Source organism: Bos javanicus, chromosome 2, assembly GCF_032452875.1.
Source record: "Bos javanicus breed banteng chromosome 2, ARS-OSU_banteng_1.0, whole genome shotgun sequence".
Lineage (NCBI taxonomy): Eukaryota > Metazoa > Chordata > Mammalia > Artiodactyla > Bovidae > Bos > Bos javanicus.
Genome location: NC_083869.1, coordinates 31,725,187 through 32,013,544, shown reverse-complemented (window position 1 = coordinate 32,013,544; position 288,358 = coordinate 31,725,187). Strand labels below are relative to the sequence as shown.

The 288,358-nt window shown below is 38.1% G+C and overlaps 1 protein-coding gene and 1 long non-coding RNA gene across 6 annotated transcripts; one reads left to right on the top strand and one right to left on the bottom strand.

Moving 5' to 3' along the window:
• Positions 1-122,864: 122,864 nt before the first annotated feature.
• GRB14 (growth factor receptor bound protein 14) lies at positions 122,865-251,249 on the bottom strand. Of its 5 annotated transcripts, XM_061436550.1 has the most exons (14): positions 250,895-251,249; positions 249,508-249,640; positions 171,372-171,528; positions 151,698-151,819; positions 149,680-149,754; positions 145,827-145,964; positions 140,589-140,699; positions 140,302-140,397; positions 134,013-134,093; positions 127,218-127,334; positions 127,054-127,126; positions 126,822-126,909; positions 124,520-124,613; positions 122,865-123,225 (listed from the first exon to the last, which is right to left on the bottom strand). In XM_061436550.1, exons 1-14 carry the CDS (start codon positions 251,083-251,085, stop codon positions 123,079-123,081), a joined length of 1,623 nt encoding a protein of 540 aa, XP_061292534.1. In that variant the 5' UTR covers positions 251,086-251,249; the 3' UTR covers positions 122,865-123,078. The 5 variants fall into 5 exon arrangements, with proteins under 5 accessions (XP_061292534.1, XP_061292542.1, XP_061292553.1 ...); XM_061436558.1 differs by lacking the exon at positions 149,680-149,754 and having other exon boundaries at positions 250,895-251,188; XM_061436569.1 differs by lacking the exon at positions 140,302-140,397 and having other exon boundaries at positions 250,895-251,186.
• An 11,972-nt stretch (positions 251,250-263,221) lies between these two features.
• LOC133259297 (uncharacterized) lies at positions 263,222-285,109 on the top strand. The gene is made up of 3 exons (XR_009740356.1): positions 263,222-265,103; positions 266,075-266,160; positions 281,089-285,109. It is a non-coding gene; the product is annotated as an uncharacterized LOC133259297 (long non-coding RNA).
• Positions 285,110-288,358: the final 3,249 nt, after the last annotated feature.

The window sequence follows — 288,358 nt, the reverse complement described above, 5'->3', positions numbered from 1 at the left end:
TAGGTAGTGTGAGTCCCTTATAATACCAAAATAACCCAAATCTCTTCCTCTTGTATCATTGCTGTCCTTCATTTCATTTTACACAAGCATACATAAGCACATATTAAGAATAAGACAAACAAAAGTTTGTATTATACCTTCACTTTTTCCTTCTTCATGCACTTCCTTACTTTACATAGATCCGTTTCTGATCTATGTTATTTTCCTTCTTTCTAAATTAGTTCTTTTTTTTTAATTTTATTTATTTATTTTTTAAATTTTATTTTATTTTTTAAATTTACAATATTGTATTGGTTTTGCCATATATCAACATGAATCTGCCACAGGTATACACGTGTTCCCCATCTTGAAGCCTCCTCCCTCCTCCCTCCCCATACCATCCCTCTGGGTCATCCCAGTGCACCAGCCCCATGCATCCAGTATCGTGCATCGAACCTGGATTGGCAACTCGTTTCATATATGATATTATACATGTTTCAATGCCATTCTCCCAAATAATCCCACCCTCTCCCACAGAGTCCGTAAGACTGTTCTATACATCAGTGTCTCTTTTGCTGTCTCATACACAGGGTTATTGTTACCATCTTTCTAAATTCCGTATATATGCATTAGTATACTGTATTGGTGTTTTTCTTTCTGGCTTACTTCACTCTGTACAATAGGCTCCAGTTTCATCCACCTCATTAGAACTGATTCAAATGTATTCTTTTTAATGGCTGAGTAATACTCCATTGTGTATATGTACCACAGCTTTCTTATCCATTCGTCTGCTGATGGACAACTAGGTTGCCTCCATGTCCTGGCTATTATAAACAGTGCTGCGATGAACATTGGGGTACACGTGTCTCTTTTCCTTCTGGTTTCCTCAGTGTGTATGCCCAGCAGTGGGATTGCTGGATCATAAGGCAGTTCTATTTCCAGTTTTTTTAAGGAATCTCCACGCTGTTCTCCATAGTGGCTGTACTAGTTTGCATTCCCACCAACAGTGTAAGAGGGCTCCCTTTTCTCCACACCCTCTCCAGCATTTATTGCTTGTAGACTTTTGGATCGCAGCCATTCTGACTGGCGTGAAATGGTACCTCATAGTGGTTTTGATTTGCATTTCTCTGATAATGAGTGATGTTGAGCATCTTTTCATGTGTTTGTTAGCCATCTGTATGTCTTTTAATGTTTTTTGCAAGGCAGATCTACTAGCAACAGATTCTCTTAACTTCGTTTGTCTGTGAAAGTTTTTACTTCATCTTCAGTTTTGAAGGATAATTTTGCAAGTACAGAATTCTAGGTTAGTAGGGCATTTTCTCTCAACACTCTTAAATATTTCACTGCACTTTTCTTACTCGTATGGTTTCTGAGAAGAAAGAAGTTGTAATTCTTATCTTTGTTCTTACATAGTTAAGGTATTCTTTTCCTCTGGAGTTTTCCTTTGATTTTTCTGTAGTCAAAAATAATACGATTAGGTTTGGTTTGATTTTTTGTTTGTTTTTGTTTTGACACTTATCCTGCTTGGAGCTCTCTGAGCTTCCTGGACCTGAGGTCTGGTGTCAGATATTAATTTGGGGGAAAGTCTCAGTACTTATTGTCAAATATTTCATCTGTTCCTTTCACTCTTTCTTCTCCTTCTAATATTCCCACTATATGTATGTTATATAACTTTTGCAGAACTTAAACATTCTTTTTTTCAGCCGTTGTTCTTTCTTTTTGGTTTTTGAGGATTCTTTTGATATACTCTCTAGCTCAAAAATTCTTTCCTCAGCCATTTTCAATCTACTAATAAGCCCATCAAAGGCACTTTTCATTTTTGTTAGTGTTTTTTTTTTTTTTATCTCTAACGTTTCTTTTTGGTGCTTACATGCTATCTACTTTATCCATTAGAGTCCTAAGCACATTAATCATTGTTTTGTTCAGTCGCTAACTGGTGTCCAATTCTTTGTGACCCCGTGGACTACAGCACACCGGGCTTCCCTGTCCTTCACTATCTACCAGAGTTTTGTCAAACTCACGTCCATTGAGCTGGTGATGCTATCCAACCATTCATCCTCTGTTGCCTGCTTCTCCTCCTGCCCTTAATCTTTTAAATTCCAGGTAGGAAAATTCCAGCATACCTGCCATGTCTGGTTCTAACTAGTTCTGATGCTTGCTGTGTCTCTTTAAACTGAGGTTTGTAATTTTTTTTCTTCATAGCCAGATATGATTGATAAAAGGAAGTGGTATAAACAGACCTTTAGTGATGTAGTACTCAGTTATGGGAGGAGAACAATTCTCCAGTCCTAAGATTTGGTCTCAGTCTTTTAGTGAGCCTATGCCTCTGGATAGTGAACTTAAGTGTTGCTCAGTTTCTCTTCCCTCCCTGACTTTAGATGGTACAGGATGGCTAGAGGAGACTAGAGTTGGTTATTTCCCTTCTTCCAGGTCAGTAATGCTCTGCTAACACCCTCAGAGTTTAAACTCTGGTTCACTAGTTCCCCCAGAGGGCAGGTGTTGTTGAGAAGAGAGCACTCTGGTGTATTTTAAAATGGTTTCTTTTTCCTCCCCTTGCCTGAAGCCTAAGGGGTTTTCCTCTGATACTTAGTGTAGGAACTTAGTCTAATGGAGGTAAATTTCAGTATAATGCCTTCCTCCACTGCTCTTCCAATGACTGGATCCTCCTGGAGTTTTTACATCTCAGAGTTCTCCACACTGACCCTCCATCAGTTTAACAAGTATAGTTCAAGTTTTCCTATCCCAGCCCTGGTTTCTGTGGAAATTTTCACTCGAGAGTCTCTATTGTGATAATCCATGACTCCCTGTTTTCACCTGTCTGTCTCTTCAATCTTGAGGACAGCAGTTATTCCCGTATCCTTCCCTTCTCTTACAGATCTGAAGAGTTATTGATATTTCAGTCTATTTGGTTTTTTATTTGTTGTGAGGACAGAGAGGCCATTTTCAAGCTTCTTATTGGCAAATAGGAAACCAGAACTCCTTTATTTTCATTTTTATTGGCCTAATTACTGGATTTCTCTAATCATTGTTTTGATGATTCCCAGAGAAACTGTTGTATACTGTTTCTATTACCATCATTTTTGGATGTTTGTGTTTCCCCTTTGACCAAGTATTATTTAACAATGAGCTTTGTAGACTTCTAAAACTTTCATCATTAAATGCCTATGACCATAGGCATTTGACCATAGAATGCTGCTCATATTGTCTTTCTTTCATTCAACCCAAATAGTTGTTGTTTAACTATTGGTGTACAGTTAGACTTAGGATACAATCATGATTATTGTGCACTTGGAAAATGGTGTTTTCTCAACTTTCAGGTCTTCAACTTTAACATTTATTCATAAAATTGAAGATATTAATTTTGTATTTCAAGTCTTCTGTAGGCCTATATATTTTTTACACTTAAACGGACTGTGAATGCAGTATATAAAAGCTGATGTTGTTACAGAGTCTCTCTTTGCATGTTCTGCAGGGGCTGTGCTACTTGGCATATATATATTCGTTATGCTTATATAACATTGTGAATTGTAGTTTTTAGTTCTATCAAAGTCCTTTCATGCATTGTTTAATACTTTGTTTTGAGCTCAAGCTTATCAAATACAAAGGATGTGATCCCTGTTTTGTTTTGGTTTCAATCTGCCTGGTGGTTCAGGCCAAAACATAGCCTTGGGCAAACACTCCCAAAGAGCTAAAAGAAAGGATGTTGTTGTTTAGTCACTAAGTCAACTCTTTTGAGACCCCATGGACGCAAAACCAGGGTCCTCTGTCCATGGAATTTCCCAGGCAAGAATACTGGAGTGGGTATTTCCTTCTCCAGGGGATATTCCCAACCCAGGGATGGAACCCCCATCTCCTGTGTTTCCTGTATTGGCAGGGAGATTCTTTACTACTGAGCTATCTGGGAAGCCCAGAAAGCAAGGGATGGAGCAGGTGAAATAAGGAAGGAAATAAAACAAACACAATCAAATTATATTGGCTTATCAAATTGGCTATAGTTACAGATAACCTGGTTCTCATAACCATTCATGTGGGGGATATAAGGGAGAAACCTGTCTATACTTGCCCACTCTCTCCTTTTCAAGGGTGATTTCACAAGTGTTAATTCCTCTACACTTCTGAGTAGTTCATGATTGCTGAGCAGGCTGTCTTAGATGTTTCTCGCCATGACATAATAGAATTCCTTGTGCCTGAAGTGAAGTAGATGGCATATGTTCAGAGTGAGGCATTATCAAGTTTACACAGATGCAAAGCTTATTTGAAACCAATAGCCCCATCTGCTTCTCGAGTTAGAAGAGGACCTAAAAGGATTATAAATGGTGCACAGAAGTGCCCAATACACAAGGTAAAGCTTTACTAATATTATTTATTTTTAGTCTTTATGGGTCACTTTGTTTCAGGTATGTAACTTGCACATAACAGAGTTGGGTTTTGCTTTGCAAGCCAATCAGAAAAATGTTTTTAATAAGTGACTAATCCCACTTAAATGCATTAATATAGTGGATACATTTAGTCTCAGCTCAATCAGTTAAACAGGAAAGTAGACTTATACAGGTACAATTAACTGCATTATGATATGTTCATTTTGGTTTTCATTGTGCTTTCCATTTTTCTTGCTTATTTTTGCATTGTTCGAAAAAGAAGATTTGCATTTTTTCTAGTGGTTACTTTTATACTAATACTTCTGTATAGTCATCTTAGTCTTCCTTCTCCTTACATAAACTTCTCTTTTTCAGTTTCTTAACTTGAAATTAAAATTTTGGACCCCAAAATGATAATTACATGACATTTCATGGATTTTTCCTATTTGAGACTTTCTCCCTTTTCCTCTCATTTGCTTTTTATTTGCATTATTTCTACTTTGTCAGCACATATGAAAGTTACATACTATCTTTCATACATATACCTACCTAAATATTTTCAATCCTCATTATCCGTCTATTTGGCAAAAAGTCCCTGGCATTTGAAAACTGGATAAAATTTGGTCCATATTAGATTCCTTGAGACAAGCTTGAGGGTATAATATTCCTTGCATTTTTACAGTGTTAAGCTGCTTTGTTTTAACCAAATTCTTAGAAGATATCTTGAATGGATGTAAAATCCTTGTCATTTTATCTTTGAATTTTTTGAAAACACTATCCCACTGTTGTCTTCATTTATATGTTGCCATTGAGAATTCTGATGCCAAGTTATTTTTCTTTCTTTTGTAAATGACTTGCTTTTTTGTTTTTTTTTTCAATCTGAAAGCCTGAAAGAAATTTTTTTATCTTTAAAGTCCAGCATTTTTACTAGAATATATTTCAAAGTAAATTTTTGCCAGCACATGGAAGGCTTTTTCAATATATATAAAACCAAGCCTTTATTTATATCAGGGATGCTTTCTTAGATTGTCATTTTAAATATTAGTCCTGTTTCATTGTTTTGTTTTTGTTCTTCTTGGGCTCCAGTCATATCAACTTATTCTCTTTGATCTTTCTTCATCCTTGTTATTTTTATTCTCTTGGCTTTGTTCATTCTTATTGTCTGTATCTTTTACTATTATTGAACACATCTACTTTACCTTCTGATTAATTTTTATTACTAATATGACTTTGTCTTTTTCTTCAACCAATTCTTTAGTTCAGTCACCTCTTATATTGCATCATTTTGATATATATCCATTTTGAATTGCATAGTTTTCTTTTATATTTGCAATTAGTCTAATTCATATTAAAGTCATTCCTTGTTTTCATTAGCTCTTTATCTTCAAATGTTTTTTGTTCTTTCATAACCAAGCTTCTAATTGATACATCCCTCTTCTACATGGCTGCCCTACGTCTTAAATGTAGTATATTCCCATGATTGTAACCTCCTCTGGTCTCATATGCTTTCCAAGTCCCTTGTTTTAATCTAGTCCACCACTTAAGAGAATTCTTCACAGTATTTCTCCACTGGGAGTAGGACACTCTTCTACCAAAGTTAAACTGTACCAGGGTTGATGTGATCTGAATTTTTTCCCCAGTAGGATTCCTCCCCACTCTTTCCTCTTTTCTATCTTTGTTGATTTTTTATTTCTTTAAAACTTTCAGAACTTACTTTTGTTTATTGTGAATGTCACTCAGTCTGTGTGAATTGTAGTTTGAAGTCATCTCTGTCTCCTAGTTATACTACCCATAAGTTATAGGCAATGTTATTTATTCTCTTATTTATCTGAATGGATTTGGAGGCTTTATGGAAAGATATGATTTCAAGATGCAACCATTAAATTATAAGAATTATGACATACGAGGTAATATAATATAAATATTGAACAAGATTATGTTAATAAAATCCTTTATTGGGAAAAGAAATATTTGACAATTAATTAATCTATATTCAGACTATAAGAGGGGGTGAAAGATTTAATATTTGAGGGCATGAACCTAGAGCCTGAGCAATGTGGGCAGGGAGGCTACATGCGCTGTGAGCAGGGGCAGGCCCAATGTGGCTGAGGCACTGCGAACACACGCCAGTGTTATTTGTTTGCAGTGACCCTCCCTCCCCACAGCGTGACTGAACAAGTGAGCCTAAAAAAAAAAAAGTGTCCACCACCGCCCCCTTTGTTTCAGGGCGGAAACCAGACACTGAAGAGACCAGCAAACAGAAGAAGCTATAACAGAGGGAACCGCCTTGGAAGAGACAAGCAATAGATTAAAACCCTGTCGTTAGTACTGACTACATAGGAAGGAGCCTATAGATCTTGAGAAATATAAGCTGGACCAAGGAACTAGCCAAAAATGAACTGACCCCACAATACCCACAACAACACCAGAGAAAGTCCTAGATATATTTTTACTATTTTTACGATCATTCTCTCTTTTTTTTTATTTTTTTAAAAATTTTAAGTCCTCTATTACTCCTTAATTTTCACTTTTATAACCTACTATTACTTTGCAAAAAAAAAAAAAAAAAGACCCTATTTTTTTTAAAAGCAAACTTCATATATATATATTTTATAATTTTTGTGACCTTGTTTTTTCTTTCTCTTTTTCTCTTTCCTTTTTTTTCTTCTTCTTTTCTTTAACATTGTATTTTTGAAATTCCAAACTCTACTCTAGATTTTTAATTTTAGCTTTTTGGTATTTGTTATACATTTTGTACCTATATATTTTTTTTATAATTTTTGGACTTTTTTTTCTTTCTTTCTTTCTTTCTCTTCTTTTCTTTAACATTGTATTTCTGAAATTCCAAACTCTAGATTTTTAACTTTTGCTTTTTGGTGTTTGTTATCAATTTTGTACCTATATTTTCTTTATCATTTTTGTGACTTTGTTTTTTTCTCTCTCTCTCTCTCTTTTCCTTCTTCTTTTCTTTAACATTGTATTTTTGAAATTCAAAACTCTACTCTAGATTTTTAATTTTTTCTTTTAGGTATTTGTTACCAATTTTGTACCTTTAAGAACCCAATCTTCAGTACCCATTTTTTTACTTGGGAGCGAGATTACTGGCTTAACTGCTCTCTCCCCCTTTGGATTCCTTTTTCTCCACCAGGTCACTTGTGTCTCCTCCCTAACCCTTCTCCACTCTACTCAACTCTGTGAATTTCTGTGTGTTCCAGACAGTGGAGAACACCTAGGGAACTGATTACTGGCTGGATCTGTCTCCCTCCTTTTCATTCCCCCTTTTATCCTCCTGGCCACCTCTGTCTCCTTCCTCCATCTTCTCTTCTCTGTATAACTCTGTGAACATCTCTGAGTGGTCCAGTTGTGGAGTGCACATAAGGAAGTGATTACTGGCTAGCCCGCTCTCTCCTCTATTGATTCTACCTCATCTCATTAGGGTCACCTCTAACTCCCTCCTCCCTCTTCTCTTCATGTAACACTGAACCTCTCTGGGTGACCCTCACGGTGGAGAAACTTTTCATCTTTAACCTAGATGTTTTATCAATGGTGCTGTATAGAAGGAGAAGTTTTGAGACTACAGTAAAAATAAGACCGATAACTGGAAGCAGGAGGCTTAAGTCCAAACCCTGACTCCAGGGAACTCCTGACTCCAGGGAACATTAACTGACAGGAGCTCATCAAATGCCTCCATACCTACACTGAAACCAAGCACCACACAAGGGCCAACAAGTTCCAGGGCAAGACATACCAAGCAAATTCTCCAGCAATACAGGAACACAGCCCTGAGCTCCAATAAACAGGCTGCCCAAAGTTACTATAAAACCATAGACATCTCATAGCTCATTACTGGACACTCCACTGCACTCCAGAGAGAAGAAATCCAGCCCCACCAACCAGAACACCGACACAAGCTTCCCTAACCAAGAAACTTTGACAAGCCACCTGTACAAACCCACACACAGCGAGGAAATGCCACAATAAAGAGAAGTCCACAAACTGCCAGAATATAGAAAGGACACCCCAAAATCAGCAATTTAAACAAGATGAAGAGACAGAGGAATACCCAGCAGATAAAGGAACAGGAGAGATAGGGAATCTACCTGATAAAGAATTCCGAATAATGATAGTGAAATTGATCCAAAATCTTGAAATCAAAATGGAATCACAGATAAATAGCCTGGAGACAAGGATTGAGAAGATGCAAGAAAGGTTTAACAAGGACCTAGAAGAAATAAAAAAGTCAATATACAATGAATAATGTAATAAATGAGATCAAAAACACTCTGGAGGCAACAAGTAGTAGAATAGCAGAGGCAGAAGATAGGATTAATGAATTAGAAGATAGAATGATAGAAATAAATGAATCACAGAGGAAAAAAGAAAAACAAATTAAAAGAAATGAGGACAATCTCAGAGACCTCCAGGACAATATTAAACGCTACAACATTCGAATCATAGGAGTCCCAGAAGAAGAATACAAAAAGAAAGACCATGAGAAAATACTTAAGGAGATAATAGTTGAAAATGTCCCTAAAATGGGGAAGGAAATAATCACTCAAGTCCAAGAAACCCAGAGAGTCCCAAACAGGATAAACCCAAGGCGAAACACCCCAAGACACATATTAATCAAATTAACAAAGATCAAACACAAAGAACAGATATTAAAAGCAGCAAGGGAAACACAACAAATAACACACAAGGGAATTCCCATAAGGATAACAGCTGATCTTTCAATAGAAACTCTTCAAGCCAGGAGGGAATGGCAAGACATACTTAAAGTGATGAGAGAAAATAACCTACAGCCCAGATTATTGTACCCAGCAAGGATCTCATTCAAATATGAAGGAGAAATCAAAAGCTTCAGAGACAAGCAAAAGCTGAGAGAATTCAGCACCACCAAACCAGCTCTCCAACAAATGCTAAAGGATCTTCTCTAGACAGAAAACACAAAAAGGGTGTATAAATTCGAACCCAAAACAATAAAGTAAATGTCAATGGGATCATACTTATCAATAATTACCTTAAATGTAAATGGGTTGAATGCCCCAACCAAAAGACAAAGACTGGCTGAATGGATACAAAAACAAGACCCCTACATATGTTGTCTGTGAGAGACCCACCTCAAAACAGGGGACACATACAGACTGAAAGTGAAGGGCTGGAAAAAGATTTTCCATGCAAATAGAGACCAAAAGAAAGCAGGAGTAGCAATAGTCATATCAGATAAAATAGACTTTAAAACAAAGGCTGTGAAAAGAGACAAAGACAGTCACTACATAATGATCAAAGGATCAATCCAAGAAGAAGATATAACAATTATAAATATATATGCACCCAACATAGGAGCATCACAATATGTAAGACAAATGCTGACAAGTATGAAAAGAGAAATTAACAATAACACAATAATAGTGGGAGACTTTAATACCCCACTCACACCTATGGATAGACCAACTAAACAGAAAATTAACAAGGAAACACAAACTTTAAACAATATAATAGACCAGTTAGACTTAATTGATATCTATAGGACATTTCATCCCAAAACAATGAATTTCACCTTTTTCTCAAGTGCACACGGAACCTTCTCCAGGATAGATCACATCCTGGGCCATAAATCTAGCCTTGGTAAATTCATAAAAATTGAACTCATTCCAAGCATCTTTTCTGACCACAATGCAGTAAGATTAGATCTCAATTACAGGAGAAAAAGGATTAAAAATTCCAACATATGGAGGTTGAACAACACGCTGCTGAATAACCAACAAATCACAGAAGAAATCAAAAAAGAAATCAAAATTTGCATAGAAATGAATGAAAATGAAAACACAACAACCCAAAACCTGTGGGACACTGTAAAAGCAGTCCTAAGGGGAAAGTTCATAGCAATACAGGCATACCTCAAGAAACAAGAAAAAAGTCAAATAAATAACCTAACTCTACACCTAAAGCAACTAGAAAAGGAAGAAATGAAGAACCCCAGGGTTAGTAGAAGGAAAGAAATCTTAAAAATTAGGGCAGAAATAAATGCAAAAGAAACAAAGGAGACCATAGCAAAAATCAACAAAGCCAAAAGCTGGTTCTTTGAAAGGATAAATAAAATTGACAAACCATTAGCCAGACTCATCAAGAAACAAAGGGAGAAAAATCAAATCAATAAAATTAGAAATGAAAATGGAGAGATCACAACAGACAACACAGAAATACAAAGGATCATAAAAGACTACTATCAACAATTATATGCCAATAAAATGGACAACATGGAAGAAATGGACAAATTCTTAGAAAAGTACAACTTTCCAAAACTGAACTAGGAAGAAATAGAAAATCTTAACAGACTCATCACAAGCACAGAAATTGAAACTGTAATCAAAAATCTTCCAGCAAACAAAAGCCCAGGTCCAGACGGCCTCACAGCTGAATTCTACCAAAAATTTAGAGAAGAGCTAACACCTATCCTACTCAAACTCTTCCAGAAAATTGCAGAGGAAGGTGAACTTCCAAACTCATTCTATGAGGCCACCATCACCCTAATACTAAAACCTGACAAAGATGCCACAAAAAAAGAAAACTACAGGCCAATATCACTGATGAACATAGATGCAAAAATCCTTAACAAAATTCTAGCAATCAGAATCCAACAACACATTAAAAAGATCATACACCATGACCAAGTGGGCTTTATCCCAGGGATGCAAGGATTCTTCAATATCCGCAAATCAATCAATGTAATACACCACATTAACAAATTGAAAAATAAAAACCATATGATAATCTCAATAGATGCAGTAAAAGACTTTGACAAAATTCAACATCCATTTATGATAAAAACTCTCCAGAAAGCAGGAATAGAAGGATTGTACCTCAACATAATAAAAGCTATATATGACAAACCCACATCAAACATTATCCTCAGTGGTGAAAAATTGAAAGCATTCCCTCTAAAGTCAGGAACAAGACAAGGGTGCCCACTTTCACCACTACTATTCAACATAGTTTTGGAAGTTTTGGCCACAGCAATCAGAGCGGAAAAAGAAATAAAAGGAATCCAAATTGGAAAAGAAGAAGTAAAACTCTCACTGTTTGCAGATGACATGATCCTCTACATAGAAAACCCTAAAGACTCCACCAGAAAATTACTAGAGCTAATCAATGAATATAGTAAAGTTGCAAGATATAAAATCAACATACAGAAATCCCTTGCATTCCTATACACTAATAATGAGAAAATAGAAAGAGAAATTAAGGAAACAATTCCATTCACCATTGCAATGAAAAGAATAAAATACTTAGGAATATATCTACCTAAAGAAACTAAAGACCTATATATAGAAAACTATAAAACACTGGTGAAAGAAATCAAAGAGGACACTAATAGATGGAGAAATATACCATGTTCATGGATCAGAAGAATCAATAGAGTGAAAATGAGTATACTACTCAAAGCAATTTATAGATTCAATGCAATCCCTATCAAGCTACCAATGGTATTCTTCACAGAGCTAGAACAAATAATTTCACAATTTTTATGGAAGTACAAAAAAACCTCAAACAGTCAAAGCAATCTTGAGAAAGAAGAATGGAACTGGAGGAATCAACCTGCCTGACTTCAGGCTCTACTACAAAGCCACAGTCATCAAGAGAGTATGGTACTGGCACAAAGACAGAAATATAGATCAATGGAACAAAAAAGAAAGCCCAGAGATAAATCCATGCACATATGGACACCTTATCTTTGACAAAAGAGGCAAGAATATACAATGGATTAAAGATAATCTCTTTAACAAGTGGTGCTGGGAAAACTGGTCAACCACTTGTAAAACAATGAAACTAGAACAGTTTCTAACACCTTACACAAAAATAAACTCAAAATGGATTAAAGATCTAAACGTAAGACCAGAAACTATAAAACTCCTAGAGGAAACATAGGCAAAACACTCTCCGACATACATCACAGCAGGATCCTCTATGACCCACCTCCATTGGAAATAAAAGCAAAAATAAACAAATGGGACCTAATTAAACTTAAAAGCTTTTGCACCACAAAGGAAACTATAAGCAAGGTGAAAAGACAATCTTCAGAATGGGAGAAAACAATAGCAAATGAAGCAACTGACAAACAACTAATCTCAAAAATATACAAGCAACTCCTACAGCTCAATTCCAGAAAAATAAATGACCCAATCAAAAAATGGGCCAAAGAACTAAATAGACATTTCTCCAAAGAAGACATACAGATGGCTAACAAACACATGAAAAGATGCTCAACATCATTCATTATCAGAGAAATGCAAATCAAAACCACAATGAGGTACCATTTCACACCAGTCAGAATGGCTGCGATCCAAAAATCTACAAGCAATAAATGCTGGAGAGGGTGTGGAGAAAAGGGAACCCTCTTACACTGTTGGTGGGCATGCAAACTAGTACAGCCACTATGGAGAACAGTGTGGAGATTCCTTAAAAAAACTGGAAATAGAACTGCCTTATGATCCAGCAATCCCACTGCTGGACATACACACTGAGGAAACCAGAAGGAAAAGAGACACGTGTACCCCAATGTTCATCGCAGCACTGTTTATGATAGCCAAGATATGGAAGCAACCTAGATGTCCATCAGCAGACGAATGGATAAGAAAGCTGTGGTACATATACACAATGGAGTATTACTCAGCCATTAAAAAGAATACATTTGAATCAGTTCTAATGAGGTGGATGAAACTGGAGCCTATTATACAGAGTGAAGTAAGCCAGAAAGAAAAACACCAATACAGTATACTAACACATATATATGGAATTTAGAAAGATGGTAACAATAACCCTGTATACGAGACAACAAAAGAGACACTGATATGACTCTGTGGGAGAGGGAGAGGGTGGGATGATTTGGGAGAATGGCATTGAAACATGTATAATATCATATAGAAACGAGTCGCCAGTCCAGGTTCGATGCACAATACTGAATGCTTGGGGCTGGTACACTGGGACGACCCAGAGGGATGGTATGGGGAGGGAGGAGGGAGGAGGGTTCAGGATGGGGAACACATGTATACCTGTGGCGGATTCATTTCGATATATGGCAAAACCAATACAATATTGTAAAGTTAAAAAATAAAATTAAATTAAATTAAAAAAAATAAAACAGTGCATTATGTTGCTATCATTTAATGGATTATGCAGTTTCTACTGATGGATTTGCACTGAGATATGGTATTAATTTCCCTGAATTCATATATTAAGAAAACAGTTTTCTTTGGCTCATATAAAGTAAACCACAAATTTATGGAAGCAATAGCTGCATAAACAGCAGATTCACCTATAAAAAATGTCTATGTACCACATAGAAAATTGATAATTAATAAATGTATTATCCATTTATTGACTATAAATTACATTTTAGATATCTAAATATAAAATACATAATGTCAAAATGTTATGTGTATATATATAATCTAAATATATAATAGCAATTTCAATGATAAGAAATCTAAATAAAGAATAAATCTAAGATTATATTGAACACAAGTAACACTTTTTTCTTTTCATTTTTTCTAAAATATTGACTAAACAGGACATAGTATTGACAGTTCTTAACGAGTGTCACTAATTTCTAGCCCGATGATTTGTCCCTGTTCCAGTCTCCAACTTTACAATACAATATACCTTAACTATACTCTGCTCTCTCATTTCCAAACCTTTGTACATGCTATTCCTCCTTCCTTAGAATGTAATTTCATTCTTATTTTCCTGATAAGCCTCATTCATTCACGTAATTTTTGTTTAAATTTTTTCTTATATGATGTATTCCATGTCTAATTTCCAAATTCCTAAGGTTTGTTTCCCTGAAATTTAACTGAAGTATTGTAAAATGTTATTGAATGTAATTGTCCACTCACAATATGTACCTTTCTGAGAATTGTTATTTATGCAAAATATTATATGTAAACATAATATATAAAGTACAGTTGATGTAGTTATGCAAAATATGACAATACCAGTACTAGAACCTGTTTAATAATACTCCATAATCTTTTTGTTACATCAAAAGGAAAAACAAAACTAATAGAGAAAAATTAATAATGATATGGTGTTCATGATACTGGGCTTCCCTGGGGCTCATATGGTAAAGCATATGCCACAGTGCAGGACACCCGGTTTCAATCCCTGGGTCGAGATGATCCCCTGGAGAAGGGAATAGCCATGAGACTCTTAAAATTTTCACAAGTCTAAGTACAGTTGGAGGGAAGTCAAGCAGATGCCATCAGTGATTAACTATGAACTTAAAGGGCACCATGTTCTATAGTAATCAGTACTAATCACTAATGTATCAACTACTTGAAAATATTATATGTACAGTGGAATAGAATATATTCTTCAGTGCTCTGGGAGAGAATTATATTTATTCTTTGAGCCAAGTGTTATTCCCTCCTGCACCTCTCTTTCATTTTCTACAAAAAGCTATAGGAAGCAGTGTAAAGGTTGAGAGGGTTGATCCCAACTTAAGATAATTCTTTTTATGACAGATCATAGAATTAGCATTCTTTCAAAACTCCTCATTCAATATGTGTCTCGTGGTTAGAGATGAAACTGAAAGTCCCTCAGTCATGGCTGACTCTTTGTGACCCCATGGACTATACAGTCCATGGAATTCTCTAGGCCAGAATACTGGAGTGGGTAGCCTTTCCCTTCTCCAGGGGATCTTTACAACCCAGGGATCAAACCCAGGCCTCCCACATTGCAGGCAGATTCTTTACTAGCTAAGCCACAAGGAAAGCCCAAGGATACTGGACTGGGTAGCCTATCCCTTCTCCAGCGGATCTTCCCGACCTAGGAATTGAACCAGGGTCTCCCGCATTGCGGTCAGATTCTTTACCAACTGAGCTATGAGGGAAGCCCTATGTGTCTCATAGCCTCTTCTTTTGTATGCTTTGATTATCATCTCACACTTGATTCCTTTAATGAAGTGGTTCTGACCACATCCCAACAATTTTACATTCAGTTCAGTTTAGTTCAGTCGCTCAGTCGTGTCTGACTCTTTGCGACCCCATGAATCCCAGCATGCCAGGCCTCCCTGTCCATCACCAACTCCCGGAGTTCACCCAAATTCACGTGCATCGAGTCGGTGATGCCATCCAGCCATCTCATCCTCTGTCGTCCCCTTCTCCTCATGCCCCCAAATCCCTCCCTGCATCAGGGTCTTTTCCAACGAGTCAACTCTTCCCATGAGGTGGCCAAAGTATTGGAGTTTCAGCCTCAGCATCAGCCCTTCCAATGAACACCCAGGACTGATCTCCTTTAGGATGGACTGGTTGGTACAGTAGATGTTATATAAACACACAGTAAAGTATGGTAGAAATCCATAGAGGATAATGGCCAAAGTTTACTAGAAATCATCTACCAAGAGATTCATAGGCATAATCCTGAGTCTATCTATTGATTTAAATTCCAAATGTTAAGTCACTTTAGTCATGTCCAACTCTTTATGACCCCAAGGACTCTAGTCTGCCAGACTCCTCTGTCCATAGAATTATCCAGGCAACAATACTGGAGTGGGTTGTCCTGTTCTCCTCCAGGGGATCTTCCTGACCCAGGAATCAAACCCTCTTCTCTTGTACCTCCTGCACTGGCAGCTGGGTTCTTTACCACTAGTGCCATTTGAGGAAGCTCCAGACCAAAAAGGAAATCAATGATCAGGGAATCTAAGATCTTAGGACAAGAATGTAGCTCAGGAAAGTTTTCTGCTTTCAAATAATTATTAGTTTTTCCCATCTTATAAATGTGTTCACTGAACTTCTGGCACAACAAATAAAATGCCACAAGTCCCAATTATTATCAGTAGTAAAGAAGAAAAATGGTCCTTTGTCTCCTATGTCCTTTTATGATACTGTGACCGCTCAATCCCAGTGGTCATCTTATTTTTAGAATTACTTTTGCACAAATAATCTTTTAAAAATTATGTAGAGTAGCATTACCTCTGTCTTGTGAGTGATATGAGCAAAATTAAGATTGAGCAAATAAACATCATTTTATCAAAACATACTAAAGATATATAGGGCATAATAATGAAAAATATTAGATAAGCACTGGTTAAATAAAAAGCAAAAATATTATGTAAAAATATGACTGTGACGCTTATCAAGGGAAACCTAAGAGTAGACAAAATTCAACAGTATAGGAAAAAAAAGCAAATATTTGATCTAAAATATTATTAAGGTATACGGTAACTAACATCTCTAAAGTTACTGTAACTGAGGACTCAGTATTTAAACTCTAAAGCATTTTCACCCATAGTATAAATACCTAAAATATCAGGTTAGGAATTTCTTATTTTGAGGAAGTTAAGAAAATCTTTGAGAAAAGATAGGAAACTAAGAAGGAAGGCTAAAAGGTCTAAAGACAGTTGGAAGACTAGTTGGTCAAGTTAAAACATGATGAGTATAAATGTAGTTAGAAAAGGATATTTTTACTTATAATGATTTAAAATTTGCAATAGGCAAAAGCCTTCTGTAATTAGCAATAATTCATCTATAAGTTCAATAAAGGAAGGATTGTTACTGCAATAACATTTGTTTTATTGTCTCAGGACTTAATGTTGAATGGCATTATGTTTAAAGAATAAAATATATTTAACTCACAGCTGAATTATACCAATAAATACTGTTGTTTTTGATTATGTTCTTAACATCAAAAACCATCAGCTAGAATTTTTAAGTATTATTTTTAAAAACTTTTGAAGACTTTGAAATTTTATTTTAGCATCTTTGAATAACATATAATAAAAACATAGTTATATACAATTATATTGCAAGCATAAAATAATCTAAAGACAAGGAAACTCAGAGAGATAAAAGTCTATTTCATCCCCCATAATGCAACTGCTGCAAAAATAAAAATAATGAATTCTGTCTTGTGACTATTATGCTGCTGCTGCTGCTGCTGCTAAGTTGCTTCAGTCGTGTCCGACTCTGTGCGACCCCTGAGACGGCAGCCCACCAGGCTCTCCCCCATCCCTGGGATTCTCCAGGCAAGAACACTGGAGTGGGTTGCCATTTCCTGTGACTATTATAATCACTTTCAAATAAGTGATTCTTGTAATCAGAATTATTGTTAAAGAATTTATCAAAACAAATGACTCTCTGCTGAATACAGCCATGAAACTATGCACTGTGAAGTGTTTCTTTAATTATTGTTTCTTTTGGGAATACTTAAAAAAGAGAAGAAAAGAGAGTGCTTATAATTTTCATTCTTAATACAATAGTGGAAGCTCAAAATTCAAAGCATAATTAAGTCTACTGTTGACACTATGTGCAATATTGGAATTTCTTCCATTCAGAATGATGTCACTTAGTCAAGCACTACTGATACTTTGTAATAATCTGCAAGAAAATATTCAAGATCTACAGTAATATAAAAGTCCACTATAGAAGTAGGAGAAATGTGTACCAAAATTATATTTCTAAACATAATCCAAAGGGTGTTCAACTATTATAACATTAAATTTAAAGTGATGAGTGCATAAAATCCTGAAAAGATAGTGGTTATGTCATGATTTTTAAATATTTTCTTGAAGCAGTTCAGTATCATAGATATGTATATTTTGTACTTGAGGATGATAGCATTTCCCAGGCTTTGATTGCTACTGCCTCAATGAGATTCCTCCACCCACGTATAAACATTAAACCCTCTGATAGACGTTCCCTGCTCTAGACTTGAATCTACGTCTTCTTGACCTGTTAACACATCCTTTCTTCTCAGTGTTCTTAATTTTATAAGTATTCATTTCTCTTTATAGCACATTTGGCAAATTTGACCATGCTTCTTATTATATTGTACAGTTTTTGAACACAGCGATTGCACTCCATTTTTCTTATGGTAAAGTTCTCAACAAATAAATCCAAACCAAGGTCTGATTTTAGACCTGTGACAGAAGAATATAAAAAGTTATGAATTAATCATTCACTACTTTCTTAATGACTGATTCAGTCAAAATTGTTGCTACAAAGGATTTGAACTTGTTCCTTAGTTCTCCCATAACTGAATTCTAGCCAATGACTGAGCTCTTATCTGATATTTCCAGTTCCCACAAGGAAGAAGTTTCCTGTCTTTGAAGACCAGTTTTATTCTGGAGAAAATCTTATTTCAGACTTTGTTCAGGACTCTTCTTCCAGGTTTCTATTACCTTAGAATTACCAAGGGTAGCAGAGAAGGCAATGGCACCCCACTCCAGTACTCTTGCCTGGAAAATCCCATGGACAGAGGAGCCTGGTAGGCTGCAGTCCATGGGGTCGTGAAGAGTTGGACACGACTGAGCGACTTCACTTTCACTTTCCACTTTCATGCATTGGAGAAGGAAATGGCAACCCACTCCAGTGTTCTTGCCTGGGGAATCCCAGGGATGGGGGAGCCTGTTGGGCTGCCATCTATGGGGTCGCACAGAGTCGGACAGGACTGAAGCGACTTAGCAGCAGCAGCAGCAGTGCTGCTTGGATACTGTTTCTTTTTTATCTGAACCAAAAAGTGATACCAGCAACATATAACTAGATCTAGAGTTAGGCAAGAATTCATGAGACATAATGCCAGAGAGTTGGATATAATATCCTGGGCCTGGAAAATCAGAGTGAATATTGATACTGTATAAATAAACCACTCTGAATTAGTGTGTTTTAGAGTGATTTTTATTTGTAAATGCTAAGCTAAAGATTTTCACTATATTCAAGTGAAAGGTTAACTTTATTTAATAGATAATCAGGTTTTTTGTTTGTTTGCTTGCCTGTTTGCTTTTTGGCCATTCTGTGAGGCATGTGGGATCTTAGTTCCCCGACCAGGGATCAAACCCACACCCCCTGAAGTGGAAGTGTGGAGTCTCAACCACTAGGCCAGCAAGGAAGTTCTGATAGGTGGTCTACCTACCTAAACTACCCTGAGATTTATGACTTAAAACTGTTGAGGAGTTACTATGATGAATATCAAACTGTATTAACAAGAGAAAACATGAGACATAAAGGACCTGATAATACTTAGTCTAAAAATGACCAACTAAAAAGACACAAGAATAGCTTTAATAGTGGGGAAGCATATTGTGCAAAGTAGGTAGTGATCAACTCTCTTCAGAATTCCCTGGGAACAGAGTAAGTAGAAATTGTCTTAAACTATATCATGCCAGTTCTACAATTAAGGAAAAGTAGCATATATTTGTATTATCCAATATCAAAGGCAGATCAAATAGAGTTAGAAACCATTTTAGAAGTGTCTAAATTAAGGACATAAATCATATTCCCCAAATATTTGAATACTTCTGAATATCTTGTCTCTGTTACACATTTTATAATTTTGAATGTCCACTGATACATATAGCCTTATTTGATCTTCATAAAAACCTTGAGAAATAGAAATGCGAATGGATCTTCACTTACCCAGCCTAGCCCCAGTTTTAGGTTTCTACCAAGAAGATACAGCCACTTCATTTTTAGTATTTCCCAAAGTGCTCCAGTTTAAACCAAATTAGATGCATACCATAGGTGTAACATTTCTTCCCTAATTTTATAATTGAGAAAACCAAGACGTTCTGCTGGAATTATGCAACTGATAAATGATAGGACTGATAATTAATGGGAAGCCTGTGATTCTTCAATATTAAAGGCATCTTCTTCCAAAGAACAGAACTAGGTCATTTTCAGGATATATTTTAATTCTTAATAAGAGGGGTTTTCCCTAATAAAATGTCTACTAATTAGCAACTAAGTTTCAATTTTTCCAAACATGTGCTACAAGAAAAATTTACCCAAACCTTGAGAATCACAGTTTATTATAGTTGAAAATATAAGATGTGGCAGATTAGGAATAACTAAAAATTCTTTGAAATTACTTCCAAGGAGAAGGGACTCTATGATCACTGACCTGGAATCTGAGTGAGGTCTGTGACATTTTTGACTAATAGAATATAGTTAATATAAACCCAAGTCAGTATTTCATCCAGAGCTTTAAGAGATTCCATCTTGAACTACTTGGTTCTTAGAACACCTTCTTTGTCTGTGAGCCTTGACTTGGTTTGCAAACCATCCACCTCTTGAAACTGCTATGCCAAAGAAACCAGATATAGATGCTGTTCTCAAAAATCTCAGATGAATTTAGTCATCTGGCCACCCTTGGTTAGTCAGGCACCAGAAATGTGTGTGAAGTCATCCTGACCCTCTAGACTATCCCATTGAGTGGCTGAATACTACCAAGTGGTATCATTGAATATTGTATAGAATAGTAATATGAGCCAGCTGAGCCCTGCCCAAATTATTAAGTCACATAATCATGAGATATAATAACTCATTTCCTGCTTTAAGCTTCCAAGTTTTGAGGTGATTCGTTATGTAGCAATAGATAACAGGGGCAGAATTAAGTAAGTAAGATGTTATGATAACAAAAAATCATAAAAAAAACGTAGTGTTGGCTGGGACAGGGTCATGGGCAGGAACTGGAAGGAACTATTGGTGAAACTTTAAATGGCCTTAGGAAGACTATTAGGGCTTCAAGGAAAAAGAGCAAAATGCTTTTGGAGGCCAGTGAAAAGGTCAGCTGTGTTATATACAGACAGAACACTTAGCAAAACTGTTGCCTGCAGCAATATGGAAAATAGAAAAGCAACCTAATGATCTCAGATATCTTGCTAAAGAGATTTGCTGGCAAAAGTTTTTCTAGCCATGCATAACAAAATGAAAGCTGAGGGAGACAAACTCAGAAAGAAATCTTTAAGCTTTCTAACACAGAGAACATACTAAAAGCTCAGGACAGTCTTTCCAAGCCAAAACCAACCAACAAACAAAAAATACCAAATCAAAAACTGCAAAAAGAAATCGCGTCAGAAAAAAGATTTAATTCAGTTCCCTGTTTAGTAAAGCATAGTCTAAGAGTAAAATTGAAGTCAAGGGTGAAAGTATAAAACTATTTTTAAGATCTCACAGAGACTTAAGATGGTGTTTTGTAGACCCTTTCAGCTAGAAAAAAAGGCCTTTTAAGGAGAAAAGTGTTCTTAGGAAACTCTTACAGACTACCTCTTTTAAAATTTTGGGCTTCTAGAATCTTCAGGGCATTGACTTAAGCAGAGTGTCCAATATACAGAACAGCTTATTTTGAAGATATTTATGGCTGTAGTGTTGTCTGTTGAAATGCATAGTAAATTGATACACATAAAGTCTACAGAATTTTTGAAAGAATTATACAACTTAAACTGGAAAAGAGATATTACAGAATTAAAAAGGCATTGAGGCTCCTAATTTCCAGCAGACAAAAAGATGGCTGAGAAAGCTACTCAGCTAGAAACATAGGTTATTTCATATAGGAAGGAAATGTGAATTTAATGTTGAAACCAACAGCTAAAAGGGAGAAGCCAATAGGCACAGAGAGTATTTCTATGGAGCAGTTTTATATATACATATTTTTTAATGACAACACAGGGCTGACTGAATTTCAGAATTGCTATGGACCAGAGATTGCCATATGCCTTCTGTCTGAAGGAGTGCCTTTTTGAAAGGAGTGCCTATTGCCAGTATCTTGTGTCTAACTCATCACTGTGTGTTGGTTATGGGAAATACATAACTCATATCTTATACAAAGGTTAAGATGAAGAGAAACCATGCCCAAAGAACTGCATGTACAAATGATTTTGCAACTGCGTGGACTTGATTTTGAGCATGAGGTCTTGGAATCTGAAATAATATGGCAATAGGACAAGAATTTGTGGGATTTTGAGAGAGTTTATTTTCACTTTTTTTATAAAAACAATGAGTTTATACTTAACATAAATATAAACAATTTGTGGTTCAGGGCAGACAATGGTGAATTTAAAATGACTGCATATTCTTTGAAATTCTTTTCATTAAGAGTTGGCCTATAACTTTTCTTTTCTAATTAAGTGACTTCTATTAGCACTTCAATTTATACAATTCAGCAGAAGTAACACTATCCCTACTTCAACTCAGTAAATGTCTTCAAATCAATAAAAAAAAAAAAAAAAAAATTTAAAACAGCCTACCGGCCTACAACTAGCATCCAACTTAATGGGAAATGACTAAACATTTTCTAAGATCGGGAACAAATTAACAATGTCTTAACACTTCTATTTAAAATTATATTGAAATTTTTAATTATTATATTAAGACAAGAAAAAAGAAACAAAAGGCATATACATTGAAAAGGAATTCAGAATAGTGATAGTGAAGATGATCAAAAACCTTGAAAATAGAATGGAGAAAGTGCAAGAATCAATTAACAAAGACCTAGAAGAATTCAAGAATAAACATACAGAGACAAACACAATTACTGAAATTAAAAATACTCTAAAAGGAGTCAATAGCATAATTATCTGAAGTAGAAGAATGGATCAGTGAGTTGGAAGATCAAATGATGGAAATAACTGCTCAAGAGTAGAACAAAGTAAAAGAATGAAAAGAATGATGATAGCCTCATAGACCTCTGGGACAATATTAAATGCACCAACATTCAAATTATAGCAGTCCCAGGAGAAGAAGAAAAAAAGAAAGAGCATGAGAAAAATTTGAAGAAATTATAGTTGAAAATCTCCCCAAAACGGAAAAGGAAATAGTTATTTAAGTCCAAGAGGCACAAAGAGTCCTACACAGGATAAACCCAAAGAGAAACACACCAAGACACATACTAATCAAACTAGCAAAGATTAAACACAAAGAAAGTATATTAAAAGCAGCAAGGGAAAAGCAACAAGTAACATACAAGGGAAACCCCATATGTTTAATAGCTGATCTTTTAGCAAAAATGCTTCAGGTAAGAAGGGAATGGCAGTATATATTAAAGTACTGAAAGGGAAAAATCTACAACCAAGATTACCCAGAAAGGACCTCATTCAAAACTGATGGAGAAATCAAAAGCTTTCAGTTCAGTTCAGTTCAGTCACTCAGTCGTGTCTGACTCTTTGCAACCCCATGGACTGTAGCACACCAGGCCTCCCTGTCCATCACCAACTCCTGGAGTCCATCCAAACCCATGTCCATTGAGTCGGTGATGCCATCCAGCCATCTCATCCTCTGTCGTCCCCTTCTCCTCCTGTCTTCAATCTTTCCCAGCATCAGGGTCTTTTCAAATGAGTCAGCTCTTCACATCAAGTGGCCAAAGTATTGGAGTTTCAGCTTCAACATCAGTCCTTCCAATGAACACCCAGGACTGATCTCCTTTATGGTTGATTGGTTGGATCTCCTTGCAGTCCAAGGGACTCTCAAGAGTCTTCTCCAACACCACAGTTCAAAAGCATCAATTCTTTGGCACTCAGCTTTGTTCACAGTCCAACTCTCACATCCATACATGACCACTGGAAAAACCATAGCCTTGACTAGACGGACCTTTGTTGGCAAAGTAATGTCTCTGCTTTTGAATATGCTGTCTAGATTGGTCATAACTTTCCTTCCAAGGAGTAAGCATCTTTTAATTTCATGGCTGCGATCACCATCTGCAGTGATTTTGGAGCCCAGACAAGCAAAAGTTGAGAGAATTCAGTACCACCAAACCAGCTTTACAACAAATGTTAAAGGGATTTATATAGTCAGGAAATACAAGAGAAGAAAAAGACCTTCAAAAACAAACCCCAAACAATTAAGAAAATGGCAATAGGAACATATATATCAATAATTACTTTAAATGTGAATGGATTAATTGTTCCAACCAAAAGACACAGACTGGCTTAATGGATACAAATCAAGACCCATATATATGCTGTCTACAAAAAACCCACTTCAGACCTAAAGACACATATAGAATGAAAGTGAGTGGATGGAAACATATATTCCACGCAAATGGAAAGCAGAAGAAAGCTGGAGTAGCAATCCTCATATCAGACAAAATAGACTTTAAAACAAAAAAATATTAAAAGAGATAAGGAAGAATACTACCTAATGACCGAGGGATCAATCCAAGAGGAAGACAACATAGCAATTGTAAATATCTATGCACCCAACATAGGAGCACGTCAATACATAAAACAAAAACTAACGGACATAAAAGGAGAAATTTACAGTAATGCAATAATAATAGAATACTAACACCCCACTTACATCAATGGACAGATCATCAAATGAAAATTAATAAGGAAACACAAGTCTTAAATGACACATTAGATGAGATGAATCTCATTGATATCTTCAGGACATTCCATCCAAACGCAGAAGAATATACCTTCTTCTCAAGTGCACATGGAATGTTCTCCAGAATAGACCACATCTTGCATCATAAATCAAACAAGTAAATTTAAGAAAATTGAAATCATTCCAAGCATCTTTTCTGACCACAGTGCTGTGAGACTAGATATCAATTACAAGAAAAAACTGTAAAAAACACAAACACATGGAGATTAAATAATATGTTTTGAAATAATTAACAGGTTACTAAAGAAATCAAAAGGGAAATCAAATAATTCCTAGAAACAAATGACAATGAAAATATGACAGCTCAAAATCTATGGGATGTAGCAAAAGCAGTTCTAAGAGGAAGTTCATAGCAATACAATCATACCTCAAGAAACAAGAAAAACATCAAATAGACAACCTAAAACACCTAAAACAACTGGAAAAAGAACAAAAACCCCTCAAAATTAGCAGAAGGAAAGAAATCATAAAGATCAGAGCAGAAATAAATGAAAAAGAAATGAAAGAAACAATAGTAAAGATTCAGTTCAGTTCAGTTCATTCAGTCGTGTCCTACTCCTTGCAACCCCATTGACTGCAGCACGTCAGATTTCCCTGTCCATCACCAACTCCCGCAGCCTACCCAAACTCATGTCCATTGCGTCAGTGATGCAAACCAACCATCTCATCCTCTGTTGTCCCCTTCTCCTCCCACCTTCAATCCTTCCCAGCATCAGGGTCTTTTCAAATGAGTCAATTCTTCACATCAGGTGGCAAAGTATTGGAGTCTCAGCTTCAACATTAGTCCTTCCAAGAACACCCAGCACCGATCTCCTTTAGGATGGACTGGTTGGATCTCCTTGCAGTCCAAAAGACTCTCAAGAGTCTTCTCCAACACCACAGTTCAAAAGCATCAGTTCTTTGGTGCTCAGCTTTCTTTATAGTCTGACTCTCACATCCATACATGACTGCTGGAAAAACCATAGCTTGGACTAGATGGACCTTTGTTGGTAAAGTAAGGTCTCTGCTTTTTAATATGCTGCCTATGTTGGTCATAGCTTTTCTTTCAAGTAGCAAGCATCTTTTAATTTTATGGCTGCAATCACCATCTGCAGTGATTTTGGAGCCCCCCAAAATAAAGTCTGTCACTGTTTCCATTGTTCCCCATCTATTTGCCATGAAGTGATGGCACTGGATGCCATGATCTTCTAGTCATGTAAATTGATACAGCCATTATAGAAGATGGTATGGAGATTTCTTTAAAAATTAGGCATAAAGCAACCATACGACCCAGCAATCCCACTCCCAGGTATATGCCCTGAGGAAACACAATTTTAAAAAGACCCATGTACCCCCAGTGTTCTTTGCAGCACTGTTTACAATAACTAGAACATGGAAGCAATCTAGATGTCCATTGACAGATGAATGAGTAAGTTGTGATACATATACACAATGGAATATTACTCAGCCATAAAAAGGAATGTGTTTGAGTCAGTTCTAATGAGGTGGATGAACCTAGAGCCTATTATACAGAGTGATGTTAAGTCAGAAAAAGAAAGACAAATATTGTATACTAAAGCATACATATGGAATCTGAAAAGATGGTACCAAAGAATTTATTTGCAGGGCAGCAATGGAGAAACAGACATAGAGAACAGACTCATGGACACAGGGAAAAGTGAGGGGAGGGTTACATGTATGAAAAGAGTAACATGGAAATTTACATTACCATATGTAAAATAGATATCCAATGGGAATTTGCTGTATATCTGAGGGAATTCAAACAGGGGCTCTGTATCAACCCAGAGGGGTAGATGGGGAGGAAGATGGGAGGGATGGTCAAGAGGGAGGGGACATATGTATACTTATAGCTGATTCTTGTTTAGGTTTGATACAAAACAACAAAATTATATAAAGCAATTATCCTTCAATTAAAAATTAATAGATTTTAAAAAAAGAATTAAATTGATAGCATGACTTATGTAGAAAACCAAAAAAAAAAAAAAAACCCTGAAAATAATGATTGCAAGTTCATAGAATATAAGGGCAACACACAGATCAATTATATTCATATATACCAACAAGGAACAAGTGGAATTTGAAGTTATAAAACAATACCATTTACAATAGCCTAAAATAATGCAATGCTGCTGCTGCTAAGTCGCTTCAGTCGTGTCCGACTCTATGCAACCCCATAGACGGCAGCCCACCAGGCGCCCCTGTCCCTGGGATTCTCCAGGCAAGAACACTGGAGTGGGTTGCCATTTCCTTCTCCAATGCATGAAAGTGAAAAGTGAAAGTAAAGTCGCTTAGTCGTGTCTGACTCTTAGCGACCCCATGGAGTGCAGCCCACCGGGCTCCTCCGTCCATGGGATTTTCTAGGCAAGAGTAGGGTGCCATTGCCTTCTCCGAAATAATGCAATACTTAGATATAAATCAAAACACTATGTATAGGGTTTGTATGTTGAAAACAAAAAACACTGATGGAAGAAATGAAAGTTTTTCTTTTTTTAATGGAATGGTGTCCCATGTTTATATATTAGAAGACTCAATATTGTTAAGATGTCAATTATCCCTAACTTGATTTATAAGTTCAGTGAAATCTCCATGTAAAGACCAGGAAGCTAAATTATTGATACCAAAGAACAGATTCTAAATTTGATATGGGAAGGCAAAAGACTTGGAATAGTCAATAAAATATTTCTTTAAAAAGCAATAACAGAAATTTATTTAAGGACATCATAAATATAAAGTAACTAATGCAGCATGGTATTGGCAAAAAATAGATATATAGAATAATATATCAGAATACAAGACCTAGAAATAGATCCTCACAAATATAGTTAATTCATTTTTCACAAAGTTTCAAAGGTAATTCAATGAAGAAATGATAGACTTTTTAACAAATAGTGCTGAATTAATTAGATATTTATATGAAAATAAAATAAAGATTATTTTATAAAAAATATATAATTATACCTTTTACTAAATTAATTTATAACAGACTATAAAGTTAAGTATAATATGAAAAACTAACAATGCAACAACAACAATAAACTACTTGAAGAAAGCATAGCAGAAAATCTATGTGGCCTTGGGTTTGGTGATGAGTTCTTAGATATGACATTATAATTATGATCCATAAAATTAAAAAATGATAAATTAGACATTAAAATTAAGACTTCTGCTCTGAGAAAGACAATGTAGCATACAAGTCACAGACTGGGAGAAAATATCTGCAAAACACATATCTATAAGGGAATTATATCAAATTATTCAAAGAGCTCATAAAATTCAACAATAAAAGAAAAAGCAATGCAATTTAAAAATTAACAAGAGATATTAACTGATACTACACCAAAGATATACAGATGTCAATAAGCATATGCAAAGATGCTCAACATGATTCATCCTTAGGAAAATACAAACACCACTACATGCCTAATAGAATGGATACCAACCGCTGGTTAGTATGCAGACCAATAAGGACACTTATGAATTGCTGATAGAAATATAAAATGGCATGGCCAGATAGGAAGAGTCTTAGTATACAGTCCTGCCAAGGTACTCATAAGAAGAAAACGCTGATAAACTGTCACAGCTAAGAAAAACCTAAGGATACATGATTACTAAATACAGTGTGGTAACCTGAGTGATATCCTATAGAAAGGACAGAAGAAAGACACTAACAAAACTTAGGAAATCTGAATAAAGCATAAACATTATGTTTCAACAGTATCACATGAATTGTGATAAAATTCTATATTAGTATCATATATTAACAATAGAAGAAACTGAGTGTGGAATATATAGGCACTCTATCTTTTCATAATTTGTATAAATTTAAAACTGCTTTAAAATGAAGTTCATCTCAGAAAAGAGCAAGTTTGGAAAACTTCTAATACTCAGATTACTTATAATACTCAGATAAATGTATATATTATTATATACTTTTATAATACTATCAGTTCAGTTCAGTTCAGTTCAGTCGCTCAGTCATGTCCGACTCTTTGTGACCCCATGAATCACAGCACGCCAGGCCTCCCTGTCTATCACCAACTCCTGGAGTTCACTCAGACTCACATCCATCGAGTCAGTGATGCCATCCAGCCATCTCATCCTCTGTCGTCCCCTTCTCCTCCTGCCCCCAATCCCTCCCAGCATCAGTCTTTTCCAATGAGTCAACTCTTCGCATGAGGTGGCCAAAGTACTGGAGTTTCAGCTTTAGCATCATTCCTTCCAAAGAAATCCCAGGGTTGATCTCCTTCAGAATGGACTGGTTGGATCTCCTTGCAGTCCAAGGGACTCTCAAGAGTCTTCCCCAACACCACAGTTTAAAGGTATCAATTCTTCGGCACTCAGCTTTCTTCACAGTCCAACTCTCACATCCATACTTGACCACAGGAAAAACCATAGCCTTGACTAGGCGGACCTTTGTTGGCAAAGTAATGTCTCTGCTTTTGAATATGCTATCTAGGTTGGTCATAACTTTTCTTCCAAGGAGTAAGCATCTTTTAATTTCATGGCTGCAGTCACTATCTGCAGTGATTTAAGGTATATTAATAAAGGCAGCATGGTATTAGCATTAAGACAAATAAACAAAACAATGAAACAAAAAAGAGAGTTCACAAATATATTCTCATTAATATGATCAACTGATTTTCAAGAATGATGATAAGGAAATTCAGTAAAAAAAAAAAATAGTCTTTCAATAAACAGTGAGAAAAAAAAAAAAAACAGTGAGGGAAAAATTGGATATTCATATGCACAAAAATGAACCTTGAACACATTAGTCAAAGAAGAAATCAGGAGAAATTTTAAAATATTTTTAGTTCAATGAAAATGAAAACACAGCTAATCAAAATTAGTGTGATACAATAAAAACAATGCTTAAAGGGAACTTATAGCAGTGAATGCTTTGATTAGAAAAGAAGAAAAACTAATAATCTAAGCTTCCGCTTGAAGAAACTAGAAAAAAGAACAAGAAAGTAAATCCAAAGTAAGCAAAAGAGAAGATATAATAAAAATTAGAGCGGAAATCAATAAAATTGAAAATAGGAAATCAATAGAGGAAACCAATGAAATGAAAAGCTGGTTCTTTGAAAAGGCTAATGAGCTCAATAAGCACCTACCTAAGCTAAGAAAGAAAAGAAGGACACAATTATTAACATCAAAAATGAAAGAGGGTACATCACTGCAGATCTTATAGACACTGAATGGAATACTATGAATATCTCATTGTCCACAAACTTGATAACCAAGATAAAGTGGACCAATTCTTTGAAAGACACACCCTCCAAAATTCACACAAGAAGAAAAACATAATATGAATAAGCCTATATATATAAAATACATTGAGTCAATAATTAAAAACTTTTAAAAGAGAAAGCATTGGACCCAGATGGGTTTACTGGTGAATTCTACAAACATTTAAGGAAAAAGTTACACCAAATCTGTACAGCTTCTTTCAGCAGGTAGACGCATAGGGACTACTTCATAACTACTTCTGTGAGGCCAGCATTACCCAGATACCTAAACTAGACAAAGACATTACAAGAAAATAAAACCATATCTCTAATGAGAATTGATGCAAAAAATCCTCAACAAGGTATTAGCAAAGTGAATCTAATAATGTACAAAAGATTACACTACAGCCAAGTGGGATTATTTTAGATATGCAAGACTGGTTCAACATTCAAAAATCAATTGGTATAATACATTACATTAATTAAGACTTCCCTCAAAGCTTAGTTGGTAAAGAATCTGCCTGTAATTCAGAAGATCCTGTTCAATTCCTGCATCAGGAAGATCCCCTGGAGAAGGGATAGGCTACCCACACCAGTGCTCCCGTGCTTGATCGTGTCCAGCTCTTTGCGACCCTATGGACTGTAGCCCGCCAGGCCTCTCTGTCCATGGATTTCCCAGGCAAGAATATTAGAATGGGTTACCATTTCCTCCTCCAGGAAATCTTCCCAATCCAGGGCTCAAACCCGCATCTCCTGCATCTCATGCATTGTAGGCAGGTTCCTTACTGCTGAGCCATGAGGGAAGCCCCTTATACATACATACATACATACATATATATATACATATACACACACATAAAATATATATCTAAATACAAACTTTACAACTTTCACAAAAATTATTCAGAAATGGATCATGGACCTAAATATGAAACATAAAATTATAAAACTCCTAGAAGAAAAGATATAGGGGAAAATCTAGATAACTTTTGGTTTAGGCATCATTTTTTTAGCCACCATACTTGTATATAAGGTCGTGGTGGGGGGAGCACTTCCCTAGTGGCTCAGTGGTGAAGACTCCATCTGTGATGCAGGAATCCCAGGGTCGATTCATGGAATTCTCTAGGCCAGAATACTGGAGAGGGTAGCCTTTAACTTCTCCAGGGGATCGAACCCAGGTCTCATGCATTGCAGGCAGATTCTTTACCAGCAGAGCCACAAGAGAAGCCCAAAACTACTGTAGTGAGTAGCCTATCCCTTTTCCAAGGGATCTTCCTGACCCAGGGATCTTCTATCTGGAGAAGAAAATGGCAGCCCACTCCAGTATTCTTGCCTGGAGAATCCCGTGGATGGAAGAGCCTGGCAGGCTACAGTCCAGGGGATCACAAAGACAAGTGAGTGACTTCACTTTCACTTTTCCCTTTTTGGATAGGACACCAAAGGCACAATCCATTAAAGAAGGACATGATAAGCTGGATTTCATTAAAATTTAAAATTTCTGCTGTGAAAAGGACAATGTCAAACGAGTGAAGATACAAACCACAGACTCAGAGAAAATATTTGCAGAAGACACAACTGATAAAAATATGTTATGCTAAATATACAAAGAACTTATAAAACTTAATGCTAAAAAACAAATAAACCCATTTGAAAATGGGCCAAAGACCTTAACAGATATTTCATCAAAGATATACAGATGGGAAGTAAGAATATGAAAATATGCTCCACATCGTATGTCTCAGGAAAATGCAAATTGAAACAACAATGAGATACCCTTACTCACATAGTAGAATGATTGAAACCCAGAACAATGACAACACCAAATGTTGGGAGGATGTAGAGCAACAGGAATTCTCATGCATTGCTAGCATGAATGCAAAATGATGCAGCCACTTTGGAAGATAATTTGGTAGCTTCTTACAAAACTGAACATATTCTCATCATATGATCCAGCAATCACATTTCTTAGTATTTACCCAAAGGAGTATAAATTTATGTTAACACAGAAACCTGTGCATAGATGTATTTGTTGTTGTTATTTAGTCACTAAGTCATGTCCAACTCTTTTGCCACCCCATGGACTATAATCTACCAGGCTTCTCTGTCCACCAGGATTTCCAAGGAAAAACTACTGGAGTGGGTTGCCTTGCCTTCCTCCAGGGGATCTTCCTGACCCAGGGATTAAACCCACGTCTCCTGCATTGGCAGGCAGATTCTTTACCACCAAGCCACCAGGGAAGCCCCCCACACAGTGATATATAGCAGCTTTATTCATAATTGCCAAAACTTGGAGGGAACCAAGGTATCCTTCAGTAGGAAAATGAATACATACTGGTACATCAGGAAAATGGAATTTTATTCAGCTCTAAAAAGAAATGAGCTATCAAGCCACCAAAAAAAAAAAAAGAGGAATCTTAAGTGCAAATTTCAAGGACAAAAGAGCCAATCTGAAATACTCAATGATTCTGACATTTTGGAAAAGGCAAAAGTATAGAGACAGTATAAAGATCAGCAGTTCCCAGTGTTTAGGGGGCAAGAATGGAAGAAAAGGCACAGGATTTTTAAGGTGAAAATACTCTGTATGATACTATAATGGTGGATACATGTCATTGTGTATTTTAAGGATTTGTCCAAAACCATAATATATACAACACCAAAAGTAAATCCCAATGTAAACTATAGTCTTTGGAATAATGATATAGCAATGTAGATTCTCAATTGTAACAAATGCATTACTCTGGTGAGGGATGTTGATAATATGGGAGGCTATGCATGCATGGGGACAAGGTATGTATGGGAAATCTCTGTACCTACTTCTCAATTTTGCTATCAACCTAAAATAGCTCTTAACAAGTAAAGTCTATTTCTTACAAAACCAAAAACTTAGGAAAAAAAAGAACCCCAACCCTTACTTTACACTTCACACAAGAATTAACTTGAAATCAATCATAGACCTAAATATACAAGATCAAATTATTTCAATTGTAAGATATAACACAGAAAAATGTTTTGCTTGGATGTATATTAAAATATAGATTGATATTGATCTCTCTTTGTAGAGAGAAACAGACTTAGAGAGACAGATCAAATTTGGCAAAATGTTAACAGTTGAAGAATCAAAGAGAAATATATGGATGTTCTTTTCACTTTTCCTAAAAGTTTTCTTTCAGTTTGGAAATTTTAAATTTAAGCTTGCAGGAGAACATAATAAAAGAGTCAAATTGAATCTGAAAAAGAAAAACACTGCATCATACTCTAGGACTGCTCCAAATGTCTCAAAATAATTAAATTTGACTCTATTAAGTATTTCAGCTTTAGAAACAAAAGGCTTTAAAATAGACGAAAGTAATAATCAATGACAAATACACAAGAGGTTAGAGACCAAGAACAAAAATTCATTGAATTTAGCAACATCAAGGACATGGGTGGTTTTGTTGAAAGTAGTTTCCATTGGGTATTGAGAGTGGAAACAAAATTTAAATAGAGAGGGTTGTAAATATGTATTAGAGAAATTAAAACAGCTTTGTAATAAACTGTTTTGTGAAGACAGTGGGAGTTTCTCCTTTTTTAATGAGGAGGAAATTGGCACAGAGGTAAAAAGGATTTTAGATTGTGGTGGGAAAATAATAGAATTTGCATATGTTAATTTCTACTGGGTTTGCCAAACAGTTCATTTGGGGTTTTCTGTAATATCTTATGAAAAACCCTAACGAACTTTTTGGCCAACCCAATACCTTTTAAAGTGAAGAAAGGACAAAGGTTTTAACCTGAAATTTAGTGTTGAGAAATGAGCTGGCTTAAAGAATTTGAAGGTTACTTTTACACATCATAATAGTGTTTCTGGGTTCTAGTGAAAGTCTGTTTAATAATATACTTATATTAATACAATATTCATACCCGTACATAAATTACTGCGCATTAAGTAGTAGCACTGTCTTCTCTGTATTTATCCAAGAGAAATGACATTCAGTTCAGTTCATTTCAGTCACTCAGTCATGTCCGACTCTGCGACCCCATGAATTGCAGCACGCCAGGCCTCCCTATCCACCACCAACTCCCAGAGTTTGCTCAAACTCATGTCCATTGAGTTGGTGATGCCATCCAGCCACCTCATCCTCTGTCGTCCCCTTCTCATCCTGCCCCCAATCCCTCCCAGCATCAAGGTCTTTTCCAATGAGTCAACTCTTCGCATGAGGTGGCCAAAGTACTGGAGTTTCAGCTTCAGCATCAGTCCTTCCAAAGAAATCCCAGGACTGATCTCCTTCAGGATGGACTGGTTGGATCTCCTTGCAGTCCAAGGGACTCCCAAGAGTCTTCTCCAACACCACAGTTCAAAAGCATCAATTCTTTGGCACTCAGCTTTCTTCACAGTCCAACTCTCACATCCATACATGACTACTGGAAAAACCATAGCCTTGACTAGACAGACTTTTGTTGGCAAAATAGTGTCTCTGCTTTTGAATATGCTATCTAGGTGGGTCATAAGTTTCCTTCCAAGGAGTAAGCATCTTTTAATTTCATGGCCTCAGTCACCATCTGCAGTGATCTTGGAACACAAAAAAATAAAGTCTGACACTGTTTCCCCATTTATTTCCCATGAAGTGATGGGACCAGATGCCATGATCTTTGTTTTCTGAAGTGAGCTTTAAGCCAACTTTTTCACTCTCCACTTTCACTTTCATCAAGAGGCTTTTGAGTTCCTTTTCACTTTCTGCCATAAGGGTGGTGTCATCTGCATATCTGAGGTTATCGATATTTCTCCTGGCAATCTTGATTCTAGCTTCTGCTTCATCCAGCCCAGCATTTCTCATGATATACTCTGCATATAAGTTAAATAAGCAAGGTGACAATATACAGCCTTGAAGTACTCCTTTCCCAATTTGGAACCAGTCTGTTGTTCCATGGCCTGTTCTAACTGTTGCTTCCTGACCTGCATACAAATTTCTCAAGAGGCAGGTCAGGTGGTCTGGTATTCCCATCTCTTTCAGAATTTTCCAGTTTATTGTGATCCACACAAAGTCTTTGCCATAGTCAATTAAGAGAAATAGATGTTTTTCTGGAACTCTCTTGCTTTTTCCATGATCCAACAGATGTTGGCAATTTGATCTCTGGTTCCTCTGCCTTTTCTTAAACCAGATTGAACATCTGGAAGTTCACGGTTCACGTATTGCTGAAGCCTGGCTTGGAGAATTTTAAGCATTACTTTACTACTAGCATGTGAGATGAGTGCAATTGTGTGGTAGTTTGAACATTCCTTGGCATTGCCTTTCTTTGGGATTGGAATGAAAACTGACCTTTTCCAGTCCTGTGGCCATTGCTGAGTTTTCCAAATTTGCTGGCATATTGAGTGCAGCACTTTCACAGCATCATCTTTCAGGATTTGAAATAGCTCAACTGGAATTCCATCACCTCCACTAGCTTTGTTAGTAGTGATGCTTTCTAAGGCCCACTTAACTTCACATTCCAGGATGTCTGGCTCTAGGTTAGTGATCACACCATCCTGATTATCTGGGTCATGAAGATCTTTTTTGTACAGTGCTTCTGTGTATTCTTGCCACCTCTTCTTAATATCTTCTGCTTCTGTTAGGTCCATACCATTTCTGTCCTTTATCGAGCCCATCTTTGCATGAAATGTTCCCTTGGTATCTCTAATTTTCTTGAAGAGATCTCTAGTCTTTCCCATTCAGTTGTTTTTCTCTATTTCTTTGCATTTATCACTGAGGAAGGCTTTCTTATCTCTTCTTGCTCTTCTTTGGAACTCTGCATTCAGGTGCTTATATCTTTCCTTTTCTCCTTTGCTTTTCATTTCTCTTCTTTTCACAGCTATATGTAAGGCCTCCCCAGACAGCCATTTTGCTTTTTTGCATTTCTTTTCCTGGGGAGTGTCTTGATCCCTGTCTCCTGTACAATGTCACGAACCTCATTCCATAGTTCATCGGGCACTCTATCAGATCTAGGCCTTTAAATCTATTTCTCACTTCCACTGTATAATCATAAGGGATTTGATTTAGGTCATACCTGAATGGTCTAGTGGTTTTCCCTACTTTCTTCAATTTAATTCTGAATTTGGCAATAAGGAGTTAATGGTCTGAGCCATAGTCAGCTCCTGGTCTTGTTTTTGCTGACAGTATAGAGCTTCTCCATCTTTGGCTGCAAAGAATATAATCAATCTGATTTCAGTGTTGACCATCTGGTGATGTCCGTGTAGAGTCTTCTCTTGTGTTGTTGGAAGAGGGTGTTTGCTATGACCAGTGCATTTTCTTGGCAAAACTCTATTAGCCTTTGCCCTGCTTCATTCCGTATTCCAAGGCCAAATTTGCCTGTTACTCCAGGTGTTTCTTGACTTTCTACTTTTGCATTCCAGTCCCCTATATAGAAAAGGACATCTTTTTTGGGTGTTAGTTCTAAAAGGTCTTGTAGGTCTTCAGGGAACCGTTCAACTTCAGCTTCTTCAGCATTACTGGTTGGGGCATAGACTTGGATTACTGTGATATTGAATGGTTTGCCTTGGAAATGAACAGAGATCATTCTGTCGTTTTTGAGATTGTATCCAAGTACCGCATTTTGAACTCTTTTGTTGACCATGATGGCTACTCCATTTCTTCTAAGGGATTCCTGCCCACAGTAATAGATATAATGGTCATCTGAGTTAAATTCACCCATTCCAGTCCATCTTAGTTCGCTGATTCCTAGAATGTCAATGTTCACTCTTGCCATTTCCTGTTTGACCACTTTCAATTTGCCTTGATTCATGGACCTGACATTCCAGGTTCCTATGCAATATTGCTCGTTACAGCATCAGACCTTGCTTATCACCAGTCACATCCACAACTGGATATTGTTTTGCTTTGGCTCCATCCCTTCATTCTTTCTGGAGGTATTTCTCCACTGATCTCCAGTAGCATATTGGGCACCTACTGACCTGGGGAGTTCCTCTTTCAGTATCCTATCATTTGCCTTTTCATACTGTTCATGGGGTTCTCATGGCAAGAATACTGGAGTGGTTTTCCATTCCCTTCTCCAGTGGGCCACATTCTGTCAGACCTCTCCACCTTGACCTGCCCATCTTGTGTGGCCCCACAGGGCATGGCTTAATTTCATTGAGTTAGACCAGGCTGTGGTATGTGTGATTAGACTGACTAGTTTTCTGTGATTATGGTTTCAGTTTGTTTGCCCTCTGATGCCCTTTCACAAAACTTACCATCTTACTCGGGTTTCTCTTACCTTTGACGACTGGTATCTCGTCACTGCCGCCCCTCCTGACCTTGTACGTGGAGTGACTCCTCTCAGCCCTCCTGCACTTGTTCAGCCACTGCTCCTTGGACATGGGGTTGTTCCTCATGTTCACTCAAAAAAACTATGTACTAATTATTATAGCAGCTTTATTTCTGATTATTAAAACTTGGGAAAAACTCAAATGTCCTTCAGCTAATCACTGAATGGGACATCCATACAATGGAATACTGCTGCTGCTGCTGCTGCCAAGTCACTTCAGTCGTGTCCAACTCTCTGCGACCCCGTAGCCGGCAGCCCACCAGGCTCCCCTGTCCCTGGGATTCTCCAGGCAAGAACACTGGAGTGTGTTGCCATTTCCTTCTCCAGTATAATGGAATATGAGTCAACTGAAAAAGGAAACAAACTACTGATACACATAGAAACATGGATGAACCTCAACTGCAATATGGTAAATGGAAAAAGGCAGATTCAAAAGAATGCGTACTATCTGATTCCAAGTATGTAATATTCTGGAAAGGCAAAACTATAAGGTATAAAACAGACAAGTTGTGGCTTAGGGTGGGGGTGAAGGAGGAACAGATGAAGTGGTGTTTAAGGGTAATTCTTGGAGTGATAGAATTGTTCTATTATTGATCATAGTGGTAGCTACAGGCTGCAGGTTTGTCAAATGTCATAAATCTGTACAAAAGGGAGAATTTTACATTGTGTGTGTGCATGCTCAGTCGGTCATGTCTGACTCTTCGTGACCCCATGGACCATAGCCCACCAGACTCCTCTGTCCATGGGATTCTCCAGGCAAGAATACTGGAGTGGGTTGCCATTTCCTTCTCCAGGGGATCTTCCCAGCTCTAGGATCCAACCCAAGTTTCCTGCATTAGCAGGCAGATTCTTCAACACTGAGCCACTAGGGAAGTCCCCTACAGAAGTAGAAATATGTTGTACACATAAATCTTATATACTGTTACAAAACCAATGTTACCTCAAAAAAATTTTTTTAAAGCACCCCAAAGATGTCTGTAGGTATCATAGGAGTGGAGGTAAAAACCACAGTGAAGCAAGTAAGGGAGTTATACCAAGAGATTCCTTACCTCTTTGGCAAAAATGAATGAAGTGATGGACACATGCTAAAGAGTGAAGTTTTAGAGGCATGAGGAATTTCAGCTTCCATGTACTTCACTAAATAAGTATTTACCGTATGTCCTTTTTGTTAATTTTTTTTCTGTGATGGAAAACTAGTGCCTACAAGAAGGATGTCAGGATATGGAGCTCTTCTAATATTTAAAATACAGATTGGCAAGACCATCCTCATTGAGCCCGAATATGAGACCATTATATGTGCTGTACTAGTTTATGGAAACATACTAATGGAACAGTAGGACGTCATTAAGACAGGAGACTTTGCTCATATTTAAACTTTTCCAATTTAAGTGTACCAGTTAAGCAGATTTACAGATTACATTGTCCAGTCTTAATGAAATTTGCCCTCACAAAATGAACAAGAAATTCAGAAAAGTCTCTTGCAAAGGAGTCATCAAAGGCAATTCTCTTATCACAGGTACAACTGAACAATTAGAAAATGGTAATGCTAAGATTCCTCTTCCCCTTTGGGCATATTTCCTATCAAACATTTATGAGTGAAAAGTCAATGACAATGATAAAATCATCAGCTCTAATACAACCATGTCACTATTACTAAAATATTGCTAGTAGTAATATTAACCATAATTACTTACGTGAGAAAAGTGTTTATCCTAAAAAAATAAAAATAAACAACATCGCATTCAACTTCATTCTGTTTCAGTTCCTATAACTAGCCAAGATTTATAATATATGTATCATATTTGTACTTGATTATATTTGAAGAACATAATTTATGCATAAACACATGTTGGGATACAAATCCATAGAAATATTTTACTGAAAGGTGCACACTATCAAAAGCATTTGAGGGTTTTCCTGGTGGCTCAGTTGTAAAGACAGAGAAGGCAATGGCAACCCTGGAAAATCCCATGGATGGAGGAGCCTCGTAGACTGCAGTCCATGGGGTCGCTAAGAGTCGAACATGACTGAGCGACTTTACTTTCACTTTTCACTTTCATGCATTGGAGAAGGAAATGGCAACCCACTCCAGTGTTCTTGCCTGGAGAATCCCAGGGACAGAGGAGCTTAGTGGGCTGCCATCTACGGGGTCACACAGAGTTGGACACGACTGAAGCGACTTAGCAGCAGCTGCAGTTGTAAAGAATCCACATGCCAATGCAGGAGACTTGCGTTCCATCCCTGGTCTGGAAAGATCCACATACTACAGGACAGCTAAGCCCGTGAGTCACAGCTACTAAACCATAACTCTAGAGCCTGAGAGCCACCACTACTGAGCCCACATGCTGCAACTGAAGCCCATATGCCTAGAACCTGTGCTCCACAACAAGAAAAATGAGAAGCACAGTGAGAAGCCTGCATACCACAACTAAAGAAAGCCTGCATGCAGCAAGGAAAACCCAGCATAGCCATAAACAAATAAATACATCTTTTTTTAAAAAAAGTTTCCAAACACTTAAAGAAAAATTTGAAAGAATTGATGGAGAGGATATAAATCCTACAAGTAGATCTATGAGGCTAATATCAATAAACAGGAACATTTTTTTTTAATTTAAAAATCAAATGACTTTTATTCTTTAAAATGAATGCATCAAAAATATAAAATAATTCTTCTTCTTTTCTAGATCTTAGAATCTCACAATAAAATATAGAGCTCTGTTCTTTAATATTTCCCTCATTATAGATACCAAGTTAAAGCAGAATTTCTAGAATCAATGTATTTTGTGAACATTTGAAAAGAAATGTTGATATAATGAAAAGCATATAGTGATCATTAGAAAGCAAGATGACTTTTGTAAAAATAACTTGCACAACTGACTTGATTTGTCTTTTTTAATAATGTCACACTGACATTAAGGGAATGGGGTAATACTACTATCTTAACAAAGCAGTTTAAAAAATCAAGATGTGATTAATAATTTAGTAGAATTTAGCTGACACATACTGTAATACATAACCAGAATAATCTTTCCAGTTCACTTCCGGGCAGTACCACAAGTCTGAAGTCTTTTGATATCCTCAGAATGAGATCTACAGTCATTATTCCCATCACCTTTCACTGACCTTCCACTCTCTGATGCCCTCACTACTCTCGTGTGTGTGTGTTGCTCACTTATGTCCAGCTATTTGCAATCCCATGGACTGTGGCTCACCAGGCTCCTCTGCCCATGGAATTCTCCAGGCAGGAATACTGGAGTGGGTGGCCTTTCCCTTCTCTAAGGTCTCTTCCCAACCCAGGGATCAAACCTGCATCTCCTGAATTGCAGGGAGATTCTTTACCAGCTGAGCCACCAGGGAAGCCCCACTACTCTCCTCAGCGAGTTTAAATTCCATGATTCAGTCACTGCAACCATTCTCTGTAAAGGCTCTTAGCTCTTGTCTCTCCCTGGCTTTCCTGGATGAACTTACACCTTCTACATTTAAACCGGCATATGAATGTAAATGACTACAACTAAACTATTCACAGCCATGTTATCTAGACTCACTTGCTCCTCTTCTCCATTTAGGTAAATTTCAACTCTGCTATTTCAGGTGAAAAGTATACAGTATTCCATGACTTTATATCATATTCTATATCCAATCCTTCAGTTAATCCTACCTTCAAAATTATCCAGAAGAGAATTGATTTTAACCACAGCCACTCCTACAATTATAATCCAAGCCACGAATACCTGCAATAGCAATCTTCCCTCCCTCAAAACACAACAAAACAAACTAAAACAAAACAAAACAAACAAACAAACAAAAAAAACACAAGCCTTTCTTTTCCCTTGGCCAGCTCTGGTCTATTTTCAATTCAGCAACCAAAATAAGCTATTATAATGTAAAAGTCTCTTGTGTCGTTCCTCCACTCAAAATTCAGGGACTTTCCAAACTAAAGCTCAAAATTCCTGCAGTGACTATATAAAGTCAATTTTTCTTTCTGAACTCATCCTAATCTCTTCTTTGCTAATTTCACTTCAGCCACTTGGAAGAAGTGGGAGAAGAAGCCATCCCCTTCTCCAGGAGATCTTCCCAACCCATTGCAGGCAGATTCTTTACCATCTGAACCACCTGAGAAGCCCTCATAGGTATATATATGTCCAAACACAACAAATTGCAAACACTAAATATGTATGATTTTTTATATATCAAATATACTTCAATAAAACTCTTAAGAAAGCCAATTATAGAAATAAAGGAGGGACCTAATTTGGGCTCTCTCTTGCAGTTTCCCACATGTACTATGTAATCTGGACCTCAGTGCCTTTGTATGTGCTTTTGGTTCTACCTTCCATTTCCATCTCTATCACCCATCTCAGTGGCTCAATGAAGACTCATTTGTTATGAGTCTTTAAATCTATTAAAACCTCTTCTATGCTATCTCTGTAGTATGTTCATACTTCTATCATTGCCCCTATTACACCAAGTTGCAATTATTTGTTTTGAGTCTTTCTCCTAAAAAGCTATGAGTTTCTGGATATTAAGATTCATGTCAACAATCTGCTGTATTTGACACCCCCATGTCTATGTTATACAACTGATTTTCAAATGTAATTGAATCTATATTTTTTAAAAAATCTAGAAGGATCTAATTTTCCAAAAGCTTCAGTGTGAGCTAAAATTGTCATTGATATTCGTTATCCAGCTTATGGAAAGTAGATCTCAAATATTGTGCCAAAATAGCCACAGGAGAGTACGAGCCTCCCATTACCGGGGGAATTTGGGCAGAGCCTGGATAATCAAAGCTCAGGGAATCTTAAAAGATCCTTGAACTACATGGGAAATTAGACTAGAAGAACCCTCAAGATCTGAAAAAAAAATGTATTCACTGATCAGAGAAAATCATTCTCTATTTTTTCTTTTCTTTTTTGCAATTTATGGCAGTTTTTGACTGTATTGTTCTATCTAATTTAGCACGATTTGAGTAAAATTTAAGGATTAAATGCAAAGTCAACTATAAATCTGTAGTGAACACATTTGTCTACATAATCTGAGTGACTTTATAGTCAAAATATATTTTTAATTTAAAGGTCTCAATCTATTTGTATACACTTTTTATATTAACAAGCTGAGCTTTGAAATAACAAAAACATTTAAATTCTAAACTGTTATTACTAGTGATATTTTTCCATTGGCTCTTAACCATTGTTTTATCTCCTCTCCTCCTCCTTTTATCAAATTTTAAATTAAATAATTGCTTTATTCGAATAGTTGTGTAATTTTTATTATTTTAAGATGTTTGGAATTTAGAAGCATATTTTAATACTGAATTTTATTTTTTATAAAATGTGTATTTATTATTATAGTGTTAATGTTTCAAGAGTAACAGCTTTATTTCAAAATACCTTAGTGATTATAAAAAATACAAAAATTTTGCTTCTACTGATACTGTTACTGTGTAACACATTTTACAAGTAATTACATTGTCTTATTTTATTGTAAAAAAACAATACCAAACCTAGAAAAAAAAAGAATTTTTTCATTCTATAACGAGTGTTCTAGTACAGAAGGTTTCAATGATTTGTAAAAGATTACATAGCAAGTTATGGCAAATTGAGAAGTAGAATTTTCTCCTGATTTTAGCCCAGAGTTCACTACATTTCAAACCTACATATCTAACTTCCAAGGTCTACTAATGGAGAGAAAATTTTTAAGAATTTCCTTTGACTTATTTAAGACATAAATTTGTTTTTGTTTTCCTAAACTAAGCAAAGAAAATATATTTAATATTTCTTGAAATTAAAAATTTTAATTTACTAGTTATCCCCAAAGCCAGAAGAAATCCTTAGGTAAATATAATATTTAGTATTTGAATTTCAGTAACCCACTAACATTTTTTTTCTTTCAAGTTTCTCTCACTTTGACCTTAATCTCTAGAATGCAGTCTTAACAGGTGAATTGCCATCTGGTAGGAGACCTTTTATGTTCTTGATTTTAAAGAAATTTAATATAACTTAAAATCATCCAAATTAAAAACCCACATAGAGTTTATTGGCTAAATTTTTTTCTGCTCTTTGTTATGCAAAAGTTTGCCTTATTTCAATATGAAATAAGCCCAGTTATTCTCTGTGTCAGTCACTATTAGCAAGAAATTAATAAAAATATGCATGACTATAAGTTAAGAGCACAAGTCTTTTCTGAGGCATCAATTTTGAAGTTCAGGAACCTGTAAAAACTAAGAGAATGTTCCTTCAAAGTATTCTTATTATTTCAAATTCCTTTTTCTATGCTTATGATAAATTGATATATTTTCCTACTAAAATATTTGCATGACACTAATCAATAAAAGGCAATGCCAAAGAATGCTCAAACTACTGCACAATTGCACTCATCTCACACGCTAGTAAAGTAAGGCTCAAAATTCTCCAAGCCAGGCTTCAGCAATATGTGAACCATGAACTTCCAGATGTTCTAGCTGGTTTTTGAAAAAGCAGAGGAACCAGAGATCAAATGCCAACATCCACTGGATCATGGAACATGAACTTCCAGATGTTCAAGCTGGTTTTTGAAAAAGCAGAGGAACCAGAGATCAAATGCCAACATCCACTGGATCATGGAAAAAGCGAGAGAGTTCCAGAAAAACATCTATTTCTGCTTTATTGACTATGCCAAAGCCTTTGACTGTGTGGATCACAATAAACTGTGGGAAATTCTTCAAGAGATGGGAATACCAGACCACCTGATCTGCCTCTTGAGAAATTTGTATGCAGGTCAGGAAGCAACTGTTAGAACTGGCCATGGAACAACAGACTGGTTCCAAATAGGAAAAGGAGTATATTTTTGACAATATATTGTCAAATTGCAATATTGTCAAATATATTGTCAAATATATTGTCACCCTTTTTGTTTAACATCTATGCAGAGTACATCATGAGAAACACTGGGCTGGATGAAGCCCAAGCTGGAATCAAGATTGCTGGGAGAAATATCAATAACCTCAGATATGCAGATGACACCAGCCTTACGGCAGAAAGTGAAGAGGAACTCAAAAGCCTCTTGAGGAAAGTGAAAATGTAGAGTGAAAAAGTTGGCTTAAAGCTCAAGATTCAGAAAACGAAGATCATGGCATCTGGTCTCATTACTTCATGGGAAATAGATGGGGAGAATGTGGAAACAGTGTCAGACTTTATTTTTCTGGGCTCCAAAATCACTGCAGATAGTGATTGCAGCCATGAAATTAAAAGACACTTACTCCTTGGAAGGAAAGTTATGACCAACCTACATAGCATATTCAAAAGCAGAGACATTACTTTCCCAACAAAGGTTCGTCTAGTCAAGGCTATGGTTTTTCCTGTGGTCAGGTATGGATGTGAGAGTTGGACCGTGAAGAAGGCTGAGCGCCGAAGAATTGATGCTTTTGAACTGTGGTGTTGGAGAAGACTCTTGAGAGTCCCTTGGACTGCAAGGAGATCCAACCAATCCATTCTGAAGGAGATCAGCCCTGGGATTTCTTTGGAAGGAATGATGCTAAAGCTGAAACTCCAGTACTTTGGCCACCTCATGCAAAGAGTTGACTCATTGGAAAAGACTCTGATGCTGGGAGGGATTGGGGGCAGGAGGAGAAGGGGACAACAGAGGATGAGGTGGCTGGATGGCATCACTGACTCGATGGACGTGAGTGTGAGTGAACTCCGGGAATTGGTGATGGACAGGGAGGCCTGGCGTGCTGTGATTCATGGGGTCACAAAGAGTCGGACACGACTGAGCATCTGATCTGATCTGAACAATAGATTTTTCATTAATTTCACAGTAGAAATAAAGTGAAAATGAGGATTTTGAAACTGAAGTCTGTATATATTTTAATTCAAGTAATCAAAATTTTCCAAGATATGCAAACAATTGAGGAAATTAATATAGGAAATTTGAAATAGCCTTAATGGTTTTGCAAGAATATTTAGAAGTGGACTAGAAAATTTATTCTGCTAGAATAGGTAGGTAAATAGACAGCTAGACACACAAACACACGTATATGTACACAATTCTCAACAGTAAAAACTGTGCACTGTTTAGAACATATACATGATTTCTCTGTTTTTCCTTTGTTTCAGTTCCATTTAATACCCCCCAAAAAGGAAAACTCTAAAGAAGGCATATCATAGTTTCTAAGAAAACAAAAATGATAGATGATAAGATACTTAACCAGTTGGTAGGCATCTTAGTACTTGCTATGTTAACCCTCAGCCTCTGAGAGATACAGAAATTCCATCAAAATGTGTGCTCACACTGGACAACTTTCCAATAAGAAATTCACCAGTTGCAGTCAGTGTCCAGCCAGCTTTTTAGGTGAATCAACCATCCATGGGACAAGTCAAGTTACTGCATATTACACAAATTGCCAGGACATTATCCCAACTGTTCAAAGGCTTCCTGACACTAAACCTGAAGCAGACATATCAAGAATAAATCTACCGCTAACCAGCATCTACATGGCTAGAACTGCTTTAGTGATACAAATTAATGAACATTCTATAGCACCTCCCAAAGATCATTTCAAGGAAATCTTGCCCTTATCCATTCATCCCATGAATGTACAAAAATATATTTGGAATAACATCCAATCTCTTCAGTGAGCAAGTCATGCAAACAAGCCCAGTGCATACAGAAATAAGGGAAAGAAGGTAGATAAAGAAGGAAGGAACAATGGAAGAAAGGAGGAAGGAAATGACTGACGACAATCTTTTCAGCTTCTGGGTGCCTGTCTAGAAAGATCATACAACTGATCAGGATCCGCTTTAGCATTCCTAAACTGAAATACAATTAACAACAAAACAGAAAGCATAATTATCTAAGTAAGGTCTTCATACGGAAAATGCAACTTAAGAAAATTTTCTTCCTATAAGTTTACATATATATAAATATATATTCATCAAAACATCAATCTTAGAAAAACTAAACAATTTTCTCAAAACCTTCTGGAAAATTCAACATGCTTCCATATTTTAAAAATGTAATTAAGAGTTCAAAAGTTTTGGAGCTTCAAAACTTTTTCAAAATTTTCACCGAGTACAGAATGTGGGTGAACCATGTACAAGACTGTCCCTGACTTGAGTTTGTTCAATTTATGATTTTTCAACTTTAGCCGTGGCGAGAAAGTGATACACATTCAGCAGAAACTGTAGTTCAGATTTTGAGTTGTGATCCTTTCCCGGGTTAGCCCTATGCGGTACAGTGCTTTCTTTTGATGCTGGGTGGGGTGGCGAGCAACAGCTCCCAGTCAGCAACTCCCACCATGAAGGTAAGCAACTGATACACTTACAAACATTCTGTACCCACACAGCATACAGTTTTTCACTTCCAGTATCACACTCAATAAATCACATGAGATTTTCAACACTATTATAAAATAGGCTTTGTGTTAGATGATATTTGCCAAACTGTAGACTAATGTTAGTGCTTTCAGTACATTTAAGGTAGGCCAGGCTAAGCAATGATGTTTGGTAGGTTAGGTGTATTAAATGCATTTTCAGCTTATTAATGGCAACCCACTCCAGTACTCTTGCCTGGAAAATCCCATGGATGGAGAAGCCTGGTAGGCTATTGTCCATAGGGTCACAAAGAGTCAGACATGACTGAGAGACTTCACTTTCACTTTTCAGCTTATTAATTTTTCAACTTATGATAGATTGATCATTTTAAGTCTAGGATGATATTAAGTCTAGGATGATGCATGTGCATGCAAGTCACTTCAGTCATGTCTGACTTGTGACCCTATGGACTGTAGCTCTCCAGACTTCTCTGTCCGTGGGATTCTCCAGGCAAGAATATTGGAGTGGGTTGCCATTGTCTTCTTCAGGGGATCTTCCTCACCCAGGGATCAAACCCCCATCTCTATGTCTCCTGCATTGCCAGGTGAGTTCTTACTGCTAGCGCCACCCTGGAAGTCCAGGATGATCTGTACTTAACACAAAGTATGCAGAAGTAAGTATACAGCACTTTCAAATAATTCATAAAACATAATATGTGGATATGTCATACCTTTCAATTTCTCACGTAGCTACAAAAAAGGAATCTGGATACTAAAGTGACACTTAACATGTTGTCTGTGTCTCAATAATGATGCTGGAAACTATGAAAGAAATGATGCATTCCTTGGATGTTTAAATCAACTGAAACAGTCTATTCTCATGATGCATTGTGGCGTGAGTGAGGATACATCCTCAAGCTCCACATACATTTTGCTAATTTCCCTAGGTTCATTACTTTCTGGGTTTTTCTGACACTTCTTTGCACTCTTGCTCCCTCTCCCTCTCCCCCTTTCCCTCTCTTCTAATTAGGCCACTTCTTTCTTCCTATCATTCTTGCTCTAAATATACTTGCTAAGTCTATCGCTGCTGTTGCCTCTTCTCCAAGTTATCTTTTTTTAGGCACAATGCCAGTGCCATTTTTCTTATGATTTGTAAAAAGTCTTTCTTTCCTCTGTCCCTGCCCAGGCCTCCTACCCCCTGCCTAAGCTTTTCCTTTTTCCTCTATTATCTACAATGCTCTCTGTTATATTTCTAGCCCTTAAAGTTCACAGGGCTCATGAGAAAAGAAAACTACAGCTGTGGTGAAACAACAGAGGTTTGTCCAAAAACTACCCTTGGTTATTTGAATCTAATTTACAGTGTTGCCTCCAAACAATAGCTTAATTGCAGGAATCTCAGAGGAAAAAAAAAAAAAAGCTGCAAAAATCAAGCAGAAGCCTTGGAAAAAGCATTTGTTATATGTCTATTCTCAAGACTCAGGCCCCTCCAATTTGCCTTATCCTTGCATCAATATGATAAAACAAAATCTATTTACATTTTTCTTTATTTACAGGAGAATTAAATCAAAAAAGCTTCAGTTCATCCAATTAATGAACTAAAGGTGCAATATTAATAAGATACAGAATACATGCCATGTTAATCTTTAAGAGATAAATATAAGATATATTTAATTTGAGTAGGATGTTTGCAGTCTTATTAAGAACACTGGGGAAGGCAATTGGGTAACTGATGTCTGAGTTCTTAGTGACATCCAGAGAATCTTATGGGCTAAAGGAATTCCCAGAGGAGAATTGTGTAATTTAACAGCCAGTTCAGGCTTCTATACTTGATTCACTTCTTTGCTTAGCTATGCAGCGAGTTTTAAAGCCTTTAATTTGACCAGTGTTGTTATGTATCTTGTTTTTCTATAGCATCCTGTTTTGTTTACTTTTATGGCTAGTTTGGTTGCCTAAAATTATTGCCCTTCCTCTGTAGGCTCAAAATGTTAGGTGAATTTGCCTCAATAGTGATCAGCATTTTTATTTTCATTTCACAAGCAAATACTTTTATACATGCTTTGAATAAAGAATATATTTTAGGTATTAATAAGGAAGTGAATCATTATAAACATAACTGGATCCCTTGCCTTTTTTTTCTTTACACTCCACATGTATCTTCAATAGGTTTACTGAGCTGCTGACCTAACAGAGAAAAAAATCTTTCTGATTATAACTGGGAATATTAAAACAATCCTATATTTGCAAAATCAAAATGACCCAAGATGATAGCACTACAAATACCAAGTTAAGTTCCCTGTAAGCTACCGTCAGAAGTTAATAGTCCAGAGGCAATTAATAAGGGAGTTTACTTTTAAAGAAAAATTCTCTCCCAAAATCACACCTGAGTTAGTCTTTAGGGGAAGATAGGGATTGAAAAATATATGGATTCTACATAAATCATTAGGATATTAAAGGTGAACAGAATAGACAAAAAAAAATAAAGAGAAGAAAAGCAAAAAAGTGAGAATGCTGTTTAATTAACACTGATATGTAGCCATGAATACCACATAGATAGAAACTTATACTCCAAGAATCTTTTAAAAAGAAATACTGCTGTGATAAGAGAAAACGAAGCATTAGCACTGACCAGCTTTTGAGCAGTGATATTTTGGCCTATGAAGTTCTGTGAAAATTGCACTGTACCAGTAATATTTAATTGTAGCATAAAAATTAAACACCATTTACTTGATATAAAATAGGGATAGTATGTAAATTAAGTAAGTTTCAATTCATGTCTTCTTACTCACATCTGTTGGCAGTTTAAATAGTTTTAGTGTCATTAATTGTTAGAAAAGTGCAAGATTTGCTGTATGCTTGCCACTTAGGACCAAAGGCACAAAAGTCTAATTGAACTAAGTAATTAGTAATTTGTCATTTCCTATTGTCAGCAATTACTTTCCATTAGAAATCCTCACTGAAAATTCTAATTTGAAGTGAGGTTTGCATTTTATTGCTGTCCATCCAAATTAGTTTAAAATTGACAGCTACATTTTCATTTAAAATTTTAAAGATATTAAATATGCTTGAGAAAACTGAAGCACACTCAGCTCCGCATAAGCCTCTCTGTGTGTGTGCATGCATATGCGGACACACACACTTAGAAGAAAAGACAGCCAACACCCAAGAAGGCGCTTTTTATTTTTCCGAAAGGGAGTTGTGCAAACATCACACCGTGGTTGCTTCTGTGAAATTTCAGGTTTCTGATTGTTACATTTACACACAGACCCCTGCAGTGATGCTCTCACCTGCACACAGATGGACAAGGAAACAACACACTATTAGACTGCTTTCTAGGGTTCCGAGCTCCCTCTGGGATACGGCTGTTGGATGGTTTTTCATTTGTTCTTTCTTCATGCTCCACTAGCCAATCAACTATTTCCCTTCCCTACGTTCTGAGCACTGTATAAAGCTAAAAGGGAATATAGCCTCAAAAATAATACTGAGGAGTTGACTCATAATTAGCATGGGTCCATTGATGTATTTTAACTAAGGGCAACTGATGAGTCAGGCTCATCCTCAAACTTTGTAAAAGTTTAAGCACCACATATTTCCCAACTGATGGTTTTCCTCTTTTAAAACTTAAGACTGTTTTCCTTGAAATACAGCTGGATATCTTTAACAATTAGACCAGGCTTCCAATTGCTAACTTTAAAGATATGGATGCAAAGGTCACATATTTTTCTCTCTACCCCATGATTAAAATTCTGAAACTGTAAAACAAATCTTTAAAAGACTTGAGATAATATACCTGTGCACAGAGACCCTGTGTCTTAGATGAAGCTAACAGAACTTGCTCTGGGAAAAGCATATCCACATAGTTATATCATGATAAAGAGGGTAATGTCCATAAAGAACATTTGATTTATTAACCTAGAGATAGAATTACATTAAAGGGAAAATGACAATGAAATTCCATAATTACATGTCTAATAATTCAGTAACTAATAAAGGTGGTGTTGAATGCATCTCTATATTAATTGAAGTGATATGGTTTACTAATTTTTCCTAAGTTATGCAAGTGCTAAAATTGACTTGTAACACTAGAAATTATAATGAATTTCTCTTATTTTTTAAAGTGACAATCTAATCATTATTCTAAACTCATATACTTTTATAGAACAAATTTTCTACTGTTACCCCTTTGGTAACTAACTAGATATATCACACATCTGTAACACTTAAGTGAACATTAATTAGTGCTAATTTACAATCAAATTCCAATGGAGAAGCAAATTATGCTTTCTTGAACATCAAAAGTCTTTATTATGACCATTATGATGAAGAATGCCAGAATATCTTAATTATTTCTGCTTATAAATAAAGTTTCCCACAAACCTTCAAAATGCGCAAGAATGCTCTGCTGCTGCTGCTAAGTCGCTTCAGTCGTGTCCGATTCTGTGAGACCCCAGAGATGGCAGCCCACCAGGCTCCCCTGTCCCTGGGATTCTCCAGGCAAGAACACTGAACTGGGTTGCCATTTCCTTCTCAAATGCATGAAAGTGAAAAGTGAAAGTGAAGTCTCTCAGTCGTGTCTGACTCCTAGCGACCCCATGGACTGCAGCCTACCAGGCTCCTCCGTCCATGGGATTTTCCAGGCAAGAGTACTGGAGTGGGCTGCCATTGCCTTCTCCAAATAATAATGCTAGTCTTACTATAATTTAGTTTTAACTTATTAATAGTGCAGTTCATTTCATTGAATATCTTGCTCTCTTTACTATTTTATAATAGAAAAGAGATTGCCTGAAAACTTAGGAGCAAAGTTTTCCATTGTGTATTGTTTAACAGCTATTGAAATAGATTTTAAAATTTTGACTATACTGCCACAGGATTTTGCTACATAAATCCAAGTTTGTCCATAATAAATTTATCAGTTTTAGATGAACCAAAAATCATTTAAACTGTAAAATATTTGCCTCCTTGTATGAATCACACAGTTCTAAAGCAAAATGCTTCCCAGAAGAAAAATAAGCAACAGATACCAACAAACTCCTATTCCACTCATTCTAAAATTGTGTATAACTGCCAATAAGGCATTGAAGAAAAGAGAGAAGTAAATTAAAAATTCAATAAACACTGGTCAATATGCTTGTAAATACCAAGTCTATAAAATGATCTTCTCTTTAAATGTATTTAAACCACAGGTATATGTTATATATTTTGGAATCCAGTTAAGTCTAGTTAAATTTGTTTTGAATGGAAATGTGCCAGAAATTTAAGACCACCAGAGAGGATAATAAAAAAGAAGGAAGGCAGGAAAGAATGAAGGAAAGAAAGAAATAGGGAGAGAGAGAGAAGGAAGGGATGGAGGGAGGGAGGAAAGAAAGGAGAAAATAGAGAAAAAAGGAAGAAAATAGCAGCTCAGACTGTCAAATTCTCACTGTCCCCTGGTTTAGCACCAGCTCACAATCAGTTGAATAAAGAAGTCATCTCTGTCTAAGATGTAAATAAATCACAAGCCTCAGTTACTTTACCACTAGCTGTTTGTCATTCAGGAAAATAATGGTTAATCAATGTCTAATCAATGAAGATGTGTAACATATTAGTTTGCAGTCCTTCATCATCCTATTTTCTTCAATTGCCTGGGGGTTTGTGTTTAGTACTTACAGAATCGATTACAATTGAGAGTGATCATTCAGCTCATGTTGAGAGCTGTCAGCTGTGCTTTCCACGAGGCAGCTCTACTCTTGTGTTTAATATGAGATGCTAATATTTAGCTGCATCTGACAAACTAGGTTCCACCGCGAAACGTTTTTGAGAAGCGCTTAAGTAACTAATTGTATCACTACATGTCACTTGATGAAACTAAACTTTTCCTGACTTCACAATAATCATAAGCATTACTGGTTTGCTGTGGAAAATTAAAGGGAAATAGCTGCCTGCTTGAGTCTGAGCATGCCTTCAGGGAAGGTCTAAGAAAGGCAACTACAGTAACGCCTTTATAAATAACTACCAGGGGGGTGGGGGCAGGGGGAGGAGATAATTCTTCCGTTTTCATATAAAACAACATTTTTGACATAAGATTTGTGTATTCTCTAGTGCCAGCCTCTTTTGAATGCCTGCGGTTTCTCACAAACACCAGGAGAAAAGTTAGACCGGCAGCCTCTTGACACATTTCTTTTAAGAAACAATCTTTGGTGGCTATGCATGTTTAAAGTCCAGAGAAAATGTTAATTGCCTGACAAGCCTATTTTTCTTGCCATTTATAAAAATGTATTACCAGCCAAAATACACATCCTGAAGAAAACCTGGAAGAGTATTATTAAAGGTGGGAGAGGATAATCCTGATTTCAACAACAATAAATAATTGCCAAGTTATAGACAGCTTTGCTTTCTTTACTGCCTTGTAACTTGTTTTGGAAGTTATGCTGATGACATTCACAGAACCCAATGTTAAAGACTAATAATAATATAGTATTTCATGAGAAACATTTTTGGATCTGGGTAGGACTGATTTTGAAAGCACAACTTCAGGTGTGTTAGGTTAGTATCAGCTCCAACAGCACCCTCTAGTGCCCACTGCCCTGAAACACCTCGTGGAAGGCGGAAAAGCCATTTGTATGCATGCAAGCTCATTGACACTTGCTTTATAAAAGTATAGTCATCATCACAAATGACCTAAATGTGCTCTTAAACTTAAAAATGTTTGAATATCATTCTGTGATCAAGCATACCCGAGAAATGTACAATGATCTAAGGTTTTTACAGGTAAAATAGTGCATTAATGTTATTAGACTGTTGCTTCAGTGATATGTTGTCCAATTTTATAGTATTTCAGGATATGTTTTAATAGTTTAAATTGCTGGGATAGTTGAGAAAAACTTAACTAATGACCACACCTTAAAAAGAAAGGTGGTTTATGCTCAATACCGTAATGTACAATGAAATATTGAACTTACGTTGTTCTCACTAACAGTGGGAATTTTGGTGAATCTGACTTGTCTGTAAAAACAACTAATTTTAAAGGTGAGCAATAAAGATCCAATCAAATGAGTAAGTAAGAATTTTTGTTTTCTCTTAGCTTCAACTCCCATTTCACCAATAAATCCCATTATAGTCATGAGTACTTTGGACCAGAATGGGCCTGGTGGAAAAATGAAAGAAATTCTGTAAAATACTGGTTTTACTTATTTTTTGAAATAGAATTTCATGGTCAGAAGGAATGCTACAGAGAAGACAAGTGTATTCAACTTTAGATAATGGATATATCTTTCTGGGTTGATGTGCGGAATGTGTAGCAGAGAAATCAGAAATCATGGATTTATTGTCATATGTTATGCTGGCATAAATTGTATCATATAAAGAAGTCACTTAGCTCACCTGACCTAAAAAACAAACACATGAATATCTCATCCTTTAAGTGAATCAAAACTGTGTATGTGAGTGCACACACGTGTGTGAGCGTGTGTGTGTGTGTGTCTTGGCAAGTCAGTGGTTAAGACTTCCCCTTCCAGTGCAGACGGTGGTCAGGGAGCTAAGATCCCACATGCCTCAGGTCCAACAAACTAAAATATAAAACAGAGGAATATTATAACAAATTCAATAAATACTTGTTTTAAAATGGTTTACTTCAAAAAAATATTAAAAAAAAAAGAAAACTCATACACCCTTAATGTGTGTGTGTGTGTGTGTGTGTGTGTGTGTGCTTGTAGATATGACAAAGAGAGACTAAGGACAAAATTACTAGAAGTATGCAATCCCAGAAAGAGTCCCCACCACAAAAATGCTGTTTTATCAAACACACATGATGGTGTTTTTCTCCTTTACATCAAATTTCTTATTGAGAAACTGTTCATATATTTACATCCTGAGATATCTCAGCAAGCTTTACAAGGTTGTTTCTTATATATGTTTTTGTGGCAACTGGAATATTCCAAAAGGAAAAAAACCTAACATTTCTGAAATGCCTAATATATATGTTAGTCTCCAGACTGGGCATAAACATATGTGTTATCCCACAGAGAATCACACCAAGCTCAGCAATAAACTTGGTCAACATTTTCTAGAAGTTATTCTTTTTCCTATCAGATGCATTACTTAAGGGCATGAGAAAACTTATTAGCTGGATGTCTTATAAGCTGGGCTCACATACCTGTGCAAATATTTGTAGTCTTCTTAAATTACATTTTGACCATCAGCAGTTCCTAAATCGACCACATACGCTTTAAAAGGCGAACCAACAAAGAAGTATGTAAAAGATCTTCATCTGGCTCTTTGCACAGCTACCAGGGGATGTGAGCTAGCCCCATGAATGTCTGCACTTTGATATAAGAGCTGTGATAATGATGAAAAGTTAATGGATTTTTATCTATATCAACCTGATGATCATAGACCTTGTTATTTTTATTATTTTTTAAGAAGGGGATTGGTGCTGCATGAATATGAAGGCATATATTCACAGCATTTCTTAGATTTATAGGTACCGGGGCTACAAAGCCTTCTTTCCTTTCTAGGTAGATAAATTGAGTTCCATGCAGTTTACTATGTAGGGGTCTTTCAAATGAGACCACAAAATCTTAAATCCTACTCCCCTGCGTGGACATTAAAGATCCCATAGCACTTTTCATAAGAGTAGGGGCTTGTCACCATGCCACTAGGCAAATTCCTGCAACTTACCTTAAAGTCCAACAGCCAGCTTCTCTCCACAGGATATTAGTGTATTAGGTACCTTGGAAAAGTTCAGTATATTTATTCAATGTATTAAAAATGTTAACCTAATGGTTCTGAAAATTCCTTTTTTAGTGAAAAGGAACCAAAGGTCTCCTTAGGCAGAGTTACTATAATGTTTGTTGCATGAAATCAAACTTCCTTCCAAAATATTTGATTAGTCTCTTTTGAACATAAATGCCTACAGTATTAATTTTATTTAAAAAACAAAAACAACCAATATATAATAAAAAAATCTTATAATCCATGATCCATGCTTTCTGATACAGGTAATATAAAACAAATGATATAATCTACAAAACCATGACAAATGAAAGACTTGGAAAAGGTTATGGTTTGACAAGGTAACATTTTTGAAATCTGGACACCAATCAAATTGATGTAAGTATTGGTGATGCAACACTCTTTGACACTAAAGTCTTTACCACTGTCTAAAACATAGAGAAGAGCCCATTGTGATTGCTTAATGTCAGCTTTTGTTCATAAGCTCCTTCATAAAACTGAAACGAGGAAAATGATTTAAAGCAGTTCAATTTGTCTATTTACCTTAATCTTTAACTATTCCCATATGTCTGGCTACATGATGTATGACTCTTTGTAAACCAATTTTTCAAAGATATACACGACAGAAAAAAGTCAGGCTCCTAACCTTTTATGCGTTGAACTTTTATAGAGCTCTAGAAAACAAAATGCTTTTAGGTTTCAGAAAAGGAAAATAAAGGGCAAAAGGTTATTTTCTTTCTCTCTCCTCTTAGTAAATATTTGCATCAGTGAAAGTAGAGCAGACACTAACTTCTAGGTACATGAAGAATCATTTGGAAGGTCCTATCTGCAAACATTGATGATAAGGTCTTTGTTTTAAAAAGAGCTATTTAAAAAATGATGATGCATAAATCAATATCATTAAGCTCTTACAAGTCCAGCAGTTGAGGTAGGAATATTGTGCTAGGTATAATACCATTCAGTGGGGTGAGCAGAAAATAAGAAATGCAGGTTAGAGATTCCTTAGAATAAAGAACCTGAATCATGACCGTAGAAGATTTAGTTTCACTCTTATGGAAAACAATAATTGGAGAAATTAGTCAGTGTTGAAATAGAATGTTTTAATTATTTTAAAAATATCACAAGATTAGTAAACCAATTTTAATTAATTTATATGACTTTATAAAGATGGAAAATAAAGAAAAATTACAGTGTTTTTGCTCATTCATATAATTGATATTTATTAAGTACCTACTGTATGCTTGGAACTGGATAAACAGTTGTGAACAGGACACATTCACATCCCTGCCCTCTTGGAACCTATCATTGTGTTTAGAACTAGAAAAAAACAGATTCAGGATCATTACTATCAAGTTATGCTTAGGAGTTAAGGTAAAAGTGAAGATTTTCTGGTACTTTAAGTTCTTAACCCTCCTGCAAATTTTGTACTATAGCCTGTGTAATTTTCAAGGGACATTATAATATCCCAGGTGATTTGTCCAAACTACAAAACCTAGTCTTTTCTCACAAAAAGGCACAAAACATTAGAATTCTTATGATAAATAGGGAAAGAGGGTTAGCATTTGTTACATGTCTAACTATGTGCCTAGCCCAATTCCAGGCACTTTGCATGTTTTTATCACATTCACATTTTTCAAAGGCAGATTAAGATCAACTACATCATTTTATAGACAAGAATAGCCTTTATCTTAAAAGTAGAAAAAAGTCAAATAGAAAAACCAATGAATCATTAAAATTAACTTATTTCAGTGTGTGGAATGATTAACTTTATAATACCACTGTTTCTCCATCAGTAATTGCATAAATAGTACCTTTCTTATGCAGATTTTGTACAGGGGTCTTAATGAACTATATCAATTGGTGAGCTATAAAATCTAATGCAAAAAGTAAATCTGGAAAAAATCAACCTTCAAATATGATAACCAAGCTTTGTTGAAATTTAATATATGAAATCTACATGACAAAAATCAGTATGCTGTCTAAAGTGTAATGAGGAATTTTATTTTCATCAACATCACAGGATGATTCTATGATTCATCTGTGCCATTTTGATGTGCCATTTGATCAAATAGCCATAAATGCAAAACTATGATTTTAGTACCAGCTTCCAAATTATATTGAATTTCCATCTCATGTACACAATTATTATCCTCCAGGTAAAATAATGAAGCATATGCTTATTAAACATATATGTATACACAGACACTGCCTTGTCGTGGCAAAGGGGCTTGTGCAACTCATTGAAGCTATGAGCAGGGCCATGAAAGATGGACAGGTCATAGTGGAGTGTTGAGCAAACGTGGCCCACTGCAGGAAGGAATGGCAAACCACTCCAATATTTTTGCTACAAGAACCCCATGAACAGTGTAAGAAGGCAAAAAGATATGACACTGAAAGATAAGACACGCCTCCCCCTCCCCCCCAGGTTGGAAGGTATCTAATATGCTACCGGGGAAGAGCAGAGGACAATTACTAAGAGCTCCAGAAAGAATGAAGAGGCTGGGCAAAGCCCAAACGACACCCAGTTGTGGATGTTTGGTGGGGAAAGTAAAGTCCAATGCTGTAAAGAACAATATTGCATAAGAACCTGGAATGTTAGGTGCATGAATCAAGGTAAATGGTCAAGCAGGAGCTGGCAAGAGAAAACATCAACATCTTATGAATCATTGAATTAAAATTGACGAGAATGGGTGAATTTAATTCAGATGACCATGACATTACATTACATTACTACTGTGGGCAAGAATCCCGAAGAAGAAATGGAGTAGCCCTCATAGTCAACAAAAGAGTCTGAAATGTAGTACTTCGGTGCAATCTCAGAAAGGACAGACATTATATAACTATCAATATCATGAGGTATATATTCATATATGGCTATTGTTTGATAATTAGGAGGCTTTATGAGGATGGAATAGATGAGCATTTAACTATACTCTCACAAATAGAAATATCAGTACATAACTTGAAAATTTTGTTATTTTTAAAACTTTATAATATTATATTATTTTCAAAGAAAATAAAATAATTTTAGAAGCATTTAACCTGAAATAAAAATGATTTTTCCGTTTAGCTCATTTGGACAAATACATTTCAAATCAACTATTCACAAAAACCAACTCATTTAAAATAGGTTTTTTGTTTTTTTTTAAGTTCCAGTTTTTTGGTTTTTTTTTCAATGGTTCTTTTTTAAAACTACAAGTATGCTTGAGAAACTGACTGTGGATCATGTATACAATGTAGGGTCAATGCTGTATTGAATTTCCAGACCATTTTCAGACTACCTTCTGGCAATGGAAGCATTTTGACCACTGACACTCCCTTTGGGTATATCTGACTATCCTGGTACAATGCACCATTCCCCATTATTGAATCTACAACAAACTGCTGTAGGTTATTCATTGATTGAGTGTTTAAGTATATTCTTTAGGAGCAAATAGAGAACTAATCCGTAAGCAATCACATAAAATAAAATTCAGCAGAATTCCTGCTTTAAAGATGCTTTGAGCTTAAGCACTTAATTATGTGCATTCTTTGATTATATTGTGTTACATTCAATAAAGATATATAGGAACTCTGTTTCTTTGTATCTCTGTAGATTCTTCTCAGCGCTTCATTGTACCACGCATAGAAATTACGAAAGCACCTTCCAAAGCAGTCATACCAAGTTGAAGCGTATCTGCTCCCTTTTTATACCAGTATTTTTTCCCCCTGGGTCAATCACATTATTCACCAGAATGTTTATTTAACCAACAAAGATGCAGCAGTGATTCTATAGTTTTCTAATATGCATCACCTATATATCAGGTAGACTGTTTTCAGACTCCAGATACACATTTGTCTAGGCATAGGCACCTACATTCATCTTGCTGCTACTGCTAAGACTGTATTTTAACAACAGGCTTGAGGACTCCTTGCTCAGTGTTCTTAAACAATTCAGAAGCTGAGAGCGTGTGCGGTGGCATGTGTGAGAGAGCAGACAGCTCTGTGTCCATTCTCACGGCCCCTCTGTCAGTGCGTATTTAGCACAGCTTTCTAACATGAAATCAGCTCAGCTGCAGAGTCGACTTCAGGGGCTTCTGAGAGAGCGAGAAAGAAAGAAAATACTTCAACTCCTTAAAATGTAGTTGCTGTTTCTGTTCCCTGAAACCCTGAATGTGTTTTCTCATTTCTCAGGGAAACGACTTTTGGAGGATATATCTAGTCATATCCAACTTATATTTCTTTTTGTTCAAATCAGCTTGGTAGCTGTTAATAATTTGACAAACATTTAGAAATGTTTAAAAATAGAGTAAGATATTCTAAGATATATATTTTCAGACAAAAACTTTATAGAAATGTGTACACTTTTTTAAAAAGTGGGTTTTAAAAAAGGTGGTGAGAAAATGAAGTGGAAATAATTTTTATAGCCATATAGATGCTAAGTCTTATTTTATTCTTTTGTAAAGTATCCTTCTGGTTTGTTAGGTTCTATGTGTCCTGTTCTGTCCTATAGCCAGCAAAGCTTTCATGGCAGCCACTATCTGCATAACAGAGGGAAGACATGTACCAAGTATTGATATCAGTAAATAAAAATAATCACAATTTCATCTAAATTCCTTTTCTAAAATGCAACAGCAGCACTGCTTTGATGCTGATGCTTTTATTTACTGAACTATATTTACTTAAACTCAGCAGAGAAGGCCTGTAGAAGAAATTATCACTTTGCTGCCTACCTAATATAAGAATTCAGTATAATCTCGAGTTTATTCCAGCTAATGCTGAATGTGAAACAGTTTATTTTAATAAAACATTTTAGTAACATATCTTTCAAGTGGGAAATGACTAGAGACTGTAAAACAATTTTAAAATACAAGCAAGCAAACAACAACAAAAAAAGAAAATGTCAGTCTCTGTGGCCAATGTCACATTACCAGTCACTTCTCTGTTCAAGTTTATAGAGTTCTTCAAGTGTAACAATTACTGATCCAGGTCAGTTAATCAACGTGATTATGCTGTGGGGACCTGTATGTGTGAGAAGAATGTGGCCCGTTCGCAAAGGACTTTGCACCGTGAGACAAGGGTATAGAAATGGAACTCAGCTGCTTATAAAATAGAGACAAAATGCTGACAACGTGAGAGATTTTAAAAGAGATTTCTCTTCTCCAGATGTATTTCCCCTAAGTTATGACCAATTTCAAAAAGCTTTTTCTTTAGATGGGGAGGAAATGCAGAGCAAATATTTTTTACCATCTTCTTACAATATCATGCAAAGTTTTATTTTACTTTTTGTAAATTATACTTTGGTGGGTTAGGTTTGGTAATGATAATACTTCCCAACATGAGGTCAAGCTATTACATACATAATACATACATATATATATATTATATATATATATGTACACACATATATATATACATATATATATAGGTATCTATATATATAATACTTTTACCATATAGAATTTGTCAGCTACATGTTTTACAATCTTGAAAACGCATATCTATTACCAAGATACACACTCAGAGGCATTTGGGGAACTTTTCCATAATTTTTAATATAATCATTTTGATCCTTCCAGGAAAATGTCTTTTTTCAATTTAAGGAAGACTCTGCTAAAAGTTGACCAATGTATAAAAGCCCATTTCAAACAAATAAAAAATACATTCAAGCCACCAATGAATCCCAGCTAACATCATCCTACTGATAATTAACTATACTTATACACTTATCATGAATTATTATCTTTTTCATATGGCTCAGAGGTTAAAGAGTTTGCCTCCAATGCGGGAGACCCGGATTCAATCCCTGGGTAGGGAAGATCCCCTGGAGAAGGAAATGGTAACCCACTCCAGTATTCTTGCCTGGAGAATCCCATGGACGGAGAAGCCTGGTAGGCTACAGTCCGTGGGGTCACAAAGAGTCAGACACGACTCAGCAACTTCACTTTCACTTTCATAGTTCTTATTAAACTATGAAGTATTTAAAGACTGAACCATATTTCATTCAGAGCCTAATTCATGTAGCAAATTTACAGTCAGTATTTGTGGAAGAAGAGAATGGAAAGAAAGAAAGAAAAGGAGAAAAGGAAAAATGGACAGGCTTGAACAAAAAAGCTAAATAAGACAACCCCAAAGAAAAGGAATGTATACAATATGTAACGATATTAAGTTTAGCAGCCTTTGCTATCAGACAAGGAAAAGCATTAATCTCTAAGTCATACAGATGTAAATATGGTTGCTGGACTTATTATTTATCTATGCTTGAGAACTTCAACATGTTTTTCTATTATGTAAGCTCACCTTACTTCATTATCATTCTTCAAGGACACATTTTGTGAAGATGAGTTTATGTTTTGTTTTGTTTTTTCAAATAAAGAGAACACATTCCATCCACCCACTGCTGTCTAGTTTCTGAACCACATTATCAAAACTAAGTTTCCTTCTGTGAAAGCCATACAAGAACACCCAAAGGTGTTCTTATGAACCACCAATAAACAATCCCCTTAGGAACCTCCAGACAACAGCAGCAGCCATACCTGCGTTCAGAGCCCTGCTACCTAGGAAGACTCCACCGGCAAGAGTCTTAGACTAATGTCCAGTTGGAGGGGAAGTTGCAAACATGGTCAGTTTCTGGAACAGAGGCTACAGTGCTCATCCCACGAACAATCTTCAAGGAAAGAATTACTCTTGGTTGCTTCAGTAAATGCAGTCTTTCTTGTGCATTCATTTTTGACCTACAAAGAATGTCAGGATCTCCCTAAAGTACTATTGAAATTTTTAAAGTCTTAAATTTCATTGTCAGAAACTGAAAGTCTATGTACTGCTCTTTTCTGGTAATAAGCAGTGCATTTCCTTCTCACAAATAATATGGATTTCAATTCTACCAGCCATAAGACAAGGTTATATTATAGTCTAAAGCAATCATCTTTCATCTGGTATAGGGTCTGAATACATCCCTAAAATTGCATGATGTATCTGTCCTGAGTTTTAAAAGCTAATAGAAATGAATTCCAGTGTCCTACTAATTAGGCAATCACTATTATAGTAAAAAAGGGATGATGCTATAAAAATAAAAATATGTTAAAGTTTGGAAAACAATTTTGGAATAATCTTACTAACCCAAGGAATGGGGGAAAAAGATACATAACATGCTTAATGCTATAAAAGAAGAGTGGACTGGAGTTTAACTGTATGTCCGAGACGAGAACAAGGAGCTATTTAATTTCTTTTCAGTTGCTTGGTTATAGTAATTTTTTGACAGATTGGATAATTTGCAAAATGAAATAATTTATTAAATTCTACTCTTGATGAAGGCCAATTATATATGACTTGAGAACTGAGTGTATCTTTCCTTTTTCAGTATCAGGGCCTAATGCTTTGTAGACACTGTATATCTTGTTGAATTTGTTGAGTTTATTTGAACCGAACGGGCCTTTGCATTGCTTTTACTTAGTTCACTGATGCTGATGATGCAAGCTAAAAATAGTGAACAATATTTTGAGAATTTGTTTGTGAAAAGAGAGAGAGAAAGTGAGAGGAAAAAATTAGCTGGATAAGCTTTAAGCTTAAGTGAGAGAACCTCACTAAAAGATTTCATAAAGGCTTATTCAGTATTGACATACACATGTAGTTCCCCTCTCAGCTGGAATGACTCCAAAAGGGCTGTCATGGTTGGTTGAGTAAATAATACATGCTTTAAAAACAATTATAAATCTGTATTCACCTGATGGACTTTGTATTAATTCCAGTCAATTGGGCATATAATACTCGTTTAAAAAATAAGTACATATAATGCATTAAAAACTGTTTAAACGCCCATTTAACCGGAGGGGCCAAAACAGCTCTAAAATGGAGCATGTGATTAACACTAATGGAAGTTATGCATATGTAATGCAAAGGCGGACCCCAAACCCTTTTTAAAAGGGCCTTGGCAGGAGAATGACAGTTGGGAAACAGTAAGATCTAGGCTTCTATTGCTTTTGAAAGCTGGCTCTGCCCACCAAGCAGCCAATAACTCCCAGGGTGGTGAATCTTGGGGTTCATTGCACTAATATTAAGGTAAAAGAATGCTAAAAGGAATGGTCGTAACAGCCTGAAAAGTAATGTATTACTGTTATTGGGTTGCAAGTCTACTTAAACATCTATTCACTGATGATGGCTTGTTCTAACTCACTTAAAGATCTTACCCAGGAAAAAAAAAAAAAGATCTTACCCAGGACTGCTTCTTTATAATGTCAAACACAAGAAATTTTGTCATGAATGAGCATAATGTGGGAACAATCTCACCATATTTTGACTCACACTGTTTTTTTATAAAAAGAGTGTAGGACATATGCAACAGTTGACAGAAAAACAGAAATGATTCTAGCTTATTTCTTATTTGATTGGGCTTTTAGAGAGTATTTACCAATTAGCCAGATAGATGCGGAGATTTGAGAAGCAATCAAAAGTTCCTCTGTTGTCTATTAGCCTTTTAAAAAAAAGTTCTAAAATTATCCACAAAGGTGCTTTGTAGTTGGTGAGTTAAGATGAGGGAAACGCCCTGCTGAAATACAAACAATACCCGGACATCATAAGCATTAATCCATGGGCACACCTCAGCCCGTAAATTAACTTCATAGATAAGTTACCCATTACCTACGGAAATAGAGTGGTTCTATAGGGTGGTAGGATACAGGAGGGAGAAGTGTGATGGGAGAAAATGTATAAGGTATCTTACATATGCTTACAAATGATCAATGAAAGCATGGAACTGTCTCAAAGAACCTTGGAAATGACACAATGTTCTCATCTGCTATTTTTCTGATCACTTTCAAAATGATATCATACTAGTAACTACTTTAATTCTACTCAAGTCTCAGCTTCTCTCCCACTTCGGATAGTTTGAATGTTGCTAGAATATGAGTATCTTGAACACAGGATTGTTTTTGTATATAAGATCTAGGTATACTAGATACTGGTTTTTGGCACACCAGTATCAAGAAGTGTGCCAAAAAAGAGGAGGACACTCAAGTGAATAGCTGTTGAATGAATGAATAAGTAAAAACAGTGATGCTTGCAGAGGCACAGAATCAGAAATTAAGTTCAAAGTCAAATGATGAGCTGACTTCCCATTTAGCCGTCTCTTTCAAGGTGTAATGAAGATAATTTCAGCTATTGAATAGATGTTTTGACTAGATTAACACTTTGATATAGATCAAAGGACATTCAGAGTAGAAGATGTATGAAAGAGCTAACAGGAAGAGGAAAAAGAAGCAGACAGACAAAACCAAAACAACCCTGGGGATGCTTCGAGGGTCATTAACAGGAGCACACAAAAATGAAAATACATAAAGTAAAAATCCCTCAGAGATTCTTGAATCTAGTTGCAGTCTCGGCAAAGGGTGGCACGCTATGTTTACTGATCTTTATTCCCATGAGATAAATGCTGCCTTCCTTACTGTCAGGTATAGTCTCACAATAAATCCCTATGACCTGAGCCTGGCAAACTTAAGGTCCCAATCCTCTGGGAGTCACAAAATACTGGGCTCTATGCAAGAGGGCATAAAGGTCTCCTTCCAAACTCTGTGCCCACTTTATCGCCTAAGTACAGTGCAGCCCTAAAGAATCTCTACACTGCTGCCTCTCTCAATAGTTGTAGAAATCCAGTTCCAGGGATGTGAGTTGCCAGCAGGAAGGAAAACTGACTCCATTTTGTTTCCCATCCTCTATCCTTCCTACATAATGCACCGAATCTCTCCTTCACCAGTGAGAAAATAAATCTCCCAAAGGAAAGGAAGCAAACAAACGAAAAATACTAAGGAAGTAAATGGGGATGGGAAGTACAAAGATCTAAAATAAGAATAAAGTGAGGTCACTCAGTAGCGTCTGACTCTTTGCGACCCTGTGGACTGTAGCCTACCAGGCTCCTCCATCCATAGGATTTTCCAGGCAAGAGTATTGGAGTGGGTTGCCATTTCCTTCTCCAGGGGATCTTCCCAACCCAGGAACTGAACCCAAGTCTCCCGCATTGCAGGCAGATGCTTTACCGTCTGAGCCCCTAGGGAAGTCCTATAATAAGAATAGCCTGCCAAAGAAGTCCTATTATTCAGTCTTCACCGTCTCCCAATGAAGTTATCCCACCTTTGATATGTGGAAACTGAGGCTAGCCTGAGAGAATAAATAATTTAACCAAGGATGTATTGGATACCTGTGATGCATTAGCACTAGAAGCCCAGGGCTCAACCAGAGGAAATGGCCCTTACCTCCATGGAACATACTTAGTAAAGGAGATAAAAAAGTAAATATGAAATAAAACACAGTGTGATGAGTGTTACAGTAACTAAGCACCTAAGACAGCTTCTAACACAGACCTGAGGAATTAAACACGGTGCTAGATACACTGAAATCTAAAAGATGAATTGGATTCAGCAAAGCAGAGGTAATGGAGACAGACAGTATAGAAAATACATTCAAAAGACCAGAGATAAGATGAACAAAATTGCAAAGGTGTAAAGTTTCAAAAAATGATGCTAAAGACATCAACAGAGACCAGCTCATGTAGGCCCTCGTAGGTCATAGAAAGGAATTCAGACATTATCGTAAGGACAATGGAGAACAGTTGAAGGGGGTTAACAAAGGTGAAATCTCATCAGATTTGTAGTTTTGAAATATTTCTCTTACTAATGTGAAACGTGGATTAGGGCAAAAAGAAAAGTATTTTGGTTGAATTGTGGATATATTAATATTTTTGGTCTAAAAAGGATTCCAATTTCATAGGGTTTGATCTACTGATTAGGCAGCTGCTGCCTGCACTAAAGCCATGATGGGAGAATGGAAATATATAGATGCTTTCTAAATCATCTGTAGCTATTTTTGATCAGGCATAGATTTGAAGATTGATTAGATATAGCAAAGAGAAAGAAAAGAAGGCACAGAGAGGGACCCTCCTCAAAGTTTCCAAAAATAGCATCTGGTAGATAGTGAGGGTACCCATCTAAACATGAAAACAAGTGAAAGAAAGAGAAAGAAAGAGACAGAAAGAGACAGAGAAATGGACTGATTGAAGGACTTTACATATTCCCAGAACTCCATATTCCAAGAGTACAGGAAATGGTTTAAATCAAAATAAAAAATGAGCTTAAAGAAAGGATGATATTATGAATAGATCTATCAATTTTCTATATTTTAAAAATAAAATCCTTAAGCTAAATTGTCTACCCTATCTTTCTGTAAAATAGATATTGCTCTTAACCCATTAAAAAAAATAGGCTCTTATTTTTGCATAGATTGATAATCTGACCTTCTCCAGGTTGCCAAAGCCTAAGAAATAGCTTCAAACTATAGATTAACCTTTATAGGGTGTACTTGACATGAATTTTTAAGAGATATAGTGTCTTCAAATAAATGATCCCAACACAAATTTAAGATTCAATCAGCATTAATGGTGGTATTAGAAATGATAACTTCAATTATAAGCATAATGCATTTTCCTTTGGGAAATTAATTTATGTAGAGTAGGTACTTGGAGTTTGCCCTGGTACAGCCATACTTCAAACCTACTTGTGACCAAGAAAAGGCATGTGTGCTAGTATGATCTTAGATAATAGCAAATAGCCAACGTTTTAAAACATTAATGTTATGTAACTCATTTTCCAAAAGTTCTTTTTTCATTCATCTAAGAAAAGAAGTGTGGGTTGAAATTACAACAAGGCAAGATATGAAATTAGTCAAGGAAATCTACAGTTTTGTCCTTGTATAAGTGTTCTTGCCTGGAGAATCCCAGGGACAGGGGAGCCTGGTGGGCTGCCGTCTATGGGGTCGCACAGAGTCGGACACGACTGAAGCGACTTAGCAGCAGCAGCAGCAGCACCAAATGTTATATTCAACCCATGATTTCAAAAGTATAATAGTAACTGTAAAGTATTGTGATGCATAAGAATAAAACAAGCAACTTAATCTCAGCATTTTTCTATCACTTCACTTTTTGACAGAAAAAGGTAGTTATTCAAGGAGATACATAACCTAAAACTATAAAGTAATTTCTAAAGATGTTGACAGCTACTTTTTAAAATGAGGATCAGGAGAGTTCTCTTGAAAATGAAAACAAAACTCTCTATAACACCAAAATTATCTAAATGAAACATTCAAAAGAAGAATTTTTTTCTCTAACTAATTTATTAAAAAAAAACTATTTCTAAAAAAAATTTTGCTGGGAACACTGACAGAGTATAAAGAAACACATTTCTTAAAGTATACTATAAAATATATGGATTAGAATCCATATTCACTATCTATAAACAACTGTATTAATAAAATTAAAAATTTTTGTCAAATGTAAAGCCTCAGAGTGTTAATAAGCATAGGTAACATTTACTAACAGCTTTTTAGATGCCACACAAAACATATCAGATGTTTTAGGTACTTTGAGGTAAACACAGTTATTAGTTTCAGTTTACTAATGAATAAACAAAGTGTGGAGCAGCTCATCTGAGTTCTCCAGGCTCAGGACTGGCAAAGCCAGACCTTTATCTCCAATCTGTGTGTCTTTTGAGCATGAGCTTGACCCCAGAATGCTCTATATATGGCCCCTTCAGCAAAGTAGAACGTGAGCTGATACATTTATATTTACTTTGGATCAGCGTGTCTTTTCATTGGCAATATTTAAATAATGAGAGAGGTGACACTAAGAGGTGAAAACTGGAGGCTTTGAGTGGGAGTATCCAGTTATCCTTCTGGGCCAGTCATTAAGTTTTTAACCAAGTGAGTCATTTATCTATGCAGTTTTTCCACCTGCAAAATGAGAATTAGATTAGATTGCCCTAGTATACCATTTTAAGTGGTATTTCTGATGTTGTAACTGGTTATTTTACAGATTCATCAGATAATTTTAAACATTTAAATAACAAGCCCTTCATAAAAACTCTCTTTAAGATAGTTCAATATAGCTTTCATTTATTCACACGACATATACATGTTATACATTGTAAAGAGCTTGGTGGGTACTTTGGAAAAAAAAAATGTCAAACACATTCTGTGCTTTCCATGTTATATCAATCTACTTGGAAAAATAAGAAATGCATGTAGCCAACACATAATTTCTAAGCAGTCAATGGAACCCCACTCCAGTACTCTTGCCTGGAAAATCCCATGGATGGAGGAGCCTGGAAGGCTGCAGTCCATGGGGTCACGAAGAGTTGGACACGACTGAGCGACTTCACTTTCACTTTTCACTTTTATGCATTGGAGAAGGAAATGGCAGCCCACTCCAGTGTTCTTGCCTGGAGAATCCCAGGGACGGGGGAGCCTAGTGGGCTGCCATCTATGGGGTTGCACAGAGTCGGACACGACTGAAGTGACTTAGCAGCAGCAGCAGCAGCAGCAGCATAGAGACCAGAGAAAATAATATAGTAAAAGCAATCACCTAAATAATGAAGAGTTATTGAATAAAAGCATAATCAATGCACATAGGTATAGTTAGAAAAGAGAGTTGAAAAGATGGGTTTTGACCCAGAACATCAAGGAAGTGTTGAAGACAGACATCCAAAGGGAAAAGGTAGGGAAGCATGAGAATGTATTGTATTGTGCTGTGTTAGTCGCTCAGTTGTGTCCGACTCTTAGTGACCCCATGGACTGTAGCCCACCAGGCTCCTTTGTCCATGAAATTCTCCAGGCAAGAACACTGGAGTGGATTGCCATGTCATTCTGCATGGGATCTTCCCAACCCAGGGATCAAACCTGGGTCTCCCAAATTGCAGGCAAATTCTTTACCACCTGAGCCACCAGGGGAGCCCAAAATGTATATTTGGGCTAATAAAGTTGTAGACGAAATAAGAGTTGGGAACTTGAGACAGGGCAATTGACAGATAACCTCAAAGAGCATACAACACAGATTATATGAATAAACAACTTTATTTTGATTTGCTTCTTCAAGTTGCTTTTGCAATTCAGAAGACAAAATTTCTAATTCTAATGTACTGTTGCCCCAAACTGTCTAAAGTATGTATCAAATCAGTGTTGTATAAGTTAGTCTATGCATTACAATATAAACAAATCAAATGAGAGAACCAAATCCAAATATTGCCAATGCAAGCTGAAAGGTGCATTTTTAGCCCAAAGTTTTCTTTTAGAAAAATACATACTTATATACTTTAGATTTTCTTCGACCCTGCTTTAATGTAGTCTTAATGACAATTGTATCTTTTGTTTTCATTTAATCTCATTTGTGTAACTTTGTAATGCTTTCTGCAAAATTCAGCAGTTCCAGCTTGAGCTAGAGAAAGAAAACCTTGATGACTCCTAAAGAGTTTAAGATTAATGCAGGAAGAAATTACTTTGGTTAGTCATGCCTGTTCCTATTAACAACTTGAAGTTTGCTTGTGCTGCAAAGAGGTAGGAGCTTGACGTGAGCCAAGACTCAGTGGATCATGTTGAATGGCTTGTTTGAAATCACTGAATTCAAGTGGAAGCTAGAATTGCATTTTGAATGATTATGTGATTGTACATGATATCAAATACTAACCAAATAAGATGGGACATTAATGTGCATGATCAACAGAAATAAGTATCTTCTTTCCTCTCTAGATTTTATCAACAGAGCAACTGAATATTCTATAGTTTGAAAGCAACATAAACACATTTTTAATGGAAGCCCACATATAACTATCATGAATATCTTTCTAAATAAGAATATTGAGGGCAGCTACTCAACTCAAGACATATATTACATTAGGAAATTTGTAATTGTTCTCCCAGAATATGTTATGACACTGCAGTTTTAATCAAATAATCATGCAGTTACTGTTCTGCAAACTGTAAGCTGTGAGTGTATCTGCATAGTGTACATGAACTAAGAATATGAACACAGAAAAAAATACCTGTTTTTAACCTGCTTTCCCTTGCTCAAAGTAAAAGACAACAGGGCAAGTTACAACTAAACTAAGTATTCACACATGGCCTGAGAGTGAATGCTTTCTCCTTATAACTAGTTTTATTTAATACTGATAAAAATATTGCTCACATTTTTATCAATGAATAAAAATATCTAATGGGATTTCCCCGTTGGCTCAGTGGTAAAGAATCCACCTGCCAATGCAGGAGACATGGGATCAATCCCTGGGTCAGGAAGATCTCTTGGAGAAGGAAATGGCAACCCACTCTAGTATGCTTGCCTGGGAAATCCCATGGACAGAGGAGCCTGGTGGCCTATAGTGGGGTCACAAAAGAGGCAGACACAACTTAGCAACTAAACAACAATAGCAAAAATATCTAGTATATTGAACAATAATTACATGTCAGATACTATACCAAGTGTTTTGCATGGAACCTCATTATTCTCACTAGTACACTATTGCAGTGTTCTCAGATGGGACCTTTGTGACCCTAATGGGACATTTTGCAATGTCTGGAATCATTTTTGGTTGTCAGAACATAGAACAGAGGGATTGTACCATTGGTGTATAAGGGATAGAGGCCAGGGATCCTGCTAAATATCCTTCAATAAATGGCAGCTTCTGCAACAAAAAATTATCCAGTCCAACATGGCAATCATGCAGAGGTTAAAAAGCCTTGCCCTACTTTTATCTTCACTTAACAGATTAGAAAAAAAAATAGGCTGAAAGAGATTAAATAAATACAAGGTATTTTAAATAAATACTAATTAAACAAATACTGTTCAAGGTAAGAGAGCTAATAAGTGGCTGAGGTAGACCTCAAACCCTGCATTTTGTGTGCTCCAGATCCCACAGTCTCTCTACCATGTCACATTCTTGCTGCACTGCACCTCGTTGGAAAATAATTTGTCTCCCTGAACATGATCTCATAATGCAGCAAACCTAGTGCTTTGAATCAGAGATCCTAGGATTTGGTATAAGTAGGGCCACTCTCTACCTGTTTGATCTTCAGGAGTCATCCAGTTAATATCAGTAATCTGGGGGCTTCCAGCTAGATCTTTCTTACATGTTTCCTCCAGCTGGCTATGACTCTAGCCCCGAGCTTTCTAGCAAGGTTACCTGATTGCCTCTGCATCCCTCCATGGGGTCTTAGAGTGGACCTCTCTTAGGCTTCAACCTTATTCTGTTCTCTGCTTTCCAGCCAGCATTGGAGGATTCCCTGGAGTTGCCCCCTGCTGACTCTGCCACTTTCTCTGTGGAATACAATTCTGCCTTCAGCAATGCTACAGATGACCTTTTTGACCTCTAATTCAGTTCAGTTCAGTTGCTCAGTCATATCTGACTCTTGGGGAACCCATGGACTGCTGGACACAAGGCCTCCCTTTCCATCACCAACACCTGGAGCTTGCCCAAACTCATGTCCATTTAATCAGTGATACCATCCAACCATCTCATCCTCTGTCATCCACTTCTCCTCCCACCTTCAATCTTTCCCAGCATCAGGGTCTTTTCAAATGAGTCAGCTCTTTGCATCAGGTGGCCCAAGTATTGGAGCTTCACCTTCAGCATTGGTGCTTCCAGTGGATATTCAGAACTGATTTCCTTTAGGATGGACTGGTTGGATCTCCTTGCAGTCCAAGAGACTCTCAAGAGTCTTCTCCAACACCACAGTTCAAAAGCATCAATTCTTTGGTGCTCAGCTTTCTTTATAGTCCAACTCTCACATCCATACCTGACTACTGACTAGATGGACCTTTGTTGACAAAGTAATGTCTCTGCTTTTTAATATGTTGTCTAGGTTGGTCATAACTTTTCTTCCAAGGAGCAAGCGTCTTTTAATTTCATAGCTACAGTCACCATCTGCAGTGATTTTGGAGCCCAAAAAAATAAATTCAGTCACTGTTTCCATTGTTTCCGCACCTATTTGCCATAAAGTGATGGGACCAGATGCCACGATCTTAAGTTATCGGAATGCTGAGGGTTAAGCCAACTTTTTCACTCTCTTCTTTCACTTTTACTATTTCTTCTTTGCTTTCTGCATAAGGGTGGTGTCATCTGTGTATCTGAGGTTATTATTATTTCTCCTGGCAATCTTGATTTCAGCTTGTGCTTCATCCAGCCCGGCATTTTGCATTATGTACTCTGCATATAAGTTAAATAAGCAGGGTGACAATATACAGCCTTGACACACTCCTTTCCTGATTTGGAACCAGTCTGTTGTTTCATGTCCAGTTCTACCTGTTGCTTCTTGACCTACATACAGTTTTCTCAGGAGGCAGGTGAGGTGGTCTGGTATCCCCATCTCTTTTAGAATTTTCCACAGTTTGTTGTGATCCACACAAAGGCTTTGGCATAGTCAATAAAGCAGAAGCAGATGTTTTTCTGGAACTCTCACGTTTTCAATGATCCACCTCTAGAGAACAATCCAAATACCACTGGGGAGGTAAGGAGGATTTGGCATTGCCCTTTCCCTCCAGCTGTCTATGGAGTATCACATATTCCTCAGGGAAACCACGAAGAGTTGATTCTCTTAAGCCAACTCTCTCACTCTCCTCTTTCACTTTCATCAAGAGGCTCTTTAGTTCTTCACTTTCTGCTATAAGGGTAATGTTATCTGCATATCTGAAGTTATTGATATTTCTCCCAGCAATCTTGATTCCAGCTTGTGCTTCATCCAGCCCAGCATTTCTCATGATATACTCTGATTATAAGTTAAATAAGCAGGGTGACAAGATACAGCCTTGATGTACTTCTTTCCCAATTTGGAACCAGTGTCTTGTTCCATGTCCAGGTCTAATTATTGCTTCTTGACTTGCATACAGATTTCTCAAGAGGCAGGTGAGGTGGCCTGGTGTTCCCATCTCTTTCAGAATTTTCCACAGTTTGTTGTGATCTGCACAGTCAAAGGCTTTGGCATAGTTCATTCATAATAATCCATGATTGGATAATAATCTGGGAAAGTAAATAAATGTTTGAAAGTTTAAAAAATATGCCATCCTCATATCCAGTTACACATAGTAATAGTAAACAGGTAGAACACAGAGTAGGCATCATAACTAGATATTGGAATTTACATGAGGACCCGAACTTCAACAAATAGTTTCTTCTTATCTTCCTAAGTCACCTCTTAGATGTGTTAACAAAGGCCAAAATTATCCAGTGTGGACTGTATTTCCTTGTTTGTGGAGGTCAACAAAGAGGACATGACCACAAGTTGATCCCAAAACTGGTCCCCAGCAATTGAAGCTCCTTACTCCCTGCCCACCATTCCTGTACTCAGAGCTACTCTGAGGAGGACACAGCTTTGGGAAACTAAGGTGTTTCTGAGACCACCTGGACCAAGGGAGAGACTGAAGCCCATACAGACCTCTCTATAAATTCCTAGGATTCCAGCAGGTGGATGCAGAGACTACTCATCTTGCAGTCACTCAAGACAAACCTCAGATGTAAGTTTCCTAGCTTACTGAAACTGCTACCCACCAGTCTGGAGTGGTCATTCTTTTTCTTCAGTGTCCTGGGGTCAGTTTCCAATTTTACCTGAGAGTAAGGTTTATACTGAGAGTCAGCATTCTCTTATCGCCACCAGACCAACGTCTCCCTGGCAGTGGTGCTAACGATGATCCAAGTCCAAGTAGTAGAATGAGAGAGAGACAGAAACCCTCCAATATTCAGAAACTTAAAGTTTTCTATGAACAAATATAAAGGAACTACAGCTTAATTATCAGTACACTGAAACCTTACCCATTCCCAGCCCACCTGGCTTGGCAGGGTTTCTGCGTTAATCCTTCTGAGGGAAGCAAGAGACTGCTCCCTGGAAAGGCCAGTGTAATTCATAAAACAGGCACATTCCCCACCAGGAAAACAATCAAGATGATAAGAACCTCATCTCTGGCTTTGTTGCTTATGGTACTCATGTTCTTTCAAACCCCCCCACCGTATGTATGGTGGGGGTAGTGCCCAGTGTAGAACCACTTGTTAGATTCAAAGTGATCTTCCCATTATCTGAAAACTAATCAAATGCCTTAGAAGTAAAGCCCAGTATCTTTCTACTCTGTGAGCTATAGATACTGCAAAAATGGAATCAACTGCGCCTAGTGGAGACCTAGGGTAATTTGATTCTAAATAATTCACTGTTTCTGGTCATCTCATTATGGTGCTCCCACCCTTATCCAATCTTCTACCTAAAAGCATTCTCTGCCTCTCTCTCTGTCTCTCTCACCCCTTTTCTTTTATTCCATTTATTTCCAAATATTTAAGCAGATGAAAGCGAGCTGGCTGAACCTGGCTAGAGCAGGACAGCTGGAGCTGTCAGGGAGTTATCTTCCCTCGACACAGAAGTCAGCCAAATTGCCATAGTCAAGTAGCAATCATTTGTCTTTTCCCCCATCTCTTCAGAGCAGAAGCTGATGCTCAGGGTGGTTTTAGAATATGGACAGGGTCTCCACAGCCAGGAAAAGACATCTTATGCCATCTCTTCCCCTCCCCCAAACTGTGCTCAGCAGTTATGGCTCCTCTAAGGCTGGCATGCCAGTCTCCAGAGGTGAAAGGAGCATGAATTTAGCCCACTGTGCTGCCTTGCCCACAGCATAGTATAATATTAATTAGTCACCTTCCTTATTATTCAGTCAAAATATGCCAGACTGAAATAAATTACATTCTTAGCACATATTTCACACCCCTGGATAAAGTCTTGCAAGGGTTTTCTTTTATTATTTATAAGATCATGTGCTGTCTTCCTGTGGAAAATGAGATGGTCTGCATGAGGAAAAAGGTAAAAGAAATGCAGAGAAATGAAACAATCAGATATTCCCTAATGATATTTAAAAATAGAAAATTTGCTACTGTTACATACAGCATGTTCCATCTTTTGAGATTTAATGGCTCTCTTGTGGTTTAATGGAGAATTACTTTCAGTAATTGATTATTAAAATTTAAAATTGCTAACCATCTTCATTATTAGATGAGCGAACATGTTATCCTTGTAATTAAAAAAGCCCGAGACTCACTTTCATCCTGTTGACAGAGCGGGCAGACTGTCTCTGCACTCAGACTTGATGGTTTCAGGCTTCTTGTTTGACAAAAATAACCAGACAGTCATTTGATGATGAAAATGCAGGACATCCACAGAGACTGAGCAGAAAATATAATGAACAAAAAATAAAATAATAAAAAGCCCTACAAGCTAATTAAAGTTTTCAGTCCCGACTCATTAAATGCTTGGCATCACTTCTGTGATATTTCGCCGTGCTGTGCTCAGGTAACACGGACGCTGTCACATTAGTCCAGCCTCCCTCCATGTGCCTTCGGAAAGCATCACAATCTGCACCAGCTCCTGCCCTCTCACATTTCACCTGGAGATGTTACAGTACAAATTGTGGGTTTGGCAACATATTCCACAAAGGGGTGCTGGAAAAATACAGTGTGATTTCCTGCTCTCTGGATGTGTTTACGATGTGTCCAGACTGGCATGGAGAGCATCAAGGTTCAAACGCTCTGCTGAGTCCAGACAGTAGTACCTCAAAATCCCTTGCCAACTCCCCCATTCGGAGAGAAAAGGGGTTACCAGTCATTTATCCACACACTAGGGGTGGGGAATTTGTCTTGATGGGAGCTTGCACTTCCTTAGATGTTTTCATCATATTAGAGCATTCCTTTTGGGAAGATAGTACTCAGTGGTTTTCAAAAGGAAATTTTATAACTGTCAATGAAAAGAGCCTTACCAGAGGAGACATTTTTCACCACTCAAGTATTAGACAGATGTCAGCCTTTGGGAGAGGAAAATCCAGCAGACTTGAGAAGCACCAATTTTTGTTCGTGAAGGTATATTCTGAAAATCAACGAAAGCCCCCTGAATATCAGCATTCCTACAGAGTCTCAATTGTTTAACTCATAAAATCCCCACTCAAACATCAATTTTTAAAAATGAATTAATCAATGACTTGCCAATATTCTCTTAAGATTCAGATCCCCAAGGATATCTTCTCTGCTTCCACCCAGACAGCCTCAATTATTCTTTAATGCAAATCACTACCCTCCCCTTTGTCTACACTCAGACTATGAGATCACTGGACCACATTTAGATGGAGCTGTGAAGCTATTCTCATTTACTTGTCCTTGTATTTATCCTCCCAATTAGATTATAGGATCCTCAAGAGTAAGAGAAATGTCTTTTATTTCTTTTGCTATTTTCAGTTACCTACATAGCCTCTTACCTGCTATCAAACTCAGCCAGACATCAGGTCCACCACCCATCTTATTTGCTTTCTGAGTCAGATGTGAAAGTTTGACAAGAAGCTGAGATATTTTGTACTAATTAAATATAACCTTGAATTTAGAACCTGTACAGACTAGCTCAGCCTTCTTCAACCATGGAACAATTGACTTAATACTCCCAAGGAGGCTAGTTGTATGCTAGATGCATATGAGATATATAAATTCATTACCAGAAATGAACATTAGGTCTTAATATGCAGAACATCTTGAAAAAGTCTGATTTGGACTGTTTTTTTCAGATGACCTTTAACAATCTCACAAAGTCATTTACAATTTTTAAAAAAAAATTATTTCCCTCTTCTATGGGCTTTCTGAATCTATTGATGTAACAACTTTCCTCCTGGAATATAAAGTTCTAACCAATTTATAAGGCTATCTCACATGTTATCTCTCATAATCATTCCTGTATACCCAAACACCAGGACACCTTACTTGTGTTAGTGACACACATTTCCACCCTCTATCAGGTTAAATAGAAAATTATATGCATTTTGATAGCATAATTCACATTTGAATACCTTTCTACTTCTCTCCAGAGAAGGCAATGGCAACCCACTCCAGTACTCTTGCCTGGAAAATCCCATGGATGGAGGAGCCTGGTAGGCTGCAGTCCATGGGGTCGCTAAGAGTTGGACATGACTGAGCGACTTCACTTTCACTTTTCACTTTCATGCATTGGAGAAGGAAATGGCAACCCACTCCAATATTCTTGCCTGGAGAATCCCAGGATGGGGAAGCCTGGTGGGCTGCCGTCTCTGGGGTCGCATAGAGTCAGACACGACTGAAGCAATTTAGCAGCAGCAGCAGCAGCTACCTCTCTCAGCACCTAGCGTCTAGCTTTAAATGCGTAAGAGTCTACAGTACATATTAACTGAAAGAATGAATGAATGGATGGATGAAATCAATAGAATGAGCTAGTCCTACATTTTTTTTCCCTTTTCTCAATCTCCTTTCTTAAATTTAAATAGAAGGAACATTGCTATCCAACACAACTGTACTGATATAGTGTTTATAAAACATTTCTTTGTTGTATGGGGGTCAAAAACTTACACCCACAAGTTCCTGTTCTTCCCATCTCAGTTGATGAAAATTTCATAGTTTCATCATCTCAGGCCATAATATCTGAATCTTCTTGGACGTACCTCTTTTTCTCATACCCCTTGATCCTATCCACCAACAGATTTTTGTCAGCTCTCTGTCAAAATAGATCCAGACCATTTCTCACCACTTCCACTACTACCAAGGTACCATTATCCACTCCCTAAGATCACTCTAACTGGCTCCTAAGATCCCTCTCTGTTTACTGCCAGAAATACCCCATTACTATATCACTTGGTTGAAGTCATTCCTCTGCCCAAATCCTCTAGTACCTCCAATTTCACCACAATGGCCTATATTTTCCTACAAGATCCACCTACCCCTTCTCGTCTTCCTCATCATCCTCTACTACCCCACCTGTCTCTTACTGTCCCCAGTTATTCTGGCCTTCTTGCACTTCTTCCAACCAGGCACTCACCTGCCTCAAGAGATGCCTTTGGGCCTTGGCACATGTTCTTCCCTCAGCTTGGATTGCTTTTCACCAACATAGATGGGAGGAGAGGTTCAAACATCACCTTTGCTGCTGCTGCTAAGTCACTTCAGTAGTGTCCGAGTCTGTGTGACCCCATAGATGGCCTCCTACCAGGCTCCTCTGTCCCTGGGATTCTCCAGGCAAGAACACTGGAGTGGGTTGCCATTGCCTTCTCCAATGCAATAAAGTGAAAAGTGAAAGTGAAGTCGCTCAGTCGTGCCCGACTCTTCACGACCCCATGGACTGCAGCCCACCAGGCTCCTCCGTCCATGGGATTTTCCAGGAAAGAGTACTGGAGTGGGGTGCCGTTGCCTTCTCCAAACATCAGCTTTAGACCTTTATTAAGAACTTTAGAGATGTAGGAATATGTTTATTCTATAACTAATTTAATCCAGTTAATTTAGCAAGACAGTTTTAAAATGGAGAAAACATAAAAGTTGTACATGGCTTACAGAATACAACCACATCCAAGGAAAATCCAAACATTGACATGGTTTGATGAATAATATGGGCACACAGTGTGGAACAGCTATGGCTTCCTAGTAGGAGGCTGCTGAAAATGAGTTTCTTGTTGTTGCATTCCTTTCACCTTCCACAAGTGGTGAGAATGCCTAAAAAAGAGTTCTCAGAAGGCTTTTGACAACTACCTGAAATGGTTTCTACCACTCCAAATTACCTTTGAACATTGATTTTATTGACTCCATTTTTCCTACCAGGAACAGGCTCTGGAGGGAAGGTTAGAAGAGAAAGGAAAAAATTTAAAGAAAGAAAAAATTTATTTACTACTGTCTTATAATCAGATAAATCAGACTGACAACAAAAATTCACTGAGCAGCAAAAGATTTCCCTCCAAGCTTTTGTTTTTGTTTGTGTTCTTATTTTATACTGGGTCTTCCCACACATTATAATGTCTTGGCAGGAATTCAACTGATAACAGCCTCTTGGCATTAAAACAATTTCTAGAAAACATTGCAGCTTTGTTATATTTTTACAACCTATCATGTTATGGGACCTGGACCAAGGCTAATTTTTTACATAATTTGTAGGGCATTCTCTTGAGGAAAAAGTAAGGTGATAGATTAGAAAATATTTTGAAGATGATAAATTGTAAACTGAAAAATATATGCCAATTTGAAAACTTTGTCAGGTTGAAAGACTTTGTAGTAGCATTTTTTTCCTGATTGACTTCATATATATTTTTTTAAGTTCTTTCAATGATCCCTTAAAATTTGATCTAGATGGAATATTGGTTGATCCACTCCTTCGTTTTAAGGATAAGGATACAAAGACTTAGTCATATTAAATGATTTGCTCAAGGCATAATTTGTTAGCAGAGAGTTGGGAATAACACACAAGCTCTTTGGCATTCACTGTTTTCTAAGCTTCACTGTGTTTGAGCCTTTTTCATTATTGTGCCACTTTGGTACTCACAGAGAAAATTAAACTACATTAGCCCTGCTGCCCAGGAAGTTGCAATCTAAAACTTGAGACCAAATGGATGACATGAAAATCATCATAGTTGTCATTATAATGACATATATTTTTCAGTTTACAATTTATCATCTTCGAAATATTTTCTATCACCTTAGTTTACCCTCAAAAGAATGCTCTACAAATTATGTAATAGAAAATATTGCATGAATATTTAATAGATAACTTTTACATACTCCAGTTTGCTCTCTGGGAGATGGTCAGGAAAGAAAAGTCACTGTGGTTTCTTACATGTGTGAACAGTATGATACTCTTACTATATATGCTGGATGCCACTAAATTGATTTTATGATCAACCTATAACACGCATATATACACATATGTATATACATATATATTTGTGTACATATATACATGTGGGTATGTGTGTATACATGTATATTTTTTATAAATACACATATAATTTCTGTTCATTTTCCTAGCCACATTTGGCATCCACTAATGCTTTTTGCTATATTCCATGTGTCAGCACAGACAAAAGTCATCTCAGGGCTCTGGAAATGGCAGAGAGTGAATAATTAAGATCGGGCATCAAGACATTGACATGTCATTCACTGGTAACACAGAGGGACAGGATGCCAATACTACTTTCTAAATATGCCACCAAGGGAGGGATTTTCTAGATCCTTAATAAAATTGGTCCCCATACATAATGGATACTACCAGTCAGTACCTTCTTTCTACTGCACAGCTTATGTCAAAATTATGAAGGAAAAAAAGAAGAAAAGGATACTGCCCATTTGCTTATGGAGTAGACAACTGTCTATTTTGTGAAATTTGAATGGAGTGAGGCAGGGCCTCTGGCCAAAAGTATATCCCTCAATACCTGTCAGACTGCCTGGAAATCCCACCATTATCGACTCAATCCTTTGTGTCTTGAATCTGTTTCAGGCCTTAAGCAAACCTATTAAAATGCATATACTCTCAAAAGTGACACAATCTTCTTGCAGATTAGACCCTTAATTAATGGGACCCAGAATAAACCAGGGATGAGGAGAATGATAGCAGAGTGTGTTTTTAAAATAATAGAACACAAATATACTTCCAGATATGGAAAATATGCCTGGGGCCATTATACATATCAGAATGTGGAGTGGGACTTTTCTATTTGGGCATTAGGATCCACAGTTGAACATAACAGACCAAAAAAAAAAAAGTTCTCAAATTATAAAGGGAATCACCAGCAACTGGGGCCAGGCAGCCTGATCCCAGGACTGCAGGAGTGTGGTATATTTAACAAACCACTGGAACCTGCTTTTGGAAAGGGGACCCTGAGCATATCTTTATGCTTAAATAAAAATTTAAGCCTCTTTATAATATTCTCTGGTGGGCACAAGGTCCTGATTTTTTTTTTTTTTTAATGTCTGAGTCCTTGTCTGACTCATATCTACCTACAAATAGAGCTGGGTACACAGTGACGTTTACTGCTTACTGTGTGCCTCCTAAAACCCAAATGTCATGATAGGCTTGCCACCAAGGAGGACCTCATTTTAACTGATCTAATATCAGTAGTGCTTAGATTTCTAAAATCTGTGAGGTTGAACTTACATGGGAGACACTAGATGATAGACAATTAGATCATTTTGCGTGAGATGAAGACGATATGGTAAAAAAGTACTGTGAGAACTCCTTGCTGAGGGACTGGCAGCAGTGTGATCATAAGAACATCCCTGACACCAGCCCCTCCACACTACACCGCGTGCCTGGAGCCTGCTGTGCACATCCAGACAAGCGAAGAATGAGTGTCCCTACGTTTATTGCGTCTGTTCATTTGACCGCTGGTAAATGGAGAGAAATAAAGTCATCCAGAGCCTCTGTAGGAAACTCTACTCGTGACTGACAAAAAACCTTGACTGAGTTTGAGAATACCTCACAAGAGAAAGAAGGAGAGAGTAAAGAAAACCCAAAATGCAATGGGACCTAATCTGTACTCTAACAAAACCCGCTCAGCCAGAACAAACTATGACGCATCCTGGGAAACAGCAGTTCCGCTCTTTTGAAGAAAAGATATTCTACGACCCCCAAGGGGACAGTCCTGCCAGCCAGGGACAGATTCTACAAACCTAGATGGACAGAGTAGGGAAAGGCTCTATTCACTCACTGGAATTTTGTAGAGCTTCTGTAAGTGTCAATAAACACCCATCTAAGGGTTATATGATGTTCCAATATATTTTGGTGAAATAGTTGTAACCAGGAGAGTCTTAAAATAAAAACACTGGAGGGAAATGTGTGAGTCTGTCGAAGAAGGTGAGGCCATTCTGAAAGCCAGCATCTAACTGCAGAGGGAGGCTTGAATCCCCCGAAACCAATCCAATAATCTGTTTCACTGATACAATTATTAAATCATTGATTAGTGTGCTGAGTCGTCTTTATTACGGGTTAAATGTAGCCACCGCCAGCTGTTTCTGTGGTAAGTTCCTCTGCTAGAGAAAAGCTGGCATTGTGCCCAGATGGAGCCTGGGAGCGCCACAGCTTCAAAGTGTTTTTTCTTTCCTCCAGCGAGTGCTTCCCCCTGTCATTACATGGTTTCCCTGCGCTCTCATCATTCCAACAATAGAATCCATAAAACCAAACACAGAAACAAAGGGATAACTTATTGGCAACTAATGAAACACAGAAAAATTGTTCAAGCAGTGCAAATGCGAAAGGGCTTTGAACTTGTTTAAATAATCTGCCTTTATTCCATCGCCCCACGGTTAACACAGGCATGAAGGCAAGTATCTCAGCTTCGTAGAAACTACACATTCTTTGCCTTAAAGGTCTGCTCGCTTTTGCTCCACTTCTCAAACTCTTGGAATGCTGGTTTGCTTTCTGTCCGCTTGTCCAAATTCTTCTACCCATTTAGCAACACTGGCTTATCTCCCAGCTTTTTAAAGAAAACTTCCTTGGACATGCAAATTCTGCTAAAAAGCTTTCTTTTCATTCTTCAGTAATTGAGGTGTTTCTTACTCTTTTGGCCAGCAGGTGCCAGGGCAGAATGGGAAACTTCGAGAAGCCATGCTCCATCACAGTAGACAATAGACCAAGGCACTTCCCTCTGATCTTAGATACACACACAAACACTTTCTCAATCAATCCTCCCGGTGGTTCCATCACTTAGTACTGGCAGGTGAAACCTGTTGGCTATGTGCTGAGGAATTAGGACAAGCCTTGGCATCAGATGAACCAGGATTCAAACCCCAGATAAAAATGTTTAGTAGATATGCAACCACGGCTTTTGTGTTTCTTTTCTTAATCCCGAGACTCGGTGTTTTAATCCAAAGAACAGAAATGATATGATCTTTTTTCACAGTGTGCGTTATGCCTGTGCATGCGAGCTAAGTTACTACGGTCATGTTCAAATCTTTGTGACCCCATGGACTGTAGCCTGCCAGGCTGCTCTGTTCATGGGATTCTCCAGGCAAGAATACTGGAGTGGGTTGCCATGCCCTCCTCCAGAGGATCTTCCTGACCAGAGATCAAACCTGCATCTCTTATGTTTCCTTCACTGCAGGGTGTGTTACCACCAGCACCACCTGGGAACCCCATGTTATGCCCAGTACTTGGCATAAGGTGCACCAAGAGCCTAAAGTATGAACATGTCCTCTCCTCCAGTCCCAATCTCCACCCCCCCAAGACACTTAGTATCATGCACCACTAATCAGGTCTTCTGTCTCCAAGTAGACTCGAAGTTCCTGGAGGACAGGAGCTATGCTAAGGCTAAAACTGTATGCATAGACTATATGCATAGACTCTAAACTTTGGGCCCTTTCCCCTAAACTAGTAGGTAGACTGGAAGAAACGTAGGTAAGTCTATAAGTAGAAATAGAAGAATATCTACTAACAGTTTCAGGTAGTTGATTTTTAGCATTATGATCATTCTCTATTGATTCTATGATATGCAAACATGATAAAATAAAATCCTACCCATTTTTGGCCCAGATATATAACAACCTCAGTAATATTCTTGCAGATTCCTGTCTGAGAGTATTCTGATGCTTTATTTTAATGTCTGCACAGGGTCTGCTCAGGTTGGGGGATGAGCTCCCTGATTTGGTCTGGCACAACTCTGACAAATGGTAAGAAAAGAACACATCTACCTATTAGTTTCAGGCATGCTGCCAAATTGTGCTTAAGAACCATTTTGAAAAAGGAGTAGAATTAGCACAGATATTATACTATTCTTGAGAGAAGAACTCAGTTATCATAAATTTGAAATTGCACCTTTAACCAGAACTAGCAGGATTTGAGAGGCTTCCCTGGTGGTGCTAGTGGTAAAGAACCAGCCTGTGAATGCAGGAGACATGAGAGATGCAGGATTGATCCCTGGGTTGGGAAGATCACCTGGAGAAGAGCATGGCAACCCACTCCAGTATTCTTGCCTGGAGAATCCCAAGGACAGAGGAGCCTGGTGAGCTATGGTCTGTAGGGTCGCAGAGAGTCGGACACGACTGAAGCGACTTAGCACACACACAGAAGGCTGATAAGGCTTCCATGCCCTATCCCCACAACCTATCACTGAATAGGCTTACTACAGGTTATGGTACAGTAATGGGTTATTATACATGGTCTAAAGTATATTAGAGACCAATTTCTTTAACTCAAACATCTCCGTTTTTTCTTTCTTTTGAAATACAATTTGTGATGCAAACAAAATTCAAATTTTCCAAGTTAAAAGTCCCCTTTGTTCTTACAAAGAATGCAAAACCTCCAGCCATGGAGAAAAACATTAAGTAATCACAGATTCATAGAATTTTCAGTGCTGGAAGGGAACTTAGAGACCATCTAGTCCAACCCTCTCATTTTAACAGATGAGGAGACTGGTGTCAGTGGAGGATTATAGCCTCCAGGGTAACACAGAGTTCATTAACTCACCTTAGAAAGGATCTGTTTTTGTTGTTAGAATAAATGATTAAATGATTCCAATTTCATGCCATCTCCTTTAGTCAGAAAGTTTATCATTCGCCTTCTTCTTTTGTACATGTAACCATGACAATTGCTGGGAATAATATAGCTATCAGTATAAAAATAGCCTCATTAGCATCAACAGGAAGCTCGCCAATCAGCTTGGACCTATTAAAGGGCTGATAACCACCTTCGGTGGCCTTACACTTAGCAACACACACTCTCCTGATTCCTCCCTTAGACTTAGAAGCTCTTTCCTCTTTTGAGACTATCTGTCACAGCTTGACAGCTGGGATTTACAAGGGGAATCCTACCTGAGAAAGCCCTGTTCTCAAGCAGGCTCAGTTGGATCTTGTCCTGGGATTTCTGGTCTGCCTCTGCTTTTGACAATGTCTAAAGCAAAAGTGAACATTTTCCTTCTCTGTGTATTGCAGAGAATGGGTAAAAATGAGCTATAATCTAGGAATGGACACATTCATTAGCAGGAATCCTTTAGAAAGGGTTTGGTGTTTACTTTAGGTTCTTCATTTGATTCTTCCACTGCCACTTCCCACCCCATCTTGAGCGATTTGATGATTCATGCTAATTTCTATAGGTTTGTATGCAATATAAAACAATTTGTCAAGGTATTTTTATCACACAACCTTCCCCCACCACCACCAAAAGCACAAACAACATGAAAATTAAAATGAAACAAAACTGTCAAAGGATAGAGAGAGGACTTAGATCCATTTTAAATCACTGGCTAAATTCACCTTGGATAAATTTCACTAAAAGAGAAAGTTAAACTGAATTTTCTAGTTGAGCTACAGAGATGGAGGAGGAGACTGATGGAATGGAGCTCAGCAAACTGCTTTGAGACTTAAAAGGTTACACAAAATAACACAGCCTTAAAAATAGACAAATGGAGCAAGATGGAGAGTCCAGAAGTAGATCCATACATATACGATCAATTGATTTTTGACAAAGATACAAAGGCAATCAGGTACAAACAAAATAATTTTCTCAACAAAAGGTACAGTGACAATTGAATATTCATATCCAAAAAGATGAGTATTGATGTCTCAGCAAATGAACATTTTTATTCAAAATGTATCATACACCTAAATGTAAAACCTAAATGGAAGTGAGAAATAGATTTAAGGGACTAGATCTGATAGACAGAGTGCCTGATGAGCTATGAACGGAGGTTCCTGACATTGTACAGGAGAGAAGGATAAAGACCATCCTCAAGAGAAAGAAATGCAAAAAAGCAAAATGGCTGCTGAGGAGGCCTTACAAATAGCTGTGAAAAGAAGAAAAGCAAAAAGCGAAGGAGAAAAGGAAAGATATACCCTCTTGAATGCAGAGTTTCGAAGAAGAGCAAAGAGAGATAAGAAAGACTTCCTCAGCGATCAATGCAAAGAAATAGAGGAAGACAATAATATAGGAAAGACTAGAGATCTCTTCAAGAATATTAGAGATACCAAGGGAACATTTCATGCAAAGATGGGCTCAATAAAGAACAGAAATGGTATGGACCTAATAGAAGCAGAAAATATTAAGAAGAGGTGGCAAGAATACACAGAAGAACTGTACAAAAAGAGATCTTCATGACCCAGATAATCACGATGGTGTGATCACTCACCTAGGGCCAGACATCCTGGAATGTGAAGTCAAGTGGGCCTTAGGAAGTATCACTACAAACAAAGCTAGTGGAGGTGATGGAATTCCAGTTGAGCTATTTCAAATCCTGAAAGATGATGCTGTGAAAGTGCTGCACTTAATATGCCAGCAAATTTAGAAAACTCAGCAGTGGCCACAGGACTGGGAAAGGTCAGTTTTCATTCCAATCTCAAAGAAAGGCAATGCCAAAGAATGCTCAAACTACCGAACAACTGCATTCAACTCACATGTTAGTAAAGTAATGCTCAAAATTCTCCAAGCCAGGCTTCAGCAATATGTGAACTGTGAAATTCCAGATGTTCAAGCTGGTTTTAGAGAAGGCAGAGGAACCAGAGATCAAATTGCCAACATCCGCTGGATCATGGAAAAAGCAAGAGAGTTCCAGAAAAACATCTATTTCTGCTTTATTGACTATGCCAAAGCCTTTGACTGTGTGGATCACAATAAACTGTGGAAAATTCTGAAAGAGATGGGAATACCAGACCACCTGACCTGCCTCTTGAGAAATTTGTATGCAGGTCAGGAAGCAACAGTTAGAACTGGACATGGAACAACAGACTGGTTCCAAATAGGAAAAGGAGTACACCAAGGGTGTATACTGTCATCTTGCTTATTTAACTTATATGCAGAGTACATCATGAGAAACGCTGGGCTGGATGAAGCACAAGCTGGAATCAAGATTGCTGGGAGAAATATCAATCACCTCAGATATGCAGATGATACCACCCTTAAGGCAGAAAGTGAAGAAGAATTAAAGAGCCTCTTGATGAAAGTGAAAGAGGAGAGTGAGAAAGTTGGCTTAAAGCTCAACATTCAGAAAACAAAGATCATGGCATCTGGTCCCATCACTTCATGGGAAATAGATGGGGAAACAGTGGAAGCAGTGGCTGACTTTATTTTTCTGGGTCTCCAAAATCACTGCAGATGGTTATCACAGCCATGAAATTAAAAGACGCTTACTCCTTAGAAGGAAAGTTATGACCAACCTAGACAGCATATTAAAAAGCAGAGACATTACTTTGTCAACAAAGGTCCATCTAGTCAAGGCTATGGTTTTTCCAGTGGTCATGTGTGGATGTGAGTGTTGGACTATAAAGAAAGCTGAGGCGCAGAAGAATTGATGCTTTTGAACCGTGGTGTTGGAGAAGACTCTTGAGAGTCCCTTGGACTGCAAGGAGATCCAAACAGTTCATCCTAAAGGAGATCAGTCCTGGGTGTTCATCGGAAAGACTGATGTTGAAGCTGAAACTCTAATATTTTTGCCACCTGATCCGAAGAGCTGACTCATTTGAAAAGACTCTGATGTTGGGAGAGATTGAAGGCAGAATGAGAAGGGGATGACAGAGAATGAGATGGCTGGATGGCATCACCAACTCGATGGACATAAGTTTGAGTAAACTCCAGGAGCTGGTGATAGACCGGGAGGCCTGGCGTGCTGTGGTTCATGGGGTCACAAAGAGTTGGACATGACTGAGTGACTGAACTGAACTGAAATCCATAAAACTTCTAGAAGGAAGAACTGAAAAATTTTGTAGCCTTGACTTAAGCAAAGATCCATGACTCATGTGTGATAAATTGATAAATGATAAACTTTATCAAAATTGATTGTCCCTTCAAAGACATCACAAATAGAATGAAAAGGCAGCCACAACAGGAAAAAATATTCGCAAATCACATTTCTGTTACAGGATTTGTATCTAAAATATATAAATAATTGTCAAAATCATTAATAACTCAATTTATGAGTGGAGCAAAATATTTAAATAGTCACTTCACCAAAGAGGATAAAGAGTGTCAAAAAGGCACCTGATAGTCATTAAGTAAATTAAAATCACAATGAGACGTCACTGTATCACTCTTTAAGTGACTAAAATTAAAAAGGCCAAGCTGACTTACTGTTGGTAAAGGAATGGAGCAGCTACAACTCTTACGCTGATAGAGTATGAAATGCTACAACCACTTTGGAAAACAGCATGACAAAAATTTAACGTACACTTACTCTATGATTTAGTCATTTCACTCCTACATATTTCTGCCAGACAAAGGAAAGCATATGTCCATACAGAGACTTATATTTGATTTCATAGCAAATTTAGTTGTAACAATTGAAACCTGGAAATGATCCAAATGCTTATCAACATTTATTATTGAATGAATACGTAAATTGTGGTATAAATATAGAATAAAATACTACTTGGCAAAAAGAAGGAATAAATTATTAATAGACACAACAACATGAATGCTGTTTGGATAGAAACATGCCTTTGCTTACCTTGAAAATAAAATTCAAAATAACTATGCTAAATGAAAGAAGCCAGATCAAAACACCAAAAAAGAAAGAGCACATGCTGTATGATTCCATTTATATAAAATTCTAGAAAATGCAAACTAATCTATAGTGAAAGATAACATATCACTGGCTGTCTGGGGATGGGAAGGGGCTTGGTGCTGGTGAGGATGGGAGGGTAAAAAGAGAGATTGCAGAAATGCACAATTAAACTTTGAAGAGTGATGGATATATTTATTATTTTGATTGTGCTGAAGGTTTCATGGGTGTAAATATAGGTCAAAGTATACTCAACTTCACAGTTTAAAATGAGGAGTAATAAATATACCATGGACTAATTTATTGATATGATTCCTTTTGATAATTATAGAATGCTACTTTTGAGGACATGGGTCAAGGAAAAATAAAGTATGAGATAAACATGACAAAAGAATATTTAACCAAAGAATCATACAACATAGGGGCTTCCCGGGTGGCTCAGACGGTAAAAAATCTGCCTGCAGTGCAGGAGACCTGGGTTCAATCCCTTGTTCAAGAAGATCCCCTGGAGAAGAAAATGGCAACCCACTACAGTATTCTTGCCTGGACAGTTGGCGGGCCACAGTCCATGGGGTTGCAAAGAGTCAAACACAGCTGAGCGACTAACACTTTCATACGACATTGCCAACTTAGATATCTGAGTGCCCTTATTTCAGCTTAATTTGGGGATCATTTTCTAGAGCAGCAATTTTCTAAAAACAGCAATATTTCCACTTGTTTATTTTTTAAATTCATCCTCAGCACTTCAAACAGTACTCTCTACTGAGCACTTCCTCTGTGCCTAGCATCTTACCAAGCACTTGACTTGTATTTCCTCATTTAATTCTCCCAGTAGATATTATTGTTCCCACTTTACAGATGAGAAAACCAAATCTCCAGGAGTTTAATAGCATGCTCAACATTATACAACCCGTAAATGAACTCAGATTTACAAGCAAATCTGACTTTACAACCCCATGTTCTAAACTATTGCTTACTTATTCAGAAGATAGAAAAAAAAAAAAAAAAAATGCTGGGTGTGAAAACAACCCAGAGTCCCTTTGACTTAATCTATCCCCTTGAAGGGTTTCCCTGCTCAGGTATAAGATCTCCCTTCATGCAGTTCAACAAAATTCATCCTACTCCATAATCCTGAGCAGATTTTACTCTTCAGGATACAGGTAGACTAGGGAAAAGCCCTGTGTGTCCCTGATAATACAAAGACCTGAAACCACAGATAAAGCTAAGTAAACACAAATAAGTAAGATGCAGAGATGAGACATAGAGCCCTAAAGGATGCAATATACATCTGTGTAATTTATTCGCTGTGCAGGTGCTTGGCCCTGAAGGGGCAAGTGAAGCCTTGCACCCCAGCTTCATCCACCAAGACTGGGCTTGTGCCCTCACTCAGGGCTTCACCGACTAAACAAATGGCACTTTAAAAGAAAAATTTTGCTCAAAGCTAACAGTGGTCTTGATGAACAGATTTCCTTTGTTTGTCTTCTGTTCTTTTACTATCTTCCAAACTCATGGCATTACATTATTGCTCTGGATTTTGCATTATTCATGTCAAATAATCTGCTAAATAATATGTTCTAGAAGGCACAATCTGAGCCAAGGTAACTCACATAAAAAAGAAAAAAAATAGCATAAATGATAAATGAAATAAAGATTTTTAAAGAAATTTTACGGTATTTAATTAATGTACCAGTTTTACTAAGTTGCTTTCAAGTGAAATGGCTCTTTACCAGTGCCTTTTGAAAAGGTTAGAAGTGAATTCCCTGAGCTACAATCATTAGCATATAGATGTCTCTAAGTGTTAATTTCTGTTTTCACTGAATGAATGTAATTTAAAATGAGGCCCTTTCAAATCAGTTAACTTCGGCCATTTGAGGAAGATAAGAAAAATGGACTCAAGCATGAACCCCCAGCAGAACCTGCTTCTTCAGGATAAGTACTATATGCCAGAGCCACGCACTACTTTGGGAAATTACAGGTCTGCTCAGAAAGAGAAAGAGGGTTTGAGGTGAGTAGGTTAAAAGGACCCCAAACATTTGCTTTGGATTTAGCTAATCATGAAAAGGAAATTGAAAATGAATGAAGAAATCAATTTTGAAAAATATGGCCATCATGTCCCTGCAGAAAATTTCAGTAATACTGTTGATGCAGTCCAACAGCACCAACTGGTTACTCCTGCACAGTGCTTGGCACATAGAGGGTACTCAACACACGTCTGCTGAACTGTATTATCATAAATGGAAACACATGTGTTGTAGTAATCTCAAAGATCATTAAGTCATTTATTTTACTCATACTCCCTTTAAAACCCCTTCTTTTTACAGCAATGATCCTTTGAAAATATAAATCAGATTCTGTCAATCTTGTACTTACAGAACCTCAATGACTTCCCCTTGTTCTTTCTTAGAATCAAATTCTAACTCTTGTGCACAGCCCATACGATCTTACATGTTCTATCTTTGTGACCCTTCTCATTCTCCTCCCCACTAGGCTCAGCTATGCTGGCTTCCCTGTTCTTCACACATAGCCCTGTCCCACCTCAGGGGTCTTACTTCTGCCCCCCTCTGAATGGAAGGCTCTTCCGCTAAGCTCTCCTAGGAGCAGCTCCTGCTCATCCCTCAAGCCTCAGGTCAAACACCACATGTTTAGGGAGGCCTCTCCTTATCAGCCTACCTAAAGTGACTAACCCCCGGTTCCCCCAGTGGTTCTGCATCTCATCACTCTCCTCTGTCATTATATTTTTCAAAATCTGACATTATGGTTCTTATTTAGCATCTGTGTTTCGCACACAAATGAAAGGGCATTGTGAGAGCAGGGGGTTAGTCTCTTATTCACAGCAATGTCCCTGGTGCTTAACACACCAGGCACAGTGACTGTTCCTGTGTAGGAGATCAAAGAATGTTTTCTGACTTAATAAGGGAATGACATAGAGATGAGTTTACCAGTCCCACTCAATTTTTGCAATGGTATATAGACTTAAAGATGCAGAAAGCCCGTTGCTTATACAGAACAGTTTAAATTAGAAAGACTATAGACTCACTGCCTTCAAAGTGTTGTTTTAAAAATCCAAGTATTACCTACATTCCCCCATAGCACTTAGAACATAGTAGCACAATTGCACTTAACACATGGTGCTGACCTGTCTGCCCCACTCACACTAGACTCATATATTCAGAGAACATGCCTATACCCTAAATTGTAACATGTGGCAGGATCAGATCACACCTAGCTCAACTTTGCATCCCTCAAAGTGCCATGCACATGACAAATACATTTTAGCCATTCTGCTGCAGCTGCTGCTGAGTCACTTCAGTCGTGTCCGACTCTGTGCAACCCCATAGATGGCAGCCCACCAGGCTGCCCCATCCTTGGGATTCTCCAGGCAAGACACTGGAGTGGGTTGCCATTTCCTTCTCCAATGCATGAAAGTGAAAAGTGAAAGTGAAGTCGCTCAGTCGTGTCTGACCCTCAGCGACCCCATGGACTGCAGCCTACCAGGCTCCTCCGTCCATGGGATTTTCCAGGCAAGAGTACTGGAGTGGGGTGCCATTGCCTTCTCCGATTAGCCATTCTAGCTAGTCTCGAATTCTCTAGAATTCAGACATACTGCTACTTGGAGTCCCTCCTCAAAACTGACTTCAGGCACTCACCAGAGCAAAGAGAAAAAGGTGATCATCTAATAGATCTCCATGAGATGAGACTAGAACTAATTATTCACTCATTCTTCAGTCAGTAAATGCTACTGAACACCTACCCACACATTATAGTCTATATAGTAAGCTGTGTTGGCCATACAGTGATAAACAGGCAGATAAAGGTCCCTCTTGGAGCTTATAGTCTAATAGAGAAGAAAAACCATATACAAGTATAGCTTACATGCTAAGCTGCAGTCGTGTCTGACTTTTTGTGACCCTATGGACTATATCTCACCAGGCGCCTCCTTCCATGGGATTCTCTAGGCAAGAATACTGGAATGGGTTGCTATGCCCTCCTCCAGAGGATCTTCCCAACCCAGGAATCAAACACACACCTCCTGCAACTCCTGCATTGCAGGTGGATTATTTACCACTGAGCGAACCAGGGAAGCCCACACAAGAATAGACAAACTAACAAAAACCCATAGTTCAAATTATCAATTGTTTTATGAAGATATGAATAGGGCAAATGATACAGAATAGGCTGTAGAAGGGAAAGGTAGTTAGGGAAGACCTCTCTAAGAGGACATTTTAAAGGATTCCTTAAAGAAGGGAGGGAACAGCCCTAATGTGGGAAAAGACTGGGTGCCCTCAGGAAATTTAAGAGGCCCCTGGGTCTGTAGGCATACACAGAGGAGGAGTGAATGACCTTGCAAAGGAAAGCACAGTCTGGATCATGGAGGACCTTGAAGGACATAGCATGACTTTCGAGTGCATCATAGTGCATGAAACAACAAAAAGCCATTGCAGAGGTCCAAACAAAGGCATGATAGGCTATATTCCCATTTTAAAGGGTTATTCTGGGGGATAAGTGGAGAAGGCAGTAGTGCCCTTTAACCGCAGGGGATATATTCCTAACCCCCCAGTGGATGCCTAAAAGCCTGGATAGTACCGAACCTATATATACCAGTATACTGGTTTTTTTCTGTGTACATACATACCTATGACAAAGCTTATTTTGTAAACCAGGTGCAGTAAGAGATTAACAATAATAACTAATAAATAACATATAACAATTTTAACAAGAGACTAATGATAGTTGTGTGACTATGACCTCCCTCTCTCTTTCAAAATATCTTACTGTACCAATGTAACGTCTTTTTCCATCTTAACTAAGCATTCATCACACACAGTGGCTATAACTTTTGCAGTTTAAAGTGCAACAAGAAAACTAGCACAAATTTCTATTTCCTTCTTTACAATTTCACAGATGGAAGATTCATTCTTACTATAAGTCTCAGCAACCTCAGCATACAATGTTTTTCTTTCCCTATTAAGTCGAGAACTTGCCCATCTCACTTAAAGGAAGCACTTTACAACTTGTCTTTGGCATATCCAAATTGCCAGCGTCACTCCTCTTGTGTCTTGGGGCCATTATTAAGTAAAATAAGACTTATTTGCAACAAGCACTGTGACACTCCCACAGCCGCTCTGATAACCAGCTGAGTTATTTTTTCCAAAGCGATGATTCACGTTTGGGGCGGGACCTAGAGGGATCATCACCAGATTTTGGCACAGGAGCTACTCAGAATGTGGCTCCCTTTAAAATTTGCCAATTGCTAATTTCTAGAATTTCCCATTTAATATTTTTGGATCAGGGTTAATCCTGGGTAACTGAAAAACACAGACAGCAAAACCACGGATAACAGGGGACTACTGTACATCAGTTGTGGAGATTTATAAGTGCCACTCCTTCGACAAGCTAACATCATACTTTAATCTGACAGAATCTTTTCCTAACTAATGGAACCTCACTCGATACACTCAGAAAACCCCACTGGAGGTGCCTCAGTTTTCTAGGTGCCTAATCACACCATGGAATTCATCACAACTTCAGAAGTACACTGGGACCCTGATGCCAAGAATGCTGGTGAGTACCTTGCGCTTTGACACTGGATCCAAAATGGGTTTTCTCATTAACAGCTTCATTCTTTTAAGAAGAGAGTCGGACACGATTGAGCGCACACGCAAGCATTCCTTTTCGGCTTGCTTTCTCACAAGTTTGTTTATATAAGTTCCAATTTTATCACTAAAAGCCATATTTTTAAAGGCAAAACTTCAGAACTGACTCTTACCTCCCACCGCAGGGCTAAGCTGGCTCCCCCAAACCTTATTTGACAAAGGTGATGTGTGGGCACATCTCAACACATACAGACACACACACAGTCACACTAGGGGCGATGGATGAAGGGAACCAAAAGTTTTGTAGTTTTGTTTTCCTTTTTTCTAGGGCAAAAGTAGAATAATACCTTGAAGGTCATGTAACATCTCAGTGGCTCAGATCGCCCCTCTACAATAGCTCCTTCCCCCTGCTTCAAGGAGCTATTTAAAGGACTCAATTCTCTCCATGTCCAGCCTTCCTTCAGTTCAGAAAACATCAGTGCATTAAAAAAACATATCTATTTCCTGTGACCTAAATAATATCCCAGGTAGCCTGAGTTGATATATCAACTAAGGTGACAAATGCATTGCCAGGAGGACCCTAAGCTGAAGATAACATAGCTAAGGGAGGGATATTCTCTCTATATTGAAGGTTAAGGTCCACAGTTCAGGAAACAAGGGTGTCACTAGTCAGTAAATTCAGAACACAGTCTGGTTCATCTGTGTCCCTCATAGCCCAATTTATGCAACAAATCTGCATCAACGATTATGATAATAAACTTAGAGGATACAGGAAATAATTATTAACAATCTATGTTAAGCAATGATGTGCTGAATACACTTAATCTTTCTAGTATAATGTTATGATGAAGCAATTATTATTGTCCCCAATTTATAGATGATAAAACCTAGCTCCAGTAGATTAAGGAATTTGCCAACTTTACATTTTAAGTGACAGACATGGGATCAAATCCAGGTCTGTCTAATCCCAGGTCTAAACTCTTAGTACTATAAAATGCTGTTCATTGTCTTCAAGAAGATCACACAGAGTTAGTGGCTCCATCGTGTCCAACTCTTTGTGATCTCATGGACTGTAGCCTGCCAGGCTTCTTCTGTCCATGGAATTCTCCAGGCAAGGATACTGGAGTGGATTGCCATTCTCTTCTCCTGGGGATCATCCTGACCCAAGGATTGAACCCGGGTTTCCTGCATTGCAGACAGATTCTTTACCTTCTGAGCCACCAGGAAAGCCCCCACAGTGGGAGAGCAAAAGTAAAATTTACTTGTATGTACCTTGGAAGTTGCTATGTGTGGTGGTCCCTGTGGGAGCTCAGAAGAGATATTTCCTGGACAGAAGAGTCTGAAGAGAAGGTAAAGTATGAGCTGAATCTGTGGTGCTGGTGTAACATAGATTATAATTTACTGTCTTGGAGGTATATTGCCTGAGCTTTAATCTGGTAAACTGACTTTGTGTTCTTGCTCAAGTTATTAATATTTAAGTTTTCAGTTTCTCGGTTTCCCCATCTATCAAATGGGGATGATAATTTATATGTTTCAATAGGTCAATATGGGGATTTAATGAGTCAAGTGATGTCATATGCTTGGAAATTTGGCTATAGTAAGCATGTCATATGGAGAAGGAAATGGCAACCCACTCCAGTATTCTTGCCTGGAGAATCCCATGGACGGAGGAGCCTGGTGGGCTACAGTCCACGAGGTCGCAAAGAGTCGGACATGACTGAGCAACTTCACTTTCACTTCACTTTCAAGCATGTCATAAATGTTACTAATTCCTATTTTTATCAAAGTAAAAGTGGGAGGTTATCAACATGTATTAGATGGTAGAGGAAATGGCATTCTAAAGTAAAAGAATATTTGCAAAAGCCTGCAGAGAGAGAGTATGACACAGTCAAACCATTTTTTTTTTCATTTTATTTTTTTAAATTTTTATGGGAATATAGTTTATTTACAATGTTTTGTTGGTTTTAGGTATACAGCAAAGTGAATCAGTTATACATATATCCACTCTTTTTTTTAGATTCTTTTTCCATTTGGTTCATTACAGGATATTGAGTAGAGCACCCTAGGCTATACAGTAGGTCCTTGTTAGTTATCTATTTTATATATAGTAGTATATTTATGTCAATCCCAATCTCCCAATTTATCCCTCTTACTCCCTGGTACCCATAAATTTGTTTTCTACATCTGTGACTCTACTTCTGTTTGGTAAATACAAATAAGTTCATTTGTATCCTCTTTACAGATTCCACATATAAGCTATATAATTCGGTAGGGTGGAGTTTAGGGCTTCCATGTGTACAGAAAGGAGGTCTCACTCATGACAGGAGAGGGAATTGTGCGCCATGGCACTAAAATGATCTTGCCTGTAATTTTTGAATTAAAGAATAACTGGTACTTGGGGTTCTCATGGGTAAACTGGAAGAATTTGACAAAATGATAATGTAACCCCTTGCAGTTCTAGTAATTACCTTAGTCTACAATTCTTAACAATCTCCATTATAAAATTCTTGTGGAATTTATTTCTTGAGTCTTTTTAATCTAGCTAGCCACCTGGCTTTCTTATTACAGAATCCTTAATTAGCTGATGTAAATTCTTGACTTACATTTAATGTCATCATGTTTAGTAATGACCATATCCCTGTAAGTAGACAATCTTAAAATTATGGTAACTTTTATATTTTGGTCGTATTTTTGACAGTTAAGTTTTTCTCACCCAAATATTGTCAATCTTATCAAGGCATCTTTTTTAAACATGTCTATGAAAAAATATATTCTTCAGATATAATAATAAAGAAAAACACTAGGGACATAAGGTACTGACAGTAGTTAACATCACATGGTAATGTTTATCTAACAAATATGTGCTGTGTGCCTGACTTTTCCCCTGGTACCAATACCAGTTTGTTTTATTTAGTTTAGTTTTTTTTTTTTTTTTTTACTTACATTAGCACAAGTGCATTTAAATAGTAAATTTTCTCTGGGCCTAAAAATGTTAACATTCATAAAAACATATACATCTTGTTTTAATACCTTGTCAACACATTTAGTAAAGATGGATCCAGAGACCAGAATCCATTCAAAGTCCCACTGTTAGGGAAATCATTTGTTTCCAGCCAGTCCAATCGCTGCAAAAATAGGCATTGCTATTGTGCTGTAGATCACAGCATTGTTATTTATAAAGTACTGCTTTGGAACAGAGAAGTGCCATCCATCAGTATCCAATCAGCAATGAAGCTGGCAGAGGGAAGTGGGGTATACAAGAATGCATTGGCACAGACCATTTAAACTGGCAGATTCTAGAGCTTGAACTTGGCAGTGGTTTTTGAAACTAATTTATTTGTTATTTGCGGGAAATGGTTACCACATTGAAATACATTCGACAAGCTTCCAATTTCAGGACATTGAAGAATCAAACACTGCAACTAGCATTCTTGTGCAACTCCCTCCGTGTATCTTCTTGGCCCCATCCTCATACCTGATAAGATGTCATTTCATTCCCTGCCATGGTTATATTTTTTTGCTCATTTTCTATTTCTGTTTTTAAAATTGGATCCTCTCCAAATTCTTTCCTATTTTAAAAACCACCTGCTCTTCTTTCTAAAGTACATCCAACACAGGTTCACATCTCTTGAGTTAGATTTGGAAGTGATGTATACATACTATTTGTGTCTTGGCATTAAAGTCTGGAGTACAGCATCAACTCTTCATTTGAACATGTTAGTATTATGTAGACAAAATAAAAAACTTCTTGGGCATTATAAATTCAATGCAATTCCAATCAAAAGCATAATAGGATTTTTCCTATGCCTTAACAAACTGATTCTTAAATCCATATAGAGAAATAAAGCTCTGAGGCTAGCCAAATATATTTGGGGGAAAAAAATCACAGAACAGAGAGGTCTTTCTCCACCAGAAATAAATGTTTTTATATAAAGCCACGGTAATGAATACAATGTGTTTATAGAGTAGAAAAAGACATTTTAATCAATAGAAATGAATAGGAATCCCAGAAACAGAAGTATAAATATAGATGAACTTGGAAGTTGTAAACAGGGTATTAAAACACATCATCAAAGGACAAACTATTCCAAAATGAGAATTTGGACATTAGCTTCATATATTAAATAATAATAATAAAAATAAAATCAGACTGTTAGCCAAACAATATACAGAGACATAATTCCAAGGATATTAAAACTTACAAATAAAGAATAAAAATAGGAAATATTTGTGGACTTAGGATGGCAAAAAAATAAGAGTTATAAAGGAATAGATGGAGTAATTTGGATCAAAATTTAAATCTCTGTTCATAAGGGATATCAACAACAGAATATAAGGACAAGACACACACTGGAAGAAGACATCTGAAACACGTATCCCAGGAAACAGAATCAAAAAAATTATAGAGCTCATATATGATAAAAACGCAATAATATAATATTGTAAAATGTGGAAAGGATTTGAACGAATACCAGAAAAGTAAATTTCCATTGTCAGTTAACACAATCCTGTGGGAAGATATCCACACACATTAATATTTTCAAAATACTATTTCATACCAGACTGGCAAAAAAGTTATAACACCTAGTGTTGATGAGGATTAGGTAGCTTTGGCTCATTACAATAGGGGTATAAAGCATTAGGACCAATTATGAAAGCATTTTCAAAGTATCTTTTAATGTAGGAAAGGTACAAAATCTGAAATCTACCAGTTCAATCCCTAGGTATATACTCTAACAAGAACATTAACAACACAAACAAAACTTTTATAAGAACACATAATTTAGAATTTTTTGTAGTTTTATTTGTAATGATGAAAACTTTGAAAAGAATCCCCCAAAATAACATGTACAGAAATTGATAGATTTTGGTATAACTGTAAAAAGCAGCAAAAGTTAAATGCATACTCAGCTAGACAGAATAATAGAACAATAAGTAAATCAACACAAATAGATCTCAAAATTTAATGTTTATTTACTTTTCAAAAGCAAGTTATAGAACAATATGTATAGGATGATAGCATTATGTAATTTTTCAAACACACGAAAATAAAATGTATCTTGTTAATGGATAGTTACATAGTAGTGAAAGTATAAAAAATACACATAAAATTTGTGAATGTGATTACCTTAGGGGAGAACAAAGGGGAGGCTAAAATGTTTTATTTCTTAAAAAAATAGCATGAAGAAAATATGATCAAATGTTATTTATAATTCCAGGGGTTGGGGGAGTTGTTGTCTGCCATGGAAATTAAAGCTGCAGGGAAGGGGTATGAAATATTTCTACTTCTTACACACTCAAGGAATTATTGTCAGATCTCATTTCCCACAAGCTTTACCTTCCTGAACTTAAGTTATGGTTATTTTTCACGTTAATACTTGAATAAATTTCACTTTAAACAACTTAAAATATCTACCATTTCAGAAGCAGCTGACCCCTGAGCTTACACAGACATAAACTGGTATGGAAGATTCAGGTATCCAGGAAGCACTAGCATTTTTATCAGAACCTGGGCAGAAAGAGGGGGCTTCCCAGGTGGCACAGTGGTAAAGAATCTGCCTGCCAATGCAGGAGATGCAGAAGATGTGGGTTTGATCCCTGGGTTGCAAAGATCTCCTGGAGGAAGGCATGGCAACCCACTCCAATATTCTTGCCTGGAGAATCCTATGGACAGAGGAGCCTGGCAGGCAACAGTCCTCAGGGTCGCTAGAGAGTTGGACACATCGTCACAACTGAGCATGCACAGAAATAAGGAAAAGCCCTCCCTCCCTTTGAATTCTCCCTTACTACTCAGTCTTATGGAGAAGGCAATGGCAACCCACTCCAGTACTCTTCATGGACGGATGAGCCTGGTAGGCTGCAGTCCATGGGGTCGCTTAGAGTCACACACGACTGAGCCACTTCACTTTCACTTTTCACTTACATGCACTGGGGAAGGAAACGGCAACCCATTCCAGTGTTCTTGCCTGGAGAATCCCAGGGACGGCGGAGCCTGGTGGGCTGCCATCTATGGGGTCGCACAGAGTCAGACACAACTGAAGCAACTTAGCAGCAGCAGCAGCAGCAGCCCTCAGATTCAGATATTTGATTGTCGTACAGAAACTAGGAGAAAATAGTTTTAGTCTATGACTTTTAGCATAGAACTTCCCTGCAGTGGTTACAAGATCTTCTGAATCAGAAACACAGTACAGGCATTTTAAATAATTGTTTTTCAGAGAATTCAAGCCAGGTTTCTTTCATTTTGCTGAGGACTACAATTGGAAAATAGGTGCTGAGGTCTTCCATAATCTAATGTGTTTATGGGAAAACACAAAAATCAAAGAAAGGTCATTCATTCTCATTCTTTCACTTCTATTTATGAGATCTAGTAGAGTAAAATGAAAATCTGTTAAAGTCCCAGAAACACTTTGTGCAGATATTTAAAAAAAAAAAATCTTTTAAGAGGATTATATATCTTCAATGATGTTAATGTTTGTGCAATTATGCCTAAAATTAATATCATTTGGACCAATTCATTTACTATACAATATCCTCTGCAATATATTTGATTCTCTTCCAGTTGTAGCTAACTTGTAATCACCTATGCTGGCAGGTCTCTATGTGAAGTTTCATACTAGGTATTTTTATATCCAAGACAATTTAATGTCAAAATGTATCCATGTTCTGTAACAAGGGATTCTAAACAAATCTAACAGAGCTTGTCAGCTTCCTTTATCTTTTGTAAAAACTATTGGTAATTGCAAAATAACATAATCTGTTCGAAGCATAGTATTTAATTATTGGCTCATAATTTTATTAAATTCAATGCAGCAACTATAATGAGTTTGTGTTCAATTCTGCATTCAGAATCAAGATCTAGGGATTAAGTAATCTTCTTATATTCCTATTCATAACAAAAATCCAAAAGCATTATATCAATTTGATAAGATGTAAAACCTCAAGGAAATTGCTGTGGTCAGCTAGATCTGCAGTCTTAATTTTGATAACAGAGATAATATAATAATTTCTTTAGAATTTTTTTTTCTTACAGTTCTTTTAAACCTACTGCATTTCCTTGCAGGCATGTCTCTGACAGCAAGCCCAGAAGATTTTTTTTCCCCTTCATTTTTCTCTTTTTGACAAAGAAAGAAAACAAAGTCTGGGAGTAATCCTTTTCCTAGAACAAGAACAGCAGAGCCTTTTAAAGGACTTTCATTATTTTATGTGGTAAATGTTCACAGCTCTCAAATTTATTGGCATAGCTGTCAACATGTATATTCAGTTTGATAATAATGTTCCAGCCTAACGAGGCCTCTTGGAATTATTTATTATTAAATTTCATTACTTTCTGCAAATGTTCATGCTGATTAAGCCCACCCTTTCAGGCTCTACCACACTTAAACCAGTCACAGTGTGATGTGATGAGATGGTGAAATTCAAGCTAACATGCTTTCCACAGGACCTGTCTTGTCAAATCTTTAAATATAATTTAATGAAATGTCTGTTGACGTAACTATGGAAAGTGGAAAAACTCATTTATAAAATCAACCAACCATACCTGAAGAACATTTGCACTTTCTGACATGACAAGAATTACTTACACATTTTGGACTGCTTTTGTGTGGGAAGAATTGCTACATATGGCATTTGCCAAAGAGTCTGCCTATTATATTCTGTTGTAAACACGGCACATCTTTCCTGAGTAGTGTTACTCTCAAGGCACAGGCCTCCACAGAAATGCCTGGAGAAGTACCAAATGATATAGAAATGCAACATGCTCTTATCCTTTCAGATGTTGACAGTCAGAATAGACCTTGTCTAAATTCTTGATGATTTTATAGTGGAATAAAAGAATAGAAATATAGTATATATTATCACTATTGCCATAAGAGAAAATCCATATTATCACTATTGCCATGAGAGTAATTTCATGTATAGCATAGAGAAGGCTTATGAATAGAATAGATAAATAGATAATCTATTTCCAAATGGAATATACAGGTGTCCTGGTTTTATGGAGTCAATTCGGTAGGAAAAAGAACTCATGGTAAGAGAAAGGCTATGGGCCCACTGAATCAAAATTATCACAGGCAAGCTGTGGAATAAGAATATCTCAGAACACGCCTTTGGCAGCCGAAATTAGGTTTAACTTGTCCATTTGGGGTGTTCTCATTGTACTTCTGAGTTCTAGCACTGCACCAACCATATTTTTTATGCCACACAAATGCTTTTTATTGAATAAACACAAATTATTTTTTAAATTCTGACTCTCTGTAAAAAAATTATTGAAATACGATTGCTTTATAATGTTGTGTACAGTTCAGTTCAGTTCAGTCACTCAGTCGTGTCCGACTCTTTGTGACCCCATGAATCACAGCACGCCAGGCTTCCCTGTCCATCACCAACTCCCAGAGTTCACTCAAACTCACGTCCATCGAGTCGGTGATGCCATCCAGCCATCTCATCCTCTGTCGGCCCCTTCTCCTCCTGCCCCCAATCCCTCCCAGCATCAGAGTCTTTTCCAATGGGTCAACTCTTTGCACGAGGTAGCCAAAGTACTGGAATTTCAGCTTTAGTATCATTCCTTCCAAAGAACACCCAGGACCAATCTCCTTTAGAATGGACTGGTTGGATCTCCTTGCAGTTCAAGGGACTCTCAAGAGTCTTCTCCAACACCACAGTTTAAAAGCATCAATTCTTCAGCGCTCAGCTTTCTTCACAGTCCAACTCTCACATCCATACATGACCACAGGAAAAACCATAGCCTTGACTAGACAGACCTTTGTTGGCAAAGTAATGTCTCTGCTTTTGAATATGCTATCTAGATGCGTCATAACTTTCCTTCCAAGGAGTAAGCGTCTTTTAATTTCATGGCTGCAGTCACCATCTGCAGTGATTTTGGAGCCCAAAAATAAAGTCTGACACTGTTTCCACTGTTTCCCATATATTTCCTATGAAGTGGTGGGACCAGATGCCATGATCTTAGTTTTCTGAATGTTGAGGTTTAAGCCAACTCTCTCTCTTCTTTCACTTTCAACAAGAGGCTCTTCAATTCCTCTTCACTTTCTGTCATAAGGGTGGTGTCATTTGTGTATCTGAGGTTATTGATATTTCTCCCAGCAATCTTGATTCCAGCTTGTGCTTCTTCCAGCCCAGCGTTTCTCATGATGTACTCTGCATATAAATTAAATAAGCAGGGTGACAATATACAGCCTTGAGATACTCCTCTCCCTATTTGGAACTAGTCTCTTGTCCATGTCCAGTTCTAACTGTTGCTTCCTGACCTGCATATAGGTTTCTCAATAGGCAGATCAAATGGTCTGGTATTCCCGTCTCTTTCAGAATTTTCCACAGTTTATTGTGATTCACACAGTCAAAGGCTTTGGCATAGTCAATAAAGCAGAAATAGATGTTTTTCTGGAACTCTCTTGCTTTTTCCATGATCCAGCGGATGTTGGCAATTTGATCTCTGGTTCCTCTGCCTTTTCTAAAACCAGCTTGAACATCTGGAAGTTCACAGTTCACGTATTGCTGAGGCCTGGCTTGGAGAATTTTGAGCATTGCTTTACTAGCGTGTGAGATGAGTGCAAATGTTGTGTTAGTTTCTGCTATACAACCAAGTGAATCAATTATGTGTATACATATAACCCCTCCTTCTTGGACCTCCTTCCCACCCCACTCTCCTAGCTCATTACAGAGCACCAAGATGATCTCCCACTAGCATCTTCCCACTAGCTGTCTATTTTGCATATAATCCTGAATATGTCAATGCTACTCTCTCAATCTGTCCCACTCTCTCCTTCCCCACCATGTCCACAAGTTTGTTCTCTATATCTGCATTTCTATTCCTGCCCTGCAAATAGGTTCATCAGTACTATTTTTCTAGATTCCATATGTGTGTGTTAATATATATTTGTTTTTCTCTTTCTGACTTACTTCTCTCTGTATGACAGACTCTAGGTTCATCCACATCACTGAAAATGATGCAATTTCATTCTTTTTTGTGCCCAAGGAATAGTATAACCATATTTTAAAAGTAATTATTTATTTTAATCGGAGGATCATTGCTTTACAATGTTGTGTTTGTTTCTGCCACACATCAACATGAATCAGCCATAGGTATATACACATTCCTGCCTTTCTGAACTTGCCTTCCACCTCCCACCCCATCCCAACCCTCTAGGTTGTCACAGAGCACCAGGCTGAGCTCCCTGCACTATATAGCAACTTCCCATTAGCTATCTATTAATATCTTACACATGGTAATGTATATATTTCAATGCTATTCACTCAATTCACTCTGCCCTTTCCTTCCCCCACTGTGTCCATAAGTCCGTTCTTTACGTCTGAGTCTCTATTCCTGCCCTGCAAATAGTTAATAAGTACCGTTTTCTAGATTGTATATTTATATGTTAATATACAATATTCATTTTTCTCTTTCTGACTTCACTCTATATAACAGGCTCTAGTTTCATCCACTTAACTAGAACTGACTCAAACTCATTCTTTTTTTTGGCTGAGTAATATTCCAGTATATATCAGTTCAGTTCAGTCACTCAGACATGTCCAACTCTTTGCCACCCCATGGACTGTAGCACGCCAGGCTTCCCTGTCCATCACCAAGTCCCAGAGCTTACTCACACTCATGTCCATCAAGTCGGTAATGCCATCTAGCCATCTCATCCTGTTGCTGCTTTCTCCTATCCCCTTCAGTCTTTCCCAGCATCAGAGTCTTTTCAAATGAGTCAGTTCTTTGCATCAGGTGACCAAAATACTGGAGTTTCAGCTTCAACATCAGTCATTCCAATGAATATTCAGGACTGATCTCCTTCAGGATGGACTGGTTGGATCTCCTTGCAGTCCAACGGACTCTCAAGAGTCTTTTCCAATGCCACAATTTAAAAGCATCAATTCTTCAGTGCTCAGCTTTCTTTATAGTCCAACTCTCACATCCATACATGACTACTGGAAAAAACATTGCTCTGACTAGATGGACCTTTTTTGGGAAAGTAATGTCTGCTTTTTAATATGCTATTTCTAGTTGGTCATAGCTTTTTTTCCAAGGAGCAAGTGTCTTTTAATTTCATGGCTGCAGTCACCATCTGCATTGATTTTGAAGCTCAAAAAAATAGTCTGTCACTGTCTCCACTGTTTCCCCATCTATTTGCCATGAAGTGATGGCAATGGATGCCATGATCTTAGTTTTCTGAATGTTGAGTTTTAAGGCAACTTTTTCACTCTCCTCTTTCAAATTTCATCAAGAAACTCTTTAGTTCCCCTTCATTTTCTGCCATCAGGGTGGTGTCATCTGCATATCTGAGGTTATTAATTTTTCTCCCAGCAGTCTTGATTCCAGTTTGTACTTCATCCAGTCCAGCATTTCGCATGATGTACTCTGCACATAAGCTAAATAAGCAGTGTGACAATATATAGCCTTGACATACTCCTTTCCTGATTTGGAACCAGTCTCTTGTTCCACGTCCAGTTCTAACTGTTGCTTCTTGACCTGCATACAGATTTCTCAGGAGGCAGGTCAGGTGGTCTGATATTCTGATCTCTTTAAGAATTTTCCACAGTTTATTGTGATCCACACAGTCAAAGGCTTTGGCATAGTCAATAAAGCAGAAGTAGATGTTTTTCTAGAACTCTCTTGCTTTTTCAATGATCCAGAGCATGTTGGCAATTTGATCTCTAGTTCCTCTGCCTTTTCTAAATCCAGCTTGAACATCTGAAATTTCATGGTTCACGTACTGTTGAAGCCTGGCTTGGAGAATTTTGAGCATTACTTTGCTAGCATGGGAGATGAGTGCAATTGTGCGGTCATTTGAATATTCTTTGGCATTGACTTTCTTTGGGATTGGAATGGAAACTGACCTTTTCCAGGCCTGTGGCCACTGCTGAGTTTTCCAAATTTGCTGGCATATTAAGTGTAGCACGTTCACAGCATCATCTTTTAAGATTTGAAATATATACCACTATTTCTTTCATTCATTCATCTATCGGTAGACATCTAGGTTGCTTCCATGTCCTGGCTATTGTAAATAATGCTGCAGTGAACATTGGGGTACATGTGTGTTTTTCAGTTATCTATTATATAACCATATTTTTGTACTGGGTTTGTCCTGGTAATTTTTCATGAGTTCTTTGAGGACAGGAACCTGTTTTCTTTTTATGTTACATTTCTTTGGCACCGAGAACAGTATCTAAGATATAGGAGATGATTAAAAGTGCTAAATAGATTAATTGAGAATACATAAAATAATCATAATCAAAAAACAACTTGGATATTTTTCTTAAGTGCAGATGGGCTTAAAATTATTTTCCTATTTCTCCAAAGGAGAGGTACTGGTGAAGGTGAAGGCAGAAGAAAATGACCAGTTTTTTTCTGACATTCTGAAGAAGGATTATTTCATACCCTTTCTTTCTGATATGGTTTGGTTGGAAATGTGTCTGTTATTCAAATCAGCAAATATTTGAGTGCCTTCCTTTGAATGCTTCAGGAGCATCAAGAAAATAGACAGTAATATATGCAATGCTTTCCCTGCTCATGAGGACCATGTAGTCTGTTTCAAACACATGCTGATTTTACAAAGCCCCTTCAACATGTTCTCAGAAATGTAAAATTTTGAGAGAACTGCATGCTGTGTGAATCTAATGTTTTTCTCTTGGAAGAGTTCATCAAAAAGGTACATGTCAAGTTGTGCTTTGAAGTACAACAAGATAGTGAATAAGTGAAGAAGCCTTGGGTGATGGAAAAAAAAAAAAAAGTCTACTTTTAGGGGAGTACATATTTGATGGCACGGGAACCTACCAAAAACAAATGAAGTAGTCAGCAAAAGTAGAACCCAGAGAGATTTGGGAGACAACAGGCTCACATCTACAACCATTTGGAAGGTAGGCATGGAAAGATTAGGATAAGGATGGACATTATAATAAGTAGGCTTAAAAGTTATTCATACAGTAGCAGTTATTTATCCTCTCAACCAAAATGTATTAAATAATTATGTTCACATAGAAAAAGGAGAAAGGAAATGATTTTTAAGTTAGCATTTATTGTTATTTTGTTCTGGGCCCTAGTCCTCATGTTTGACATGTTATGTCTCAGTCTGTATGGTCATTTCCTTTTGTATAAGGAATGTGAAGTGCAGAGAAGTTATATGTGCTAAAATCACAGAGCTAGTAAGTAGACTTGAACCCACTGTATTTCTGTAACAAAAGCACTTTTCCCTCCCATCCCCTGTCTGCCACGTACGTACTGCCTCCAGAATGTGCCTTCTAACCAAAACACACAGCGATGGATCTTTTACACAAAGGTCTTGTACTCTGGTTTTAAATAACGAAAGACATATATACATAGTTGGATAGCTAGATAGAGACAGAGATTTGACCATTAAATAGCAGTTGAAAAGCAGCACACATAAGCAATTGCAAAATAGATTAGTGTTATCAAAATCTTGGACAAACAAAAACCCTGACATATGAAGAAATAGAAAACAAATTATACCATCAACATCTTTAAATGCCCATACCTACCCCTACGAGTCCAGAACCTCAGTTTCTTAATCATTTAACCTATTTTAAATCATTTTACAATTGCTATTTTTATTCACCCATAATGTTTATCCACAGATATAATTGTATCGTGCTGAGATTGGGATAAAGTTAGACTACATAGTTAATGATAACCCAGTGAAAACCGGAGTTACAAAAGTAATCTTCAGAAAAATATCTCTATAATAAACCTCAAACGAGTAGTGTCCAGGGTCCAACATGAGAAGAACTGGCCAATCCCAGAGTTAAATCCAGATTCATGAGATGGCCTTGAGGCTACTGTTTGTATTCACCATGATTTTTCCATTTGTAAATTAAGACTGAAAATCTCTTCTTCATTTTCCTGCCTTTGACAATAAGGGACTAACCTTAAATAGTAAACGTTACTGTTCTACAGTGACTCTGATTACATAGGCTCCAAAGAGTAAATAACTAGATTCAATCCTATGGAAAGGCATAGACAGAGCCCCGTTCAAGGAGCCCTGGAGAGGTTGGCAGATCTTTTCTGTTCAGGAAGGAGCACTGTTCTTTGACATCATTGGCACTCACACTGCCAGCCCCTTCATCAAGCCATGGAACATATTCGGTTCAATACCTGGGCAAAACTTGAGCCTTAGGAAGCTTATCTAATGAAAGGAGTCCTTTGGAAAAAGATCTTAGGCCTTTGAGTTAGACACTCATGATTTGAAAGCAAGCTACAATGCTTACTTTTCTGTTTTCCCTTCTCTGATATCAGAATAGCACAACTTCCTGTTGGGGCTTTTATCAATGATTAAATGAGGTAAACCATGCAAAGAGCCTGGATAGTGCCTGAAACTTAGCCCTTCAAAATAATAACTACTCCTGATATTGTTTGATTGGCCCTATAATACTGCTAACAAAACAGATACATAAAGAGTTTAAGTTTCTTTTCTGCTATCACACAATGGAAAGACCTGAACTGACACAAAATTTGTGTTCATAGCAGAGAAGAATCCATGACCTGGAGGAAAAAAGCATCTTAAAAACTTATTTGGCGGTCAGAGTTGCTAGGGAAATTTCATAATTTTATAATTAACTAAAAATAGCTTTATTTTAAGCCCAGCGATCTCAACAGCAGTTCCCATTTGATCTGGACATCTACGCTTCACTGCTTATACTTCACAACAAACCTTCAAATTAGAAAATTCACTGGAGTAATTAAGATTTTTAATTGGAAGAAAAAGTATACAATTTGCAAAATGTATTTAATTAGCCCTCAGACCACTCACTGATCCAACACATAATTTCCAAAACAGTTGTACAATTTAATACATCATCTTTGCTAAAAAGAAAACCATATTATTAAAACAGCTAGATCTGACTTAAAGGGTAAACATGTCCTGATCAAATTATATTCTTACTTCTTGGCATTTAACCCAATTCCCTTTAATGTCTCACTTCTTTTTTAATGCTTCTAAGCTTGTTTTTCTATTAATTATACAAATCATTAGTATTAAAAGGCGATATAATTGTTTCAAGAAGTGGCTTCACAGACTATCTGCATATTTAATCAACTGCCTCTAAATTTTTAATCATTTGAGTCCAGGTTCTTGTCTTGAAGCTTAACGTGATAACAAACCTACCAACTGGTACAACTAATTGGTACAGAATTAGTCAATAATTTATAAGGTAAGAAAAAAAAAATATTGGATGTTGCAAAGGTAAAAGACCGTCAGTCACAGTTATTTCTGAGAGGTACCAGCAAAAATAGCACTTGCTTCTCCAAATACGTGGTGTACTGGTGACACCCACTGGCAGTTCTTTGGCATTGTTCAGATTCTTTGACTTTTTAGTGTAAGAGTTGTTTTAAAAAAATCAGCAGATCTTACATATTTATGCCTTTCTTTAATGTTAAGGTTAGTTGGATTAACCTGTACACCCATTACACTGAGTGGGACATGTGTCCAATGAAGAGCTTGAAATTCAATAATATATGTGAATTATTCTGTGTATTCTGAGTTAGAGAGATTCCAGTGATGCTCCTGGCCATTGTGAGTTTGAGAGAAGACAAACGAAGACACAGTGAGAAGAGAAACATCTTCACTTTTTATACAGTTGGTGAAAATCAATATTGTAGTGTTATGCTAACGGGGATGTGGTGAAATGCCTTGCTGCTGTCATTTTGAAAACAGTGAAGCATTTGGGAAAGACTGGCACTGGGTAGCAATGGTCAAGTGCACTAAGATTAGTAGCTCTCAAAATTTAGTAAACAGCAGAACTATGTGGATTGCTTATTACAGCTACAGATTTTGGGGCTTCATTGCAAAGCTCTATCAGAATCTCTGAGGAAAGTTTCTAATGTAATTGGCTCACAAACCACACTTTGAGGAATAAAATTTCTTATCCTCTGTGCTCCACACATGGAATTAGATACAGAATGCAGAACATATGGTTTTGGATGCCCAACTGGGGGCAACATGAGAGAGAAGTCCAATGTTACCAGTGGAACAACTTATTTAAATGACTTCTTTTGCATTATATCACTTCCAGTGATTTGATCATCCCCTGGAGGAGAAATGGCAACCCACTCCAGTATTCTTCCTGAAAATGTTCATGGACAGAGGAGCCTGGTGGGCTACAGTCCACGGGGTCGTAAAGAGTTGGGCACGACTGAGACTGAGCACGCCCACACTTCCAGTAATTTGATCATCAGCTCATTCAGAAGTATTTAAAAAAATTTTTTTTCAAATCTTCCAGGCAGTACGTATAAGACAGAAATAATTTATGATTGTTTATAAATGGAAATCAGATTCCGAGAAAGGAGTGAAATTAAATAGGTGAAGAGTAATGAGTGTAAAACACTCAAAGGCAATATGTCATTTATTCTCACTATACTTATCAATGTGTTAGCAGTATTGTGTTATTTGTAGGTGGTAAAATCACAAGTAAATTTTTTTTGCTACATATACCTGAGCTTTTTGCAATTAGAATGTGTTTATTTATTTTGTAAGTTTAGCTAAACATACCCACCCTACAGGCTCTGGGGAAACCACAGTTGTTCAGGGATCAATCAACCAGAAGCTTCATGGATGCCTTTAAGAATTGAATCACTGCATAAAGAGCTTGGGTATTTACTCAGAAACTATGATTTCATAATTTAAATTAATAATTGAGACTTGGAGTGAAGAACAAAGTTGAGAAGACCTGACAAGGTAGAGGACATAAAGGAAAGAGAGCACAAGGCCTAAGCTATTTTCTATGAAGAACCAAGTATAAGGTGCTACAGAGATGGGGTTATACAACAGTAAAGGCAGGAGGGACAGCAACTAGGATTTAGAGGGGGTGAAACTATCTTCAATTTTTTGGAGAGATTAAAGATTAAAAATTAATGACATAGATTGCAAGTCCAAGTGGGTTATTTCTTTTAGCTGCAATAAAATGTCACAGTGTTACAAAGTCCAGTAACAAAAAAGCAATGTCCCTTCAGAAAACATGCTCAAACCACCTTCAGGCTCCCAAGGACCTGTGTAGGATTCTTGTGTGTCTGGGATAATGTTGCTAGAAGAGAACTGGGGAGTTTGATGCTGTAGCCACTTTGTAATCTTTACTAGTCTCTCAGGATAAAAGCCAAAAGCTCCCCAGCCTCAGAAGATAAAAACAGGTCTCTTCTAATGAAAATTCTCTAGTTCCTTTGAGTTACAAAACCACAGCCTGGGGAGAGAGCCTAAATTTAGACTTTTCTTCTTTTCTTAAGGAACTGTCAAAGAGCTGCCAAGATGTGTGTTCATTGTCCATTGAGAATTAATGGGAAATAACTAATCCACCTGTTTTGGAGATAGAGTAACATGCTCACATTGAAACAGTAGTTTGGATGGACAAGACACCCAATAATCCGGATGCATATTTTACAAGAATGCTAGTTCACATTAAGAAATAACAGTTGTATTAGAAAAGTAGAGAGTATAAAATCACTTATATAAAAATTTCCCCGTGTTGATTAGTCTCTTTTTCTTGAAAATGAAGAGAGATTTATTTTTCTGAATATAAAAACTACCCATTCATCAAAAGCAATAAAGAAAAAGTACAAAGTCAAATAGAAAGTCAGCCAAGAATACCACTAATTTTATATCATAGGGAGAGCTGCTGCTGCTAAGTCGCTTCAGTCGTGTCCGACTCAGTGCAACCCCACAGAGGGCAGCCCACCAGGCTCCCCGTCCCTGGGATTCTCAAGGCAAGAACATGGGAGTGGGTTTCCATTTCCTTCTCCAATGCGTGAGCGTGAAAAGTGAAAGTGAAGTTGCTCAGTCGTGTCCGACTCTTAGCAACCCCATGGACTGTAGCCCACCTGGCTCCTCCATCCATGGGATTTTCCAGGCAAGAGTACTGGAGTGGGGTGCCATTGCCTTCTCCACAACAAATCTCTACTGAGCACTTAATATCTGCCTTAGATATTTTGCTAAGTTCTGAGGTTACAGCCATGAACAAAGTTCTTTCTTGTCAGGAACTTACACTTATAAGCTTCCCTGGTGGCTCAGATGATAAAGAACTTGCCTACAATGTGGGAGTCCCAGGTTCAGTCCCTGGGTTGGGAAGATCCCTTAGAGAAGGGAATGGCAACCCACTCTGTTATTCTTGCCTGGAGAATCCCATGGACAGAGGAACCTGGCAGGTTACAGTCCATGGGGTTGCAAAGAGTTGAACATGATTGAGCGACTAACACTTTCACTTTCACTTTAGACTTATAGAGAAAACAAAAATTAATGAGTAATTCAATAGAGTGTGACAAGCATTATAATAGAAAAATAGCAGGAACATATTATTGGGTAACCTACCTAATCTGTAATCAAGAACATTTTCCTGAAGAAATAATATATTACATAAGCCCTAAAGGGGGAAAAGTGTTACCTGGGTTGGAGAAAACAGTAATGTGTTCGAGATAAAGGGAACAGTACATGCAAGGGCCAAAGCTAAAGAGAACATGTCAGAAAAGAGTCTATTCCAGGGCATTAGCTAGCTGGAAAATAGAACACAAGGGAAAGTGACTAAAGATAATGCTGGAAACACAAAGGTCAAATCATGAAAGCCTCATAGCCCTGTTAAAAAAGCTTTATCCAAAGCCAGTAGGAAGCCATTGAAGTTTTTAAGTAGAGGAGTGGTATGATCAAGTATTTTTGTGAGACCACTCTGAGTATAGAGTATGGAATAAACTTGAGAAGGGAGGGTAAGTATAGAGAAAGATCAGAAAAAGAAAGGCCAGCCAAGAGTCTGCTGTAGTAGTCTAGGAAAGCAAGTGGCCCAGATCTGTGTAATGGCAATGGAAGTGGGGAGAAATACGCAGATATAATCAACATTTTACAGCATTTGGTATTTCTAGACTGTTGTTTGGGAAGTTGGTGGTAGCACGTTTACTAAGCTGTGAAGCTCTGGAGGAGATCAGGTCTGGAGAGAAGATAAAGAGATCCATGAAAATGTAGTTTGATGTAACTATAAGATATACAAATGGAGACGTTGAACAAGTGGCCAAATAATCAGATCTGAAGTTCAGAAAGGAGGCGCAAGCTTGAAAGCCACTTAGACTGTATGTGACCGAGAAGGCAATGGTAACACACTCCAGTAGTCTTGCCTGGAAAATCCCGTGGATGGAGGAGCCTGGTAGGCTGCAGTCCACGGGGTCGCTGAGAGTTGGACACAACTGAGTGACTTCACTATCACTTTTCACTTTCATGCATTGGAGAAGGAAATGGCAACCCACTCCAGTGTTCTTGCCTGGAGAATCCCAGGGACAGGGGAGCCTGGTGGGCTGCTGTCCATGGGGTCACACAGAGTCAGACATGACTGAAGCGACTTAGCAGCAGCAGACTGTATGTGAAGCCATGAGAATAAAGGGACGGAGTAAAATAAGGAGGGAGGGAAATTTATCTTATGGCCTAGCTAAGCAGAGCAAGATTTAGGGAATGAGCAAAAAGGGAAATGGATTTGTAAAAAAAGACCAAGAACAGGTATCCAGGACTGGAAGAATAAACTTTTGTTGACATGGAAACCAAAAGAAAGGAATGATTCAAGAAAGAGAGACTGGTTAGAAGCACCGAAGTTGTTGAAAGAGCATGTGTGAAAGATCTGAAATGTTTCCTTTCATGTGTGGTCTCACAGTTTCAAGGAGGTGGGGGAATGTCAGCGATTGTGAGTCACAGCAAGTGAAGAAAAGGTGATGTGCAAGAAGGTACTTTATAAAGAAGGAGGCCAGGGAGAGAGTTAGAGTTGTTACTAAGGCAACCAAAGGGTGATGTTTTTTAATGACTACAAAAAGTGAAAATTACATCTTAGCTGAGGGCAGATAACCTTTTTGTTTTTTGCAAAACAAGCTGCATCTACTTGGAAGGGCAATGACCAACTCAGAATTCCTGACATTAGGCTGACACTTGAATGTTCTGTTTCTTACCTCTGCTGAAGTTTTAGTTGCTTGTGTTCCACCTAAACCTTGACATGGAGTACAGTCTGATCCCTTGACTTTACCACAACACTCTTCTAAGTCACTAGTCTAAGTGGAGATTTCATGTCAGGTGTGGGAAGATGAAGCGCTGTTGAACTGTAGAAGCACACGGCAAACATCCTAGGAAATACGTCCTCAATGTCCTTATTCTTAAGAATCTTTTACAGCCTGGTCTCCAGAATTTGCCAATAGCCATCTTTCACCTCGGCTTCCAGCCGCCCACCCTCTCATTACACCACTTGACTCATTCTCTTGCTGCCTCCCCTGTCTACTTCCATGCCCAAGTTCTTATCTTCCCATGAAAAATGAAGTTCTCTGTACTTAATTTTTTCAGCATCGAGTTTCAGACTCATCTTCCTACATAAAGAGGTGCTAAAAAAAGATAATTATTTTTCTAAGAATTCCAATGGCATCTGTTAAAATTGTAACTTTGTCACCATCATAATTATTACAATCTTCCTAGTTTGGGGACTTCATGGGTAGCTCAAATGGTGAAGAATCTGCCTGTGGTGCAGGAGACCTGGATTCGATTCCTGGATCAGGAAGATTACTTGGAGAAGGACTTGGTAATCCACTACAGTATTCTTGCCTAGAGAATTCCATGGACAGAGGAGCCTGGCAGGGTACAGTCCGGGGGTTCACAAAGAGTCAGACATGACTGAGTGACTAACACTAGTTTCTTTGGCCCTAAACCTACTAATAATTTCCAGCTCCTCCCTTTACCCCTTCATGTCTCTCATTCAATGTCTGGTGATAACACTGATGATTTCTTCCTCCCATAAAATCATTTTTCATGCCCACGACTGGACAGCAGGCTCTCCTGATTATTGCCCAGATTACTGCAATAGCTTCATGATGGGCTATCCTCCTTTGGTTCCCCTCTCCTCCTTAGTCATCTAATACAGTTACCCTTCTAATCCAGATATCATCAGAATACTTTTATCCTCTAATTATTATACTCATTGACTCAATAGATATGTCTGAGAATTTCTATTATGCAGAGCATAGATAAAAAGGCAAAGCTCATTTCTGATTTCAACAAGGTAAAGATGAAATGGGGTGGCACACTGAGGTAGCTGGCTATGACTGTCCTGAACTAAAATGTAAACCATAAGCTTGCCTTTCCAGTTCTGTTAGCCATGACCTTTCCCTCTGTCACATGTCCTGTACACTTCAGTTACAATGAAGCTATCATTTGCTGGAAGACTCTTAAATTTAACCTGTGCCCTTTCCACACTGGCTGGCACTGCCACTCTCCATCTGATGACACTCTCGGCTCTCTCTCCAAGGTTTGGCTTTATAAATGTAATCCCCACAGGCCTTCTAGGACCCATCTCAATCTTTCCATCATTCAGCAAGTGTAACCAATGTCTCTCTCCCATTGTATTTATAATCTTATTCATCTTGGCTTCTGGGACACCTTTGTATATCCAATACTGTAATATTGAATTTAGCAGGTCCTTCTGTCTTCTTCCACTCAGTCATGTATTAGCTCAATTCCTGTGTTGTCTAGGTGGAGGGCAGGGTGTCTCTGGATCAGGTTTTCAGTCTTCTACATTTCCCACTTTATCAGTGTTATTTGGGGGAATGGAGATGGAAAGTATGAGCATCTCAATTATCACTTTGTATTAATCAAGTGGAAGAAAGCATGGGAGTCTGTAGGATCTGGTGCAGGTAGGGACAGCTGTCCACATCGTCTCTTCGGGTAGCAGGGGGAGAGCACCCCAAGCTACACTGCAACTGTGGCTTCTTCCATAAAAGCAGTCTTACAGGAAGGACTGAAACCAGGGCTGAGGCACAATTACTGATGTATATTGCACCATTCTTGGCAGGAAGGGCACACAAGTGATGGCATGGCAGATACCCAGTGGTGGAAAGGGCAATGTTCCAGGGAGGCAGAGTACCTGAATGTACAATCACTAACATGATTATCTAAAAATACATCAGTTAAGAGTCCAGATAGTGTGCTAAGCACTTTACGTGAATTTCATTTCACCACCCAACTGAAGAAGTAGCGATGATGCTGATATTGATGATGGTAACCCCCTTCATAGGAAAGAAGAAACTATGACTTGGCCAAGGCTTCATAGCTACTATGCAAAGGCTGGCATCCAAATCTGCAAAGTATGACTTCAGAGCTACAATCTTAACTCGAGTTCCCAATGCCTGGGGTGTCATGTGGAGTTGAATTAGGAAGCAGTAAATTTTTTATAATTACAAAGCAAACTAGTGTGGTAAAGGACTAGTCACCTGATACTCTAACTGTAGAAACAAATATTTATGCTGGTTAAAAATTCACTTGGATTCCTTTCTCAAGTTGGGAAAATCTCTGCAATGACGTTTTGGGTTAATATAGTTATGTGCTCAGTCCAAAGGCTAGGCTTTCTCTTGTTCACATCTATAATTTGTGGCCCGAGATATATGCAACTAGAGACATTATAAGCAGTGCCCTGGTTATGAGCATTCCTAAGTGTTAAGTGGTAAAAGTGTGGGAGTCAGGGCTGGCAGGGAATGACATATCCCACAAGAGGCAGGTATGGTTTGGTTGAGGGTTCAATAAATGTTACTAGAAACCTGCATCTCAGGCAAACTACTCTGTGCCCCACTGGTGTGGTAACACTGACTGAGCATTACCCTTGTATTCCCTAGAGGATGTGACACAGAAAACTGGAGGCTTTATATGAGCAACAGTCAGCGCAGCCAGGAGGCACAGAAGGTCACACTACCTCATGTGTCCAACTGGGGTCCACCTACATATATAATCGCACAGTTACAGTTCTGTTATTACTTTCTTTTGAAATTCTATTTTATTTTATGCATTTAAAGATATTCTGTGAAGGGAGTTCATAAATTTCACCAGAACTGAGAGATGGATCCAAGGCACAGGAAAGTTTAAGAATGCCTGGAAATAGGGAAAAGAGCTCTTAAAATAGTGGAGCCAGCTTGAAACACCGATTTGTAACTATTACCAATGGTAATCTTTCAGAGAAATCATAATTCAGGTGGCAGTCTGATAGCAGTAATGTAACATAGCTACCACATGTAGAGTTAGCACTGTTGGAGATCAGAAGCCAGAGACCACATGGGGCTCTAACTAATTGATGCTCAGTTCAATAGCTCAGTCGTATCTGACTCTTTGCTACCCCCATGGACTGCAGTATGCAGGGTTTCCCTGTCCTTCACCCAACTCCCGGAACTTGTTCAAATTCAGGTCCAGCAAGTCGGTGATGCCATCCAACTTTCTCATACTCTGTTGGCCCATTCTCCCGACTTCAATCTTTCTCAGCATCAGGTCTTTTCCAAAGAGTCAGTTCTTCATATAAGGTGGCCAAATACTGGGGTTTCAGCTTCAGCATCAGTCCTTCCAGTGAAGAATCAAGACTGATTTCCTTTAGGATGGACTACTTGGATCTCCTTGCTGCCCAAGGGACTCTAAAGAGTCTTCTCCAGCACCACAATGCAAAAGCATTGATTCTTTGGTGCTCAGCTTTCTTTATAGTCCAATTCTCACATCCATACATGACTACTGGAAAAACCATAGCTTTGAGTAGATGGATCTTTGTTGTCAAAGTAATGTCTCTGCTTTTTAATATGCTGTGTAGGTTGGTCATATAGCTTTTCTTCCAAGGAGCAAGTGTCTTTTAACTTCATGGCTGCAGTCACCATCTGCAGTGATTTTGGAGCCCAAGAAAATATAGTCTTTCACTGTTTCCATTGTTTCCCCACCTATTTGCCATGAAGTGAAACAATGTCCTTTAATTATAGGGGACTGGAATGCAAAAGTAGGAAGTCAAGAAACACTTGGAGTAACAGGCAAATTTGGCCTGGGAGTATAGAATGAAGCCGGGCAAATACTAATAGAGTTTTGCCAAGAGAACACACTGGTCATAGCAAACACCCTCTTCCAACAACACAAGAGAAGACTCTACACATGGACATCACCAGATGGTCAACACCAAAATCAGATTGATTATATTATTTGCAGCCAAAGATAGAGAAGCTCTATACAGTCAGCAAAAACAAGATCAGAAGCTGACTGTGGCTCAGATTATGAACTCCTTATTGCCAAATTCAGACTTAAATTGAAGAAAGTGGGGAAAACCACTAGACCACTAGATTTGATTTAGGTATGACCTCAAATCCCTTATGATTATACAGTGGAAGTGAGAAATAGATTTAAGGGACTAGATCTGATAGACAGAGTGCCTGATGAACTATGGACAGAGGTTTGTGACATTGTACAGGAGACAGGGATCAAGACCAGTCCCAAGAAAGAGAAATGCAAAAAAGCAAAATGGTTGTCTGAGGAGGCCTTACAAATAGCTGTGAAAAGAAGAGAAGCGAAAAGCAAAGGAGAAAAGGAAAGATACATCCTCTTGAATGCAGAGTTCCAAAGAATAGCAAGGAGAGATAAGAAAGCCTTCCTCAGTGATCAGTGCAAAGAAATAGAGGAAAACAATAGAATGGAAAAGACTAGAGATCTCTTCAAGAAAATTAGAGATATCAAGGGAATATTTTCTGCAAAGATGGGCTCAATAAAGGAGAGAAATGGTATGGACCTAACAGAAGCAGAAAATATTAAGAGGCGGCAAGAATACACAGACCTGTACAAAAAAGATCTTCATGACCCAGACAACCATGATGATGTGATCACTCACCTAGAGCCAGACATCCTGGAATGTGAAGTCAAGTGGGCCTTAGGAAGCATCACTACGAACAAAACTCATGGAGGTGATGGAATTCCAGTTGAGTTATTTCAAACCCTGAAAGATGATGCAGTGAATGTGCTGCAACTCAATATGCCAGCAAATTTGGAAAACTCAGCAGTGGGCACAGGACTGGAAAAGGTCAGTTTTCATTCCACTCCCAAAGAAAGGCAATGCCAAAGAATGCTCAAGCTACTGAACAACTGCACTCATCTCACATGCTAGGAAAGTAATGCTCAAAATTCTCCAAGCCAGGCTTCAGCAATATGTGAACTGTGAACTTCCAGATGTTCAAGCTGGTTTTAGAAAAGGCAGAGGAACCAGAGATCAAATTGCCAACATCCGCTGGATCATCGAAGAGCAAGAGAGCTCCAGAAAAACATCTATTTCTGCTTTATTGACTACAACAAAGCCTTTAACTGTGTGGATCACAATAAACCGTGGGAAATTTTGAAAGAGATGGGAATACCAGACCACCTGAGAAATCTGTATGCAAGTCGGGAAGCAACAGTTAGAACTGGACATGGAACAGACTGGTTCCAAATAGGAAAAGGAGTACATCAAGGCTGTATATTGTCACCCTGCCTATTTAACTTATATGCAGAGTACATCATGGAAAATGCTGGTCTGGATGAAGCACAAGCTGGAATCAAGATTGCTGGGAGAAATATCAATAATCTCAGATATGCAGATGACACCACCCTTATGGCAGAAAGTGAAGAAGAACTAAAGAGCCTCTTGATGAAAATGAAAGAGGAGCATGAAAAACTTGGCTTAAAACTCAACATTCAAAAAAAAAAACAAAAAACAACTCAACATTCAGAAAACTAAGATCATGGCATCCGGTCTCATTGCTTCATGGCAAATTCATGGGGAAACAGTGTCAGACTTTATTTTTCTGGGCTCCAAAGTCACTGCAGATGGTGACTGCAGCCATGAAATTAAAAGACACTTACTCCTTGGAAGGACAGTTATGACCAACCTAGACAGCACATTAAAAAGCAGAGACATTACTTTGCCAACAAAGGTCTGTCTAATCAAGGCTATGGTTTTTCCAGTGGTCATGTACGGATGTGAGAGTTGTACTATAAAGAAAGCTGAGAGCCGAAGAATCAATGCTTTGGAACTGTGGTGTTGGAACAGACCCTTGAGAGTCCGTTGGACTGCAAGGAGATACAACCGTCCATCCTAAAGGGAATCAGTCCTGAATATTTGTTGGAAGGACTGATGGCAAAGTTGATACTCCAATACTTTGGCCACCTGATGCGAAGAGCTGATTCATTTGAAAACACCTGATGCTGGGAAAGATTGAAGGCAGGAAGAGAAGGGGACGACAGATGATGAGATGGTTGTATGGCATCATCAACTCAGTGGACATGCGTTTAAGCTCCGGGAGATGCTGATGGACAGGGAGGCCTGATGTTCTGCAGTACCTGAGGTCACAGAGAGTTAGACACAACTGAGCGACTGAACTGAACTGATGGGACTCGATGCCATGATCTTAGTTTTCTGAATGTTGAGTTTTAAGCCAACTTTTCCACTCTCCTCTTTCACCTTTACCAAGAGACTCTTTAGTTCCTCTTTGCTTTCTGCCATAAGGGTGGTGTCATCTGCATATCTGAGGTTATTGATATTTCTCCCAGCAATCTTGATTCCAGCTTGTGCTTCATTTAGCCTTGTATTTCACATGATGTACTCTGTGTATAAGTTAAATAAGCAGGGTGACAATATACAGCCTTGACATACTCCTTTCCTGATTTTGAACCAGTCTGCTGTCCCATGTCCAGTTCTATTGCTTCTTGACCTCCATACAATTTTCTCAGGAGGCAGGTAAGGTTGACTGGTATTCCCGTCTCTCTAAGAATTTTCCACAGTTTGTTGTGATCCACACAGTCAAATGCTTTAGCATAGTCAATGAAGCAGATGTTTTTCTGGAATTCTCTTGCTTAACTGATGTTGACCACCCTAAAATAGAGCTAAGACAAAAATCTCCAACTGATATATCAGTCAGATCGTATACCATTATATATGTGAAATAAGTAATTATTCTGAATTACTAAACACTCCTAGTAATTTTTATCTTGTCTGACTAGGTCTCCTGAATGTTTCAAAATAAATAATTCTCCCATACAAGAAAAATGAAACAGAACAATGTGGATGTACCAGATCTGCTTTTTTTTTCTTTCAGTCTAGGACTGTATACTAACTCTAACATATGAAAAGCAAAAAAAGAAGAAAACACAGCTAATCTGTCCTAATCCTAATCCAAAAGTGGCGTGATAGCAGCAAGGAGATCAAATCAGTCATTCCTAAGAAATCAACCCTCAATAGTCATTGGGAGGACTGATGCTAAAGCTGAAATTCCCATACTTTGGCCACTTGATGTTAAGAACTGACTCTCTGGGAAAGACCCTGATGCTGGGAAAGACTGAAGGCAGGAGGAGAAGGGGACAACAGAGGATGAGATGGTTGGATGACATCCGTGACTTACTGGACATGAGTTTGAGCCAGCTCCAGGAGATGGTAAAGGACAGGGAAGCCTGGTGTGCTAAAGTCCATGGGGTCACAAAGAGTCAGACATGATTTATCAACTGAACAAGCAGAATTTGGCTAAACCAAAATGAAAAATAATCCAAATGTAATTTGTATTTTTCTTGGAAATTCATTTAAATACTGTACGAATTCTGGATGTATCTGACACTCTCAGATTTAATTTCCTATAAGGTATATATACTAATTAACACCTGTTCAAAATTCTTTATCAGAAAGAACCAGAAAGGATAATGTCAACCTTTCCTCAATAATTTTTCTTGGCTCATGCTTTAAGATCAAAGTGAACAATTCTGTACAAAATCTGGGCTCCACAATAATAAATTTAGATAATGAATGAAGTTAGAGACACAATAGCGAAGACAAGCACATGTTGGTCAATTTATGAGAGTCTAGCATTTAAAACAGGACATTCTGATACTGGTCAATTTGACTCTGCTGCAAAACAAGAAAATGCATATCAATTCAAAACAAAGCATTTTTATAAATCAGAAATAATCCAAGATATCCTACAAGGTTGAAAGGGTCAAGTGTGTTTACCTCTTGCTCTTCTATTTAGAGATCCTGTGTGTCATCCAAGCCTTTGTAAGACACCAGGTCTATCTCTTTTTTTGGTGTTTTTAAGATTTGTATTTATTTATTTATCTTTAATTGAAGAATAATTGCTTTACAGAATTTTATTGGTTTCTGCCAAATATCAACATGAATCAGCCATAGGTATATATATGTGGACAGATCAATCTTTGATAACATCAGATTTGTGTTCTAAGTTTTGGTGTTTTAAGAATTAGGTTTGAACTGGCTAAAAATAAATTGAGTACACTTAAATTCTGTCAATAATTCTTTTCTAGTAACAGCTGATTTTATTAGCATTTTGTGAATATTTTCAGATGCTCTATTACTAAAAATGTATAGCTTTCATTTAAAACTACAGTATGCATTTTTGAAATATTATTCTTAAAAAAATCTTAACTTTCCCACAAAGTTTTACAAGGATCAGAGCAGATGGGCAACATTGTGTATTATGTTAATGTTTTTTTGCTGTTTAACTTCTCATCGTTTTTTAGAACACTGAATACCCTTCTCACAAAAAGTAGGAAGAATAGAGATAGAATCCGAACAAAAGCTTTCTAGATGGTCTCAGGGAGGTGATAAGGGAGGCTGGTGTCACAGCTTTCCAAAACCTTTGTCTTCCATAGTGATGTTGCCAAGGTAAGAAACTGAAAAGTGGGTATGAAAAGAGAATAGCATGGATTTACCTTTTTGAATCTTAAAAGATTTTTACATCTTAGATTTTAATATTTTGATCAGGTTAATGATCTAGCTGTATAAGGATCTAAAGAACCTTCTGAAAGTTACAGCATGGGGCAAATGAGAAACATTAAGGTGAAAATGTTACACTGTCATAAATTTACATGCCATGAGAAAGCATGTGCAAATTATCTAAATCCCCTCTACATTTTGATGATTTTTTTTTTACATTTTGATCATTTTCTTAAAAACAGGTAGTCACAGTCAATCCTTAAATAAATGAAAAAAATGCAATAAATAATGTCACTGATAGGTACAATACCAGTGTAAATATTATGGTATAATTAATAACTTAATATGTAATAAAAGTCATTCTGAAAAATCAATATATTTCAAAATAATTTTAAGCTGTTATTTCAAAATATGATTTGATCTTAAGGTTATAATAAACTCAGAAAATATACAATTCAAAATACTTTTTAGTTTTATTAACAGGTTGCAGGTAGCTTCTTTTAATTGATAACTCAAATTTTTATCATACTTCTTAAGTTATAAAAACAGTAGTATAATTGAAATTCAGTCCACAAATAATTCATTCTGAGCCTCATATTTTTTTCACATTTTGTGGTTGAGAATTCTAATGCTGCTATAGTAAATAAGGACAGAAAGATGTCTAAATTATGTATATTTGAAGAAAATATTATAATAATGTAAAATCACACAAGAACACACCAAATCATTTTTTTCTGAGGTTTAATTTTAACTAATGAATTTTTAAATGATGAAGGTAATGTCAATCCAAATCTTGAATTATTTGTAACGTACAAACTATTTTTTGTAATTGTAGGTGAAATAGATTATTTTCACCATGGCAATGCCTTCACCCTTATTTATGGTCTTTTTCTTGAGTTCTTTTTCCTCAACAGTTTAACAAGTCACTTCTGGTTTGGCTAAAGTGCAATCCTAGCACAATAATGTTTCAGCTTGCAAGGAAGAACACCCTTATTGAGTTGATAGAACTCCACCAACTGGATTAGATCCGTAAATCTTGTATGTCCATCATCTAGGGTGTGGAACATCTCACCATCATCTTCCACCTGAAACAGGAAAAACAACAAACCAGTAAGAAGGGAAATAACTACTCAGAAAGTCAATCATGTTCTATTGCACACTGCATCTTTAAATGCCAAAACTGACACATTTATAATACTAAAGGACAGTGAAGAGAAGATTCTGGCACATCCACTTCTTTTTTGTAACTGTACTTGCATTTAAAGGAAATATCATCTGATCCCAAGGTAAGCAGTGTGGCTCTACTTCCTGTATCTTCAATTCTCTTAACGGTCTATAGTTAGAATAGTAGGACCAGTCTGAATCAATACAGTACACAGTGAGAAATCTGCACTATTTAGTGTAAGAGTCAACAAAAGATTTTAGTATGCCTACCCTCAGAAAATAATTTCCACTTCTAATTGCTGTCTACCTAAAGCCTCACTTTGTATATTTAAAAATGAACATCCACCAGAATTTGTATCAGTAAATTGATTCTGGAGCAGTCAGTCAAACATTATGTTAATGGAATGACAGGTTGATTTGGTTTTTTCTTTTCCCTTTGCATTGAGATCTTCGGGCATTAAGCAATTCATAACTTGCCAGGGATGTCACTTACATAATAAAATGCAGTCAGGAAGAAACTTCATATGGATTGGATAATTTCAGAAAGAGTTCATTTGAAAAAAGAAAACACTAGCAACTTAGCAATTTCATGTTAATACTTTTTGAAAGTAGACTGGATCTCTGTTCCCCACTATCTGGTTCTAATACACAGACCACATGCATACATACATGCACGCTTCCACATACACACACACATATGCAGCAGGAGCAAGAACAACAACAACCAAATCTCAAAGCAAGCTGTGCCACCTGGAAGCAGAATTACATTTTTAAAAGGTGTTCAGAATAGTTTAAATAATGATCTCCAGTGCTACAACACCTGCTTACATATCCATAATGATGATTATAAACAAAACTACAAAAAAACATTTTTGGGACAAGAGAGGAGAACGGGCTTTAAAATAATGGTTTTTAAAGAACCACTAGTAGATTTCAGGAGAAAGAATTTTCAGTGGCCTTTTAATAATAAGTGGCATGGGGTCTATACAATATTACCAAATCATATTTCATGAGAAAAGGGAAATTTAATTTTTACAATTCCTGTATTTCTTATATTAATTCAGACTCATAAAACCATTTCTGCCATACTTAACTCTAGTCAAAGCACAAGCTCCCATATTATATTTAATAAAAGAACCAAAGAAAACTAAAGTCTCCAAAGCTTGTGCATTAAGATCATCTCTAATACACGAATAAGAAATCACAAATACTTACTGGTATAATTTGAAAGTGCTTTATTTTTTGTCCATGACTCATTGACAGTACAAAAGTTTTGGGGTTACTCTGACTATCCCGTACCAAGAAAACTCTAAAGAGAGAGAAGGAATTTCAATGTTTTTCTATATTTATTCATGGATTTCATAGAAATATAGCCTACACCAAATCCAGGAAGTATATTCCTAAATGTAGCTGGAGTTTTCCTTTTACTGCGTATTCAATGATGGGATTATCCAACATGGTAAACAATATGGTATGATATACTCTAATACTATAAAACTATCATTGGAATTAATTTAATTTTAATAGTATAAATGACAGTCATTTGTCAGATTTTTTTGCTCACAGTAACCAATATAAAGCTATGCTGGCATCAACAATTATTGCCAAGTCCTTTTTCCATTGGGAAGTTGGGTAATCATATGCAACTTTTTGGTACAGAGAATGAATCATTAGCATATTGTTACTTCTGGATCATGTAAAGTCCTGCAGAAAGAAACTTTTTAGAATTAAAAAATTTTAAACCCACTCTTCTATACTGGATCCTTTTTTTTTTGGATTCTGATTCCTACTACTACATACAACTAAAACTGAGAAGTGAATATATTCTAAAAATCAATCCTGAAATCATTTATTAAATGTTTGAACAAAATACTTTTAGTAAGAGAAACATCCAAACAACATTTACTTCAACCTTGAAAAAGGTAGCATAAAGTCTCTATAACAGGCTAGAAAAACAAGACGTGTCCTAATGGCCTAAGAAAAATGTGGCCAGGCGTGGATTCTTATTAACTGGCAACTCAGTGCATCACCATCTTTGTATTAATTGCTGGCAAACAGACTGGGCGAACAGTTCCCACTGGTGACTCCGATAACTAATCTCACTGTACCTGAGGCAAGAGACAGCCAAAAGTGAGCCATCACAGACGTCTGACAAGATTATCCATTTCATCTGTGCTGTGTGATTCTGACATTCCATCTCTGGGAGATGGGACAAAAGGGAGTTTCCCTGGTCAGTCAAGCTCTAAGCCTCGCCTGATTCCTGATTCCTGAGTGGATCAACACTACCACCTAGCGGACTGCCCGACAGCATCACATCTTTCCAAAAGGAAGACCAAAAACAAGTTTTTACATTAAAAAACGTAAAACATAAGGATATGTCATTCTTTTGGCAGTTATGTCATTCAATTAAAAAAACTGGGCTCAAAAATAAGGAAAATTATAATCCTCCAAAATATTTTGACAATCCTTTGTGATTTATTTCTTATCAAACAGTAATTCTGCTGATTGTTCAGATTTAATCTAAAAAGATCTAGTTCCATGTAGAATATATTGAAATCTTTTCTTATTTAGAGCCTACTGAAATGCTGACTTGCTATTAATAATCTTCTACATGAAAACGCATTTTTGTCTAAATGTCTGTATTAAATCACCTTGAAATCTTGCCATCATTTTAATCCAACCCTTGAAGATATAAGATCCCATTACCACTTGTTTAAATTGATGCTGGTTTTATTTCCCATCCAAACCTCAATACAACCTCCTTAATTTGTACTGCATTTAGGAATAAAATTCAGCTAATATTATATTATAGGAAGTATCTATAATATTGAGTAATTTGAGAAGAATAAAATTCTTTAGAACATAAATCTTGCATAGTAAATTTTCTGCTTCTCCTGTGTCTTCTATGGTATCCCAAACTAAAAGATAACATGAGAAGAGTCAAAAAGTACTATTTTCATAGGTTTATATTACTTGAAACTGTTAAAATTTAGAGGAAAGAAATGGGATGTAAACAGAAAAACATGAAATAGTCTAAGTACATAAGAAACAGCTTTTTGCTTTACTTTTATGTTTTACTTTAACACACCCTCCATCAAACTTAAAAAAATGTGCAACATGTAAAATGTGGTTCATGGTTTTGTAAGATGCGGTTTTGTCATGACACAAACAGTACTTTGCCATTGTACTAATCAATTCAAATCAAAATGTTGACACACCAAAACGTGTTCAGTTTTCCCCCATCAATTAATATCTGAGATGCCCAGAATGGGAAAATATTAACTATCACTGTTTAAGACCAGAGAATCCTATTCAGCTGTCTTCTTTATGGACAAAGACTATGCAACCACAATATAACAGGTATTGTCTAGGTATTGCTAGGATTCAGTGGCAACCATCCTTACAACACAAAGTCACTTCTGTTTTATTGAGCCGAAATCAAAACTCTCTCTGTTGAATAAGTAATTACTGATTATAAGAGAAATCAAAAATCAGTGCTATTCAAAATCTAACTTACCCATCCACTAGACCTTGCTGAATAATCAATCGCTGAGCTTCCTCTCTAGAAATTTTGTGGTGAAACCATGGTTGGGACCGGTGGATAGCTGAAGAAATAACGTGGGGTAATACAAGATTTGTTTGAAATGATCATAGTCTAATGACATGTACTTTGACCCTGGCCCCTCAGTGACTACATCTAAATGCAACCTTCCCACCCAGCTGGCCACGGCAACTGTGCGCAGACATACCCATGCTTGTGGCAGAGCTCTGTGAGGATGCAGTGGGGCTACCGTGACTGCCCAGGCGTAAACATCCTTTTTTCTGCATAAGGAAGTGGGAGACAAATTTCAACTTTCGGGGTGAAACAAATTCAAATCATAAATATTTTGAAGAACATGAAGCTAATCTGTACCCTCCAAGCTAGTCCTTCTTCAACTGCAACGGAAAGGGCTTCAGTGGGATTTTCTATAACTCTGGTTTTCTGGCCTGAGAAATCCATTGCTACCAGGGAATTCTCTGATATACTTCTCTGGAAAAAAGCACATTTTTTTTTACCTTGAAAATACCTTTGAAGTTACCTTTCAGTCCTTTGCTGACAATATATCTCCATTTTAGGATATGGTTCCAAAGGTAACTAGCAGGAAATTAAAAAGTTAACAATACATATTGATAGGAAATGATGCTATAAAATAATTTAAGTAAGTTACACAGTTATTTGTTAAGGTCACTGAATTAAGAGAGATTATTAGCTTTCAAGGTAAGTATGTCTTTCTCCTAAAGCAACCCTGTATCTTTTTATTCATTTAAGCAGAAAAATACCAATTCACAAAAAAATAATCCTTCATATGGCTAAAAATATCCATCACTTCCAAATTCATCTCTCTATTATGCTTTGAAATTCATCAATGGTTATTTAAATGTTAAATCTACCTACTTATAAAACAGCTTTTATTAAGATTCAAGATACACTAAAGCTATAACAGATTCATTTACATTACTTCTTTAGAAAGAAACAGTACTCATATTTTATAATAAACCAACAACATGTATTTTAAAAGTTTATCACATCAACTTTCCTCTAACTTAGAAAATGAAGTTTAATGAAATAATTCAGATAACTCCATAATATTAAAATTTCTATGATTTAGTATGTGAATGTGTTTTCATCTTATGGGCATAAACATGGCAAAATAAGAGTTGCAAAACTTAGTCTGAATGATGAAAGAACCAATAGAAAAGGAAGACATCTTTAAACATAATTTTAAACAAGTAAGAAAGTCATCTTTGCCAATTACTTTTTTCATTCATAGTCTCTGATTGTGAAAATAAAACACCCAAAACATGGATCTTATTTTGTTTTTTCTTTGTTTAGGACTCTAATTCACAACCATCTTTCTTTAAAATGTGTCATCTTAAATAATGTATGCTAAAAAAAAAAAAAAAACTTGTCAAACTCTCCGATTACAAGTGTCACTCGGTTTACAGGAATAAAACCTCTCCAAAAGACAAAATATCCAAAACCAGCATGTGTATGCATGCTAAGTCACTTCAGTTTGTGACCCTATAGGTTACAGTCTGTTGGATTATCGAAAAAGTGAGTGAGTTCCAGAAAAACATCTATTTCTGCTTTATTGACTATGCCAAAGCCTTTGACTGTGTGGATCACAACAAACTGTGGAAAATTCTGAAAGAGAAAGGAATACCAGACCACCTGACCTGCCTCCTGAGAAATCTTTATGCCAGTCAAGAAGAAACAGTTAGAACTGGACATGGAACAACAGACTGGTATATAATTAGAAAAGGAGTACATCAAGGCTGTATATTGTCATCCTGCTTTTTTAACGTATATGCAGAGGACATCATGAGAAACGCTGGGCTGGATGAAGCACAAGCTGGAATCAAGATTGCTGAGGGAAATATCAATAACCTCAGATAGGCAGATGACACCACCCTTATGGCAGAAAGCAAAGATGAACTAAAGAACCTCATGATGAAAGTGAAAGAAGAGAGTGAAAAAGTTGGCTTAAAACTCAACATTCAGAAAACTAAGATCATGGCATCTGGTCCCATCACTTCATGGCAAACAGGGAAACAATGGAAACAGTGACAGACTTTATTTGGGGGGGCTCCAAAATCACTGCAGATGTGACTGTAGACATGAAATTAAAAGATGCTTGCTCCTTGGAAGAAAAGTTATGATGAACCTAGACAGCATATTAAAAAGCAGAGACATTACTTTTCCAACAAAGGTCTGTCTAGTAAAAGCTTTGGTTTTTCCAGTAGCCACGTATGGATGTGAGAGTTGGACTATCAAGAAAGCTGAGCAGCAAAGAATTGATGCTTTTGAACTGTGGTGTTGGAGGAGACTCTTGAGAGTCCCTTGGACTGCAAGGAGATCCAACCAGTCTCGCCTAAAGGAAATCAGTCTGAATATTCATTGGAAGGACTGATGCTAAAGCTGAAACTCCAGTACTTTGGCTACCTGATGCGAAGAACTGACTCTTTGGAAAAGACCCTGATGCTGGGAAAGACTGAAGGCGGGAGGAGAAGGGGACAACAGAGGATGAGATGGTTGGATGGCATCACCGACTCCACTGGCATGAGTTTGAATAAGCTCTGGGAGTTGGTGATGTCCATGGGTCACAAAGATTCGGACACGACTGAGTGACTGAACTGAACTGAAGTGACATCATGGTCCGCCAGACTCCTCTGTCCATGGGATTCTCCTGGCAAGTATATTGGAGTGGGTTGCCATTTCCTCCCCCAGAGGATCTTCCCTACCCAGGGATCAAATCTATGTCTCTTAAATCTCCTGCATTGGCAGGTGAGTTCTTTACCATAGTGCCAACTAGGAAGCCCATAAACCAGCATGCTGCTGCTGCTGCTGAGTCGCTTCAGTCGTGTCCGACTCTGTGCGACCCCATAGACGGCAGCCCACCAGGCTCCCCCGTCCCTGGGATTCTCCAGGCAAGAATACTCGAGTGGATTGCCATTTCCTTCTCCAATGCATGAAAGTGAAAAGTGAAAGTGAAGTCTCTCATTCGTGTCCGACTCTTAGCGACCCCATGGACTGCAGTCCACCAGGCTCCTCCGTCCATGGGATTTTCCAGGCAAGAGTACTGGAGTGGGGTGCCATTGCCTTCTCCGATAAACCAGCATGGGCAATGTTTAATAGGCTTTCCCCACTGGTCATTAATAGAAGAGCAACACACAAAAAATGGACTTCCAGATGGAGCCAGCGCTAAAGAATCTGCCTGCCAATCCAGGAGACAAAAGAGATGCAGTTCAATTCTTGGGTCAGGAAGATCCCCCAAAGGAAATGGCAAACCGCGTTGGTATTCCTGCCTGGAAAATTCCATGGACAGAGAAGCCTGACGGGCTACAGTCCATGGGGTTGCAAAGAACTAAACACAACTTGAGTGTGTGCACACACACACACACACAACACAAAAAAAGTTTTCATGGTAAAGGATGAGCCAATATACACCTGGAGACTCCTGGCTTAAGGCCATTTTGCCTCTCTCTCCACATGGTTTCTTCCATATCCTGCTTCGTCTAACAGACTCTAGTCAAATGTCTGCTTGAAACAAAACCTGGTTCATACAAAAATGGGATGGGGGGATCATTTATCTCTGCGTTACACATCCCACTTTGTTAGCATTTATTGTTTCCTCTCGAAACCTTGCTGTAGTGGTCCACGATCTTATTATGGTTCCTCTTTATTTGTGGAGATCTGGCGTGCAATCTTTCATTTGTTACAGGAGTTTTTGCAACTGACAGCTGCTCTTTCCAGACAGATGCTGTCTCTGTAATCTCTATTTGCTGTCACACCTTACTTTGCCCTTCTCACCCCATGATCTTCTCTGCTGGGTCATGGACCAGTCAGATATACTTTTGCTTTGCCAACATTAATGAAAAGCTTCCACCTGCCCAAGCCACAGAGTAACTAATCTCAATCATAATGATAGCTTTATCCTTATAATATCTCTGCCTTCACATGCCAAGATGGCCTCTGTAATCACAAGACTCTGATAACATAAAAATACTGTTAGGAAAGAAAAATAAACATAAGCAGTTGTTCTTAATTCGCTTCTCATTTTTTCCCCTATAGTATGACAGGCTGAAATGTAAAACAAGATCCCATGTTCCATAATTACCTGACCTTAAGTAGGGAGTCTACAATACAAATAAGTATTTTCATTTGCTACGTTAACTATGCTAGGGGAACACGCAGAAATAGAGCAAATGTTTTCTACTGAATGGCAGGCGGTAGATGAAAAATTAATAGTTTACCTTTGGTGGACAAAGAAATGGAAGTGAAGCAAAACCTGACTTGAACCAAAAGGTCATTTTCAGCTCAATTTCTTTCACATAGGAAAGCGACATTGTTAACATTCAGAATCAGTGTATTTCTCAACTATTTGTCCCTTTTCCTAGCTCTTCCATGGGGTGGATAAACAGGGCAAGCCCCAAAAATAAAAGTCCATGATTTTAATAGCATGCCTCTCTTTAAGAAAGAAGGAGCCTGAGTACACCCTCCATTAGCCAGATCAACCTTGAGATCAGATCCAAACACTTTTGAGTGAGGCTGGGGCATGAAATGTTTTTCAGGCAGCTTAGCTAAGCAGCAACTAGTTAACTACTCAGTCTCTGCCACTCCAGGGCTTTCCTGGTGGCTCAGATGGTAAATAATCTGCCTGCAATGTAGGAGACCCAGGTTCAATCCCTGGGTCAGAAAGATCCCCTGGAGAAGGGAATGGCAACCTACTCCGGTATTCTTGCCTGGAGAATTCAATGGACAGACAAGCCTGGCGCGTTACAGTCCGTGGGATTGCAAAGAGTCAGACACGACTGAGCAAGTGACTTTCACATAAACATGCAGTGCAGGCCATAGTAAGAGGGCACAGAATTTCCTCAGATAGTGTCTGACACTCACCTCTCATCAGTGTCATACAGAGCCACAGGACATCAGAGGTATAATCATTTCTACAGATCACACAACCACCCTCCCTTATTTTATACTGCAGGACAGCAGTGACTCAACCAAAGTCACACTCTTGGTAAAAACAGTGACAGGCCCTATCTAAGGTTCTTTTCTGTACCACGGGATGGGAGGTACAGGGAAGAAAATGCAATTTGGAATGTCTAGCTCAAGGTCAAATATGAGAAACAATACATAAGAACTTCAGTTGATTTGCTTCTCCCATCCCCTCATTCTGGCCAGGGTCTAACTAATAGATGTTCCTTTAAATGAATTCTGTTTTTTGTCCTAAAAATAGGCCAAATATCTGCTTCTTGAAATATCTGCTGATGATTCTCCTTCCAAAGCCTGATGGGGTAGCTACTGTGTGCTGTATATAGTTAAGATGTTCATTATGGTATGATAATTTTTTCTCATTTCCCTTCTCAAAATGAATCCCTGGAGAAGAAGACAACATTGTCCCTTAAAACTATAACTAAAGTAGGCAAAGTTTTTCCTGCTGTTCCTTGAACGTGCTGCCTTGATGAAAACCCAGAGGCAGGTGAGGTCACTGACTCTCTCATCTAGAAACTATCCTGGGATTCTGTATACATATCAAAGTAAACACAAATGCCTCCCCAATCTTTTAAGTTTCCTTCGTGAAAATTAAGAAGAGTAGAGGTGCCATTTTGTCTGATGTCAACTGCCATACAGGACTAGGTCCTTGTCCGCATCACAGAGATTCAAACCTCTTGTCCTTGAACTCCTGTTTACAGCCAAATTCAAGACTCAAGGAGTGTCTTTTCTTATACAAGGTGTTGAACAAATACAGCTACATTAACTGAACCGTCATAGATTTACTGATCAACAGTAGGATCAGTTTCAATGGAAAGAAGCAAGAATAATACTATACTTGTATATTAATGACAATGATGAGACTGGAAAGGACTCATTTTATAGCTTTTTTCCCCTATGATTAAGAGGATACTAAATAATAATTGCCTCCAAATCATGGCTGCTATTAACATGCTCATCCTAATAACTTTAGACTCTGAAAGAAATTTAGAAGGATTTAGAAAAGGATTAAGATAATAAAATTCATTATTCATATATACATGAATTAAAAGATTAGGGTAAGCTGACAAATTATAAAAATTCTCACCTTAAAGCTACTGCTTTTATAAAAATTCATTACATTCCTTACTTCCTTATTTTAGAGCTAAAAAGTAATAGATATAAAAATGAAAAGTTACTCTTCCTTAACTTAAAGCACCATAACTACAGAATTGGAATTCTTTTTCCATATTAGTCTATCAGGATACATAATCTACATTATTTCATGCCTCATTCCTAGAACTGAGTGTTTTATCTGCTATGTTACCATGTGCGAAAATGCACCTCCCTTGGTCACAGCCATGAAAAGCATGTTTTAACCTAAGTGTAAATGCAGCATGTTAGCTGATTGGTCACACAAGCTCATACGTCCAAATTTCCAATATATTCACCAGTAAAGAGCACAAGCAAAAACAGCAGAACATAAACTTTAAGTTCAAAAATAAATTTCTTGTTAATGCACAGGAAATTAAAATTAGGTCCCAAAGACGGGGAAAGATGTATCTGTGTATAAATATCCAAGTGCCATTTAGGATAAACTTGTGAAGCGGTGCTAGTCTTAATGTAATGCACAACCAATATTTTGGCTTGCATCTTTTGGGTTTCCTGGAGAGCGGTATGTTTTTCAAGGACCTGAAACTTTAAAAATATTATTGTTAGAAAATCAGAATGCAAAATAAGTCACAGGCTATGATAATCCCAGAATTAATATTTAAATAAATAAACCTACAATCAAATCAATAATTAAGAAATATCTACACTCTCAAGAACAGTGTTCTATAAAATATCTTTTTAAAATCTAAACTTCAATGTAATGACACACAATGACTCTCATAATTCTTTCAAATATTTAAAATTTTTCTTTAACATAAAACATTATTTTATGTTTTATTATGTTTTATTATGACTACTTAATGTATGCCCCACTATTTGATTTTATCACATAGGTTGCACTCATATAAGATCCAAAAGTAAATAGTTTAATATAACATGGTAAGAAGCTGTCCAAAAGTTACTTTACTTGACCAAAAAAAAAGGAAATGTATTATAATGTACATTTATAATGTAACGTGATTGCAAATTAATGTAATGTAAATATAAAATAAAATGTAGGTTCAAAAACTTGGTCCTTACCATGGGAGATATACTCTGAGAACTGTAGCCACTTCTGCCTTGATACGGATGCATGTAATTCTGGTACAGCTGCATGCCATACTGCAGAATAAATAAATAAAAACACAGTCCCACCACTCTTACCACATATGTAACTTATGAAAATAAATACTCTCATTCATTATACATCAATATAAAAAACGAAAATTACAAGCTTTCATTAAAATAAATAAGTAAAGCAACCAAAATTTTGAAAGATAAAATTTTACGTTCTAAATAGGACAGTTTAAAAGAGTGGTTTTTATTGGGACCCACACTTAAGTTCTAGCTTATAATACAAAGATCTGGAACTGACATTCCTACTCATTATTCTTGTGTCAATAGCACCAAAACTATGTGGAGTGGTATACCACCTAGTGATAAGATAGCTCACTTGGGAAGTCTTCCTGAGTTTATGGTACAAAGACTCTGAGAATCTGACACACATCCTAAGCAGAACTGGGTAAAATTTACCATAACTCTTCAATGACAAATTTACCATAACTCTTCAATGACAAATTTACCATAACTCTTCAATGACAAATTTACCATAACTCTTCAATGACTGATTGATGAATTACACTGTCTTTTGTAATCCATAAACTTGATCCTATTTTGAAGATTCCTGGCACTGTACCATCCTCTGGTAACAACACTCTTAGGCCATTGTTTAATTTTTGACTTTAAATTCTGGGAATCAAAATGGTGGGGCATCAGGCTGATTTCAGACAAAGGGTCATGGCATACAATGTAAAGAGCAGTAGATAACTACACAGTCTTTACTTTCATGAGGTAGCATCATAAAAACCAGACTGCCAGGCTACGATAAGAAAGTGGGTCTGGATTATAATTGGATTATTAGTTTGAGGAACACTAAGAACGTCAACTGCCATGGCCAAACAAACATCTTGGAGGAGCCCCCATCTGAAACTGGAAGATAACCCCCTTAGATTTAAGTTACTCCCTTAACAAAAAAAAAAAAAAAGGAAGGAAGAAACCAATGGAACAGATAGGCTTGTCTTTTTTTCTGCTACCGTCTATAATTCTCTCCATTTCATGGAGCCATTATGAACTTAAAAGTAGGTCCTATATAAAAGACTTTGAAAAGACCATGGAAAACAATATTAGCCTTAGGATGAATTCCATTTAAACATTCCAACAGAGCTATTTCTCTAATAAAAACTATTTTCTTGAAAGCAATTCCAGCAATGTGGATATATTTGGTAATTAGGCAGAAAGTCAGAGGGGGGCGAGGGAAGTCACTGTTTTCAAGATTTTGCTTTTAATATGACTACAAACCCAGAGTCATTTAAAATTCTCTGTGTTGACTTCTTTATCCAATTATTTCCCAACTTCTAAAAGTTATTTTTTAATTTAAGGTTTGATTGACATTAATAGGATCTAATGAAATTTATTTTAAATCAACTCTAAGCATACAATGACTTTAAGAAGAAAGAGGAGCTTAATTTCTAGTCAAGTTCATTTTGAAGAATATATAATAGACTCCAACCAACACTTTCACAAGTACGTGCTGCCTGGACACCTTTTATTCACCTGAAGTGAAAAGTCTGTCATCTACTAATAAAACTGTTTCCTTCAAAGATGTTCTGTCCCCAGTACCCCTGGCTTTAGGAAGTTGCTTCTGTGCTGCTGAAAGTCTTTAGTAGGCAGTTAACTCTGATCAAGGGGTAGGGCATGGATCACCTTAATATTTCCCTGTCCTATGGAGGTTAAGACACCAAAATATGTAAGAGTTCTAACTGAAGGAAAGGGGAAAAAGACACCATGTACCTGGGACAGTCTACATGAACAAATCTCCCCTTTTCTAAGTCTCTGATTTTTTTCTGATTCTATATGGAAATGGAATTTCTTCAAAGAGAATGGGAATATTTCTGTTTGTTGCTACATTTAGAGTTTACATGTATATATGAAAAAGAAAGGAAAATAAAGCAAAATTCTTGGGGGAGACTATATCTAATAAACAGCATATAATGGAAACAAGAAGGGTACTTCTGGTTGAGCCAACATAACATAGACTAGTCTTCCCCTCCTCCTTGCCGATAAACTGTGGAAATAACACAATAGACAACCAAAGGAGATGATCAAAAGCTACCTCTAACCCTAGGTGAGCCCAGCTGCACCAGCCATGGGGATCAAATCAGCACCTCATTGACAACAAGCTGCCAGTCCCCTATTAGACAGTCTCAAATGTGTCTGTGCTGGCAGGCCCAGGCTTCCTGTAACTGATTATTTTTAAATGTAAAACAGATCATATCACTTGCCCGTTTGATTCCATGGTGGTTTCTCATTGGTTCCATGCTAAAGGATTTCACTGATGCTGGCCTGTATTTCCAGCCTCATCTGGAAAAGCCTTGCCATAATTGAAACAAACAGGGAACATGGATGTGGTAGCAGAATAATGGGCCATATATGTCCACATCCTGGAACCTGTGAATATAATACATCAGGCTAACTGTGTGGGTTTAACAGTCGCGTCTGACTCTTTGCGACCCCATGGACTGTACCCCACCAGGCTCTTCTGTCCATGGAATTCTCCAAGCAAGGATACTTGAGTGGGTTGCTAGGCTAGCTGGCAAAGGGGAAATAAGGTTGCAGATACGATTAAGGGTGTTGATCAGCTGACTTTGGAATGACATGATTGTCTTAGATGATCCTGGTAGATCCAGTGTAATCACAAGGATCCTTATCCAGAGCCAGAAGAGAGAATCAGAAAAAAGGGAGCATGGAAAGAACTCAGCAGGATATTGCTGCCTTTAAGGATGGAGGAAGGTGTCATGAACAGTCTCTAAAGGCTGGAAAGGGCAAGAAAACAGATCCTCCCTTAAAGCCTCCAAAAAAGAATGGAGCCCTGTTGACACCTTTTTAGGCCAATAGACCCATTTCAGATGTCTGAGTGACAGAGGTGAAGGATAATAATTTTGTGTTTTAAGCCACTATGATGGTAGTAATGTGTTACAGCAGCTATAGAAAACTGATACAACACAGCCTCTTTAAACTGGGCATCTGGGACTTGAAAGAGACTGAGAAGAGTCAAACAGTAAGAAGGCACAATCTTCCAGAAACAGCATTCTGGATATAAAAAGAACAAAGCTTTCAGTATATTTCACCATTTCTCAGACAGACATCTGTTTTTAGACTAACAATCTGTATTATAACCTATGGCATCTTATATTCACTGTGGACCAAGCAACTTGCCATTGCCTGAAATTGATGGGATTAAAAAGTCATTAGCATCAAACCTTGCAAAGGGATTGCCAGCGGCTAGAAAGAACCTCACAGACCATGGCAGAGCACTCATCTGCCTCCCCAAAGCTCTTGAAGGCACAGAGCTGGATAATCTGTGAAAAATATAAGTATCCATGACTCTGAGATGAAAATGATTCAGAAAAGTCAGATTTAGAATATGAAGAAGTTTCATGAATACCTTAACTAATTTATTTCATAAATATATGTGTGTGTGTGTGTGTGTACATACACAAAATTGATAACTTCAACAAAAATGATGAGAAGCAGGACTACAGGCCTAAATAAATCTAAATACTCAAATGAAAATAAAAATTATAAGTGATGTGAAACCTCACATCATAATTTTATTGCCATAATTCTTATCTTTCTAGTTACATAAAAATAATGGAGCATCCTAATAAAATCAATGGCATGTTAGAGTCACTGAAGGACTTTTAAAGGAAGTGGGTTTACCGCCTGCTTCTGTGTTGGGTATGTGAATTTGAGCCCATGAGAAGGGAGAAAGTCTTGCTATACAATGTTGGAAGGTATCTCCTCAATCAGCCTAGCTAGACTTCCAGAGTTCTGATGGAAGGGGAGAGAAAACCAGACACCTTAAGATATTTTCTCTACCATAACTGTGATGGAATAAAGTCTTCCAAATAGTGCCAGCTTCTTTATCTATGAAAGGAGGGGACTGGATGAAGTCAGTGGTTCTTAATCAGGCAGACACTTGGAACTCAATCACTAACTCAGGATCCCCGAGGATGCAGCTGGGCACATGGAGCCTCAGAAAGCACCTCCTGTGATTCCAATGCATGTCTCTGGTTACCAAGTTACTACTGCCTTGACTGGTTGGTTTCCAAGACACTCTAAAGTACTTCTCTCTTTTTCATTTTGTTTGTTTGTTTTACATTTTATGACAATGAGAGCAACATAGAAGTGATTAGTGACTACTTATCATGAGGGTTTCAAAGAATTAATAATTATAAGATTTGCTGAAATAAAAATCATGACAGCCATGTTGACAATAGACTATTTGAGAAACAAACAAATTTCTAATAAAAAGGTAACCATAGTTACCTTTCTGCCATAATACAAAAGGAAGAAAATTTCACAGTTAATCCAAAAGCTTTACATTACTTTTAAACACTTGCTTCCTACCACTTCACACCTACTAGGATGACTATTTTTAAAAAAAATAATGGAAAATAATATGTGTTCATGAGGTATGGAGAAGTTGGAATTCTTATACATTCCTAGTGGGAATATAAAGTGGTTTAGCCTCTGAGGAAAACATTTTGGCAATTAATCAAAAAGTTAAACATAGAATTACCATGTGCCCAGCAAATCCACTTTTAGGTATATATATAAAAATAAAAACTGTTACTCAAATAAATATGTGTATAGACATGTTCCAAACAGCACTATTCACAACAGTAAAAGGTAGAAACAATCCAAATACCCATGAATGGATAAATAAACAAATTGTTTACTTAACATATATGTATGTGTTAAACAATACACATACAATGGACTATTACTCAGCCATAAAAAGAACAAAGTACAGATATAAGCTGCTACAACATGGATGAAACACAAATTATGCTAAGTGAAGAAGCCAGATCCAAAATGTCACATATTGTATGATTTTGTTTGTATGGTGGTTTAGTTGCTAAGTCATGTCCAGTTCTTTGTGATTCCACGGACTGTAGCCCCCCAGGCTCCTCTGTATCTGGGATTCTTCAGGCAAGAATATTGGAGTGGGCTGCCATTTCCTTCTCCAGGGATCTTCCTGACCCAGGGATCAAACCCAGGTCTCCTGCACTGCAGGCAGATTCTATGCTGACTGAGCTACTGGAGATGCACAGAACATGTGCCACCCGACGCGGGGCCTGAACCCATGACCTGAGATTAAGAGTCGCATGCTCTACTGACTGAGATAGCCGGGCACTTCTATTTCTGTGAAAAATCCAAATTGGTAAATCCATAGAGTCAAAACATGGTTGCCAGAGGCTGAGAGTAACTACTTACTGGGCACAGAGTTGCATTTTGAGTGAAGAAAATGTTTAGGAACTAGACAGAGGTGGCAGTTGCACCATATTTTGAATGTACGCAACGCCCCTAATTTGTTCATATTAAAAAGAGTTAATTTGGTTAATTTTATGTTACAAGTATTTTACCTCAATTAAAAAAAAAAAAGGAAAAGGACAGAACATAAGATTTTGCTCCAAGCCTGGTATGACAACTACTAATTCTGATCCTGATTATTCTGCCCTTCTTAAAATGAAATGGGTGATGTTTTATAATTATAAATTTAAAATTGTGCTAAATTTACTAGCATACAAGTTTTGAAAATACATGTGCTTTCTATATATCCAGGAAGGTATCATTTGTGTCTCTCTTCCCTACCTAATTTCAGAACATTCTTACTCCTTGTCAAAATGTTTGCCAATAAATTTTGCTTATGGAAGCTAGAATTCTTACTTAGCACAAAGGTGAATATTTGAATAATACAGCTATAGTAAAATTTTTAAAATAATTTGCATTAAACTAAAAAGCAATTCACACAATACTTAAATAAAACGTAAAACAACACATAATGTTAACACATAAACACAACACATAAACATATCCAGGTGGGCACATTTTAAAATACACTTTACTTAGAATTGATGACAATGTTTCTAAAATGCAGACTAAGTAAACAGGGGAAATTTCAGTCAGTTTTACTGACTATATATGTAACAGTCTTACCAAAAAACAAAAATCAGAACATTTCTAAAAATGGAAGACTCCACACACACAAGATAAATGCATTAGGTTATTCCACTCTACTCTGGAAATGTTTATCTTTTAGATAAAAAATAAAATACATAAATATGGTAGTGGTTATTTTTCTTTTTCCTCACAAAACCACATGAATTCAGAGTGAGTCTTCTGAGTTTTGATATACAGCCATTTTCAAACTTTGATGGTACTCCCAGCAATTTTTAATAGAAATTCACACCTGCATCGAGATTACCTTAAGCAATCTAATCGCGGTCACCCAGCACGTCCTACTCTGCTCTTCTTCTGCACAGAGCATTTTCAGGTCTCGGGGCCCTCCCGCTTTGTTAGGCTAGAAGGCCACAGCACATTGTTTATCGTTAATGCATATCTTGAAGGTAACACCTGTTGAAATAAAAGCCACTAAAATTCTCCTATATATAAGAGAAAGCTGTCTCTTTTTAAAAGAAATTAAAAGAAACTCAAGCTTACCTAAAAGGCTGAGGCTTGCTTTATTCATCTAGCAAAATATTAAGCCTGTACCTTAAAGCAGAATCCATAGTTAGTCGGTGCTCCGTGTTTTTTTTTGCCTGCCAGTGACACATAAATATCACTATTGCCAAATTCGCTGAAAAACTGCAAATGCCGTGGTTCCTTAAAAAAATATACATGTGTGTGTTGAAATGGGTACATATATTTTACACTACCTTTTGTATTTCTATTATATTATGTAATTTATACCTTGGTAAACATTATCTCAAATAATACCATAGAAACAAAAGGAGAGGAAAACTAAGTCACCATATCCTTAGATAACCAGGAGCTGGATATGAGATTATTTAAGAAGAGGCAACCTGTTTACAATTTAACTTCCAATATACCAAAAAATATATCTCCATATTTATTTTTTTTTAATTTTATTTTATTTTTAAACTTTACACTATTGTATTGGTTTTGCCAAATATCGAAATGAATCCGCCACAGGCAAAATGACTCGCTTTAACCATCACTTCAAGGAATCTGAGGGAAAGAAGAAAGAGAGCAAAGAACAGCTTTTGAAAATGTTTTCTTTATCTGGGTTTCAAACAATGGTAGTTCCTCAAAGGGAAGAAGGGTGGTTTAAGCTTCTGCAGCAGTAAAAGAAAAGAAAGAAAAAAGAAACAAATGAAGCTCCCTGCTGCATTGAGAAATGATCACTCCTCATGTTTGTGTACTGCCTCACACACCACAGCAAGCAATGAGGGAGGCAGCACGACCCCCTTCTTTTATAAAAGCAAGGGAGCCTGTACAGATAAATGCAGGGAGATTACCTGGCAATGGAATGTGAATGATTTTCAAGGCAAAATGGAATCGTGAAGGGCTATTTTTTCTCTGGGAAAGCCATGAGATTTAGAGTTGGTCATGGGAAATCTGGGTCATACTCTTCTGTGATAAGTTAATAACTTGGAGAAATGCTTAATTCTGGGGTTGAATGTATAATCAAAACTGAGCAAAATGCACTTGTTCTTTAAAATCTTGCTACTAGCAGTCTCAGACCAGCAGTATCATCAGCACCTGGGAGTTTATTAAAAATGGAAAATCTCAGGGCCCACCCCAGACCTGCTGATTCAAAACCAAAATCTATAGTTTAACAAGAACTCAAGTGATTGTATGCACTGAAAGACAAAGCAGAACATTCAGCAATTTGAGCAACCCATTCAAATCCAAATCCAAAAAAATTCAGTCATTGGACAGTAGGCTGGCTATCCCATCAAGAGTTTCTGTTGTATGCAACTGTTTCTCTATGTGTCACTGTTCTTTAGGCACTTTAACCCAATGAATGAATATAGTTCCCAACTCCATGGAAGAATGCAGCAGAAAAGAAAATTGTTAGAGACCCAATCTAGGGTCCTGGGAGAAGGGAGGAGGAGGAGGGAGAAAGGTACTCTCACTGGCATGGCCTTTAAAACTTTATTCCTTGATAGAAACTTTGCTCATAAAAATGTCTGATTTCTATGAAGATGGAATAAAACCATTCCTGCCCACTGATACTGTAGAAGTCAATGTAGCTGAGTCCTTTGGATGCGAGAAAAAGGCAACTCAAGAAATACTGGAAGGCCATAAGAGGCATGATCAGCTTCTTCTCTTGAGTTTTTTTCCACTAGTTTGCATGGTATCACTGACTCAATGGACATGAGTATGAGTAAACTTCAGGAGTTGGTGATGGACAGGGAGGCCTGACGTGCTGCAGTCCATGGGGTAGCAAAGAGTTGGACATGACTGAGTGACTGAACTGAACTGAAGTGCAGACATATCAAGGTTTACAACACTATTAGACTGCAGGCTGAGCTGGCATGGTTAGCAAAGCTATGCATGCACACGTGTACATAAGGGGGGAGGTGGACAGCAGGGTACTTAGATATTTCTCTGTAAATGTAAGTCACAGCCATTCCTCCAAGGCTTGCAAAAGTGTTTATGCAACTCCTGTGCAGCCTACATCTTCACAAAGTAAAATAAACAAGACCCTTCTCATAGAAAAAGGGAAGGAAATGGTCACTTTGCCAGGCAGGTATGCCATATTAGACTTTAGACAACCTACATGATTTGTATCAAAGTCATAATCCTTGGGGTTATCTAATATATGGAATTCCTTTTTTGAGGGAGAAGGTAAAATCATTTTCATGTATAAACTACAGAACACATGCTTATTAAGCACAGGCTAGAGAGAAGACCGGGCTTCCCTGGTGGTTCAGAGGTAAACAATCTACTGCAATGCAGGACATGCAGGTTCAATCCCTGGGTTGGGAAGATCCCCTGGAGGAGGAAATGGCAACCCACTTCAGTATTCTTGCCTGGGAAATCCCATAGTCAGAGGAGCCTGGCGGGCTACAGTCCATGGGGTCTCAAAGAGTTGGACGTGCGTGCTGCGTGCTAAGTTACTTCAGTTGTGTCCAACTCTTTGCGACCCCATGGACTACAGCCCCCCACAACCCCCAGGCCCCTCTGTCCATTCTCCAGGCAAGAATACTGGAGTGGGTTGCCATTTCCTTGTTTAAGAGTTGGACACGACTTAGCTAATAAACAACAGAAAGAAGGCTGTTACGTATGAGGCCCAGTAAAGTCAGACACCATGCTGAGGAGAGCTAAAGGATGACCTGAGGATAGAGGTTTGATACTTGTAATGCCACCCAGCCAAGGGGGAACCACGGCAAGGATAAGAGCATGGCTCCAACAGATGGAATAAGAGCTGTCTTATTATGTAATCAGTAGGAAAAGAAAGGAGCCAGGTGAAAGAAAAAGATAATGGGCAGTGGATGCTCATGAGAAACCAATTAAAGAATTCAGGAACTGAGGAGATACTATCATATCTTCCAGTGAAGAATCACTGGAAAGACACTGAAAGAAACACGGTCCCTGGATTTAGAATCTATTTTTCTCCCATGTTAAAAGTAAAAAGGTGACCCAACACACATTTGTTTAAAACTAACTTCATATATTACTTCATACATTAGGAACACTGGGAAAAGAGAACGTTCGTTACAAAGGTTAAGGAAAAATCTAAAATCTTAATTACAAAAATGGGTAATTATTCATCCTAACATTATCTACAATAAAAAAATTTGAGAACTCGGTTTAAATCCTCAAGAAAAGTTAAATGCATCTATAAGATAGAATGGGGCTTCCCTGGTGGTTCAGAATACTAGTAGTCAAACTATATATACTTATAAACAAACATAAAAGATTTCTGTGAAGGAATGGGTTACTAAGTGGAGCTCTATTCCATGAAATATTCTACCACTTAAATCTTAAAGAAACACACACACACACACAAACACCTGCAAATCTTCATGCACAAGCGTGTGAGTAACAACAAAGGAAAACTGTGTTTCAGGGAAGCCAGGAAACCATGCAAGAAAAATGGGGGAAAATATGGTATCATTACTTCTTTGCAACTCTGTAACTCCTGTTAGGACCACTGCCCAAATATCTAGTCTCCATCATTAGCTGTGTTCTGGGCATTTCCATTTGATGCTTCATCATCAATGCAATATATCTTGAACTAAGATCATTGTCTTTCTTCTAAGATGGTGACCTTGAAACAAATCTCCTATTCCTGTTTATTTCATCATTTTCTATTTATTTTCCTTTTGTGTCCTTCTCTAAGAACATTAAGTGCTTCCTCTTCTTTCATATCAACTGTCAACAAAGCTTGGCCATTTGCCATTTGATCTTACATCCACCCCTTTCTTCTCTCTCCACTCCTCATCCTAGGTTAGATCTCATCACCTCCATCCTTGATTAATGAAATGATCATCTAATTAGCACTAATCAGCATCTGTACCTCAACTCAATCAATCATTCTTTCTCCCTTCATTCTTTCTCCCTTCCCTGCTAACTACCCCCCCATCTCCCCTGCTCCCTTCCCCTCTTCATTTTTCTGTCTCTCTAGTTGATTTTTTAAGCTTCCTATGGCCATACTAATCTTCTTACAACCTGATCATTTCAGTCTTCACCCAAAATTAAAAGATCTGTCCATGTCCTAACCTGAAGAAACTGTGAATGTGACCTCCTTTTTTTTTGCAAAGGGGTCTTTGCAGATGTAATTAAGTTAAGGATCTAAAGATGAGATCTTCCTAGATTATCTGGGTGGGCTCTAAATCCATGACAAGTGTCCTTATCAGAGACACACAGAGAAAGGAGAAGATGGTGTGAAGAGAGAGGCAGAGACTGGAGGCAGCCACAAACAAAGGGAAACCTAGAGCCAGGACTAGCCAAGACAGAAAACAGTACTACAATGTAAAGGATCAAATATTGAAAATGAGAAATAAATAATGAACATCTTCAGCATATAAGAAAAACAAGAATTTGCAGACTGAATGTGTATGTTGAGAATCAAGCCAGGTTTAGCAGAATATATTTGAACATACCAAGAAATATGCCAGGAAATGACTAAATACCGAAGATGATAATAAAATTTGAAAACGAGCCAGAGAAAAATGACAGATTACCCATCAAAAAGCAACAATGTTGTCAGTGACAAAACAGAGGCATGAACATAGAATTAAACTCTCATGAAAACTCTCAAAAGTAGTTTTACTTAAAAGGAATCTATGCATTGCATAAAATATCAAGACACAGAATGCAGGCATATGGTGTAGTCGGCAACTACTAGGCTCCATAGAAACAGTCTACCTAGTGCTAGCACTAAGGCAATTATACGCATATGTGATTCTGTGTGTGTGTAGGAACATCAGCACAGCCATGTCTGTGTAACTGTATACATAGATAGGTATGCATACACAAACACACAAACACATACATCCACCTGATCATAACACAACTTCCTCTAGGAATTTACAGTCTAGGTGAGGAGGCAAAACTGACACACACAAAGCAATTAATAAGCAGTTACAGACTCAGCTAAGTGTTATTAACTGCTCAACATCAACAGGTCAGTAATATGAACCTGGGTAAAAAGAAAAGATGTGAACTCTGATGGGCTTCAAAACCCCAGCCTTGATAAGAAAAACGAGGGTGGATTCAGAGTGGGGGAAAAATGAGCAAGGAATGTGATACTGAAACAAGAGCATCCATATTCCATCAAAGGATGTATATTGAAACTAGTGGAAAATAAAGCTGAGTAATTAGTTTTTAAACAGGTTATGGCAAATGTTTGGAATCTTAAAAAAAAATACCAAATATCAATACCATGTAATAAAATAATAAATAAAACAAAGTAAAGTCCATTTTAACTTACAACTTCCATATAATTCATAATATATCATTGATATTACAATTTACCTTTGATGTCCCTTTAGTAGAAAAATATAAACCAGATCTTCTTAAAAGGAAATAAATCTTTTTCCAGGACTTCTTTCCCTGTTCTTTTGCATGTAAGAAGCCATGGATTTCAGGATATGTGCTTGAACTTAGAAACATCTGGAAGAAAAATTAGACACTCTGATATAGTTTCTGAATCAATGATACTGTAGCTTTATACTTCAAATAGAAATGTGCACCTTCAAACAGGACTTACACCACTTATACACCACTATGGAAATGGGGATATATACACACAGAAAATAAATCAGTCTTCTGAAACCCTCAGGCAAGTTCCAAATGGAAATATGCTCACAAAATATATATTCTGAGTGATCAGTACTTAGTCAAACACCAAAATTATAAGCTATTTCAATGTCCATTTGAAAAGTTCAACTTCATCTTGATACTTTTCATCTCATTCTTTAATAAAAGGTGAAAGATTTATAAGATCTGGAGAGAAACCAGAGTATCTTTTCATCCCTTTAGGTGATTTCCCTCGAGATTATAGATTGACCTATCAACTTCAACTTCATTACAGTCTAAGTAAGACCACGATCCAGACTTCCATTATTCAGTGAATAAAGAAATTGAGCCAAATTCATCTCCTCAATGAAGGTAAAGCAAATAATCTCTTTTTCGTCCTCTATGGTTCTCAGTTGTGGGTGGGTATGGCAGGTTGTGTTTTCCAAAGAGAACTGCAACAGTAGCTCTTCTGCAAGTGTTACCCTGCTACTGAATCAAGAAATGAAGTTTCTCCACCCCCTTGAATCTGGGCAACGCTTGTGGCTGCTCTGATCAAAAGGATGTGGTGGGAGAGGCACACTGCTGATTCTAACTCTCTGTCCCTTAACTAGCCTGATGGCTTTCACTCATTAACTCTTGGAAGCTAGCTGTCATGTAAGAAACTGGACTACCCTGAGATGGCTGTATAGTGAGAAGCACAACGCAACTGGAAAAGCTCTAGAGGATGAGACATCATGTAGGGCTGGGGAGAGGTGAGAAAGAGAGAGGGAGAGGTGCCAAGCAATACCAGGCACATACAGTGAAAAGCCACTTTAGAAGTGGATCCATAACCCCTTTGGGAGTCAATCTGCCTCAGAAAACCATCCAGCTAAGCCCTTTCCAAATCCTGACCTACAAAACTTTTGACAAAACGTGAGTGGATACTTAAGTCATTACAGTTTGGCCTAGTTTACTACCCAGTGAAAAGTAGCTGAGACAGAGGGCATGTGTCAGTCAGGAAATGGAGAATGAAAAGGACTAGCTCTGAGTAGCTGTGCTCAGCATCCTTAGTTAAGACAGTGGAAATGCATTAGTGTCTCATTAAAAGAAGAAAATAGAAACCTCTATGAATAAACTAATGCAAAATAGAAAAACTAAAACTAAAAGAAAGCATTATCTAAAACAACGTGACATATTTTTAAAAGGCTATTCAGGGAAATACCGAGAGTAGATAATGTTTTTTAAGTAAATTAAAAAAAAGTTTTAATTTAATGAGCCACAGATATTAATTAATTGACATGCAAAACAGGGAAGTAGGTTTTTTAGTTTGAGTGCTTTCCAAGTTATTAAACCAAACCAATTAAATTTTAAAAAGGGAGTCACAGAGGTCACACTAGAAAAAGAAGGAACGTTTTAAAAAGTGGAAATATTGCCTCAGTGGAGAGAAGAGGTCAGGGGCACATACAGGACTATCTGATTCCAAAGTTCTGATTTTTCTTGTTTTTTAATCTAACATTAAAGCAGTATAACTAAATTATAGGAGAATTTGGGAAAGGAGGCAGAAGAACTCCAACCCACCACTCTCTCATAATCCAAATGCAAAGTATTAATAGAGGCATGAGAGTGGGGGTCCTGGGGCACTACCTCCGCTGCAATTCACCCTAATTCCATGGGGTGTCTGTGAAAACCCACTAGCTTTTGGAGAAATCTTGAGACCAATCATATGTCCAAAATATTTTGAAGCAAAAAATGAAATACAACCTATTAAAAATAAAAAGCCCACAGAAAAGAAATCTGTGATCCTCAGTGTATTTACCAATATATTCAAATATCAATATATTCAAAGTAATATCTATGCTGGAACTATTAAAAGTTTTCCTCATTAAAGATGAGAGAATATTGAGTGGATTCGAGGATGCCTGCTGTCTAAATCAAACAGCGACCATTATAAAGACACTGCTTACCATTAACCTGTTAACAAGTATAGTATCAAACATAAAATATCTGAAACCTTTTATTGTAATGCAAATGTCTTGGGAAAATGGTCACCTAAAGCCATAGCCAGTTTGGAAGAAATGCCCAACAGATGCAAAACTAAGGAAATGTTAAATACTTAGTATTCTTAACTCAGCCATTTCATATTTCAATCAGGTATTTCCATCATAGATAGTATTTCATTGAATTGCTAAATATTTTATCACAAACAGGATTAAAGGCATTTATTATAAAGTTAATAACAAATATGTGTTTGTAAAGGGTCTACAATTTACTGGAAATTTTGACTTTTTCAAACACTAACATATTCTTTAAATATGTCACAGAGCAAAACTCTGCAAATTTCCTTTTGTGATACACTTAAAATCCTTTGACAATTGTCCAAAACTGGAAAGAATAATATAGTGATGGGGTCTTTATTGACTTAGGGAACTCTTTATCTAGATTTTGTTTTTTCCTAATCTTTTCCAACTTTATCTCCATCAAAAATTAGTAATTTAAGACATAACATCCAAAATCTGGACATGTATAAATATGGATCTGACTGAATAGCCATTTCTCCAAAGAAGATATACAGATGGCACAGGAAAAGGTACTCAGCATTGCTTATTATTAGAGAAATGTACATCAAATCTACAATGAGGTATCACCTCACACTGGTCAGAATGGCCATCATTAAAAAGTATACAAATAATAAATGCTGGAGAGTGTGTGGAGAAAAGGGGACCCTCCTACACTGTTAGTAGGAATGCAAATTGGTACAGCCATCATGGAGAACAGTATGAAGATTCCTTAAAAAAACTAAAAATAGATCTAAAAATATGATCTTGTAAGCCCATTCTTAGGCATATATCCAGAGAAAACCATAATTGGCAAAGATACATGCCTCCCAATGTTCATGGATGCGCTATTTACAATAGCCAAGACATGGAAACAACCTAAATGTCCATTGACAGATGAATGAATAAAGATGTGATATATTTACATAATGAATATGGAATATTATTCAGCCATAAAAAGAATGAAATAATGCCATTTTAAGCAACATGAATGGACCTAGAGATTTTCATACTAAAAAGTGAAGTAAGCCAGAGAAAGATGAATAACATATAATATTGCTTATATGTATAATCCTAAAAAAAATTATATAAATGAACTTATATACAAAACAGAAACAGATCCACAGACATAGAAAACAAACTTATGGTTACCAAAGGGGAAAGCAGAGGATAAATTAAGAGTTTGGAAACAACATATACATACTACTATATATAAAATAGGTAACTAATAAAGACCTACAAGGACCTATACTCAATATTTTGTAATAGCCTATAAAAGAATCTGAAAAAATAGATATATACGTATGTATAACTGAATCACTTTGCTGTACACATGAAACTAACAGAACACTGTAAATCAACTATACTTCAATAAAAACAGAGAATTTTTAGTCTCATAAAGTAAAAAAAAAAGGGGGGCATTGAAATGCAAGATGCAATTGCATAAAAATGCAATTTTATATCTACTTATAAAATTCGATAAATAAATAAATATGGACCTTACAGTTTCCCTTTATTATTTATTACTTACATACTTTATTGAAAATATATTTTACCTGCAAAATCTGTGTGGGGGATATTTCACCATTGGTTTCAGTTGCAAAAGACACCATATGCTCTGGAAAAAAATACTAACGAAAAGATACATGTTACATTCTCCCAAAAGCCATGCCAGAAAAGACGGAACTATGACCAACAGAGTAATCTAAAGCAAAAGCTCTTAAATCAGTGTTTTGAAAATTCACCCAAAGCACTTTTTAAAATGCCAGTCCCTGAATCTAACCAATACACAGGTACCTTACATGAGGCAGACACTCTCAGGGAGTGCCGACACATGAAGACCCGTGCACCTCCAGTTACAAAACACTGCCCTCAGGCTGCTCGTGTGTGAGCTCCCATGCCTTGTCCCAGAGTCCTGCAACCACTCTAGCAGGTACTGAAGGACTCTTTTATAAACTCAAGGCTCACAGAAGTAGAGTATCTACCCAAGGTCACAGCCACATTATAAAGGAGCCAGGACTTGACTAGAGGATCAGGTTGCTAAAAGGACAGTTTTTTCTACCTACTGTTTTCCCAAACCTGTTTAATCATAAAATTCACCCAGAAAAGCTGTTTAAAATAGGAATTCCTGGGCCTCAATCCTGGAGTGTCTGATCAGTAGGTCAGGGTAGATCTGGTCCTGTATTTTTAATAAGCACTATCCCCTCCCCCAAGAAACTTTTATGATCAGGCAAGTTTGGAAAATTACATGCCACTATACTTCCTCTCATTTCCTGGAGAAGGAAATGGCAACCCACTCCAGTGTTCTTGCCTGGAGAATCTCAGGGGTGGGGGAGCCTCATGGGCTGCCGTCTATGGGATCGCACAGAGTCGGGGACACGACTGAAGAGACTTAGCAGCAGCATACTTCCTCTAGGACAGGGTTTTTGAATAGTAGCTCTATTAACATTGTTTAATAACACTGTACTGGGGGGACTGTTCTGTGCATTGCAGAATGCTTAGAGCATCCCTGGCCTCCCACTAGCAGCCCCCCTTCCCCTCAGTATGACAACCAAAAAGGTCTTCAGACATCATTATCAATCACTCTCAGTTGAGAACCACTACTCTAAGTCTACAAAATAAATCTATAGCCTTATTTAAATTAAAAAAAATTAGATAAACCAAAAATGAGCACTAAATCATATGTCTTTAATGATGACTTTTAAATTTCTTGCTTTTAATAAAGATTCACAACAAGAAAACAGTTTCCTTTTAAATTCTATTTAGTTTTTATTAGGACTCTAATTTTATTCGTCAAAGATCATCCCATTATGTTTCTATTAATAGGTTCAAATAAAGAGAACGTAAGAGGCCTTTCTGGGTTTGAAAATATTCTATTATGGTGTGTATCATATATTTTTCATTAAGTATATCATTTCAATCCAATTATCCAAAACTTAGTGTAAAAATATGCTACAGCTGCAGAGACAAAAACAATTTAAAATAATGAGCCCAGAGGCTATTCTGACTTCTCTAGATCACTAGTCTTCATTAGTATGTGACATACATTTATTTTCTTTTAAAAAGAACTATAATGAAAGTAGTATTTACTAGATAATGGACTGGTATTTATCTCATTTCTTCTTAGCTCAGTAATTATTGCACTGAAAACAAAATAATTTGGAACAGCAAGATGCTTGTCAATCTAAACTTCTGGTTAAGTTTCAACACTCCTAACAAACATAAATCTGTTTTTCCTTTAGAATTTTTCTTAATTTCCTAAGTTCTGCAAAAGACTTAAACCATAGTATCTTGGAACCTGCTTGGGAGATATCTAATAATTCATTTCCCAAATCAAATGTAGTTTTTTTTTTTCTTAAAAGGCAATAAAAGAAAGCAACAGTTCCCCAAAACTATGTATATGAACTTCTGTGAGCATGTCGACTATAAGTTTAAAGGACTAGAATTCTTACCTACAATTTAACAAGTACAGAATTGTACTTTATCTATAGTGTACTTTTTCCTCACATAAAATAAAATAAAATTTAACTAAACTCATTTATTTTCCATAACTATTAATTGGGATTTCACTTACCATTGGGTTTTTAAAGAATTCATATTTGGCATAATTTTTTCTAAAGTATAGCTTATTTTCTTCTTCCATTCCCCAGTTAGATAGCACTTCAATCACCAGCTCGTGGTCTTCTATTGTTCTTTCTGTAAAGAATGTTCCAGTGAGCATGTCAACAGATAGGTGGGTGGATGGATGGATGAATAGACAGGAAGATGGACAGGTAGGTAAACAAATATATATATGGACATATATATCCATACAAATATATAAAATATATTATGTATGTATCTTTATTAAACATAGCCAATTTAAACTCAATTCTGAAATAGCCAGAATGATAAAATTTTCATCAACTTTGAATTTGCAATGTCGATTTCACATCAAAGCAGTTTGTAACCCAAAGAGAAAAATGACATAAAATATCACAATGCACTTTTCACTAATTCTCAATCTCCTTTTACAGCTACGTAAATTATAAGTTTGTAACAAACCTGCATTAAGAATATGAGAGCTATTATTTTTCTCTAACTCATCATGGTGCCAAAAATTAAAATATTTGCCTCAAGGTTGAACAATTCATCCCATTAAGAGATGAAAAATTTTGACAGGTACAGTATGCATTTAAGACTCATAATCTGGATAGTTGAGAAAAATTAAAATAAATGCTTTAAAAAAGAAACTTTTAATGCAAGGACATACACTTTTTAAGAAACTTAATTTCGTGTGGTACTTTTTATTTTCAAAACTAATGTTCAGGCACTTTGTATTAACAAAGAAGATAATTAGGCAGGGTGGGAAGGCACTTAGGAGAAAAGGAACTTAAATGAAAAAAGCAATGGCATCTTTAAAGGGTGAACATAACATGCAAAATTCCTGTTTTAAAAAGAACCTGTGATGTTCACAGTGGTACTATTCATAATAGCCCCAAACTGGAAGCTATCTAAATGCCTATCAATGTGAGAATGAATAAGTAAATTGTGTAAAGGACACAGTGGAATATATACTACACAACACACAATTGCATGGATGAATTCCACAAACATAATAGTAATGAAAGAAGTCAGACACAAAGAATAACATTCTATTTTTATAAGTTCAAAACAAATACAACAGATCTACGGTGTCAGAAATCAAGATAACGGGTACAGTGGGTGAGTGTGCAGGGGTGTGAGGGAACCACCGGGTAAAGGAGATATTCTGTTTCTTAATCTGGATGTTAGATACTCAGGTACATATAATACAACATCTGAGAATCCATCAAGTTGTCTACATTTGTTCTCTTAGGGTAAGGTATGTCACACTTCAATAAAAGGGTAAAGAAAAGTGACTATGAAGTTATTAATGCAAAACAGAGAACAGTCAGATAAGAAATACAGAAATCCTCTGCTTTTTTTAGGTGCTTCATGAACCTTTTTGAAAAGAATCTTTCTCAGAAATTCAACACTCAGTAATAATCTATGACCTACAACACCCAAACCCTTGAAAGTAATGTCATACTTAAACAGAAGCTTATGCATCTGAAAGGAAGTTCTTGTAAGAGCTCTCAGTGAATATGGATGAGTTGGAACTAAGTGTGTATCAGTACTCTGGATTCTGTTCCTAACTCCGATCGTTCTTTTTCTGTCTCATTGACTAGCTCTGGTAGCTCCTGCTCTCCTAAGATGCAGTCCTTGGCTTGACTCTTTTCTTTCCCTTCTCTCAACTAATTCACTCTCCCTCCTCTTCAGCTCTTAAGGCTGTCTGTCAAGTTCCTTGAATTGAAATCTCCAGCTGCAGTTGCTTTCACTGGCACTTCAATCCTAACTGCTAGACTTTCCACCACTGCAAACATAGTCTGTCTAAAACCAAAGTTCCGAAGGGTGGTTCCTTAAAATATTACACAATTCCAGCAATTCCACTTCTGAGTACATAACCAAAATAAGAGAAAACAAGGACTGAAACTGGTACTTGTACATCAGTGTTCATTGTAACATCATTCACAGTAGCCAGGAAGTAAAAACATCCTCACGCCCATCAACAAACGAAGGGGATAAACAAAGCGTAGTAAAGACATACAGTGGAATATTTAGCCGTAAAAAGAATGAAATCCTTACACATGGTACAACATGGATGAACCTTAAAGACATTATCCTATATAAAATAAAACAGACACAAAAGAATAGATACCATATGATTCCATTTACATGCAGTACCTAGAACCGACAAATTTATAGAGACAGAAAGTAGAATGGTGGTTGCCAAGGACCAGGGTGGGGGAGGAATGAGGAGAATGAGGAGTTATTGTTTAATGGGTTCAGGGTTTCATTATGGGAAGAAAAAAATGTTCTAGAGACGGACAGGGATGATGGCTGCACAACAATATAAATGTATATAATTCCAGTGAACAGTAAAATGGATAAAATGATAAATTTTATGTTACACACGTTTTCTCAAAAGTTGCTGGAAAAATTAAAAACTAAAAGTATCTCCCTTTTTCTCTCTCAAAGTGCTTTTTTTTTTAAAATTCTGCTACGTCTCTTACAACTCCGTGTCCTCTCCAATGCCCTCCACTGTTGTTACCCCAGACATTAGACTCTTCCTCCAAGTTTCTCACACAACCAACAACTCCTCACCCCCATTATTACCATTCCAATTTAGACCTTTGCCTTTTCCTAACTAATCTCCAAACCACTGTTTTCTCATTCTTCCAATACAACCTGGACCTTTATATCATAGGAAACCTCATAATACATTTGCATCAACGTGACCACTGCTCAAAAACTCATCTACTTCCTACTTGTTATGAGATAAATCCATGTAGTCTGGCAGTTTTCGCTTGTTCATTCATCTATCCATTCAACAAATATTTATTGAAGGCCTACCATGTGTCAGACATTCATCTTGGAGCTTGAAATTTTGTAGTCAACAAGACAGTAAGAAAGAAATCATTGCCTTGTGGGGCTCCTATTCTAATGTGAAGACATGAAAAAAAAAATCTAATGTAAATCTTAAATGGTGGCAATAAACACTATAGAGAAAAATGGATTGCAGAAGAGGGAGAGAGGAGGGAACAGGGGAAAGAAATTCATTTTCTAAAGCTTATCAAGGGACTTCCCTGGTGGTACAGTGGTTAAGAATCCACCTGCCAATGCAGTGCACATGGGTTTGATTCCTGATCCAGCAAGATTCCACATGCCACTGAGCAGCTAAGCCAGTGCACCTCAACTATTGAGCCTATGTGCCTAGAGCCCGGGCTTCTCAACAAGAAAAGCCACTGCAATGAGAAGCCTGTGCACTGCAACTAGGGAGTAGCCTCCACTCGCTGCAATTAGAGAAAGTCCACGCAGCAACAAAGACCCAGCACAGCCAAAAATAAATAACTAAAAAAAATTTTTTAATAATAAAGATTACCAAGGAAGGCCTTGTTGAGAAGGTAATGCTTAAACAAAAATCCAAAGGAAAAGAAGGCATGAGCCAAGCAGCTATTGAAAGTAAGAACTAGAAGAGACTCCCTGAAGCAAACAAAGGCTGGCATGTTTGAAGCAGGGCAAGGAGGCTAAGGTAGCTAAAGCTGAGTGAGCAGAAGGGGAGGGAAGTACCAGGACGAGAGGTCAGGGAAGTAAAGGTGATGAGCTGGGGCAAATGGATAAAGCCATGCAGGTCAGAATAAGGATCTGGCTTTTCCTCTGAGTTAGATGAGAAGTCATTTTGAACAGGACTACTACAAGCTGACCCCTACATCCAGCTTTCACTGGATGACCCTAGATGCTGAGTGGAGAACTGATTTCACAAGGCTTAAGGGTAGAAACAGGAAGCCCACCTAGTAGAATACTGCAATTAACAAGGGGAAAGATGACGTGGCTTGGATGAGAGTGGCAGCAGAAAGACATATAAGAAGCAAGCAGGATCTGGATGTGTTCTGAAGGCAAAGCCAATAGGATCTGCTGACAAATTGGATATGGAGTGAAAGAGAGGGGTTAGTTAAGGAAGACACGAAGATTCTTCACTTAAGCATTTGGAAGGACTGCCTCCATTAAAGAGCTGCTGCTGCTGCTGCTAAGTCACTTCAGTTGTGTCCGACTCTGTGCGACCCCATAGACGGCAGCCCACCAGGCTCCCCCGTCCCTGGGATTCTCCAGGCAAGAGTACTGGAGTGGGGTGCCATTGCCTTCTCCAATTAAAGAGCTAGGAAGACTGTAAGAGAAGCAGTTTGAGGGCAGATCCAGTAGTCACTCAGATATCAAGTGAGAAGTTGCACCTCTAATAATCTTTATTAGCCTTACGTGTGTCTACTTCTCACACAACCCCAGCTGATATTTTCAATCTTATGAAGCACAGGTGCACATTATTAAACATACTATGTGCTAAGCGCTGTATCTGTATTCACTGCAACTACAGTGGGAGAAAATTGCAAGGTATTAAGCAAGAAGTCTGCCTATTTATTAACCTGAGTTTAATTGTACTCATCACCTATCCCTGCTGCTGCTACTGCCGCTAAGTCGCTTCAGTCGTGTCCGACTGTGTGTGACCCCATAGAGGGCAGCCCACCAGGCTTCCCCGTCCCTGGGATTCTCCAGGCAAGAACCCTACCATTAAGAAAACAGCACATGATCTGCCCTGAAGATAAACTATGCAGAGAGGAAAAATGACAAAGATGCACTTTCTTTACTTTTTGCCTTCAAATTAGACTTTATCAATCTTTGACAAATATGGTCACTTAGGGAGAATAATGGGCTTCCTTGATAGCTCAGTTGATTAAGAATTTGCCTGCAATGTCGGAGACCCCACTTTGACTCCTGGGTCGGGAAGATCCCCTGGAGAAGGAATAGGCTACCCACTCCAGTATTCTGAGGCTTTCCTTAGAGTTCAGCTGGTAAAGAATCTGCCCACAATGTGGGAGACCTGGGTTCGATCCCTGGGTTGGGAAGATCTCCTGAAGAAGGGAAAGGCTACCCACTTCAGTATTCTGGCCTGGAGAATTCCATGGACTGTATAATTCATGGAGTCACAAAGAGTTGGACCTGACTGAGTGACTTTTATTTCCACTTTCAGGGAGAATAATGGCCAGCCGATCCTCCACTGCCCCATGCAGGGATGCATCCTCTGTCATCTGGGAAGTTATCTTGGATTAATGGGTTAGTGGAGGAAAGGGTAGAGTGGAGACTGAGAGGAGATGGAGAGTAAGTGGATGGCTTAGGTCCCAGCGACCCCATACTCTGCCCTTCCTAGAACTAGGACCCTTTCAGGGTGAGGAGTGGACGGTGATAAAACCCCATATAAGTTTACTGGTGGTGTGTGGTTCAAACCAGAGAGAGCCTCGGGAGACTTAGAGCCTCAAGTAGAAGTCCTGCATCTAACATGGCAGAAAAGCAATTAGCTAAGTGCAACCTTGAGGAAGATGAGTCCATAACATTCAAGAATGAGAAAGAACACTGCAGAATCAAGTCCCCCAAAAGGAGTGGGGAAGACCATGAACTTAGTGGGCTTTATGGTATAGGCAATAAGCTTGAGAGTAACAAGAGTTTCTAGAACATGAAGAGAAAAGTTGGATAGCAGTTAGACAAATACCCTTCCTGGGACTTAAATGCCCCACCAGAGTATCTGAAGAGTGAAAGTAGGTCTTTCAACTAAGAGGATCTTAAACTTGTATGTAACTTATGTATATAACCTGAACTGATTATTTACCACAAAAAGACTAAGAATAATCCATAAAGCAAACCAATAACAAAAGATTAAACTGTCATTAAGAGGTCAAGAAACTCACTCAGAAATTAATTCAAGCTATAGAAATAAAGCAAGTTACATCTCTTCATGTATAAACCTGAGAAAATATAGCTGTATTTAATTATTATATAATTATTCTGCAGTAAGTTGAATAAAGACTTCAAGTCCTGATCTCTGGAACCTATAAACATTACCTTATATGGCAAAGGATTTGCAGATGTCATTAACTGAAAGATCCTGAGAAGAGATTATCCAAGACTATACAAAGTGAACTCGCTCAGTCATGTCTGACTCTTTGCGACCCCTGTGGACTGTAGCCCGCCAGGCTCCTCTGTCCATGGGATTCTCCAGGCAAGAATACTGGAGTGGGTTGCCATTTCCTTCTCCAGGAGACTATACAGGTGGGCCTTAAATCCAAACACAAGTATCCTTTTAAGAGAGAGACAGAAGGAGAACTGACAGAGAAAGAAGAGGAAAGGACAACGTGACTCCAGAGGCACAGACTCAAGTGATGTGATGTGACCACAAGCCAAGGAATCATGGTAGCTACCAGAAGCTGAAAGAGGCAAGGAACAGCCTCCTCATAAAGCCTCTGGGAAGTGTGTGGCCCTGCCAACACCTTGATTTCAGCCTAGCGAAATTAATTTAAGACTTCTCACCTCTAGAACCTTTAAAGATTACATTTGTTTTAGTTTAAGCCACCATCAAAGACAGAGGATGAGACGGCTGAATGGCATCACTGACTCAATAGACATGAATTTGAGCAAGCTCCGGGAGATGGTGAAGAACAGGGAAGCCTGGAATGCTGTACTCCATGGGGTCGCAAAGTGTTGGACACAACTGAGCGACTGAACAACAACAAAGCCACCATGAATTTGTTACAGCAGCCTTAGGAAACTAAGAGGGTAATCTACAAGGCAAACTCTATTTCCATTTTACAGATAAAGAGTCTCCCGTTTAGAATAACAAATGTCTCAGGATTTGAATGGCAGCCACATATCTGACCTCGAGTCTCTCCTCCTTCCTCTGCACAGCACTGCCTTGGCCTTCACTACAGTTCCCACTGGAACGGCATCCCCTGTTCATAGCCTACTTGTTCTTTCTGTATCAGCTCAAATCTCTTTTATGTTCTGGCAGTTCTCAAGACTCCATTGCCTCAAATTCTTTTATTTTGATATGTGTTCTATAACTATTTACTAATTAACTGAAAACAAACAACCACAGTTTGGGTCTAAGGGAAATAATTTAATAGGCAATATATCAAATTATCAATCTTAACTTCACATAAAAGTAAATTATTTGAATTTGGATTCTCTTCAAAAAAGAAAATAAAACAAAAAAGAGTGGAAAAACCAAGCTGCATTTGAACAGCTATGACAAACATGTCACACACACACAAAAACAGGTGTAATATGGGTAGTCACCAAAAGAGCAACAGTCTAGCTGGGGTTTTGTTGATTACACACATATGAAGCCCAATATACCAATTCAGAATGGAAAATTAAGGGATATACTATTTGCAGAAAAGTTCATAGAATGATAATACCAAATGCCAATTACTAGCATCAGGAAAATAGCCTGGTAACCTTAGGCAGAAAAAATGTCTTCAAATCAAGTGGGCAAAAAACTAGAGTATGTGGGAAAACAAAAACATACTTCTGGTACTATTCTATTGAAAATTCAGAAAACATATAAAAAGCAAACAAAGGCCAGAGTATCAAATGTAGCCACAGGTTTTTACCTCTTATACTCTTCTGGTAATGGAGACAAAACTTACTTATTATAGAATCTTTTAAAAATGATATTAACTAATTTGCTTACATTTATACATCACAGTCCCCATTTAGATGTGCCATTATATATACCATCTCCAACCAATGCTCATTACGTTAAAGGATGAATGCTATAATAACCCAAAGAACCCTAAAAGGTCTAAGTGATTATCAGCTAGTCACATCTTACAGAAAATTTGTGTTTTTTAAAAATGCAGAAATCAAACTAATTACAGATCTTAATAGGGAGAAGTTCAAGAGGATACAAGATGCCTAGATGGATTACTTTGAGAGGAAAAGAAAAACACTTAAAGGGGAGGTGAAAAGTGGCCAAAGACCAGCTTTGTTTTGCCAAGGCCTATTCATAAAGTAAGACATCACCACCAACACCCAAGAAAGGGAAAACAAAACAAAAGACTTGTCTAGATGGCTTCCAATAAACTTTCTGTTGACTCTTCTTCTGTAGTCTCATTATAAAGCCAAGCAGACTTTAACCAACTGAGCAATCCTTGCAAATAACTTATACTGTTTAAATAGCAAAATAAGTGTATTAATTCTATATTTAGAGGCTCTTTGCTGTAAATGTTTGAAAACACAATATTACGAACTATCATCCAGGATGAACTCAGATACTTGTTGAGTTAACATTTGAGAAATGACTCCAGGTAAAATCCACATAAATTTAATGTGATTTTTTAAAAAACCTTACTTTTAAAATGTCATAAATTCATCAAAAATATTATATTAAGATATATTATTAAAACTTCACAGGGACTTCCCTGGTAGTCCAGTGTTAGGACTCCATGCTTCCACTGCAGAGGCCATGGGTTCCATCCCTGGTCAGGAACCAGGAGGCTGCAACCGGTGCTGCATGGCAGAAAAAAAAAAAGCCACAAAACCTTCACAGACACAAGTCGATTTAAAACACTTTCTGAAGAATTTTTCAGACATTGTAACATGAATTTGTTATAATGATAAAATTCCATTCTAGGTAGAAAAATAGGAGAGAAGCCATCTTAAGTCACTTCAAAACAGCAATCAAAAGGAGAAAAAAAAGCCTCCAGAAAGAATGAAAAAAAAAGCTATCTTAAAAAGAAAAGCTTCATATCACTAAGTTTTATTTTTGCTTCTGATAAATCAGTGAAGTTTTATGGTAATAGACTGAAATATTACCGAAAAGTGATAACTACACATAATTCTGTTTTCTATTTAATTTTCAGAAAAATTTTCTTTAAAAAAAAAAGGAAGAAGTTTCTTCTGAAACTGTTTATTTAACTTCAAAGTCTTTTTTAAAAACCTCAGTCCTCCCAGAATGGAAAGTGTTCACCTGTGACCTTCTGCCTGGACTTCTTCGCTGAGTCTACGGAAAGTACAGCATGGGGATCAAATAGAAACCGAAGTCCCTACTCTTCTCATCACTAGATAAGAGAAGAAACAAAAGTGGCTTTTAGCTCTAATTCACCCAGAAAACAATTCTTTGTATACCTCTGTTACAGGAAACTCCAGGAGACAAAGGTCCTTGTACTTCTCTGTGCTAGCTAGAAACTACATACATTTTGTCAATCTTATTTTCAGATAAAAATGAACAGCATCTGAGCAAGCAAAACAGTAACTGGAGAAGCAAACAATAAAGCAAGGCTCAATTTCTAGAAGGTTCCTTAACCTAAGAAAACTACCTAATACCAACAAGATCCCCAGAAAATTGTCACTGCCAGATTCAGCTTCCCAAGAGCAATAATGGGAACATCTTGATGCTTAAGTAGTGGGTATAAGGGTCTTGCGGATCATTCCTCAACAAAGCATAACAGTCCTCATATTAACTCAGATTCAATGATCACAACTTGTAGTATTCATAGAAAGCCTTATTTTTTCCCCCAAAGTCTGCATATATATTATCTCAAGCTGACTGCAAATACTTGAAGAGTTTAGAAACAACTTCCACAAATTCTAAGTTATCCAAAGCATCCTTTAAGGACACAGAGTAAATTTCCACCCGGGCATGGCATGGCATGGCATGTGATTCCTCTAGCTCCTTTTTCAAATCTCTTCCTTCTGTGCACTTTGTAATCTATCCTTTGAACTTCTTGTTTAGTACAGCTTAGCTCAGAAGCCACTTATTTGTTTTAGACTCTAGGTTACAAAGATGCACATATGCACAGTCCCAAAATTGATGGAATTACAGATTAGATTTAATAATACAATCCCTATTAAGACAGTTGCAGAAAATGTTACAGCAGCATAGAGGATTGGTACTTGATCCAACTTGAACCTTCAGGAAGTTGTCTGAATCAAGGCTTTAAAAAAATCTCTTAACAAGTTTTAAAAATTGTGTTTATTTTTTTTTTCCAGATTACTAAAATAATATATTTCCATTACAGAAAATTTGAAAACAGACAACTCACAATCACAATCTATCTTTAAAACTGTCAATTAGGAATAAGAAATTAACATTACATTATATTGCCTTCTTGTCTTTTTCTTTGGGACAATGTGAGTTTACATGTATAGATTTTTCACATTTAGAAAACAATGTATATATAGATGTATAAACATATATACAACATTTCCTAAATGCCGTGAAAAGTGTACACTTCATTTAAATCACTGTTACAGTCCCACATTTGTCCGTACTAGTCTTCAATTGAAAAGCTGCAAAAACATGATTAAAAGCTGTATAACATCATATTATATAAATGTACTATAATTTATAACATTTCTCTATTATTATAGCATTAGGCTTCTTTTTTTCATTAATTGATACTGTAAATAATCCTGCTTGAAACAGCCTTAAATCTGTTTCTTATCCAAATTTGCTTGTCCCCTGCACCCACCTATCTGGTACTTGTGGGAGAGTTGCCTGCCAGAACACAATTCACCTCTATCACTCCCAATCAGTTTTCATTCCAATCCCAAAGAAAGGCAATGCCAAAGAATATTCAAACTACCACACAACTGCACTCATCTCACACGCTAGCAAAGTAACGATCAAAATTCTCCAAGCCAGGCTTCAACAGTATGTGAATTATGAACCTCCACATGTTCAAGCTGGATTTAGAAAAGGCAGAGGAATCAGAGATCAAATTGCCAACACCTGCTGGATCATTGAAAAAGCAAGAGAGTTCCAGAAAAACATCTACTTTTGCTTTATTGACTACACCAAAGCCTTGCTTGTGTGTATCATAAGCAAACTGTGGAAAATTCTTAAAGAGATGGGAATACCAGACCACCTGACCTGCCTCCTGAGAAATCTGTATGCAGGTCAAGAAGCAACAGTTAGAACTGGACATGGAACAACAGACTGGTTCCAAATCAGGAAAGGAGTACATCAAGGCTTTATACTGTCATCCTGCTTATTTAACTTACATGCAGAATATATCATAAAAATGCCAGGCTAGATGAAGCACAAACTGGAATCAAGATTGCCTGGAGAAATAACAATAACCTCAGATACACAGATGACATCACCCTTATGGCAGAAAGCGAAGAAGAATTAACGAAAGTGAAAGAAGAGAGTGAAAAAATTGGCTTAATACTCAACATTCAGAAAACTAAAATCATGGCATCTGGTCCCATCACTTCATGGCAAACAAATGGGGAAACAATGGAAACAGTGACAGACTTTATTTTCTAGGGCTCCAAAATCACTGCAGATGGTGACTGCAGATATGACTTGCTCCTTGGAAGAAAAACTATGACCAACCTAGACAGCATATTAAAAAGCAGAGACATTACTTTACCAACAAAGGTTCATCTAGTCAAAGCTACGGTTTTTCCAGTAGTCATGCATGAATGTGAAAGTTGGATTCTAAAGAAAGCTGAGCATCGAAGAATTGATGCTTTTGAACTGTGGTGTTGGAGAAGACTCTTAAGAGTCCCTTGGACTGCAAGGAGATCCAACCAGTCCATCCTAAAGGAATCAGTCCTGAATATTCATTGGAAGGACTGATGCTGAAGCTGAAACTCCAATACTTTGGCCACCTGATGTGAAGATTCATTGGAAAAGACCCTGGTGTTGGGAAAGATTGAAGGCGGGATGAGAAGGGGACATGAGAGGGATGAGACAGTTGGATGGCATCACCGATGTGATGGACATGAGTTTGAGTAAGCTCCAGGAGTTGGTGATGGACAGGGAGGCCTGGCGTGCTGCAGTCCATGGGGTCGCAAAGAGTCGAACACAACTGAACGACTGAACTGACTGACTCCTAGTGCTTCCTGCATCACTCTGTTTTGGGGGCTGCAGGAGGTCTGTAATTTCTTAAAAGATGTATGAGAAAAACTGGTGCCAGCAAGTATGCTGATTGTCTCAAAAGACAACTAGCTTCTGAGTAGCCAAAGTCTGCACCTAGGCATATGGGAGAGGCAGGTGTGTGTCCCTACCTGCTCTCAAATGGAAAGGGCGGCTCCACTTTATAAGGCAGAGTGTGGGATGCCTTCAACTGCTTTCCCATCTTTCCTCTCCCTGGACTATGGCACCAGGTTAGCTGTCAGTCAGCCTGGACAGCTGACTGACATCTTTGTTTTTATAGGAATTTTTAGGAAACGGCTAGCAGTTACTATTTGAAAGTGCCACGCAGTCGTCTCTTTGCAACCCCATGGACTGTAGCCTGCCAGGTTCCTCTGTCCTTGGGATTTCCCAGGCAAGAATACTGGAGTGAGTGGCAATTTTTTTCTCCCGGGGATCTTACTAACCCAGGGATGGAACCCCCATTTCTTACCTCTCCTGCACTGGCAAGTGGGTTCTTTACCACTAGCACTATGGGAGAGTTATTATACAGTTATATTTTATTTTCCATTTTAACTATAATTCCAAGTAAGCCTTGGAAGATGCATAGCAGTTAGCCAGGTAGAGATGGGTGAGAAAGGACTTCCTGAGAATCTTAACAGCATGAGTAAGGAGACCGAGGAGTAGAAACGCAGGCGACTACAGGCAGTGGTCTAGTGTATAGACTCAGAGGAGAAGAGAAGGACACAAGGCTGGAGACAGGAAGGGTCGTCAAGTCGCACATACTAAAAGCCCTGCAAAGGACCTTGGACCCAAACACAAGGTGAATCATGCCTGCGCTCAGATGGATAACTCTAGTATGAGCAGAGGCAAGAGGAAGGACCAGCTGTGAGAAGAAAGGAATTCCTGAGAAGAGAGGTGATGAGACTTGAACCCAGGCTATTAGAACACTGAAAAGGAAAACTCAGCTGGACCACGAGAGGCAGATTTGACCATGAGCACTCTCTGCTGCTTTAACATTCCATTTCCTGTCTTAGTGTGCTACCAGAACCGTGCTGCCTTAATCCTCGGGTCAGGGTCTTAGGAGAGACGCATGCACACGTGTCCTAAAAGCTTCACAATTATTTCTGCTGGTGATGAGGGTGGTCACAACTCTGATGGCTGATGGGTTCCCAACAGCACAGAAGGTACAAATACACATTAGTATCAGTGTCAAACATCCACACGTGTGCCTTCTTTTGCACACACACACACACACACACAAAAAAGTGGAGTAGCTTCAAAGCAGGCTGTTGGGAAGGGTTCCCTCCCCACTGCTGTGTACTGCTTCAGTCTTAAACAGACCGCGTGGGTAGAGCTGCACATATAAAAGTGGTTTCATTAAAAGTCTCCAGTCATTCATTTTGCTTATTAAAGCCACTCTGCAGTGATATTCAGAATAGAAATCTCAGCTGTCCCCAGCAATGACTCTAAAATACAATTAATTCCACTTCCCGAGGAGTCGATAGCTATGCGCTTGAGGTATTGTGTTAATTGCTGCTGCTTCATACCAGGAATCAAAATGGGAGCAAAGCAAACATGGATCCTATTAAGTTCCAGAAGACTTAAAACTGAAGTTTCTTTTTCCCCCACCCTCCTCTTACACAATGATTCTAAAAGCAGGGGACTCCATCTGGGGAACTGCAGTGACATCCAGTGGCTGTGAAGTGAAACACACCAGTTACAAAACTTGGTTTGTTTTATAATTAGAGAAGGGGGGATATTTGTTGATTTACTGATATTTGAAATCCAATGTCAATAAAGCTGTGTGTACATCTAGAAACTCATAATAACATAACCCCAAATCAGGCAAATCAGGGATCTGTAACAAAAGCAGGATGTTGGGCTGCCCTCCATGATTTACTCTGCCTGGGAAAATTCTCGGCAGTATATATTAATAATTATGGACAGAGGTAATGAAATAATGATACTGCAGTCAAAGCTCCAAATGTCTTATTACCATTCAAGATGTGTATAAATTCAAGAACAAGTCATTTCCAAAATGATCCCCTTGCTCAGCCAAAATAAATAACTGGCTCTGCAATAAAGTGGACCAGGCTGGATCAGTTAGATTCCAGTAATTTCAGTGCTACCTGGCTGAAGGGTTATATGAAAATGTTCTTGAGGTTTCAACATTTCAATCTGTATTTATAGCATGTATGAGAGACAGAGATGGAGAGTGAGACAGACAAACCAACTACAGACTCCCCGCAAAATTTGCCTGATCTAATGGGGTGAAGAAAAAACAAACTTGCTTCCATGGAAAACATGTACACTTGAGAATCTGACAGGTATATAGATTTGTGCAAGGTGTAACTCTGGGTCAGGTATTCTATCACCGATTCTTTGTATTCGTATATGTAAAATGGAGATGAAATTAATGTACCTTGCAGGGTTACTATGAAGCTAAATACTGAGTGTCTATCAAGATGAAAGTGAAGCCTCTAAGTAGGGGCCCTGCACACACGAGATACACATTAATAGTAGCTATCACACATATACATTCATATTAAAATAAAAAGAAGTTTTCTTTGCCACACCACCTGTAACTCTCAAAATAGACTTTGGATTCAATGCATGCATGTGTGCTCAGTCACTCCAGTCATCTCCAACTTTTTGTGATCCTCTGGACTATTGCCCGCTAGGCTCCTCTGTCCATAGGATTTCCCAGGCAAGAATACTGAAGTAGGTTGCCATGCCCTTCTCAGGGGATCTTCCCAACCCAGGGACTGAACCCACATCTCCTGTATCTCCAGCACTGCAGGCAGATTATTTACTGCTGAGCCACCAGGGAAGTCCTTTGGATTCGATAACCCTACCATATTTTTAATGTCACGTGCTCCTCCTCCTGACCTCAGTAATCTGCAGTGTGCTTAAATGGATCAGAAACAATAATAGTAGCACATCTAATAACAACATAGCATGTCTCTGAAACTTTCCTAAGCTTCTCTGGGACATTGAAGTCAAATGAAGTGCAGAAAACTCCCAGCTGTCATGATTTCATAAGTCAAAATGTTCTTGCCTACAAGGTTTCAGGATCTCACAAACACTAAGCCTCATATGTGTGCAGACCATGACGTGAAGATGGTACAATGTGACACGCCATCACTAGCAGAAATGAGAGATGGGCAAGGACCACGCCAGCAAACTACAGATAATTTGATGTAAACGCAAAATGAATTTGCTTAGCCTCCAAATGGTTAAAACTTGCATTTGGGTCTTCTCAGTAGTAGACTTTAAGTCAGATTCTACCACTTTCTGATGCAAAAACCTCCAGATACTTTTTGCCTTACTCATTGTAAAAGTTCAGTCCCCTCCATAGCCTGAGGGCCCCATAGAAGCTCCATGCAGTCCCTTTCCACTACTCTCCTGACTCCCTAAGTGCCCACCTCTCGGCTGCTTCCTGAACACAAGCAGGTTGCCAAGTCCAGGCCTTCCCCCTTTATGTTCCCTTCTTCCTGAACAATCTTCTTCCATTTAAGTGAGAGAGATGCTCCTATCTGCTTCGATCTCTACCCAAACATCACACTGTCAGGGACACCTTCCCTGATTTCCCTGCCAGCCCTAGACTCCCTACCCCATTCTCTGCCTTCATTTTCTCCCCAGTGCTAACCATTACTTAAGAATTACTTAAGAGATTACCCATTTTAATCACGTGTCTCTTGTCTTTCTCTTCCCATCAGAATGCAAGTTCATCAGGGCATTGCTTTTTGTCTATTATGTTCCTACTGTACCCCCAGGATCCATATACAAAACAGGCTTGTGAAAAACAGTCAATTGACATTTGTTAACCTATTGGAAGAAAGCAATTGGGAAACGCAGAGTGGGCAAAGGAAGTTCCTAGTTTTTGTGGAAAAAAAAAAAACTGAAAATACTCAGGATTTTTGTTTTAATGTACACATATATATAGAAAGGTAGTTTACACAAGTGAACACACAGGCGAGAGATGTCAAAATAGAGAAACTAAAGAAACATTTCAGTGCTGTTAAATTGTGGATAGCATGCATGCGTGCATGCATTGGAGAAGGAAATGGCAACCCACTCCAGTATTCTTGCCTGGAGAATCCCAGGGACAGAGGAGCCTGGTGGGCTTTCGTTTACGGGGTCGCACAGAGTCGGACATGACTGATGCGACTTAGCAGTAGCATTGTTTACTTCTTGACATCTTTATTTCTAAGTTATTGGCAGTGAGCCTAATTATTTTTGTACTAAAAATATTTTTAAAAAATAACAGACTATCCCTTCACCTTTAGAATTCTGTGCATTGAAAATCCAGTATTTCTATCAGAGAGAGAGGTCAACAATGTCCCCTGAACAACATGCAGAGCTCACTAGCTGGTCACCAAAGTCTTGGCAAATGGTTTGTCCTTTGGTTCTTTAAGTCAACAAGACGCAAAGAAGATTTACAGTTCAATATGTGAGGGCCTCACTCTATTGACAAAGGACATTGTCATCTGCACAGCATATTTAAGGGGGAAACACTCCATCCTACTTGTTTTCATTTCAACATGCAAATAGCAAAAATGTTGCTTAATATCACTCTTAGGCTGAAAAGATATTGCAAGAGTATTTATAAGCTACATACTCACAAATACAATTCAAAAACACACTGGTTTTACTCTTCATGCTGAGAAAGACCACAGCACCATAAAAGTTGTTTTTGTCACACTGTTAAAGAAGTGGAAGAAATAAAGAGGAAAAAACTGTTCCTCAAGAGTTTATTTGGATAGTCATTAACTATTATCATCTGACATCTCAATGTATCCTTACAGAAATAAAGCAGTAGATTTTTTTTAAAAAAGGAAGGGAAGGTGGTAAATCTAATACACATTAGTAATTCAATAGCATTAATGTCTGCAATTTTTCTACTGTATAAAGATATTATCTGAGTAAAAACAAAGAGAAAAAAAAAGAACACAATAAAGCTTTGGGACTCAATTTCTTTCTCATAAGCTTTGGCCTAATGCTTGGTTAATGAAACCATGAAACAATATTCTCACATCTTTGATTTTATTTCAGCAGTTTCCAGAAAATACAGTAATGGAGAAATATATTTCTATTCAGTGCCTAAAAGTTTAAATTTAGTATGTAGCTCAAATTAATTCTCAATGTTCCATTTTAAGCTTCTACATTAAAAGACTTGCACAAATCTTTTTATTCCTCATATAACCTACAGTGGTCTCCATGAACACTGCTGCTTGATTTACAGAGTAGATTTTATTACTGAACTTCAAGCTCTTTGTTAGGGATAAATCATAGTGACTGCAACTGTAAAAGATGTTTAATGATTTTTAAAGTCTCTCAAAGAGAAAAAGTTAAGAGTATAAAATACTTTTATTAGATATTATGTTAGTTAAGAGCTATATTGCTAAAAGCCATAAGTAAACAAAATAGTTTGGAATTATGGCACGTGCCTTTTGAGAGTTACCACCACACTTCTAAGAGGCTAATGATCATAAATAGAAGTTAAATTAGTTACAAATGGCAAGGAAGAAAATATACATTGGGTTTTTTCTGGCCTATTAAGGTTAGACAGCAAGTCACACAGACCAGTATAGCATACCTGCAAGATTCGAGTTTTCCTGGCAGGTATAGGCTCAGTTGGAAAAGACTCTGATGCTGGGAGGGATTGGGGGCAGGAGGAGAAGGGGATGACAGAGGATGAAATGGCTGGATGGCATCACTGACTCGATGGACGTGAGTCTGGGTGAACTCCGGGAGTTGGTGATGGACAGGGAGGCCTGGCATGCTGCGATTCATGGGGTCGCAAAGAGTCAGACACGACTGAGCAACTGAACTGAACTGAACTGAATAGGCTCAGCTGTGAAGATCAGCTGACATGTTATGGCCCATTAACTCTCAAACAGAGTGTGGGAGGGTGGGCTCGGGTTCAGAATCCCTGTGGGGACTATCCAAGCTTCTTTTCTGCAGATTTCCCTCTGTCCTCTCCCAAGGTCTTGACACATCTTAGGACAGCAATCTTCAAACAGCGAGTACTACAGACACTTTCTGAACTGTTTAGGGAATGCAAGGGACTTTAAATGAACCAATCACTTTCCAGAATTTTTTGAAGATGGATCCTCCTAAGAACAGGGACTTCCCTGGTGGCTCAGACAGTAAAAGCATCTGCCTACAATGCAGGAGACCTGGATTCGATCCCTGGGTCATGAAGATCCCCTGGAGAAGGAAATGGCAACCCATTCCAGTATTCTTGCCTGTAAAATCCCATGGACGGAGGAGCATGTCAGGCTACAGTCCATGGGGTCGCAAAGAGACACAACTGAGCGACTTCACTTCACTTCAGTTCCTCCTAAGAACATAACTTTTCTGCCAACATCATCTCCACTGTACTTCATAAGACAAAGGCAAACTTCTCATTCAAACTGAACCTTGCTTTGGTACACTGCTCTTGGGCAGAAACATATTTCCTTTGTTCTATGTATCAAACAAAGGAAAATGTTTATAATACTAGTAGCTAGCTATGCAAGAAAGTGAACGACACTCATAGCTAGGTATAAAATTCTCAGTTCTTTAAACAAATGGAAGGAACAAACTGTGCTGTCACTGACAGATTATTTAAAATAATTTTGATGATTTACTACTAAGTTGTTTGATATATAATGCAAAGGAGTTGGTGGTAGGCTAAGTGATAGATACCCATATCTTAATCCCTGAAAACCTGTGAATGTTACCTTACATGATAAAAAACAAAGCTTTGCATATATAATTGATTTAAGGATCTTGAAGTAAAGAGATTACCCTGGGTTATGCTGCATAAAGCCTAAGTGCTACTGTTAAAAGACAGTGGCAATGGGAGATTGCACATGGACAGAAGAGAGCACGGTGTGACCATGGAGGTAGAGAGTAGAGTGATGCAGCCACAAGCCAAGGCATGCCAGCAGCCACGAGAAGCTAGAAGAGATGAGAAATGAATTCTCTTCGTGAACCTCCAGAAGAAGTTCATCCCTGAAGATACCTTGAATTTAACCCACTGATACTGATTTCAGACTTCTGGCCTCCAGAATGGTAAGGGAATAAACTTCGGTTGTTTTAAGCCACCAAGTTTATGCTAATTTGTCACAGTGGCCAAGGGAAACTAATATAAAACTCTAAGAATCAAATGGCACTGTCCTAACAAACTCCTTCCTTTTTCATCTACCTATATGTTTTTTAACAGCAATATCTGTAAAAATAAGAAAAGGGAGACAAAACTGTTGTTAAATTCTGTCCCATTCTAGCAGGAGAATGGAAATAGTTTATAAGTTTTTAAAAGGTATGAGAGGAAAAGCCTCTACAAGTTCACAATACAGAGATGCATTTCCAACTGAAAATAAGACTATTTTTTATGTTTATGACTTTCAAATGTGAAGGAATTATTTATTTAAGAAAAATTTAGGGTATACACTCGCATAAAGTGAAACACCACTGTGGGTATTTCCCATGGCTGTACTATAATTAATGCAAAATGTAGCCCACATTACAGCATATTTTAGTAACCTCTCAAAATTTTTCTTTGTGCTGCTGCTGCTACTGCTAAGTCGCTTCAGTCATGTCCGACTCTGTGTGACCCCATAGACGGCAGCCCACCAGGCTCCCCCATCCCTGGGATTCTCCACGCAAGAACACTAAAAATTATTATGCAATGTATCTTTCCATCAACTTAGACTCTATGGTTTAGCTCCCAAATTTCCATAGATCATTATGGAAACAATGAGAGGTGGTAAATTTGTAACACTTCTATCTTTATTTCTATTCTTATTTTTTATTCTTATTCTTATTATTTCTATTCTAGTGCTACTTCATTTTTCTCTCAATCATCACCAACAAAAATTAAACACAAAGAAAAGGATGATTCATAACTGTCCTCTGTCTTTCCATAAGTGAAGCAAACCTTTGCCATATGATCAAAATTATAAAGGACAGAAAAGCAATGATATGGCCATGATTTTGTGTTCTTACCTAGACCTACATGAGGCAGGTGCTCAAAAAGGGTCCAGCTGTGGTCATCAATGTAATGATTCTTCAGGATCAACAGCTGGCAAACATCTCGGGCAGTTATGTCACTGGGTACCTCTAAAGCTCTGCTGGTTTCATCTTCACTGTATACTTTAATTACCTGTGTATGTAGAAATAAAAAAAAAAAAAGAGAGAGCTGGAATAGTCTGTTTAAAATATCATTCTAACAAGTCATTGAACTTACTGGTTGAGCTAATTACAAATTCCTCATACAGTCTATTTTACATCTAATTTTCTTATACATGGAGCAAATGGTGCCCATCCAAGACTTGTTTATAACACGTCAAAGTCACTCTGTCCGACCACTTCCAATCTGTTAAGTGTGTAAACGTCAGGCTATTCAATGACCATTCAATATCATTTTCCACTACTCTGATCTACTAAAAAGCTATTCATCTCTTATCAACATTTAAAATTGTCCATTCCACATTTTAATCTGTAAATAATCCAAGTAACACAGGTGATTTATTCTCAGATATACACAAGTTGTAATAGCAGCAAAGATTTCTCTATTTCAGCTTATAGGAACTTTGGCAAAGACTGGCTAGATGCTCACAAAATCCTTTTTTCTTTTCTGCCTTGCATGTAGTTGTGTCCGCAGGATTGAGATTTGGTCAACAGGATGTAAGTACATGCAATGTGACACTTCCAGGCCTAGTCCCTACAGCTCTCCCACATACTGTCCTCCATTCTCTTACACCACCTGCTCACTGAATAGTGAAAGTGAAGTCGCTCAGTCATGTCCGACTCTTTGCGACCCCATGGCCTGTAGCCTATCAGGCTCCTCCGTCCATGGGATTTTCCAGGCAAGAGTGCTGGAGTGGATTGCCATTTGACAAAGACCTAAAGAGGAGAGCAGAGTATGGGACAGAAGGAGGCTTTGTCTCTGAATGACGACATAAAAGGTGTTCAACTAGGAATGCCTGCAAGGAATTTTGACAAGAGCAAGAAATTAACTTTTACTGCTAACTTATTGTGATTTTGTATTTATCTATTACAGCAGCTTATGTCACCCCCAAAATAAACAGAATCAGAGAAAGTTTCATGTACAGCACTCCCTTCAACATTTACCAAGTTGTGCTACATGCTAGAATTTCCACTATTAACTATAGTATGTCAAATATAAATTAAATTATTTATGATGAACTAAATACCTATGAAAATAGTATAGTAAGATCAACACACACAAATGTCCGGACGTTATAAGAAAACTCAATATAAGAAATATTCTCGCTATAAAAATGTTGACATTTAAACATTTTTAGCAATTCAAATAAATGAAAATTAAAATGATATATCAATTCTCTCCTATTGATTATTTTTCTAATTACATAAAATGACTGGAATGAAACAGTTACTCTCTTACAATGACAGAGTGTTATAAATTGGTAAAACTATTTTTTACATCTATTGGAAAGTATCAAAAGCATTAGAGAGGCTATTTCTTCAACTTAGTAATTTCATTTAGGCAAACTATCTCAGTAAATCTGTCCTAAATGTGGAGAAAATAGCTTTAGGCATAGACATGTCCTGCAAAGCATTATGTATGTTCTATCAACCTAAATATTCCACAATAAAAGAGTGGTAAACCATAGTACTTTCATAAAATGGAGTATTATAAGGTGCTTAAAAATGTTATTCAAGAAAATGACATAAGAACTTTAAAAAAAATTCTTAAAATAAGGACACCAAAGTATAAGTTATGCACAGTCTTACTGGCTGGATTGGCCACCAGGCACTGACTCATTGAACTGGCATTTTGATTGGCTTTTAGAGAACCACTGCCTAGGAAGGCAGTGCCATCAGTCTCTGTGATGCTGGCAGCTCTGCCTTCAGCTCAGCGACAGAGTAGTGGAGCTGCTGGAAACTGCTCGTCACAGCTGACTGTTAAACATTCAGGAACTCGGCCAGCCAGGCATCCTGAAATCAGCCATGGTGGGAGAATGTATACTCAAGAATATGGCAAATGCTACAAATAGGTCTTTTTTAAGAAAAAATTTTTAGAGCCAGTTTACCCCTGCATGATTGCCTCAGCTCCACAGAGAATATATTATCTAGATGGATCAATCAATGCCCAGAGTTTCCCTGGCAACAATGACTATTTCAGAGATGGGGACATGACCTAATCAGAGCTGATCAGGGCCAATCTGGACTCATAAAGTGGGTCTTCTTTTCCACTGGGCAGGGATAGGTGTGGCTGCTACTGTTCACAAAGAGAAAGACTATGGAAAAATAGGGTCCCACATGGAATAAATCACACCAAGAGATGAAAGAGTCCTGAGAATAACCCTGAACCCTTGGACCAAGTAATTTTGAAGTCTTTGTGTTTTAATCATATGTGTGCTATGAGGCTGTACACTTCTAGTGGTAATATCCACCTACTTATCTCCCTTGTTCTGGCCATAGACCTTCTCTAACTCCTCCATACTGCTAGAGGAATAAACTTCCTAATAGCTGATCATATCAGGTCATTCTTCTAAAATTCTTCAGGGGCTCTTCATTGTCCTAACCCAAGCAGCTCATTGTGCAAAGTCCCCATGCAAAGTGCAAATCCTCTGCTAAGTGTTTTAATATAAGGCTGGCTTCCTAGGTGGTTCAGTGGTAAAGAATCCACCTGTCAATGCAGAATACATAGGAAATGTGGGCTCAAGTCCTGGGTCAGGAAGATCTCCTGGAGAAGGAAATGGCAACCCACTCCAGTATTCTCGCTTGGAAAATCCCATGGACAGAGGAGCCTAGCAGGCTACAGTCCACGGGGGCGCAAAGAGATGGACACGACTGAGTGACTGAGCATGCACATGTACGTCAGCGAAAGAGTTGGCTGTTGCCCTCAGAGAGCTGAAGCACAGTGGGGAAAGCAGTATTCAAAACAAAAGAATAATTAGAAAGTAGGACATAAAAATGCAGTATGTTACTCAGTCATCAAATGGGTATTAGGAGAAGCCCAAAAGACATCCCTGGGAAAGTGATATTCAGGCTAAGACCTGAAGGAGGAGTGGGCAGTAGCTAGGCAAAAAGAGTAAGAGCGTTTCAGGATAAGAGAAGTGAAATCATACAAAGTCCCTGGGGCAAGCAAAAACTTGGCAGGTTCTAATGATTAAGAGAATCAGGGGTGGCAGGAGCAGCAAACAGAGAGCATGGTCCTAAGGAAGCAAGTCGTAAACACAGTGGTCCTAACAGGGGTGTTAAGACCCTAAGCTCAGAACTGACTTAAGAATCACTGAGATTATAGGTGGTAAACAAACTTGTGGACATGGATATATCAGCCAAGGGAAAAAAAGAAGAAGCATGAGGGGAAAAAAGAATCTAGGAAATTCCAGTATTTAATGGTGAGTTAGAGTCAAGAAAAGTCTGAAAGATGAAGTGAAATAGAGAACCAGGGAAGTGGGGCCCCAGGAAACAAAGCCCAAAGAAGTCCCTGAGAAATTCCAGTATTTAATGGTGAGTTAGAGTCAAGAAAAGTCTGAAAGATAAAGTGAAATACAGAACCAGGGAAGTGGGGCCCCAGGGAACAAAGCTCAAACTCTAGCACACACCCAGCTGCATGTGTGTGCTCGGTTATTCAGTCGAGTCTGACTCTTTGCAACCCCGTAGACTGCAGCCCGCCCGGCTCCTCTGTCCATGGAATTCTCCAGGAAAGAATACTAGAGTGGGTTGCCATTTCCTTCTCCAGAGGATCTTCCCGACCCAGGGATCAAACCCACATCTCCTGCACTGGCAGACAGATTCTTTACCACTGAGCCACCTGGGAAGCCCCTCACAGCATGCGTACCCCCAGCAAGTCAGCCTATGGAACAGGTCACTCTGACCTTAGACAAATATGATATATATTTGCTACTTCTTCTATTTGCTCATGAGGTATCCTCTACTTGAAATCTTTGCTCCAAACACCAACAACATGATTTATTTGGCAAATTCCTACTTATCATTTGGCTCCAATTTCCACAGCACTTCCTCCAGAAAGTCTTCCTTGACTGCCCCTGGCTTTGTAATGTGCCCATTTCAGTACTCTTATTTTATAATTTTCTATTTGAATATCTTTCTCTTCAACTGTATTAGTAAGCTCCTTTAAGGAAAATCTCTATTTACTCACCATTTGACATGATATCCCAGGGACTGAGTGCAAGTAAATGTATGGCTTAATAAAGATCTTTGGAACAAATGAATTTTGTACCCGTGCAAAATGTTTTGCACATAATACTCAATGCATATTTGTAAATTTTAATTTAGAAAAATTTTTCTGTTGCAAAAGTATAAATTGATCAAATTTTAATGCTTGGGAAATTAAAATTCTTCTATTTTTCTTATAAATAATCCTAGGTAAGAACTGACAATATTGCCATCAGCTGACAGTTCTGAGTTTTGAAGTCACTGAGGCAGCTATAAGGTCATTTTATATCAGAAAAACTAAGAAATAAAAATCTGGAGACACTGCCAAAATCAGATGCAAGTGGCTGAGCCCTCAATTCAATTCCTTTACTTTAGGGTTAATATGTGTGGCTCACTAAGATCCCAAGATCTATTTGGAATCTCAGTGTTTCCTGTGATTGCAACTGGGTAGGCTGTTGTTCTTATGTCTGTGTCTTCAATGCCTTCAGACAAATCTCAGCATCACACAATTGATGAGGTGCTAAGAGATGCCGTCCACTATGCTGCTGTGGCCAAGCAGTGGTGGGAGCATTTGCCAAAAGCAACATGAAGATGACCAATCCTGAGAGGACAAGATCTGACTTGGCGCTGCTCCTTCATGTGAAACAATGATAAGGCGCCATTTCAGTACCCTCAGAGGCCACTGCCCACTCCATGCCAGGGAACGAGGGATTGGGAATGAGCTAGTGGCCATTGGACAGGTTCCCTGGACTTCCTGACTACCCCCATGCTTTCTTACAGTAAACTCCCATCACGTAGGATAACGGAGCATGCCTCTTATTTTTCATGCTCTATTGTTTATATCAGAGGAACTACGAAATGAAAATCTGGAGATATTCTGAAGTCTAAGCCAAATTTAAGAAGAGAACAAAAACAGAGCAAGAGGTAAATGTTGGGGAAAACGAAAATGACATCTAACCAACCAGGAAATGCCATTAATCTCTTCAGTTGACGTTGCTACAAATTTTTTAAAAAAATAAAGTTGCCAAGAATTGAGACACATAAATTTAGAAGGACAAGGCCAATTTAAATTTCTGGAATAAGTACATGTACTCATTTTTAAAGTAAATAACACTTGTTAGAAGAAAAACTCAATATTTTTGCTTGAACTTCATTTCAAATCCTTCTTTTAAAAAAATAGTTCCATTTAATGCTGACATTTGTCCAAAATACACATTTATCTATGAAGGATAAAATTACATTTTTGGTTGATATTCCACAGTCCCTGTCATCTCTCAGATCTATTCAGTATGTATGAAAAACTCCTTACACTACCAATGGAGAGGCTTTGTTAAAATGTCTCATTTTTGTTTCTACTTATTTCTCCTTGAAATATATGAAAAGGGGAAAGATAATCTAACCCTTAACTCTTTAGTAGGTTGAATATGCCCCTTGTCAATACTATTATTACACTAAACTTTCACATTTAAGAAAATATCAAGTCATAAGTGAAACTACATGACTACTACAGATTTAAATTAAGGTACAAACTTTTGTGATCATACAAAAACCAAATAGCAGAGTTGCTCGTAAGAATTATTAGAGCTAAACAGTGGTATCCTATTTCCTCCACATACTGAAAGATAAAAACAGAGAGATATGGAGATCATATAATCATGCTATTTAATAAAGGGATATTGTACATTTCTAATTGAGTGAGTGAGTGAAAGTCACTCAATCGTGTCCGACTCTTTGCGACCCCGTAGACTATCCAGTCCACGGAATTCTCCAGGCCAGAATACTGGAGTGGGTAGTCTTTCCCTTCTCCAGGGGATCTTCCCAACCCAGGGATCGAACCCAGGTCTCCCGCATTGCAGGCGGATTCTTTACCAGCTGAGCTATCAGGGAAGTCCTTGTAGTGGCCCAAATCCTCAACTTTCTATATAAAGTAAAAAAAAATAGGATAAAAAGAAGTCATATCAATTGATCCATGAGATCATTTGCAATTGTATATTAGCAAGAAGAAATCCTCCTGGAACCCTAAAGAAGAACAGGAACTGTCTTTGTCTCATCAATGAGCAAACGCTTGATTAGCAAGAAGACAAGCATTGATAAGATCTGTCTATAACATCCCGCCAGGATGAACAGAGAGAGCTCCGGAGGACAGCCAACAATGTACACACAGGCTGTGTTGAGGAAGCCCTCAAGTATCACTATAATCCTGACAGAGCAGCCTTGGCCTTTAGAGTGGTTTACAGTTTAAACTGCTCTGGGAGCATGTGGCATCCAGCAATGAAAACGTAATATAAAGACCCAGTAGCCCCTGCAAGAGGACATGCCGGCATGTGGATGGAGCAGCTCTCTGTTTTGGCTGACATCCTTATCAAGGCAGTTTATATACTTTACACCCCAACTGCCCTAGACTGGCCCTTCATAAATAAATAAGTGGAGGCAAGAGATTAAAAAATTAACATAACTCATTTTGACATCAGGAGACACAACAATGTTCAAATATATAAAAACAGCAAGAAATGGTTAACTTCAGAAAAGATCTGAAAGCCTAGGGACTAAAAGAGATGAATGACTTAAAACATAAGACGAAGACTATCACCAAAAAGTAGAGACTGAAGTTGAAAGTCAATTTGATATATATTGCTTTGCCCTCAAAGCACACACAGTGGTCATCTGTTATTTTCTCTGGAAATTCTGATTCTTAGAACAGATTATGTGGGAAGCCTCAGGAGAACAGATTATGTGGGAAGCCTCAGGAAAGCCCTGGGAAGGGGCTAAGCAGTCAGCCTTTCTCCTCCTTCCTGAAGACTCAAGAAAGTGATGGAACAGGATGGCTAGTTCCTTTCCAAACTGGATTCATCCTAGAATAAGGGGAAAAACTCAGGATTGTCATCTGGTCATTTGGCAATACCACAAAGCAGAAAGAGGCACTGGGCCCATTGGCAAGTAACTAGCTACTTGATAACCTTCCCCCATTTATTGCTTTTTTCTTCAGAGAAAAGAGGAAAAGGTGATAATCATTCAGCAGGTAAAAAACAAGCACAGACTAAGCATAACTACATGAGCAAGAATCTACAGGATGAAGCAAGAGACCTTTTTTAAAAAAAAAGAAGAAAGAATGAGCAAAACAGAAGGAAAAAGACCACTGGATATGGCCGTTTTCTGTGTCAAAGTTTCTATTTTGGGAAAAATTAAATTTTATTTTTAGATTAAGTACCCTTAAATTGGAGAAGGAAATGGCAACCCACTCCAGTACTCTTGCCTGGAAAATCCCATGGATTGAGGAGCCTGGTAGAGTCCATGGGGTCGCAAAGAGTCAGACATGACTGAGCGACTTCACTTCACCCTTAAATACCACATTTAATATTTAATTAAATATAAGTTAAACACTATCATTTCAATACCAAGATCTTACTAGAATGAAAATTACCTAACTTTTCAAAAGAAAGATAAATGCATTTATTGTACCTATTAATTATATATGATGTTTATATAATTAATAGAAAATAAGGAACAAGGTAAAGTCCATAGAAATTTGATTTCAACTAGGTCCCAAAGTAAAGCTTATTTCCACTGCTCTTTAAAATGTTATCATCCAAGTAAAGCCAGATTATAAAGATATCTTTTAACGCTTCAGATTTTTTTTCTCCATTATTTTTAACTGATAGGCAATGTACCTAAAACAGTGAAATATTTTTATATAGAGGTCAGAGTAGCCCTGGATTTTTACATTCTTCTAAATAAGGAACGCAACGTCCTAAGATAAGAAGAGAAAGATATTTTGAATTAAGCAGCTCAGTGTGTTCCCTTGAAGGAAATGGCAAATAATATATTCATTCTTGCTTTTTCCAAACCTCTAGCAAAACGTTATATTTAAAAACAAAGACTGTTCCAAAAGATCCTAACAGTTCAAGAAAAGCTGTTGCTTCCTTATTGCTACCCTTCACATTTTGCTAGCTGTCAAATATTTATTAAGAGCAAAACAGTACATAGTTTGGAGAAATCAGATAGTAGGGACTTAAATTCTTGTCATTAGATGAGACATTCAACAACATATTTTATTTGAGCATGAGCATTACATGTTCAATTAGCTATCAGATATTAACTCAAAATAGATACTGTCACCAATATCAGAATTACAAGTGACTGACATAAATGGGTTCATTTCATACTCCGGTGGCCCCTTTCAATTTTATTCCCTATGATCCTTCCCTTATTCTCTAACTCTGATCATATTTTTCTCAGTTTCTTTAAACAGCCATGCCCCTTCCTGACATGGGGTCTTTGAACCTTTTACTACCACTGCCTAAAACACTGTCCCTCCACCTTCTGCTTCTCCTCCCTCAGATAAACCATCCGTTCTGTGGGCAAGTTTTCAATGCTCCTCCCAGTGTAGGTCCCAGCCCTTTGTTTCATGTGTGCATACGTGCAACCATGTGATTACTATCCATCAGCTTCCACTACTCAGCATGCTGCGTGACACCAGGGATGACGTCAGTATGTGACTCCCAAGATGTTCCTCCAGCAGTCAGCACAGTGCCTAGCACAGCGTAAACACTCCTTCAGTGATGACTGATGCCATCACGAACAGCTCTGTAGGAGACAATATTAGGGATTCCAAAACAGTAGCTTGGAAACCTCACAGGGTTTAAAAACTTCTAGGGGAGGAAGGGCCCACATGAGACCAAAGAGAAAACACAGGCAAAGTTTTCAAGAAATCGGCAGACTCAACAAAAGTGGATGAGATGACATCTCTAGGACTTTGTGAGAATTTGAAAAAAATAAAGACCATATGGGTGGAACAAATATCATAAGCAAAGATACTTGGACTGAAAAGGCAAAAACTATGCATGAAACAGAAGATGAAAGACTCAGTTGAGATGAGAGAGGCCGAATTCCCAAGACCAGGGAAGGAAGCATGGGCACTGGGAGGCCTATGGAAGAAGTACCTTGGCCCAGCACTCTGGACACTGGTTTCCATCAGTGCAAACTAGCGAGGAGGGCACCCCAAGAGTGGATCCCTTTTAATATACACAGATGACAAACTACCTTTTTTTCAATGGCTGGAAATAGATAATTAAGTTTTAAAAAGAAGTTTTACTAGAATAAGATTATCAAGTGGTAAGAGAATGATAAATAACCATATGGTGATCTAATCATTTGGGAACAAGTTCAGTTACAAGTAACAGAAAAATCTATTTGACAATGGCTTATTAACCAAATTAAAATTTTGATTTTTTTTCTTTTTCTCACATTTGAAACCAGAGGTGGACAGCTCAGGGTCTGATGAGGCCCTTCCATCAAGTTAACTATGGATCCAGGCTCTTTAAATGTCAGCTCACAATCCCTCAGGGTCACAAGGTGGGTCATCCCCACACCACCTCTGTAAAAATCCTCAACTTGGTTACATCTGGAGGTTATCACATTTTAGCAGGAACATTAGAGTGCGTGCCAGGATAAAGAGATGAAATAACTCAGAGTCGAAGCATCTGTGTGGCTGGGGATCCATACAGATCTTCTGGGAGTTCCGTATGAACTCAGAAAGCCAGGATGACGCTTTTTGCTGTATGAATTCATTTCCCGTCTAGCATCAGGGCCTGAGGCCCAGTGTGGCCTCACTACTGGAAATGCCCCAAGCCTGGCATGGCAGGGGATTTAGCACTGCCCCACCTGACAATCTGGATCGGTGACACTGGAGAATCATGCCCTGTCTAGGCTTCCAACCAAGAGAAGAAAGCGTGTCTGCAGGCAAAGAGGGGCCCAGAAACTCTCCTTCAAGCCCCTTTGCTCCTCTCTGTTCTTGATCCTTTCTGCTCTCCTTCTCAGGCCAAGAGCCAGGCAGACTGCTCATTCCTCGGACTTTCTTTCTCCCTCAAGGATAGCAAGAAAGACCCTAGCTCAAGCGGGGGTCCAATTTTATAAAGCAAGATATCAGAAGCCCTTTCAGTGCACTCTGTTACGTGGTAGGAAAAAGGGCAAAAGAAACAGCTCCAATTTCATTATAAAAGAAAGTAAACATTAAAATTAAGTCTAAAAATATCCCAAACCGTGGACACACACATATGCATATGAATATATTCATGTTATTTTAGGACCTAAATCCAACACAAATAATAAAGAGGGTCAAAGCACAAATCCCACTCTAATGTTCCCAGTAACTTCATCAAAGGAGTGTTCTCTGAAGCCTCAGTGTTTTTAAAACTCATGTAATTCCTGTGAAGATGCCAGTGCTGACTAATTCATCTTTGAAGTAAAAAAAAAAAAAACCTTCACAAGTGCTAATGCTTATTCATATTTAAAGCAGAAAACCACTGGTCATGCTTGTGTTGGACACAATGTTATTCCAGTATCTCATTTCAGTTTTTCAGCAGTCGTTTGTTCCCAGAATAACCATAAGACATGCCTAAGCGAAAAAGTTAATAACTGTCTCACACAGTGAGGAAGGACAAGTAGGGGAAGGGCAAGTGGAGAAGAGTTTAGAAAAGAGGAGAAAACATGAGGAAAGGAAAGAGAATATTTATCAGAGTCCAGGACCCATCAGACTTTTTGCTGTAAATTCTTGAGCCGCCTGGCATCAACCAAAGCACTTTTAGAACCTTCCTGTTTCAGTGATTTTCAAAAGCATATCTTCTCATATTTAACTTCTCTGAACCTTAGGTGTAACTTACCATCAATGGTTATGGCATAGTTTAATTGGAAGCATATAAGATAATGATACTTTTTGTGATGTAGGGTGCCAGAGAATCAATGAAATACGTGATATTCAGTCTTCTGATACACCTGCGGGTATTATTTCATGAACTTTTAACAGCATGCAAACTATCACTTTCTAGACCTAACATTCCCATATTGAGATAGCACTAGGGAAAACTGATTTATATCCATTTTTTATAATTTTACCTTTTCTCACTTTTCTAAATATTTCTTTTCTATCAGTGCAAAGCATGTGTATCAGTATAAAACATATATAGTTCCATAAAATGGAGTAGGAAATGGCAACCCACTGCAGTGTTCCTGCCTGGAGAATCCCATGCACAGAGGAACCTGGGGTGGCTATAGTCCATGTGGTTGCAAAGAGTCGAACACAACTGAGTGACTAAGTACAAGCACATTCCTATAAAAAAAATACTGTTAGAATTATAAAATACTTAAGGCTGCCAGGACTCTTAGAAACACCCACTGAAATCTTCTCATTTTACACGTGAAGAAGCTGAGACTGAAGAGGGCCTGACTTGCCAGGGGATCCATCTGCTCACTGGCAGAACCTACCAGGGAATCCGTCTCTGGGTTCCTACCTGGTCTCTCCAATCTGCTTACCCAACTTTACGATGCTGTTTTGACAAGACATCTTGGATAAACACATTAGATAATTGAAAACCCAAATATGCAACCATATGCAAATACGGCTCAAAGCACCCAGCTTTTTGAATGTCAAAAAAGTTATTCTTTGTGTTTCACTTTTTTCAGCACAACTTGCCAGAAGAACAAAAAAAAAAAAAAAGGCATATTCAGAAACAGCCAGGAGAGGGAGTCTTTATTTCTCGGTGCAAATAAAGAAAGAAAACAGGATGCTTTGAAAGTTGTTTTAATTTTGTTAGCCCTTTAATATTTAATATTGCTTTATTATTATTGGGCTTCCCTGGTAGCTCAGTTGGTAAAGAATCTGCCTGCAATGTGGGAGATCTGGGTTCAACCCCTGGGTTGGGAAGATCCCCTGAAGAAGGAAAAGGCTACCCATTCCAGTATTCTAGTCTGGAGAATTCCATGGACTGTATAGTCCATGGGGTCACCAAGAACTGGACACGACTGAGTAACTTTTACTTTTTTCACTTTTACTATTATTAACCCTACTGTGGTCACGTATGGATGTGAGAGCTGAGTGCCGAAGAATTGATGCTTTTGAACTGTGGTGTTGGAGGAGACTCTTGAGAGTCCCTTGGACTGCAAGGAGATCCAACCAGTCCATTCTGAAGGAGATCAGCCCTGGGATTTCTTTGGAAGGAATGATGCTGAAGCTGAAACTCCAGTACTTTGGCCACCTCACGCGAAGAGTTGACTTATTGGAAAAGACTCTGATGCTGGGAGTGATTGGGGGCAGCAGAAGGGGACGACAGAGGATGAGATGGCTGGATGGCATCATTGACTCGATGGCCGTGAGTCTGAGTGAACTCCAGGAGTTGGTGATGGACAGGGAGGCCTGGCGTGCTGCGATTCATGGGGTCGCAAAGAGTAGGACACAACTGAGCGACTGAACTGAACTGACTGATAGAGGTCCTGTTTAAAATAGTTGTAAGCTTCTAACAAATTTAAATCTATTTTTAAACATTCTAAACTATTTGAATTTTTAAGATAAATCATGTCTAAATCTTTAATAAGAAGGGTTAGGGATGGGGTGTAGGGTGGTGTGTATATATTTTATACATACATATATATATATACACACACACACACACATATATGTATATATATATGTCACTTCTGGTGGTATATAATATAAAGTCCCCTTTCCTGGAACTCAAGCTGAGATCCTCCTTGGCATTTGGAATATCATGGCAAAATTTTTCTTCAAATCCTGATAAAACTACCCCAACTAATTTGACTTTTGAAGCTATAAAATAAAACTCCTGGTATCTTCACAGACACAACTGAATGTGTGTATCCAAATGTGAAGTCCAATTAGGAAGCTATAAACAACACAGGACAATGCTGTTTTGCCAAAATGGTTTTTTAATCCCTCTTTTGAAACTGTCTTAAGAGCAAGCATTTTTAATATCCTTTGGGAGTAGAAAATCTTTATCCTTTCAGAGAGCTTAATAACTGAAATAACCAAAAGTCTTACTTCTTGTTTTCTGCCAAAAAGAGATCCTTATTTTTCTAGATTTGGCTTAGGCTGCTGAGGCATGGCCAGGAGAGTCAGCCCTAAGACCGGCCCCGAGCAAGAGTCTTAGACTGTTAATCAGCCCAGCTATTTTTAATCTGCTTTCATTGCCAAAAGTGGACCAGACATTGTAGTTTGCAAACTAATACGAAGTATGGCCCTCATTCGTGCAGAGGTTCAGACTATGGCTTGAGGCCATAGTAGACTCCCAAAATCTGCTCTGTGATCAGATCCTAGACCACCAGCTTATCAACTATGAGTCTTAGATTCCTCATCCTGTAAAATGAGCAAAGTGACAGCAAACTCATAGCACTCCATTCATAATAGTGACTACTACGATACATTTTTGAAAGCAAAATAAGTTCCAAGAGATTTCTACTGAGGTCCAATGAACTCTCTCATATGGTTTGATCACTATATCTTTGAAGCAAGATTGAGTGCACATCAAGGAAAAAATAACTAGGAAGGCAAAAGACAGAGCGAGTAAAGAAAAAAAAGGTGAGATTTGTCCAAAGAGTAAACTACAGGTGGGCTTCCGTGGCAGCTGTGCTGGTAAAGAATCCACCTGTGATCAGGAGACCCCAGTTCAATTCCTGGGTTGGGAAGATCCTGGGAAAAGGGATAGGCTACCCACTCCAGTATTCCTGGACTTCCTTGGTGGCTCAGATGGCAAAGAATCCACCTCTCAGACAGCAAAAAATCTGCTTGCAATGTGGGAGACCGGGGTTCAAGCCCTGGGTTGGGAAAATTCCAGGAGGAGGGCATGGCAACCCACTCCAGTATTCTTGCCTGGAGAATCCCCATGGACAGAACAACCTGGCGGGCTACAGTCCATGGGGTTGCAAAGAGGTGGACACGACTGAGCGACTAAGCACAGTACAGCACAGACTACAGGTGAGAAGCAAGGGCTTGGCAGCTGCAGGGTGGAGCCCGCTCTGCAGCCTGCATGCGCCAATCAATTCTGACAGGCAGTCCCTGTGCAGGCAGGGCTTACCTGGGCTCAGTCCTGCCTCATCATTCATTAGCAGTGTGCTTTGGGTAACTTCTCCAAGCCTCACTTTTCTCATCCCAGACTGCGTTTGCCCACCAATCCTTTAGGGTTGTTAAGGGGATTAAAGAGACCGTGAAATTAGTGCTGAACACTGTATAGCTGCTTTTATTTCTATTGGTGTATGTGGATGGCAGGGAGTGCTCAAAACTGCCCAGGGCAACAAGCTGGGGGGTGGGCGCTGGGGTGAAACAGAGCTCATGAAAAAGCAGGGTGGACCAGCTAAAATGGGCCCTGAGTGCATGACTTCTCACCACAAGGTATGGAACATAGGGAAAAGGAAAGGAGTGCTACAGAAAGATAAAGAACGAAATCCTAGTAACAGGTCAGTATCAAAAAAGCCCAATTTACTTTTTTTAAAAATGTGTTTATTCAATGAATAGGAATTATATCTCAGCTTTGTACATTCCCTGTGCTGGGCACTTGAGTGTAGAGATGATCAAAACTGACACAGCCCCTATCAGCATATAGCTCACAGTCCAGTAATGTCCCTCTGTCTACTGAGACAATGTCTGAACACTAGGTACAACTTACCTCTTTCAGGAAGTCCCTGATGGATAATCCCTAGGAGAGTGAAAGGAGAAGTTATCTAAATACCTATCTTATTATATTTAAATCTATATTCCCAGATTTTAAAAAAAATATTCATCAGCATGTAATAGTTGGATTAATTTTTTAAATTCAAATTAGAGTCTTCATTTCAGAAAGTAACCAGAGGGAACAAGAATTTGAGAGACATATTGTCTTTTGTTCCCTGGCTGCACTGTATCAAGGACAACTACTTTTTGGTTGATTCATTTGTTATAAAAAAATTTTTGGATACCTACTTAACAGGATAGAGCCCCCACCACCACCATTTTTAATAGGCAGATTTTAAACTGTTTATGAAACTAGTAACACATGCCAGATGAGGGGGGAAAAAAAAGAAATTCACATTTGTTGAGCTTCTACTACATGTCAAGTACTTCTAAATATTTATCCTATTTAATCCTCACAACTGCTCTGTGAGGAAGCACCATCATTCCCAAGACAGAGAAACTGACTGTTAGAAAGGTTTAAAAAGAAGACACCTCAAGTCACAACACTGATCAGTGACAGAGCTGAGTTCAAACTCAGGATTTCCTGACTAAAATAGAATCTCCACTCTATCACACTTCCTAAAAGCACACTTTTAGGGAAAAGAAACATTCTGTGAAAACACAAAATCCATTCATCTATGTGGTACCCTTCCTGCATGAATATGCAACTCTGTTACCCTGTATAAAAATTAAAAGGACAGAAGAAAGATTAAGGTTTAGCAGGAATGAGAACTCCAGGCAAATAAGCAAAAACAGTACTCACTACCACTTCAAGACCACCTTTCAAGCAAGGCACCCACCTAAAGTCAAGTTACCATCTATGATCTCCACTAGCCTCCCCTTCTCAGGAAATCTGCTCTCTCCCCACTTACTAAATTTTTACTGTCTCCAATCAAGCAATAAAATATATTTGTTCAAAAAGCATAACCATATCTTATAGCTCGCATGACAATAATCAAAATCTAAGGGATAAACATTTTCTGCATGCCTTATATGTAGGAGGCACTTGACAGCTAGTTGCCCACAAAGAACCATCCTCCCTATCTCCTGATTCTGATGAGAAGGGCAGCGTGTGGAGTTCAAGGCCTATATTGCCAGGCTTCCCTTGGATCCAGACCACATGACACGATCCTGGCCAGTAAGTGGTGAGCAGAAGCTCCTGGTTATTCCCTGGTGGCCCATTAATAACTGACAGAAGTAGCCTGTATACCCTTGGTTCCTCCCATTTTGTATGCTAGGAATGTGAGCCGGATGACTAGCAATTTGCAATTGTCTTTCCATAAAAGGAAAAGGCACCCACACTAAGGATGGTACAATAGAAAGCAAGGGGCTTGGTTGCCTGAGGACATTGCAGGAAGGCTAAGTTAGCTTTGGACCAATTCTTGTAAAGAGAAAGAAAAATAAATCTCTCCCCTGTTTAATACACTGTCATTTGAGTTTTCCGGTTACATGAAATTAAATTCAGCCTGCAACTGACAAAGCACTTTATTTAAAGAGTCTTTTCCTTCAAAGCGTAAAATCTAGTTATAAAACAAAATACACCAAATTTTGAAAACCAAACAGAGCAAGATATATAAAAGATATACGAGGTCCACAAAGAAAACTAAAAGTCAAATATGAAAAGTCAGAAAGTTTCAGATACCTAAGGATAAGATAATAAGACTTAAATATCATAAAAGGTAATAACGAAACTAATGTCACCGAGCAGGCATTACTGAATTGAGGAATGAGTAATAAAGGTACAGCCACTGACATCTGAGCCAAGGCATCATCAAGACAGATGTGATGAGAATGAGTCTTAGAAGGCTTCAGGATGGTACTACAGCCTGAGCTGGGACACAGCCAATAGCCTTTGGGAAAACAAACAGGATCCTGGAGTTGTCTATAGGCCATGGAGCGTAAGTCAGGGTGCAGAAGTACAGAGGGACAAACAGCACACGCTGTTTGGAGCACAAGGAGAAAACCCATGTGCTGCATGGAAGTTTCATAGGAAGCTGGGGAGACGCTTGTGGATCCAGGTCCTGAAGCACAGTGAGTGCTGCGTACGCCTGGACTGACTTCACACGTATTTACAAGTTTCTGGGCAAAATAGTGACATGAAGATCTACATTCTTTCGTTCTTGATAAAATTGTTTTTAGAAATTCAGAGCAATAATTCTAATTGTTTGAGGAGAGAAATGAGCATAACAAACTATTGTCTTGTACAATGGGGGAACTGGATCGTTTAGTAAATGGCCTTGCTCCATATTATATTCATCAATTTTGGATTTTCAAAATGATTTGAATCTTATGAAAAATATATTCTAAAAAGTATCTCTTATTTCTCTGAGATTTTGGAAGACATGTTAGAATTTTGTGTGCTTTTGAAAGTCTCTTGTAATTGTAGTATGGATAAAGAATGTAGAAATGCTTGGAAACACAGTTTGCAAAATGATTTTAATCTGAAAGAGGTAGAACCCTTTCTACCCACAGAATCAAAATATGGACATCTGGCCTTCTGACCTTGCAGTCTTTCTATAAAAAGAATGTGAATTTTATATTGCACTTAGTGTAAGCCTTATAATGCTTCAGTCTTTTGTTAACTCTCTGGGACCTTAAAATAGTTTCTTGATGTAATGAACCCAATTAGAGCACTGGGTACAATTGCCTTTCCATCTCTCTCTCTCTCTCTCATTCTCTCCATTCTCCTCTCCCCCGCTCTTTCTTTCACACACACACACAAACACACACACATGTGCACACACACACACACACTCATTTTATTGCTCACAATTGCTTTCTGAATAAAATGTTTTCTACACTAGAGCATATGGGAGTTGGTGGAGGTGCAGAGGAAGATGAAAGGATTTGTCTGAGCTAATTTCAGACTAGAAGCTGAATGGCAATTAAACACACCATAAGGCAATTTCATTAACATATTAATTCAGGAGGTAACATGTATCTAATAAGAGAAGCACACTGGAAGTCACAAGACCTAGATTCTATTTCTAGCTTTGCCATTGACCTTCTGAGTGACCTTGCCTGATAAGTCACTCAACACCCAAGAGACTCAGTCTTCTCATCGGAACAAAAAAGGCATAACCTAGTAGTGATCTGAGAAAAATGCTGTGAGGTAAAGAACTCACTCAACACACTTGATGAGGATGTGATCATTTCTGAGAGAGATGATGAAACTTTCTTCGCTGGAACCTTGATTAAGTACTAACTAGAATCAAGGAAATCAGATCCTAATAGAATTAGAGAAAGTAAAATGCTCTTGCCAATTTACTTCATAGAGAGTCCACACAAATACCCTATTCCTCAAAGATCAAAACACCTTTGATCTGCTACAAAAAAGACCCATACCATACTATGAGCCATGTTAAAGTTCAAGTTCTCAATCCATCTCAGGAGATCTTATACCCAGTTAAATCATATGCACTTGCTGATAAGAAACTGACTCCTTAGCACTATTAGGCATTTTCAGAAATGTCCTCGGCCTTTGAAATCATTATGGTTCCAGTTGGCAAATTATTTTGCAAGCACCACTCATTCAGGATGAGCAAATTCTATGCCAAACCTGTGGAAAAAATACCTACGTTCTTTGGAAAAGGAAGAGCTGCCCCCCAAATACTTTGAGAAATGCTTGTATTAATTTGTATCATCCTAAATTATGGTGCATATAGAAATGACAAGTTAATTACAAGTACGGAGTAATTTCCTATCTTAGTGGAAAAAAAGGCATGGTGTGACCAGAACAGATGGATATTTTTTAGTCAGAAAAACACACAGTTCCTAAAATAAGATCAACACTAAGATTTTGAGAACAATCTTACAGACAATGGGTCCTCTAGGGATTAAAATGTTGGGAGAAAGAAATAGTATTACATATTTTCAGCAAATGATGTGCTAAATTATATGAACATCTAATATGTGTTCTCACAGGAAAGGAATAACATGGACTTGGGCAAAGGGAATTTTGACTTATTTAATTATTATAATAGAAACCTGACTACAAGCTTATTATAAAAGACCAAGAGAAATCACAATGATATATCTATTGGCAGCTCAGACTCAATATTAATTATAATCACAGTAATCTTGTTTTGCTACTTACCAATCAGAGCTGGATGTTATTTACTCACACCAATTTCCCCTAGACTAACTGCTCCAAATACTTGAAGATGACAGCATCTTTTTCTAATATTTTATACACTAAGAAAATAAGAAATGGTTTAAATATTTTATTATAGTTATAAAAATCCAAATACTTGATTCACAAAATTATAGACACAAATAAGACTGAAGAGAGCACTTAATGAAAATCTCTCAACAATTATATTATAGGTGACGAGGTAATGATGCCAAGTTTAAGTGACTTGCCCAAGGTCATACAGCTAGGAAATGGAGAATCCACGTGGCATGCTTTCCACCACACCAACATGTCATGCAAAAAATACCACACGATGAAAGTTTCTTGGTTAATCCAAACTGAAAAATTAACTGGATAAAGAAGAACCCAAACATAAGGACATAGATATGATATATGCTATTATATCTTTTCGCATCCCCGGTGACTCAGAAATCTATATAGTCATTATTAATACACTACTAAGTCTAAGTCAAAATAAAAGTTCCAGCTCAAAGCAAAATATTTTTAATTAAATTTGCTCAAGATGAGAGAAAGACATCAAGAAAGATAAGAACAAATGTTGGCAAAATTATCATATACTATTTCACTGCCAAGTAAAATGTCCCTGGTGAATAAGTAGTCAATTGGATAAGAAAATAAATTAAGAACAATAAAAAGAGACACTTCTTGGAAAAAAAAAAAAAACTCTAATTGTAAGATTTGTCATTTTCAAATAAATTAAACCATGACATCTGACTTAATGAAATACACTGATAGTTAACCATTAAAAGTTAGGTATGGAAATAACATTACAGTTTCTAGAGTCACCAAAATCATTCAAAAATAACAGTGCCAAAATGTTTTTTGGTGCTTTCTTTTTTTATACAACAGATTTGATACTTTAAGGATTTCAATACATGCTTCTTATTTGGTGCATTTCCAAGAGAAGTTTAGTATATTCAGCTTTACTTAAAAGCTACATTATGTGTTGTGTTTATTACCTTATGAAGTACAATGCAGCGAGTGAGACATAGGAATAAACTTTACAAAAAAACTAATAGACAAAATATTTTCACACAAAGGATCGATTGCATTAATAATTAACAGAAAGCCTTTTCACAGGGTAATTAAATGGAAAGTTTTTCTTAAGCAAGAAAGCAGAAACTCAATAGAAATGGGTAGAAAAGTGGAGGCGAATAAACTGATGCCATATGTTTAAATAGTAAAACAATTACACAGTCCATTCAACAATGAAGATGGATATATTATGAATTATAGTGAAACAAAGAAACTGCTCCTTAGTAAACAAATATGAAACATAATAGCTAGCAGATTGCCTATTGAACTAAAAGCAAAGAGGCCTGAAGTTACAGTAGAAGGGGAAAAAAAGAAAGAAAAAGCTTCAATACAGTCTCTAAATCACAATGCCCTGAAATTGAGACCAAACTGCTTTCACAGGAGCTTTTTTACAACAGAGATGTGCTGGCCCTGCTTTTTTTTTCCCCCTTAGTCTAATTTCAATAATCTGTCCTTTAATTACCTACAGCCTCAATGAATTCTAGCCCCTCTCAGGATAGGTAACGAAAGTGACCAACACGCTAATAAACACAGTTACAGGAAGGAAAAAAAAAAAAAGCAAGAAGAAGAAAAGAAAAAAGCAGAAGTCACATACCCTTTTCTGGAGAACTATGGGCGTTATTGCGGGCAGAGTGACCCTTCTTGCACTCAGACTCATGCCTGTTCTTCTCAGAGGGATCCCCTCCCGTAGATCATGGACGAAATGAAAGAAATCTTTTATAGTTTCTCCTTGGGAATCTCGGGGCTCAGTGCAAAGAAACAACTAGGAAAGTAATAAATGTCACTCTGCTTATGTGATTCCAATCTACCCAAAGCCAATTAAGGATGGCTGTGGGACAGGACAAGGCAGCGACCAATCAAAGCCCAGAAAACTCCGCCTCTGTCCTTGGAAACACATTCTGATACTTTGGTTTATGATATTTAAAGAACCAGATTAACAGCCATCTAGTTCACTTAACTTTTTTTTCCAAAACAGTGCAATTCAATGCCATTCTTTGTTGACTAGGCAGTTATGTCTTTACTAAAACATTTCAACATATGGCAGATAAGAAACTGTTTACATTGGTCTATGTACAGTGTATAAATATGCAGATGCACTAAATTTACTTATGCTACTCATAAAAGTGATAAATGGGTCGATTGAAACATGTTATAAGAGGCATAAAAAAAATAATGCTGAAGTTAGAATCGGTCCAAAAGTGTTCATTTACAAGTTATAATAAAAGGATTTTTATATATATTTAGGCATTTCATCTTCTAAGCAGCTAAAATTTTTTGTTATGAACCTTTCAGCTACCCTTGAAGTTACACACTTAAATATTCCTGTTAAATACAACCTTAAGAATCAACCTAAATAATAATGTTAAATATAAATGGGGCATAAGCTACAACATATGAATTGGAAATGCTAATGTTTTTTAAAAGCACAGATCTGTGTAACTGAGCATATTTCACTTAATTCAAAGCATTTAAACAATAATCATGCTTAAAGCATTCTCAAAATTTTAACAAGCATTTTGACTTTTGTCTTATAATAACTAAAAATTGTATTTCAGTATTTTTGAGGGTTGGAGAATGGTCCATTTCTGGTTAATGAGAAAACTGTCAATGAAGTCTAAATGAAGAGTAAGAGAAACACTCAAAAATGACCAAAAAAAGTATTACAATATTAAAACTAATCTAGTTTTTATAATTATAAAATCTCTTCTGGACTGACTCCTTAACAAGCACCTGCTCAATGCCCTTCACGCAGGACACGAGGTATGATGCACGGTCTTTAGCGTGAGGGGAGCTCCTCATCACTCGATCACAAGGTGGTTGCTGTAGAAACAAGGCAAAATGGAAGATTCTCAGCAACTCAGGCACAGACTTTCCATCTCATTGTCTAGCTGCTACTGGGCAGGGTTCACATGGGTGTGTTTTATATGCATGGTGATCTCATACTCCTCAAAAGACACTACAAACTCTAGGGTTCCCTACTTTGAATTTCAAATCCTACACAGATGGCTCACAATGGTAGTTAGGGGTAGGGGGAGTTCACTTAATAAAAAAGTCACAGTCATCTAATTTGGGGGCATGCATTTGATTCCTATCCTATTAGGGTTATCATGGTCTTTTTTTTTCTTTAATTTAAAAAATAAATTTTTACAAAGTTGAGTTGGTTTCTGCCACACAACAATGCAAATTGGCCATAATTACACATATATCCCCTCCCTCCTAAGACTCCCTCCTCTCCCCAAATCCCATCCCTCCAGATCATCAGCAAGAGCCAGACTGGGCTCTCTGTGCCACACAGCAACTTCTCACCATCCATCCACCCAACACCCAACAGTGTATGCATGCTGATGATACTCTCTCCATTTGCCCCACTCGCTCCCTCTCCCACTGTGTCCAAAGTCCATTCCCTACATCTGTGTCTCCTTTCCTTCCCTTCAAATAGGTTCATCAATATCGTGGTCTTTTAAAATAAAAACTACCAACAAAAATTCTCCTAGTATTGAGAGGGAAGTCACCATTTGTGAAGGAAAAGATTTTGGTTTAACCTTGACTCACTTTTTTGGCAGGCGCACAATAACAAAGCCCTCTGTAACTACATAGTTTCAAGATTACTATCTATAATTTTTCTTTCTTCTTTTCTCAATTTAGTCTTTGGATATTACAAAGAAGCGTTATCTCTGGTCTCAAAAATGTTTCGACCATAATCCAAGTAATTCATTCCACTAAATCTTGAGGCAAAGTGCCTACTATGTGCTAGGCAGTGAGTTAGGTGGTAGGCACACCCTGATAAGTAAGGTATGGTCACTGCTTCGTAGTGGAATAGACACTCATTTTTTAAATGAAAAATCACATATGTAACTTTGTTCTGTATTTTCCAAGTCTCTGTAAACGTGTCATCATATTTTCATAATTTAAAAATAAAAACACAATTTAAAAAAATTTTCTAAATTTTTAAAAAGAGGTGAACAAAAAAAAATATTACATTCAGTAATGGACTGAGTCTCACTGTGATTAAATGCCAAGTACCAGGGGTGCACCATCGTGACAGGCTTCAAGGAGGAAATGACATTTGCTCTGAAAAGTGATGAGGAGACAAGAATATACAGAACTTGATAACTGATGGAGACACAGAGGGAGCTTCTCAAAGCTGACTGCAAGTTTTGAAGTCTTGGCGAACGGAGAGTTAGAGATGCTGTTTTACATCACACAAACTTTTTAAACACTAAAATGAATCCTTCAAGTCAAAACATCATCCGGGCTCTATATTCATTGCAGTGCAACACACCTGTTCTTAAAAAACATTCAAGAGACAACAAACTGCTGAAGTACAATAGGAACTCTTCAAAATTAAAGTTTACAAATTTTCAGTGAAAACCATGAGGGGTGAAATGTGGTGTTTTGTGACTCTTTGTTCCCAAAAAGATCTTTAGAAAAAAAAAACTTACATATATTTTTCACAGTCAACAAGCTGAAAAGACTAATGAGACAACACTTGCACTTAATAACATCAGAGGAGTCCACTTTTCAGCGATCCTTTCCAAGTGTTCCTAGTGACTGTCCTTTATCTTACGTCCTAATTATTAATTTAACTTTCAGATCAGATCAGTAGCTTAGTCGTGTCCAACTCTTTGTGACCCCATGAATCTCAGCACGCCAGGCCTCCCTGTCCATCACCAACTCCCGGAGTTCACTCAGACACACATCCATCGAGTCAGTGTTGCCATCCAGCCATCTCATCCTCTGTCGTCCCCTTCTCCTCTTGCCCCCAATCCCTCCCAGCATCAGAGTCTTTTCCAATGAATCAACTCTTCGCATGAGGTGGCCAAAGTACTGGAGTTTCAGCCTAAGCATCAATTCTTCAGAATGGACTGGCTGGATGTCCTTGCAGTCCAAGGGACTCTCAAGAGTCTTCTCCAACACCACAGTTCAAAAGCATCAATTCTTCGGCACTCAGCTTTCTTCACAGTCCAACTCTCACATCCATACATGACCACAGGAAAAACCATAGCCTTAACTAGACGAACCTTTGTTGGCAAAGTAATGTCTCTGCTTTTGAATATGCTATCTAGGTTGGTCATAACTTTCCTTCCAAGGAGTGAGCGCCTTTTAATTTCATGGCTGCAGTCACCATCTGTAGTGCCCAGAAAAATAAAGTCTGACACTGTTTCCACTGTTTCCCCATCTATTTCCCATGAAGTGATGGGACCGGATGCCATGATCTTCGTTTTCTGAATGTTGAGCTTTAAGCCAACTTTTTCACTCTCCACTTTCACTTTCATCAAGAGGCTTTTGAGTTCCTCTTCACTTTCTGCCATAAGGGTGGTGTCATCTGCATAACTAAGGTTATTGATACTTCTTCCAGCAATCTTGATTCCAGCTTGTGCTTCTTGCAGCCCAGAATTTCTCATGATGTACTCTGTATAGAAGTTAAATAAGCAGGGTGACAATATACAGCCTTGACGTACTCCTTTTCCTATTTGGAAACAGTCTGTTGTTCCATGTCCAGTTCTAACTGTTGCTTCCTGACCTGCATACAAATTTCTCAAGAGGCAGATCAGGTGGTCTGGTATTCCCATGTCTTTCAGAATTTTCCACAGTTTATTGTGATCCACACAGTCAAAGGCTTTGGCATAGTCAATAAAGCAGAAATAGATGTTTTTCTGGAACTCTCTCGCTTTTTCCATGATCCAGCAGATGTTGGCAATTTGATCTCTGGTTCCTCTGCCCTTTCTAAAACCAGCTTGAACATCAGGAAGTTCATGGTTCACATATTGCTGAAGCCTGGCTTGAAGAATTTTGAGCATTACTTTACTAGCATGTGAGATGGTGCAATTGTGTGGTAGTTTGAGCATTCTTTGGCATTGCCTTTCTTTGGGATTGGAATGAAAACTGACCTTTTCCAGTCCTGTGGCCACTGCTGAGTTTTCCAAATTTGCTGGCATATTGAGTGCAGCACTTTCACAGCATCATCTTTCAGGATTTGGAATAGCTCAACTGGAATTCCATCACCTCCACTAGCTTTGTTTGTAGTGATGCTTTCTAAGGCCCACTTGACTTCACATTCGAGGATGTCTGGCTCTAGGTCAGTGATCACACCATCGTGATTATCTGGGTCGTGAAGATCTTTTTTGTACAGTTCTTCTGTGTATTCTTGCCATCTCTTCTTAGTATCTTCTGCTTCTGTTAGGTCCATACAATTTCTGTCCTTTATTGAGCCCATCTTTGCATGAAATGTTCCTTTGGCATCTCTGATTTTCTTGAAGAGATCTCTAGTCTTTCCCATTCTGTTGTTTTCCTCTATTTGTTTGCATTGATTGCTGAAGAAGGCTTTCTTATCTCTTCTTGCTATTCTTTGGAACTCTGCATTCAGATGTTTATATCTTTCCTTTTCTCCTTTGCTTTTCGCTTCTCTTCTTTTCACAGCTATTTGTAAGGCCTCCCCAGACAGCCATTTTGCTTTTTTGCATTTCTTTTCCATGGGGATGGTCTTGATCCCTGTCTCCTGTACAATGTCACGAACCTCATTCCATAGTTCATCAGGCACTCTATCTATCAGATCTAGGCCCTTAAATCTATTTCTCACTTCCACTGTATAATCATAAGGGAGTTGATTTAGGTCATACCTGAATGGTCTAGTGGTTTTCCCTACTTTCTTCAACTTAAGTCTGAATTTGGCAATAAGGAGTTCATGGTCTGAGCCACAGTCAGCTCCTGGTCTTGTTTTTGCTGACTGTATAGAGCTTCTCCATCTTTGGCTGCAAAGAATATAATCACTCTGATTTCAGTGTTGACCATCTGGTGATGTCCATGTATAGAGTCTTCTCTTGTGTTGTTGGAAGAGGGTGTTTGTTATGACCAGTGCATTTTCTTGGCAAAACTCTATTAGTCTTTGCCCTGCTTCATTCTGTATTCCAAGGCCAAATTTGCCTGTTACTCCAGGTGTTTCTTGACTTCCTACTTTTGCATTCCAGTCCCCTATCAGGAAAAGGATATCTTTTTTGGGTGTTAGTTCTAAAAGGTCTTGTAGGTCTTTGTAGAACCATTCAACTTCAGCTTCTTCAGCGTTACTGGTTGGGGCATAGACTTGGATTACTGTGATATTGAATGGTTTGCCTTGGAAACGAACAGACATCATTCTGTCATTTTTTAGATTGCATCCAAGTACTGCATTTCAGACTCTTTTGTTGACCATCATGGCTACTCCATTTCTTCTGAGGGATTCCTGCCCACAGTAGTAGATATAACGGTCATCTGAGTTAAATTCACCCATTCCAGTCCATTTCAGTTTGCTGATTCCTAGAATGTCGACATTCACTCTTGCCATCTCTTGTTTGACCACTTCCAATTTGCCTTGATTCATGGATCTGACATTCCAGGTTCCTATGCAATAGTGCTCTTTGCAGCATCGGACCTTGCTTCTATCACCAGTCACATCCACAGCTGGGTATTCTTTTTGCTTTGGCTCCATCCCTTCATTCTTTCTGCAGTTATTTCTCCACTGATCTCCAGTAGCATATTGGGCACCTATTTAACTTCAGTCTATGCTTTTTACCACTATTATGAATGGTTTGCATACTCACTAACCTTGTCACGTGAGCCTTAATTTCTTCAGCTGCTGCTAAATGGGAATATAAAGCTATGGCCAACAATTTGGGGATTGCTATGAGGGTCAAGGATATCAATTCTGTGTAGGATCTGGAAGAGTCCAAGGCAGGTGCTGCAAAATATTCCCTGAACTGCTCCTGCAAAGGACTGGGCCAAAGATACTTTCTTCTTAGACTGTGTCACAGATTATGGTTTCCAAAATTCAATTTTGACATAACAGGGTTGCAAACAATATCGTATGGTATACAATGAAATATTATAGGATAGCACTGTATATTATTTTGTTCTTTGCACAGTACTTTGTTAGAACAAGAGTGAATTCTGTCACTCAAAATATGTATATCAAAGTTTCAATGTGAATTAAGACTAACAAAAAATAATATATAATAATAAACATTATGATGATAATAATATATAAGGGAGCACCCAATATGAGCCAGGCATTTAGCTAGTTTTCATTGAATTCTCACAACTTTATAAGGTGCATGTGTGTGCTTAGTCACACAGCTGTGTCAGACTCTGCAACCCCATGGACTGTAGCCTACCAGGTTCCTTTGTCCATAGAATTCTCTAGGCAAGAATACTGGAGTGGGTTGCCATGACTTCCTCCAGGGGATCTTCTTGACGCAGAGATCGAACCCTGGTCTCCTGCATTGCAGGCAGATTTTCTACTGTCTGAGTCACCAGGGAAGCCCACTCTATGAAGTAGGCACTAGCTGTTCAGTAAATGAAGAAACTAAGGACAGAAGAGCAGATGGCTAAAAATGGTCTCAGAATTAAATACATATTGCAAAAACTTACCCAAATTCACAAAGTATGTAAGTCCATCAGTCAAGGCGAAAATTACATCTGGCCCTCTCCAAGACACTACTATTCTACTCTACAATTTTCTCTCCCACATTGTACTATATAATTTGATGTATAATTAGCATAAAATGTCATCTTCATACCACTCTTTTTCTAATGTACCTAAGCATTCATTTTACTAACTCACTTAATAAATACACATGGGGGTGGGCTTTAGTATGCATAAAGTATGATGCTATTTGCTATCGGGAGTTCAGAGTTGATAATCCCTGATACCTGTGTAGCAGAGGAGCTGACACATGGCAACATGTAAACACTTGGTCAAAGTAAGATACAAGGTTGGATCCAGGCAGAAGGGATACGGCGTAAGCACCAATCACTCTCTAAGTTCCAAGGCTGCCTTTTAAGCCTCTCCTTTCACTCAACATCAATGAAAGCTTCTTGGAACTTACTTAAGCATGTTCAAATTCTACCTCCTTATATCATAATGTTCTCTCTCTAAGACCCACAAGGCCTCTCTAAAACCTTTCAAGGCCTCAAACCAGTCCCACCTCTTCTGAAAGTTTCACTGGTGATGCTTCATTCAAGCATCTCTCTCTCTCTCTCTTTTTTTTTTTGCACAAGTTACCTTAGAATTGAGGGGTAGAGAATGTTCTATAAAGTAGGCATTATTTATTCCCATTTTACAGATTCAAACCATATCCATCTTTTCCAGACTCTTTACCCTAGTTTAGTCAAGCTTTAGCTACTGTTTCCTAACATTCTATGTTATTTAGAATGTATGGCACCCCACTCCAGTACTCTTGCCTGGAAAAGCCCATGGACGGAGGAGCCTGGTAGGCTGCAGTCCGTGGGATCGCTGAGGGTCAGACACAACTGAGCGACTTCACTTTCACTTTTCACTTTCATGCACTGGAGAAGGAAATGGCAACCCACTCCAGTGTTCTTGCCTGGAGAATCCCAGGGACTGGGGAGCCTGGTGGGCTGCCGTCTGTGGGGCCGCACGGAGTCGGACATGACTGAAGCGACTTAGCAGCAGCAGCAACAGGCTCCTTGAAAGTAGGGACTTGTCTTTGTTGTTGTTGTTTAGCAGCTAAGACATGCCTAACTCTTTGCGGCCCGATGGACTATAGCCCGCCAGGCTCATCTGTCCCTGGGATTCTCCAGGCAAGAATAGTGGAGTGGTTTGCCATTTTCTTCTCCAGGGGATCTTCCCAACCCAGGTATCAAACTCACATCTCCTGAGGCTCCTGCATTGGCCGACAGATTCTTTATCATCAAGCCACGAGTGAAACCCAGGGACATGTCTAACTCCCCTTTGACCAGCACTCTGTCTACTTGAGTGGCTTTATACATGGGGGAAAATGCTGTAATAAATGCTTCCTGTTTACTAAATCCTACAAATACTTCTTTAGGGGACTCATTGACCAATCTCCTGTCTCACACAAAACAAAACTTGTTTCCCTCCTTCACCTTCACTGTGTCCCTGAATATCGTGCCATTATGCTACCCAGTGGGGTAGCTAATTGCCCCTCCATATTCATTAACTCTTTTGGGGGCTCCAAAATCACTGCAGATGGTGACTGCAGCCATGAAATTAAAAGGCGCTCACTCCTTGGAAGGAAAGTTATGACCAACCTAGATAGCATATTCAAAAGCAGAGACATTACTTTGCCAACAAAGGTTCATCTAGTCAAGGCTATGGTTTTTCCAGTGGTCATGTATGGATGTGAGGATTGGACTGTGAAGAAAGCTGAGCGCTGAAGAATTGATGCTTTTGAACTGTGGTGTTGGAGAAGACTCTTGAGAGTCCCTTGGACTGCAAGGAGATCCAACCAGTCCATCCTAAAGGAGATCAGCCCTGGGTGTTCTTTGGAAGGAATGATGCTAAAGCTGAAATTCCAGTACTTTGGCCACCTCATGTGGAGAGTTGACTCATTGGAAAAGACTCTGATGCCGGGAGGGATTGAGGGCAGGAGGAGAAGGGGACGACAGAGGATGAGATGGCTGGATGGCGTCATTGACTCGATGGACGTGAGTCTGAGTGAACTCCGGGAGTTGGTGATGGACAGGGAGGCCTGGCGTGCTGCGATTCATGGGGTCGCAAAGAGTCGGACATGACTAAGCAACTGAACTGAACTGATTCATTAACTCCCTCAAAGATGCAGATCAAAACTGGCCCCTCCAAGAAGTCATTCTCTGCATCTAAATTATATCATTTCTTGTTCTATACTTTTTTTAGGGCTTAAACTTTTCCATTTCTCATGCCTTTTTCTGTACATACTAATAATTGCTTTGATAACTAATAAATCCTTTTGTAGGCCTTTAGTTATTTGCCCAAGGAAAATATAATCCTTAAGGGTGAGACCCAGGATTTCCTTTCCTGTGCTGCTCCCAGAATACCCAGCAGAGTGCTCTCTGTGCATAGTAGGCATTATGTTACAGTCAATGTGGAATGACGACTCACTCTGGTCACATGGTGGACAAGCTTCCTTTCTCATCTTAACAATTGCTAGCCTTATGATTTATTCTGAACAAAAGCACACAATCTTCTTCACAGGACCATTTGAATATTCTTTTGCTAACTGACAAAGTTCTGGGCTTCCCAAGTGGCTCGTGGTAAAGAATCTGCCTGCCAATGCAGGAGACGCAAGAGAGAAGTGAGTTCAATTCCTGGATTGGAAAGATCCCTTGGAGGAGGAAATCCCCTGAAGGAGGCAACCCATCCCAGTATTGTCTGGAAAATTCCACGGACAGAGCAGCCTGACAGGCTACAGTCCATGGGGTCACAAAGAGCTGGACATGACTGAGCAACTGAGCACGCACAGTCCTGTCAGTGGTCAGCAGTGTTGTCACTATATTCAACTGTTGTCCTAAGAACACTGGATTCAGAAAAATCTTAAAATATTTAGTTATAGCAGTTAATTGCAATAAGTAGTCTGGATCTTTAGATACAAACTCAGCACTTCTAATCCTATCAGTTTATCTTACTCAAATACCTTTTGCTTCCCTAGGTATATGACACAGCATTATTCTTTATACTTGGTGGATCTGATAGGATCTTCCTCTATCTTACTTTTCCTCCTCCACCTTGACAGCTCTTTCCTTCCATCAAAAATGTCTGGACTTTCTTACTGATTAAAACTCTGATAGAAAGTTTCTTCTTTTAAAGAAATTACTGAATGACTTATGAGACTAGTGATGATAAATATTACTAATCTACAGGTCATTCAAGTATTTTTAAAAGTGCCTACGTATTCTTTCTCCAGATGACACAGTTTTCTAGGAGCATTATGGCTGCCGACCAAGGAGGCATGATGTATTGTGCTATCTACAGAAAGGTAGATGGACACATAAAAATAGTTATAACAATATGTTAAGTTCTTTAACCAAGTATACATAAAGTTCTGGAACCATAAAAGAGAAAGACATTAATTTCACCATGAGCAAGCAGACAAGTTCCTCAAGTAGACAAAATATTCAAGAATGAAAGTAATTCCAGATAATGGAAACATATACAAAGATGAATCTGGAAAAGCATGGGCCAGCCAACAATGGTCATTCTATGTCACACTGAGAAGTTTGACTTTCATCCTCAAAGGTAGCAGTATTTGATAAGATGTGGCCTTTATCTTAGTGTGAAAGATAAACTGTGGAATGGTGACTAGAAGGAAGAAAAAGAGAAAGAGAGAAATTAGTCCTAAATGAGTCCCAGAGAGAAATGGAAATTATCAAGATAGAAACCAAGATTTCAAAGATGACAAGGAGGAGAAATACAGGATCAAATAGTAAAAACATTAACAAATATAAATAAAACTATATTTTCCCTGTATATGAGCTTTCAACATAAATTATAATTTAAAAAAGTATAAAATATAAAAAGCTAAATGTCTTATCTACATTATTCTAATTTCATATACTTTAAGGTTCTCGTAAGAAAAATGGATCAGGAAAGTAGACAGAAAACAAACACTAACTTTCTTCATGCCTCTAAAACCTTAAAATAACAAGAAGAAGGAAGAAGAGAAGAAAAACGAGAGAGAATTTCCTTGCTAAAAGAAAATAAGTCATTTCTCTCTCTTTTTTTTTTTTTTACCATGCTGGGATACAAGAAAGGTACCTTCAGCATACCATAAATTAAAACAATTTCTGAAAGCTAGAAGTCATTGAGATTAGACTGATAAGAACACAAGAAATTACAGCCAGAATTTGTGTATAAGGGAAAAGATGGTGAAGGCAGATCCAGAGAACTTAGGTTTACAGTATATTTAGAGAAAGTAAGAGAAAAGGAATGCAGAAGATGAGGCAACTAGAACTCTCAAACATTATTATAACAAAAAAAGCTAAAAACTAGAAAACAATATAGGAGATAAAGTTGAGAAAGTGTCTTCTATAATGTGAAGGAAAAAGTCAAAGAAATGAAAAGAAAATCATGGAGGAACAATCTAAAAAGATCAGCACACACAGAATATGTTACAGAAGGAGTTTTTAAAAAAGAAAGTACAAGGAATAAGAAGGAAAAGGCAGAAGAGAAGTTCCCTTAGCTGAATAAAGTTACAAGTTTTAAACTAAAAGTGCCCCAGATGGCTAACATGAACAAAAAAGGAATCATGCTCAACAAACGGTGGGAAATGCGACAACTTCAAAGAGAAAAAAAATTCCTAACACTTTCCGAGAGAAATTTTTGTTTACCTGCAATGTAGGAAAATCGGACAGTCATCACACTACTATCCAGTTTCTCATCAATGTCCCCCCTGAACACAGGCACAAAAATCCCTTTAAAAACTAACAGAAACCAAAGGAAGTAAGAAATCAATTTTTGCAGGAACACCATACCTCTGTAGCAGTGGGAAGTCATTATATTAAGAAAAACTTCACGTATTCCCAAATCCCTTCGCTTAGAAGAATTAAAGACTGAAAAAAACATTCAATCACAGAAAAGGGAAAGTCTTTTTAACTTAGTACTTAAACTGTGGCTGTCTTCCTCATGAACCTCCCAAAAATATGTTCCAACAAAAACCCACAGCTTGTAGATGAATATTAAAACAGACCCTTCCTCAAATCTGTATAAACATATTATGAATGGGAAGAAAGAAGAAAAGGCACAAGAAAAACAAATGGCAGATGAGGACTACTTGCAAGAAAAGTACTGGCGAAGAGCAGATAAAATTTAAGATCACACATTAAACCAAAAATTAAAAAATAGTTAATGAAGCAAAATCATACCTGTTTGCACACAAAGTAGACAATTAAAAGTATAAGGAAGAAATACCAAGACAATAAGAGGAGATGAATCGTCAGCTGACAGAGCTCAAAAGATTTAATTGCTATGTATTGAAATCTATAGGGAAATCAAAGTCAGGATAAATAGATGACAAATACAAAAACTGCAACCAAAGAGAGAAAAAAAACTGCTTTAAATTTAAGAAGCACTAGAGGCTAAGACAGTAAAGAATGCTCCTGCAATGTGGGAGACATGCATTGGATCCCTGGGTTGGGAAGATACCCTGGAGGAGGGTGCAGCAACCCACTCCACTTTTCTTGCCTGGAGAATCCCCATTGACAGAGGAGCCTGGCAGGCTATAGTCCATGGGGTCACAAAGTCCATGTTTCAAAGAGTCAAACATGACTACAGTGACTAAGCACAGCACAGCATAGAAACAGAGAACTAAAGACAAGTAAAGAAAATCTACACAATCTTCCCAGAAGAAAATAAAAATATTGGAAATAAATAAATATATAAAAATAAAATATAAGAAACATTTTATAATAAAATACATACTGAAATCTGAAAGATATATAGATATACATATTTGTATTTATTTATGTATAGCTGAATCAGTTTGCTGTATACCTGACACTAACACAATATCATAAATCAACTGTATTTCAATTTTTAAAAAGAGATTTATTAAAGGGGCACATCAGAAACTCATTCTACACAAAGTTTACTTCTAAAAGAATTTAAGTATTTTCCTCTCAGTAGGCTCTGATGGCCATATACTATTTTGCTCTGAAATGAGAGTTCAACATTCCAATAAAGGCTTGTTCCATATCTGTTGAGAGAGGGACATCTTCATACTTTCTAAATGCTAGCTTCTGCTTAGATATGATTGCAACATAAAGTATCTTAGTATACTTCAAGGAAAAGCAATGTAAGAGCTCTACTGTCTGAAAATAAGAAAAGAATTGTCCAGTGGATTGGTCTATTCTCTCAACACGGAAAATGAAGCTACTTGTGGAATGTTCATTGATCATTTGTCTATAGTTTAATAGGTATTTAGCAATACAGTTGGAATAATAGTGAATATATGTGATATTTTGTAAAAATTCATTAATGTATTTCCTAGCTATAAAATGCAGGATGTAGAAGTCTGTATTGAGAGGTGTGAAAGCTTTAGTTGCAGTGTAACAGCAGAAAAATATCAAATAAGACTAGGAAAAGGATGACAATTTTCGCTTCATTCCTTGTATTTTTGAAGGATATGTATTTTATTATACTCAATGATTCTTGGCATTCTCTCCTGCAAGTCTTTCTTTCCCCTAGATAAGAATGAGTAAGTTACCAAAAGGTAACAATGAGTTAGAAAAAAAAAAAGGTAAATTTAGCTCAAACACTCAGCTCCATCTCACCTGCCACTCTGACCAATAAGTGGACATTGAACTCTTTACCCTCACATGACAAATGTAGTTGTAATTGAACCTAGGTTATACCACTCAAGACAAGACTGAAATGTTAATTCCAACTTATAGTAATCTTATTTTCAGACCTGACGAGGTTTGCGGCTGGCCACTGGTTGCCCCATCGCTCATCAAAAGATTCTGCAGACCCGTTTCACTTAGATGTGGGAGTCCAGGTTTATTTTGTATGAAAAGTGAGTGGGTAGCTGGGAAACGAATAGAAAGTTCTAGTTTTGCTTATGGTCTAAACTGATTTCTCTATTCCAAATTTACTATTAATAAAGCTGAAATGCTATTTTAATGCTTCAAAAATAAAATACCTACCAAAGAGCACATATCCACAAAGAAAGTTACTTTAATAGCCAACAGTAAAATATTGTACTTTATTGACTTGAAATTTAAAGAATGCTTCGGACAGCAAGGCAAAAAAGCCCTAGTGGCTCATAAGGGGGAAATCTATCGGTCGCAGTATTTCTCCTCGATAACATTCAACAAGTTTCACTGGACCTCAGTGCCTTCTAGTTACTCCAATGGATGAAGTGAAGCCCATGAAATACTTGCAGAAAGAAAAACAGAAAGGAGATTTTTAAATCTAGTGAAACTCATTGATTATAAAGACAACAGACAACATTCAAAAGTTCTGAACATATGAAAGCACATAAAATCTTGTTCCCATGGAACCTTCTTGAAGAATTTACTAGGAGATAAATTGCAATCATCCGAGAGACAGCTGGAAAATTCAGAGGAAAAGGACTATCATAAATACCAAAACTAATTATGGAACTAAATCCCTATGTAATTATGCTGCTATAATAAAACTAATATAAACCTTAAAAAATGCAGAAATGATAAAACAAACATGGAAAGATAAAAGCTGAAGGAGAAAAACATGGAAATGTTACTGAGATCAAAAGCTATTATTTAAGACTTAAATCACAGGATAATTTAAATTGCTTTATAATGCTAAAGCCAGCGGGTAGAAAAGGGAGGAGGAAAAAGAAAAATATTAATTTTATTATTGCTCCTTAGAGGGGATTAACAGATAATGCTTAAAGAAATAAGAGGTTTAAGGGTTTCCATATATAGTCATAATGATAACAGAGATGTAAACCTTTCTAATTAAAAGAAGGCAATGCTAACAAGGCAGAATACACAGTAAATTTTCTTCAAAACCTGTAAGTTTTAAAACATAATAAATAGTATAACAGGAGTAACACCAAAATTTTATGTTATCTCAATAAATGTCAGAGAGCCAAATTCACCTACTGAAAGGGAACAAACTTTCAAAATCTGCTTTAAAGCAGATTCCATTCTATTCTGTGGGAAAGAGACTTCCATAACCACGTGACTGAGAAAGTTTAAAGACAATGTGGGAGAGTGGCACAGGGGTGAGAAAGGGAAAAAAGGAGGGAAGTGGGGCTAGGGAAAGAACAGAGGTGGGGGGTGGGGAAAGAACGCAGTGAGCAACATCATGCAAGACTGAATCCAGGACAGAAAAGCTCTAGACAAGCAATGAAGACAACTTTAATGTTAAAGATGCGATTCACAATAAAAAACATATACTGATCATGAATGTCTAGGTGTCATATAATACACATCCATATAGGAGATATAAGGAACATCAGAAACACTCTATCAATAGACTATTATCCAACCCTCTCAAACCATGATGAACAGGTGTATTAAAAAGTAGACATAAACATGAAAACTATAAATAGTTTGATGTAAGTAATAAAATGGGTTTAACTGCTACATATTGAATTCTAAGGTTAAATTGAGAATATAACTTCTCTTTTAAGAAAATGGTTAAAAAAATACTCGGTCACATTTTAGAATCACAGATAAAACCCCAATAAATTCTAATAGTGGAAGGATGACAACAGTTTCTGATCACAATATAATAAAATGAAAAATTACAAATAAAATATGGGGTTAGGAAAAATTTTAAGACTCTTCATGTAACCCTCCAAAGAAAAAATTGAAATTGAAGAATATCCATATAGTAATACTACTACTATTAATAACGAAATTAACGAAAACACTATACGTCACATCTTATACTGCCAGCATAATTCTCATACTATGCTTCATAGCCTTAAATATATATTAACAAACAAGACTGAAAATAAATTCACTAGCATCCAAAATTTAGAAAACATTATTAAGCTAAATCTCAGCAAAATAGAAAGAAAAAACACTTAATAAAAATAAAAGTAGAAATTAAAACTTGGGGATAAAAAAGAAAAATGATAAAACTGAATAATGTGCCCCCATTAAAAAAAAAAAAAAAAAAAGTCCATGTCCTAATTCCTGGAATCTGTAGCTGTGAATATATTAGCTTAGATGGTAAAAAGGGCTTTGCAGATGTGATTAATTTAAAGATCTTGATAAGAGGAGATTATACTGAAATATATAGGTGGTCTCAAAGTATTCACAAGGGTCCTTTATGATGAAGGCAGGAATGAAGTCAGAGTCAAAGAAAATGATGTGCTAATGGAAGCAGAGAAAGAAAGATGTAAAAACAGAAGCAGGGGTCACAGAGAGGTGGGATCAAGAGCCAGAGGTTAGTAAAGGCAAGTCAATGGAGTCTCCAGAAGGGAAAAGGCTGTTACCTTGATTTTAGCTCAATGAGTTGGTTTCAGATTTCTGAAACTGTAAGGTAATAAATGTGAGTTGTTGTAGTTTGTTAGCGTAACAATAAGAAACTAATACATCCGCCTTTCTCTCTAGTTTCTTAGGAGTCTTACTCTTTTCTCTCTCCTGGACATTTAACCTTTTCTCAACCAGATTTCTCTTAGGCTTTTAAACATATTACTGAAGCCTCTAGATTTAAAACAAAAGATACTACAATTTCTCTCCAGCTAAAATATTTTTTTTCTTTTACTAACAAACTTTCTCCAAACACAATCTAAGACTTCCACTCTGAAAGGGACTTAATTCAGTCCTTTTATCAATGATCTCCTTGAAGCTAAGTAAAATGAACATTTTTCATCCTCCTTTCTATTTGCCCTTCATTATGTGAACATTCTTGGCTAGCATCTCTCTGTTGACTCTCATTTGGCCAGCTCATTCAGTCCAAAACTTCAATTACCACCATATAAGCAGATGCTCACAAACTCACATCTCTTGCTCAGATATCTCTGTGCAGCAAAAGACTCATGTAATTATTGGCTATTTGATGTCTCCATTTGGAGGCCTCAAATGCATCCCAAACTCAAAAATTCTGAATCAAACTCTTTAATGTCACTATCCAACATGCAAATCTGGTCCTCTTCCAGTGTTTCTAGCTCAGTGAATGGCATCATCCATCCATTCAGCAGCCAGAAATTTGGGGATGATTCTGGATATGCCTCATATCCACACCTCATATCCATTCTACCACCAACTTTGCTACTCGTACTTCACGAACGTCTCCAAAATCAATCCACTTATCTTCACCACTTATAGTAAAACACTGGAAACCTACAAGCTTATAGAGTGAAATAGCTGAATAATTTTCAAAGCATTTAAATTCATTAGTCCAAAAGAAGGCAGAAAACAAAAAAATAAGAAATATAAAATGGGTGGAACAAATAGTAAAAGGGTAAACAATCAATGGTCTGAAGCTGTAAGGTACTCATTTTTACATTAAAATGGACATAATTTCTTAGTAGATTTTCTAGCTGTAAACATTCTAGGTAAGTTCAACAAAGTGAACTTTTCTTACTTGAGGACATTTTCTTCTTTACTGAAAATCATACTTGTTTTGTTTCCCTGTGAATATACAGGATTAGCTGACCTCATATGCATTTACATATTATCATCAATTCTATATCAGTACCCAGAGTCTAAAATGAATTACACTGAATTCAACTTATAAACTATGAAAGGTTAAACCCAATTTCAATTTCCATCATATTTTTATTTTAAATAAGAAATTTTTAGTCAGCCTAGTAATAAAAGTGAAAGTGTTAGTCACTCAGTGGTGTCTGACTCTTTGTGACTCCAGGGACTGTAACCTCTGTCAACAGAATTCTCCAGGCAAGAATACTGGAGTAGGTTTCCATTCTCTTCTCCAGGGGATCTTCCCAACACAGATATTGAACCCAGGTCTCCTGCATTGCAGGCAGATTCTTTTTTTCTGTCTATAAATTGTGACAGGTATGCTCTGTAATGAGATGAACTGACATTTACAAAACTATTGCTAATATTAATGTTGTGATGTTAGGTTTAAGATTAATCCTTATTTTCTTAGAGCACTTAAATTCACTCAAGAGTTTCATTTAAAAAGTGAAACCACAGATAACCACATTTCTAGGTTATACTGAGAGATTCAAAAGAAGGCAGCCTACTTTTGAACCCCAACTCTACCACTTCATAGTGTGATCCTGAGCAAGCTACTTAATTTTTCAATGCTTCAGTTTCCTTATAGTGAGAGTATATGAAAATATTTGCATTATACATATTAGCTGTTATTATTACTGTTGTTTTGCTGTTAATATTGTTAGCCTTAATTTAGAAGACTTGATCATTTTGGTCCCAGGTCCTCTACCAACTCTGAGCATCTATCCTTCTCTGCAAAATGAAGTATTGGTAAAAAAACAGTCTTTAAATATTTTTTTCATTTTTAAGGGGAAAAATACTAATATAAACTTGAAAACATACTCATGTCATGAAAGAAAAAAAAATCTGTATATTTACCAGGGAGATGATCAGAAGTAAGTCCCTACAATTTAAAAGTTCTTTTCAGAAGACTTAAGTAAGGATTTTTCTCTTAAGTACTGTCATCATTGCAAAACTGCACAGGAATATGTTGACTTGCCACAAATCAATGCCACTCTGCTGACTGAAGACACAAAATTATAGCTACTCTTTCCCCAAATATTATAAGTCACACATAACAAATTGCCACATAATGTCTTGCCTTACTCCTCTTCTTTGTATCCATCAAGAAACTTCTGGTGCATTTATAAAAGTCATGCACTTAGTTACAGAAATGCTGCAACTTAAAGAAGACATTTCATATCTTCAGTTTTATCAGTGGAAAAGAAGTTAGAAGACAGAATGCATTTTGAAACAGAACTCAACTCTCAGCAGATCTGTCACAGTAAATCCCAAGTAACAAGTATGTTCCAGGTAAAACAAATTAGATGGTATAAGAAATTTCATTAAAATGCACAATATTTTTCAGTCATAAACAATATTATATCTGATTTTCATTTTTCTTCATAAAGACTTTTAAAAGGAGAAGAATTGAAAGCTGAGTAACTACATCCCCAAATTTGACACATCCTATGTCATGCGAAAGTGCTTATAGCTTTCATAAAAATCAAGAAGCGATCATATAAATGATATTTTTAAAAACCTCTAATCAAAATAGTCAAAAAGGCACAATTTTGGTTGCCAGTCAGTTTCATCAAAAACAAAACAACCTCCAAGTCTATTTTCCTCTATGTAAAACATTACAACGCAGCATGACTGCAATGCATTCACTCATTTAAGCATTCAATTATCAAGCACAGGTTACAAAACAGGCATTGGTAGACCTCAGTAAATTACAGATGAAGATAAAGCTTCTACCTTAGGTCATTTCAGTGCAGTATGTTAGGTGCTATAAGAGATGTACAAATCCTGTGCTTTGGGGCCGTACAGAGAAACAGTTGCAGAGACTGCCGGAGGCTTTGTAAAGGGAGAAGCTCTGGGGGTGAAACTTAAAAGCAAAGGATTTCACTAGAAAAAAAAAAAAAAAAAAGGCAGGGAGAACTGCAGGCAAAGGGAACAGCATGGGATAGATTTGGGAAACAGAATAATATATTTTAATTAGAATGAATGAATATGTAGAGAACAGTAGGATATAAGATTGGAAAGTTTAACTGGAGCCAGTGTTTTGGACAACTTGAAAATTAAGTTCAAGAATCTGATGTTACCTCTGTAAGGAAATGGAGATTCAACAAAGATTTTTAAAGAGTGGTGACATGACTGGAGCTCTTCTTCTGGGAAGATTAATCCAGCAGCTATTCATCAGCTGAATCTATATGGAAATGTTGTAGATCCCACAGCTTTCTTGTATAGACTTCTACCTTGTAACAAACTGGGTCACCTTGTTGTTTAACACTCTCCCATTTCCACATTTACTTTGACTCTTCTTTTCCTCTGTGCTGAGCACTGTAGTTGACATATAACACAGCTATAGTATCCAAAGAAGTCTTCGGAAATGAGCCAGTGCTACCTTGAGGAAGACCAGAGTCATGTCCAATAACCTTCATGCTAAAAACAGCCCAGACATCGCTTTAAGAGCCAGAAATCTATATTTAGTTTGAAGTGCCTTGATCAAAACGATAAGCTTACAGGAGCAAGGCATATCTGAAGGAGAAAGAATAATTACCATTTTGGATACTGGCCTCCTGGGGATTATTATTTCCACTTTATAATAATGCAATTGATGATCAAAGATGTTAGAGGTTAACTAGCTGAAAACCACAAAGCTGACATAATGCTTGGCAAAATTTGGGCCCAGAAGGGAAAAACAGAAGAGAGAAAATAATGAAACACACAATGTTCTCTTAGCTAAAGAAAAGACTGTGAGCTTGAGATTAAATGAGCCTATCAAGTACACAGCAGGAATAGTAGGGTTTTTAAGACAATTGTTAAACATATTTTAGTGAAATATCATAACCCCAACAATAAGAGAAAAACTGCAAAGCTTCCAGAAAGAAGAATAAAAACCAATAAACAAATCAAAACAAAAACTCTTACAAAATAAACAGGACTCAGGCTAGCAATACACTTTTTATCTTCCAAACTGAATAATCAGAGACAAAGGATTGAGTCAAAGTTTTGAGAGTAAAATAATTTTGAACCTAGAATTCTAAACCTAGCCAAATTAATAAACAAGAATGAGGGTCAAATGAAGACATCCTTAAAAACAGAGCTTTATTTGCTTTTAATTACAGATGATTAATTAATAGCTCTATTAATTCACCTGAGATAATGGATGCCTAGCACCATACCCGCCCTTTCTGCTTCAGATGCGGTACTAGGCATTCATTAGCTCAGGTGAATTACTTTGTCCAAGACAGTTCTTCTACCTAAAAGGGTTTTCTTACAGTTAATAAAAAAAAATTCAGTTTACTGGAACACTGTATTCCCCAACCTGGCTTAATTCTAATATTTCTATAAATGAGGTATTTTTTTAGTACTGGGATTGACATATAATGTAATATTGTTTACATCTACCAACTCTCATACCAGAGACTGACAAATAATCACTGACAATAAAGAAAAGGAAGAAGGGAGTCATTCAGGCAGTCAGTAAGTTGAAATTCCAACGAATAATTCAAGACAAATCTTTACTCATTTTTATTTTCTCCAGTTTAGAGTCTGCTAATCTTACTGAACAAGAACTACTAAACTGCTCAGCCACTAATCTTAATGAACAGAGACTACTACTCTTACCTAACAGATACTTAGGATTATCTTCCAAAGCAAACTTTCGTTCTAGACAATAGGGCCAAATGTGAAGAAAACCATACCTGATATAAAGGATGGTATGGGGAGGGAGGAGGGAGGAGGGTTCAGGATGGGGAACACGTGTATGCCTGTGGCGGATTCATTTCTATATATGGCAGAACCAATCAATATTGTAAAGTTTAAAAATAAAATAAAATTTTAAAAAAAAGCTTTTCTCGTACAAGATGGGGGCACCATGGATTCACCACAGGCAACGCTGGAGGGAGGTGAGCTCACAAAGGATCTTTCCAGAGATGGTGTTTGTCATGGCAACTTCTGATATAAACAACCAGGTCCAAAAATAGTGTGTGCATTTGTTTCGGACTTCACTTTTAGTCACTGCAGTCCTTCTGCATTAGAGCTACTGCTGCTGCTGCTACTAACTCACTTCAGTCGTGTCCCATGCTGTGCGACCCCATGGGCTGCAGCCCACCAGGCTCCCCGTCCCTGGGATTCTCCAGGCAAGAACACTGGAGTGGGTTGCCATTTCCTTCTCCAATGCAGGAAAGCGAAACGTGAAAGGGAAGTCGCTCAGTCATGTCCGACTCTTTGCAACCCCATGGCTGCGGCCTACCAGGCTCCTCCGTCCATGGGATTTTCCAGGCGAGAGTACTGGAGTTGGGGTGCCATTGCCTTCTCCTTGTTAGAACTACAGTGGTCACCAAAAGATTTCTGAAGCCAAAGGAAATGGTCAACCTCTCATCAACTTTTAACAGATAAATCCATTTCCAGTCCTCACAAACTTTCTATATGTAACAGGATTTAAACATAGAGCCATCTTTTAAAATATTATGTCACGTGTAAAAATGATTTTATTGTTTAAATGATTCATTTAATGGTTTTATAAAGATAAGAGAACAACAATGCCCAGCCAAGGGTAGGCAAGAAATGCAGAAATGGTGCCAATGTACCCCATCTTAACAGCAGCATCCTTCTGTTCTCTCATTAGACTCTCCTGAGCAGATTGAGTAGAACTACCGAGTTAAATAAAGGCCAAAGAATTTCTCTACTCAAATCAACAGACCATCTGCTCTGCTCTGCTGTTTCTGCCAGTGGTCACAGCAGAAACTTTGAGAAAGCAAATGTGGACATCATTATAGAGTTGTATGTAGGTGGAGAGAGAAGAGTATTCTTAACTTTTAAGTAACTGTGGGAGAATATGCAGTTTCTTGATTGCAAGTTCAAATATTTATGAGGTGTGACTATGTGATATTATCCTGATTTAACAAATATACCAGAACATAAAGATGCAGCAAATGAGTGAACTCCTTCAAGAGTGACTGTCTCAGGAGTTCTTCAGGTAGATCTCATCATTTGGAGCTGCATTTCAAAATAAACCTGTATTTTTATTTTCAGCCACCTTTATCCATGTGACAGTCTATTGAGAAGATACCATTATTTCCTGGAATAAATGGGGAGGAGCTGTAAGCTCCTCCTTAAGTAACATGGATCTAAAGTTAATGCAGCAGTTTTGAATGTTCCGTTTACTGCAGGGAAAGCTATTTTGAGAAAAAAATGGTTTCCATTGAAACCTCTTAGACATACTTATTAAAATTCCCAATTCAGATAAACCATTCCCAAAATTTCTTCTGAATAGCCCCAGTAGCTCAGCTGGTAAAGAATCCACCTGCAATGCAGGAGACCCCAGTTCAATTCCCAGTTTGGGAAGATCCCCTAGAGTAGGGATAGGCTACCCACTCCGTATTCTTGGGCTTCCCTGGTGGCTCAGATGGTAAAGAATCTGCCCACAATGCGGAAGACCTGGGTTTGATCCCTGGGTTGGGAAGATCCCCTGGAGGAGGGCATGGCAACCCACTCCAGTGTTCTTGCTTGGAGAATCCCAGGGACGGGGGAGCCTGGTGGGTGCCGTCTATGGGGTCACACACAGTCGGACACGACTGAAGTGACTTAGCAGCAGCAGCTGCACAACAGATGAGGTACAATTATACTTTCGGTATGTTGAATGTACACATTATAGCACACAGAGGTCTTCCCTGGAGCCTGTGTACATTTATAGACATTTTATAGTCACTGCAATATAAGACTATATCCCCCTGTTACTTAAGAGTGATTTATGGTTATTACGTTTTTGCTTTCACAATACTGTCCTTCTAGGATGTATTTAGCTCAAATTACAACTATAATAATACCTTGCCTTTGGAAAAAAATGCTATCCTAGTTAAAATATTCTAATTTGCAGTTCGAAAGAAAATGTCACAGAAAAAGTTTTAGATATCCTATATCCTTATTCTAACAATGTTCTTTTCCACAAGCAATTTCCATATACTTCCTAAGGAATATCAAGGTGTCTGAGGCAAGCAAGAAATGCAGAGCCTTCTTCCTAAATGTCCTGGATCGAGCATTCCCATCATTCTCCAGAATTGGCTCAAAATAACTTTTTGCTAACTCTCAAAATGAGACTGCTTCAAGGAATTAAGATCAGTCATCAATGAGAATGGTTAAAAGATTGTTATCAATCTCTAAAAACAACTCAGTTGTTACAAACTTTTGAGCAGTAACATCATCACTGAAATCAGTGTCATCTCCTAGTGTTTATCCTGAACGAGAGTATATTTATTCAGATGTATCAATTCTAGAATAAAATAAATTGCATGACTTTAACACATATCCAAATGAAGATGAATCCAGCTTGGAAGGAGAAAAAAAAAAACACAAAACTATTAGTTAGATTATAATCTAGTGCAAACTGACATTTAATTTATGCTCTCTATATAGTACATTGGAGAAGGAAATAGCAACTCACTCCAGTATTCTTACCTATAGAATCCTGTGGACAGAGGAGCCAGGTGGGCTGCTGTCCATGGGGTCGCACACAGTCAGACACGACTGAAGCGACTTAGCATGCATGCATGCATTGGAGAAGGAAATGGCAACCCACTCCAGTGTTCTTGCCTAGAGAATCCCAGGGACAGAGGAGCCTGGTGGGCTGCCATCTATGGGGTTACACAGAGTCGGACACGACTGAAGCGACTTAGCAGCAGCAGCATATAGTACATAGCACCCTGGCATTGGATGAAATCTACAAGGCTACACGTCTTTTCAGGAGTATCATTTTATCTGAACCTATGGCTGAAACTACTTTTATAGTGATTTTCAAAAGTAGTTTCACTTTTTTTAAACAAACAAGATACAACCATATTCTTTATTCTATGAAAAGAAAATATCAACTCCATTGTTTTGGTATTACAAGTGCTCTAAATATACAACTTCACTGGTTATATTATAATCTGTATTTGTAAAACTGCCACTTGATTTATTTTGTAAAAGCTACAACACATATGTAATAACAACCCAACAGGACAAATACTTGGCTATAATCATATATCACTTATGAGTTTGTTAACCCAGTAAAATTATTTGACCTAATGAATTTGTCTCAGCCCTAGGAAATTTCTTTCAGTTCTAATATTAAGCTGAGGAGAAATAATACACAGAAATTTCTGTGTATTTAATTGAGAGTTCCTCTAAAACTCAGCAACTGCTGCAATAAATTGGCACTTAAAAATACTCTTCCACATCAGTCTTCCACACAGAATGTAGACTTTCCAAGACTAAGGATGGAAAAAGATCATACCAGCATCCACCTCATTTGTGAGTATTTCACTAAGGTGCCTTCCATCCCAGACCATTAAGTAAGCAGTTTTGATCAAAACACTGCATTTAAAGTGTCTACTGACAAAAGTCTTAGAATGTTTCAAGAGTTAAAGCAAAATCTTTTCCTCCCTTCCTTCCCTTTTCCTTCCCACTCTCTCCCCCATCAATAGGCTTGAGTTCACCACAGGCTTGAGTCCTCAGTGCCTCAACTGTACTTACATTCTTCAATAAAAGAGAGAAAAATAAAAGGTTATTCTGCCCAAGTCCAGCTAAATCCTGAAATATCAGGCTGTTGTTTTGCTAATTTTCAGAGAACCAGAGGTCAGATATGGGAAGGCCTGGTTACCTCCAATCCTCTGGACTGCTGGTCTGGAAACCAGAAGTTTCCAAAGGCCTCAGGGCAGGTTACTTCCCTATCATTCCCCACGAATCCTCAGAACCTATTTCCTGTTCCCACTACCTTCTCCAAAGCAGTACCTATTGTTCTGGGCAGCTGAGCAGACACACTTGGTGCGCCTGACTCAGAGACTGTGCTTCATAGGCTACTGATCTTAGCAAGGCCTTTGGGACCCAACCCTGAACAGGCCAGCTCTGACTTGGAGGCTCTGACTCTTGGGCACCACCAGGCTGGGATATCCAAGCAGGTGGCTGGCATCAGCCACTAGGCACACTGTGGGCAAGCCGCATCCGTCTTCACAGTCTGGCATTGGTATGCATGGCAGCCTGCTAACAATCTGAAAAATCAGAGTGTGACTCGCATTCAGTGACACTGCAGCAAGATCCTCAGAAAACCTGAGGTTTCCTCTTGCCACCACTTCACTTGATAAATGGTCACGCCCAAGTACTAGAAAGTAATTTAATTCACTTGGGTCAGTCTCTAGATTTGTAAAACAAGAAAAAAATCATTAATAGAACCCTTCCTGGTAAAAGCTTATGACTCTAGATCAATATACAGTATTTGATTGAAAAACTATATGTTTAGATGCATTAAAGGGGTAGAGAAAGATAAAAAGTCCAAAATTTTAGCAGGAGTTATTTCTAAGCAATGGGATAGTACTTTTATTTTTGTTCAGCGGTCTTAATTTTATCTTTTGTTTGTATAGTGTTTATAGTTTTCCACAATATTTAATAAATTAATTAAATTTAAATATTTATTTTAAATTTAAAGTACAAAATAAAACTATATAACTTCTCACGAAAAGACTGATGGTTAAGATCAGTCAAGCAGGATTTTTCCAATTCACTAAATGTTTTCTGTGTTGTTTTTTGTGTAGACTAGGAAGCTATTTTAGTAGAGCTTTCTCATTTACACATACATAAAGCATGATGGACGGAGAAGGCAATGGCACCCCACTCCAGTACTCTTGCCTGGAAAATCCCATGGGCGGAGGAGCCTGGTGGGCTGCAGTCCATGGGATCGCTAGGAGTCAGACACGACTGAGCGACTTCACTTTCACTTTTCACTTTCATGCATTGGAGAAGGAAATGGCAACCCACTCCAGTGTTCTCGCCTGGAGAATCCTAGGGACAGGGGAGCCTGGTGGGCTGCCGTCTATGGGGTCACACAGAGTCAGACATGACTGAAGTGACTTAGCAAAGCATGATGAAACTATGCATATAGCATTACTAACTGAATTACAACCAACAAAGTCTTTGAGTAATTGTTTTTGTATAATGTTGATATAGGGCTTCCCAGATGGCTCAGTGGTAAAGAATCTGCTGCCAGTGCAGGAGACAACAGGAGACATGGGTTCAATCTCTGGGTCAGGAAGATCCCCCGGAGGAGGAGGAAATGGCAACCCATTCCAGTATTCTTGCCTGGAAAATCCCAACAACAGAGGAGCCTGGAGGACTACAATTCATGGGGTCATTTTGTGACTAAGTTGCTAAGGACATGACTTGGCAACTGAGCACAATGTTGATATCGATGCTCAGAAAATAAGTTCCTTGAAAGCACCATCCTCATATTGAATCACTGAATGTGTATGTGTTGCTGAATATACATGGATAAGCCAGAAATTATTTAATGGTCTCAAGTCTATCAAAATTTTTCAAGATGTGCACAGATGCATGTTCTCTTTTAGAAGTGGCAACTTTCTGATGCAAGCTTTGCTATTTACTAGATATTTGGGGAAGCATATGGTGACACACACCATATGCTTACTTTGTATGTGTTTTGTATGTAATTGAACACTATACTAGCTATACTATTTTTTCCATGTGTGGAAATACTCCTCAGTTTATGAAAGTCAGCCTAAATACCCACCTCCATTTTTTTTAATTTCCTTTCAACACTGAGCTTCTCTCACTGCATCTCAACTCTGCCTCCATGCCCCACAGCCTCTTTTGTCTTTTATACCTCAATGTTCTGCATAATCCCCAAGATAATCCTTGAGTTTCATAAAAATGTGATTGAAAGTGTATAAGAACTAATTCTAAACTCTAAATTAATACAAATCACTTTATAATATATAGGGGTTTATATCACTTAAAATGTTTTCAAGTAAAGATATCAAGAGAAAGTGTTAAGCCAAAAAGCAAAGTAAACAGGGTATGCCTAAAAATAAATATATATTTATAGCTATAAATATTTACATAAGTAAGAAAGGGATGCATTGTTGTTGTTCAGTCACTCAGTCATGTCCGATGAACTGCAGCACGCCAGGCTTCCCTGTCTTTCACTATCGCCTGGAGTTTGTTCAAACTCATGTGCATTGAGTCAATGATGCCATCCAACCATCTCATCCTCTGCTGCCCCCTTCTTTTGTCTTCAATCTTTCCCAGCATCAGGGTCTTTTCCAATGAGTTGGTTCTTCACATCAGGTGGCCAAAGTATTGGAGCTTCAGCCTCAGCATCAGTCCTTCCAACAAATATTCAGGTTGATTCCCTTAGGACTGACTGGTTTGATCTTCTTGTTGTCCAAGGGACTCTCAAGAGTCTTCTCCAGCACCACAACTGAAAAGCACCAGTTCTCTGGCACTTAGCCTTCTTTATCATCCAACTCTCACATCCATACATGACCACTGGAAAAACCATAGTTTTGACTATACAGACCTTTGTTGGCAAAGTGATGTCTCTGCTTTTTAATATGCTGTCTAGGTTTACCATAGCTTTTCTTACAAGGAGCAAGCATCTTTTAATTTTGTGGCTGTAGTCACCATCTACAGTGATTTGGGACATATCAAAGACATTAATAAAAGTGAATCCCTACAGGATGTGGAGGAGATGTCCTAAACCAATGGATTTGAAACTGAGAGCAAGACTTCTTGATGAATAATTTTCATATATTTTATATTGCAAACTATATGTATGTTATAGCTACTCAAGAGAATAAAATTAAAAATGAAATGAATAAATGCATGAATGCATTTTCAATAAAATTAAAGTTTCAAGACTGTAGGGTAATACATTTTTCCTCCTTTTCAAATGCCCCCAAACAAGAACAATAAACAAAAATATTCATTTCAGCTACAAAGAGATCAAGGAGCAGATTTAACTACGAACTTTAATATATGAAAACAAAATAGCTAGAATAGTAGATGACTTAGGAGAATGGAGGGAGGTCAAACCTAAGAGCAGAAGCAATGAGAAGCAATCCATTATGTCCTGCAAAGCCCTGGTACGTTCAGAAACTAGAAATATAAGGTATGTACAGAAGAGGTGCTCTTCAGTTCAGTTCAGTTCAGTCGCTCAGTCGTGTCTGACTCTTTGCGACCCCATGGACAGCAGCACGCCCTTACTAGATATTTCAAAAAAAAAGAAAAAGGTTATGACCTGAAATTTTGAATAAAAGAGTCTCTACACCCTTCCTACACCCTTCCTCTCCACCCTGCAGAGTCAGGCCACTACTTCTACCAAGTCTCAGGGGAGATAGAGTCTTAAGAGAAATGAAGTTGGAGAGGCTCTAGGGTCAGAGGAGGCTAGGGGTGAAAATCTATATCCCAAATAATCAGACACCCACTCTCCAAGCCCTCTGTTCTTGCCCAGCTCCTACACACTGGCTTCCAGGTTTATATCCTCAAGCAAAACATTGGCGAATCCCTGTCTGGATGAACTAAATGGCCTCAGATGTAAGACCTGTTTAGACATGTGTGTTTCCCAATAAGCTTGATTAACACTGCTTTACCATGAAAACTGCCAGCCAACAAACACAGTTTCCAACAATCATTTTCTGACCTCATTTCTAAATATGAATGGGCAGCCAAACTTCAACAGGCACTGGGTGAGTATCTACAGCACAGGACAAAGAAGCACAACAAATAAACAGAGGAAAAGAATCAGACACAGTGACTGAAACAGAGTTAACTTCAAAGAGGCTACAAGTAATATCCAGAGAGAGATGGCATCAATTGCATCAAGATACTATAAAAATTAAAAAGGAAAACTTAGAATAAGAAAAGGGTTCTTAGACATGAAAGATATAATCACTGAAAAAAAAAATGGTTGTTTCAAAATGGAAACATAAGAAGAGAAAAATCACCCAGGAAGTAGAACAAAAAGTCCAAAAGAAGGATGAAAAGGAAGAAAGGATTTAAAAATTAGATCAGCAGGCTCAACATCTGACTTGTATAACTCTAAAATAGAGAAAACAGGGAGGAAACCAGTTCCTCCACAGAAAGATTATAGAAAAAAAAAATGCAAAAGAGGACTAATCTCCAAATTACAAACTGCCTTACACAATAATTAAAAAAAGAATCCCACATCATGGCATTTCATCATGAAATTCTAGAACATCTCTGACAAAGAGACCATCCTAAAAGTCTCTAGAAAAGAACAAACAATTCACAAAAGACTGAAATTTTGAATGAACTGGGCCTCTCAACAACAATCTCCACCAGTGGAGAGTTATTCAAGGATTAACAGAGAAGAAAATCATGTTTAGATTTAGGTTCTTAGAAGAAGTACTCAAGTACAACACTCAAAGAGAGAAAGGTATGGTCTGAGAGACCACTTGATGGCATCTGGAGATTACTGCAATGATGTAGAATAGGGTCACACATCATATTAAAATATGCTCAGGGAAAAACTAGGAAAAAGCTGAATTCTATACTTGGTACCTACATATAAACTTCCAACTTAGGCACTAGTACTTGGGAATTAGTACCTGGGAATAGTACTGTAGGTATTCCACTCCATGTATAATTAATGTACAAAAATTAATTAAAATAAATTTCCCAAACATAAGTAAATCAGCAGTGTTGTAAGGGACATAAGAATTTTCATAAAATCTGTAACAATATCAAGTTTTAATCAAGCAAATAGAGCTAAGTTTCTCTTTTGAAATACTGAGTGTCTAAAGAATTTGTGCTCTAATAGATGTTTAAAGAATCCTGAACCCTAACATAAAAAGTAGAAATTAATACCACTCAAGTTATTAAAATGCTAGTTTTCTTTAAAAAAAAAAAGGACTAAGAATTAACCAAGATCTTTAATAAAAAGTTTCCTTGCATATCATTCTAAGTTTCTCTTAAAATTACTATTTAGGATTCTCTCATAGTTGTGTTTTCAATTACTTGAAGAATTATTTAAAGGACATTTGGTCTAAGAAGATAAAAAAAAGCAAACAGTTTAGAATGGCTAGGGCAAAAAGCTGATAAATATATGAAAGATAACATTTTGTAGAATAGTATGTTCTTCAATTTGAGACTTCCTGGCATCTTGTTTTGGCACTTCAAATCAGGCTCCAGGGAACATAAAACACAAAACTACCTTGAACTTTTCTGCACAATTTTTTTCTTATCCTTGAGGAAAAGAGAACTGTCACAATGCAAAGTACTCTGAATAAAGAGCTATAGTTCACTTGTCATCAAAAAACGAGTGGGGGGAGAAAAAGTTTCCTAGTTGTAATCTTTAATCCTTGAAGTAACTCGCAAAACCTTCGTTTATTTACTTACTCTAAGGAATAGAAGTATTTAATGTAGATACTGCCCTTATTATTAGTGATTAGCCACACGTTTATGACTTTACACAGTTTCACTGTCTGATGGTATCGTAACAAGAAAGTTAAGCAGTAATAAAGGGAAAACCAAAGGGAAAATTTGACTTTAAATTTTCACATACACTTGCACTAAATATACAGGCTAGGAATGTGGGCAATACCACCAGCATTCACAGGATTTTAAAACAATTGTCAGGGCATTTCACCCTCTTTCATTGCACAGATATATAACTATAGAGGTCAGAATTGTGATCTGCACAATAAATATTGCTAAGTATTTCAAAATTATATGAAAGGGATTACAGAGAAAAATTAGATGTAGTCTCTCCTATCAAGGGCTTACAATTGAGTAAAACACCTATAATTTGTCTTAGTTATATAAGCAGTAAAGGTGCCACTCACCATCTCTAAACCTAAAAATAAACTGAAGGATTTAATTAACTATAGCAGATACCAGGGAAGCCTCGCATGTTGTAGTACATGGGATCACAAAGAGCTGGACACAACTGAGCAACTGAACAACAATAATCAGATAACAATTCCCAAGGCATAAAAGAAATTAGATTGATTTTAATAGAAATAAGGGAAAGGGAGGAAGGAAAGAGGGAAAGAAGGGAGGAGAGAGAGGAAGAGAAGGATAGAAAAGAAAATCTCTCTTCTATTTTGAGAAATAGAAAAATATAGAAAAATGAAAAGACTTCATCCCATCTCTAGTGAGTTTAAGAATGGATACCTTAAATGGGGGAAGCTATTGGGAAGGATGAAAAGGAAAGAAAATAAACAAATCTCTAGGATTCTTAGAAGAAAGAGGGGACAGAAACCACCAGGAGTTGATTTGAACTGAGAAATTTAATCAGCAAGAGGTCCTGAACCTTGCCATTGCTCCCTTTCTGCTTCCAATTGCACAGAGCCCCCAGAACCTGCTCTCCTTCATCCCTAGACATAAGAAGTCTGTCCCCAGCTGATGCTAAGAGCGAGGTAAGGTGCTCACTCCCACTGTTCATGAAAGAACAGAACCCAGTTCCTCTGCTACAGTCAAATAAAGGGAGAAGCTGGACTGACAGGTTCACAGATACCAAGCTGGAATTTGGAAAGCATCATCCTATAGAAAATTAACAAATATGGTGATTATTTAAAGTACTATATATTAAGCATATTATGTGTTAAATTGAAATGTGCTTATCACTGTTTACATAGGGAAATTCATTCCAAGTTACCAAATTCACCAAGGAAGTTCTGGAATACAGGGCTTCCCTGGTGGCTCAGACAGTAAAGAATCCACCTGCAATGCAGGAGACCCAAGTTTGATCCTGGCAACCCACTCCAGTATTCTTGCCTGGAGAATTCCATGGACAGAGGGGCCTGGTGGGCTACCATCCATGGGGTTGCAGAGTCGGACACACCTGAGCAACTAACACTTTACTTCCTGGAATACAAGTTGCATATGTGTTGAGATGACCCATATAGGAAATAAGCATTCATTATTTGTGTGTATGCTTATTTTTCTAACATTACTTACTATATTTGAATATTAAGTGAAACATCCATTTACACTGGAATGTAACTTTTTTAATGATAGTTAAATCATACAAAATGGCTGGGTTGGGTAATCCTGGAACAAACACTGTTTGGGGGTCCTTTCTGAGGTTGTATAAAAGTTCTTTCAGTCATGTTACTATTCCCTTGGTGTCTCTATGCTATATCTGCATGTCTTGGCTTTACCAAGTATAAAGTGAAAATTAATGATCTAGGGTATTCCAGCAGCAAATGCAGCATTCAGACTAGAGTTTGACTGTGACCATGACTGTCAGGATGACTTGAAAGGAACATGTCACTTCATTTCTCTGGAATGCAGCTTTTCCCTATAAAAGGGAGTGGTTAAGTAAGATGTTCCCCAGAGTTCCTTCCTGTTAGCACCATCTATTCTCTCAGGAACTCTGCTCGTGTTCTGTTTATCCTATCGCGGCATAACAAACTGCCCCCAAACACGGTGACTTAAAACATGAATGCTTTTATCGTATCACAGGATTTTGTGGATCACGATAGGACTTGGCTAAGCACTTCTTCAGTTCTGCATGATGTCAACTGGCTAAGCACTTCTTTTGGTTTGGTGTGATGTCAATAGAAGTCATAGGTATTCAGCCAAAGGATGGGCGGGTCTGGAGGATTCAAGATTGCGTCACTCTGGTGTCCAGCACCTTGGCAGGGATGCCTAAAAAGCGGGGCTTAGCTGAGACTATCCATCAGAGAGCCTAAATATGGCCTCTCCAACATGGTGATCCTTAGTCAGACTGGAGTCAGACAAGAAAGCTGGGGGCTTCCAAAGAAAGGATTCTAAGAAACAGTAAATGGAAACACCAGTCTTTCAAAGCCTTGGACCAGACAGAATCACTCCCACTGTGTTATACTGGTCAAGTAATCAGACACATCAAAGATTCTAGAATACCAAGATATAGATGCCACCTCTCGCTGGGGGCTGGTGGTGGTGGGTGTGGGGAGGGGTTGCAGGAAGGGGCTGTAGAAAGAATCAACAGGCATTTTTAATCCAGCATATAGCCTGTATCTAAGAATTGACACCTGCAGTGACACTCGTTATCTGTCCAATATTTCACAGTAGAAAATAAAAAGATAAAAAAGGACAAACAGTCCCTGGCTTCAGAAAAGTTCTCAACACAACAAAAAGAATGGCAAAGGAAGCATTCTTTTTCTACTTAGTAACCTAACTCAAGCTGATTTTTTCTCTTGTTACTAATAGGACATTAATTAATAAGTGATAAAAACATGTATGGGGAAATGCCACATTAAAAAAAAAAAAAACACCAAATTATAAACAGAGTCTACCTATAAACTAGGTCTAGAAGGAAAGAAAAAAGTTTTAGGATATGGAATTCATTTCCAATTTCTTAGTGATATAATTTAGTCTAAATGATATGTATCTTCAATTCCTAGGCAAAACACTGTAAAACTTTACTCAACAAATAGTCTGCAGGAAGTATCTGTCAATTCTAGTTTTATAATCAACTAACCATTTAGCTTATCAGACTCTTAATTCTTACAACTGAAAAAAAAAAACAAAAAAACCCTAACTGGAAGAGATGCTAGCTACAACCAGTGTTTGTAACATAATGTGAAAATGTGGAAAGAAACCAGAATTATTTAAATACATAATTAAAATATTTTTCCTCAAATAATTAACTGATTAAAACTTCTGATCACGTGGTCCTTCCTTAAATAGACCATTTGTTTCAACAAATGATACTTTCCTAATGGTCAAATTGAAATATAATTCATATTAAAACAATTAGGTCACAGGTTCTCTGGGTCATTTAAAGCACGCTCCCTCTGCTGTCTGTTTTCCAAACTAGCTACCGACAAAACCATATCCCAACAGCGCCCTCCTGTGTGATCTACATCAGCAACCACTTGAGCAGTCACACAGCTGTGCCAATTCTCATTGCCACAGAAGTTCTTTATTAAGCAACAAATAGGCTTTATTTTTAAAGGCAATGCAATTTCAAATCAGCCTGGAAAGAAAGTAAAAATATTTAGACAAGCGCTATTATTCAGAAAATACAGAACCACAAATGGATGTAAAGCATGTGGATGTACATGTGGAGTAACACTTCCACAATAATGGTGGTCGCCTAATTCTTTCTCTGCAAGGGAAATGCTGTTTTTCCAACCCCTGACTCAATCAGAATGATCCCAAGGTGTCCTCAAAAGTGGTCTATAGACAACCTGCACCAGAGTCATAAGAATCACCTGTAAAGCATTTGTTACAAACGTTCTAATACCTCGACCCCACTCCAGACCTATGGAAACAGACTCCCCAGGAATAGGACCCAGGAATCAGCACTGATATCAAACATTCTAGGTATGTGACATATGCCCAATGAGGCTTCAGAACTGCCACCCTAACGCATTACAAATATAATGGGATTGGAAGGTAATCATTAATAAATGAAGGATCACACATGCATATGTATGGCTGAGTCCCTTCGCTGTTACCTGAAACACCACAATATTGTTATAATTGGCTATGCTGCTGCTGCTGCTAAATCACTTCAGTCGTGTCCGACTCTTTGTGACCCCACAGACAGCAGCCCACCAGGCTCCCCGTCCCTGGGATTCTCCAGGCAAGAACACTGGAGTGGGTTGCCATTTCCTTCTCCAATGCATGAAAGTGAAAAGTGAAAGTGAAGTCGCTCAGTCATGTCCGACTCCTAGCGACCCCATGGACTGCAGCCTTCCAGGCTCCTCCATCCATGGGATTTTCCAGGCAGGAGTACTGGAGTGGGATGCCATTGCCTTCTCCGATAATTGGCTATACCTCAACACAAAATGTTTTTGGTATTAAAAAAAATTTAAATTTAAAAAAATGAAGGATTACTAACTTTTGTTAAAAGTGTTAATCACTCAGTTGTGTCCGACTCTTTGCAATCCCATGAACTGTAGCTCACCAGGCTCCACTGTTCATGAAATTCTCCAGGCAAGAAAACAGGAGTTTGTTGCAATTTTCTCTCCAGGTGATCTTCCCAACCCAGGTATAGAACCTGGGTCTCCTGCATTGCAGAGAGATTCCTTACTGTCTGAGCCACCAGGGAAACCCACTAACCTTTTTTAATGGAATTTAATTTGATCTCTGAACACTTGAATCATTTTGATTCCATGTTTCAAAGACCAGAATTCTCTGCGCTGACATTTACAGCCTTACATTTAGTCCAACAATGGGTATCTGACTTGCTACAGGTAACAGTGCAATGGCAGTACAGATTCACTACCAAATCTTTACTCTCCATAGATGACCTGGGTTCTATCCAACACAACAGAAAGGTTGAGAAAACACACTGCTCTCCACTTCATCTACTTTGTCCAGTTTTTCTCTAGGTCACAGGGCAGGATTTTCACTAACTTAAATCTCAACTAAATCCCAGGCAGTGGTCTGTCAACGAAAAATTAATTTAACACCCCAAAGCACAGCTAAGCTCTTTCAGTCAGAATACATCCTGACTTGAGAAGGATCCAATTTCCTGGGTAGTTTCCAAAAATCATTCGAAATCCTATAAATTAAAAAATAATAAAGATCTCTGACACTTTCTGAAACTATAACAAAAAGGTTTTCTTTAATATATTTCCTGAAAAAAATACCATTGGAAAAACACTGGAGGTAGAGGGAGATCAGAATACAGTAAGGTTGGGTTTCACGTGCAGTTCAAAGGACAACTCTTTATTACTGTCACAATTTATGTTCTATGACATGAAAATCAGTGATATTGAAAGCAAAAAGGAAGAATTCTGCATGTAGTTTTTAAGTAGAATGCCACCCATCAATTTGGTGTTAGGCGCTCAGGGCTGAAATTGAAATCTGAAAATCTTGGATCAAGTTTTGGCTATGCAAGCCTCTACGATTTAACCCTTAATCTTTGACTCAGCTTCTTTCCATATGTAAAACTGAGATAACACTAACTCTTCTACCGACTACATTCAGATATTAAAAGGATAACAGCGATAACCTATTTGAAAGTACCTTGCAAGCTGTACCATCACTAACACAGGCAGGAAGCTCCATGTACCCACAGAAACTGGCATAAGAGAAGTCATACTGCTCTGAACAGCCTGGACCTCCACAATCTAGGACCCAGTCTTACTGGTTTTGAAAAGCCATTCTTGTCAAAGAAGTAAAAAAGCATTTTTATACTTAAATTCTGTGCAATTACTAAATTTTATATATCCAGAAATGAACTAATCAACTTCAAGCTAATGTTGTGTGAAAAGAACCTCTGGGTAAATCTCACACTGGCTCTGTTCCATCAGGCACACTGGTCACATCATGTATGAGAGATGTCTCAGAAACGCCTACCTCTAGAATTCTACCATGCAAAACAATTCATAGTTGGGGCCTGGTATATTAATTAAAACAATCATTTTTTGTTTTCAAAAAAAATGTAAGGGTTGTGGGGGGAGAATAGAGGAAGGGAAGAAGAAGGGAAGGGTCATCAGGAGTGTGCAAATGTCACTACCACAAGGGGGCCTGAATGTGGATCCTGCCCCTGTGACTTCTCGTCTGTGTAAAACTGATCAAAGAACATCATGTTTCTTAAACCGGAACATCTTCCTCTATAAGATGGATATGATGATCGCATCTACTTCACTGAGGTATTGGGAAAAGTATATATTATAAAACTCATCTCAGCACAACATCTGATGCATTGTAAGGACTGAATAAATATTACTGATAATAGTCATAACTACTAACTTATTACCTTTACATAAGCCTCTAGACTGATGGGTCAAAGGAATATCCAGGACTAAAATATCTTAATTTCTAAAGAATAACTGAGAAAAATAACAGACAAAAAAACTGGACAGACAAAATGAAAATAAGACCAAAATGATGACGCAAGTATACATATACCAAACACAATGACAGGTACAAAGTAGACACTCAATAAATATTGGCTGAACAGTCTGGCAACAGGTTGAGGAAAAAATAAAAGTGTTTACAATCCATTAGCAAACCTTTGAAGCAGGCTAGACTAGCAAGCTTCATTTTTCACTCTTGACTGAAGACACTAATGTCATCTATATTTGTGTGCATATGAAGCAAAACTGAGAGGGACAATTACTGTAATGAAAGAATACAATTCAATAATATACTGACATGCTGGAAGAACAGATCAAAATTTAGACTTAAATAGGGAAAGGTAAAATACTACAAACAATTACAGTTAAATTATTTCCTAATTATTATACACAATCTTGGTTTTTATGCAATTCATAAGAAAGTATTGGTACCAGGGTTTTTTGGTCACAGGAAAATTAAACTCATCATTGAAAATGCTTAAGGAGACTATATGGCTCATCTATCAGATATTTTTCAGAGACAAATCCTACTTTAGGTAAAAACAAAAACAAAAAACTGTTATCTGAACCATCTGTTCAATTCAGCAAGTATTCATAGAGGGTCTACAAGATGCCAGGCAAAAGGCTGGGGTCTGGAACTGCTCTGACGTCTGAGGCAAACTTGGTTCCTGCTGCCCACAGAGAACTTCCTGGATAGTGGAACAATGATATGTTAACAGACTGATGATGCAACTTACTGAGCAAATAAGAGAGCACTGACCACAGAGCTGCGAGAGAAGAGAAGACTCTCTCAGCCTAGTGTTCAAAGAGAGGTATTGGAAGCTAGCTTTGTACTCGGGCTTCCCTGGTGGCTCAGATGGCAAAGGATCCTCCTGGCATGTGGGAGACCTGGGTTCGATTCTAGGGTCAGGAAGATCCCCTGGAGGAGGGCATGGCAACCCACTCCAGTATTCTTGCCTGGAGAATCCCATGGACAGAGGAACCTGGTGGGCTACATTCCATGGGGTCGCAAAGAATCGGACATGACTGAGCAACGAAGCACAAGGAGAAAAGAGATGCAGGAAGTCAAATGTCTTATGTAAAGACCTGATCCTCACTGGTCAGATAAACATAAAAACTAGAAAACTGAAAGGAGTTAAGTGTAACTAAAGAACAGAGTATACAGGAGGAAAGGGCTGGTGACAGGGTTAGAAAGGTGGTTCAGCTACGCAGTACCCCAAGAGCCCTAGTAAAATCAATATTCGAAGAATGATGGGGATCTGTGGAATGGTTTAAGAATGGAATAATCTGATTGGCCCTTTAAAACTATTCAGTTCAGTTCAGTCAGTCAGTCGTGTCCGACTCTTTGCGACCCCGTGAATCGCAGCACACCAGGCCTCCCTGTCCATCACCAACTCCCGGAGTTCACTCAGACTCACGGCCATCGAGTCAGTGATGCCATCCAGCCATCTCATCCTGTTGCCCCTTCTCCTCCTGCACCCAATCCCTCCCAGCATCAGAGTTTTTTCCAATGAGTCAACTCTTCTCATGAGATGGCCAAAGTACTGGAGTTTCAGCTTTAGCATAATTCCCTCCAAAGAAATCCCAGGGCTGATCGCCTTCAGAAGGGACTGGTTGGATGTCCTTGCAGTCTAAGGGACTCTCAAGAGTCTTCTCCAACACCACAGTTCAAAAGCATCAATTCTTCGGCGCTCAGCTTTCTTCACAGTCCAACTCTCACATCCATACGTGACCACTGGAAAAACCATAGCCTTGACTAGACTATTAATTTTCTATAAAAAAGAGAACTTGCTACATGATCAAAGCATGCTAAAATGCTTTGAGAAAGAAGAGGTGGTTAATAAATGATACTTGTATGAGTAGATATTCATTTGGAAAGAAAATTAGAATCCTATCATGTATAAAAATAAGTCATGCTATATTAAAGACCCAAGTATGAGAAGCAAAATGTTGAAATGACTAGATGAAAATATATTCATAAAATAGGAGGGAAAAATTTATTAAGATGTACAATAATTTGAAACTAGATTTAACTAAACTAAAACAAAATATTCTGTTTCATGACACTATTAAAAAAAAGTTGGCTTAAAGCTCAACATTCAGAAAACGAAGATCATGGCATCTAGTCCCATCACTTCAAGGCAAATAGATGGGGCAACAGTGGAAACAGTGTCAGACTTTATTTTTGGGGGGCTCCAAAATCACTGCAGATGGTGATTGCAGCCATGAAATTAAAAGACGCTTACTCCTTGGAAGGAAAGTTATGACCAACCTCGATAGTATATTCAAAAGCAGAGACATTATTTTGCCAACAAAGGTCCATCTAGTCAGGGCTATGGTTTTTCCAGTGGTCATGCATGGATGTGAGCGTTGGACTGTGAAGAAAGCTGAGCACCGAAGAACTGATGCTTTTGAACTGTGGTGTTGGAGAAGACTCTTGAGAGTCCCTTGGACAGCAAGGAGATCCAACCAGTCCATCCTAAAGGAGACCAGTCCTGGGTGTTCATTGGAAGGACTGATACTGAGGCTGAAACTCCAATACTTTGAGCACCCCATGCGAAGAGTTGACTCATTGGAAAAGACCCTGATGCTGGGATGGATTGGGGGCAGGAGGAGAAGGGGCGACAGAGGATGAGATGGCTGGATGGCATCACCGATTCGATGCACATGAGTTTGGGTGAACTCCGGGAGTTGGTGATGGACAGGGAGGCCTGGCGTGCTGCGATTCATGGGGTTGCAAAGAGTCAGACACGACTGAGCAACTAAAATGAACTAAACTGAACTGATGACAAGCCATAAGTATTGAGAAAACATCACAGCGATGTTTACAATTATAAAAAGAATAGTATTCATACTAATTATAAAGGACTCTTACAAATCAATAAAAAACACAATAGAAAAATATAGATAATTCACAAATAAGAAATATGAATGGTCAGAAGCAAATGAAAAGATGTGCAACCTTATAAGTAGTCAATCTAAAGCAAATCAATGCCATAATTAATTTCATTACACTCATTATACTGGCAGAAACTTTAAATTCTGAAAATACCAGCTGTTGATGAGAAAATGTGGAAATGGAGACACAGTGCTGGTGGGTACAACCACTTTGGAGAAACAATTTGGCAGTATCTAGTGAAACTGATTATGTACCTGCTCTGCAGCCAAACAATCCCAATTGTGAATACATACAGCAGAGAACGCCTTCACATGGGCATAATAATGTGTACTTCAGTGTGTTTTTTAATGATAGAAATTAAGATTCTCAATTTTCTTCAATGGAGAAAGGATAAATAAATTTTAATATATACATACAATGAAATAAAATTAAAATAAACTAGATCTACATTTACTGACATGGAATAATCAAAAATGCTGAATGAAACTGTAAGTTGCAGAGATATTCATACAATATATATTTTTACATAAATCACTAAAACAAAGTACAGTGCTATATTTTGCAAAGGTATAAAATTATGAAAGGAAGGATGTTCACCCACCTCAGGACAGTGGTTCCCTCACAGTAGGAAGAAAGGAGAGACAGAACAGGATGGAGAAAAAAAGAACAAAGAAGGGAGCTACCATGAACGAACAACATCCTGTCTCCTCAAAAGAAAAAATAAGTACTTCTCCACATGTTTGGAATTATTTCATGGTTAAAAGCATATTATTACATGTTACAAAGTGGATGAACTTTGAAAACTTGCTAAGTGAAAGAAACCAGACACAGAGGTCATACATTATATGATTTCATTTATATGAAATATCTAAAGTGAGCTAAATGCATAGAGACAGGAAGCAAATTACTGGTTGCCAGGGGTTGGGGGAAGGCATGGGTTGGGGAGTGACTTAATGGATACAGGGTTTCCATTTGGGGTGATGGAATTAAACAGAGGTAATTATTGCACAACACTGTAAATGTACCAAATGCCACTGAATTATATGCTTGAAAATGCTTAATTTTATGTTATATGAATTTTAGCTCTTCAGTTTAAAAAAAATTGTTTTAAGCACATTACACTTTTAGGAGTAGAATAAGACTAAAAATAGAATAATCAGCGAGGAGACTCTCTAAGTAATTATGAGATGATTTGGCCTGAACTACAACAATGGCAGAGAGCACATTAAAAAAAAATGGATAAATTCAACAGTTGTTTTTCCCAAGAGAAGTTTGTAACCAGCTGAATGAGGAAACAGAAGAATCCTGAGGAGTCAAAAGAGAAGGAAGATTTCTGATCTTCTAGTATAAGCAGAGAGCATGCTATTCCCTAGGAAGGGCAACCCAGGAGAAGAAGCAAGTTTAACAGGATAAGTATTAATTTGGTTTGGAATATGCTGACTGTGCAAAGCCTACGGTTTCCACAAACGAAGATATTCAGCAAGCAGCCCAGGCAAACCGAGTCTAGACTTATATATAGAGGCCACGGGAGTAGATGAGATTGCCCCAGCAATAAAACGAAAATAAAATGAAAACAAAAAGCTGTAGTATAAAACCCTAAGGAATGCCAACATCAAGATCCTTCAACAGAGACCTATAAGAGGTAGAAGCCAAGAAAACGTTTCACAAAGGAAAGGGTAGTCAAAAAAGCCCCAAACTGCTGAGGTATCAAAATAAGCACTGAAGTAGGTCTTCAGGAATATGGTGGTCTTTAGAGATTTTAGTGAGAGCAATTTCCTGACATGCTGCAGAAAAGTCAAGTAGAAAAAAACACTTCAAATGTTTAACAACCCAATACCCTCAAGATTAATGATATAGGTACCAATAAAATCAGAGACATTTCAGCGAGAAAGAACTTTAGCTAGAAAAGAATCAAGAAGGAAAAGAGAGATGACAGCTGATCCTCTTGAGGATTATAAAAAGCCACTTTCCACAGACCTGAAAACTACACTAGGTTTCTCAAATGTTTCTACCAGAAAATTCTTTTCTATCAAGAATACAAAAGAAGGTCATTACACAGCACTTGCCTTCTCAGGGTAGGCAAGAAGTCTAAGGTATACAATTTGTTCTTAAAAATCCATGTAAATTGTGCATTTGACTCATAAAAACAGGAGTGTTTATTCTAACATAAAAGTGTTTCCTCTCATTTTCAATTAAAATTATTGTTCCAGAAAGGTGTTCCATGTTTATCGTGCAACTTCCCATATGGCCCTCCCACCATTCTCATATACACCATATGCATATACACACTATATCCTCCCACTTTGAGAAACATGGAGGGCATGCTTCATTTCCTCTGGAAATTTCTGCAGAAGGATCTGCTGGAGCACAAGGTTCATGAACTACTACATGACCTATAAACATTTCTTCCTTTCCCTTAAAACTATCCTCAACCTTCAAAGTATGTTTCATGGAACTGAATGGCTACATCCATGTGGAAAGGACTTTAATTATACCACTTCCTCATCTTTCTTGACAGAAGATTCCTAATTTATCAAGTATTCTTTACATGGAGGTTGATCCAATGCTTTCAAATCACTTTTTTCTAAACCTTTCCCATTTATTTACCAAGGCATAGACATGGTTTGGTAAAGAAGTCCTTATGCCTTCAGGACAAAGACAGGTTCAGCCTAAATGAGGTCATTAAAACAAAACATCAAGTTCCCAGTGCCCTAAGATTCTAAGCCAATGACCTACAGAATGTTCCAGGTGATCTTAATTTCCCTGGCACAGCACAGTAAGAGTACTGTAATATAATGCAAAATGTCTCCAAAGAGAAACTAGATACTGGCCTGAGTCTTGCCAATACACAGTTAAATAATACCAAAGTACCCCTTTCATCTGAATACTGGGCTTCGTCACCCTTCCCAAGAATGAAAGTAATCTTCTACTGTGAATGTGGGTTGACTGAAAAGCTTTTACTGGACTTAGTCCCATAAAGCATACATGCTTTTTAACTGGCACACATGGGCTGGTAAGACTGAAAATGCTTACAAGGAGACCAAAGAGACAAGAACAGCACATATTCTGAGCAACAGTAATCCGGATTTAGAATGTGCTAATAGTGGTAAATCAATACTCAAAAGTTTATTCTGATGAGGATCTCTTTAACATCTAACAATATCAGAACCTTCCCAGTAACTAAACTAAATCTTACTTTCCTAAGTTTTCTTCCAAACTCTTTACCATTTATATTAAACTATCAGTGCGTTCTTAAACATACCCTCATTCCTTCTATTAATAATACCTACTTCCTCTGCCCCTTTCCCATGCATGCATTCATTCATTTATTCTTTCATTCAGCAAAATTTATTGTTGTTGTTTAGTCACTCGGTTGTGTCCAGCTCTTTTGACCCTGTGGACTGCAGCTCGCCAGGCTTCCCTATCCTCCACCATCTCCCAGAGCTTGCTCAAACTCATGTCCATTGAGTCAGTGATGCCATCCAAGCATCTCGTCCTCTGTCATCCCCTTCTCCTCCTGCCTTCAAACCTTCCTAGCATCAGGGTGAGGGTCTATTAAATGCCAGACACTGCTCTATCTACTGGAATCTGAATAGCATATAAAACAAAGTCCCTGCCCTCACAGGGATTATATGCTAGTGGAAAAAGGTACTGGGAGAATAAACAGATACATGTATGAACATACAATATGCCAGCTGACAGTAAGTGCTAGAGAATAATTAAGCTGAATAAGGGAGAAAAGAGTGCAGATGTGACAGAAAGCAACATCAATCTCTGAATTTCATCTGAGCTAAAATTCATTTTTAATGATCAATCATCCAATAAATCAATTAGGGCTTCATGGTGACTCAGAGGTTAAAGTGTCTGCCTGCAAGGCGGGAGACCCAGGTTCAATCCCTGGGCCAGGAAGATCCCCTGGAGAAGGGAATGGCAACCCACTCCAGTATTCTTGCCTGGAGAACCCCATGGATGGAGGAGCCTGGTAGGTTATAGTCCATGGGGTCACAAAGAGTCAGACACGACTGAGCAACTTCACTCACTTTATAATGTAACCAAAAATTGAATGTAAACCACCCAACTATTTGCTACCTAATCAGATTAATTCATTGTCTCAATTTCTGGACAGCTTATCAAAAAGGCCAACACTCTTTCACTTAAACATACTTCGTTCAAAGTAAAACGCTCAGAAAAATATGGGAGAAAAGTATTAAATTTATTACACCTTGGCCAAACCAACATGCTGATGAGGTTTTTGCATGACTTCTTTCCAATTTTTTTTTAATACAATGCTTTTGTTTTATAATGTACTTTATACGTTCATCAAAAGTTTAGGGATATATACTGTTTACAGTAGGCAAGACATGGAAGCAACCGACAGATGAATGGATAAAGAAGATGTGATACACACACACATACACACACACACACAATGGGATATTACTCAGACATAAAAAAGAATGAAATAAAAATAAATAAATAAAAAAAGAATGAAATAATGCCATTTGCAGCGACATGGCCTAGAGATTATTATACTAAGTAAACAAGATAGACAAAGACAAGTATTATATATCACTTATATGTGGAATCTAAACTATAATACAAACTATGAACTTTTTTATAAAACATAAACAGATTCACAGACATAGAAACAAACTTACAGTTACCAAAAGGGAAATGGAATAGGAGAGGGATAAATTAGCAGTTTGCAATAAGCAGACACAAACTACTATATATAAAAAAAACAACAAAAGTCCTACTGTATAGCACAGGGAACTATATTCAATACTGTGTAATAAACCATATGAAAAAGAATATATATATATTATATATATAACTGACTCACTTTGCTGTATACCAGAAATTAACCAACATTGTAAATCAACCATAAATCAATTCTGAAAATTTTAATCCTTCTAAATTAAATAATAAAAAAGGTTTAGGACTGTAAATTTAGTGCATTTAATTTAAGAAAAATGTCAACCATATAACTGGAAAAGTTAGTCTTCACTCTCAAATCAATCAGACAAATCAGACTAATGTTCTATCAAATAAAGTCCAGCTTTACTTTTCAATTCAAATGGAAGGATCAATATGCATTCTGAGAAAAAAAATATTTTAAAAACCAGTAAAAATTAATTATCAAACATATTTTCTAAAGAAATAGCTGAAAGCACTCAAAATTAAAATAATACAGAATTTAGAGTCCTGAGTAGTATGACAAAGTGCTAGGAAGGCCATGGAATTCCTTTGATAATTGTGTGAATGTACATTTACACCTTGATTTTCAGCTTTTGGATGTAATTTTTAACAATTAAGTATAAAATTAGAAATGGTTTCATTAATTATAGTATTCGTCATGATAAAGTTTTCTTATGGTTTTAATGAAAGCAACTTGTATATACTTCTAAAAATCAGTCTACTGTATTTTATGGATGATGTTGTCATTGTTTAGCCACCCAAGTTGAATCCAGCTCTTTTGGACCTCATGGACTGTAGCCCACCAGGCTCTTCTGTCCATGAGATTTCCCAGGCAAGAATACTGGAGTGGGTTGCCATTTCCTTCTCCTGGGGATCTTCCCAACCCAAGCACTGAACCCAAATCTCCTGGATTATCAGGAGGATTCTTTACCACTGAGCCACCTTGGGAGCCCATTTGATTAATAGAAAGTGGAAAATACTAATGTATTTTATGATTAAATAGGTTGGGAATTGACTGGAATGAATAGTTCATTACATAATTTGATAAAATACCACAGTACTAAATAAGACAAATAAAAGCTGAAAAAAATTATGTATAAATTATATCCTTGAGATGTTGCAGCATACAATCCAAGACTGCCCTTTTCAGGACTGAAGGACTAATTCTCCCAGCTATTACAGTGTCAGCCACTAAGACCTGGCTAAGGGTTGGGGGCGGGGCATGCAAAATATCAGACTGAGTGACTGAGGACAAGGGCTTCCCAGATGGCTAAGTGGTAAAGAATCCACCTGCCAGTGCAGGAGCTGAGAAGGTCCCCTGAAGGAGGAAATGGCAACCCACTCTAGTATTCTTGCCTGAGAAATCCCATGGACAGTGGAGCTTGCGGGCTACAGTCCATCAGGTTGCAAGAGTCAGACATGACTGAGCAACTAAGCACACACATGCATGCAAGTGTTCCCCACCTGTCACTGCTCTCAGCTGAGGAGAGTCACCATGTCCAAGCTCAGGTCCTGCTGAGCAGCCTCTGTGCCCTAATGCTGAACAATTCTATAGGGCCTTTGCAGCTCTAGCTCCTATGAGATCAGCTGATGCTTCTGCTGTGGCTGCACTGCAGCCCAACTTGTCCTGTGCTCGTCCCACAGACAGTGTTTCCAAGTGCCCTGAGCCCCAGCATACTTCCTGCAGGCAAATCTAGGCTCCAAGTCGGCTCCCGGGGGAACTTCCCTCACCCACAGAACCCACTTAGTAATATATATAACATCAGGTGTTTGTAGGTGCATTTTCTTTCAGCTGTGGATATGTCTCAAGTATTGAGAACAGTGGAAAATACATATAAATTACATTTAAATACATCCCAAAAGGCCATTTTCAGCATTCAGTATTTCCCACTGATGCGCTCGCTATTTGCTTTGTTCTTAGGAAATTCTCCCTCAAAAGTTATATATTCTTTGACAACAGTCAGTAGAGGGAAGAACTAAGTCAATAAATGTAAATTGAAAAACAGAAAAAGTGAAAATTGTCATTACTCCAATCATATATCTGAATTCAGAATGTTTCAACACCAGCCAAAGTCCTTATTTCTAACCATGTTGCCCCTTAACAAAAATATAAGGCATAAAAAGACAAGAACCCCTTCTGATTTGTTGCACTCTGATTAATCATTGAAGGACACTTTCCCTGTGTGTGATGCCCTGGAGGTTTTCATGCCCCAGGGTGATGCACCTAGTGAGACACTTACTGTGAACACAGGTAGCTGTTAGGAAGAAGTACACGCGGAGGATGAGGATCTGGGAACTAGTTATCCTAAATCTCTGAGTTTGTAAATCTCTTGGAAAGTGTATATCCACAGAGTATACGTCTCCCCATTTCTACATCATAGCACTGGCCTAAATCATTCATCGATGACATTAATAGGTAATAATTTAAAACACTTGCTATAATAATAGGGCTTCCCAAGTAGTACTACTGGCAAAGAACCAGCTTGCCAACACAAGAGACATAAAAGACATGGGTTCGATCCCTCGGTCGGGAAGATTCCCTTGGAGGAGGAAATGGCACCCCATCCCAGGATTCTTGCCTAGAGAATCCCATGGACCGAGGAGTCTGATGGGCTACAGTCCATACGGTCACACAGATTCGGACACAAGTGAAGTAACTTAGCACGCATACGCTGATGGTTCAGATGGTAATGAATCTGCCTTCAATGCGGGAGACCTGAGTTCAAGCCTTGGGTAGGGAAAATCCCCTGGAGGAAAGCATGGCTACCCACTTCAGTATGCTTGCCTGAAGAACCCCATGAACAGTGGAGCCTGGCAGGCTACAGTCCATGGGATCACAAAAAGACAGACATGACTGCAGTGACTTAGCACGCATGCATGCACACTATAATAACATCTACCCCTTGCTCTGAGAGACTCCTATTAAAAACCCAACTCATATTTACACTTAATTTTTTTTCTAAATGCGTAGATTTTAAACACACAATAAACTGGAAGTATAACAATCCACCATGTACTTATCACTTATAATTCCATTAAATGAGAATAATGATTAAAATCAGAAATATATCCACTAATTTCACTACACATGATCAAAATTTCCTATGTGCATAATGAAAGAAAAAGATATGTACTGCTAAAATCCCACAGGTCTACAAACCTAGTATATTCATTTTTTTGTAAATAGAATCTGTTAATAAAATTAGAAATATGTTTTAATGTTTTAAAATTTGATGAAGAGGAAAAAGATGACGGACAATGATTTGAATAAATATGCCAAATATAGTTTGTTTAATTGGTTTTAACTATTTATCTTCAATAATCCATTTACTCATTAATTCTTTCCTTAAAAGAATCCAAGAACAATAAAACCACAGCATTTTATTTGGAGAGAAAAACAATAACTAGAGCAAATAAATAAATGAGACCATTCAGATTATGGTAACTATGACCAAGGAAATGTGATAGGATGGGGAAAGAAAGTGTGGAGGGATACTTTAGGTTGACTTGTCAAAAAAGACCTGCTTGATGAGATGATCTTACGCTAGGATCTAAAGAATAAAGAGGAGTCAGCTTTGTAAATAACCAGGACAAAAAGGTTCCAGATGGAGAAAACAGCCAAGCCCAAGACTCTGAGGTAGAAAAAAAAAAGCCTGCCAAGTTCACATTCAGGCAGGACTGTCCCTCTCCAGTGGTTAGAACATGAAGAGTAGAATGCAGGTGAGGTCCAAGACATGGACAGAAAGCAAACTGCTTAGGAACCTGCAGTCCAAGGCGGAATTTTAAATTTTCTCATAAGCTATCAAAACGTTTTCAAGCAGGGAGTGACATAATGGGATCTACATTTTTAAAAGTTCATTTCTTGCAAGTATATGGAAAATGGGCCACAACAGCCTAAAGGAGAAGCGAAAGGAGGCCATTTAAAACGTTCCTAGATGTCAGAAGACAGAGGCTCCAGTTGGGATGGTAGCAGCAGAGATGGAGAGGAGGTTATGGATTCAAGTTTATTGGGATGAAAGATGCAGCAGTACTTGAAAGAAGGCCAGAAAGAGGACTCCTTGGTTTTTGACTTGAGTGATCAAACAGGTGACTTGAGCAAGCAGAGTTTAGAAAAGGACATAGAAGTTATAAGCCCCTCAAACCCTTTAAGCCAAGCATAGCCAAGAGCATACTGAACCTAGGCCAGTCTCCACTGTTCATATATAATCTTATAGCCTTATTTCTAAGTTTAAATACAATTTTAACACACAAACTGACCCCTTCCGGATATGATACCTTTCTGACTTTCTCTTATTTGGATCTAGAAACATTGATACACAATGTCAAGTTTAAAAGCCCCTTCTTGTCCCCATCATTTCTGTAAAGTTGGCTCCTGTGCACCTTGCCCCACAGCACCCAAATGTTTTCTTCATCAAAGGAGGTGTGGTAACCACGTGAGAAGATCTAAGACTGAAAGGGAAATGCTTGGGCCAATGGGATCAAAAAAGCCTCCTAAGACACCTGTCTACTATGCAATCATTAGTATTAATATTCCAAGAGCCATCAGAATCACTTGCTCTAGGAACAGATAAAAATTGTAGCACTCAGGGGCCCAGAAAGTGGGCAATAGGCTAATATCACATCACTCAGCAGCAGGACCCTATTAAAAACTAGGTTTGTGGATTCCCAGTCCAGTATCTTTCAATTACATCATATGGCCCTACATCCTTCTATGGAAACGGTATTAAAAGCTGGTGCAGAGGATGGTGTAAATCTACCATTTGGAAGTGCAATTGTGGGTTAAAAAAGTAACTGGCTCCCCTAATAACCTAATAATCATATCTAGCATTGTATGTGCTCAGTCAAATCCAACTCTTTGCAACCCCATGGACTGTATGTAGCCTGTCAGTCACTTCTGTCCATGGAATTTTTCAGGCAAGAATACTGGAGCAGGTTCCCATTTCCTCCTCCAGAGGATCTTCCCAACACACGGGTTGAAGAAGTCTCCTGAGTCTCTCTCACTGGCAGACAGATTCTTTACCTCTGCACCACCTGGGAAACCCCATCTAACATTACATCTATGGAAAAAATACAAGTGAATAAATAGCCAACTTATAAACGATCTTTCAGAATAGATGGAAACATCTGTAAACTACCAATAGTTAAAAATGGTAATCCTGCTATTTGTGTTTATTCTCTCTGTGGCTTCGAAAACTACTCAATAAGTGGAACCAAAGGGAAGGACAAGAAGTAAAAGATACTTTTCCTATGTCAGCTCTCCCATTAGACTTCTAAACTGATTCTGAAAGTTTCCCTTCTGCTCCCTTTCTTTGGCAAAGGCTTGTGGCCATTTCCTAAGTTCTGCATTGAGCTAGCCCTTACCGAGAGTGCCGAAAGGACAATTCCCAAGTCCGCTTATCCTTGTTCAGATACTTATACGATGGAGTTTATTACTATTCCGTATAAGCTGACATGTTTCAAACCAACTCCATAAGACTTCAGAAAGCTTTTCTATATTAATTAAGATCCACATTTATATTGAACCATGAATGACTCCAGTTTTCCTTCTCTTGAAGAACTTAATATACGCCCCTAAGGAAAAACAAACTAGAAGCTGAGCTTTCAAAGAAGTAAAAAATAAAAGTCATGTTGCAGATAAAGGTTGGACTGCAAATGTATCCTGCAAATTAACTAAAAATTAGAGGCAAACTTCAAACTGGAAATAAAACCTTGACAAGCAGCTCTGCTAGGGGATTTAAGTTTTAAAATAGGAAGAGACAGCTGTTTTCTGTTACAGTCGAAGGTATCTAGCATGAAGTAGGGAGGATCCTGAGTTGATAGCTCCTGTCCTCAGAAGCCAAGGGACCTCAGTAACATGCAGGCTTGGAACAAAGAACAAGGAACAAGGAAGATGACCATCACTGAAGGGTGTCATCAACTGAAAGCACTGTCAAGTAAACTCCCTTCAAGTGAACTAAATGATTTGAGGTAAAGGAGTTGGATCCTGTGAACTGTGCAGATTATGTCAGACCAATTAATCGGTGGGTTACCATATATCATTCATATATTATAAGAATTTGTGTGTCCAGTGTTCTTTGTTTGAGCTTTTTTTCCCTAGGACACTAGTTGTTCATTATTTCCTCCCCATCTCCTTACATTATACCTACTGAACTTGCACTTCCTACTCACAGAATTTGTTCCATAACCTTTGCTGAGTGAGCAGCGGTCCAGGTCCCTTGTGTCACCTTGGCCACAGCTGACTGAATAAGAGCTGGACATACTGGGTTAACAGCTCTCTCCAAATATGGACTCACGTGCTAAACCAGCTAAACCAGGAAGAATTATTCCAATAAGGGTAGCCACTTGGGGCCACATGCAGTGACATCAATCAAGACAAGCAAGACCATTGAGAAATATCAGAGGATGATATGGATTTAGAAAAAGAAGCAGAGACTATGTGCTATGTTTATGGGAAAATAAAGAGGGAGAACGGAGAAAGTGGCTGCCTTGATTTTTGCTGGCTCTCTGATTCCCAATTCCAGTCTCTCATGAGATCAATGAACTTTTGGCCTTCAGGTACTATAATATAACCTTTCAAACTAGTTAACATGAGTCTCTATTCACCCCAAACAATCAATACCTGGATAAAATACCAACTAAAGTCCTTTTGTAATATTTCTACCTTTTCTCAACTAAATAAAATTGTCTTCAATCTTGAAAGGTCAAATTGCTCCAGAGCCTGAAAGCAGCAGAGAATAAGAGTACCCCTAATTTTGTATATATGTTAAAGAAAAAAAAGAAGTCAAATCCCATGCCCTTCACCAGGATATTATTATTCAGTGGATTTTACAAGAAGCCCCAGTATCTATATTTTTAATAAGCATCCCTGCTGATTCTGAGGAAGGTAGTCCAGTGAGAAGTACGGTTCTAAAGCCTGCTTCAATACTGCTACAAAGATCTGGGCACTTTCGAATTTCTCCCAAGGAAAATCATATTCATCAAGTGCCAACATTCAAAAGTAGCACTCTGCTGCTGGAAACACATATTTGTTTGAAACCCCAATAGGAGCAAGTATTGTTTCTGTATATTTTCTGCAAATATATGAAATTTGCATTTCATTTTACATAACATAGGATTTTGTAAAACAGCCTGGTGGGCCTAAACACAATGTATAATGCTGTTTCCGTGGATTCAAACAGCCAAAGACCTAATTTAAAGATTCTGAGGTATAACCAGTTTGTAATTTGAGGATTTCATGTATCATTCCAACTTAGAAATTTGACTATGAAGGATATTAAGTGATACCAAGATATTTTTCACATGCAGCTCAGCTGGTAAAGAATCCACCTGCAATGCAGGAGACCCCGGTTTGATTCCTGGATCGGGAAGATCCCCTGGAGAAAGGATAGGCTACCCACTCTAGTATTCTTGGACTTCCCTAGTGCCTCAGCTGGTAAAGAATCTGCCTGCAATGTGGGAGACCTGCATTCGATCCCTGGGTTGGGAAGATCCCCTGAAGAAGGGAACAGCTACCCACTCCAGTATTCTGGCCTGGAGAATTTCATGGACTGTATAGTCCATGGGGTCACAAAGAGTCGGACACGACTGAATGACTTTCACTTTTCAAGGAATTTTTATTTTTGTTAGGGAATAATAGCCTGCTAGTTAAATAAGAAAATGTAGTTTCCAGCAGTGCATACAAAACTAGGTAGGGATGCAATGACAGAATGTCCAGAATTTACTTTTTTAAAAAATAATTTATTGTGCTTCAACAAATACAATAAAAATTTCAAAAAGGAATAGATGAAATAAATGAGACAAAATCTTGATAACTGCTATATCTGGAAAATGAGAATGGGGAGTAGAGTTCTTTGCTTTCTTCTTCTATGTATATTGGAGAAATGAGTATGTAAATTTGGATAATGCAGCAGCCACATAAGAACCACACATACAGGGTTAGCACTGCACAAATTAAAGTCACTACTGACATCATGAAGGAATGATATCAGAGACCCTTTCATCGGGGACAGAGATGAACTTACTGTTTGATAGTCCTGGACATATGAGAAGAAAACAAAAATCAAAGGCAGAGCATATGGAAAAGAATTTCTTTAATTATTTGGAAGAAAGTTTTTATTTTACTGAGATATGCAAAAAGGTTTAATTCAATATAAAATAGACCAGAAATAGTGTGGTGAGGGACAAAGACATACAGAAATGACACTTTTCGATTTTCCTTTATCTAAACTGTGGAAGCATGGACAAATCACTTCTGAGTTTTGTACTTTAAAAAAAAAAAACTTATGATGTGGATGACAGACACACTTCCTGGCCTCGGTGTGTCTGTGGACTGTAAACTACACACGAAATCCATTTATTAATAACACTGATAAAACTTACTTGATGCAGACCAATGATTTGATAGATTTTTCATATCAGTTTTAGGGAGAAGACAGAGAAGAAAGCTAGAGGGGGAAGAAAACACAAAAAGACTGCTATAGTCGAGGAAGGAAAAAGAAAAAGGAATCCAGATCCTTAGGTGGAGATCATCAAATGGCTTTTGCTGCCTCACCTTTTATATTATGGGGAGAGTTATAACTAACAACAACTGATACAGGTTTATCACTCTGCTATTCTTACAGTTCTCAGTTTCTGCGGATATTGTACCTTCCTTAAAAGGGGGCTGTCTATGCTTCAAGAAATCCAATTTTCAGGTTCTAGCTGTGATAACATCAGCCACAAAACATTTCTTTGCCTCAACTTACTCATCTCTAGAAGACTGTTTCACCAGCTTATCTCAAAGATCTCTTCCAGCTTGAAACTTCCATGACACTGTTTCTCACAAGTGATTTTTTATCTTTAAAATCTTCAGTGGCTTTATTTTGAATTAGTTATCCTACACAGTCCTGGAAAGCAATGAGCCAGAGCAACTACAGAAACTGAGTCCAAGTACAAAAATAACCCGGGGGTAGGCAAACTCGAGAAAAGAACTGATTCTTTTGCAAAGGCTAAAGATATTCTTTCCCTTTCTTCAAATAATAAGTGCTCAGGTACGATTTTCTGGTAAATTTTAATCAGAAATAGGAAAAAAGATAGCTAAATTCATAAGTTACTTTTCATATAAAATGTAAATTGCAAGTAACTTTTCTGGATCATGTATATGGAGGGCACACTTCAAATCTGCTTTATTGGCAAACACAAAAAAATTATGCTGAAGAAATATACCCAGTTAGTATTATTTTTAAAAAGGTGGGGGGAGAATAAAGAATCCAGATTCTATCCCAATCTAGTTCTTATTTTAAAATAAAAATACTGAAAGCATATAGTAATATATACTTTGAGACATTTTATTTGCACAAAGAGATAAAGCATATTCTATTTGTGGCATCAATTCATTTTACCACTCATGCATTATGTAGACATTGCAAATTGTAAAAAACAAAAAAAGTATCTATGGCCTGTAAAATGGTTTTGACTATGGTTTTGAAAGGCCACATGAGATTTAACATTGCCAGTCTGGATTCTTTCAAACTTTTTGGTCATTTATTTCTAAGTAACAAGTGCAATTCTTCACTTTTTCTATGGGGGGAAAAGAATTGCTAAAATGACTGGAATGGTTAAACAAAACAAATCAAAGAGAGACTATCAAGAAATGAGACATCGTCTCCTAAGATGTTTCAGCCATAAATAATAGTCAATAGAAACCTAGTACATCATCTCAACCAAAGGTCAGAGATAATTGGCCTGAAATATCATCTTGTAAAGGCTTAATCTGTGTCACAAAGACACTGAGCTTGGGGGAATTACCGACATAGAGTCCATCTGTACCCAAAACCTCCCTCATTCCAAAGAACTAAGCATATAGAAAGTAATAAAAACAAAGGATCAGTTCTAAAAGCAAAGTCTAGGTGCAGAAAAGAGAACAAAAAGAATACAAGAGATTTCCCTGGCAGTCCGTGTGTTCAGTCGCTTCAGTCGTGTCCAGCTCTTTGTGACCCAGTGGATAGGAGCCCACCAGGCTCCTCTGTGCATGGGATTCTCCAGGCAAGAATACAACCCAGGAATCGAACCCACATCTCTTATGGCTCCTGCACTGGCAGGCACGTTCTTTACCACTAGTGCCACCTGGAAGCCCTGCCCTAGTGGTCCAGTAGTTAAGATCCACTTTGAATGCAGGTGATGTATGTTTGATCCCTGGTCAGGGAACTAAGATCCCACAACTAGAGAGCCCACAAGCCACAACTTCTGAGCCTGAGCACTCTAAAGCCCGTGCCCCACACCTCAAGGAGAAGTCCCTCTGCTGCAACAAGAGAAGCCCCTGTGTGCTGCAACTAGAGAAAACCCGTGCTTCTCAACAAAGATCCCACAGGCTGCAACGAAGACCCGGCACAGTCAAAATAAATTAGTGCACAAAGGAGCCTTCTCGCCCAGCTCTAGGACACCCTTCTCTTTACGGAAATTCCAACCCTTGCACCAAGGAAGAGATGAGCAAGGAGGGCGCTTCTCTGATGGGAGTACCCTTGGGACTGGTCCCTAGGATTCAGGCCAGAACTCTGCTCAGGCCACAGCACAGCTGTCTGTGTGGGTGCAGGGCTCTTGCCGAAGGTCACTGGGACAGGACATAAAGGCCCAAGTAGGGAACTGGTTGGAGTAAAGCACAGCATAGCACCCTTCTCCCACTTTGCCAATCTGCTGAACCGGATCTGAAGAAACATTGTCATTCAGAATCAGATGTCCTACTCGAGATGGTGACTACCCACACCTGGGCCATACTCTGACTTGACCCTGACACGTACACCCACTCTCTTTCTCTTTTTTCTTCCTCTATTAACATAATCATAAGATGTTTATTCTCTCTTTATTCAAAAGAAACCCTGCCCCTTCAGCTCATCTGGTAGACACAGGCTTTCTCCCAGTGCTCATTCACAAATTTAAAGCTGGAGTAAACCCAGGCCTTTCTCCGTCTTCTTCCTTCCTCTGTTCAGCTCCTAATGCTTAACCTAGCCCTACCTTTTGATAAATACCCTTTTTAATTTAATTATTTTTTTCTCTTACTTTGTGGCTGTACTACACAGTATGTGGGATCTTAGTTCCCCAGTCAGATAGAACTCATGTCCCCTGCATTGGAAAAATGGAGTTTTAACCACTGGACCACCAGGGAAGTCCCAATAAACACCCTTGGGATGGCATTTTTGCTTAGCTCTGTGCTTCAGAGCCTAGGACGATGCAAGAAACGTAGCAGGCCATCCATAAATAGGGAAACAATGCATTAAATTCCCCAAAGGACTATTATGCCATCATCAGACATTTCCTTTCCCCATCCTGGATCACAGGGATAGTTCAAAATCAATTTTTCCATCACCATGATGCACAAAATAATCTATCATCCATATTCCCATCTTACATCTTAACCCAAACACACATTACTGAACCCATCACAGATAGTAAAAGTGCAGAAAAAAGGAAAGAACAATAGCTGGGGGAAAATAATCAACCATCTTCTCTCTTTTCATTAACCCCTCCTTATGGCAAGCATCTGACTGTTTAAATTTGTTGCTTCTACCCTTGGAAGAAAAGCTATGACAGACCTAGATAGCATATTAAAAAGCAGAGACATCACTTTGCTGACACAGGTCTGTATAGTCAAAGCTATGGGTTTTCCAGTAATCATGTCAGGATATGAGAGTTGGACCATAAAGAAGGCTAGAAGCCGAAAAATTGATATTTTCAAACTGTGGTGCTGGAGAAGACTCTTGAGAGTCCCTTGAATGGCAAGGAGATCAAACTAGTCGATCCTAAGAGAAATCAACCCTGAATATTCATTGGAAGGACTGATGCTGAAGCTGAAGCTCCAATACTTTGGCCATCTGATGCAAAGAACAGACTCACTGGAAAAGACCCTGATGCTGGGAAAGATTGAAGGCAAAAGAAGGGGGCATCAGAGGATGAGATGGTTGGATGGCATCACCAATTCAATGGACATGTATGTGTATGTATGTCAAAGTCACTCAGTTGTGTCCGAGTCTTTATGACCCCATGAACTATACAGTCCATGGAATTCTCCAGGCCAGAATACTAGAGCGGCTAGCTGTTTCCTTCTCCAGGGGATCTTCCCAACCCAGGGATCAAATCCAGGTCTCCCACATTGCAGGCGGGTTCTTTACCAGCTGAGCCACAGGGAAGCCCAAGAATACTGGAGTAGGTAGCCTACCCCTTCTCCAGGGGATCTTCCCAACCCAGGAACTGAACTGGGGTCTCTTGCATTGCAGGTGGATTCTTTACCAACTGAGCTACTAGGGAAGCCCCCAGTGGTCATGAGTTTGAGCAAATTCTGGGAAATAGTAAAAGACAGGGTATCCTTGTGTGCTATTTGTAGTACATGGGGTCACAAAGAGTCGGACACGACTTAGCGACTACAAACAACAACCCATGCAAGAACAAGGTACACAGTGAAGCTTCTCTTTGTTTGCTGATCCAAGACTGGAATGAAGTATATTCAGAAGAGATGGGATTAACCTAGGAAACACTTTTTTTTTATATAATTGTGATACATCTCCCCACCACTGCTTGGTTCTTGAAGTTTAATTTGCTCAAGTCAGCTCCACACTAGAAACTTGAAAGAAAATCATAAAAATTAAGTCCATAAGCTAATCATCACTTACAAGTCATCTGCCTTCTGCAGTCAGAAGCTTCCAAACTGAGAATTCGCTGAAATGAAAGAAAACCTGTGGGGTCCAAAACTCCATTTACCTTTCACCACAGATTCACCATTATCAATTTTCTTTAGTAAATAAGGTTGGCTTGGGTTGAAAATATGAAAGATTAAAGAAGGTATTAAAGGAACTAGTCAATTCCCTTCTCACTCTAAATCACTACCAGCTCTTCCAATTTCTGAGTTAAAATTGCTCAGTTGTTATCATATATAACTCTCCACTTACAATGTGAATAATAATAGCTCCTAGGCTCTGTACTTCACATATATTCTTTCATTTAATCCATTCCAAAAGCCTGATGGGTATGTTTTAACATACCCATTATACAGATGTAAAAAGTGAGACCCTAAAGGAAACTAATGGCAAAGAACTATGTCAGTTAATACAGTATTTAAAATAGGCCATGCTAATCTTTTGCTAATATTGTAAGTTACTATCTTAAAGATTATATGGATATAGAACTTCTAAGATTTTTTAATTAGAACATTTTAAAATGCATACCTGTTTTTTCCTTGAATTTGCTTTGGGAAACAGGCCTGCTGACAACACAGATGTAAATGGAGAGCAGCATAGCTCAGGAAAAGGGTTTGGAATAGATGGCATTTCCAGAACATCAAGATCTTTCTTTTTTCTCCTACACCGAGAGAACATAGGATGTAATTTACATAAAACAGAATGTAAAATATAATTGCTGTCAGGATTAAAAAGTTGAGGCCAGAATGCCCCATTCTGTGACAATACTAATGTAAAGTATACAGGAAAGGTCTGTGGTGTACTTTCTGTGGGTCAGAATAAAACATGTCAATTGATATAAATCAATCTCCTTTTGCATTCCTTTCTTTCTTTTCTTTTGGCCTTAAAAAAAAAAAAAAAAATCACCAGGCCTGGAAGCCCCATTTCCAGCACTTCTGATAATTTTCCTGAAACTGACATACAGACTACAGAATTACTGAAGTAAAAATCATTCTGAGGAGTTAGACATTGTTTTGCATCCACTAAATTGACAGTCTATAAACATTTAGTGAACTCATCCCTATTCTATTCTACTAATCACTTTTGAAAGTTATGGTTTATTAATTATAGTTGTGGTTCATCTCACTTCAAATTTCATTCACAATGTGGCCCACACACAGTTTGCTGATTTTTCAAGTGCTTATAGATACTAAACTGCAAGGCAGTGTTTTTGAGGAGGTAAGTGAATAGAACTTGCTAGTATTAATGTACTTTGGTCCACTGCAGAGTAATTTTAACTTCAGTGAAGTTGAAGCACTTTGAAAATCTGAAGGAAAAAAAAAAAGATACCATTTAAATGTATGAATATAAAGGACTATAGATTTTTGTATTGTTGCAGCCTTTTTCTTTCCTAAAGTATGTGTGAAATTGTGAATTCTACAGGCACTTAGGGCTGAATGCTATGGAGATTGGGAAACACTTTAAAGCCTCTATTCTTTCCTGCTGAACAGCTAGACTGCTCAAATGTCAATCCGTACTTTGCCTCTCCAGGGTCGCTCTAAGACTCCATGTGGGAGGCGAACTGATTTATTCTGATTTTTTATAATACATAAAAGGGATTTTTTTGTTTTTTAACGCAGTAAAGAAGGAAGGAGGGTGGTCAGCCTGGAGCTTGGCCTCCTAGTTCACATCGATGGGCAGAGGCGAGAGCGACCCGGAGCTCTCAGTGAATCGGTGATGCTATTTATAAGGCGCTGGGAGATCGCAATGTCCAGCCCATCCGGTAGGTCCTGCCAGCTCAAAGGGAATTGTCTTCTGAGACTTTCTCAAACTTGGCCCAGCTCTGGGCACATGGCTCACCCCCTAGGACCGCCTCCTCACCCCTCGCCGGCTGCCAACCCAGGACACTCCCCCGCGCCCTCCGAGGGCTGCCTACCTGTCTGCCGCACAGCCGCGGGTCGCGTCCGGAGGGGGCAGGAGCGCCCGCGCGTGCAGCCAGGGGGCCGGCGCCAGGTCGCGGGCGTCGCCCCTCCCCTGGGCAGCGCCGCACACCTGGGCGGCCAGCGGCGAGTCCCGGGCAGCCGCCCGACCCGCGGCGCTCTGCCCATCTTGCAGGGAAGTGGTCATTGTCGCCGGCCGGGGGACTCGGGCGTCATGAGAGACCCGGCGCGGGGGGAGAAGGAGATCGGGCGGCGGGAGGCGAGGTGCCGGTTCGGCAGCCCGAGCGCGCTGCAGGTGCGGTGGCCTCGCCGCCTGCGCTCTGGACCCGGGCGGCTCACACGCTCGGCCGAGCGGTAGGCGAGGCGGCGGGGGAGGGGAGGGGGCGGAGGAGGAGGGTGGGGAGAGGGGAGGAGCGGCGGGTGGGTGGGGGCCGCGGGCGGCCGGGCGAGGCGCGGAGGGGGCGGGGAGGGCGCTGGGCGGGCACCGCTCGCGGCCCGTGGCTCTGGGGGGCGCTGGCTGGGGGCCCGCGCCCCTGACTGCCGGCTCCCGAGGCTCGGGCCGCCGGCTCCCCAGGTGGGCGCCGGAGCGCGAGGCTGAGCTCGAGGTCGGGGCGGATCCGCGTCGCGGGAGGCGGGATCCATGTGATCGGGCGCTCCCTCGGGGCTAGCCTGGCAGAGCGCAGGCGGGGCAGGGGTCTGTGCAGCCCTGACCCCCGAGACCTTTTCATTCTTCTTGCTGTGCTGTCGGAGAGCTGTCGCTGGGCCGCCATGACAGGCCCACCGTGCCAGGAGAGCGGGGGACCAGGTCTGTCCCAGTCTTTCCCCCACGTGCCTCTTGCTTCCACTCCGCAGCTGAGGACGCCGGCGAGGGAGAAGGGGTGGACGGGGAACAGGCAGTACAATCGGTGCCGAAAACTACTGAGATGTTTGAGAATTCTGAGTAAGGTATGCGTAAACCTGACGTCTTAGGAATTAGGAAAATTGTTCATTTTCTTCTGATAAGAGCAGCTCTCATCTAATGGGTCCCCGCTCTACCTAGTCCTGTTCTACCTCACAACGGCCTCATAAATTAGATGTTTACCCCGTTTTACAGATAAGGGAATTGAGGCTCAAAGTCATGGAGTACCTGGGACAATACAGGGCTAGTGAACTAGTGCAGTGAAGCTTCCGACCCAAAAGATTCCATGCCCCAAATCCAGACTGTTTGAAGTGGTAATTACATTATGCTCACCTGAGATGCAGTCGCCCTACTCTGAATTCTGGGTGGTAAATCTGTTTCTGCCCTTCCAGTAAGTGCCCCATCCCAGTGCACTGTTCGGGATTTCCAAATGTTTTATACACTCTTTGTTCTTTGACCAAATTAGGTAACATCTGTCCCTGGCTTCTGTTAACCAGGTTTTCTTAACCTTCACAACCTCTGCCCAGGGAAAGGCAAACACTGCCTTCTAAAGAAACTGGCAACCCCCCCCTGCTCCATATCTGTGTGTCCCCCACCATCCCAGCACCCCACACACACACACCATGGCACCAACCACTGCCGACACCCAGGGTTTGCTAATTCCCCAGCCTGTGAGAAATCTGTAGTACTTCACAGAGGCACAAAATTTTGAGTCAAAGAGCTTACAGAATCCAAGTTTTGCTCACGTCAAAATTAAAACCCAATAAATAGCAGTGTTGACCTGGATTACACATCAAGAGTGGTCTCCAGGACACTTTATGCAATGCAATGGCTAAGCCCAGACCAAGTGGTAGGTCCCCTGAGGGATAAAATTAGTAATACTAATCATGATGATAGCTAACATATTGGTGCTGTGTGCCAGGCAAAGCCCTCATTCACATCCTATTCCCTGAAGGATGGTCTGGATTCTATGTGGATTTCAAGAGAGTTTAATGTAAAAACGTACAGATATGTTGAAGTCTTTCCAGCAAAATAAAAAAGAAGCATGTATTTGCAGATAACTTGAGCTAAAAACATAAAGAAAGAAATATATTTTCTTCATCATCATCATCATCAATCATTCCTATTTTCATCCAAAAGTCCTGAAGGCAGTCATTGCTCCTTTCTGAAAATGATATAGTTTGAACATTCTAACAGGAGAGTGAATCAGTGGCTGAGGTTTGTCCCCTCCCTACTCAACAACTCTCTCTTTGTCTTTCTGTCTCATACAGAGAAAGAGAGAGCAGGCTGTCTTTTTTTGCCAGAGGAAAGAGTAGGTGGAAACTATATCTTTGGAATCACTGGAAATACTATTTCCCAGTAGTGTATACTGCTCCACTTACCAGCATAAAATTTTAACCTCAGGAAAGAATATTCAGTGGTTGGAATGAGATCTCAATTGTGTCTCCCCTCTCTGGGCATTTTCTCATTTAGTGGGAATCCAGGGAGTATCCATTTGCAGGCTTTATACTCCTCCTCTAACCCCCATGAGTAAAACTTGTTATACCTGTAGTAATGGCGGGGGGTGGGGGAGGGGGCAAAAAGGAAAAGAACAAATCTCTGAGGAATGAGAACTTAAATAGTATTGTCTTGTAGATTGACATTAAATATTGAATTTACTCCCAGACACCTTGAGGATCTATATCAAGAATGATACAGTTCCCTCATTCACATTTTTGAAGCAAGCCAACAAAAGAACTAGCTTTTGTATCCAAGAGATTAAAAAAAAAAAAGATTCTGAATAAAGAACTATGCAATATAAAAGGTGCAGAGTACTATGAGACCTAGTACAGCCTAAGAGAATACAGAGGCATTTTTCTGTGAAAAGGGAAGTTCAAAAGAGATTTTCCTTCCCATAACTAATGAAGATATCTGAAACAGTACAGCAGGTACCTTGTCACCACAGAGCCAGTCCTCCCCTAGCGGCTGTTCATTTTTGACTTGAGCCTGTAAAATGGTAAAGGATAAGCAGTTTGTCTCCTGGCCCCTCCCCTACTGTAAGCCTTTTCTGCCCCTTGGTCTCTCTCTAGGAATCCTAGCCTTCCTACCCCTAAGGAAAATGTGACCTCTTTGCTTTGTTCTCTCCCTTTCTCAACCAATCAAATTGCTTAACCCTTTATATTGGGAAAGATAGCCCATGTACAGAAAAGAAGGTCACAAACAGAACTGTGTGATGATTTATCATAAGGCAAACACTCATGTCAGATGATGAAATGCATTATTGTCAGTCATCCCAAAGCCCCGCCCTCCAATCCAGATTTTTCCAAGTTATCATAGTAAACTCATAGTTTAACCATAAGTATCCATCCCTACTCACAATAGAGTAGGTTGTCTGGTTTGGACCTTTATGTAGATAGAATCATGCTGTAGGACCCTTTTGTGCTTGACTTGGTGGTTCCCTTCACCCATTGTTTACTATATGCTTCCATACTTTTGTTTATTTTGTTTATTCTTCCATGCTTTTACAAGTTTCTCTAGTTTTTCTAACTCTTCAATTGTATGTAAATACCACAATTTATATATACATTCTACTACTGATAAGCATCTGGGTTATTTCCAGCTTTAGACTGTTTCAGATGGAGGAGCCTGGTAGGCTGCAGTCCATGGGGTCGCTAAGAGTCCAACACGACTGAGCAACTTCCCTTTCACTTTTCACTTTCATCCACTGGAGAAGGAAATGGCAACCCACTCCAGTGTTCTTGCCTGGAGAATCCCAGGGACGGGGGAGCCTGGTGGGCTGCCGTCTATGGGGTCGCACTGAGTCGGACACGACTGAAGCGACTTAGCAGCAGCAACAGCAGTACTGTTGCAGTGAACATTTTACACCCTTCTCTTGGGGGTGTGCATGCATTTCTGCGGAGCATGTATACAGAACTGGCATTGTGAGGTCATGCTGTGTCTATGCTCCTCTCCTGTTAGATACTGACAGTTTCTCAAATTAACTGTAGCAATTTTCAGCACACCAGCAATGCATGTTTCCCCAGTTGTTCACATCCTTGAATTTGTACAATAGACATTCTGGTGTATGTACAGAAATACCTCATGGTGGAATTTGACTTTTCTTGATGACTGATGAGGTTGAGCACTTGTTCACGTGATTATTTGCCATTTGGACTTCTCTTTTGCTAAGTACCAGTTCTCCTGCCCGTTTTATGATTAGTTGTCTGTCTTTTTCTTATTCTAGTTATATTCTTGTTATGGGCTTTTTTTTTTAATGTCTTGTAAATCTGTTCTCCCATTCTGTCTTATATCTTCTTATTTCTTCTAATGTCAATTTTGACAAGCAGCATTTTATAAGAATTTTTCTCTTTCATCTAAATTTTTAAATGTTTTACATGTTCAGTTGCTTAGTCGTGTCTGATTCTTTGTGACCCCATGCTCCAGGGTCCTGTGTTCATGGGATTTTCCAGGTAAGAATACTGGAGTTGGTTGCCATTTCCTCTTCCAGGGGATCTTCCTGACCCAAGGGTCAAATCCACGTCTCCTGCTTCTGCTTCATTGCAGGTGAATTCTTTATTGCTTGAGCCATCAGGGAAATATTTTAGCAGAAAATTATTCATATTTTCTTCTTAACTAATACCTAAAGGATGTATTGTATTGGCCTATTCCTTAGTCCTAAATTAGCTATTTGTGCTTTCTCTCTTTTCTTTTTGATGATATTCACCAGAATTTATGAATTTTAAAGCTTTTCAGGAATGACTTTGTTGTCTGTTTGTGTGCTGTCTTATTTCTATTCTAATCTTTTCTTTTTCCCCTCTTCTACTTTCTTTGGGTTTATTTGCCATCCTTTGTTTTCCCTAAATTTTTTATGTGGATGCTTATAGCTCATTGATATTTAGCTTTTCATATTTTCTGATATTCACATTTAAAAACATATGTTTCCTCTCAAGTATGACCATAGCTGTATCTTTCAAGTTTCAGTGAGTTATATTTTTATTATTATTCATTTCAATGTATTTTACATTGTGATAGAGTTTTTTCTAGCTGTCTTTTTCTTTTGTTCTTTTTTTTAATATAATTTAATTTATTTGTTGTCATGGATAATACTCTATGTGATTTCAGTCCTTTGAAAGTTGCTTTTTGGCCAAGCATGTGGTCAACATTTATAATAGTATGTGTATGGTTGAAAAGAAGGTGTTTTCATTTCAGTGTGCCAACCATGTTGTTTAAATTCTCTGTATTCATAGTGACTTTTTATTTATTTATTCTACTGTATTCTGAGAGATATATATTAAAATCTCCCACTATGTGGATTTTTTAAACTCTTATTTTGCTTTATATGTTTTAAGGCTAAATTTTTAGAAGTTAGTTTTAGTATATAATTTTACAAATTTAGAACTAGTAGGTCTTTTTGGTAAATTGAAACATTGAACATTTGAGCTGTTCTCCTTTACCTCTATTAACTTTTCTGCCTTAAAGTTTTCCTTTGATATTCATACAGTTTGGCTGATGTTTTATAGTACATCTGTTTTCCATACTTTGTGTCAGCATTTTTTATCTCCGTTTTATGTGTCTTTTATGACATATGATTAGGTCTCTTAGCCAATTTTTTTTTATCCAAGTAGATGATCATTGCTTTTAATTGAAGAATATTTTTTGTTAAATGTCTATCCTAATAAGTGCTGTCTTCTTATCTAACCATTTCTGTGTTTCTTTTCCCCTTCTTTCATCTCTTGAATTATTTTGTATTACTTCATGTTTTTCCTTCTGCTTATCCATTTTTTGTACCTGATTGATTCATTTTCCATCTTTCCCCACCCTGCCCTGGGTCCCAAGGAAGGTCACGTTTATGGATGACATCAAAGGGCTTCCTTGCTTTCTGACTTCTGGTTGGTTTTGTTCAATGGAAGAAACCGGTAAGAAACTGAACAGTGGGAAGAATATGAAATTGGGATGTTTATTCCCTTTCTCTCCTGTCAGGTGGCATGGTTCCTCTCTTGCAATGCAATCCACTGCATGTGTAAGTGTTACCTGACCTCTTTATGTAATCCTATGGGAATTTCAAGCTCAGAAAACTGCACAAATGCTGATACTTTGGCTACTGCTATTGCTGTGAGTGACAAACTGTCCTTTGTCTCTGACCCAGGAGTTTTGTGTCTTCTGCCAGGATCCTTGAAACTAGCAGGATAATTTGTCAGCTTGCAAGCTGAGTAAAAACTCGGTTAGATCTTCACACAATGGAGTTCTCCACTAGCTCCTTTTGTTATATTTTGTTTTGTCTTGTTTAAACTTAGTCACATCTTAATAAGGAGCTCCTTTATTAAACTCTCTTCAAATTACCCAGCTTGAATGTGCCATCTGTTTTCTGCTTTATTAACTTGAGAATAATGCACATTTTTAGTATTCTTTTAGTGATTGTATCAGAGATTACAGCATAAATAAATAATTTAATTTTAACCATCTTTCCAAACAATGCAAGGATATCAAACACTTTTATATGAAATGTCCAGAATAAGCAAATCTGTAGAGATAGACAGTAGATTAGTGGTTACATAGGACCACTTGGCTTGGGGTAAAATGGAAAATAATTGCTAATGGGCGTGAGATTCTTCAGGGTGTGATAAAAATGTTCTAGAATTAATTGTAATGTTGGTTGTACAGATCTGTGCATATATTAATAGCTGTTGAACTGTACATTTTAAGTGGTGAATTGTGTGATATGTGACCTGTATCTCAACATAGTTGGACACTCCCTGGTGGTCTAGTGGCCAGGATTCAGGAGTCCCAACACAGTTGTTGTATATGGTCTTTTATGACTGGCTTCATTCACTTAGCATACATTTTCAAGGTTCATACATGTTGTAGCATTTATATGTACAGTTTATCCGTTCATCACTTGATGGATATTTGGATTTTTTTCCACTTTTTGGCTATTGCATATAGTGCCACAGTGAACATTTGCCTACAAGTTTTTGTGTGGACATATGTTTTCAATTCTCTTTGAAATTGCAAAGTTATTTGGTAAATATGTTTAATCATTTAAGGAACTGCCAGAATATTTTCCAAAGTGTCTACACCAGCAGTATACAAAGTTTCCAGTTTCTCCTCATTTTGACTAACACTTGTTATTTTCTGTCTTTTGAGTATAGACATTCCAGTGGGTGCCATGTGGTATCTCATTATGGTTTCGATTTGCACTGCCCAAATGGCTAACAGTGTTGAACGTCTCTTCATGCACCAACTGACCATTTATATACCTTCTTTGGAGATATGTCTATTCAGATCCCCTCCCCATTTTTCACTTGGTTCATTTGTCTCCTTTTTTTTTTTTTTTTCAGTTGGTTCATTTGTCCCATTGTGGGTTTTCTTTTCACTTCTGATGATATTTTAAATCACAATGTAAGCTTAGATAAAGTCCAATTTTTTTGACACATGCTATTGGTATCATATCTAAGACAGCTGATGTCACAAATATATACTCCTATGTTTTCTTCTCAGTTTTAGAGTTTTAGCTCTTATTAACGTTTAAGTCAATAACACATTTTTATATATCATGTGAAAAGAGTCCAACTTCATTTTTTTACATATATATATTCAATTGTCCTAGCATTATTTATTGAAAAGACTTTTGTTTCCATAGCATTATTTTGGCATCATTGTGAAAAATCAGTTGACCACTAATTTACTTCTTGACTTCCAATTCTGTTCCATTGAGCTCTATTTTTCATATGCCTGTTCTCTTTTTATTATTGTAAATTTTTAGTTAGTTTTGAAATTGGGAATTGTGAGTCCTCCAGCTTTGTCCTTTCTTTAAAGTTTGTTTAAGCTATTCTGTATCCCCTTAATTTCCTCTTGAATTTTAAGATCAGTTTGTCAGTTTCTGCAAAGGAGCCAACTGAGATTTTGATAGGGATTTCACTTAAGCTTCGGTTCAGTTAAGAGGAGAATATTGTCCTTTTAAAAATACTAAATCTTCCAATCTATGAACATGGGATATCTTTCCCTTTATTTAGGTCTTCTTTAGTTTCTTTCATCAGTGTTTTGTGGTTTTCAGATTATAAATGTTGTACTACTTTTTAAAAATGTATTACTAAGTACGTTATCTTTTTTGATGCTAATGCAAATGGAATTATTTTCTTAAATTCATTTTTGAATTATTCATTTTTAGTGTATATAAATTAAATTGATTTTTTGTATATTGATTCTGTATCCTGCAACCTTGCCGAACTGAATTGTTAGTTCTAATAGATTTGAGGATGCATTTTTTTTCCCCTCTTAGGATTTTTCGTATGCAAGATCAGGTCATTTGCAAATAGAGACAATTTTAGTTCTTAATTTCTAATCTGGATACCTTTTAGTTTATTTTGCCTTCTTTATTCTTTTTTTTCTTTTTGTCTAATTGCCCTGACTAGAGCCTATAGTATAGTATTGAATAAAAGTGGTGAGAACAGATATCCTTGTCTGGATTCTAATCATGGGGGGACAATTCAATCTTTCAGCCTTAAGTATGCTGTTAGCTATGTGTTTTCATAGATGACTTTTATCAAGTTAAAAAAGTAAACTTCTATTCCTAGTTTTGAATGTTTTACTATGAAGAAGTATAGGATTTTGTTAAATGATCTTTTCTGCTCAGCTTCCTATTTGAAGGATTTTTTGCTGCATAGAGAATTCCTACTTGGCACTACTTTCTTTCAACACTTTGAATATATTCTTCCATTGCTCTGACGAAACCAACTCAGTCTAATTGTCATTTATTTTGAAAGTAATTTGAACCCTATTTACCCCCCTTATTCTTAAGGTTTCCCTTTCCTTTAATATATTCTGCAATTTTATTATGTTGCACCTAGGTGAGAACTTCTTTTTATTCTTCTTGCAGTTTGTAAGTGCTCTTGAATGTGCTACATAATATTTTTTGTCATCTTAGAAATGTTTTTAGCCATTATCTCTTCAAACAGTGCTCCTTCCCCTTTCTCTCCTTTCTTGGATTCTAATTATGTATATCTTAGACCTTATCACTGTGCCCTCCTTGCCTATTGACATTTTTCATGTATTACCAAATTTTTATTTTTTCATACTTTCTGCTAGGTATTTTTTTCCTGACATATCTTTCTTAAGCTGAGTCCAAGATATTAATAAATCCATTCATTCATACATAAATTCATGTGAAATTATCCTATTTTTGGTATCTAAATACCTGTTAAAATTCAGTATTCTTGCTTATCCTTGAAAGTAATAGGTGTTATTTAAATGTGTCTGATAATGCCAGTCTTTGAACCCCTCATGTGTCTATTTGCATTCTTATTACATTTGATTCCCGTCTTTTTGTCTCTTTAAACTCTTGGTTATTTATTTTTGTTTACCTGACATTGATTTGCAAAATAACTTTTAGAAATAAGCGGAGGCCCAGGATGACACTAGATTCCTGCCCAAAGGGTTGTAATTGCTTTTTCCTGCTTCTGGAGGCACTAGCACTCTGAAATTATCTCATCTGGTGATGACTCAAAGCTGAGCTCCAGGTCATTTAAAGATTTACTACTTCTGATTTGCCATTACTGCTAGAGTACATCCTTTTGGTGACCCATCCCAAATCAAGGGGTGTTTCCAGGATTCCTTTTTCTACTTTAATAGTGCTCTATTATCATAACCCTCACAAGACTGCCTTTCAGCCATCCTCTATACTGACAAATGAAATTTCATCATCAAATCTTAACCTATGTTATATCTTATTCCTTTAAAACAGGACTATTGTAGACCACCCCCACCCTTCACCCCCACTTATAGCCAGCTGTGCTAACAAAGCAGTTAATAATTGTGGGAAAAGCTTAAGCATCTTCTCTGTGATCTAGGAGACATACATTTATCCCATGACTTTTAGAAAATAAAGTCTACCCCTGAATAACAGAAAGTATAGAAGAATAATAGTAACAATTTAAGGTCTTCTAAGATAGAAGGGTGGTGCCATGACCAGCCAGTGTAGACACCTGTTTTCCAGGAGCACATCTATTGGAGATCCCGTTATCTTCTGTTGTGTGGCCCTCTCGCATGAGTGTGCTGTGCTTAGTGGTTCAGTCGTGTCCAACTCTTTGCAACCCCATGGACTATAGCCCTCCAGGCTCTTCTGTCCATAGGGATTCTCCAAGCAAGAATACTGGAGTGGGTTGCCATGCTCTCCTCCAAGGGATCTTCTCAACCCTGGGATCAAACCCAGGTCTCCTGCATTGCAGTCAAATTCTTTACCATCTGAGCCAACAGGGAAGTCCAAGAATACTGGAGTGGGCAACCTGTCCCTTCTCCAGGGGATCTTCCTGACCCAGGAATCCAACTCGGGTCTCTTGCATTGCTTTATTTACTAGCTGAGCTACCAGGGAAACCCCTGCCATGAATAACCATTTTAAATAATCTTTGTGCCTTATTAAAAATGAAATTTCCAGGAGCCATAAGTGACTTGCCAAACTACGTGCACTTCTTGTGAATTTATTCATTTATCTCCTACCACTGCCTTTCAGATGCAACAACAACCTGATTTATGTAAAAATTTTGATGTGCTTATAAGTTCCTGCTGCTGCTGCTGCTAAGTCACTTCAGTCGTATCCGACTCTGTGTGACCCCATAGACGGCAGCCCAGCAGGCTCCCCTGTCCCTGGGATTCTCCAGGCAAGAACACTGGAGTGGGTTGCTATTTCCTTCTCCAATGCATGAAAGTGAAAAGTGAAAGTGAAGCCGCTCAGTCGTGTCCGACTCCTAGTGACTCCATGGACTGCAGCCTACCAGGCTCCTCCATCCATGGGATTTGCCAGGCAAGAGTACTGGAGTGGGTTGCCATTGCCTTCTCCTATCAGTTCAGTTCAGTTGCTCAGTCGTGTCTGACTCTTTGAGACCCCATGAATCATCATCCCCTTCTCCTCCTGCCCCCAATCCCTCCCAGCATCAGAGTCTTTTCCAATGAATCAACTCTTCGCATGAGGTGGCCAAAGTACTGGAGTTTCAGCTTTAGCATCATTCCTTCCAAAGAACACCCAGGGCTGATCTCCTTCAGAATGGACTGGTTGGATGTCCTTGCAGTCCAAGGGACTCTCAAGAGTCTTCTCCAATACCACAGTTCAAAAGCATCAATTCTTCAGTGCTCAGCTTTCTTCACAGTCCAGGCTTTCTCACAGTGGTCATCCATACATGACCACTGGAAAAACCATAGCTTTGACTAGACAGACCTTTGTTGGCAAAGTAATGTCTCTGCTTTTGAATATGCTATCTAGGTTGGTCATAACTTTCCTTCCAAGGAGTAAGCATCTTTTAATTTCATGGCTGCAGTCACCATCTGCAGTGATTTTGGAGCCCCCAAAAAGAAAGTCTGACACTGTTTCCACTGTTTCCCCATCTATTTCCCATGAAGTGATGGGACCAGATGCCATGATCTTCATTTTCTGAATGTTGAGCTGTAAGCCAACTTTTGCACTCTCCTCTTTCACTTTCATCAAGAGGCTTTTTAGTTCCTCTTCACTTTCTGCCATAAGGGTGGTGTCTTCTGCATATCTGAGGTTATTGATATTTCTCCCAGCAATCTTGATTCCCACTTGTGCTTTCTCCAGCCCAGCATTTCTCATGATGTACTCTGCATACAAGTTAAATAAGCAGGGTGACAATATACAGCCTTGACGTACTCCTTTTTCTATTTGGAACCCGTCTGTTGTTCCATGTCCAGTTCTAACTGTTGCTTCCTGACCTACATATAGGTTTCTCAAGAGGCAGGTCAGATGATCTGGTATTCCCATCTCTTTCAGAATTTTCCACAGTTTATTGTGATCCACACAGTCAAAGGCTTTGGCATGCTGTGAAAATGCTGCACTCAATATGCCAGCAAATTTGGAAAACTCAGCAGTGGCCACAGGACTGAAAAAGGTCAGTTTTCATTCCAATCCCAAAGAAAGGCAATGCCAAAGAATGCTCAAACTACCGCACAATTGCACTCATCTCACATGCTAGTAAAGTAATGCTCAAAATTCTCCAAGCCAGGCTTGAATAATATGTGAACCGTGAACTTCCAGATGTTCAAGCTGGTTTTAGAAAAGGCAGAGGAACCAGAGATCAAATTGCCAACATCCGCTGGATCATCGAAAAAGCAAGAGAGTTCCGGAAAAACATCTATTTATGCTTTATTGACTATGCCAAAGCCTTTGACTGTGTGGATCACAATAAACTGTGGAAAATTCTCCTATAATGCCCCAAGTAAGTCCCATTACTAAAAATGTTTCAGCACATTTGTAATATCCCTGCCTCTGTTGCTGTTGCTTTGCAGGAAGAAAAATGGGGCTGCAGAACTACCTGTCTGATACTTTTATGAACTACATTCTATATGGTATCATTTTTTAAGTGAAAAAGAAAACCACTACAATATTCCAGGAAGCACACTTTATTCTCCAGTCCTAGAAGCATGACGTTTAGTGAGTACCTACCAGTGCAGTTGTGTGTGCCTGCCTTCATTAGCTCGAAAATATGCATGCTCTCAAACTCCTGAACTCCAGATGGTTCACAGAGATTCTACCACCAACTTTTTCTATGGAAGTTGTATAAAACATTTTCTATTTCAAGTTTTATTACTTTCAGTGGTTTGGTATGGTTTCCTTCTTGTTAATTTTTTTAAAAATATAAACAAATTAGTGTGTGTGTGTTAGTCGCTCAGTCACGTCCAACTCTTTGTGACCCCATGGACTGTAGCCCACCAGGCTCCTCTGTCCATGAAATTCTCCAGGCAAGAATACTGGAGTGGGTTGCCATGCCCTTCTCCAGGGGAGCTTTCCAACCCAGGGATTGTACCCAGCTCTTCTGCATTGCAGGTAGATTCTTTACCATCTGAGCCACTTATAAGCACATTGGGTATGTCCTGTTTAAATAACAATACCAGAAAAGCCAAAGACTATCCTTTGAATAACTGTCTTAAGTGAGCATCAAGATTAGATTGTTAAAGGAAGGAAGGAAGGTAGAAGGGAGAGAGGGAAAGAAGGAAAAAAGGGCAAAAAAGATTGAGATAGTATAAAGATAAATTAAAAATGAAAATTCACTTAAGGAGCATTCTAGAGAAATTGAAATCTCAGGTAGCAGTTTTTAAACCAGCAAAGTACTGTGGGCTTAGGCCTAAGGAAATCTGACAGTATACCCTAAAGAAAGGCTTCTTTCCCTAAAGATGCTTTTTAAGAAACTTAAAATTTCCCAAGAAAATCAGGCTCTACCTGTAAAGTTCAAATGCATTGTAAGAAAGGTCAGTGTCACTCTTATCCATTTATAGCAAGTATACAGATTCCAAAAGTCTGCGTTCTCTATATGAATACTACCCATGGTTGGAGCTTAATTCCTTTTCCTTATGTTCAGCATTGACTTTGACTTCCTTCTGTATATTTTGGTTTTTGCTGTTCTTTTTATTGTTATCTTTCTGTGTGTGTTCTGGCCACCTCATACAGTTTTTGGAATGAACCTAGTGATGAGTAGATAAATAATAATAATAATTAACAGTTTATCATGGTTACTATGCACTCCACAGTGTTGTGAGGGGCCAAAAGGCCTGTAGAGTGCATATGGACAAAGCTCAGAGAAGTGTTCTTTGTTAAAGCTGTTTTGACTAATTTTCCATTTTATTGGGCTTCCCTGGTGACTCAGACAATAAAGAATCTGCCTGCAATGAGGGAGACCCTGGTTTGATTCTTGGGTCAGGAAGATCCCCTGGTATTGGCTACCCACTCCAGTATTCTTGCCTGGAAAATCCCATGGACAGAGGCGCCTGGCAGTTTACTGTCCACCCAGCCAATATGTCTTGGGGAATCTCTCTTTTAATGGACACTTGAATATCAAAGGAATAGGGGGAGGTTAGGGATAAGATTTAAACTTCCCTGCTGGTGCCAGCCTCAGACTACTTAAGTCTCATGCCACCTAAAGCCTACTTCAGTGTCCTCTTCCAGTCACCAAAGATGTCTCTCATAAGCAGTTTACCCGATGTGTAGATAAAGATGGGTCATTTATTCCTTTCTTAAATATTGATGCAAAGCATATTATTTATTGGGTATGGTATTCTAATAGAAAGCCAAACCAGGCCTGGTATCAGCCTTCGAGAACTTTAGATAATATATTGAGGTGGTTTAGTTGCTAAGTGGTGTCCAACTTTTTGCAGCCCCATGGTTTGCAGCCTGCGAGGCTCCTCTGTCCATGAGATTTTCCAGGCAAGAATACTGGAGTGAGTTGCCATTTCCTTCTCCAGGGGATCTTCTTGACCCAGGGATCAAACACCCATCTCCTGCATTGGCAGGTAGATTCTTGGCTGCTGAGCCACCAGTGAAGCCCAGGTAATATATTACCAGACACATAATTTTATAAGACTACCATAATGATTTTCTTTTGGCTTAAATCTCATCTTTGACTCTGAGCTGCTGTTTTGCCTAATATCATATACTCAGTTGAGTTCATTATTTTTTAATTGAGTGATTTATCTTTGCCTTGTGAGGATTCATAAGTTCTGCTCAGAATTTGGTTGAGAGTTCTATCCACTTCTCTCAACATAGCCTCCAGCCCCATCATAAGATAATCCTTAATTGCAGAGATCTGTGGCAGGCTTTTCCATCCCTAACTTTAAGATCCGTAAGAATATTCGTGAACCTCTTCTGCAAATTCTTTAGAAATTGAGGAAGGTAGGAGAGGTGTATCATTCTGTAGCTTCTCTTGGATTTGAGGTATCATCTCTTGTGGGGTTTTTGTTGTTGTTGTTTCTCTTTTTTGGCTGCTGTGGGACGGGATCTTAGTTCCCTGATCAGGGACCCAAGCTTTGCCCCCATGCAGTGGATGTGCAGAGTCCTAACCACTAGACCACCATCTCCCAATACACACCTGTATTAAGAAAGGAAGTCTCTCTTCCCATTTTAGAGATTGGCCCACCTGGCTGTGAGAACCCAAGTTTGTCAAATATCTGAATCTTCCCCTTCTCATTCTGATTCCATACAGCTACCTGGTTAGATCATGATGAGGGGTCAGTTTGTTTGACAGTTAAGACTTTCAGCATAAATAAATTGTTTATTCTGGTTTTATACATCTGTGTTAAGGGTGCTGTTAGCAAGTATAATATGCATTAACCTAATCAATTCCCCAGGTCATTTCTGAGTCTTTAAAGTAAAGGACATACTCTGGGCTGAGGTGAATTCAGATTGTTGGCTCCGTGAAAGCAGGGACTGTGTTTATCTAGCTAATCACCCTGTAATTTAAAGTGCCTAGTCCTCCATTGGTGTTTGATATATGTTAATAAATAAAAATTTTACCTTCTCAGGTTTATTGAGAAGCTTCTAGCTACTGAATTGGACTCTCTCCTGGTGGCATCAATTATACCACACAAGATTTATTTTGAACTTCTTGGTAAGCTGTATTATTCTCATTTTATATATTTAAAAACCATGACTTTCCTATTGTCACAAAACTAACAGAATGACTTTGGAACCTAGATGTAAAGAATTCCAAAGCACGTACCCTTCCCATTGCATCACAGTGGCTTTAGGAATAAATCAATGGGAGATCTCAGCTAGCTAGAGTTATCAGGTAAGGCATCTTGGAAAAGGTTTAATTTGAACTAGGCTTTCATGATATCAGCAACATGGTATCAGCCAAGGTGAAGTCAGATGTATAGAACAGTCTTTTGGACTCTGTGGGAGAGGGAGAGGGTGGGATGATTTGGGAGAATGGCATTGAAACATGTATAATATCATATATGAAATGAGTCACCAGTCCAGGTTCGATGCACAATACTGGATGCTTGGGGCTGGTGCACTGGGACGACCCAGAGGGATGGCATGGGGAGGGAAGAGGAAGGAGGGTTCAGGATGGGGAACACGTGTATGCCTGTGGCGGATTCATTTCAATATATGGCAGAACCAATACAATATTGTAAAGTTTAAAAATAAAATTAAAAAAAAAGAAACTGCATGTTACATTTAGGAAATATTAGGTAATAAAATTCAGATTCAGTGTATAAGAAATAAATTATAGGATGATAGACAGTGAGTCAAGAAAAGTATGATGGATAATTAAATTCTTGAATAGCAGACTGAGGAATTTGAACATTTTTTATAAATATTCTTAGACTTCCCTGATAGCTCTGTTGGTAAAGAATCTGCCTACAATGCAGGAGACCTGGGTTTGATTCCTGGTCAGGGAGATCCCCTGGAGAAGGGAATAGCAACCCACTCCAGTATTCCTGCTTGGAGAATCCCATGGACAGAGGAGCCTGATGGGCTATAGTTCATGGGTTCACAAAGAGTCGGACACAACTAAGCAACTAACACAACACTGTAATTTTTTTGCCTGGGAAATCCCATGGACAGAGGAGCCTGACAGGCTACAGTCCATGGGGTCACAAAGAGTTGGACACAATTGAGTACAGCAAAAAGACTAAAAAAGATAGCAGTAAATTTTTATTGGGCTTCCTTGGTGCCTCAGGTAGTAGAGAATCTGTCTGAAATGCAGGAGCCACTTGCCAATGCAGGGGACCCAGGTTTGATCCTTGGTTGGGAAGATCCCTGGAGAAGGAATGGCAGCCTACTCCTATATTCTTGCCTGGAGAATCCCATGCATAGAGAAGCCTGGTGGTCTCTATAGCCCATGGGGTCGCAAAGAATTGGACAAGACTGAGCGGCCAACTAAATAAATTGGAAGCAAATGAAGATTTTTAAAGATGATATGAAACATGATTAAAGCCATGCTTTAGAATGATGATTCAACTTGACATGTTCCTCAGTTGGAAGCAAGGAGACTAGTTAAGATGTTACTGAAAGTAGTGCAAATAATAATAGGAGAGGTGGAACAGTAAGCGAGGAAGCATATAATCCAAAGAGCTCTGAGCCTCAAGGCAACATAGATAGGAGAAGAAGTACTAACAGAAAAGAGGAATTATTTTAGCCAAATGTAGAAGACTAGTGCTTCTTTTGAACTGTGGTGTTGGAGAGGACTCTTGAGAGTCCCTTGGACTGCAAGGAGATCCAACAGTCCATTCTAAAGGAGATCAGTCCTGGGTATTCTTTGGAAGGAATGATGCAAAAGCTGCAACTCCAATACTTTGGCCACCTCATGCGAAGAGTTGACTCATTGGAAAAGACTCTGATGCTGGGAGGGATTGGGGTCAGGAGGAGAAGGGGACGACAGAGGATGAGATGGCTGGATGGCATCACTGACTTGATGGATGTCAGTTTGAGTGAACTCCGGGAGATGGTGATGGACAGAGAGGCCTGGCGTGCTGCAATTCATGGCATCGCAAAGAGTTGGACATGACTGAACAACTTAACTGAACTGAACTGAGTGCTTCCCAGGTGGCTCAGTGTAAAGAACCTGCCTGCCAGTTGAGGAGACAGGGGTTCGATGCCTGGCCCAGGAAAATCCCCTGGAGAAGGAAATGGCAACCCATTCCAGTATTCTTGTCTGGAAAATCCCATGGACAGAGGATCCTGGTGGGCTACAGTCCATGGAGTCACAAAGAGTTGGATGCAACTGATCACAGAGTGTAGCAAAGAAGACCAGCAGGAGGTTGGAATGTGAGACTATAGCCTGAGAAATTTCTGCTAGACTGATCTATTTGGGATTCTTCTGTAGGAAGGCAACATTGAAATCATAGGGTAAATGAGATTATCAGAGGCAAGAGTCTGAAGAGCAGAAAGTAAAAACTTGAACAAATCTCAGGCAGGAACATTTAGAGGACAGAAGGAGGAAGAAGAAGCCTCAAAGTAGACACAGAAGGCGCGGTCAAAGAGGTAGGTAGTTATTACTTCCCTCAGGGGGTTATTTCTGCTAGTTTCAAGACTGAGAACTACTGTCTTAGTTTAATGATAGAAAATGATGGAAATAGCTAGGAGGAAGTAAGTTGGTAAATATGGATTAGGCCAAGGCAAATTTGATGAGCTGAATAGAATTTTTTTTTGGTAGCCATTTACTTTTAAAACATTTTTTTTTACAATGCTACTTCGAAACTGGCTTATTTTCCCAAGCATTCCCCACCCTATTTTGAACAAAAGTAATAGGCAGTAATGCATAAAGGATTCTTGGTAAATTCTTAAAACATTCAGGAATATGACTTGAAGCTGCATTTTAGACTTGATTCAAATATGAATTGAATTACTAGCGACTGATGTTATAAATTGACTTTGAATTGAAAATAGTCTATTAATTGAATGACTTTATCTTAGCTATTATTGTACTCTTTTCTTTTTCTATATTTTGTCTCTGAAATACTAATCCCTCTTTGCCCTCTGGTTTCCAATCTTTGGTAAGTTAGATACTGTCATTTTACTTTTTAAAATTTCAAATTTGACATAAGTAACATTTGTTTCTCTGACCTTTAATAATGCTAAAGTCACAGAAATGCTATTCTATATTTGGATTTTTGGTGGGGGTTGATAAACACACAGTATATTTCGATTATATGATTATGTGATACTTTTATAGAACACAAAAAAAAGGTGAAAAAATAACTATTGCTCAACATCAAAACTTGTTTGCTTAGTCTTTTTTTTGCTTTTGAAGTATACTTGATTTACAGTATTATACTAGTTTCATAGGTACAACATATGACTCTGTATTTTTATAGGTTATATGTAGTTTTTATAAAATATTGACTATATTCTCTGTGTTCACTCTTAATAAAAATATGCATATTTCATAGCCTGAATATTTTTTGCTAATGTAGATTTGTTCTTTTTGAATAATGAATGCAGTCTTTGGAAAATTGCTTTTTAATTGCAGAAAGGAGTTTTTTCTTCAACTGATCTCTATGATTAATTTCAACTGATATTAGAAACCCCAAAAAGTATCTTAACAAATGGCATAGACAGTTTAGAAAGTGTCAGTAATCTCCATATTTATTTGTTATGGTTATTTTTAAAAGAACACTTTGATTGGCTAAAATTTTAAAAAGGAATTGATGTCATAGTAAATATATTAGGAGAAGATAGCTAGAATTTAAAAAAATTTTAAAGATGAGAAACACCCAATGGGAATTTAACAGAATGTTCTCTAAAGGTAAATAATCCACTTTAGTGCAAGGCAAAAACATTAAGTCTCCTATTTATATTCATTTCTTGCCTAAAAAATAGAAGAGAAATTCAGTTGTACCGATCGTTAATGTAGATATTTGCACTGACACCTCACTCGCCGTGTATGTCGGGAGGTCGTGCATCGTACGATGAGTGCGAGGCGCACCAAGGGCACACTGTGGCACCCGGCGCTGCTCCATCACTCTTGGGTTTCCTTTCAGCCTTTTGCCATGTGTTGCAATTTCCTTGTCCCATTAAGTGAATTTTTAAATTTATTATTGTCAGTATTATAACCATTAAATAGTTTGTAATGAGAAAGACAATATCTAAAAACTTTTGTCTTACAAAGTCATTCACTAGTTATTTCACTGAAGTACTTAAAGTGATTGTTGAAATAAAAATTGAGTTATACATTTTTATTTTATGTATTAAATAAGGGCTTCACATTTGCTGGACTTTTCTGCACTGGTAGGTGGGTCTCAGCACAATGTCACCTGGTAGATATTTTTTGAAAAAAGACATGTTTTCATCCAGCCCATTGAGGTAACAATGAGTGATTAAGCAACAATGGTTGCTTAACAATGAGTGATTCACAAATTGTTTTTGCAACTAATTAATTAGAGAAGGCATTTTTGAAAATATATGATTTTTCTGCATTTAAATAACAGATGTAAATATGACATCTATAAATGTCCGTTCCTTTTTTTAAAACATAAACTAACGTGATTTAATCTGTTTTAAAGTCTTCTAACTGGAAATTTAAGTGGATCTTGAACTCATTGCTAAAAGTATAACAATGCAACAACTTCTGATTAGGTGTCAAAATCGAGAAAATGCCAAGTTGCTGAATTTCAAAAAATATCTGGTAATTGGTAGATGGATTTGAAAAATGAGTAGTAGTATGATTTCCTAAGTATTTCCCTTGATATACTCATTTCATTGGAATGTAACATTTTTTTGTAAAGTATCTTCTTCAGATATGTTAGCCATTAAAACCAAGTTTAAAAAGTTGAACTTTTAACTTGACTTTCAGATCACTAAATGTTAAAACTTTCATAGAAATTCAGCATGTGAGGTTATATTGTTTTCTCTAAAAATAATTATCAATAACTTTAACAGCAAAGATTTTATCATTAATAACTTAAGAATTATTTAAACATTATTTCATCTTTAATCTAGACTTTAAAGTCTTCCATTTATATACTTGTAACTATGTATATATTTCATACACTATCATAGAACAGTGGTAGATATATATATTATAAATATTTATTTATTTATAGCTTCCAGGATACACACAGGCTTCCCAGGTAGCGCTAGTGATGAAGAGCCTGCCTGCCAGTGCAGGAGATGCAAGAGATGTGGGTTCGATCCCTGGGTCAGGAATTTGCCTAGAGGAGAGCATGGAAACCCACTCCAGTATTCTTGCCTGGAGAATCCCATGGACAGAGGAGCCTGGTGGGCTATGGTCCATGGAGTCACAAAGAGTTGGACCTGACTGAAGTGACTTAGCACCCATGCATGCACACACACACACATTCAAATAGTCTAGAGTCTATTCAATCATTAAACTAGAGTGAACACGATAACGTGTTTCTGTGAGAATAATAATTGTACTGAAGAGTACACAGCCCCTTAGTGTCTGTTATCATGTAAACACATGCTGCTTTTATTATGACTTTGAAGGACCCTAGACACAGCCTTCATGGGCCTTTTCCTTCATAAAACTATATTAAGTTATATTTTATAATTGCATTGGCTGAAAATAAATATATCAATAATACTTGTATTCTCTAACCTAAAAGTTCATTTTTTTCTTCTGATTTTTAAAATAAATCAAAATATCTGCATATTTTAAATATTGTGGGCCATAGCACATGGACAAGTTGACCCTGGCACCAGCACCATAAGAGATGAAAAATACAGCTTCTCACATTCAGATTTCAGCGCCATAACTAGTACACCATTTGTTACAAAATAACCACACATGAGGACCAAGTATTCTTTGTAAGGAAGGACTAATGCAAAACACAAGGTATATGTTTTCTCTAAATAATCCGGCAAAGACACGAAGTCCTTCTGTCTTTTTTGAAAGATAAGGGGGTCCCTTCTGTTTGAAAGATAAGGGGGTCCCATAACAGCAGTGAGCACAGGAGAGAGGAGCGAACATGGATCTGAAACTACAGCCGAGGAGCAGGCAGACAACGTGCGGATGCTCCCGGCATCAGCGCAGTGAGGGCCCAGTCTTCAGTGAAACTGGAGCCCAGCTCCTCCCCTGGGCCCGCGCCTCTGACCCGCCCTCTTAATTCCAGTGTCTTTCATCAGGTCCCCATCACAATGGCCTGCCCACCATTCCTCACAAATGTGTTGAGCTCCCTGCAGCTTAAAGGCCTTTGCTGGGTCACTCTCCCTGTGTTGGGACAGCACTGCTCCCATGTGTCATTTTGGCCTCTGCTTACGTGTCATCTCCCCAGACAGTCTTTCCTGGCCACCCTGTCCCTCACTACTCTGTTAGAACACCCTGATTTCTTTTCCTTATAGCACTGATCGCTGTCTGAATCTTGATCATTAATTCATTGATCGATTGTCTAGCTCACCAAATGGAACATAAGCATCATGGTTACAGAGGATGTCTGGCTTGTTTATGTGTAGCTCCTCAAAGTCTGTAGCAGTGCCTGGTATTCAAGTGATAGATGAAAAAACTGAGCTCAAGGCAACCGCGACCTCAGTCTTTCCTTCCTCTGCTTCTACCGAAGTCCACGGCTCTGTCTACCCTGTGATCTTTCCTTTTAGGAATGTCAAATGTAGTTCAACACCTAGTTTAATGTACTGTATCTGAAAAGTGCTTTAGTATCCTTTTAGTAAAAGGATACAGGGTGGTGCAGTACAGCTGGACAGCTGAGAAAAACCTACCCAAACACCTTAAATGTCTGTTAGTATTTACTGGTGACTGAAGCCATGAAATTAAAAGACGCTTACTCCTTGAAAGGAAACTTATGACCAACCTAGATAGCATATTCAAAAGCAGAGACATTATTTTGCCAACAAAGGTCCGTCTAGTCAAGGCTATGGTTTTTCCAGTGGTCATGTATGGATGTGAAAGTTGGACTGTGAAGAAAGCTGAGCACTGAAGAATAGATGCTTTTGAACTGTGGTTTTGGAGAAGACTCTTGAGAGTCCCTTGGACTGCAAGGAGATCCAACCAGTCCATTCTAAAGGACATCAGTCCTGGGTGTTCTTTGGAAGGACTGATGCTAAAGCTGAAACTCCAGTACTTTGGCCACCTCATGCGAAGAGTTGATTCATTGGAAAAGACTCTGATGTTGGGAGGGATTGGGGGCAGGAGGAGAAGGGGACGACAGAAGATGAGATGACTAGATGGCATCACCAACTCGAGGGACAAGAGTTTGGGTGAACTCTGGGAGTTGGTGATGGACAGGGAGGCCTGGTGTGCTGCGATTCATGGGGTCGCAAAGTCGGACACGACTGAGCAACTGAACTGGTGTTAATACACTTCACATGAGTATGTATCACATCATTAACTACCTGGCACTCTGTTGTTACATAAAACATCTTTGTGCTGCATCTATAACATAGATAACAGTCTGGGTAAAATGACATGGCACTTGCAATATACCTATCGATCATGTATCTGCCTCACAGAAGTGAAGATGATAGCAGAGAATGCAATGTCTAATATTTAAAATGTCAACAGTGTTTTCAGGGCCTCATTTCTCTAGCCACCAGATCTATTCCCAAGCAGGAAAGTTTTTGAAATGCTTTATCGCCCGCTTTCATTTTCTGTGAGGCAGTCATACTACTGCCTACTGTCCAATGCTCACTAATTGTCAATACACAGCTCTAAAAACTGCAGAGGGTGATGTTTAAGGCCCCCTCACACCCCCAGACACTGGTTTTGACTTCAATCACAAGTTCTTCTGCTGGAACACCTTCAATGTTCTGTTCTTCTTCCTCATACTCTATTATGCAGCCATCCCCACAGGCACTCACAAAGCAATCAACCCAAAAGTATTTGCTTACTGCTGATGGTGTGCTCAGGACTGTGCCAGAGCTTTGAGGAGATGGAGGTGAGTTGTAAAAAGCATTCCTGTTCTTGAGAACTTATAGACCAAATTAGAGACAAAGTTGTTTAGTCACTAAATCGTGTCCAACTCTTTTGCAATCCCGTGGACTGTAGCCCTACCAGGCTCCTGTATCCATGAGATTCTCCAGGCAAGAATACTGGAATGGATTGCCATTTCCTACTCCAGGGGATCTTCCCAACCCAGGAATCAAACTCACGTCTCCTTCATTGGCAGGCAGATTTTTTTACACTGAGCCACTTGGGAAGCCAGAAACAAAATTACTAGGAATAAAAAAGTATCAATGAATATTAACTAAACTTATTGTTGTGATCATTTTGAAATAAACATATATTGCATTCCTGAGACTAATGTTATATTTCAATTATATCTCAGTTTTTTAAACATTAAAAGCAAATCAATTATTTTTTTTAAAAAAAGCAGTGAATTTTTGAATAAAAAATACAGTTACAGGATGCAGACCAAGAGTCCATTCTCCAAGTAAGCGGGAAGGCATTTCAGGCAAATGGATAAAGGCATAAAGAAATGGCTTATTTGTGGACTTTGAGGAGACTTGATTAAAATGGTGTCTATGTTAGAAAAAAAAAAAGTGGGAAATGCGGTTAGTTAGCAAATGAGAACATATCATCAAGACGTTGAATGTTAGGCAGAAGCGTTTAGATTTGTTTGAGCGGAAAACTTAGAATTATATTTGCTCTCATTTTTCTCTCCATGTCCCAAATTTGTGGAGAAAATAAAAGACTTCTTTTTGTTGAATAATTCCTTCCTGGAAGTCTTCAATTTGTAGTAATGACAGTCAAAACTCTCTGAAGGTATGTTAAGAATAGTTGCTGAAACCTCAAGCTGGGATTTTTAGCATTTATATGTTTTTTCATAAGCTTCTTTTTGTTATTTTTAACCCTAAATAATTTGGTTTGGAAGAATGAAAGAAATAATCCTTAATGAGAGGTGACTTTTTTCCTGACAGCAAATAGATTTTTCATTTCAGCTGGTCTTAGGACATGGTGACTTTCTCAACTATCTTAAGCTGCTTTTGGTTTGTCTCAGAATCTGGAATAAGAATATATTATATCCAAGCAGGCAATACATGACCTAATTTTAATTTTTTTTTTAACTTAAACCTTATTTCTATCATCTCGTCCACTAAATTATTGTCAAAGGAAGGAAGAAAATTTGTGGAGCATGTATTATGGATCATTGTATTAGTCAGGATAGGGTAAGATGCAGGACAGCTAAAAGAACCAGATCTGGTGGGCGCTGGTAAGGTCTGTCAAGGCCATGCCTCCGGCCAACGTGCTTCGTAAGTTTTACTGAATCTTTACAAGAGCTTTAAGGAGTAGTAGTATCCTCAATTTTGCAAATGCAAAAAGCAAAGTGGTATGGTACTGTAGAAAGAGATTTGGATCAAAGGTCTTGGATTGGGATCTCAGTTCTGTTATATATTTAGTTGTAAGACAGTTCAGCTGATATGTCACTTTTGTAGAATTAAATTACGCACATCACAGTAGAATGATTTTCCTGATCTCTTGATCATATTAAGTGCCTCCTCTGTCTTCCCGTAGCCATCTGTACTACTTTTCCCTCATTGCCATTATTGTAGGATAACTACTGTGATGATGATAAATTTCTTAAGAAAATGGTTATTCATAGTTGCATCCATTGTATCCAGTTCAGTTTCTGGTACCTGGTATTTAATATTAATATTTATTGAGGGAATAAATTCAAAACCTTAACTTTCTAGTCATCTGTTTGCTGACACAGGTCCATACAGCCAAAGCTATGTTTTTCCAGTAGTCATGCACGGATGTCAGAGTTGGACCGTGAAGAAGGCTGAGCACTGAGAATTGATGCTTTTGAACTGCGGTGCTGGAGAAAACTCTTGAGAGTACATAGGTCAGCAAGTCCCTTGATTAAACCAGGCAATCCTAAAGGAAATCAACCCTGAATATTTACTGGAAGGACTGATGCTAAAGCTGTGGCCACCTAATGCGAAGAACTGACTCATTGGAAAAGACTCTGATGCTGGGAAAGATTGAGAGCAAGAAGAGAAGAGGGCAGCAGAGGATGAGATGGTTGGATGGCATCATCGACTCAGTGGACATGAGTTTGAGCAAACTCTGGGAGATAGTGAAGGACAGGGAAACCTGGCGTGCTGCAGTCCATGCGGTCGCAAAGAATCAGACATGACTGAACTACTTAAAAACAACAATTTAGCTGAAATATTAGATGAAAATGGAGATGTAGGTAATGGTATGAAGTAACTTGCCGTATTCCAGAAAAGCATAGCCCAAAATATCTATTTTTACAAATTCCTAGGGTTTTTATCTAAAAAATAAAACAAAATTACTTAATATTACAGACTGGCAAACCATATATGAAACTGACAGGTGAACTTTTTCTTTACCATTGTATTGGTTTCCTAGGGCTGTAGTAATAGAGCAACACAAATTACGTGGCTTAAAACAAGAGAATTTTACTGTCTCATAGTTCTGGAGTCTAGAAGTCAACACTGTCAGTTCCTTCTGAGGGCTGTGAGGGAAAATCTGTCCCATGCCTCCCTTCCTGGCTTCTGGTAACAGCCAGCAATCCTTTTTGTAGAGGTATCATTACAACATCTGCCTTCCTCGCATGACCTTTTCCTTGTGCGTTTCTTCTCCCTTCTTTTCTTATAAGGACACCAGTCATGTCAAATTAGATTCCACCCTAGTGACCTCTTGAGAAATTTGTATGCAGGTCAGGAAGCAACAGTTAGAACTGGACATGGAACAACAGACGAGTTCCAAATAGGAAAAGGAGTACGTTAAGGCTGTATATTGTCACCCTGCTTATTTAACTTATATGCAGAGTACATCATGAGAAATGCTGGGCTGGAAGAAGCACAAGCTGGAATCAAGATTGTCGGGAGAAATCTCAATAACCTCAGATATGCAGGTGACACCACCCTTATGGCAGAAAGTGAAGAGGAACTAAAAAGCCTCTTGATGAAAGTGAAAGAGGAAAGTGAAAAAGTTGGCTTAAAGCTCAACATTCAGAAAATGAAGATCATGGCATCTGGTCCCATCACTTCATGGGAAATAGATGGGGAAACAGTGGAAACAGTGTCAGACTTTATTTTTTTTTAGGCTCCAAAATCACTGCAGACGGTGATTGCAGCCATGAAATTAAAAGACACTTACTCCTTGGAAGAAAAGTTATAACCAACCTAGATAGCATATTGAAAAGCAGAGACATTACTTTGCTAACAAAGGTCCGTCTAGTCAAGGCTATGGTTTTTCCTGTGGTCACGTATGGATGTGAGAGTTGGACTGTGAATAAGGCTGAGCACTGAAGAATTGATGCTTTTGAACTGTGGTGTTGGAGAAGACTCTTGAGAGTCCCTTGGACTGCAAGGAGATCCAACCAGTCCATTCTGGAGGAGATCAGCCCTGGGATTTCTTTGGAAGGAATGATGCTAAAGCTGAAACTCCAGTACTTTGGCCACTGCTGGGAGGGATTGGGGGCAGGAGGAGAAGGGGACGACAGAGGATGAGATGGCTGGATGACATCACCGACTTGATGGACGTGAGTCTGAGTGAACTCCGGGAGTTGGTGATGGACAGGGAGGCCTGGCATGCTACAATTCATAGGGTCGCAAAGAGTCAGACACAACTGAGCGACTGAACTGAACTGAACTAGTGAACTCATCTTTACTTGATTACATTTACAAAGACCCTATTTTGAAATAAGGTCCTGGACTTCCCTGGTGGCCCAGTGGTAAAGAATTTGCCTTGCAATGTAAGGGACACGAGTTCTTTCCTTGGTCGGGGAACTAAGATAAAGCCCAGGCGCCACAACTAGAGAGTCTATGTGATGCACTGAAAAGATCCCAAAAGTCGTGCCAAAGATCCCGAGTGCTGCAACTCAGAACCTACACAGCCAAGTAAAATTATAACAAGTTAAATAAGGTCACATCCACATCCACTAAAGTGTAGACTTCAACACGTCTTTTTAGAGGCCAGACCAAACTGCAACAACTATGAATAGCATTGTTTTAAATATGTGAGTCAGCAGTAAGATCATTAGACCTCAAATAAAAGTCTAGATCTCTAATTCTCTTGAAAACTCAAAAGATCTTGAAAGAGAGAACTGGGTTTTCAAGATTGTGCACACAGTATCAGCAAAGGTAAAGGGGCAAGATGTATGATATATTGGAGAAATATTAAGTAATAAAGTCCAACTTTAGTGTATAAACTTTAAGATATAGAACTACCAAAATGAATTTATTCAGGACAAGTTATTTCAGAATGAATGACTAATTTTAAAAGCCTGGAATATAATCAGGTAGAGCCCATGAGAAATGGGCCCATGAGAAGGTAGTGTCAAAGGAGAATATGTCAATAATCACTTTTTCACAAAAACAGCTGAAACAGTGCAGCAATAGTTAAGAGGAAGAGACACAGGAAAATGAATTGTATCATATGACCCACCCATGGGCAAGATAAGGGCTTCTCTGATGTCTTAGATGGTAGAGTCTGCCTGCAATGCAGGAGACCTAGGTTCGATCACTGAATTGGGAAGATCCCCTGGAGAAGGAAATGGCAACCCACTCCAGTATTCTTGCCTGGGAAATCCCATGGACAGAGGAGCTTGGTGGGCTGCAGTCCATGGGATTGCATAGAGTCGGACATGACTGAGCAACTAAGCATGCATGGGCAAGATAAAAAGATGTATTCAGAAAAAAAATTAACACTATTTAAAATCATAATAGTCAAATTTTAAGGATACACAAGAAGAATTTATAACTAAGAAAAGAAAATTCCTAAAGGGACTCATGAGATGAGGGTAAAATGTTAATTGTCTCTTAAAGTTGTTTTATGGATTGCTAAATAGAGAGTGGGCTTCCCTGGCCCAAACGGCAAAGAATCTGCATGCAGTGTAGGAGACCTGTTTCAGTCCCCGGTTTGGGAAGATCCCCTGGAGAAGTGAATGGCTACCCACTCAAGTATTCTTGCCTAGAGAATTTCATGGACAGGGGAGCCTGGCGAGCTACAGTCCATGGGGTCACCAAGAGTTGGACACGACTAAGCAATTAACACTTCCTTTCAAATAGGAAAAATAACTCTATGCAGCGTTCAAGGGCAGTGGATTTAACAAAAGTGAACAGCAATAGATCTTTAGACCTAAACAGACATGAACTGCCATCCTTCAGTCATTACATTTTCGATGTCAAAACTCATTTTATGCTCATTTTTCACTTCCCCCACCTGATCCAAGCGTGTCTCTCTGCTGAATTCCCTGAGTTAAACACTAACCCTGTTTTCCAGTCGTCTGAAATGCAAGCGTCCCAGCCTCACCCTTTACTCTGAATCACATTCAATCATGGATCTTGTCTTGTTTTTTTACCTCATAAATATATAGGGAGACATCTATTTCCTTTTCATCCTCACTATCCCCATCTTCATGAGGCCCCCCACCACCATACCCACTCTGCAAAATGGAGCTACAAATAATCAGATGAATGCATCAAAGCAGGTCCTCATCATCCCTCCTGTGGACTATTGCACTTCCTGGAAATTGGTGTCCCTGTCACTTGCCTCCTCCAATTTTCTTTTATTTTACACCCGGACTATGGCCATTTGCACATCCTGGGTCCTATATAAAATACTCCCTCAACTCAAATGCCTATGCATGTGTGCTCAGTCACTTCAGTCCTGTCCAACTCTTTGTGAACCTATGGACTGTAGCCCAGGAGACTGTCCTCTGTCCATGAGATTTTCCCGGCAAGAGGACTAGAGTGGGTTGCTATGTCCTCCTCCAGGGGATCTTCCTGACCCAGGATTGAACCTGCATCTCCTGGGTATCCTGCATTGCAAGTGGATTCTTTACTGCTGAGCCACCAGGGAAGCCCACTCAAATGCATATAATACCTACCTTCACCTTCTATTGCTTATCCCTCAACTCCATCTCCCTCTGTGGAGCCTTCCATGTTGAGTTAGTTTCCTTCCTTCTGTGCTCTTTTAGCATCACTCTGTTTATATCTCAATGAACTTGCTCCTAAACTTTGGTCCATTGGTCCACAGTCTCCACAGCCTGGGAACTTGTGAAAAATGTAGAATCTTAGGTTCTTCCCCAGACTTACTGAATCACAATCTGCATTCTAAGGAAATCTGCAGGTGATTCTTACACACACAAATGTTTGGGATGTGTGAATAGAAATGTTATTATCAGAGATTTGGATCTCTATCTTTTACCCTGAACTCCGAGCTCCTCTAAATAAGAGCCACATATTTTATTTCTGAATGCCTAACAAAGTGTCAGTGTATGCTGAGCATTTACAGTATGTAAATGAGTGAAAGAGAAATAGAAAACAGATGGTTCAGTGGTCACCCGAGTGTTAGTGGCAAAACCAGGACTCCTCAGGCACGTACATATCAGAGCCTTTCTACACCCATGCTGTGCCACTTACAAAATGTCTTTCTTTTACATTTCCAAGACTTAGAGATGTTGAATGATGCACTTATAGTCACAAGGCTATTTTAAGTGGCAAAGAGGACCCTAGAATACAAGTTTTTATCTTGACACTTAGTTGAGGATCTTTCCACTGTGTCATTTGGCCTCTATCTGTCAGAAGAACAAGTGAAAAACACATTAATTGAACTTCTGTTCTCACAATTCAAGTTTCAAAGAGCATCTGCCATGATGAATAAAAATATATTTGTATTCCCCCAGTGTGCTTCAATGCAGTCAGGCCTGGGTTACAGTCCAGTAAGCTAAGCTCTATGAACATGTTTATTTCAAAGTTAAAGGGAAAGCCTGAAATTAAACAAAAAGAAATAATTATAAATAGAAACATAATTACTCACTCAGTTTGCCAGTTTGATTTTTTTTCTATGTGGTTCAATAATTTCCAGCTTGTAACATTAAGTATATTTTTATAGTACATTTATAAAATGTTTGATATATAATGGTTACAAACTTTCATTTAAGACATATTTATATTCCAGATGATACATTTACTTATGTATTTCCAGCATGCTTAAATATTTGGGGAGGGAACAAATAGGACATTTATATAATTGCCACCAATAAGCTTTGTTTTGTTTCACTTTTGAAATAATAATCGTATTATGCCATCCTGTTCATTCATGAAGACAGCAAATATTTATTATATGTGCACTATGTTTCAGGCACTGTCGTAGGCTCTGGCCTCAGAAAATTCTGCCTCCAAGAGTCTTATTATGGATTAATGGGGGAGAGAGCCAAAGAAGCAAGCAGTTTCATGAAGGCAGGTGAAGACACAGGTCCTACAGGGCATCCAGTCAGAAAGAGCATCTGGTCCTGCAATGGAAGACCAGAAAAGTCTTTGCAAAGAGGCGGATGAAACTGGAGCCTATTATACAGAGTGAAGTAAGTCAGAAAGAAAAACACCAATACAGTATACTAACGCATATATATGGAATTTAAAAAGATGGTAACAATGACCCTATGTGCGAGACAGCAAAAGAGACACAGATGTAAAGAATAGTCTTTTGGACTCTGTGGGAGACTGTGAGGGTGGGTTGATTTGATAGAATAGCGTTAAAACATGTATATTATCAGATATGAAATAGATCGCCAGTCCAGGTTTGATGCATGAGACAGGGTGCTCAAGGCTGGTGCACTGGGATGACCCAGAGGGATGGGATGGGGAGGGAGGTATGAGGGGGGTTCAGGATGGGGAACACATGTACACCCATGGCTGATTCATGTCAATGTATGGCAAAAACCACTACAATATTGTAAAGCAATTAGCCTCCAATTTAAATAAATAAATTAATTTTTAAAAAAAGATGGCCATGAAGCCATGTCCTAAAAAAGAATAGAATCTAATTAGGCAAATTATGTGAAGTGGGACTTGCCAGATATAACAGCTACACATGCAAGAGAAAGAATGTGTGTGCTCAGTCGCTTCAGTCCTATCCCACTCTTTGCAACCCTATGAACTTTAGTCCTCCAGGCTCCTCTGTCCATGGGATTCTCCAGGCAAGGATACTGGAGTCAGTGGCCATGCCCTCCTCCAGGGGATCTTCCCAACACAGGGAATGAACCCACATCTCCTGCGTCTCCTGCACTGCAGGCACATTCTTTACTGCTAAGCCACCATGGAGGTCCAAGTGAAGGAATGGAAGGTTCGAAATAGATGCAAGTAGTTCAGTATAGCGAGAGCAGAGCTTTGCTGGTGTGAAGGAGGGAAAGATAACAGAGAGTGAAAAGGTTAATGCCAGACAGGAAAGTAATGGCAACATCATGAGGGGTGCTGGATGCCCTACAAAGCACTTTGGATGTCATGCGAAAAAGTAAGAGTGACGAGTAATGCACTTCTAGTGCTTATTATGGGCTCCACATTGTTCCAAATGTATCTCATTTTGTCTTCATAACTGGTATATGCTGTAGGTACTGTTATTACGCCTACTTTTATAGATAATGAAACTGAGGCAAAGAGAGTTAAAAGTCCTTTAGCAAAGTTGTTCATCTGGGTGTTAATGGTGCTAGGCTTTTAAAGGTGATGGGAAGGGGGATGATTAATTTTTGTTTTGTAAAGATCATTCTGACTCAAGAGTGAAGAGCGACTTTAAGAAGACATTTCAGTAATCTAGGTGAAATAAGCCAAAGAGTTGAACTAAACTGAGGCAACCAGGAGGAAAGAAGTAGGGGCCTCAAGAGATGTTCAGGGGGGCTAGGATAGACATAGTGATGGGTCAGTAAGGTGTGAGGCCAGCTATGTGACCAGATGCACTCCTCCAAACAGGCGTAAGTACCAGATTTTAGGGAATAAACAATCAAATATGCATTTTCCATGACCACATTTTTCATTAGGACGACTAAATAAATATCAGCTAATCTCTAATTGATGACACATAATTTGAATAGTGACATAATTTAAATGAATAATTGGAAGACCTAGTTTCATTTTATAATAAATAATGTAATCTGACTATGGTGTCACTTCATTCTTATGTTGTTTATAGTACAGCTCTTGTTCATTCTCTTTTTTTCCTGCCAGTTTTAATTTCTCAGCAGAAGAGCCTCATCTGTGACTATTCTCCCACTGCTGGCAGGAACTCAAAATTCAGGTTGTTCCCTGAAAGTTTTGAACTATGCTTGGTAGATGACCCAGATTCCAGGTTGTGAATATCTTTCTTAATCCCATTCATCTTTCTACCTTGTCTCTAGTTACCCTATTTTTATATGCCAGTTTCTATGCTTGGGCTTTTCACCATGCAGTGCCTGCCATTCACATACATTTGAACCCTGGCCTCTCTAGTTCAGGCCCCATATTACCAGTTGACAAACCAGTATCTCAGCTCATCAGTTCATACACAGTGATCTTTTCTCTTCTCCTCTGAGGTTTTTTTTTTTTTTTTTTTTGTAATATTGATAATGTTATGATAAAAGTAATTTTTTCAGACACTGTGTTGTTTATTAATCTTATTCATAATCTGTATTAAAATGCCAGCTAATTAGTATTCTTTAGTTTTGACCAATGACCTAGTCCATTTCTAAAAAGACAGTTTTGAACTTTTAGGACTTTTGTCACTTATTCTCATAATGTGACTATCCTTTTTTTTAATTGGATGTAGGGCCAGGCCTTGAACTCCCTTTAATATCACATCTTCACTTCCTTATCATTAAAGCAATTATCCTGTGTGTTTCTATTTCAGGTCTTCACCCAACTTTTAATCTTGCCTGTACTTGGTTCTTCTCTTCCATATTCTTACCAGTTCCACAAGGACCAAAGTTCAGTCCCAATGTTATTAATAGCTATTAATCCCCATTTTAGATTACATCATTATTAGAATAGCCAAAAATCATAGTACATCACCATATTTTAAAAATAATCTAACATAAAGAGAAAGGTGAGAGAAGAGAATTTTATATTATTAAGAAGACAGAGGAATACTTACTACATTTATGAAAACCTAAAAACATAAAATGACAACCATTTATCAGAGCAAGGATAAAGAAGCCGATATTTTCTTTGTTATCAATTGTCTCAGTTTTTATCAATTATTGTAAATAATAACAATAGAGCAAATCAGTGCACATTTTGAAGAACACAGGATCAAGGGTAAAATGGTTGATGGACAGTAAAAAAAGAAAAAAAGATTTGGAAAACATTGCAAATTTGGAAGAGGTAACAAAAGAAAATTCCCAGCAGAGATTAAAAGCAAAAGCAGATATACTAATTAAAATGCCACTATCTCTACATCTTTATCATTGACATTTAAAAAATCAGTTCATTGGCAGATTTTTGTTATTTTCATCTACACCTGACTTCACTGGTTTTTGCACTGTTAGTAAACTACAGCCGGAGGACCCACTAGCTCAGAATGATTTTCACATTTTTAAATGGTTGAACAAAAATTTTATTTTTAAATGGTTGAACAAAATCAAAGAATAATATTTTGTGATACATAAAAATTAAATTCAAAACTCAGTGTCCACAAAGTTTTATGGGAATGCAGTCGCACTGTTCATGTATGACTGCTTTCGCATTGCAATGGCAGAGCTGAGAAGCTGCAGCAGAAACCGTATGGCCAGGAAAGACTGAAATACTTAACTACCTGATCCTTTACAAAAAAGTTTGCCAGCCCCTGATTTTGCAACTAAATTTCATTTTATTTGACAAAGGCCTTTGAACTCAAATATTTTATAAGTATTCATTCCCCAAAGCAGTGGATGCCTATATAATGGTCTAATGCATAAGTATATAAGTGAATAAAACAACTAATTTCCTACACAGATCATCAGGTTATTTACCAGACTACATAAAAACAATGCCTTTTTTGGCATATGTGACAGTTGAACAGTCTATAAAACTTCTCTAAAAATATTCTATTGCTTGCTTATTAATTCCTGGACGTTTTTCTGGAAAGTTCTAAGGGATAGAATGAGGTTGGTTTGGATATGCAATAGGAAATGAAAATCCTCAGAAATCCTAAAAAGAAACAGAGAATAGTGGTAAGTGAATAAAGGTGTCTACATAAAATAACTGTCATTTTTATAGCACATAAGAATGTCTTTTGGGAAATAAATGTGGCCTCTAAAAATTACTTGTATTTTTGGAACAAGTTTGCCATGTTAGATTGAACTTGACCTTGGTATGTAAAGGCCACTGAAGCAGTCTCTTGAGCAAATCCATTGTATTTACATAGGTCATCAGTGTGCTCTACGACTTCACTTAATCTTTTTAAAAATACAAGAGCTTTTGTTTTTGTTTACATATATTAAATTTGGAATTAAGACAACGATACAGTATATACATCAAAGGTCAGCACAATTCCACGTATAAGAAGTTAACACAAAGCAAGGTGTTTATGTTAATATTAGCCAACAGATTTATTAAAGTTTAGGAATAATATTTTTGCTAAACTGAATTTGAGACACTAATAAGATAAATTAACAAAATTATGTAGGAATGAAGAGGGGTTTTAAAAACTCATAATCCAAGGAGTTTTGTCCTCCATAATTTCAGTGTTTAATGTATTTATTTATTTAAAAATAAATATCTATTCAGTTTTCATCTGTCACAGGCAAAGTGGTATGGCTAAGTCCATGGGTTGTGGTAGAAAAAGACCTGACTTCAAACCTCAACCCATCTGTAACTAACAGGATGTACTTAGGCAATGTGATTAACTTTTTTGTACCTTAGTTTTTCTCCCTAAAATTAGATGTAATAGTATGTCCATGTTGTAAAGTTAACATAAATATTAGTTCATTGTTATGGTCATTTTATGCCAGGCCCTATGTGAAGAGTTTTAACATAGTATAAGTGTGAACATTTACTATCTCCTTGATTTTTCTATCAGCTCATGAAAGTGAAAGTGTTAGTTATTTCATCATGTTCGACTCTTTGTGACCCCATGGACTGTAGCCTACCAGGCTCCTGTGTCTATGGGGATTCTCTAGGCAAGACTACTGGAGTGGGTTGCCATCCCCTTCTCCAAGGGATCTTCACAACCCAAGGACTGAACCCTGGTCTCCTGCATTGCAGGCAGATTCTTTACCATCTGAGCCACCAGGGAAGCCCATCAGCTCATGAAGTAGATCATTATTACTGGCTCCTTCAGCTGCATTTTTTTTTTTTTGTAATGTTAGTGAGAAAATGAAAATGTTCCAAACAGCACTGTCGCTTGTGAAATCTACCCATTGTCTGTTCATATTAAATCTTCACCTAACCAGTCATCTTTAATTACATCTATATAATAAAATATAATAGCCATTGTCTGCCATAATATGGGGATTTAATATAGCTGGTCAGAAAGTAGTTTCTGAATGCATATTCCCACTGTGTGAACATCCCTGTAATCATGGAGCTAGTCTCACAGAAAGATTGTTGGAGCCAGTCTGACTGTAAGCTTCCCTTGAATGAAGTCCTGTTTTGAGCTGGTGTTGGCTTGAGGAGACTGGAGCACACCCAGCGGTCACATCCAGGACCTCACTAGGAATTTCCCCTACACAGACATGACTCAAGTCAGCTAAATAAAACCCAAAGTCTCCAAGTATGAGAACTTCATGTTGCTTGGATGAGCAGACATTTCTGAATGCCTATTCCGATTGTCATAACCCTGTTGGGAAATTTGGACCCATCCTATGTTAAAGCACACTGTGCAGGATTTTGACCAAGTATATTTTTGTCCAAAATGCAAGCATACTTCCCTGAATTTACAAAACATTGCTCTGTTGTGAGGGATGGACTGTGGGAGTCACTGTGAGTAAAGTCTTCTCTGAAGATTTGGTCTTGGTTCAGCATCGCCTGCCAAAAGACGGATCCAAGGGGGATTCCCTGTAAGGTTGAGACTCCCTAATAGAATTACTGTGAAAGGGGAAGCCAGACAGTCTGGAGGGCCATCATCTTTTCCTTCAAAGCGTATTTGTGATCTTTCCCAAAGGGGAGGGAAAAGTTTCCGTGTCATCTTGAACAGGTTGGATCATCCCTCAGAGGGGACATCTAGGCCACTGAAGGAATGACTCAGATGAGACATGAGGCAAATTCGATGGAAAGTCCCCAGATTTCCTTATGGAGAACCTTGGAACCAAGTCTCTCATGAAAAGATCTCTGTACCAAGAACCCACACTCTTTGGGAAAGGATATTTCTTGAATTTGCCATTTTCAAATCTATTGGCTATCTCCAGACTGTGTTGGAGTTGAGAAAACAAAATGAGATGCTGTGGGGAAAAAAATTTCCCAAATTTCTGCACACACAATGGAAAATTGGATGGATAACCATTAAGTTTAACCAAGCTTTGTTCAACAATCTTTCATTAATATACACATATTAAAACAATCCATTGTAACTTCAAAGAAATTAGCCAACTTGGTTTACTAAGAGTTCTTTAATATTATAAAACTGAGGCAGCGGGTACTGCCAAGTCCCAGGCATATGGCTCCACCATGTGGATGGAGCCTCTGCAAGTTACACTGACAATAATTTTTTTAAAAGAAGTTAGTCTTAATGAAAATCTGAGATCAGAGGCCAAACTCTCATTTTATATGTAAGACAAGAGAACTCACGAGGTTAAATGATTTACCCAGTCACAGTTCAACACTAAGGCTAGCAGCTTCGAATTCTTTTTATTAGAGTAGTTGCATAAACTAATTAAATCTTCCTGTTATTTCACCCATTCATTTAATTATTAAATAATCAGATTAAGCATGTTCAATGGGTATGTCCTTCATTTTTGTCTGCTCAGAATCTAAGACCCCTTTTTATCTGGTAGGAATCTTGTTATGGAAATACCTTTGGGGAACCAGAAGGAACATTCATTCCCTCTTTTCACCCCGAGAGCTAAGATGCTGACATGTCTCCTAGGTTTGGTCAGCAGGAAGCTTTATATGGGAATGCTGGAGCTTTAGGAAGTGACAAAATCAGCGGTAGATGAGGGTGGTTCTGGAGGCAGCTGAGCAGCTAACTCAAAGCGGTTCCGGGGCTTCATGCTAGAGCAGCAGCCAGGATCCAGTGGCAGCAATGCTAATGGGGATATTCCGTCCAGGCTGATCCTGAGAGAGAAGCTTAGTTACCTTCTCTGCTTCCCAGTCTCTAACCCAGGCACCTTTCCTGAGCTTGATTCTCTAGCCCTCTTATAGACTGTCTGAGCCAACATTTTTTTCTTCCAATGAAGTCCTTTTCTGTTTTGTAGAATCAGAGCAGGCTTCTGCTATGCAAGCAAGACCCCAGTTTAAACAGAAACTGTTACCATTAAGTGAGTTGCAGCATAGAACATCAGTGAAATTGGGCAGGATCCAGGTCTTTTATCTGGCTCTGTTGAAGGTGAAGAATAGAAAATTCTAGTCATTTTAGAGATAGAATGTAGATCTGCCTGATTCTAGTATGAAGAACTGAAACAGCTAATTAACTTATTTCTTGTGGTCCCTGGGAATGAAATCCTACCACTCTCTGACCATCATGGTCTGTG

What these genes read in the sequence shown, in the direction of transcription:
- GRB14 (XM_061436550.1), bottom strand. Translation starts at nt 251,085, where the DNA reads ATGACCACTTCCCTGCAAGATGGGCAGAGCGCCGCGGGTCGGGCGGCT. An exon ending in CCCCCACACAGATTTTGCAG is followed by an intron (nt 145,965 to 149,679) that starts GTAAAATATATT and finishes TTTTTCTTCCAG; the next exon opens with ATGTTTCTAAGTTCAAGCAC. An exon ending in AAGAAGGACTAGCTTGGAGG is followed by an intron (nt 127,127 to 127,217) that starts GTACAGATTAGC and finishes TTCCTTATGCAG; the next exon opens with AAAAAAGGATGTTTACGCCT.